The following is a 250,174-nucleotide window of genomic DNA, read 5'->3' as shown; positions in this document are numbered from 1 at the left end:
TGGACAAGAATCAAGATTAGACTAAACTAGAGCCTGCAGAACTTGCTTTTTGGAGTGTGGTGTCAAAAAAGCAGAGCATCTCTTTATTATGGCTTGACCTCTCACCATCTTTGCAACCGTTGAATCTATATGTTTTGACCATGACAGTTTACAATCTAAGTTAACACTAAATAATAATAGTAATTTAGTCTACTCAACTTGTTCAACAGCCACACCATTCATTACCAGATTCAGCTGAGGTCTAGCACTTAAGGAATGATTTGTGAAGATATCCCTCTAGTGGGGTGGGGGCTGTGCTTTGGCAAAGTGGGTGGGGTTATATCATGCCTGTTTGGCCCTTTCCGGCTCCTGTCTCAGCCTACAGTATTTATGCTACAATAGTTTGTGTCGGGGGCTAGGGTCAGTCTGTTATATCTGGAGTATCTGGAGTCTCCTGTCTATCTGGTGTCCTGTGTGAATTTAAGTATGCTCTCTCTAATTCTCTCTCCTTTTCTCTCTCTCTCTCTCTCTCTCTCTCTCTCTCTCTCTCTCTCTCTCTCTCTCTCTCTCTCTCTCTCTCTCTCTCTCTCTCTCTCTCTCTCTCTCTCTCTCTCTCTCTCTCTCTCTCGTCGGAGTGCATGCTGGGAGTGAGTCGTCAAGCAGAGTGTTTGTGAGAGCGAATGGAATTTCTTTTCACTCTATTGGGTTTTGGTATGTACATATATATATATATATATTGATTAGTTTAGTTGTTTTACGGATATATTGTTTAACTATCACTAAGCACGTATAGGGGTGGTGGGATCTTTGAGCACGTATAGGGGTGGTGGGATCTTTGAGGTTGTTTTTTCGCGAGGGCACAACCAGCGGGTGGGGCTGGTTGCAATGGCCACTCGCGGAAATGTAGAGTTTGAAAAACTTAGTCGGAGGCATGGAGTAAAAATTCCTGCTGCGGCTGGGTGTTCAGTGGAAGAATGTAGCTTGGCTGTGGGTGCTATCATTGGGTATGATAGCATCAAATCAGCCTCAAGGATGAATAGCGCTGTAGTGATATTCTTAGATTCAATTGAAAAGGTGAATAAGATAGTTGAGAGGGGTGTTGTGTTGCGGGAGACACAGACGCCGGTATTTCCGCTTATGAATCCTGCGAAGAAAGTTATGCTTTCTAACGTGCCACCATTTGTTAGAGATGAAGTGTTAGAGCGAGAGTTATCTCGCCATGGTCAAATCGTATCTACAATAAAGAAGGTTCTTTTTGGATGCAAATCTCCGTTGTTGAAACATGTCGTGTCTCATAGGAGACAAGTGCATATGATTTTAAAAAAGGAAGGAGATGAACTGAATTTAGCGTTTAGTTTTAAGATTGATGGATTTGATTATGTCTTTTATGCATCTACTGAATCAATGAAATGTTTTGGATGTGGAAGAGAGGGGCATTTGGTGCGTAATTGTCCCGAGAATGAACGCGCTGAGCCTGGTAGTAGCTTTAGTGCGGGTGCAACTAACGTACCACAGCGAAGGGATGAAAATACTACAGGTGTAGGGGAAGAGAGAAGGTGGGCAGATGTGGTTGGAAAAGTAGGAGAGGAAGGCATTGTGGATACGGGGGCAATTGTGGTAGATCAGAACAAAGAGGGAGGGGAAACACTAGGTGAGATTGCGACTGCCGTCGCTGAGGTGGTGTTGGAAAATGAAATTGGAGGTCAAGAGGAGATTGAAATAACGGAAAAAGAAGCGGATGTTTTCAAAATACCGAGGAGTAAAAGGAAGAATTTAAGGGGTGGTGAAGGGTCTAATTCTAAGAGAAAGGTAGAGATGGATAAATCAGGTGAAGATGAACAGGTTGTAGAGATGGGGTTTTCTTCTGGGGAGGATAGCGAGAGTGAGTCATCTGACGCGTCACAACAATATAGTGAGATAGATGGGGTGGAAGGGAGGTATGGGATCGAGAAGATACGTCAATTTCTGAAGTTGACAAAAGGGAAGAAATATATGCAGGATTACAATGTAACTGATTTTTTCCCTGAACGTGAATTGTTTATTGAATCAGCAAAGTTTCTGATGTCAAAAATTACAGGGGGAGGTTTGAAAAGCCCTGAAATTGCTAGACTCAAAAAAGTGGTCACGAGAGTAATAAGTGATGCAAATTCTAAAGAAAATGAAAGAGTTCAGTTGCAGTTTTAACTCTGTAAAGAGATGTGGTGGCTGTATCTTCCTCTGTATTTTTTTCTTATCCATGAGCAGTTTTAAGATCTCTTCTTTAAACGTAAATGGGGCAAGAGATGTTAAAAAAAGAGCCATGGTGTATGAGTTAATGAGGGGAAAGGGAAGTGACATAATTTTTCTACAAGAAACGCATAGTAATTTGGAAAATGAAGTTATGTGGCAACAGGAGTGGGGGGGGACAGTGGTGTGTAGTCATAAAAACTCAAAAAGTGGGGGTGTGGGTATCTTGTTCTCAAAAGGGTTTTTGCCTTTGTCATATGAGGTTGAAGAGGTAGTTGAGGGGAGGTTATTAAAAGTTAGAGCAAGGTATGAAAACATCAATATGTGTCTGATAAATGTATATGCCCCAGTGGTGACAGTTGAGAGGGTATGTTTTTTAGAGACATTATCAAATACCATTGAGAAATGTAACAAAGAAGATTATTTGTTTATTGCTGGGGATTTTAACTGCACAGTTAGTGATTTAGATAGAAATCACCAAGAACCTCATATAGCCTCAAGGACGTTTTTAAAACGCCTTATTGTAACAAATGAACTGTGTGATATTTGGCGGAGTCAACATGGAAGAACAAGGCAGTACACCTGGGCGCATGTGAGAGAGAACATCATCTCTATGGCCAGGTTAGATAGGTTTTATGTTTTTGAGCATCAATCTCAGGTCTGTAAATCAAGTGTGATAACTCCAGTGGGATTTTCTGATCATTGTTTAATAACAGAGGTGGTGTTCATTAACGATGTAAAACCTAAAAGCGCATACTGGCATTTTAATATAACTTTATTGAGTGATGCTCACTTCAGGAATTGTTTCAGTTTTTTTTGGGAGAGGTGGAGGTCTCAAAAGGCCAGTTTTGTATCCCTTCAACAATGGTGGGATATAGGGAAAATCCAGATTCAACAATTTTGTAATCAATACACGGAGAATGTCACCAAGGATATCACCAGATCAATGAAAGCCCTAGAGATTGAAATAGTGGAACTCATGACGTTGGTTGAGACCACAGGAGATCGAGGCCATACTCAGGCCCTCAAGAGGAGAAAAGCTGCATTGGCAGATCTGCTGGGTATCAGAGCACAGGGGGCATTGGTGAGAAGTAAATTTCAGGGCATATCTGAAATGGATGCCTCATCCAAATTTTTCTTTGGTTTAGAGAAAAAGAATGGACAAAGAAAAATTATTCATTGTCTCAAATCAGCTGTTGGACAAGAGCTCACTAGCCCTAGTGAAATTAGAAAGAGGGCAGTAGAGTTCTATGCTGAGCTCTACAAGTGTGAGTACAAAGAGGACAAAACAGTGACACAGCAGTTCTTTGATGGGCTCCCAAAGGTGCCTGCAGAAGCTCAGGTTGAGCTTGAGCAACCATTGTCTTTGCAGGATTTATACACTGCATTAAATGGCATGGAAAATGGAAGGGCACCAGGCATTGATGGGCTTCCCGTTGACTTTTTTAAGTCTTTTTGGGCTATGTTGGGAGAGGATTGGTTAGAAGTAGCTAATGATAGTTTAACCGGAGGGTTACTACCAATAAGCTGCAGAAGGGCTGTCCTCACCCTACTGCCTAAAAAGGGTGACCTGAGGGAGGTGAAGAACTGGAGGCCGGTGGCTTTATTGTGTACTGATTCTAAAATATTGTCAAAGGCTTTGTCCAACAGGCTGAAGGAGGTGATGGGGCAAATCATACATACGGATCAGTCCTACTGTGTTCCTGGCAGGCAGATAGGGGATAACATTTCTCTGATTCGTGATTTTTTGGACGTCTCTAAGGCTATTGGGTTGGATGCTGGTCTAATTTCAATTGATCAGGAAAAGGCATTTGACCGAGTTGAACATCAATATTTATGGCACACGTTTGAGGCGTTTGGGTTCAGCTCTGGTTTTATTGCCATGATAAAGGTGATATATGGTGACATTGAAAGTGTATTGAAAGTTAACGGTGGTTTGAGTGCTCCTTTTAAAGTGTGTAGAGGTATTAGGCAGGGATGTTCTATGTCTGGGATGTTATATGCTATTGCTATAGAGCCACTACTAAATAGCATTAGAAGTCGCATTGCAGGGGTGTGCCTTTCAGAGGATATTCCTCCTATTCGTCTTTCAGCCTATGCTGATGATGTAGTTGTGCTAGTGAAAAATCAAGCGGAGGTGGATAGTTTGAGTCTAATGGTTGATCGTTTTAGGGGAATATCCTCTGCAAAGGTAAATTGGGAAAAGAGTTGTGCTTTACAGATTGGAGAATGGTCTGGAGGGATCATGGTTTTGCCAGGGGGGCTAGAATGGTGTAAGGGAGGTTTTAAGTATCTTGGAGTGTACCTAGGAGATGAGGGGACTATGGAAAAAAATTGGAGTGGGGTGGTTGAAATGGTGGAAGGAAGGATGAGGAGATGGCGTTGGTTACTATCTCGTATGTCATATAGGGGGCGCACTATTATAGTTAATAATGTGATTGCCTCTGCACTGTGGCATCGGTTGTCAGTTTTAGAACCACCATCTGGCCTTCTGGCTAAGATACAGGCAATTATTGTGGATTTCTTTTGGGATAAATATCACTGGGTTCCACAAAGTGTTTTGTATTTGTCAAAAGAGGAGGGGGGACAAGGTCTTGTACATCTTGCTAGTAGGGCTGCTGCTTTCCGGTTTCAGTTTATTCAAAGGTTGCTTTATGGACCGGAAAATGTGGTGTGGAGAGGGGTGACAGGTCTTATATTACAGCGGGTTGGAGGATTAGGTTTAAAGAAGGCTTTATTTCTGGTTGATAGTAGCCAGATTTCTAGGGAGGGAGTACCTCCGTTTTACAGAGGCCTTCTCAGAGTGTGGAGCGTAATGAAGGTGTCCAGAAGAACTTCAGCGGAGTCAGTGCATTGGCTGTTGGAGGAACCTCTGGTGTATGGGGCAAGACTGGATTGTACAACTGCAGCTGTTCCACATTTCTCCAAGATTCTGGTGAAGGGGAAAATCATCACCTTAAGACAGTTAATGGCCATGGCTGGGCCCGCCTTAATGGATGGAAGACGGGTGGCAGAACATTTGGGGATGAGGTCGGAAAGGATTGTCGGACAAATGCTGGGGAGCTGTAGGAAGGCTCTGTCAGCGGAAGAATGGGGTATGCTTAGAAGCCACAAGGAGAAGGTGCAAGATGAAGACGTCTCATTTCCAAAACTAGGGATTACACCAAATATCCCAGAGTCAGAAAGAAAGGCGTTATTGCTGGATTTGAGAGGGTTGGAGGAGGTGGGTTTGGATGAGGTGAATGGGAAGGAATTGTATAGGGGGTGTGTCAAGGTGTTGAATAAAGATAAATTGAAAAATAGAAAAGATACTCCATGGAGGGTAAAATTGGGCATTGATGACAAGGTAAAGCCAGCATGGAGAGCACTGTACAAACCACCGTTACAAAAGGGTACTGGTGATATGCAATGGAGGGTTTTACATGGCATCATTGCAGTTAATGCTTTTGTATCTGTTATTAACTCAGATGTTAGAGATGGATGTCCTTTTTGTAATATAAGAGAAACCATTTTTCACTGTTTTATGGAGTGTGAGAGGATAAAACCTCTATTGGAAATGCTGGAATCTTTGTTTAAAGCTGTAGGGGAGGTTTTCAATAACACTGTTTTTATTTTGGGGTTTCAATATAGTAAACAACAGAAAAGAAAATGTCAAATGTTAAATTTTATTTTGGGACAAGCTAAGATGTCAATTTTTCTGAGTAGGAAACATAAGATAGAAACGGGATATGGGCAGGATGTAAGATGTGTTTTTAAAGGTTTAGTGAAAGCAAGAATAAAAGTAGATTTTGAGTTCTTTTCAGCTGTAAAAGATCTCCTATTATTTGAGGAGAAGTGGGCCTACGAAGGAGCGCTTTGTTTTGTAGAGGAGGGGAAATTATTTTTTGCTGCTGAAATAAGTTGAATGTATGTTATGTATTTATTTTTGTTTAGGAATTACATGTTGTTTCATTTCTGAAAAGGCAGTGTGTCTTTTTATGTTAACACTTGAGTAAAAAATAAAGGTTTTATAAAAACTCAAACTCTCTCTCTCTCTCTCTCTCTCTCTCTCTCTCTCTCTCTAAATAAAATAGTTTTCTATTTGTCACACTGTAAATGTTCCATTGTATTTTTAACAACCCTGATAACGATGTCTGGACTCAGCTATGTTGTTGTTGTCTGTCCCATCATTCCTTTGTTCTGTGAACGTCAGAACAATGCCCAGATCCAAGAACTATTCATGAAGATCGATTATTCTGGCCAGGGGAGGATTGAATGGGTGAGATGATAAGATCAATGTCCTTTACCCAGGTCACAAAATTTCTTTCTTTCTTTCTCTTTCTCTCTTTCTTTCTTTCTTTCTTTCTCGGAGGACCTGAGCCCTAAGACCATGCTGACCATGATGACTCCTTGCTGTCCACCTTGGTTGTGCTGCTGCTCCAGTTTCAACTGCTCTGCCTGTGGCTATGGAACCCTGACCAGTTCACCGGACTTGCTACCTGTCTAAGACCTGCTGTTTTCAACTCTCTAGAGACAGCAGGAATGGGAGAGAAACTGAATGATCGGCTATGAAAAGCCAACTGACATTTACTCCTGAGGTGCTGACCTGTTGCACCCTCTACAACCACTGTGATTATTATTATTTGACCATGCTGGTCATCTATGAACATTTGAACATCTTGGCCATGTTCTGTTATAATCTCCACCTGGCACAGCCAGAAGAGGAATGGCCACCCCTCATAGCCTGGTTCCTCTCTAGGTTTCTCCCTAGGTTCTGGCCTTTCTCTGGAGTTTTTCCTAGCCACCGTGCTTCTACACCTGCATTGCTTGCTGTTTTGGGTTTTAGGCTGGGTTTCTCTACAGCACTTTGTGACATCAGCTGATGTAAGAAGGGCTTTAGAAATACATTTGATTGATTGATTGATTTGTACCAAATACAAAGCTCTTAGTTTTAAAGATGTTCAGGACCATTTTATTACTGGCCACCCATTTCAAAACAGACTGCAACTCTTTGTTAAGTGTTTCAGTGACTTCATTAGCTGTGGTTGCTGATGCATATATGGTTGAATCATCAGCATACATGGACACACATGCTTTGTTTAATGCCAGTGGCAGGTCATTGGTAAAAATAGAAAAGAGTAGAGGGCCTAGAGCGCTACCCTGCGGTACACCACACTTTACATGTTTGACGTTAGAGACGTTTCCATTAAAGAAAACCCTTTGAGTTCTATTAGATAGATTACCATATCGTGGATTCAGAGCTGAGGTTGAAAAGCCATAGCACTTAAGTTTTTTCAACAACAGGTGGTCAATTATATAAAAAATTATATCAAAGGCTGCACTGAATCAAAGGCAGCTCCCACAATCTTCTTACTATCAATTTATTTCAACAAATCATCAGTCATTTGTGTCAGTGCAGGACATGTTGAGTGCCCTTCTCTATAAGCATGCTGAAAGTCTGTTGCTAATTTGTTTATAGAGAAATAGCATTGTATTTGGTCAAACACAATTTTTTCTAACAGTTTGCTAAGAGCTGGCAGCAAGTTTATAGGTCTGCTGTTAGAACCAGTAAAGGCCGCTTTACCACTCTTGGGTACTTTGTCCTCAGGCCTGGAGGGAAGCCAAAGACTTTTCTCTCGGCTCAGATTAAAAATATGACAGATAGGAGTGGCTATAGAGTCAGCTACCATCCTCAGTAGCTTTCCATCTCAGTTGTCAATGCCAGGAGGTTTGTCATTATTGATCGTTAACAATAATATTTCCACCTCTCCCACACTAACTTTACAAAATTCTAACTAGCACTGCTTTTCTTTCATTATTTGTTTTTTTATGCATGAATATAATTGCTCACTGTTTGTCGTGGGAATTTCCTGCCAATGAAATGATCATAAAAATAATTGCCATAATGTCACGAATCCCGCCGAAGATGGTGCCTCTTCCTGTTCGGGCGGCGCTCGGCGGTCGTCGTCGCCGGCCTACTAGCTGCCCCCGATCCCCTTTTCTGTTTCATTTAGTTGTGTCTGATTAGTTGCACCTGTTTTGTGTTTAGTTTGTGATTGTGGGCTATTTAAACCCAGTAAGCCTGCAGGCTTTTGTGTGGGCTTGTTTCTCTGTTCGTTTTGTGGATGTGATATTTTCTGTATTTCTCCGGACTGTTTGTGTCCTGATGTTGGGCCAGTCATTGTATTCGCCTGGTGTTTTGGCGTGACCTACTTTTCTCCGGAATAAATACAGTTGTCCTTTACCCTCTGCTCTCTGCGCCTGACTCCGCACCCACTACTCCTAGAAGTCGTAACACATAATCAAATGGTTTTGTGATGAATAAGCCATCTGATTCGATGAAAGATGGAGTTGAATTTGTCTTTCTGCCCATAATTTAATTTAAAGTACTCCAAAGTTTTTTTTCCATAATTCTTTATGTCATTGATCTTGGCTTCATAGTAAAGTTTCTTCTTCTTTTTGTTGAGTTTAGTCACAATATTTCTCAATTTGCAGTAAGTCAGCCAGACAGATGTCCAGACAGACTTATTAGCCACTCCTTTTGCCCCATCTCTTTCAGCCATACAGTTTTTCAATTCCTCATCAACCCATGGAGCATTAACAGTTCTAACAGTCAGTTTCTTAACAGGTGCATGTTGATCAATAATTGGAAGGAGCAATTTCATAAATTCATCAAGTGCAGCGTCTGGATGCTCCTCATTAATCACATCAGACCAACAAATATTTTTAACATCCACATAAGAGTCACAGTTAAATATTTTGTATGATCTCTTTGGCAATATTTTAGGCCCAGCTGTTGGAACTTTGTATTTTCTGGATATGGCCACTATATTGTGATCACTGCATCCAATGGGTACGGATACAGCTTTAGAACAAAGTTCTACAGCATTAGTAAAGACGTGATCGATACATGTGGATGATCTTGTTCCTGTAGTGTTTGTCAACACCCTGGTAGGTTGATTCATGAACTGAACCAGATTACGTGCGCTGGTTACAGTGAGATGCTTCCTCTTGAGCGGACAGCTTGTTGAAAACCAGTCAATATTCAGGTCCCCAAGAAAGCAGACCTCTCTGTTTACATCACATATACTATCAAGCATTTCACACATATTATTTAGATACTGACTGTTAGCACTTGGTGGCCTATAGCAACAACCCAAAAGAAAAGGCTTTAGATGTGCCAAGTGAACCTGCAACCGCAACACTTCAATAACACTTGACATAAGGTCTTCTCTAAGAATTACAGGGATATGGCTCTGAATATATACAGCATCCCCCCCCCCCCCCCCCCCATAAGCATTTCTGTCTCTTCTATAAATGTTATATCCTTGCATTGGTACTGATGTATCATCAAATGAATTATCTAAGTGAGTCTCAAAAATGGCTAATATTGTATATGACTGTTATCTGATGTTACATATTAATATGGGCAATTTTCAGCCCTTTCCTGTGTAGCTTATCAGAGATAGACATAATATTGAAAAGAGCAGACAAAGCAAGAGAAAGAAACATACATTCAGCAGTCCATTAATCAATTGGTGTGTGTGTGTGCTGCAGGGTTGAGGCTACGAACCGATAGGCTTGGCTCTCTCATCCCTTCCGGGGTTCTGGAAGGGAGGGTGGACAATGAACCTGTCGTAGCGGATGTAAGCAATTTCTCCACACGCTCTGGCAGCTTTCATGGCTGGGATCAGTTCTTTCCTTTTCTGGTGCACAGAGGGAGAGCGTTGTAGGCGTCTCTGTATGTGGAGTAAAGGTAGTCTAGATTTTTTTTCTCTCCTCTGGTTGCACATGTAACATGCTGGTAGATATGAGGTAAAACGGATTTAAGTTTAAAGTCCCCGGCCACTAGGAGCGCTGCCTCTGGATGAGCATTTTCTTGCTTTTACAGCTTGATGAGGGCAGTCTTACTGCCAGCATCAATTTATGGTGGTAAACAGACAGCTATGAAAAATATAGATGAAAACTCTCTTGGTAAATAGCATGGTCTACAGCTTATCATGAGATAATCTACCTCAGGCGAGCAAAACCTTGAGACTTCCTTAATATTAGATTTTGTGCACCAGCTGTTATTTACAAACAGACACAGACTGCCACCCCTTGTCTTACCAGATATATCCTTACCAATATCCTGTTGGTAGGATAGTCTTGATAGTAGCTCATCCATTTTATTAGCCAATGATTGTGTAACGAGTGCGCTGAGAGTCGGGAAGCAAGTTCAGGGAGTGACTGTTTTAATATATAAAAGAAACAATGATAATTCCCTTAGGTGAGGTGTTATTCTGTAATGAGTGAGCTGAGAGTCAGGAAGCAAGTTCGGGGAGTGTGTTTTAAGAAATAAAAGAAACAATGAACACAAACAACGCACCGACATGAAAACAGAGTCAATGACACCTGAGGAAAGAACCAAGGAGAGTGACAGATATAGGGAAGATAATCAAGGAGGTGATGGAGTCCAGGTGAGTGTCATGAGGCACAGGTGTGCAAGACGATGGTGACAGGTGTGCGGGATAATCAGCAGCCTGATGACCTAGAGGCCGGAGAGGGAGTATACGTGACAGATTGCACTTTGGCTAATAGGATTGATGGTAGAGGTGGATTACCCACTCGCCGTCGGATACTTACAAGGCACACTGACCTACGTCCCCGATATCTCTGTCTCTTCTTCATGTGAATGACGGGGATTTGGGCCTTGTCTGGTGTCTGAAGTAAATCCTTTGCATCCGACTCGTTAAAGAAAAGATCTTTGTCCAGTACGAGGTGAGTAATCACTGTGCTGATATCCAGAAGCTATTTTCAGGTGCCAGAAACATTACGTACAAAATAAGTTACAAATAACGCAAAAAACCACACACAATAGCACAAAACAGCAGCCATCAACTCTGGCACCATCTCATATAAAAATGGAATCTCTCCACACCATGGCAAAATGGCTTCTGCTAAGGCGTGGGAACCTGACCAGCCGTCTGAGGCCTGGGAGCCTGACAAACCTGCAGAGGAGTGGGAGCCTGACGAGCCGGCCGAGGCGTGGGAGCCTGACGAGCCTGCCGAAGGCGTAGGAGCCTGCCGAGCCAAACGAGTCTTGTGAACCTGACAAACCAGCTGAGGCATCCTCGGTAGACTCGGCAACGGACGCTTGACGGGGCAACCAGGTCTTGTAAACCTATCGAGCCACCTGATGCGTGTGAGCCATACACGCCGCCTGAGGCGTGGGAGCCTGACGAGACAGCTGAGGTGTGGGAGTCTGCCGAGCCGGCTGAGGCATTGGAGCCTGCCGAGCCAACTGAGGCATCCCTGGTTGCTCCGGTAGCGGCACCCGGATCCGACATCACCTACACTCACAAAAACCTCCCTGATGCTCCCCCTTGGTGAGGCATTATTCTGTAACATGTACGCTGGGAGTCGGGAAGCAAGTTCAGGGAGTGACTTTAAATAATAAATATCACAAGGAACAAAACATGAAACACGAGTAGCGTACAGACGGACAACGAACAACGGAACAGCAACAATAATGCCAAAGGAAAGAACCAAAGGGAGTGGTTGAGGTGATTGAGTCCAGGTGAGTCTGATGAGGGGCTGATGCACGTAACGATGGTGAAAGGTGTGTGTAATTGTAAGCACTCTAATGACCTCGAGAGCCGGAGAGGAAGAATACATGACAGTATTGCAAAATGAGTAGAAATGTATGAAATGTTTCATAAAATTGCAACCTTTTCTCTCCGCCCCATAGCAAAATATGTAGAAATGCAAGAACTGAACTTTAAGAGGGGGGCCACTAAAATGTTTTGCAGCGAGGTGGTGGGCCCCCCAACCAAATCTCGCTTAGGGACCCCAAAAGGCTAGACCCGGCCCTGTTAGTAATGATGAACAATCAGATTTTTATTTTTTAGAAAAAGTCAAGGGGCGTGAATACTTTCTGAAGGCACTGTATGTTTTGGATTCCAATTCTAGCACACATGATTCAACTAATCAGTAAGCCCTTATGTGAAATGGCTGGGGAGCACCGAAATCCGTTTTGAGAAACACTAACTGTATCATCAAATATGCGGTGTAGTACATGTAATTATGTTGTCTTAAAAGAGAGGGTGTCACACCAACTAGAAACAGTATACCTGACATTGGCGTCTGCCTCTTCTGCGTTGAATGTAGTGCTGACTTCCCTTTTGAAGAACTTGCTGATCTGTGTTTTCATGGAGGGGATTTACGTGTGTGGTTCCTCCGAAGATGTCTTCGAGCTGCAACTGGGCCTTCTCCATCACTGCCACCAGAGGAACACACACGCTCAGGATACAGCTCCTCGAACTTTGCCCTGTTCATCAGCCAATAACGCAGAGTCATTCCAAAAAGGGTCAGGACCCTGGGTCATGTTCAGTAGGGCACACTGTAACAAAACATTTTAAAACCGACTATTTATTTGAACTATGTCACTCCATTTCAGTCCCTTTTCTCCCATTTTGTGCCTACTAATAATGACCTCATGGTGAGTTTTAGAGACTGTGTTGCCATGGCCACACCTGTTCATCAAGTCTTGACTGTGGAGACACAGTGTGGACATGTTCATTTGGCACAAAACAGGTGAAAATGTTTTGCTACAGAGTGAAATTTGGTGAAATGACCTTAAATAATACTTTATTAACTTAAATTTAAAAAAGTATCCTTTTCACTTTCTGTTTCAAAACACTATCTAGTTCATCTTCCCACAGACATCCACATCATCCATAAATCACTCCATGTTTCGAAGGAAGTCTGTTGAAATGCTGCTCATCAACAGTGTTGGGAGGTAGTGAGCTACATGTAGTTCAACTGGTTATTGAACTACATTTTGCAGTAGTTTGGTGGTAGTTAAACTTGATTCAAATCTTGGTAGTGTGAACTCTGCACAGAAATGCTCTTCCAGCAACCAGTCAGTCTCTGCCTCCCAGGTAAGGGGCAAAAGCTGTGGATAAAAATACAGTCAGTGTTATAATGCTTAACAGAAATTAACACACATGTTTTCCTTGAAAGGGAAGTTCAGTATTTTACAACTTAATGTTAGATCGGTCCTCACCCTGAAAGTTGTTTATAGACCAGGAGAAACTGTAATCCATGGTTCGGTTTTCTTTAATAGGTCAATACAAACTTCAGCTAACTTTGGCCAGCAGCAAACCACCCTGCGGTCCCTGGATGGGACACCAGATGCACTTGGACGTGGTGTTGGAGGGCCAGTAGGTGGCACTCTTTCTTCTGATCTAAAATAAATATTCCAATGCCCCAGGGCAGTGATTAGGGACATTGCCCTGTGTAATGCTGTCTTTTGGATGGGATGTTAAACAGGTGTCCTGACTCTCTGTGGTCAATTAAAGATTCCATGGCACTTACAGTATCATAAGAGTAGGGGTGTTAACTCTTGTGTTCTGGCTAAATTACCAATCTGGCCCTCATACTGTCATGATCAGCTAATCATCCCAGCCTCCAGTTGGCTCATTCATCCCTGTAACTATTCCCCAGGTTGTTGATGTAAATGAAACTATGTTCTCAGTCAATTTACCTGGTAAAATAAGGGTAAAATAAAAAATTTGCCACCATTATTTAAAAATATATATAAGTGTGGGAGGTATGCGGTACCTGTAAAAAAAAAGGGCAAATCAACACAATTATTTGGTTTTACGTAAAAAAAATTAAACTGGTACCGCATGCCATCATCACTTCCATTGATTTTACATCAGATTTTATGTTATATAGTGTGTACAGATAGGCTAGCACAGTTAGGAGTTTAAGTTAGACATATTAGCATACCTTACCTGGCTAAAGCCATGTTTCACTTGACTTGTCCATACCTTTAACTTGCCCTGCTGAATGCACAGGCAGACAGTTGGAGAGCTGAATGTCCCACGTCAACAAAGACCACTATCTTGGATTTTACATTGGCTGATGAGAGGTCCTCTTTGTACAGTATATGCCATAATTCAAAGCAACTAGAGGGAGACAGAAGACAGAGGAATATTAATGGTTCCTTGTACAGTATAACTAATTGAGCACTTTGCCAGAGGAGAAGGATCAATTTCCCATGATACCTGCTGTGGTGTCATTGATCAGTCGGAGGCAGTTGAGACCGGCATTAAACGTGCAGAAATAAATATATTTCACTGTGTTAATAATTTCAATATGTTTTGTCCCATTACAAACAACACGAAAATAGGTGATTGGTTAAAGCATTCTATAGTACAATCACTTTCAAGGCCTCTAAAGAATATATAGACGAGTTCACAGCATGTAACCTTCATTATCATTGGGACCTGAACAATTCATCTAGATCAGGGCTATTCAATACGGTCCTCGAGGGCCAAAACACATCTGGTTTTCATTCTTGTCTTCTAATCAGTGACTGATTTAGACCTGTGTTTGTGTGTCCAGCAGAGAACCACATTGTAAATGTGTCAATAGCCAAAATTATTACCAGATTTGTGTCTGCTACCCACAAGTATGTTTTTGGATCTAAATGATACAACAGCACTGTAGGGAGGAAAGTAATGCAGATAGTAACTCAAAAACATGTCGACTGCAGCTGAAATCTCCTCCATTTTTTAAAAATACTTTCTGTTAATTTTTGGAGGGGTGAGTACTAGGCCTAAACACAACATCCAATAAACAATGAACTAATTACAAAAGTCCTGATAGTCTCATTCCAACAGTATTAGGAAATCTCATTACAGTTAACATCTCATGCGTAAAAAGCAGGGAGAAAGAAAACAGGGACCATATTTCAGAGTTGGGTTGTGTGAGGCTACGCTTTAAATACAATTTCATGACGACTAAGTTTCTCATAAGTGTTTTTTAAAGACCTCATCATTGGCAGTGTATAAGATAAAGCAAAAATAATCATAGTAATGGTTGCACAAAAAAACTGTGCAAACCAAGCTCCCAAATATTGAAATGAGCCCCTCCTATAGCTGGTCTTGGTGAGTCTGGCCTGTGTTGGCTAGCCTGTGTTGGGGTGGTGTAGTCCTGTGTGGCTCAGACGTAATGACTGTAGCTACCGAAATCTATTGTGTTATAATAAAATAGGCCTAATTTTATTTTACCTTTATTTAACCAGGCAAGTCAGTTAAGAACAAATTCTTATTTTCAATGACGGCCTGGGAACAGTGGGTTAACTGCCTGTTCAGGGGCAGAACGACAGATTTGTACCTTGTCAGCTCGGGGGTTTGAACTCACAACCTTCCGGTTACTAGTCCAACGCTCTAACCACTAGGCTACCCTGCCGCCCCTAATGAAGCAAGTGTGTTTAGCCTACGTTGCAAAGCTATTTGTGCAGGCTGGTTAAATATAGACGAATAAAGATAGGATAACTGCAAAATGCTGTGTGAATTATTTTTTATTTGATAAGTACAATTGTGCCAACCAGGAAAGACACGGGGTGTGTTATTGTAGCCTAGTAAGCACGACTTTTAACAGTGCAGCATTTGGCCACAAGAGCGCGCCTGAGCCACATTAGTGGCGGTGAACACGCCAAAATCTCCTTTCTCTTGTCCTAAAAATTGTGCACAAAAAAAGCATTCCATTCCAAACACTGTCAAAGCCACACCGGAGGCTGTCAGCATCTCTCTCTGTCTCGCACGATGATCCCTGAAAAGCCAGATGTCGTACACACCGTTGCTTTTTATTTACTTTTTCTGTCGTTCGGTAAGTATTGGTTGATTTACCGTTCTATTTGAAGTTATGCGCATTTTACTCGTGCTTTATGTGGCTGCTTTAAGCAGGGAGTAGAGCAAGCTAAGAATATGGGTTGTTGGGAATCCGTGTTGCACATTGGAAGAGTTAACTTTAGCTAGCCTAGAGATGACTGGACATTGCAAAGATTTGCATCTGGTTAGAAACTCCTAATTGGATTGGCTGCACATTCGTTCACGACCGTTTGTTACATTGTGTCTTTAGTTCTTTGTGAATTGCCTAAACGCATGTTTTTACTAGGATATAACCTAGACTCTGTGGAAGCTAGCGACTGTATTTTGAGTATAGTTTAAACTTCTTGACCAGTGGCATATTCATTACGCCGAATATGTTTCAAAACGTTTATTAAACGGGACCAAAGGAAACGGGGACTGACCGAATGATTTGTCCAATAGAAACTTTCGTTTTGGCTCTGTTTCCGCTTGGTTCTTATACGGTAAACGGTTTCCGTAATGAATATGCCCCAGTGTTTTGCAGGCTGCTGCACGCGCAGCTCGTGGGTGTGAGAGTTGTAGCCTTCGTTCTCTGAGAAATACTTTTACAATTGTATCCCGTTGTATTCTTTGATAACTTCACCCAATAATTCAACGCGATGCATGCATGTGCGACGAATTGCTGACAGCAGCCCAGTGGCTAACTTTAAAATAGCGCGCTATTGCATTAATTCAGGTAACAGATTAACAATACCTAAAGACTGCAGCCAGGCATAATGCATTATGATGTGGTTATGCATCGTAAGACTTGTCATACGAATGTATGACCCATAAGGTCTCCCGAGTGGCGCAGCGGTCTAAGGCACTGCATCTCACATGCTGACCAGACCGGACAAGGCATCGCAAAATAAATGGAGAAATCTGTTATTCAATTATTGCACCCACACTGCTGGCGTGTCCTGCCTCTCCCATCTCCTCATTGTTTTATAGAAGCGGGTACCCACGTGCCATCTCCTCATTGGTTATGCCCACGTGGGTGATTGAAAGACAAACTGTTTTGCCGGTAGTCGTGGTAATACTTTGAAAGTTTAGATGCCAATCACCGTATAAGTTCAAAGATGAAAAAGCCTGGAAGGAGGAGAGATGACAAGAAACGATTCGGTTGGCCGTTTTATGTGTGGATTAATTGTCGGAGTAGAGGACCTTGTGCATTTCAGGTAAAGTAACAACTCAATGTTTATATCCCAGGACAAATTAGCTAGCAACAGCAAGCTAGCTAAATAGGACAAATAAAAAAAAAAATGTTTATGCTTTTCGACCTGTCCCTAAATTAATGTAATTGGTTTTGATATTTTAACCTGTGTGTCGTGATCACGTTTGGTGTAGGGGGACAAAATCAATTTATGCACAATAGCGCACGCGAGCAGCCGGTTTGGGTTCCGTGTCAGTGCTCGAGGCATCACTACAGACAATAATGGTTTGAATCCAGGCTGTTTCACAACCGGCCGTGATTGGGAGTCCCATAGGGCGGTTCACAATTGGCCCAGCGTTGTTAGGGTTTGGCCGGGGTAGGATGCAATTGTAAATAAGAATTTGTTCTTAACTGACTTGCCTAGTTAAATAAAGGTTACATTTTTTAAGTATTAATAATTATCAATTTCAATGGTCCTGACTAAATGTTAAATAAGAACTTATAAAGTATGGAAAATAATGTTTTTCTCTCTGTTATTCAGCAAACCGGGGTTCAAATTAGAGGTCGACCGATTATGATTTTTCAACGCCGATACCGATTTATTGGAGGACCAAAAAAAGCCAGTCCAATTAATTGGCCGATTTAAAAAAAATAAAAAAATAAAAAAAAAAAAATTGTAATTTTTTATTTTTTTTATTTTAGTTTTTTTTATAAATATGTATGTGTAATAATGACAATTACAACAATACTGAATGAACACTTTTATTTTAACTTAATATAATGCATGAATAAAATCTATTTAGTCTCAAGTAAATAATGAAACATGTTCAATTTGGTTTAAATAATGCAAAGACACAGTGTTGGAGAAGAAAGTAAAAGTGCAATATGTGCCATGTAAAAAAGCTAATGTTTAAGTTCCTTGCTCAGAACATGAGAACATATGAAAGCTGGTGGTTCCTTTTAACATGAATCTTCAATATTCCCAATTAAGAAGTTTTAGGTTGTAGTTATTATAGGAGTTATAGGACTATTTCTCCCTATACCATTTGTATTTCATATACCGTTGACTATTGGATGTTCTTATAGGCACTATAGTATTGCCAGTCCAATCTCAGGATTTGATAGGTGTGAAGTCATAAACAGCTCAATGCTTGAAGCACAGCGAGGAGCTGCTGGCAAACACAGGAAAGTGCTATTTGAATGAATGCTTACGAGCATGCTGCTGCCTACCACCGCTCAGACTGCTCTATCAAATATCAAGTCATAGACTTAATTATAATATAATAAACACACAGAAATACGAGCCATAGGTCATTAATATGGTCAAATCCGGAAACTATAATTTCGAAAACAAAATGTTTATTATTTCAGTGAAATACGGAACCTTTCCGTATTTTATCTAACGGGTGGCATCCCTAAGTCTAAATATTGCTGTTACATTGCACAACCTTCCAATGTTATGTCATAATTATGTAAAATTCTGGCAAATTAATTGCGGTCTTTGTTAGGAAGAAATGGTCTTCACACAGTTCGCAACAAGCCAGGCCGCCCAATCTGCTGCATATACCCTGACTCTGCTTTCACAGAACGCAAGAGAAGTGACACATTTTCCCTAGTTAAAATAAATTCATGTTAGCAGGCAATATTAACGAAATATGCAGGTTTACAAAAAAAAAAAAAAAAGTCCTTGTGTATTGATTTTAAGAAAGGCATTGATGTTTATGGTCAGGCACACATTGGTGCAACGACAGTGATTTTTTTCGCGAATGCGCTTGTTAAATCATCACCCGTTTGACGAGTAGGCTGTGATTCGATGATAAATTAACATGCACCGCATTGATTATATGGAACGCATATAAGTTAGATAACTACACATGGTTGATGATATTAATAGTTTAACTAGTGATTATGTTAAGATTTATTGTTTTTTATAAGAGAAGTTTAATGCTAGCTAGCAACTTACCTTGACTCCCTGCTGCACTCGTGTAACAATTGGTCAGCCTGCCACTCAGTCTCCTCGTGGAGTGCAATGTAATCGGCCATAATCGGTGTCCAAAAATGCCGATTACTGATTGTTATGAAGATGTGAAATCAGCTCCAATTAATCGGCCATGCCGATTAATCGGTCGACCTCTAGCTCAAAGACTATTTGAGTTCTTTAAAATACACTACATGACCAAAAGTATGAGGACACCTGCTCATCCAACATCTCATTTGAAAATCATGGGCGTTAATATTGAGTTGGCTCCCCCTTTGCTGCTATAACAGCTTCCACTCTTCTGGGAAGGCTTTCCACTAGATGTTGGAACATTGCTGCGTGGTCTTGCTTCCATTTAGCCACAAGAGCATTAGAAAGGTCGGCACTGATGTTGGTGATTAGGCCTGGCTCGCAGTCGGCGTTCCAATTCATCCCAAAGGTGTTCGATGGGGTTGAGGTCAGGGCTCTGTGCAGGCCAGTCAAGTTCTTCCACACCGATCTCGAGAAATGATTTCTGTATGGACCTCGCTTTGTGCACGGGTGCATTGTCATGCTGAAACAGGAAATGGCCTTCCCCAAACTGTTGCCATAAAGTTGGAAGCACAGAATTGTCAATAATGTCATTGTGTGCTGTAGCGTTAAGATTTCCCTTCACTAAAATTAAGGGGATTAGCCCGAACCATGAAAAACAGCCCCAGACCATTATTGCTTCTCCACCAAACTTTACAGTTTGGAACTAGGTAGTTGGTGTTGCAACCGAGGACAGATGATTTTTATGTGTTTCAGTACTTGGCGGTCTCGTTCTGTGAGGTTGTGTGGCCTACCACTTCGCAGCTGCGCTGCTGTTGCTCCTAGACTTTTCCACTTCACAATAACAGCACTTAGACTGGACCAGGGCAGCTCTAGCAGGGCAGAAATTTGACTAACTGACTTGTTGGAAAGGTGGCATGCTATGAAAGTGCAATGTTGAAAGTCACTGAGCTCTTCAGTTAGGCCATTCTACTGCCAATGTTTGTCTATAGAGATTGCATGGCTGTCTACTCGATTTTATACATGTCAGCAACGGGTGTAGCTGAAATAGCCAAATCCACTCATTTGAAGATGTGTCCACATACTTTTGTATATCTAGTGTAATTTGAGGGGAGGTTTCCTGGACACAGATTAAGCATGGTCCTGGACTAAAAAGTCCTTTCAATGGAGATTCTCTATTGATCTTGATTTTTAGTCCAGGAATAGGCATAATCCATGTCCAGGAAACCGCCCTCGAGTGTTTGTCAGGTGGGCAGTGTTTTGCTCTTTTGGGACTTTTCTATTGGTTCCATTGGAACAGGCAGGCTCATTGGAAGATTCAGGCACAGCTAAAGCTTTTGAAATGATTTAAAGGCCCCCACCAGAGTGCAATGTGGCCCCTATTTCAGTGTAACTTCTGTCCTAGAGCGTAAATTGTCGTTTTTAGGTTCTACCTCTGAAGAATGACGCAGGCTGCTAATACATATTCACAAATTGGGCGTGGGAACGCTGTGGTGATTTCTATCTCCAAAAAAACTGAAACTTGACAAATGATCCAAAGGATGATTTATAATTTGCTGGTAAAAAAGTGGCGGTGCTAAAACACACCCCATACTTTAATTTGTTCCATGGCTCAGGCAGCCAAGTGTAGACTACTACACACACGCGACAAGCTGTTTGGCTTAGCCAAAGATGATCTATTATATTGCTCCGCTCAGTTGCGACTTGTGAAGATGGAAGTACTTTGCAGGTGTTTATGATTAATAAATAATGCCATGCTGGTGGGTGGCAACATTCAAATGAAACACAGCCCCGAAAAGAAAGGTAGACTGTAAAGTAGTTGCATGTCATATCATAGGGGAAACGCATGGCATTGGCATGAAAAAGATCAGAAGTTACCCCTTCGGATTTCCCACTTCAACCTCAATATATCATACTTTGACTAAAGCAATGACTTATTGACTTATCCTTGTGTAACATCATGGGTAGGCTAAGATATGGGCATGGAAAAAAAGTGAATTTCTGCTCTTGTGGGCGTTTAATCATATAGGATTTGGTCTGCTTTTCATTATTCACCATAGTGGTTACAGATTGTTGTTACTAACAGCCTCATGAACATTAATGTAATTGTTGAATGGCATAAGTGAGTGGAATAGATGTTACATGAATTCATCTGTAATACCAAAGGTTTATAGACTAGCCTATTGTATGGGCAACCAACTCGCTGGCCTTGTCTTTAGTGTCCATCCTGAGATTGAAAGATTGGGAGTTCGATCCCTGGCCGAGTCATACCAAAGACTGTAAAAAATGGGACCCGATGCGTCTCTGCTTGGTACTCAGCAGATAGATTGGCCGAGGTAAGGTCCTGCGATAGACTAGCATCCTGTCCAGGGGATATACTTGTACATCAAGCTGCCTCACGCTACAGAAACAGTATATGGTTCCTGCTCCTATGAGCTGTTCCGTCTCCTACCTGCTTCTATTGTATGGACAGATCATTGCCTTGCTGTGGTTCAAGCAGATCTGTGGATGCATAGCCTGGCTGACCGGACTCACGTGGTACACTGGTCTGGACAAGAGTCCATTTTTTGGCGCAATATTCACACAGAAATTGGCTTGAGCTTTGATTGGTTCAACAATAAATAAAACCTGGGGGGGGGTGGAGAACTCTCCTTGTTTGGATTTGAAAACCCAACAGTTGTATTGGAAGGGGGCAGCACTCGGTGTGTGTAGTTGTCCATGTGGGTGTTTAATTAAGTGAAAGGGGAACTAATCGACACTTCACTCTATTGTTTTGTTAACTGCTGTGTCTCAAGCCACTATCATCCAGGGTCCAATTTATATGAATAGAAAACCCTGAAAGTTGTAAAACATTCAACCAAACAATGCATGTACCGTGGGACTATATTATGGCTGAAGGTTTTAGCCCTGAAACCTTGAGTGCTAAAGGCCTGTTTGTGGTTGGTGCTCAGAAATCAGCTCTCATCATGTTGGTGACTGTTGAGAGCAATCATGTCATATAGGTTACTGTATAATGCATGTTTATATACAGTACAATATGATGCGTATCAGGGTAAGGGTCAATTACAATATCAATTCAGGCAGTAAATTGAAATGCATTTCATGAATTGAGAATGGACAATTATTTTCTATGAGAATTTGTCAATTCAGGAATTCAATTACTTTAACCGCTGAATTGATTGATTTGAAAATCACGAACTCCAACCCCGATGCACAGAATTAGACTAGAGTAACAATAGAGTAAAATATTTCCCTATGATAGGAGTCAGGGTGAAAGAGGAAGATAGTTTAATCAGAGGAGCAACTGGATATGTTCGACCCTTAATTTCTGGTGATACCGTCAGTGTTTTGCCATAAAAGCTCATGGCTCTTTCCTCCATCCTAGTATAGAACCCAGAGTAGTTCAAGGCTCATCTTCTTGACCAGCAGCATGATTCATTCTATATATTTACCTTGACGTGTGTGTGCGTGCGTGCGTGCTACCAACCACGAACGACATGACGGTCTCACAAAATCAATACATTTTCATGAAATAGGGCCTACCTTGTTGGTTTTTCCCTGACCTTAACACTAACACTGAATGTTCATATTCCTAGTCCTCTCACTGGGGGTTAAAGGTGAAAACAGTTCTAATAAGGTGGCATTCTTAAGGTTTGCTGTTGCACTGAGAAAGGAAAGGGCAACCAGCTGAACAAATGTTGTCGTCACAACCAGTAAGAGGAAATGGCTTTGAGGCACAGGAGGTCACGCATGCATGAAATGTGGTGACACATGAAAAGCTTTCAAACAAAGTTCCCCTCGCTCTCACATACTGACCACATTGCACACACCATCGCACGCAACTTGATTTTGTCCACCCACACCAGACGTGATCAGGACACGCAGGTTGAAATATCAAAACAAACCCGGAACCAATTATATTAATTTGGGGACAGGTCAAAAAGCATTAAACATTTATGGCAATTTAGCTAGCTAGCTTGCTGGTGCTAGCTAATTTGTTCTGGGATATAAACATTGGGTTGTTATTTTACCTGAAAGGCATAAGGTCCTCTACTCTGACAATTTATCCACAGATAAAACCATCAACCAAGTTCCTTTCTAGTAATCTCTCCTCCTTTCTTTAGGCTTCTTCTTCTTTGGACTTGATATGGCGGTTGGCAACCAACTGGAGAGTGGACCTCAGTTCACCTTTCAATCACCCACGTGGGTAAATGCTCCTAAAAACCAATGAGGAGATGGGAGAGGCAGGACTTGCAGTGCTTTGAGCGTCACAAATAGAACCAAGTTCTATTTGAGTTCCTGGCCTACGCAGACCAGCGCTATTCCCTTTGATATTTTAGCAATCTGTCTCATTGCAAGTGAATTGGGAAAGTGAAAACAGCAAGGCTAGCCTAATTATACTGCGGGTTGTGTAGTGAGGTCCTTTCGGCAGTAGCACTTGTGGCATGCAGGCAGCGCACGCCAAGCTGTCTTTTGCCTATCTTTCTCTAGGGACCTCCATGAAAGATAGCAAGTTGCGACAGATGTATCAGAATGGGGAGTGAACTTGGATGTGTTCCTACAGGAAGCTGCGATTCGAGCCAAATGTTGCATTTTTAATCCTAGTTGATAGGATTGAGAGCCTGGAAGACCAGATGAGAATGTTGCAGACAGTCTTTCTGGTGGAACCCAGATCGTTTGTGTTACTTACTCTGATTAATCCATCATTAAGTGGATTTTAGACCGCTTCCCATTTCTCAACTATTAATCAAGATTGGGATTTCGCTCTCCGAACTTTTGTAGTTTGTCTTTGGAATAATTTACATGCAACTGTAACACCCCTTCTCTCTAAGCCAGTGAACAGGCACAAGACAAGGTTTAGGTGAATTTGGCCTCCTCTCTGCTGAGGGAGATCTTATTAAAAACCCATATAAAAACCCTTATTTAAAAAAAAATATATTTTCGAGATCCTCTTAACAATCATATGAAATGGTCCGTACGATACGTTTTGATATCATTTTGCCATTTCATAATTTTGTTATTTGGCCATTCACGTCAGGTTTATGATAATTTCATAGTGGGTAAAGTGATACTTAAGGATTTTGGCAATGAAGCCCTTTACAGTATCTACTTCCACGAGTCAGATGAACTCATGGATACCATTTTTATGTCCCTGTAACCTGTACGGAGGTAGTTATGTGAGCCAATGCTATTTAGCGTTAGCGCAATGACGGAGTCTATGGTATCTGCTAGCAGTTACCATAGACCTCTAGTCTACGCACCAACGCTAGTTAGCAACTTCCTTCAAACTGCACACAGAGACACAAAAATGGTATCCACAAGTTCATTTGACTCTGGGGAAGTAGATAGAGGGCTTCAAAATGCTGAAGTATCCCTTTAAAGTCCTGGTCTGCCCACCCACTATATCTAACTATAAGAGGAGCTAATACAGTCATCACTATGGACATCATTCAGCTCTACTATGTCGGCTGTAATGAATTGCTCCCGCACAGTAGGAATTAAGTGTGTCAGTTGTATTGTAGCTACTGTGTGATTGAGCTGTACTGTGGTAGGTCTATAGAATTGTATGATAGTGAATTATAGGATCTCTATGGGTAGGTCTGTGTGTGTGTCACCCGTACTGGAGGACTGTGTGTTTGTGTTTCAGCCTTACTGTAGGACTGTGTGTGTCAGTGTATTTCAGCCATATGGTAGCACTGTGTGCTACATTGTTCCTTTAATCAGCTGTTCTGAAGGCCCCCCTCCAGTAAAACCATGTTCCTGTTCGGCCTGGTAATAACTAAAGCCAAACAAGTTTCTTGTGTGTGTCCGCACGGCAAGCATTTGTACATTCTCTATGCCAAAACAGTACAGAGTTACTGTAGTAACTCTCCTTTCTAGTCATCTTGAAACAGCTAGTTCTAGTCTTGAAGTCACTTAGGGGAAATTCAACGGTAATAGAATTACGCTTTGACTCAGATATTTCACTGTAAAATCAATGCCAAACAAAAATCATTGATTTCAAAGTTTAATAACCCATACAACTCTATGCACAAGGACTACTTTGAACAATTTACACAGTATATTTTACAATAACACATTTACTGGATGATCTGTGCAGATGCAAAGTTTGGTAACAGAATTATGGTAAAATCTCCCTCAGTTTTTTATGCGACCACGTTTTCAAAAAATCTGTTCCGAATTAATATTCAAAGATGTCTGCAGAAAGAATGAGGTGGTGTCAGCTATAGGGCTGTGACGGTCTTGGAATTGGAGGTTACAGTAATTGGCCAGGCCAATATACACGGTCAATGACATAACTGTTAAAGGTTGGCGTTTATTTCTGCAGCTTCTCTATTACCATTACACATCGTTATTATCAGTAGCATTTCATTATTTTTATTACCTTATTACCTCTAAATATTAGTCTCGTATACAAATTTAAGAAATGTCAGAAAGGAGAGGATTGTCACATTTTCATATTGACACAACTTAACACAGGCTATCGGCCTCAAAACAAACGTGCAATTTCGCTATTGCATTACACACTGGTTTCTTTCCCTTTTCATTTATTTTTCGTATTGTTTCTGATGTGTCCATTTTGTTTAAATGTGTGTTACTGTTGTCTTAGGCTTTTAAGACCCTATGTAAAAAATAACATAAAAAATAAATTCTGTTTGTACACTTGTTTACATGGATGCTTCTTAATAAAACGTATTTTAAACCAGCCATTACACTTTGTTATTATCATGCCATTTCATTATTATTATTCAGGTTATTAATAATAAATATTAATTTACAAATTAAGAAATTTCTGGTTGGACAGAATTTGTCACATTTTCGTATTGACACAGCATGACATAGTCAAAATAAAGATATATGCCCACCTTGTCCTTGTCTGTTAACTTTTCTGTATATAACATTTTTCAATCTGGATCCTATTTTGATGCTAAAACCATTCCCATGAAGTCTGATGTGTTTTTCCCCCACTTTAACCTAAATATTTGCATAACTTCACAAACCCTACTGTTGCTGCCATTTGATGGCAGTGGCATTGGCATATGTTCTTCAAAGAGAGCATGATGTAATGGGCGGCAGGTACCCTAGTGGTTAGAGCGTTGGACTAGCGTTGGATCGAATCCCCAAGCTGACAAGGTAAAAAATCTGTCGTTCTGCCCCTGAACAAGGCAGTTAACCCACTGTTCCTAGGCCGTCATTGAAAATATGAATTTGACTTGCCTAGTTTTAATAAAGGTTAAATTTTTGGGGGGAGAAATAACGTAGCATAAGTTCCTGGAAATATGCCTTTTATCAGATCATGCTAGGAGCGTCCAGACAGGCTACTTTATGAAACTTTCTGAATGGACGTATAGGCCTATATTGTTACAAATGAAGAGTCACCCATGATTCACCAAACAATATTTTGAAAGAGGAAGCAAAGTATTTTAAGCATATGTTTTCATTTCAGTCTCCATCTCCACTAACTGAAGTTAATTGTAAGGATTTGTTTCTATTATTAATGTAAAATTTAACAGCTGTACAGAAAGACTCATGTGAAGGCTAAATTACAGAGCTGGAACTTCTTGATGCATTTAAAGCCTGTAAGTCCGAAATAACTCCAGGGCTGGATGGCATACCAGTTGAGGTCTACAAAACCTTTTTTGATGTACTCAGAGGACTGTTATTAGCATGTTTTAACCACTCTCATAAAAATGGTAGGTTATCAGATACTCAACAAGAAGGTCTGATTTGAATTGCTTAAACAGGACTCAAGTGATTAAATATGAAGATCCAGTCCATTAAAACATTTGGAGGCCACTTACTCTTTAGTGTTGATGCAAAAAATTCTAGCATAGAATTATGCATAGAATTAAAAAGGTATTGCCAGATATTATTCACCCTAATCAGTTTTTTTTTTTACCTGGATGATACATTGGAGATAATATAATACAAGTACTGGAAACAATATAGCACTATTAAATATAGCTGACTTTGAAAAGGCCTTTGATAAAGTACGAATGGAGTTTATATATATATAATGCCTGGAATATTTACATTTTGGAGAATATCTTATACAATAAGTTAAAGTTATATATAGTAAACCTAGGTGTGAAATAGTAAATATTGGCTAGTTCTCAGAAAGTATTCAACTGTCAAGAGGAGGAAAACAAGGTTGTCCACTATCGGCATATATATTTATTATGGCCATTGAAATGTTAGATATTAAAATCAGATCCAACAATAATATTAAGGGGCTAGAAATCCAAGGCTTAAAAATAAAGGTGTCATTGTACGCTGATGCAACCATCCCAGCTCTGCAGATGTTGCTGCAAAGAGACAGAATCATTTGTTTTGGTACTGTCCTTATGTAGCTTTTCTACTGACTCTGAAAAACACCAAAAGAAAGATGCCCAGGGTCCCTGCTCATCTGCGTGAACGTGTCTTAGGCATGCTGCAAGGAGGCATGAGGACTGCAGATGTGGCCAGGGCAATAAATTGCAATGTCCGTACTGTGAGACGCCTGAAATTGCGCTACAGGGAGACAGGACGGACAGCTGATCATCCTCGCAGTGGCAGACCACTTGTAACAACCTCTGCACAGGATCGGTACATCCGAACATCACACCTGCGGGACAGGTACAGGATGACAACAACAACTGCCCGAGTTACACCTGGAATGCACAATCCCTCCATTAGTGCTCAGACTGTCCGCAAAAGGCCGAGAGAGGCTGGACTGAGGGCTTGTAGGCCTGAGGGCAGGCCCTCACCAGACATCACTGGCAACAACGTCGCCTATGGGCACAAACCCACCGTCGCTGGACCAGACAGGACTGGCAAAAAGTGCTCTTCATTGACAAGTCGCGGAATTGTCTCACCAGGGGTGATGGTCGGATTTGCGTTTATCATTGAAAGAATTAGCATTACACCGAGGCCTGTACTCTGGAGCAGGTGTGTCACAGCATCATCGGACTGAGCTTGTTGTCATTGCAGGCAATCTCAATGCTGTGCGTTACAGGGAAGACCTCCCCCCTCATGTGGTACCCTTCCTGCATTTTCATCCTGACATGACCCTCCAGCATGACAATGCCTCCAGTCATACTGCTTGTTCTGTGAGTGATTTCCTGCAAGACCGGAATATCAGTGTTCTGCCATGGCCAGCGAAGAGCTCGGATCTCAATCCCATTGAGCACATCAGGGACCTGTGGGATCGGAGGGTGAGGGCTAGGGCCATTCCTCCCAGAAATGTCTGGGAACTTGCAGGTGCGTTGGTGGAAGAGTGGGGTAAAATCTCACAGCAAGAACTGGTCCAAATCTGGTGCAGTCCATGAGGAGGAGATGCACTGCAGTACTTAATGCAGCTGGTGGCCACACCAGATACTGACTGTTACTTTGGACTTTGACCCCCCCTTTGTTCATGGACACATTATTCAATTTCTGTTAGTTACATGTCTGTGGAACTTGTTCAATTTATGTCTCAGTTGTTGAATCTTGTTACGTTCATACAAATATTTACACATGTTAAAATAAATGCAGTTGACAGTGAGAGGACATTTATTTTTTTGCTGAGTTTAAATGGGGGATTGGAAATTATGCAGACAATTACATTCATGAAAGCCACAATCTATAGGCCTATAGAGAGAATCAGCCAACTCACACAAGTACATCCCCATAAAAGGACCCGTCAATCAAAGCTACCAGCGTATGTCAGACATGAGAGAACATTTTTACTCTTCTACTTAAAACGTATAAAGAAACCAATGCTTACCTTAGACTTTCCAAAAGTAGGCTATACGATGACAAGACAAGTATGAAGTGGAGAGAGGGCTATGCGATAGTATGAAGATGAAATTGATCATTAAAATAGAAACAAATACACGCAACATGTCAATGACAGCTGTGACGTCACTGGCCGTTGAGTAGTCTATAAATAAATAAAATATCCTGTATGAAATTATACCATGCCAGGTTGGAGAGTGTTGTCAAATTGTCCATTTGACACAACAATAGCGCATTATTGGCCTCAGAGCCAGAACAGCCTTGTCTTCTGCTGTTGAAGACACATCCAACCTTTTTTTAAACCAGACTTATTTATTAGCAAGCAATGAAAACGTGGATTGTACAGTGCCTTCAGAAAGTATTCATACCCCTTGACTAATTCCACACTTTGTTGTTACAGCCTGAATTCAAAATGGATTAACTGTATTGTTTTCTCACCCAAATACACACAATACCCTATAATGACAAAGTGAAAACATGTTTTTAGTTTTTTTTTTTGCAAATGTATTGAAAATGAAATACAGAAACATCTAATTTACATAAGTATTCACACCCCTGAGTCAATACTTTATGGAAGCTTTGCCAGCGATTACAGCTTTTAAAAATTCTAACATTTGTAAAACAAAGAAACCACTAATATATATTGAATAGCTAATTATTCAACCCCCTGAGTAAGTACATTTGGCAGTGATTACAGGTGTGACTCTTTCTGGGTCTCTTTCTGAGTCTCTAAGAGCTTTCCAAACCTGGATTGTACAATAATTTCCCCATTATTCTTTTCAAATTCTTCAAGCTCTGTCAAGTTGGTTGTTGATTTTCAAGCAGATTTAAGCCAAAACTAACTCGGCCACTCAGGAACATTCACTGTCTTCTTGGTAAGCAACTCCAGTGTAAATTTGGCCTTGTGTTTTAGGTTATTGTCCTGCTGAAAGGTGAATTAATCTCCCAGTGTCTGGTGGAAAGCAGACTGAAGCAGGTTTTCCTGCTTCTATCATCTATTGATTCAAACATGCTCTTAAACTTTCCTGACTGGCTATAGAGGACACCTAACTGATGGACCCAAGAAAGGGAATCCCGGATCAGTGGGGAGGCTGAGCAGCCTAGAGGGCTAATGCCTGCTGCCTCCTCACAATTGCCTCTTGTGTATTTTCCTGCCATGTTTGAGGCATCATCGTAACTCTGCCCACATAAGCCAGACATGGGAAAATTGAGCCTCAACAACACATCAGTTGCCACTTTCGCAATTCCCTCGCCTGTTGTCTCCGACACCCTGTATAGCCCAATAAACTCCTTGTCCAAGGTCATGGTCAACATAACGCAGACAGACACTCTCCTGTTCAGCACCAGAGACAACTTGAGTACCATCAACAATTACTGAAAATTGTACAATCGGAAGAGACCTAATCTCAGCTGCAATGCCTCAAATGACTGTATTGGCCACAATGTTCAGAATTTCATTCTGTGCTTTGGGGCCTGTGTACATTTTGGTACGCTCTGTTAACCACTTCAGTACAATGGGATTATCCTCTTCTGCCCTAAGTTTCAAAAGCTAGTATAAATTCCCACTGTCATCCGTGTGGCCTCTAAAGGCTTGTACCTGTCTTTCTACGTGCCGCACCAAACTTAGAATTTTCATCAAGCAACGCCTTGCGTCCTCTTGCTGTTTACCCCACGCGCTAGATAACTGGGCACTGATTGGATTTGCTGGTGTGCTGTTACAGTTACAAAGTGGCAGTGGGTTTGACAGTTTTGATGTGCTGTGAATTTCTCAATGGCTTTTCTCCAGTTCCTAAATCCTGCACTAATGAAGGCAGCATCCGCTCTTTGGCCAAAAGATGGCTGGCTTGAAAACCCTTGGCTACAGTGAACACAACACTCCTTTTATTGCTGGATTATAATGTAGCCAGGGGAAATCGCCAAACCATCTCTCTTGAAACATAAATTGTGGGTGTGGTTGATATGGTTTTGTGCCATCACTGAGGTAACTGGACAATGCTGTGCCACTGTCCCCTATACTGGTGCTGCTTGCAACAAGGTTGACACCTGGTCCTGCCGTGGCTGTGACACTGTCCTCTGAAGTCTCTCTCCCTGGCTCTTTCACCACCCTCACTGACTCAGTCTGTCTCCTAGAAAATAAATGAGGTGTTTGCCATACTCCTAACTACCGGTACCCAAAACTACACAATTAATCACAACAGCAATATCATTGCCTTAAACTGGTGACTGAACCAACATTAGTTTAAGTTGAGAGTGGGGGTATCCATGGCATTGTTCAATTATGTCCCTATTTTGCAAGTCTAAAAAAGAGGGAACCTTTCATAATGTTGTCAAACAAAGACTCAACAAACTTACCTGAGACTCCCTGTCCCTGCCAGTCTGTCCCTGCCAGTCTGTCCCCAGCTCTGCTGTCTGTGTGCCATCTGTTGCCTGCTCTGCCTAATGGCATCATTATGAAACATTCCCATTAGCATTTCACTTCTTTCTTATGAACATTTAATCAACTAGTCTTTGAGATATCAGGCTACTAGGGTTCTTACTTTTCATTTTGGTGTACTGAAAAATTATCTCATGTCTCTTTTTTCTGACATTTTTCAACCTTGCTGGCTGGCTGGCTACACACACACACACACACACACAGACACATACAGTGTGCAGGTTATTTACAGTATGAGATGGGCTTCGATCTACCAGGTAGCTAGCTAATCAGCAAGCAAATGTGAAACGGATTGCAGTGACAAGGATTTACAGCTGTATATGAGTTCACCATTTACACGACGTATGCTGAAACCTTTTGCAATTTTAATATAGTTTATGTTTTCGTTTTATATTGGCTCCCACAATATCTGAATTTGCAGAGCTAGCGAGCACCAATTCCGTTACTGTGGTGTTTGCTATAATCTTTGCTATCATCAGTTTACTCCAAGATCGGCACACAGGTTTAGCTTTTGCAACGAGACCATTAAAGATATTTAAGACAATACTCCCGAGTATAGTTCTGTTCAAATTGTATTTATTTTTTTATTTTTTTTATTTTTTGAATTTTACCCCTTTTTCTCCCCAGTTTCGTGGTATCCAATTGTTGTAGTAGCTACTATCTTGTCTCATCGCTACAACTCCCGTACGGGCTCGGGAGAGACGAAGGTTGAAAGTCATGCGTCCTCCGATACACAACCCAACCAAGCCGCACTGCTTCTTAACACAGCGCACATCCAACCCGGAAGCCAGCCGCACCAATGCGCCGGAGGAAACACTGTGCACCTGGCCACCTTGGTTAGCGTACACTGCGCCCAGCCCGCCACAGGAGTCGCTGGTGCGCGATGAGACAAGGACACCCCTACCGACCAAGCCCTCCCTAACCCGGGCGACGCTAGGCCAATTGTGCGTCGCCCCACGGACCTCCCGGTCGCGGCCGGTTACGACAGAGCCTGGGCGCGAACCCAGGGACTCTGATGGCGCAGCTGGCGCTGCAGTACAGCCCTTAACCACTGCACCATCCGGGAGGCCCAGTTCTGTTCAATTTTGAGTTCAGTTTATCGTTAAACTTATCAGCATGCACTACAGCTGCATGCTGATCTTGGAATAAACTGACGATAGCAAAGATTCCATCTTTGACCATGCCACATAAATGGAATAGGTGCTAGCTAGCTTGCTAGCTAATGTTTGCTTTAGTTTGCGCCATCGGTTTGCTCGCTAGCTCTGCAAATTCAGCTATTGTGTGTGTGAACCCTACCAACACAAAACATCGCTATGGAGCGATTGACTGGATTAACCTCACGTTAGCTACATGCATTGAGTCCCTTTCAGACGGTAGACACGAACACTCTGTCACCTTGCCAGCTAAAGAACACAACATTGCATTGCTAGCTTCTCTCATTGACTCGAATTCAAACTGCAAACACTGGTTGATGTTACTGTAGCTAGCTAGCAAACATCAGCTAACTGCTAGCTAACATAAAGATTGACCTATAATTCAATGCAGCGAAAATTAAGACAGGTGATGGTTATAAATGTGTTTTATTGTATTGAGTGGTAGAAGTAGAGAAATGTTTAACATATCCTTTGTTTGAACTACTTACAGGAGGTCAGCCACCAATGACAGACTGTCAGATTCTCACACATGCACAGTACCTGCATCATGTGCCACTGCTGAGGGTGGGAGGCAGTGTATCAAACCATTGTGAGGCAAAGGGAGAGGGGTCGCAATGTTTAGAAACTTAAAAACGCTCTATTAAGTGTCTATAATCAGCACAAGTGCTTTCATTGCGTATTATTAATATATTTGTTTAATTAAATAGTTATGTTTACAGTGATACAGTGGGGCAAAAAAGTATTTAGTCAGCCACCAATTGTGCAAGTTCTCCCACTTAAAAAGATGAGAGAGGCCTGTAATTTTCATCATAGGTACACTTCAACTATGACAGACAAAATAAGAAAAAAAATCCAGAAAATTACATTGTAGGATTTTTAATGAATTTATTTGCCTTGGTCAGGGAGGTGAACAAGAACCTGATGGTCACTCTTACAGAGCTCCAGAGTTCCTCTGTGGAGATGGGAGAAACTTCCAGAAGGACAACCATCTCTGCAGCACTCCACCAATCAGGCATTTATGGTAGAGTGGCCAGACGTAAGCCACTCCTCAGTAAAAGACCGCTTGGGAGTTTTCCAAAAGGCATCTAAAGGACTCGCAGACCATGAGAAACAAGATTCTCTGGTCTGATGAAACCAAGACTGAACTCTTTTGCCTAAATGCCAAGTGTCACATCTGGAGGAAACAAGGGGCACCATCGGTCAAGCATGGTGGTAGCTGCATCATGCTGTGGGGATGTCTGTCATCGGCAGGGACTGGGAGACTAGTCAGAATTGAGGGAAAGATGAACGGAGCAGCTTTGCACACTCTTGGCGTTCTCTCAACCAGCTTCATGAGGTAGGCACGTGGAGTGCATTTTAATTAACAGGTGTGCCTTGTTAAATTGTGGAATTTCTTTCCTTAATGTGTTTGAGCTAATCAGTTGTGTTGTGACAAGGTAGGGGTGCTATACAGAATATAGCCCTATTTGTTAAAAGATAAAGTCCATATTATGGCAAGAACATCTCAAATAAGCAAAGAGAAACGACAGTCCATCATTACTTTAAGACATGAATGTCATTCAAGTCGAAAAATGTCAAGAACTTTGAAAGTTTCTTCAAGTGCAGTTGCAAAACCATCAAGCGCTATGAAGAAGCTGGCTCTCATGAGGACTGACACATGAAAGGAAGACCCAGAGTTACCTCTACTGCAGAGGATAAGTTCATTAACCTTTCTGATCTCCCCATCCCGGATCCGGGATTGTGAATACAGACTCAAGCTCATTACCATAACGCAACGTTAACTATTCATGAAAATCGCAAATGAAATGAAATAAATATGCTAGCTCTCAAGCTTAGCCTTTTGTTAACAACACTGTCATCTCAGATTTTCAAAATATGCTTCTCAACCATTGCAAAACAAGCATTTGTGTAACAGTATTGATGGCTAACGTAGCATTTAGCGTAGCATTTAGCATTAGCATTCAGCTGGCAACATTTACACAAAAAAACAGAAAAGCATTCAAATAAAATCATTTACCTTTGAAGAACTTCAGATGTTTTCAATGAGGAGACTCTCAGATAGCAAATGTTCAGTTTTTCCTGAAAGATTATTTGTTTAGGACAAATCGCTCCGTTTTCTGCGTCACGTTTAGCTATGAAAAAACCCCTGTATCCAGGATTGTGTAAATCTATCAGCAAGCTCATTAGCATAACACAACGTTAACTATTCATGAAAATCGCAAATGAAATGAAATAAATATGCCATCTCTCAAGCTTAGCCTTTTGTAAACAACACTGTCATCTCAGATTTTCAAAATATGCTTCTCAACCATAGGAAAACAATAATTTGTGTAAAAGTAGCTAGCTAGCGTAGCATTTAGCGTTAGCATTTAGCGTTAGCATTAGCGTTAGCATCCAGCACGCAACATTTCAACAAAAACATAAAAGCCTTCAAATAAAATAATTTACCTTTGAAGAACTTCAGATGTTTTCAATGAGGAGACTCTCAGTTAGATAGCAGATGCTCAGTTTTTCCAAAAAGATTCTTTGTGTATTAGAAATAGCTCCGTTTTGTACATCACATTTGGCTACCAAAAAAACCCGAAAATTCAGTCCTCAAAACGCGAACTTTTTTCCAAATTAACTCCATAATATCGACTGAAAACATGGCAAACGTTGTTTAGAATCAATCCTCAAGGTGTTTTTCACATATCTCTTCGATGATATATCGTTCGTGGAAGTGTGCTTTCTCTCCTGAATCCCAGGAGAAAATGCCCGCACCTGAAGATTACGCACAAATTTAGACAAAGGACACCGGGCGGACCCCTGGAAAATGTAGTCTCTTATGGCCAATCTTCCAATGATATGCCTACAAATACGTCACAATGCTGCCGACATCTTGGGGAAACGGCAGAAGGTCTAAGCTTATTCCTGTCGCATTCACAGCCATATAAGGAGACATTAGAAAACAGAGCTTCAGAAATTCTGCTCATTTCCTGTTTAACGTATCATCTTGGTTTCGCCTGTAGAATGAGTTCTGGGGCACTTACAGACAAAATCTTTGCAGATTCTGAAACTTCAGAGTGTTTTCTTTCCAAAACTGTCAAGAATATGCATAGTCGAGCATCTTTTCGTGACAAAATATCGCGCTTAAAACGGGAACGTTTTTTATCCAAAAATGAAATAGCGCCCCTAGAGATGCAACTGGTTAAAGTTAACTGCACCGCAGATTGCAGCCCAAATAAATGCTTCACAGAGTTCAAGTAACAGACATATCTCAACATCAACTGCTCAGAGGAGACTGCATGAATCAGGCCTTCATGGTCAAATTGCTGCAAAGAAACCAGTATTAAAGGACACCAATAAGAGGAAGAGACCAAGAAACACAAGCAATGGACATTAGACTGGTGGAAATCTGTCTTTTGGTCTGATGAGTCCAAATTTGGGATTTTTGGTTCCAACCGCCGTGCCTTTTTGAGGCGCAGAGTAGGTTAACGGATGATCTCCACATGTGTGGTTCCCTGGTGGTTCCCACCAGGAAGCATGGCGGAGGAGGTGTTATGGTATCGGGGTGCTTTTCTGGTGACACTGTGATTTATTTAAAATTCAAGGCACACTTAAACAGCATGACTATCACAGCATTCTGCAGCAATATGCCATCCCATCGGGTTTGCGCTTAGTGGGACTGTCATTTGTTTTTCAACAGAACAATGACCCAACACACCTCCAGGTCGTGTAAGGGCTATTTGACCAAGGAGAGTGATGGAGTGCTGCATCAGATGACCTGGGCTCCACAATCACCGGACCTCAACCCAATTGAGATGGATTGGGATGACTTGGACCGCAGAGAGAAGGAAAAGCAGCCAACAAATGCTCAGCATATGTGGGAACTCATTCATGACTGTTGGAAGCATTCCAGGTGAAGCTGGTTGAGAGAATGCCAAGAGTGTGCAAAGCTGTCATGAAGGCAAAGGTTGGCTACTTTGAAGAATCTAAATTATAAAATACATTTTGAGTTGTTTAACACTTCTTTGCTAACTACATGTTTTCCATATGTGTTATTTCATAGTTTTGATTTCTTCACTATTATTATACAATGTAGAAAATAGTAAACATAATGAAAACCCTTGAATGAGTAGGTGTGTCCAAACTTTTGACTGGTACTGTATAAAAAAGGTGGCTGTTTTGTCTTGTATTTAAGTGTTGACAGCCAGTAGACACCATGTTTATATTGGAGAAGGTGGCGTGTTTAAATAGTGATGCATTAACGTTGATCATGTTGTGAAATTGTCGTTGTTTTCTGATGGTTGTAGGATATATTTGGAAGTAGGATATATTTGTTGTCTTAAGGGGGGAAGGTGATACGAGCTTTGGTTTTTCCATTTATATTTTGAGGTTGGACGTTAGCAAGTTGGGCACACCGATTGGTGTCACCTCGTTAGTCAGTATATGTTACACCTGTGCTGCCTTGTCATCTCATATGTCAGAAGGTGTTTCACTTGTGCCGGCACAGGTGAGATTTAAAATCGTCTGGCTCAGTGCTTCAGTTGGTTTGAGTGATGTGGAGGGTTAACACCTTAAGTTGGCTCTCCTTTATTGGTTCTTCCCTGTTTTCATTTTGCTCCACATTTTTTGGTTTGCTTCCTGTCTTTTAAGTTTGTGAGTTTTAATTTTGTTTGCCTTCTCTTGGGCAAATTCTGCCTTTTCTTGGGCCCTCAATGTGGGTGTATTTTAGGTCCTAGTTGTTGTTGCTAGTGGACACCCCCATGAGTGTCTTTCAGAAGCCCTCCTAGAACTGCACTTGTTTTGTTTGTTGTTGGTGACTCTTTGTTAGTCCCTGCCCTTCTGGGGCCTGTTGCACAAAACTAGGATAAGGGATTAAGCCAGGATATCTTGGTGATCCTGGCTCAATTGATCCGTAATCCGGTTGCACTAAAGATGGATAGGGGGCAGGAGGATATGTTATGGTATAAATTACCATGGAGATTTATTCTGTGGAGCTAGCCTGCTCCAGACCAGGCTAAATTCCAGGATCTATTTAATCTCATCCCTAATGTCAGTCAGCAGTCACCACAAATGGAAACCAATAGTTATTTCACTGCTCACTATACATTGTTATCACATATAACTAGACCCACTGTTATTTAAACGTTTGTGATCATTAATTTCAATGATTTTGGATAAAAAATGATTTTTAGATGATGTTGCTATCATTAGATAATTTACAGTTTCCCATAGACTATAAGGCTATATATAAAATGCTAGAATATTAGGGCCACAGAGGGGAAAAAAACACAAGTCATAATATTGTAACCAGTTGTTTTAAAGGAGGACAGTTGTTAAAATGACAGATGTGGGGCATTTCGTGAAATTGTACTTCAGTATGGTTTCATAAACAAAGACATGCTGATGTGCCAGAATATTAAGTATCACATTGTCATAAGTATCAAAACTGTAAAAACAATATGTAGCTTTTCTGCAGAAAGAACCAGCCTCATAAATTTATGACTTTATCCTTTTTCTTCAGTGTGGCCCTAGTACTCTGTCATATAAACAAATACACATTCCATATGAATATAAAAACACAATGTGTAACATTATGTTCCTTTATTGAATAAGGACAAAACAAAGCAGGTAAACCATCAGCTCCTTTCAAAACTGAAGTCACAGTGACTCTACAAGATGGAAAGCACAGAATCTAAGCATATTATACAAAATGATACATATACAGACCTTTGAATGTGTATAACACACCCTGCATGTCTGCACACTAAAATAAATGCAGGACAAATCCATACACATCAACTGAACAGACAAATGAATGGATGCAGTAGCCTCCCTGCAGCCTTGTATTACACACAGTATACCGCACAAACATCATAAGAGGCCAAATTCGTCAAAAAACGAACCCAAAAAAACCCAAATTCCTCTGCCACCGCAGGACATATTTAACCAAAATTGAAAGCACACATACTAACTAAAATAATTCAACACATATTGGTCCCTCAGCAGCCGACCACTGTCGTCATCAGGGAAGATTGCCGGATTGTCCCAGTCCATGGCTGGTGGCACTCTGGGGGCCCTCTCCTTCCTCAGGCAGGCCACATTGTGGAGGACAGCACAAGCCACAGTAATATCACATGCCCTAACAGGGCTGACCCTTAATTTGTGAAGGCAGTGAAAGCGTGCCTTCAGGAGGCCAAAGGTCATTTCAACTCTGGCCCTGGTCCTGGCATGGGCATGGTTGTAGGCCTGCTGTGCTTCCTGGGGGTCTGTGAAAGGTGTCAGGAGAAAAGGCTGGCAGCCATACCCCCTGTCTCCCAGCAACACACCAGAGAATTCACCTGTCAACACAAAATCTCATCATTACTACCTCATAAACACAGTGATATTCTTGACACAGCCATGATGGTTATAAATAGGGGTTGTGTGGCTTACCTTGTGATAGGCACTGATAGATTTCAGAGGCCCGAAAGATTCTGGAGTCATGGACTGAGCCAGGCCATTTTGCCACAACATTGCTGATCACACAGTCAGCATTGCAGACCATCTGAAATCATAAGATGAGGAATATTACACCAATCAATGCACATCACTGGCAATGCAGAGTGTTCGTCAATGGACAATATCAAAAAGTTATGTTCACCTGAACATTAATGCTGTGAAAGGATTTCCTATTCACAAAATCGGCCTCATGGGCACCTGAGGGGGCTTTTATCCTTATGTGTGTGCAGTCCACTGCACCAATGACATTGGGGAAACCTGTCACACAAAGTAATGAGTATCCTACTATGTGTTAACAGTTGTCCTGTAATTTGTAGATCCTCTTACCTGCAATCCTATAGAACTCCTCTTTGATGTCACAGAGTCTTCTGTGGCCAGGGAAGGAGATGAAGACATCTGCTAATGCTTTGATAGCCAGACACACACTCCTTATTGTGCGGCAAATTGTGGCCTTGTTCAGCTGTTCTGCATCCCCCACTGAGTACAGGAAGGCTCCACTAGCAAAAAAGCGCAAGGCCACACAAACCATTTGCTCCACACTCAGTGCATGGCTCCGTGCAGTGCGGTGCTTAATCCTGGGACCCAGTAGTCTGCATAGATACCTGATGCCATCTGCAGAAAACCTGTATCTTTCATATAGATGGTCATCAGGGAAGGCCAGTGGGTCCAACCGGTCCCTGAAGACCCTTTCTCACCTGAAGGCTCTCCTCAGCACAAGTGCTTCTTCATCCACCACATCTCGCACGAATGGGCATGCCATTGTCAGAGCAGAAAGGAACACACAATTTTGGGCCTTCATATAGGCTAGTGGCCACACCTGGTGCTGGGGGGGGTGGGCAAAAGAGGGCGATGCCTTATAACGATGACTTGGTTGTACTGATTGCTGGGAAAATAAAAAAAACCTTAGAAAGATGCCACCGTCCTGTGTGCTCACAATAAGAGCTCATATGTCATGGCTCACTTGACTTTACGAGAATATACCTAATTTTTATTTTGAGCTGTGTCATCTTCTTGGACCTGGGGGAGGAAAGAAAAATAATGATTAATACATTTGTGTTACAGTTAGCATACAGTGTACATTGAAGGCATATCTCACCTCCCTCTCAAGTTTTTTTATTTCAAGGTCCAGTTTCCTAATTGTCCTCTTTTTTATTTCGAACTCCAGTGCAAGATTTTCCATCTTTTTCTTCTTGTACTGAATGTCTATGTCTGCCAGTTCTATTTGGCACCGGAGGTGGTTGCCATACAACTTTCTGATAGCTTGTGAGCTCTGTGAACACAATACAATTAGCGCAGCTGGAATTTGGCAGGATGTGGTGTCCTTTTATTAATACGCACTATGTTGCCAGGCTGGTTTTCCCACTGTATAGCATCTGGGTCCTGTAAAAGAAATTAGATTTTTTGATTTTGATGAGGACTCCTCACCATTGTAGAGTAAATAGTACTTTCACAGTCTTAACATGATACCTCATGCCTTCTGGAATCCAGAGAGATGGTCTCCTCCTCATCATCGTCTCCATCATGTGCTGTTGCTGCTGCACTGGGGCCTTCACCCTATCACATTTAATCGGATTCATATTGAAGCTAGTAGACAAGACATGCCAGGCCTACAGTATGCCTTTGATGGAGTACTCACTGGATCAGCATCGTCTGGTGCTTGTGCTGGTGGCTCTAACAGGAACACAGTGCTGCCAGACACTGCAAGGCAATAGGTAAACCAAAGTCAGACAGTCCAAATTGATTCAATATGAATGTGGTTGTATCCCATGTAGAGATGGAAGGACATACCTTGAATGAAGCGGGTGGCATCTTGGGAGGAACCTATGCTCGTCTCTTTCCCCCCAGGGATCCCCTCTAAGACGGGCCTGCCTTTATTTAGCTCCAAGGCCATGTCCTCTGCTGGGGTAAGGTCAGCCTTTGGTGACCCACCACCCGTGCCTTGTCTGTGGGTATTCTTTTTCACTGCTAAAACAGTACAGACAATGTGTGAGCAGGCACCTTCTGGGTACAATATATGCTTGTGCTTTGTTAAATATTAGTCAGGGACCATACCATTCTGCAGAATGTTCTTGTATTTGATTTTGACCTGCTGCCATGTCCGTTTTGGCCCGTTCATGTTTAATCTACACACACACACACACACACACTTAATGGAGTCACACTGCAAAAAATTACTTGGTATTTTTGTCTTGTTTTCAGTAAAAATATCAAAAATTTTATCATAGCTTTATACAGTGTGATGGAGTTACTTTACACAATTTCACTCATATCTGCAGTGCATTTCAATAAAAAAAATTAACCGTTTCATAATTACAGTACAACTGCATTTTTGGAGATGTGAATTAAATATTTGAATTGTAATTGTGATGTTTCAGCGGAGCGGTGAGTGTGTAATTGTGCACTACTTACGCATTCAGGCGGTCTGCAATACTTTGCCACGCTTTTTCTCTTTGCTTTATCACTGTGGCGGTGTTGCCTTTCTTCTTAATTATATCTTTTACCTCCTCGTATGCCTCCATGAGGATTTGTGCTTCCGACGGGGAAAAGTACGCGGCTCTAGTTGCCATGGTAAATCAGTTAATCTGTGATCTGTGGCGGGGTCTATTTGAGTGAGCCGTGAGCGCGCACCTATCCAGGATTGGTTTCACCTGGCTTAATGAATCCGTGTCTGCTCATCCTGGCTTGGTCTTTGTGCAACCAATTAAGCCTGGACGCACATGTTTTGGCTTCATTGAGCTCAGCTGAGTCATTTATCCCGGATGTCTTAATTCTACTTTTGTGCAACAGGCCCCTGTTTGAGTGACAATTTTTGGTTTCTTGCTTGGAAATGTAACAAGGATTAAAAAAAATGGCATTCTTATCTGAGCACTTCAGGTGTTTTCGATAAGAAACTTAAATGTTTGTTTTCCATGTCCTATTTTTATTTTCCATGCCCTAATGAACATCTGAGAGTTACTGGAGAATTTACAACTTTTTGTAAGAACATAGTATATGGGATTGATTTTAAGAAATTTAGCTTAATTCATTTGATTATTATTGTTTCTTTACCAAGAAAAACAAAACCCTCAGGACTTCCGTTAGGAAAATATGGCGCTGTACAACGTGACTGGCCCAACCGGAGATTCAGTGAAAATAATAATCTCATTGATTTATCAAGACCAGTCCCCATGCTTGTCTCAGAGCAGTGTGAAACGGTGCTGAAATAGTTAACCACACGCGGGTAGGCTATTGCTTCAAATCATATTATAACAATTGGATGACTTTGGGTGTTCCAGTAAGCAACTCTTTGTTGCCTTCATTAGTCTACTTTATTCCAATATTTCTGTCATTCAGTGATATTTATTCCCATAATAATTCGTTATGGATCCAGATGTGGTTAGAAAACAATGCATTTGGTTAACTCGGTAAGGGTATATTTTCCTGCTGATAGGCCATCAAGGTTGGATAGAATGATATAATTGTTCAACAAGCGTTTTGTACTCATAAATTCATATTTCATGAATCTTGGCTCAAGAATTCTGTATAATTCACCATATTACAATACATTCACTCCATTACAATTAGCTGCCATGTCTTTAACATGAAACAATACCGCGGTGCACCATAATTTGCAAATTTCCTCATTATTCAATTGAGGAATAAATCTTTAGTAGTTGTAGGTAGAAACGATTGACTCATTCTCAGTGTACATAATGTGTGTGCTGGTTGATGAAATTAATCTCCTGTGTGGCTCAGTTGGTAAGAAGATGTCACTAGCAATGCCGAGGTTGTGTTTCTATTGCCACAGATACACATACTCTAAAAATACATATTCCAAAAAAATGTAAGCAATAAGGCACGCGTTGGTGTGGTATGCAGCCAGGGATGTTCTTAGGCACAACGCAACGCCAATCACCATTCCGAGCTCGAACCACCGTTTATAATATGGAATCTACAACACAGATGTGGAAAATGTTTAGAGGTGTTAAGTACATATAAAGTATAAGCCAGGCCTGGGAAATTCCAGTCCTCGGGGGCCTGATTGGTCTTACACTTTCCCCCCATCCCTAGCAAACACACCTGATTTAAACTAATTGCATTTGTAACTGAAGTTCATGATTTGGTGATTATTGGAGCTTGGTTTGTTTACTGGGACTGGGGAAAAAGTGTGACACGAATCAGGCCCCTGAGGACTGGAGTTGCCCAGGCCTGTGCTAGGCAGTAGTATATTCATAAGGCTATATTCTGTGTCCTGGCTGGCTTCTCCTCAGATTAGGGCTCCGGCTTCTTAATCAACACCTCTCTCTTTATCTCTCTCTCGCTCTGTGTGTTTGAGCCTCGGAAGGCTATTTTACACAATACGGGAAATGTGACTCTTCAGCTCTATCTTGTAATTGCATGTAGATATGAAGCTGTTAGAAGCCCCAACACACACACAGCCAGCTAATGTTGAATTGACTAGTATAGAAATATATTCTCCAAACTGCTGTTTTGATCCTCAGTATTGATTTGGAATCCTAATGTGACGGCCCCTTTTGCCTTGAATCGATAGAGTTAAAATTGGATATAGGCTTCCCATGGTCTAATTGCAAACTTTCATAGATGAATGGTGGTGCACACAGACTGCGTACTATCAGAAACAAACACAGACACACACGGGAAAGAGCTTCCTCCCTGAGGGTCTGTTAAATCTCCTGGTAACTAACCTTTCTGCTATGATGGGCCCCAATGATGTTTCATTAGGCAGGTTCCTCTATACTGATTAGAGTCGTGACTATAAACCCCTCTCGGGACAATATATATCTTTGGTGCACATTTCTGTCAACCAGCCTAAATGATTTGACTTGCCTAGTTAAAGGTTAAATAAAATAAATAAACAATTCATTGTCAGGCTTTCAGTGATTTCAATGTCTCATTTCGATTTGTCATTTCCTTTTCTCCCTTTTTCTCCCTCATTCATTGAAGTTCCTGCCAACATTGCCACCAGCAGCTCAAGACAGGTAAGGATACTTTTTTTGGTTAATTGCGTCATGGTGCCACAATTATGCTAATTTCACTCAGATTTAATTTGGGTGCCTGTTACTAATTTGGGCTGATTGGTATGCTTCTCATATTTCTACCCGGTTCCCTCATCAACCCCTATTAAAGGTTTTGATTTCTTAAGCAACCTCAATCAAACCCAAAGATGTTCTCTTCTCTATCACCCGCTTGATCAATGGCCTCCTGGTCAAATCACCGCTATCACTACAAATCCATACCCTTTTTATCTCTTATTTTTGTCGCCCTCAAATAGTGGATCTTTAACTGTTGCTCTTGCTGTTCTTTTCCTTTTTTTGTTTTCAATCAGTCCTGTGTACTCGCCTCTCAATAAATAATGAGGGTGTTCAGTCACTATAATTGTTATCAGTGTGAGGGGAACTCTGACAGAAGCGCTTGTGGCTGAGCTGCTTAGCTTCACACTGTCTCCCCCGAAATTCTCTTTGTTTACCTTTGTCAGCAGTTTCTGCCTCCCCCGTTCTCCGCCTCCCCATTTTGTCCTCCCCCATCTACGTTCACAGTTTTATATAATATTTTTTTATTTGACTTTTATCAGTTTAAAACGGTGCCAGGCAGAGGAAAAAAATCACAAGGTGTAAAAAACTAGAGTGGAATCTAAAGGAGGGTTGTCTCTTGTTTGCATTTGTCAATGCGGCTCGAGCTGCAGTCACAGCCAGCAGACTTTCATCACTGGTTTAAGCTTCAAAGGATCTTTATTTGACTCCAAACTTTGTTTGCTTTGAGAATCCATTTCACTAACCACAAAAAGTATTTTTATGCGAGTAAAGTCCTACCTTATTAAACACAATCACGACAGCTGGGATGGAAACAGGAAGTTTCGGGACAATTTGATAAATGCCAACAGATAATTTGTTTGTTCGACATGGTGGGATCGTTTTATGTCTGTAAAGTTAATTATGGGAGAAATGAAGGTGGAAACACCTTTATGCGCAAAAATGTATATACTGAACAAATAATATAAGTGCTACATGCAACAATTCCAGGAATTGATGAGGTGTTTGCTATGGGGATGACCAGTGAAATATACCTGCTGGATCGCGTGCTATGGGTGGGTGTTGTTAAGGTGACCAGTGAGCTGAGATAAGGCGGAGCTTTAGCTAGCAAAGACTTATAGATGACCTGGAGCCGGTGGGTCTGGCGATGAATATGTAGCGAGGGCCAGCCGACGAGAGCATACAGGTCGCAGTGGTGGGTGGTATATGGGGCTTTGGTGACAAAACAGATGGCACTGTGATAGACTGCATCCAGCTTGCTGAGTAGAGTGTTGGAGGCTATTTTGTAAATGACATCGCCGAAGTCGAGGATCGGTAGGATAGTCAGTTTTACGAGAGTAAGTTTGGCAGCATGAGTGAAGGAGGCTTTTTTTGCTAAATTAATTTTAATTTAGGGTTGGAGATGTTTAATATGAGTCTGTAAGGAGAGTTTACAGTCTAGCCAGACACCTGGGTATTTATAGTTGTCCACATATTCAAGTCAGAACCGTCCAGAGTACTGATGCTAGTCAGGCGGGCGGGTGCGGGCAGCGATCGGTTGAAAAGCATCCATTTAGTTTTATTAGCTTTTAAGAGCAGTTGGAGGCCACGGAAGGAGAGTTATATGGCATTGAAGCTCGTTTGGAGGTTTGCCCCACTGTATATCTCACTAGGGCAGGGTTTTTCAACCTAAATATATCCACTAGTTCTAATGTATCAATGATCTTTGTGATCCCCTTCAGGGCTTGAGGGTGATAGTGTGTAGAGTGATTTCCTTTACGATCTATTGAGGTACTTAAAACCGCATTATCATCTCCCACCATAATAATAGATTCATGTGTTGCTTGTGAGCTCAATAGATTATTATATATATTTTAGAAGTGTGGATCATCATTATTTGGCCCATATAGATTAATTAGCCAGATCCTTTTTTGGGCCAATAGCATATTCCAAAGGATCCTTCTTCCTTGAGGATCTGTTTTCAGTTTGCACAATTAGATCAAAATTGTTGTTAATTAATATAATCACTCCTTTTGAGTTTCTTTGCCCATGACAAAACAATTTCTCCCTCCCAGTCCTTTTCCCACCCAATCTCATCTATATTTGTAAAATGCGACATGATGATTGTGTCCATATAGGTGTACTATAATATTTGCCCTGTTAAGCATACTGTAGCTGCAACTGTGTAAACCTCCAATTGTTCTAATATTCCACCCACTAAAACCTCCCCTTTATAGCTGTACTATAATATTTGCCCTGTTAAGCATACTGTATCTGGAACTGTGTAAACCTCCAATTGTCTTTAATATTCCACCCACTAAAACCTCCCCCATATCTAGGTCTGTTGTCACTAAGACCTAAGAAAACTAACCAAATAGCATGGAGAACAGTCACTAAAATAAAATAATAATAAATAATATTATTCTAATTAATAAGAGCACAATATTATAGTTTCATGCTTATATTAAGTAAGTCCTAGCAAAGGCTATGATCATGTCAGCCCAGTCTTGTCAGTTCATTGGATCCAACAAGTAAAAATAAGTCTTAGTCATCACACTACCCATAAAGGGAAAATCATTTTAACTCACAATCGACCCTGACACAGCCATGGCATGATAGCAAAGAATACATGCAGTACTTCGGCTGTTTTACACACACCGTTGAAGTTGGAAGTTTACATACACCTTAGCCAAATACATTTAAACTCAGTTTTTCACAATTTCTGATATTTAATCCCAGTAAAAATTCCTTGTTTTAGGTCAGTTGGCATCACCACTTTATTTTAAGAATGTGAAATGTCAGAATAATAGTAGAGTGATTTATTTCAGCTTTTATTTATTTCATCACATTCCCAGTGGGTCAGAAGTTTACATACACTCAATTAGTATCTGGTAGCATTGGCTTTAAATTGTTTAACTTACTTGGGTCAAACGTTTAGGGTAGCCTTCCACAAGCTTCCCACAATGAGTTGGATGAATTTTGGCCCATTCCTCCTGACAGAGCTGGTGTAACTGAGTCACTGGGAATGTAGGCCTCTTTGCTCGCACACACTTTTTCAGTTCTGCCCACACATTTTCTATAGGATTGAGGTCAGGGCTTTGTGATGGCCACTCCAATACCTTGACTTTGTTGTCCTTAAGCCATTTAACCCTCATGATGCCATCTATTTTGTGAAGTGCATCAGTCCCTCCTGCAGCAAAGCACCCCCACAACATGATGGTGCTACCCCCATGCTTCACGGTTGGGATGGTGTTCTTCGGCTTGCAAGCCCTCCCCCTTTTTCCTCCAAACATAACAATGGTCATTATGGCCAAACGGTTCTATTTTTGTTTCATCAGACCAGAAGACATTTCTCCAAAAAGTACGGTATTTGTCCCCTTGTGCAGGTGCAAACCGTAGTCTGGCTTTTTAATGTTGGTTTTGGAGCAGTGGCTTCTTCCTTGCTGAGCGGCCTTGTTATGTCGATATAGGACTCGTTTTACTGTGGCTATAGATACTTTTGTACCTGTTTCCTCCAGCATCTTCACAATGTCTTTTACTGTTGTTCTGGGATTGATTCACACTTTTTGTTTTTCCCCATGATGTCAAGCAAAGAGGCACTGAGTTTGAAGGTAAGCCTTGAAATACATCCACAGGTACGCCTCCAATTGACTCAAATAACGTCAATTAGGCTATCAGAAGCTTCTAAAGCCATGGTGTCATTTTCTGGAATTTTCAAAGCTTTTTAAAGGCACAGTCAACCTATTGTATGTAAACGTCTGACCCACTGGAATTGTGATACAGTGAATTATAAGTGAAATAATCTGTGTGTAAACAATTATTGGAAAAATTATGTGTGTTGTGCATAAAGCAGATGTCCTAAAACTATAGTTTGTTAACAATACATTTGTGGGAAAACAAGTTTTAATGACTCCAACCTAAGTGTATGTAAACCTCTGACTTATATATACAGTTGAAGTCGGAAGTTTACATATACTTTGGAGTCATTAAAACTCGTTTTTCAACCACTCCACAAATTTCTTGTTAACAAACTATGGTTTTGGCAAGTCGGTTAGGGCATCTACTTTGTACATGACACAAGTCATTTTTCCAACAGTTGTTTACAGAGGATTTCACTTATAATTCACTGTATCACAATTCCAGTGTGTCAGAAGTTTACATACACTAAATTGACTGTGCCTTTTAACAGCTTGGAAGATTCCAGAAAATGATGTCATGGCAAACATCTCAAGACATCAGTCATGAAGTTAAAGCTTGGTTGCAAATGGGTCTTCCAAATGGACAATGACCCCAAGCATACATGGCTTAACCTTTCTAGCGCATGCAGTCCGCTTGCGACCCACCTCAACAACATCCGGTGAAATTGCAGTGCGCGAAATTCAATTTACAGAAATATGAATATTTAACATTCATGAAAATACAAGAGTTATACATCAAATTAAAGCTTAACTTCTTGTTAATCCAGCCGCTGTCTCAGATTTCAAAAAGGCTTTACGGCGAAAGCACACTATACGATTATCTGAGGATGGCGCCCCGCATACAAAAGCATGAAAAACATATTTCAACCAGGCAGGTGCGCAACGAAAGTCAGAAATAGTGAAATATTAAATGCCTTACCTTTTGAAGATATTTTGTTCGATAATGTCCTTCTTTATATCCCCAAAACTCCGTTTAGCTGGCGCGCTTCAGTCAGTAATCCACCCGTTTCCCTCCTCCAAAATGCATACAAAATGAATCCCAAACGTTACTAATAAACTTCTCCAAACAAGTCAAACAATGTTTATAATCAAACCTCAGCTACCCTAATACGTAAATAAAAGATACAATTTAAGACGGAGAATCGTTATTGTCTTTACTGGAGATAAACAATAAAGAACGCACTCCCATCCATGCGCATGAAAACACTACAGGCAAAATTGGAGCCACATAGAAAAACTACAAATTCTAGCTAATTTTTCCAAAAACAAGCCTGAAACTCTTTCTAAAGACTGTTGACATCTAGTGGAAGCCCTAGGAACTGCAATCTGGGAGGGTTTGGCCTCATAATAAACATGAAAGCAATTGGAAACAGTGGTAGGCTGAATTGTTTGGTTTTTTGGGATGGTTTGTCCTCAGGGTTTTGCCTGCCATATCAGTTCTGTTATACTCACAGACATCATTTTAACAGTTTTAGAAACTTTAGAGTGTTTTCTATCCACATCTAATTATATGCATATCCCAGCTTCTGGGCCTGAGTAACAGGCAGTTTACTTTGAGCACGCTTTTCATCCAGATGTCAAAATACTGCCCCCTAGCCCAAAGAGCAACATCTCAAGACATCAGTCAGGAAGTTAAAGCTTGGTCGTAAATGGGTCTTCCAAATGGACAATCACCTCAAGCATACATCCAAAGTTGTGGCAAAATGGCCTAAGGACAACAAAGTCAAGGTATTGGAGTGGCCATCACAAAGCCCTGACCTCAATACTAATAGAACATTTGTGGGCAGAACTGAAAAAGCGTGTGTAGGCAAGGAGGCCTACAAACCTGACTCAGTTACATCAGCTCTGTCAGGTGGAATTTGCCAACATTCACCCAACTCATTGTGGGAAGCTTGTGGAATGCTACCCGACACATTTGACCCAAGTTAAACAATTTAAAGGCAATGCTACCAAATACTAATTGAGTGTATGTAAACTTCTGAGCCACTGGGAATGTGATGAAAGAAATAAAAGCTGAAATAAATCGTTCTCTCTGCTATTATTCTGAAATTGCACATTCTTAAAATTAAGTGTTGATCCTAATTGACCTAAGACAGGGAGTTTTTACTAGGATTAAATGTCAGGAATTGTGAAAACTGAGTTTAAATGTATTTGGTTAAGGTGTATGTAAACTTCTGACTTCAACTGTATATATGTGTGTGTGTGTGTGTGTGTGTGTGTGTGTGTGTGTATATATATATGAAATGAGTGGTGTATATATAACACTAGGTCTCAGCATCAGCAGGTGTCCTTGATTGGAATGCACTTATTAACCAGGCTCTGGAAGACGTGGCTGTCAGCTGACTCACCATTAACCCCAATTTCAATAATATTGAAATGTACAACCACTTTCTCTCCAGGCCTCTCCTCGACGTAATGCCCCTGATCTTTCTCCACCCCTTTAACCCCAATTTTTATATAGATTGCAATAGATGTATTATAGATGTGTAGTATGTATGCGATGTATAGGCTGCATCCCAGAATGGCACCCTATTCCTATAGGTCACTACTTTGGACCAGAGCCCTATGGGCCCAGAGTAGGAAATAGAGTACCACTCTCTCCAGCCCTGTCAGTGCCATGGGTGAGGGCTATACAGATACATCTTCCCATGTCGACAGACACTGCAGATTAACAGATTACAGTCAATCAGTCCTCCATTTTGCTACTAGCCATGTTTTGAGGCTAACATTCGATGGGTGTCAGAGTTAGTCAGCCTCCATCTCAGTCTCTCTCTGTTTCTCTTTATCTCTGTATCTTCACTGCAGTGGCCGACACTCTCACTACTCCCCTGCTCGATGGATAACCACTCCAGGCGGGAGAGAGAGACGGTCAAGGAAGAAATGTTTTACTGAGAGATGTATCTAAGCCTACGAGATGGGTTGAGTGTTGTGGACTCAGTGTAATGTGTTTCTAACACCACAGGTTCCTGCAAAATGGCTGACAACCTCCTGTCAGATAGAGAGACAGACGGAGTGCTATCTATGCTCCAGCCCTGGCTGGCAGCAGACACGGGCTCCAGACGCTGAGAAAAAAAGCAAAAGGAGCCGATCGACTACAGCTCTGAGCCGAGAATAATCCATCTCTGGGATAATGGTGAAAATGCTGCTGGATTTGACCTCAGCGCTCTCTGCCACTGTCCATCAAATAATTTACTGTGAGGGAGATTTGCACGACAGTGTTATGCACTCCTGGAATGGGCTCTGAATGGACTGGCGTTTCTTTGCTTTAACAATGCCATACAGATAGCAACTGTACATCGCCTTCAATCAGCAATACTCTGTCTGCCGACTTTGTGCTAAACGCCTGCAGGGGGGTGAAATTACCACCACAGACTTTTACTGAAGCCAAGCAGAGGAATATTCAGATCGCTTAATTGCTTTCCTGTAATAACAGATGAGTATAACTATTCAGTTCTCCAAGTGACTGGAGAGTATTCTCAGAGTGATGGGTCAAAGGTTGTCTGTTAACTAAGCCCTTAGATCGCACATTGTTATTTTTAACCTTTATTTAACTAGGCAAGTTAGGTAAGAACAAATTATTATTTACAATGACAGCCTACACCGTCCAAACCCAGACCAGGACGACACTGGGCCAAATATGCGTTGCCCTGGTTGCAATTTTTTTCAGCCCAGTACTCAGTTACCTTCAGACGACTTCCCTGAAGCTTGTGTGCGTCGCAGAGCAGAACAACTGACACCTTTGTGTTTGTGAGAGTCTCCAGTTTCGATATGGTAACGTATTAGTTTGTAGCGCCAACGGTTCAGTCTGGACAGTTGGTTTTGTGAGAATACCTCTTCAAAATGAGGAAATCTGCGACAGAGTTCAGACCAATGCCGTAAAGCTTGTGGATATTGTAAAGCAAAACAACCGACCCTGTAGTCTTAGTGAGTCATCTTTCAATTGTGGTGACTTATGAGTTTGTAGCTCACATGTTTTGAGTATTACAGACAGTTTCAACAGTTTTCAGCTGTGCTAACATAATTGCAAAGGGGTTTTCTAATGAACAATTAGCCTTTTAAAATTCTAAACTTGGATTAGCTAACACAGGAACACAGGAGTGATGGTTGCTGATAATGGACCTCTGTATGCCTATGTAGATATTCCATTAAAATCTGCCGTTTCCAGCTACAATAGACATTTTTACTACATTAACAATGTCTACACTGTATTTCTGATTAATTTGATGTTATTCTAATGGACAAAAAACAAAGACATTTCTTAGTGACCTCAAACTTTTGAACGGTAGTGTACATACATACACATACCTACATACATAGAAATATACACACACACAAACCCTTCCACTCCCGCCTAATTGGAGTAAACAAATAAATAACAACACTTAGGCTTCTACTTCCAGCTTAAACATACTATATACATTTTACAGACACAATCTATTTTACAATAGTTATATTTTGTTTGTTTTTAGTGCCTCCATCTCTCCATTCAGTTTGATTTCTATTTGACAAATATTTTTTACTGTGCTATTTCACCAAAGTTCTGAACCGATTTACATTTTCCGTACACGGTATATTTTACATGTGTTATCTTGTTGTTATTAGTCCCACCCTTCAGCTCAATTCAACCCCTCCCATCTATCTCTTAACACCATCCATATTGGATTTCTATTTGCCATATATTTATGCCGCTAACTTTATCGGCGGAAATAGGGGATTGAGCTGCAGCCACTACAAGAAACGGTAAGTTTGTAGCATCAACACATTCAATATTCTAAATGATGTCTCCGTGTGACTCTAGGGGGTTTAATACCCGAACATCTCTAAAACTAAGAGCATTGTATTTGGTTCAAATCATTCCCTAAGTTCTAGACCTCAGTTGAATCTGGTATTGAAGGGTGTGGCTGTTAAACATGTTGAGGAAACTAAATTACTTGGTGTTACCTTAGATTGTAAACTGTCATGGTCAAAACATATAGATTCAATGGTTGTAAAGATGGGGGAGGTCTGTCCGTAATAGAGATAATCTGCTTTTTTGACACCACACTCCAAAAAGCAAGTTCTGCAGGCTCTAGTTTTGTGTAATCTTGATTCTTGTCCAGTCGTGTGGTCCAGTGCGGCAAGGAAAGACCTAGTTAAGCTGCAGCTGGCCCAGAACAGAGCAGCACGTATTGCTCTTCATTGTAGTCAGAGGGCTGATATAAATACTATGCATGCCAGTCTCTCTTGGCTAAGATTTGAGGAGAGACTGACTGCATCACTTCTTCTTTTTATAAGAAAAATGAATGTGTTGAAAATCCCAAATTGTTTGCATAGTCAACTTACACACAGCTTTGACACACACTTACCCCACCATAACCCCAGGGGTCTTTTCACAGTCCCCAAATTCAAGAAAGCGTACAGTATTACATAAAGCCATTATTGCACGGAACTCCGTTCCATATCATATTGCTCAAATAAACAGCAAACCTGGTTTAAAAAAACAAACAGATAAAGCAACACCTCACGGCACAACGCCTCTCCCCTGTTTGACCTAGATAGTTTGTGTGTATGTATTGATATGGAGGCTGTGTGTGCCTTTTTAGTTCTGTCCTTGAGCTGTTCTTGTCTATTAATGTTCTTTATTATGTCATGTTTTGTGTGGACCCCAGGAAGAGTAGCTGCTGCTTTTGTAGCAGCTAATGGGGATCCTGATAAAATACCAAAAACCTTATCTGTATTACCCACCTGTCCTATTTTTTCTCTCACTGCAGTCTCACAGGATTGGGTCTTGGGGCGAACAACAGAAACGAGAGGCCACACTCACACTCTGTCCATTTAGTGGCAGCACCTGTCTAACCAGTCAATGTATCATCGTCCTCACTTTGATTCACTCTGTGGCAGAGCAATAATCTGCCATCTCTCTTCTGCTTTCAAGGCTGTGCTGCTGCTAAGGGAGACTGAGAGAGACCACTGTCAGCTTGTGTGTGTGTGGGGGGGTTGATGATAGTGGGGGGGGGATCGGTGCTTGCATGCGAGACTGGGTCTCTGGCACAGATGGAATCATGGCTCCTGCTCTGCTCGGGCTCATCTGTGACAACTGTGAACTCCATCTGGGGACACAGTGAAGGACAATGGCCTTTTCACCTCATTGGTATTCCGGGGCGTTTTGAACTCATTACTGGCTTTATAGTGTTTCACCACTGTCTGTCGAAGCACTGCTGCAACACGTTATATTTTACCTGGAAGGCTGCAGCAGAAGCAAACTCCTTTGTCGGCGACTCTTTCGCACGCGACTGGCTGGGGGACAACGCTTGTGCGTTGGTGGCTCCATGCACTCGTGAATGCCCTCGTATCTCTTCCGTGTGGAAAATCGCTTAACCTGTCTGAAGGCTCTCATATATATATATATATTGGTTAACTTATGCCCTTGGATACATTTGTTCATACGGGCAGAATATTGTATAAAATAATCAATGAAAATGTACTGCATTTATCTTTCTTTTAGACAGAATAAATTAAACAGGGTTGGATGAAAACTAGATTTCTTTAAATAACATTAATCTACTAATACATTCATTAATAAAATAAAGATGTGCACATAATTAAATGTTACTTCAACCTTGTAATAATTAGTAGATATAGAATGATATTTTCTTGAATAGGCTTAGCTTACTCAAATATCACAATTGTCTTTAGCAAGAGCTGTGCAGATTCATTCATTTTCAACACATGACAGATTATAGATTCTGATTGCACTGCTGTTTGTGAGAGTATTACATGCTGGCCACACTGCTCGGGTCGCAAAAAAAATAATATTTACCAATACATGTTATTCAATCATTACACCCACACTGCTCGCACGCGCCAAAGAACATCTGCGTAGCCAGGCACTAAAATAGAACTTGATTCTATTGATGATGCTTGGTGCGCTGCAAGTCCCACCTCTCCCATCTCCTCATTGGTTTTTAGGAGCATATTCCCAGGTGGGTGTTTTAAATATGAACTGAAGTCCACACTCCAGTCCAGTTGTTGGTGGTAATGCACCTTAAAGTTAGTTGTCAACCGCCATTTAAAGTCCGAAGAAGAATCCTGAAGGAGAGATTAATAGAAACAAACTTGGTTGATGGTTTTATCTGTGGACTAATTGTCGGAGTAGAGGACCTTGTGCATCTTTAGGTAAATAACAACCCAATGCTTATATCCCAGGACAAATTAGCAAGCAACAGCTAGCTAAATTGTCATACATGTTTAATGCTTTTCGACCTGTCCCCAAATGTTTTGATATTTCAACTTGCGTGTCCTGATCGTGTCTGGTGTGGGTGGACAAAATCAACATGCATGCTGCCTGGTCAGCATGTTAGGATATAGTGATTGGCACCAGTAGCCTATGCAAAGTCTGTATCAATAGGCACTGCACGTAGGAACCTGTCCATACGACTGTGAGCTGATTGTCAGCATATACTGAAGTCAGGTGCAGAGAGTTGTGATCAGGCGCACACTTTATTCGGGAGAAGCAAACAACAGACGGACGCAACAGTGTCCAACAAACCTCCGGCCAAAGGCAAAGGTGCAAAGCGCGACAAAGTCACATACGATCAAAAATGTTTAACAATTAAACATACTCCGGGGGAAAAAACAGCTAGGCGCGTCAATACAAAACACTTAACAAAACAATCTCACACAAAGACATAGGGGGAACAGAGGAATATGTATTTGCAGTTGATTAGGGAATGTAAACCAGGTGTGCGGGGAACAAGACAAAACAATAGAACAATGAAAAATGGAGCGGCGATGGCTAGAAGGCCGGTGACGTCGACCGCCGAACGCCGCCCGAGCAAGGAGGGGAGCCGACTTCGGCGGAAGTCGTGACACCAGTTGTGAATGTTCTGAAAACTTATCTGAATACAAAACCCATCGACCCCTTATGGGCCATCAGCGGGACAAAATTATGAGATGGAGCGCTATTAACTCTAGCACTGCTTCATTCACTGCTTCAAATGTTCAAATTAATATTTTAGGCAACACCATATTTTTTTCCACGGGCACAGAAATCCAAAATGATGTATGCAACTGCAAGATTGAATGTTTCTTATCGAAAGAATCGCCTGACTTGCGTTGTTCTTCAATAGGCTAAGCTTAGGCTAATAGATTTACTTATTGGGTGTGCATTTGGTATCCAGCTGTTTACTTAGGCCTAGTGATATTGTCAAACATCAGCTGATCCATGACATATTTTTCTCAAAGACAGTCAAGTGAAAACAGCTGTAATACGCCTATAGCATGCAATGGAAAAACAGCCAGTGCGGGAAAACGGTGGTTGGTTGAATGTCCAAAATATTTTGATGTCTTGTTCGTTGCACCAGTGAAGACAGTTGTCATCCACTTTGGATCTAATGTCCCTACATTTGTTTCTGGTATTGTCTGCTTGATTTACAGCAAGGTCTCTAGAAGATTGAACAGAGAAAGCATCAAGGTGATGAGTTCATGCTTTCATATGTTTCTGTGTGTTGGATGGGACACTGCGTCTAGGCTACTGTGTGCAATTGTGTAGGAGAGGCAATTGTGCGAACACCCAAGGTACATCCTTCGATTTTTATTTTAGTTTATTAGTATCCCCATTAGCCGACGCCAATGGCGACAGCTAGTCTTACAGGGGTCCGACCCATAACGTAAAACACATTACAAACAAAATACAATTTACATACATATAAAAGCATTAACGTGTGTGCATCTATCAGTTACACATACAGTGCCTTCAGAAAGTATTCATACCCCTTGAGCTATTCCACATATTGTTATGTTACAGCCTTAATTCTAAATTAATTTGGAAAGAAATGTATCACCCATCTACACACTATTCCCCATAATGACAAGGTGAAAACATGTTATTAGACATTTTTTCAAATGAATTGAAAATTAAATACAGAAATACCTCATTTAAGTAAGTATTCACACATTATTGTGAAGTGGGAAAGTCTAGGAGCAGCAACGGTTTAGCTGTGAAGTGGTAGGCCACACAAGCTCACAGAACGGAACCGCCGAGTGCTGAAGCGCATAGTGTGTAAAAATCGTCTGTCCTAGGTTGCAACACTAACTACCGAGTTCCAAATTGCCTCAGGAAGCAATATCAGCACAAGAACTGTTCGTCGGGAGCTTCCTGAAATGGGTTTCCATGGCCGGGCAGCCGCACACAAGCCTAAGATCACCATGCGCAATGCCAAGCGTCGGCTGGAGTGGCGTAAAGCTCGCTGCCATTGGATGCTGTAGCAGTGGAAGTAGCAGAGCCCTCGGAATATAAACCGCAACAGCTCCCCATATGCATTTCTGTATCTTCTGTAGATGTTATATCCTTGTATTTCTACTGTTGTATCATCAAAGGAATTATCTAAGAATTTCTGATAAATTGCTAATATAGAGCATGAATGTTATCTGATGAATAAGGTTCATGAAATCAATAACTTGCGAATGCTACATATATTAATATAGGCTATTTTAGCTAATATGGAAAATAACAAACAAAGCAAGAGGGAAAAATGTATACATTATCCAGCAGTCCAACAATCAGTTGGTGTTTGTAAGTTTGTGTGTGCTGTGAGGTTGAAGCTACGAGCCCACATGCTTGGCTCTCTCATCCCTTCCAGGCTTTGACAATGAGCCTGTCAAATCAGATGTAAGCAATGGCCCCACACGCTCTGGCAGCTTTCATGGCTGGGATAAATTATTTCATCTTCTGGCGCACAGATTCAAGATAGTCCTTCAGGAAGAAGTATGTTCCTCTCTAGTTCTTGTCTCTTTCCAGAACAGCTACCTTGTCCTTGACCACTATCAGCCTGGGCCTGTCACCTGGGCCGGTGGTGGGTTTTCGAGTCCTGAGTGCGTGCTCCATCTCAATCTTCCTGTGGTCCATCTTCAGTTTCTCAGTTATCATTTCCCTAATTTCCAGATTTCATGAGGAGATTCTGAAATTCCGTCTTCAACAATGTTGTTCCTCCTTCATTGTCCCTTGAGATAATCTGATTTCTCTGTCGTTATCATGGATTCACATACAGAACTGTTGTCCTCTCTCAATGACTTACAGATTGCTGTCATGTTGCTGTTCTCCGATTTAAGCTCATTGAGCTCAACCTGGAAGAACTGCAAACTGTTCAGGTGCTGGACCCCTCTGGTCAGACCGTCTATTCTTTTATTAGTTGAATCCACAATTATTTGGACACAACCCTATTTTCTTGATGTTGTAATAGCAGCTTGTAGAACTCTTTTTGTTTGTTTAAAAGATTCTTCACCAGTGATAGTGTCAGGCTTCGAAGAGTGATGTGTGTGGAGTCAGGTGCAGAGAGCAGAGGATTCGGAAACACCATTTATTCCGGAACAATCACAGCGAACCAAAGAGGGTAACGCCGAACACAGGCATCAAACACTCCAAAATGTACAACACCGGTACATACGCTGTACAGGGGAAATAAATGACAGGACACTCCTGTACCAAAAACAGCTAACAAGCCCGCACAAACACAGGCAGGCTAACTGAACTTAAATAACCCCAACCCAAAACCCCAAACAAGGAACAGGTGAAACCAATTAGACCAAACGAAAAGGGGAAAAGGGATCGGTAGCAGCTAGTAGACCGGTGACGACGACCGCTAAGCGCCACCCGAATGGGAAGGGGAGCAACCTTCGGTGATAGTTGTGACAGATAGAGAGACACCACTGTCCTCAACAGTACTCCCACCGGCTTTGGTCTTTGTCACGGTAGCAATGTAGTCTACGCTGTTACTCCTTGCAATTCCAGACAGGGCAGGTCTCAGGGCAGATGCAAACAGCAACAAACAGCAGGGATTCAAACAGTCACACTCCCGGGACAGTTCGTGGTCCTACCCGCAAGTGCTGTGGGCTGTGTGCAAGCTGCTAAGGAAACGTGGCTAGCTAGCTAACGTAAGTTAGAAGCTAGGCTAGCATCTACGCCAACAAGGGAACAATGAGCTACTTCTCTGGAGCCAAATAAACCTGTGATATGGTGAACAGCCTACACCTTAATGTGATGTTATACTTTATGTACAGTACCAGTCACAAGTTTGGACACAGGGTTTTTCTCAATATTTTCTACATTGTAGAACAAGAGTGAACACATCAAAACTATGAAATAACACTCATGGAATCATGTAGTAACTAACGTGTTAAACAAATCAAAACGTATTGGGATTCTGACAAGGAGCCACCCTTTGCCTTGATGACAGCTTTGCACACTCTTGGCATTCTCTCAACCAGCTTCATGTGGTAGTCACGTGAAATGCATTTCAAAAGGTGTGCCTTGTTAAAAAGGTGTGCCTTGTTTCTTTCCTTAATGTGTTTGAGCCAATCAGTTGTGTTGTGACAAGGTAGGGGTGGTATACAGAAGATAGCCCTATTTGGTGAAAGACCAAGTCCATATTATGGCAAGAACAGCTCAAATAAGCAAAGAGAAACGACAGTCCATCATTACTTTTAAGACATGAAGGTCAGTCAATCTGAAACATTTCAAGAACTCTCATGAGGACCGCCACAGGAAAGGAAGACCCAGAGTTACATCTGCTGCAGAGGATAGGTTCATTTGAGTTAGCCTCTGAAATTGCAGCCCAAATATATAACAGACACATCTCAACATCAACTGTTCAGGGGAGACTGCATGATTTTTGGTTCCAATCTCTGCATGTGTGGTTCCCACCATGAAGCATGGAGGAAGAGGTGTGGGGGTGCTTTGCTGCTGACACTGTCAGTGATTTATTTAGAATTCAAGGCACACTTAACCAACATGGCTACCAGAGCATTCTGCATCGATACGCCATCCCTTCTGGTTTGCACTTAGTGGGACTATCATTTTGTTTTTCAACAGGACAATGATCCAACAAACCTACAGGCTGTGTAAGTCCTATTTGACCAAGGATAGTGATGGAGTGCTGCATCAGATGACCTGGTCTCCACAATCACCCGACCTCAACCCAATTGAGATGGTTTAGGAGTTGGACCGCAGAGTGAAGGAAAAGCAGCCAGCAAATGCTCAGCATATGTGGGAACGCCTTCAAGACTGTTGGAAAAGCATTCCAGGTGAAGTTGGTTGCGAGAATGCAAAGAGTTTGCAAAGCTGTCATCAAGGCAAAATATATGTTTTGATTTATTTTACACTTTTTTGGTATCTACATGATTCCATATGTTAATTTCATAGTTCTGACATCTGCACTATTATTCTACAATGTAGAAAATACTAAAAATAAAGAAATACCCTTAAATGAGTAGGTATGTCCAAACATTTGACTGGTACTGTATGTTGACAATTTATTTGAATGTAAGTCATTTAGGTCAATTTTGGCAAAAGAAAGCCACGAGAAAGATATACACGTTTCAAGGCATACCATTGGAACCGGAAACAACCCGTTTGACTCAGATATTGTAGACAACTTTCTGTTATTCAGGACATTTAATGACAACAAATGAGTAGCCTAGTGGACCTATAAACAAAATGAGTTGGTGAATTTGAATGATGTAAATAATGATAAGAGCCCAGTAACAGATGGACTCCGATCCCTTTAATCATGGAGGTTATTGTTACTTTGTGCCAAAATCAATGTTTCCATTTCTATCGTCATGTGACAGATGTTTCCATTTCTATCGTCATGTGACAGAGTATCTCTTAAATTGAAACGACCAAATGGCTGCCTTTTACCAGATCCGAATACTTTCGCATTAAATGTTTATTTTCATAAATTAGGTAGCCTATGCTACAAAATATAATATTCTGCCCATATGAACACACTTGTTTTAGGCCATTGCCTAAAGAACAGCTACATGATTTAATTAAAAGCAGGAAAAAGACACAACATTGTTTCACATTCTTTAATAAAAGACTCAAACACAAACAGCCAATAGGCTACAGCTCGCTTAAGTTTTAACAGCCAAATATGCTTAAGGAAACTCGGTGTCTTGACGACGTTGAGTGTGTGCGCGGGGGCAGGGGTCTGTATGGAGCTTAGTACCTTCCACAAAAGTTTTGCTTGACAAAAAGACACGTGAACGTCTGTGTATATAGAATTGTCATCAATGGTGTATAATACAATTAGGTGGGAGCTTTTGTGTGTGTGTTAATGCGCATGTGTGAATTGGAAATGTGTTTTTTTTCTCTTGGAGAGTGGTGTCATGGCCAGGGTCTGACATTTTCAACAGCGACCCTGGAGTAATTAGGGTTATGTACCTTGCTCAAACGCACATCGACAGATTTGTAACCTTCTCAGCTCGGGGATTCGAACCAGCAACCTTTTGTTTACTGGCCCAACGCTCTAACCACTGTTCTACTTCCTAATTTCTCTACGCCACAGTCCTTCAGTCTAGCAGTGCATTTCAAAACACAAATTCAACCACAAAGACCAGGGATGTTGTCCAATGCTTCGCAAAGGGCACCCATTGGTGGGGGAAAAAACTAACATTAATTATCACTTTGAGCATGGTGAAGTAATTAATTACACTTTTGATGTTGTATCAATACACTCAGTCACTACAAAGACACAGGTGTCCTTAACTTGGTTGCCGAAGAGGAAGGAACCCGCTCAGGGATTTACCATAAATCAAATCAATCAATCACATTTTTTTGTAAAGCCCTTTTTACATCAGATGATGTCACAAAGTGCAATACAGAAACCCATCCTAAAACCCCAAACAGCAAGCAATGCAGATGTTGAAGCACGATGGCAGGGAAAAACTTTCTAGAAAGGCAGGAACCTAGGAAGAACCCTAGAGAGGACCCAGGCTCTGAGGGGTGGCCAGTCTTCTTCTGGCCATGCCGGGTGGAGATTATAACAGTACATGGCAAAGGAGACACTGTGGCCCCGTCCGACTATACCCCCGGACAAGGCCAACCAGGCTGGATATAACCCATGGGAAGGAGCAAGCCCATGTAATCCTTTGTAGGTTATCAGTAAAACCTTGAAATCAGCCCTCCTTAACAGGAAGCCAGTGTAGAGAGGCTAGCACTGGAGTAATATGATCAACTTTTGGGGTTCTAGTCAAGATTATAGCAGCTGTGTTTAGCACTAACTGAAGTTTATTTAGTGCTTTATTTGGGTAGCCGGAAAGTAGAGCATTGCAGTAGTCTAATCTAGAAGTGACATCATTTTTGGACAAAGTTTCTGATTTTTGCAATGTTACGTAGATAAAAAAAAAGCTGTCCTTGAAACAGTCTGTATGTTAGTCAAAAGAGAGATCAGGGTCCAGAGAAACGCAAAGGTCCTTTACAGTTTTATTTGAGACGTACAACCATCAAGATTAATTGTCAGGTCCAACAGAAGATCTCTTTTGTTTCTTGGGACCTCGACCTAGCATCTCTGTTTTGTCCAAGTTTAAAAGTAAAAAAAATTGCCTGAATGTCTGAAACACAGGCTTCCAGGGAAGACAATTTTGGGGCTTCACCATGTTTCATCGAAATGTACAGCTGTGTATCGTCCACATAGCAGTAAAGCTAACATTATTTTCCCGAATGACATCACCAAGAGGTAAAATATATATTGAAAACAGTAGAGGTCCTAAAACGGAACCTTGAGGAACACCGAAAAGTACAGTTGATTTTTCAGAGGACTCTAACCATCCACAGAGACAAACTGATATCTTTCCGACAGATAAGATCTAAACCAGGCCAGAACTTGTCCGTGTAGACCAATTTGGGTTTCCAGTCTCTCCAAAAGAATGTGGTCATCGATGGTATCAAAAGCCGCACTAAGGTCTAGGAGCACGAGGACAGATGCAGAGCCTTGGTCTGACGCCATTAAAGGTAATTTACCACCTTCACGAGTGCAGTCTCAGTGCTATGATGGGGTCTAAACCCAGACTGAAGCATTTCAGGAATGCAGTGAGTTGTTTCGCAACAGCTTTGTCTAAGATTTTTGAGAGGAATGGGAGATTTGATATAGGCCTATAGTTTAAAAAAAATATTTTCCGGGTCAAGGTTTGACTTTTTCAAGAGAGGCTTTATTACTGCCACTTAGTGAGTTTGGTACACATCCGGTGGATAGGGAGCTGTTTATTATGTTCAACATAGGAGGGCTAAGCACAGGAAGCAGCTCTTTTTCAGTAGTTTATTTGGAATAGGGTCCAGTATGCAGCTTGATGGTTTCGAGGCCATGACTGATTTCATCAATGTTTCAAGAGATATAGTATTAGAAAACTTGAGTCTCTCCCTTGATCCTAGGTCCTGACAGTGTTGTGCAGACTCAGGACAACTGAGCTTTAGAGAAATATGCAGATTTAAAGAGACGTCCGTAATTTGCTTTCTAATGGTCATGATCTTTTCCTTAAAGAAGTTCATGAATGTATCACTGCTGAAGTGAAAGCCATCCTCTCTTGGGCAATGCTGCTTTTTAGTTAGCTTTACGACAGTAACAAAAATTAATTTAGGATTGTTCTTATTCTCCTCAATTATGTTGGAAAAATAGGATGATCGAGCAGCAGTGAGAGCTCTTCGATACTGCACGGTACTGTCTTTCCAAGCGAATCGGAAGACGTCCTGTTTGGTGTAGCGCCATTTCCGTTCCAATTATCTGTGAGCTTTCTTCAGAGCTCGGGTATTTTCTGTATACCAGGGAGCTAGCTTCTTATGACAAATGTTTTATAGTTTTTGGGGGTGCGTCTGCATCTAGGGTATTACGCAAGGTTACATTTAGTTCCTCCGTTAGGTGGTTAACCGATTTTTGTCCTCTGACGTCCTTGGGTAGGCAGAGGGAGTCTGGAAGGGCATCAAGGAATCTTTGGGTTGTCTGTGAATTTATAGCACAGCTTTTGATGCTCCTTGGTTGGGGTCTGAGCAGATTATTTGTTGCGATTGCAAATGTAATAAATGGTGGTCTGATAGTCCAGGATTATGAGGAAAACATTAAGATCCACTATTTATTCCACGGGACAAAACTCGGTCCAGAGTAGGACTGTGGCAGTGAGTAGGTCCAGAGACATCAAATCAAATGTATTTATATAGCCCTTCGTACATCAGCTGATATCTCAAAGTGCTGTACAGAAACCCAGCCTAAAACCCCAAACAGCAAGCAATGCAGGTGTAGAAGCACGGTGGCTAGGAAAAACTCCCTAGAAAGGCCAAAACCTAGGGAGAAACCTAGAGAGGAACCAGGCTAGACATGTTGGAAAAAGTTGTGGCTAATCTAACACAACACATCACTGAGTACCACTGTTTATATTTTCAAGCATAGTTGTGGCTGCATTATGTTATGGGTGTGCTTGTAATCGGCAAGTACTAGGGAGTTTTTAAAGATAAAAATAAACTGACGAGCTTAACACAGACAAAATGCAATTAAATCCATATTAATCACACTTTGTAATACAATAAAATGTGGAAAAAGTCAAGGGGTGTCAATACTTTCTGAAGGCATTATATATTTACCACAATCATGGGGGCTGTTCCAGAAAGCTGGCCAGCTGACTGTCCAGAATTATTTAAAATAACTTAACATTGACAAGGTAGAATTGACTTGACCACAACAACCACTATACAAATGTAGCTTTCTTTATCAACCGCAAAAACCATAAGACAGGTGAGTCTCAGTCACTTCCTGTTGAAAGCAGAATGAGGGAGAGAACAAGGGAGAGCTATATTTGTTGTTTTGAAAGTGTATTGTAAAGTTTCTTAGTAGCTAGACAACTTTTTGTTTGTTTGTATCCCACAGCTCCGTTGGCATCAGTTGCTGGGACTGCTACTCTCTGTCCAGTAATCCTGCCGACCAGGAGCTATTTGGCGTAGCAGCTAACCTAGCTGCCTATCAAGCTAGCGAGATTTCTTGGGTGCTTGAACGCAGCCCATAGCATGGTTAGCCATTGTGTCTAGGACCGCGGATGTCCAGGGTTTGTGGCTGTCTAGATCTCTTCTGTTTGTTGTTTTTAATCTTCGCTGTGACTTGCCCTGTCTGGAACTGCAAGGAGTAACAGCGTAACCTACATTACTAGCTACCATGACAAAGACCGAAGCCGGCGGGACTACCGTTGAGTACAGTGGTGTCTCTCTATCACAGGTGAAGGATCTTTTAAACAAACAAAAATAGTTATACAAGCCAGTTGTTACAACATCAAGAAAATTGCTTGAAGTGTTTTGTCCAACTACGGGTGGATTCAACTAATAAAAGAATGGGACGACCTGACCAGAGAGGTCCAGGGCCTGAAGAACAGTTTGCAGTTCTCCTAGGGTCAGCTCGATGAGTTGAAACCGGAGAACAGCAAGATTACAGCAATCTGTAAGACATTGAGAGAGGATGTTGATGGACGATCAAGGCAAAACAACATGGTTGTGGATGGAATTGAAGAATCTCCACATGACAAAGTGAGGGATATGATCTCTGAGAAATTAAAGATGGACCACAGAAGAATTGAGGTGAAGGACTGGAAAACCCATCACCGGCCCAGGTGACAGGCCCAGGCCGATAGTGGTCAAGTTCCTGAGGTTCAAGCACAAGGTACCTGTTAGGGAAAGAGTCAAGATCTTGAGAGAAACCTACTGTATATCTTCCGCAACAAGGTCTATCCTGAAGCTGTGTTCCAGAAGAGGAAATAACTTATCCCAGCCATGAAAGCTGCCAGAGCGCTACGACAGGCTCATTGTCCACCCTCCCTCCCAGAAGCCTGGAATGGAACCCATAGCCAAGCCTGTGGGTTCGTAGCTTTAACCACAAAGCACACAAACACACTCACCAATTGATTAATGACCTGCTGAATGTATATATTTTTTGTTTTGTTTTTTTGTTCGTTTCCAGATCTCTTATTTTATATATATATATATATATTAGTACTTTTTCTCCCCAATTTGCAGTTAGTCTTGTCCAATTGCTGCAACTCCCATACTGACTCATGATAGGCAAAGGTAGAGAGCCATGCGTCCTCCGAAACACAACCCTGCTAAGCCACACTGCTTCTTGACACTCCTCGGAAACACGTATAACTGGAAATGAAAGTCAACTTGCAGACGCCTGGCACGCCATAAGAAGTCGCTAGAGCGCGATGGGACAAGGACGTTACGGCCAAATCCTCCCCTAACCCAGACAATTGTGCGCCGCCTCATTGGTCTCCCAGTCACGGCCGGCTGTGACAAAGCACTAAGGTAACCTGCCTAAATGACTTCCCAACCTGTAGCACTATCGTCTGTAGCCATGAAGTGCTTTGAAAGGCTGGGCATGGCTCACATCAACACTGTTATCCCAGAAACCCTAGACCCAGTCCAATTTGCGTTCCGCCGAAACAGATCCACAGATGATGCAATCTTTATTCCACTCCACACTTCCCTTTCCCACTTGGACAAAAGGAACTCCTACGTGAGAATGCTATTCATTGACTACAGCTCAGTATAGTCAATGCTCATCATTAAGCTAATGATCCTGGGACTAAACACCTCCCTTTGCAACTGGATCCTGGACTTCCTGTTGTGCCAGGATAACAACCTTTCCCTCAATGTGATCAAGACAAAGAAGATGACTGTGGACTACAGGAAAAGGAGGACAGCCCCCATTCTCATCGTAATGGCGCAGGTTAAGAGCTTCAAGTTCCTTGGTGTCCACATCACCAACAAACTATCGTGGTCCAAACACACCAAGACATTTGTGAAGAGGGCACGATGAAGCCTATTCCCCCCCAGGAGACTGAAAAGATTTGGCATTGGTCTCAGATCCTCAAAAAGTTCTACAGCTGCACCATTGAGAGCATCTTGACTGATTGCATCACTGCCTGGTATGGCAACTGCCTAGGGTAGTGTGTACGGCCCAGTACATCACTGGGGCCAAGCTTCCTGCCATCCAGGATCTCTATACTAGGCGGTGTCAGAGGAAGACCCTAAAAATTGTCAGACTCCAGCCACCCTAGCCATTGAACGTTCTATCTGCTACCGCATGGCAAGTGGTACTGGAGCGCCAATTCTAGGTTTGTGAGGCTTCTTAACAGCTTCTACCCCCAAGCCATAAGACTCCTGAACAGCTAATCAAATGGCTACCCAGGCTATTTGCATTGTGCCGCCCCCTCTTTTATGCTGCTGCTACTCTGTTTATTATCTATGCATAGTCACATCACCCCTAACAACATATTACCTCCATTACCTGTGCCCCCACACATTCACTCTGTACCGGTACCTCCTGTATATAGCCTCACCACTGTTATTTTACTGTTGCTCTTTAATTATTTGTTTATTTAAATTGTATTTTTACTTCACTTTATTTATTTTTTTAAACGGTATTGTTGGTTAAGGGCTTGTAAGTAAGCATTTCACCCTAAGGTCTACAACTATTGTATTCAGAGCACGTGAGAAATACAAATTGATTTGATGTAAACAAAACTACTTTCTTGGGGACCTGAATATTGACTGGTTCTCATCAAAAGCTGTCCACTCAAGAGCAAGCTTCTCATGGTAACCAGTGCCTGTAATCTGGTCCAGGTTATAAATCAATTTACCAGGGTGTTGACAAACACTACAGGAACAAGATCATCCACATGTATCGATCACATTTTTACTAATATTGTGGAACAATGCTCTAGCTGGTTCCGTACCCATTGGATCACAGTGATCGGCTGATGGCCTAGTGGTTAGAGCGTTGGGCCAGTAACCAAAAGGTTACAAGGTAAAAATCTGTTGTTCTGACCCTGAACAAGGCAGTTAACCCACTGTTCCCCGGTAGGCCGTCATTGTAAATAAGAATTTGTTCTTAACCTCTTGATCCTACTTGAGACGCAGACGTCTCAAGTAGGCACCTGGAAATGCAAATGCGCTACGCTAAATGTACTCGTTAAAACTCAAACGTTCATTAAAATACACATGCAGGGTATTGAATTAAAGCTACACTCGTTGTGAATCTAGCCAACAAGTCAGATTTTTAAAATGCTTTTCGGCGAAAGCATGAGAAGCTATTATCTGATAGCATGCAACACCCCAATATACCTGAAGGGGACGTAAACAAAATAATTAGCGTAGCCGGCGCTACACAAAACGCAGAAATAAAATATAAAACATTCATTACCTTTGATGATACTCTTTGTTGGCACTCCTATATGTTCCATAAACATCACAATTGGGTCTTTTTCCCGATTAAATCCGTCCATGTATGCCCAAAATATCCATTTGTATAGCCTGTCTGGTTCAGGAAAAAAGCTCTCTTCCAACACGCAACGTCATTTTTTAAAATTATATAAGTTGCCTATATTCTTTGACAAAACACTTCAACCTACTTTTGTAACCCAACTTTAGGTATTTGTAAACGTTAATAAGCGATCAAATTGATCACCGGGCGATCTGTATTCAATAGCAGCTACTCAAGAAAACAATGTCAATTTTTCTCTCTTCCAAAATCGATTGCTGTAGGCTGGATGGAATGAAGGATCTATTTGTCATGACACAAAGGATTTTTGTCAATGAAAATGACGTTTTTGGCTACATCGTGTGGAAGCTGTAGGAATTGCATCCTTGGCCCTATTAATTTTGGTGCCCCTTAAACAATACATGCAAGTGGCGCATGGATATATTTTTCAGTTTTCAGTGACCAGTTTTTCTTGCGCTTTTCGATGAAACACACGCTCTGTTATAGTCACAGCCGTGATTTAACCAGTTTTAGAAACTTCAGAGAGTTTTCTATCCACACATACTAATCATATGCATATACTATATTCCTGGCATGAGTAGCAGGACGCTGAAATGTTGCGCGATTTTTAACAGAATGTTCGAAAAAGGAGAGGGTAGACTTAACAGGTATACAAGGTAAAAATCTGTTGTTCTGACCCTGAACAAGGCAGTTAACCCACTGTTCCCCGGTAGGCCGTCATTGTAAATAAGAATTTGTTCTTAACTGACTTGCCTAGTTAAATAAAGGTTAAATAAAAAATAAATAAAATAATTGTGGCTATATCTGTTACGGTGCGTGAATGAGGACCCAAAAGCGAATTAACTTAAACAGAGCTTCTTTAATTACCAAACATAGGTAGGCTCAGACGGACCGGCAGATTCCGACAGGACAAGACAAGGTTACAGCAAACATGACGACAGTCTGGTTCAGGCATGAAACACAACAAACAAGAATCCGACAAGGACAGGAACAAAAACAGAGAGAGATATAGGGGACTAATCAGAGGGAAAAAGGGAACAGGTGGGAAAAGGGGTGACGAGGTGGTTAGGAGGAGACAAGGCACAGCTGGGGGAAAGAGGGGGAGAAAAGGTAACCTAACAACGACCAGCAGAGGGAGACAGGGTGAAGGGAAAGGACAGAGACAAGACACAACATGACAGTACATGACAGTACCCCCCCACTCACCGAGCGCCTCCTGGCGCACTCGAGGAGGAAACCTGGCGGCAACGGAGGAAATCCTCGATCAGCGCACGGTCCAGCACGTCCCGAGAGGGAACCCAACTCCTCTCCTCAGGACCGTACCCCTCCCAATCTTCGAGGTACTGGTGACCACGGCCCCGAGGACGCATGTCTAAAATTCTACGGACCCTGTAGATGGGTGCGCCCTCGACAAGGATGGGGGGGGGGTGGGGGAAGACGAGCGGGGGCGCGAAGGACGGGCTTGATGCAGGAGACATGGAAGACCGGGTGGACGCGACGAAGGTATCGCGGAAGAAGAAGTCGAACTGCGACAGGATTAATGACCCGAGAAATACGGAACGGACCAATGAACCGCGGGGTCAACTTGCGAGAAGCCGTCTTAAGGGGAAGGTTCTGAGTGGAGAGCCAAACTCTCTGACCGCGACAATATCTAGGACTCTTAGTTCTACGCTTATTAGCAGCCCTCACAGTCTGCGTCCTATAACGGCAAAGTGCAGACCTGACCCTCTTCCAGGTGCGCTCGCAACGTTGGACAAAAGCCTGAGCGGAGGGGACGCTGGACTCGGCGAACTGAGATGAGAACAGCGGAGGCTGGTACCCGAGGCTACTCTGAAAAGGAGATAGCCCGGTCGCAGACGAAGGAAGCGAGTTGTGGGCGTATTCTGCCCAGGGGAGCTGTTCTGACCAAGACGCAGGGTTACGAAAAGAAAGACTGCGTAAGATGCGACCAATAGTCTGATTGGCCCGTTCTGCTTGACCGTTAGACTGGGGGTGAAAGCCGGAAGAGAGACTGACGGAAGCCCCAATCAAACGGCAAAACTCCCTCCAAAATTGAGACGTGAATTGCGGACCTCTGTCCGAAACGACGTCTGACGGAAGGCCATGAATTCTGAAAACATTCTCGATGATGATTTGTGCCGTCTCTTTAGCAGAAGGAAGCTTAGCAAGGGGAATGAAATGAGCCGCCTTAGAGAACCTATCGACAACCGTAAGAATAACAGTCTTCCCCGCTGACGAAGGCAGTCCGGTGACAAAATCTAAGGCGATGTGAGACCACGGTCGAGAGGGAATAGGAAGCGGCCTGAGACGGCCGGCAGGAGGAGAGTTACCGGACTTAGTCTGCGCGCAGACCGAACAAGCAGCCACGAAACGACGCGTGTCATGCTCCCGGGTGGGCCACCAAAAACGCTGGCGAATGGAAGCAAGCGTACCCCGAACGCCAGGGTGGCCGGCTAACTTGGCAGAGTGAGCCCACTGAAGAACGGCCAGACGAGTAGGAACGGGAACGAAAAGAAGGTTCCTAGGACAAGCGCGCGGCGACGGAGTGTGAGTGAGCGCTTGTTTTACCTGCCTCTCAATTCCCCAGACAGTCAACCCGACAACACGCCCCTCAGGGAGAATCCCCTCGGGGTCAGTGGAGGCTACTGAAGAACTGAAGAGACGAGACAAAGCATCAGGCTTGGTGTTCTTAGAGCCCGGACGATAAGAAATCACGAACTCGAAACGAGCGAAAAACAGCGCCCAACGCGCCTGACGCGCATTAAGTCGTTTGGCAGAACGGATGTACTCAAGGTTCCTATGGTCAGTCCAAACGACAAAAGGAACGGTCGCCCCCTCCAACCACTGTCGCCATTCGCCTAGGGCTAACCGGATGGCGAGCAGTTCGCGGTTACCCACATCATAGTTACGTTCCGACGGCGACAGGCGATGAGAAAAATACGCGCATGGGTGGACCTTGTCGTCAGAGAGGGAGCGCTGAGAAAGAATGGCTCCCACCCCCACCTCTGACGCGTCAACCTCGACAACGAACTGTCTAAAGACGTCAGGTGTAACAAGGATAGGAGCGGATGTAAAACGATTCTTGAGGAGATCAAAAGCTCCCTGGGCGGAAACGGACCACTTAAAGCACGTCTTGACAGAAGTAAGGGCTGTGAGAGGAGCTGCCACCTGACCGAAATTACGGATGAAACGACGATAGAAGTTCGCGAAGCCGAGAAAGCGCTGCAGCTCGACGCGTGACTTAGGGACGGGCCAATCAATGACAGCTTGGACCTTAGCGGGATCCATCTTAATGCCTTCAGCGGAAATAACGGAACCGAGAAATGTGACGGAGGAGGCATGAAAAGTGCACTTCTCAGCCTTCACAAAAAGACAATTCTTTAAAAGGCGCTGGAGGACACGTCGAACGTGCTGAACATGAATCTGGAGTGACGGTGAAAAAATCAGGATATCGTCAAGGTAAACGAAAACAAAGATGTTCAGCATGTCTCTCAGGACATCATTGACTAATGCCTGAAAGACAGCTGGAGCGTTAGCGAGGCCGAAAGGAAGAACCCGGTATTCAAAGTGCCCTAACGGAGTGTTAAACGCCGTCTTCCACTCGTCCCCCTCCCTGATGCGCACGAGATGGTAAGCGTTACGAAGGTCCAACTTAGTGAAAAACCTGGCTCCCTGCAGGATCTCGAAGGCTGAAGACATAAGAGGAAGCGGATAACGATTCTTCACTGTTATGTCATTCAGCCCTCGATAATCTATGCAGGGGCGCAGAGACCCGTCCTTCTTCTTGACAAAAAAAAACCCCGCTCCGGCGGGAGAGGAGGAGGGGACTATGGTACCGGCGTCAAGAGCTACAGACAAATAATCTTCGAGAGCCTTACGTTCGGGAGCCGACAGAGAGTATAGTCTACCCCGGGGGGGGGTGGTTCCCGGAAGGAGATCAATACTACAATCATACGACCGGTGTGGAGGAAGAGAGGTGGCCCTGGACCGACTGAACACCGTGCGCAGATCGTGATATTCCTCCGGCACCCCTGTCAAATCACCAGGCTCCTCCTGTGAAGAAGAGACAGAGGAAACAGGAGGGATAGCAGACATTAAACATTTCACATGACAAGAGACGTTCCAGGAGAGGATAGAATTACTAGACCAATTAATGGAAGGATTATGACAAACTAGCCAGGGATGGCCCAAAACAACAGGTGTAAAAGGTGAACGAAAAATTAAAAAAGAAATGGTTTCACTATGATTACCAGAAACAGTGAGGGTTAAAGGTAGCGTCTCACGCTGAATCCTGGGGAGAGGACTACCATCCAGGGCGAACAAGGCCGTGGGCTCCTTTAACTGTCTGAGAGGAATGTCATGTTCCCGAGCCCAGGTCTCGTCCATAAAACAGCCCTCCGCCCCAGAGTCTATTAAGGCACTGCAGGAAGCTGACGAACCGGTCCAGCGTAGATGGACCGACAAGGTAGTGCAGGATCTTGAAGGAGAGACAGGAGTAGTAGCGCTCACCAGTAGCCCTCCGCTTACTGACGAGCTCTGGCCTTTTACTGGACATGAAGTGACAAAATGACCAGCGGAACCGCAATAGAGACAGAGGCGGTTGGTGATTCTCCGTTCCCTCTCCTTAGTCGAGATGCGGATACCTCCCAGCTGCATGGGCTCAGCACCCGAGCCGGCAGAGGAAGATGGTAGTGATGCGGAGAGGGGGGCGACGGAGAGCGCGAGCTCCTTTCCACGAGCTCGGTGACGAAGATCAACCCGTCGCTCAATGCGAATAGCGAGTTCAATCAAGGAATCCACGCTGGAAGGAACCTCCCGGGAGAGAATCTCATCCTTTACCTCTGCTCGGAGACCCTCCAGAAGACGAGCGAGCAAGGCCGGCTCGTTCCAGCCACTGGAGACAGCAAGAGTGCGAAACTCAATAGAGTAGTCTGTTATGGATCGATTGCCTTGACATAGGGAAGACAGGGCCCTGGAAGCCTCCTCCCCAAAAACAGATCGATCAAAAACCCGTATCATCTCCTCCTTAAAGTCCTGATACTGGTTAGTACACTCAGCCCTTGCCTCCCAGATTGCCGTGCCCCACTCACGAGCCCGTCCAATAAGGAGAGATATGACGTAGGTGACACGAGCAGTGCTCCTGGAGTAAGTGTTGGGCTGGAGAGAAAACACAATATCACACTGGGTGAGGAACGAGCGGCATTCAGTGGGCTCCCCAGAGTAACACGGCGGGTTATTGATTCTGGGCTCCGGAGATTCGAAAGCCCTGGAAGTGGCCGGTGGATCGAGGCGGAGATGGTGAACCTGTTCTGTGAGGTTGGAGACTTGGGTGGCCAGGGTCTCAACGGCATGTCGAGCAGCAGACACTTCCTGCTCATGTCTGCCTAGCATCGCTCCCTGGATCCCGACGGCTGAGTGGAGAGGATCCGAAGTCGCTGGGTCCATTCTTGGTCGGATTCTTCTGTTACGGTGCGTGAATGAGGACCCAAAAGCGAATTAACTTAAACAGAGCTTCTTTAATTACCAAACATAGGTAGGCTCAGACGGACCGGCAGATTCCGACAGGACAAGACAAGGTTACAGCAAACATGACGACAGTCTGGTTCAGGCATGAAACACAACAAACAAGAATCCGACAAAGACAGGAACAAAAACAGAGAGAGATATAGGGGACTAATCAGAGGGAAAAAGGGAACAGGTGGGAAAAGGGGTGACGAGGTGGTTAGGAGGAGACAAGGCACAGCTGGGGGAAAGAGGGGGAGAAAAGGTAACCTAACAACGACCAGCAGAGGGAGACAGGGTGAAGGGAAAGGACAGAGACAAGACACAACATGACAGTACATGACAATATCCAGTACTTTAAATGAAATTCATTCAACTCCATCTTTCATCGAATCATATGGCTTATTCATCACAAAACCATTTGATGTTGCCAATTATTTTAATGATTACTTCCATCGTATTCATGCATTTAAAACTAATAATGAAAGAACAACATTGCAAGTTCCAATTTTCTAAGTTAGTGTGGGAGATGTGGAAAAATTGTTTCAGAAGGAACGGTACTGGGAATGGTAGCTGACTTTTATTTTTAATCTGAGCCTAGAGGAAAGTCTTTGTCCGCAGGCCTGGAGGGAAGCCAAAGTAATTCTGCTACCCAAGATTGGTCAAGTGTCCTTTACCGATTCTAACAGCAGACCTATCAGCTTGCGGCCAGCTCTTAGCAAACTGTTGGATTATTTGTTGTTGACCAAATACTATGCTATTTCTCTGTAATCAAATTAACAACAGACTTTCAGAAAGCTTATAGAGAAGGGCACTCACCATGTCCCAAAAAAATAATTATTGTGTTATGGCTTTTCAACCTGTCATATCGTGGATTTAGAGCTATCTATCTAATAGAACCCAAAGGGTTTTCTTTAATGGATGCTTCTTTAATGTCAAACATGTAAAGTGTGTTGCACCACAGGGCAGCTCTCTAGGCCCTCTATTTTCTATTTTTGCCACTGGCATTAAACAAAGCATGTGAGTATGCTGATGATTCAACCATATAAGCATCATTAACCACAGCTAATGAAGTCACTGAAACCCTTAACAAAGTGTTGTAGTCTGTTTTGGAATGGATGGCCAGTAATAAACTGGTCCTGAACATCTTTAAAACTAAGAGCATTGTATTTGGTACAAATCATTCCCTAAGTTCTAGACCTAAGCTGAATCTGGTAATGAATGGTGTGGCTGTTGACCTTGTTGAGGAGACTAAATTGCTTGGCGTTACCTTAGCTTTTAAACTGTCATGGTCAAAACTTATATAATCAATAGATGTAAAGAGTCTGTCCATAATAAAGAGATGCTCACCACACGCCAAAAATCAAGTCCCACAGGCTCTAATTTTGTCTTACCTTGATTAGTGGGCAGCAGGTAGCCTAGTGGTTAGAGCGTTGGCCTTGTAACCAAAAGATCGAAGATCGAATCCCCGAGCTGACAAGGTAAAAATCTGTCGTTCTGCCCCTGAACAAGGCAGTTGTTCCTAGACCGTCATTGAAAATAAGAATTTGTTCTTAACTGACTTGCCTAGTTTAATAAAGGTAAAATAATGAATAAATAATAATTAATTAGTGTGTGGTCAAGTGCTGCAAGGAAAGACCTAGTTAAGCGACAGCTGGCCCAGAACAGGGCGGCACCTCTTGCATTGTAATCAGAGGGCTGATTTTAAATGTTACGCATGCCAGTCTCTCTTGGCTAAGAGTTGAGGAGAGACCTACTGCATCACTTTTTATTAGAAACATTGTGTTGAAAATATTCTAAGAATCAGGGGATGGGATGGGATGATATAATATATAAGTAATATATAGGCTATTCATCTCATATAAGGCAGTCTAAGGATGTTAGCGTCTCTCCTTAGAAACGAGCTTCAGAGGAAAGCAGTATGAAGATTGAGAAACCCATGGGCCTGACAGACTTAAGCTACTGAGCCCAATTAAAGCCAATGTCTTTTTATCCACCAATGGCACTGAATTAAATCAGCTCTGGATGTATCTTGTCTTCCGATGCATAAATCTGTGTCTCACTCTGATCACACCCAAATCTGACAACACAAAGTACATGCAAGTGAACAAGCATCATGGAAGATTTATCATTCTTTTGCTGCCTGCCGCTTGTCTTCAATTTTAGCATCCTATTATTCAAATGCCTCTGCTATATACAGTACTTGTTAGACTCATATTAAGGTTTGATGAATATTATAGGGAATGAAGGGAATAGGGAGAAGCAAGTGACAGGTGAGTCAAAGGGAGGTTCTGTTGTAACAGGGGTCAGGCAGCAGCTCAGCCAGGGTTAGGACATCTCTCTCTCTCTATGAGCTAAATGAACATCTCTGGTCGGTGTTGTTCTAATAGTTCTTAGTGGTCATCTCCCGAGAGAGGGTAATAGATGGCTTTCCTCTGATGGCTCCGTTGACTGTCCTCACCCCTCCCCTGGTTGCCCCGGTGATGCCAAAACGAGGCGCCACACCCGCCTCACTTTGAATTTACGACTTGTTTAAATTGTGCTCCTCTCCAAAGGGACCTGCCGAGCCCAGGAGGGGAGTAATTGTTAGTCTAGAGGTAGTCATAAATCAAAACATTTCTTACTCTCTCTCCTCATTATCTGTTACCGCTCTGCTTTTGCTGCAGAATTCCTGAGACTTACCAGAACTGTAGGCTATACAGTCTTCCTTCCTCCCCAAAGACTGAAACATGTCTTCTTCTGAAAGATGGGAGGTGAAAAGACTCTTCAAAGCTGTGATTGATTTCCTCATTCTTCCATGGTCTGTTGCAGGCAGCTACAGGTTGACAGCCACGGTGCAGGAATTGCTCTCTGACTGTGTCTTAATTGAGCCGAGTGCTGGTTTGTTTTGTTACATTCAATTGAAAAGTCAACCGTGCCAATAGGCCTCTTAATAAGTCTTTCCCTATCTCTCTCTCTCTCTCTCCTCAGAACCTAGATGCAAATGAAGTCCTCTATGACAGCCAACCTGGTGAGTCTCATTGATTATTCCCCATTCAGCTAGAAATGGTTCAATAGAAAGGACCACTTTTAAAGATGCAGTAAGTATGAATTTATTTAGCTGTTTGCTAATCAAATCTTCTGAAATGTCTCACTTGATTCAACCAATATTGTATGCATTATGATTGCACTGAACAATACCTATTTACCTGTTGTTATAAGACAATGTAGTACAAAACGAAAGTGTAACAACGGAACTGCCAACTTCCTGAATCAGAAGCCAATAGGGGGTGAAAATGAAAACCAAACCCAATTGCAATCCCTAGCAGAGTTAGACAAACAACTGGGCAGTGAAATAAGAAAACAAGTTGCTGCTAGCCTAGCAGGGGCGCTCCAATCCCTCCCCAGCCCGTAACATTGAACAAAGTGATTTCTCTCCTGGAAAAGCTTCTCTCAAACCAGGAACATTTCACTGTTCCTGACAATTTATGTTTCACGAGAGCCCAAGCAATTCCCCAGTGTTTCTCCAGATCAAATATGAAGACACTACACATCTCCAGTCAGAACAGGCCTTGCACAAACTTTTTCCCCCTGGCACATTTTCTGGCTAGCGCCCACATTGCCTTCATTGTTGTTTTCCTTACAAATTATAACTTTGCACATGTTTGCGTTCCTATCAAAGTAAGTGCCTTGTTTTCTGTATATCGTGTTGTTGTTTCTACTGTAAAATACTATATGCTACATACACAAAGTATTCAGACCCCTTTTCCACATTTTGTTAATTTAGTCTTATTCTAAAATTTATTAAATCATTTTTCCCCCTCATCAATCGACACACAATACCTCATAATGACAAAGCACAATTTATTTTGCAAATGTATAAAAATCTGAAATCACATTTAAATAAGTATTCAGACCCTTTACTCAGCACTTTGTTGAAGCAGCTTTGGCAGCGATTACAGCCTAAAGTCTTCTTGGGTATGACGATACAAGCTTGGCACACCTGTATTTGGGGAGTTTCTCCCATTCTTCTCTGCAAATCCTCTCAAGCTCTGTCAGCTTGGATTGGGAACGTCACTGCACAGCTATTTCCAGGTATCTCCAGAGATGTTCGACCGGGTTCAAGTCTGGGCTCTAGGTGGGCCACTCAAGGACATTCAGAGACTTGTCCCGAAGCCACTCTTGTGTTGTCTTTGCTTTGTGCTTAGGGTCGTTGTCCTGTTGGAAGGTGAAAATTCGCCCCAGTGTAAGGTCCTGAGCCCTTGGGGGGCAGGTTTCATCAAGGAACTCTCTGTGCTTTGCTCTGTTCATCTTTCCCTTGATCCTGACTAGTCTCCCAGTTCCTGCCGCTGAAAAACATTCCCACAGCATAATGTTCACCTTTTATGCTTGAGAGCTCTAATACAATAGCTCTGATGAGGGTAGGTCGCCAGGAAGCTGAGCTCTGGGGGAGCTCTGGCCGTCTGCCGGCTTGCTCACTCAACTGGGTCGGAAACAAAAGAAGACGAAAGCAACTTTATAATGCCTTAATTTGGCACTTTAGCCGAGTGGAAACGCACACAGACACTTATCTGAACAAATCAAACTATCTGGCACTTCCATTGTTATTTGCTCTGTCACACCAGGGAGGCTAAGCTAGTCTGACAGCGAAGGATATTGTTTGTGGGGTTGGAATTCGAGAAACTGCTAATTGCAGGGGCACAACTTTCACTGGGGATGGGGGGTTCAGACAATTTGGATTTAAGACCGCGTGGACACCACAGAGCGGGCTGACATGCTTTGTGAAGGCAAAGCTTCTGGAAGGCTGGCTGGACCAGCACGGGGGAGTTGAGCATAGTTCAATGTGTATGTTGCGCTCTTTCACCTTAAAAGGAAGCAGAGCAGAAACTGGGTACTCTTTAGTTGACTGATGTACAGTTGAAGTCGGAAGTTTACATACACTTAGGTTGGAGTCATTAAAACTTCTTAGGGATAGGGGGCAGTACTTTCACGTCTGGATGAAAAGCGTGCCCAAAGTAAACTGCCTGCTACTCAGGCCCAGAAGCTAGGATATGCATATTATTAGTACAGTAGATCTAGATGGAAGACACTCTGAAGTTTGTAAAACTGTTTGAATAATATCTGTGAGTATAACAGAACTGATTTGGCAGGCGAAATCCCGAGCACAATCCGCCCTGGGATTTTTTTTTATTTTTTTAGGTCAATCTGTTTTCCATTAGGTTTCTATGGTAAGCCCTTTTTAATAGGAATCTGCTTGCAGTTACTATGGCTTCCACTAGATGTCAACAGTCTTTAGAAATTGGTTGATGTTTTTCTTTTGAGAAATGAAGAAGTAACCTTGTTCTTTCCATGTGTCAATCCAGGTGGACTCTAGTCTTTTGGTGCGCGCGACCTGGAATGCGCTTCACTTTGTTTTCGTCCGGTATTGAACACAGTTAATCCCGTCTTAAATTTGATTGATTATTTACGTTTTAGGATACCTACATTTGGATTAGGAATGTTGTTTGAAATGTTTGGACCAAGTTTACAGTTAACTTATTATATACTTTGTAGTCATGTTGGGCGAGTTGGAACCGGTGTATTTTCTGAATCAAAGGCGCCAAATAAATGGACATTTTGGAGATATAAAGAAGGAATTTATCAAAGAAAAGGACCATTTGTGATGTTTCTGGGACATTTTGGAGTGCCAAAAGAAAAAGATCTTCAAAGGTAAGGCATGAATTAAATCGTATTTCTGACTTTTGTGTCACGCCTGGCTGGTCGAAATATGATTTTCATGTGTATGCGGGGTGCTGTCCTCAGATAGTCGCATGGTCTGCTTTCACCGTAAAGCCATTTTGAAATCTGACACTGGGGCTGGATTAACAAGAAGTTCAACTTTATTTTGATGTATTACACATGTATGTTTTCTGAATTTTTATTATGAGTATTTCTGTTTTTGAATTTCGCGCCCTGCAATTTCACTGGATGTTGTCAAATCAATCCCGTTACCGGGATTCGAGCGGGAAGGGATCACTAAGAAGTTAAAACTTGTTTTTCAACCACTCCACACATTTCTTGTTAACAAACTATAGTTTTTGCAAGTCGGTTAGGGCATCTACTTTATGCATGACGCAAGTAATTTTTCCAACAGTTGTTTACAGACAGATTATTTCACTAATAATTCACTGTATCACAATTCCAGTGGGTCAGAAGTTTGCAACTTAGTTGACTGTGCCTTTAAAATAGCTTTAAAATAGCTTGAAAAATTCCAGAAAATTATGTCATGGCTTCAGACGCTTTTGATAGGCTAATTGACATAATTTGAGACAATTGGAGGTGTATCTGTGGATGTATTTCAAGACCTACCTCTTTGCTTGACATAATGGGAAAATCAAAATAAATCAGCCATGACCTCAGAAAAATAATTGTAGATCTCCACAAGTCTGGATCATCCTTGGAAGTCATTTCCAAATGCCTGAAGGTACCATGTTCATCTGTACAAACAATAGTACGCAAGTATAGTACGCAGTCGTCATACTGCTCAGGAAGGAGACGCGTTCTGTTTCCTAGAGATGAACGTACTTTGGTGCGAAAAGTGCAAATCAATCCCAGAACAACAGGAAAGGACCTTGTGAAGATGCTGGAGGAAACGGGTACAAAAGTATCTATATCCACAGTAAAACGAGTCCTATATCGACAAAACCTGAAAGGCCGCTCAACAAGGAAGAAGCCACTGCTCCAAAACTGCCATTAAAAAACCCAGACAACAGTTTGCAACTGCACATGGGGACAAAGATCATACTTTTTGGAGAAATGTCCTCTGGTCTGATGAAACATAAATATAACTGTTTGGCTATAATGACCATTGTTATGTTTGGAGGAAAAAGGGGGGTGTATGCAAGCTGAAGAACACCATCCCAACCGTGAAGCATGGGGGTTGTGGGGGTGCTTTGGTGCAGGAGGGCTGGTGCATTTCACAAAATAGATGACATCATGAGGAAAGGAAAACTATGTGGATATATTGAAGCAACATCTCAAGACATCAGTCAGGAAGTTAAAGCTTGGTCGCAAATGGGTCTTCCAAATGGACAATGACCCCAAGCATACTTCCTAAGTTGTGGCAAAATGGCTTAAGGACAACAAAGTCAAAGTATTGGAGTGGCCATCACAAAGCCCTGACCTCAATCCTATAGAAAATGTGTGGGCAGAACTGAAAAAACGTGTGCGAGCAAGGAGGCCTACCAACCTAACTCAGTTACACCAGCTCTGTCAGGAGGAATGGGCCAAAATTCACCCAACTTATTGTGGGAAACTTGTGGAAGGCCACCAGAAATGTTTGACCCAAGTTAAACAATTTAAAGGCAATGCTGCTACCAAATACTAATTGAGTGTATGTAAACTTCTGAGCCACTGGAATGTGATTATTACTAACAGCTGTTGTTGGAACAGAAATGTTTTGTAGCCTTTGTTTTTCCATTTTCAGAAGTAAATGAACTTGGCTAGCTTTCGCCAGTTGATGTAACTTGGCTAACGTTAGCTATTCTTTTTGCCTATATTACAGTAGACCTGAATCAAATGATGAAACCATCGGCCAACAATTGAAGATTGATATTCTGACGTTTTTTCAGTGCAATGTGAGTTTAATTAGTCAGAATGGCAATGTAACGTTATTGATCTGTCAGTTTCCCTAGCTAATTACCTACTTTTCACACGGACACAGTAATAAACTGCTGTAATGTTACAGATTTCACTGTCATGATGCACAGTAGAGGTCTGCGCTGGACCAATTTCTTTATCCCGCTCCCGCCCTCACCTGCTGGCCTTCTGTCTGACACCCACACACTACGCAAGAACTGGTCCCAAACCCAACCGCAGTCCCGCAATGTTATTTTAGGCATATGTGACTCAGCACTCTTGCCGGCCATGGTCCCAGCAATGTTACGCCTTATAAGTAATATCAAATGCGCAAAATCAACTTAAGAAATTAAAATACCAGAGATTCTTACATAGCCCTTATATTGTATTACTGGGCAATATCAGCCAATATGCTATATGTAGTTTGAAGAGAGCAATGCTGGAAAGTTGCACTTTCTCTTGAGCTATTTTTACAGCCTACATTTTAGGAGATGTAAGGTTTTTAGACAGAGAAATATGGGTGATCAATATTTAGGCCTATTTCTAGGCAATGTAGTAAGCTATGGTCTAATTATAGGCCTATTTAGGAAGTACATTTCCTTGGAAAGAGAACTGCGCTGTGCTTCTCTGCTCATGCATAGGCTACATCCTACTCTATTTAATTGAGACCACACACACCTGATCTCGCAGGTAGCTACTGAACTGGAAGCAGCAAGAATAACGACAGCGACACTTGCCTTATTTAGCATAGCCCTATAGGATATAGCCTATCTTTTAGGAGGACAATTTGCAGGCAGAGACAAATCAATGGGCAATCAATATTTATTCAAAATGAAAAAGTGTGTTGCTTGCTCACCATAGTAGTCTAACCTATTGTAAAATCAACAAAAAAAGAAACATCCCTTTTTCTGGACCCTGTCTTTCGAAGATAATTTGTAAAAATTAAAATAACTTCACAGATCTTCATTGTAAAGGGTTTAAACACTGTTTCCCATACTTGTTCAATGAACCATTAATAATTAATGAATATGCACCTGTGGAACGGTCATTAAGACACTAACAGCTTACAGACGGGAGGCAATTAAAGTCACAGTTATGAAAACTTAGGACACTAAAGAGGTCTTTCTACTGACTCTGAAAAACATCAAGAAAGATGCCCAGGGTCCCTGCTCATCTGCGTAAACGTGCCTTAGACACGCTGCAAGGAGGCATAATGACTGAGGATATGGCTAGGGCAATAAATTGCAATGTCCGTACCGTGAGACGCCTAAGACAGCTCTACAGGGAGACAGGACGGACAGCTGATCGTCCTCGCAGTGGCAGACCACGTGTAACAACACCTGCACAGGATCGGTACATCCGAACATAACAACAACTGCCCGAGTTACACCAGGAATGCACAATCCCTCCATCAGTGCTCAGACTGTCTGCAATAGGCTGAGAGAGGCAGGACTGAGGACTTGTAGGCTTGTTGTAAGGCAGGTCCTCACCAGACGTCACTGGCAACAATGTCGCCTATGGGCACAAACCCACCATCGCTGGACCAGACAGGACTGGCAAAAAGTGCTCTTCACTGACGAGTCACTGTTTTGTCTCACCAGGGGTGATGGTCTGATATGCGTTTATCGTCGACGTTACACTGAGGCCTGTACTCTGGAGCGGGATCAATTTGGAGGTGGAGGGTCCATCATGGTCTGGGTCGGTGTGTCACAGCATCATCGGACTGAGCTTGTTGTCATTGCAGGCAATCTCAACGCTGTGCATTACAGGGAAGACATCCTCCTCCCTCATGTGGTACCCTTCCTGCAGGCTCATCCTGACATGACCCTCCAGCATGACAATGCCAACAGCCATACTGCTCATTCTGTGCATGATTTCCTGCAAGACAGGAATGTCAGTGTTCTGCCATGGCCAGCGAAGAGCCCGGATCTCAATCCCATTGAAGTACGCCTGGTACCTGTTGGATTGGAGGGTGAGGGTTAGGGCCATTACCCCCAGAAATGTCCAGGAACTTGCAGATGCCTTGGTGGAAGAGTGGGGTAACATCTCACAGCAAGAACTGGCAAATCTGGTTCAGTCCATTAGGAGTTTTTGAATCGTGTTAAGTTTGCTGAAAATAAATGCAGTTTACAGTGAGGAAACTGTTCTTTTTTGCTGAGTTTATGTGCTCATGTTGCCTTTTCCTTTTCAATGATGATTACATTTTTTGATTGCACTTCGACTCACGTTGGTTGAGTGCCCTCCACTTTTTTTCCATTGTCAACATTTATTTACAGACAGTGTAGTAAACTACAGTGTAATCATATTGAAGTTAACTGCCACGTGATTCTCCGCCTATGTAGGCAGCCTACTCTATTTCAATGAGAGAACACATACTAGGAACACTTGAGCTCTCATGCCCAGCAAAAATGCAGACTGCGCTGCAATGATCTCTGTTGGGACCCGCAGCCCTCTAGTGCAGTCAGTACACAACACTATGCTCATCATGTATTAGCAGGATCAGATGATGACAGGGGTCCCAGCAGGATAAGACAGCCAGGGGAAGACCAGTCGACGGAGGTCAGGTGAATTTAGCTGTATATTAAAAATATCAGTGAATGACACAAAGTTCCATCTTGAATTGATGGGTAGCTAGAGGAAAGCAGTTTAAACTTAAAGCTACAGTCTGGGATCTGGGAATAATCGTAAGTTCAATTATTGAACAACTGATTATATTATTGGATAATATGATGTATAAATGTACACCAAGGTAATCATTTGTCATGCTTCATCTTAGGAGGATCATATGACGGTTTCAGCAGGGTCAGGCAGCCAGAGAAGACCAGTCTGACGGAGCTGAGGTGAATTTTTGCAGATACAACACTTTATTCTCTCTGTGAAGAAAACATTAGATAAGCCAGAACCTATTTTAAGGCAAACCCCCAAAGTTGATTTCCAAACTGTATCAAGGCTTTTCCTGATGACACAAAACATGTAAAAACAAATTTGAGGAAGACCTGGTATAAACTGTTTGAATGCCCAGTCATGTTCATGTAATCTCAGACATAAATTACTGCAGTTTAAGGCCATCCATAGAAAGTCCTATATGCCAGTGAAACTGAATTACATGGACTCAGAAATGTCATTCCTCTGCTGAGGTGTAAAACACAAAAGCGGACCAATTTGCATATGTTATGGTCTTGTGAAGGCTGGCGGAATTCTGGCAAACAGTATGTTCTTTTATCTCTGCATGTCTATAGATTCTCCCTGTTTTTGTTTGCTTGGAAATGTTGATACTGGAGACTTATCTGAAGAAACTGTGCAACCAAGCAAATATATCGGCTAAGAAATGCATTTCCATGAATTGGAAGGTTGGTTATCCTCCCACAATGTCAAGTTATGTATCACTAGCTTTGATTTATTACAAGATTAAATATATACTGGGCAACTTTCATAAGGTCTGGATGCCTAATATGGAATACATTATGTTGTTGGGTTGTCTTGCTAATTGCCTATAATTTCCACCTGTTGTCTATTCCATTTGCACAACAGCATGTGAAATGTATTGTCAATCAGTGTTGCTTCCTAAGTGGACAGTTTGATTTCACAGAAGTGTGATTGACTTGGAGTTACATTGTGTTGTTTAAGTGTTCCCTTTATTTTTTTGAGCAGTGTATATACATACACACACACACACACACACACACACACACACTGAGATCATGTGACAGATCATGTGAAACCTAAATAAAGTCCACCTGTGTGCAATCTAACTAATTATGTGACTTCTAAAGGTAATTGGTTGCACAATATCTTATTTAGGGGCTTCATAGCAAAGGGAGTGAATACATATGCATATACCCCTTTTCAGTTTTTTATTTTGTCAATTGTTTTTTTTAAACATGGTTATTTTTCAAATTTCACTTCACCAATTTGGAATATTTTGTGTATGTCCAGTACATGAAGTCCAAATAAAAATCAATGCAACAAAATAGGAAAAACGCCAAGGAGGATGAATATTTTTGCAAGGCACTGTATTCCACCTCAGTTTCACTTCCATTCACTAAACTCTACTAATCAACTCAATCAAGGGATATTATGTAAGCACTTGTGAGACGCAAGGCTCCCCTGCCCAGTGCTTAGCCTCTGAATGACAAGAGAGACTAAAATTAGTTCACAGTTAACACAAAAAGATCAGCCCCAAAATGAATAACAAAGACTTCTGTGTTTGGGAGAAATTGTGCTCTTGTTTCTTTTCTCTCTGGTAGTCAAGATCATTTAAACAGTACTTTATGTTGCCCTCTCCTACTTGCTGCAATTACATTATAGGCAACATTATTTTTTTTTATACATAACCAGGTAAAGGTTTGGACACACCTAATCTTTCCAGGGTTTTTCATTATTTTTACTATGTTCTACATTGTAGAATAATAGTGAAGACATCCAAACTATGCAATAACACATATGGAATCATGTAGTGACCAAAAAAAAGTGTTAAACAAATCAAAATCTCTTTGATATTCTTCAAAGTAGCCACCCTTTGGCTTGATGACAGCTTTGCTCCATCTATCTCTCTGATTTGAACAGACACAGGCCACTGACCTTTAAATCTCAGCAGTTGCTAAAGGCTTTCTGCTGTGCAATGCGAGTCGGTTAGGCTAATGAAGATACTGCAAGTTAGTGTTACTTCCCCGCAGAGTACCATTGTAGAGATTAAAGAGGAACAGCCAGAGCAGGGCTTGAGCCAGCAATCCTGCAGTTATAGGGAACATGCCCCATCTACCACCTGTGCTATAAGGGCTGCTTTCTAGGACACAGATTAAGCCTAGTCCTGGACTAAACTTTGTAATCATTGTTTTTTGTTTTCAAGTGAAATGTCTAACTGTTTTGAGCAGGGTTTCCCAAACTCAGTCCTGGGTCCATTTAACAAACCATACGACTCTATGCACAAGGACTACTTTGAACAATTTACACGGAACATTTGACAAAAACACATTTACTTGAACAATGCAGATGCAAAGTTTGGAAACAGAATGACGGTTTGTGCCATGTGTGTCTTTATTCTGTTACCAAACTTTGCATCGGAGCAGAAAATCGGAGTTTCTGTTACCGTGGAATTTCTCCATACAGTAGTTACAGACTGATTATTATTTAACTTCGATTAAGCTGATAATGCTACAAGGGCCTCAGGGGTCACAATAGAGCTAAATCTGTGAGATCAGGACTGATTACATTGATGTACCCTTACCCTATGAAAATATGCTTCATTCTAGTCCTAATGTCTAACACCCATCAGAAATTTGTAAAATGAAATGCAGTAAAAAAATCTACAAAAATATTTAAAATAGTGGTTTAACAATGTATTAAGCCAAATATATATTCTAGACAATACACGCATGCTTCTGAAATGTGGTTCACGAGCTCCAATACATTGACTGAAAAGTGATATGATTTACCATACATTGGTAGACGCATAAGTAATTGTTGTCCTCTTTTAGACAAATAAAAGGGGAAACTTCCCTTTCAACAACTCATACAGTGGTTCCTAGCCCATTACATTACACAGGAAGGCATCTTCTGTACGGGGGATTAAAGGAAGGCATCTTCTGTACGGGGGACATCAACACACATCGCGTGAGGTAAGGTTTTGGAAGCACAAGGACCTTATTTTTCATATCAGTGAGATATCATTATCGAAAAAGAAAAAGGTTAAATTGATACACACCTTTATACGGTTAGTGTTCCCACATGGCCATATCTCCATTTTACAGCACGTGTTTACGGAAGACAGAGGGACCACCTGTGCTAATTAGCTACAGTATATTGTATGCTCTGAACACCTGTGTGTAATGGAAGGCCGCCAGAAATGTATTATCACTGAAAAATACAGTCTGCTGCAACTGTGACGAAGCAGGTTAAAACAGTTTACAGTGCGCAAATCTCACCATCTTCCTCATCAATCTACACATAATACCCCATAATGACTAAGTGAAAACACGTTTAGAAATGTTTGCTAATGTATTAAAAAGAAAAACAGAAATTTCACATTTACACAAGTATTCAAACCCTTTACTCACAGTACTTTGTTGAAGCACCATTGGCAGCTACTACAATCAAGTATTTTGGGGTATGATGCTACAAGTTTGGCACACCTGTATTTGGGGCGTTTCTCACATTCTTCTCTGCAGATCCTCTCAAGCTCTGTCAGGTTGGATGGGAGCGTCGCAACACGGCTATTTTCAGGTCTCTCCAGAGATGTTCGATCAGGTTCAAGTCCTGGATCTAGCTGGGCCACTCAAAGACATTCAGAGACTTGTCCCGAAGCCACTCCTGCATAGTCTTGGCTGTGTGCTTAGGGTCGTTGTCCTGTTGGAATGGAATGTGAACCTTTGCCCCAGTCTGAGGACCTGAGTGATCTGGAGCAGGTTTTTAATCCGAGGATCTCTGCACGTTGCTCCGTTCATCTTTCCCTCGATCCTGACTAGTCTCCCAGTCCCTGAAGAACATTCCCACAGCATGATGCTGCCACCAACATGCAGTATTTTTATTAACCTATGTAATTGTAAAAACATGGACCTTGTAGCAGTGGTAAGGGCACGAAGTCAGCAGAAGGAAAGGCAGGTTGACGTACTCAAAGTGTTGAGTTATTGACAGGTCTTGGTGATCCAATGGTGAAAGACCCATATCATGCAAAATATACAAGTAGATTTACCAAATATACACAGGCAATAGCCCAAAAGAAATAGCCTCTGTATCAGGCTTAACTGACCAAGGCCCTACTCCCACGATTGCTCAGTTTGGCCGGTGGGGACAGAACTAGGAAGAGTCTTGGTGGTTCCAAACTTCTTCCATTTAAGAATGATGTTGGCAACTGTGTTCTTGGGGACCTTCAATTGTCAGGATGCTGGGGAAACTCCCTTAAATCCAATCAATTTAATTTACCACAGATGGACTCCAATCAAGTTGTCGAAACAGCTCAAGGATGATCAATGGAAAATTTGTCTGAATATTTACGCTAATAATATATTCTTTTAATACAAATTTCTAAAAACCTGTTTTCACTTTGTCATTATGAGGTATTATGTGTAGATTGATGAGGAATATTTTTTATTCATTACATTTTGGAGTAAGGCGGTAACGTAACAAAATGAGAAAAAAGTCGAAGGGGTCTGAATACTTTCCGAATGCACCGTATGATTTGCACTCTTTCAGAGTTCCAAAAGCAAGCACAGCAGAAACTGGTTACTCTTTAGTTGACAAGGTAACTGCTGTTTAACTTTGTTTATTCGCAGTGCTGAGCTAGTATTGTAACTGACATGTAACGTTAGCGAATGTTTAATCCCCTCTCGACCGAGGTGAATTAGCTGCACTAGCTAGTAGCTACCACATTCAGGCAGAGGCTAGAGCTGACCCATCTGTCAGACAGACAGTAATAATAGCTGCCTCATATTGCTAACAGCTTTTGTCGGTATGGAAATGTATGTAGCCTTTGTTTTGAGAGGTTTTATTAGTCATGTATGGCAATGTAACGTTATTGAGCTGTCCGTTTCCCTTGCTAATTCCCTACTTTTCACACTGACACAGTAATACACAGCTCTAACATTACAGGCTTCACTGTCTCGATGCACAGTAGAGGTCTGTGCCAGCATCCGCAGCTTTTCATACCTCACCCCACCGGCTTTCTGTCCGACTCCCACAAGAACTGGTCCCAAACCCAACTGCAGTCCCGCAATGTTATTTTAGGTGTATGTGACGCAGCTCACTTGCCAGCCATGGTCGCAGCAATTTTGAGCCCTATAGGCAATATCAAATGAGCAAAAATCCCTTCAAATAGTTTAAATTACCAGGAGATTCTCACATGGCCCCGATATTAGGCTATCTGTATTACTGGGCTAGATCAGCCAATATGTTAGATTGAAGATAGTGCAAGTCTCTCCAACTCTGCTTTCGCTTGAGCTATTTTATAGGATACCTTCTAGGAGTGGGAAGATTTTCACACAGAAATGTGGGTGATTAGTATTTAGAACTTTCTAGGCAATATACAGTGCCTTGCGAAAGTATTCGGCCCCCTTGAACTTTGCGACCTTTTGCCATATTTCAGGCTTCAAACATAAAGATATAAAACTGTATTTTTTTGTGAAGAATCAACGACAAGTGGGACATAATCATGAAGTGGAACGACATTTATTGGATATTTCAAACTTTTTTAACAAATCAAAAACTGAAAAATTGGGCGTGCAAAATTATTCAGCCCCTTTACTTTCAGTGCAGCAAACTCTCTCCAGAAGTTCAGTGAGGATCTCTGAATGATTCAATGTTGACCTAAATGACTAATGATGATAAATACAATCCACCTGTGTGTAATCAAGTCTCTGTATAAATGCACCTGCACTGTGATAGTCTCAGAGGTCCGTTAAAAGCGCAGAGAGCATCATGAAGAACAAGGAACACACCAGGCAGGTCCGAGATACTGTTGTGAAGAAGTTTAAAGCCGGATTTGGATACAAAAAGATTTCCCAAGCTTTAAACATCCCAAGGAGCACTGTGCAAGCGATAATATTGAAATGGAAGGACTATCAGACCACTGCAAATCTACCAAGACCTGGCCGTCCCTCTAAACTTTCAGCTCATACAAGGAGAAGACTGATCAGAGATGCAGCCAAGAGGCCCATGATCACTCTGGATGAACTGCAGAGATCTACAGCTGAGGTGGGAGACTCTGTCCATAGGACAACAATCAGTTGTATATTGCACAAATCTGGCCTTTATGGAAGAGTGGCAAGAAGAAAGCCATTTCTTAAAGATATACATAAAAAGTGTTGTTTAAAGTTTGCCACAAGCCACCTGGGAGACACACCAAACATGTGGAAGAAGGTGCTCTGGTCAGATGAAACCAAAATTGAACTTTTTGGCAACAATGCAAAACGTTATGTTTGGCGTAAAAGCAACACAGCTGAACACAACATCCCCACTGTCAAACATGGTGGTGGCAGCATCATGGTTTGGGCCTGCTTTTCTTCAGCAGGGACAGGGAAGATGGTTAAAATTGATGGGAAGATGGATGGAGCCAAATACAGGACCATTCTGGAAGAGAACCTGATGGAGTCTGCAAAAGACCTGAGACTGGGACGGAGATTTGTCTTCCAACAAGACAATGATCCAAAACATAAAGCAAAATCTACAATGGAATGGTTCAAAAATAAACATATCCAGGTGTTGGAATGGCCAAGTCAAAGTCCAGACCTGAATCCAATCGAGAATCTGTGGAAAGAACTGAAAACTGCTGTTCACAAATGCTCTCCATCCAACCTCACTGAGCTCGAGCTGTTTTGCAAGGAGGAATGGGAAAAAATGTCAGTCTCTCGATGTGCAAAACTGATAGAGACATACCCCAAGCGACTTACAGCTGTAATCGCAGCAAAAGGTGGCGCTACAAAGTATTAACTTAAGGGGGCTGAATAATTTTGCACGCCCAATTTTTCAGTTTTTGATTTGTTAAAAAAGTTTGAAATATCCAATAAATGTCGTTCCACTTCATGATTGTGTCCCACTTGTTGTTGATTCTTCACAAAAAAAATACAGTTTTATATCTTTATGTTTGAAGCCTGAAATGTGGCAAAAGGTGGCAAAGTTCAAGGGGGCCGAATACTTTCGCAAGGCACTGTAGGAAGTAAATTTCCTTGGAAAGAGAACTGTGCTGTGCTTCTCTGCTCATGCATAGGCTATATCCTACTCTATTTAATTGAGACCACACGCACCTGATCTTGCAGGTCAAGATCTGAACTGGAAGCAGCATGAATAAGACACTTGCTTATCTTTTGTTTAGTCCAATAGAATATCGCCCACCTATTAGGAGGACAATTTGCAGGCAGAGGCAAATAATAGGGTAATCAATACTTAAATGAATAGGTGCAACGGTCGCTCACCATAGTAACCTAACCTATGTGTGCTTTGTGCCTTTTCAATGATGATTCCATGTTTTGATTGCAGGTCGACTCACATTGGTTGAGCGCCCTCCACTTCTTTCCATTATCTTTTTTTTTTTACAGACACTGTCAACTGAAGTATAATCTTATTTGATATTTAACTGCCACGTGATTCTCTGCCTATGTAGGCAGCCTACTCTATTTTAATGAGACCACACATACTAGGAACACTTGAACGCTCACGTCCAACTGTGAGATAGGCTACTGAAGAAGTTGAAGCAGCAAAATCTCAGTGTGTGAATAATGTTAAAAGGATGTGAGGCTAACGCATACCAAGCAGACAGAGGACCGTTTCCAAATAATCTGTGGGACAACAAAAAAAATTGAATCCCAAAGTCGTCTGTCTGACTGTCCGCAGACTGTGCTGCAATGATCTCTGTCAAACCCGCAGGTCCTTCAGGCGTCCCACGGGAATGGAACCCTGCTCATCATGTCTTAGCAGGACGAGATGGTGACAGGGGTCCCAGCAGGGTCAGACAGCCAGGGAAGACCAGTCTGTGAGGTGAAATTTTGCAGATACAATACTTAATTCTCTCAGTGCAGCAAACACTGGACAAGCCAGATGCTATTTTAATGCAGTCTGACAAACCTCCAACGTTGATATACAAACTATCATGAGTTGATATAGACTTTTCCCGATGACACAAAACATTTTATTTAACTAGGCAAGTCAGTTAAGAACAAATTCTTATTTACAATGACGGCCGACCAAAACGCATCCTGCGGGACGGGGCTGGAATTATAAATAAAAACTAAAATATAGAACAACACACACATCACGACAAGGGAGACACCACAACACTACATAAAGAGAGACCTAAGACAACACAGCATGGCAGCAACACAACATGGCAGCAACACAACATGGCGGCAGCACAAAACATGGTACAAACATTATTGGGCACAGACAACAGCACAAAGGGAAAGGTAGATAGAACATTACATCACGCAAAGCAGCCAAAACTGTCAGTAAGGGTCCATGATTGCGTCTTTGAATGAAGAGATGGAGATAAAACTGTCCAGTTTGAGTCTGTTGCAGCTTGTTCCAGTTGCTAGCTGCAGTGAACTGAAACATGTAAAACAAAAGTGTGAAGACTTGGTAGAAGCTATTGATGATGATGAATGGACACATATGTTTGAATGTCCAGTCATGTTCATATCATCTCAGCCATAAATGACAACAGTTTAAGGCCATCCATAGAAAGTACTATATGCCAGGGAAACGGAATTACATGCACTCAACAATGTAATTCCTCTGCTAGAGGTGTATAACACAAAAGGGGACACATTTGCATATGTTATGGTCTTGTAAAGGCTGGCTGAATTCTGGCAAACAGTATGTTATTTTATCTCTGCATGTCTACAGATTCACTCTTCTTATTGGTTTTGTTTGCTTGGAAATGTTGATACTGGAGACCTATCTGAAGAAACTGTTTAACCAAGCATTTATAGCATATAAGAAACATGTCAATTTATTGGAAGGTTGGTTATCCTCCCACAGTGTCAAGTTATGCATCAATAGCTTTGATGTATTACCAGATTAAGGGTATACTGAGCAATTTGCATAAGGTCTGGATGCCTAATATGGAATACATTATGACTGAAGGAGTCTATTGAAAACATTCATACTTCTGGGGAGATAACAATTTAGGCAATCCCTAGCTGATGGGCTGCTCAGTCCTTGCCATGTGGGTCTGCCGTCCTGTGGGTTGTCACTCTGGCTTTGGCGTAACACACCCAAAACTAAAAAAATACATGTTTTCATTAAGATCCTAAACCTGAGTAGGTTGTGTGGTTTGGGGTTACATACACCTTAGTCAAATACATTTAAACTAATTTTTTCACAATTCCTGACATTTAATCCTCATAAAAAGTCACTGTTTTAGGTCAGTTAGGATCACCACTTTATTTTAAGAATGTGAAATGTCAGAATAATAGTAGAGAATAAATTATTTCAGTTTTGATTTATTTCATCACATTCCCAGTAGATCAGAAGTTTACATGCACTCAATCAGTATTTGGTAGCATTGCCTTTAACATTTTTAACTTTCTTCAAACTTTTTGGGTAGCCTTCCACAATCTTCCCACAATAAGTTGGATGAATTATGGCCCATTCCTCCTGGCAGAGCTGGTGTAACTGAGTCAGGTTTGTAGGCCTCCTTCCTCGCATATGCTTTTTCAGTTCTGCCCAAAAATTGAGGGATTGAGGTCAGGGCTTTGTGATGGCCACTCTAATACCTAGACTTTGTTGTCCTTAAGCCATTTTGCCACAACTTTGGAAGTATGCTTGGGGTAATTGTCCATTTAGAAAACCCATTTGCGATCAAGCTTTAACTTCCAGACTGATGTCTTGAGATGTTGCTTCAATATATCCACAATTTTCCTCCCACATGATGCCATCTATGTATTGAAGTGCACCAGTCCCTCCTGCAGCAAAGCACCCCCACAACATAATGCTGCCACCCCCGTGCTTCATGGTTGGAATGGTGTTCTTCGGCTTGCAAGCCTCCCCTTTTCCCCCCCAAACATAACGATGTTCATTATGTCCAAACAGTTCTATTTTTGTTTCATCAGACCAGACGACATTTCTCCAAAAGGTATGATCTCTGTCCCCATGTACAGTTGCAAACTGTAGTCTGTTTTTTTTATGGCGATTTTGGAGCAGTGGCTTCTTCCTTGCTGAGCGGCCTTTCAGGTTATGTCTATATAGGACTCGTTTTACTGTGGATATAGATACTTTTGTACCGGTGTCCTCCAGCATCTTCACAAGGGCTTTTGCTGTTGCTCTGGGATTGATTTGCTGTTGTTGTGGGATTGATTTGCACTTTTCGCACCAAAATACATTAATCTCTAGGAGACAGAATGAGGGGTCTGACAGCTGCGTGGTTTCATGGTGTTTATACTTTGTACAGATGAACGTGGTACCTTCAGGCATTTGGAAAATGCTCCCAAGGATGAACCAGACTTGTGGAGGTCTTCATTTTTTTTCTGAAGTCTTGACTGATTTCTTTTGATTTTCCCATGATGTTAAGCAATGAGGCACTGAATTTGAAGGTAGGCCTTGAAATACATCCACAGGGACACCCCCAATTGACTCAAATGATGTCAATTAGCCTATCAGAAGCTCCTAAAGCCATGACATAATTTTCTGGAATTTTCCAAGCAGATCAAAGTCACAGTCAATTTAGTGCATGTAAAATTCTGTCCCACTGGAAATTGTGATTCAGTGAATTATAAGTGAAATAATCTGTCTGTAAACAATTATTGGAAAAATTACTTGTGTCATGCACAAAGTAGATGTCCTAACCGACCAAAACTACAGTTTGTTTTCAAGAAATTTGTGGAGTGGTTGAAAAACGAGTTTTAATGACTCCAACTTAAGTCTAAGTAAACTTCTGACTTCAACTGTATGTTTTTTTTGTTTCCAAAACGTTCCCTTGGGAACAAAAAAAAAAATTAAGGTGGGAACTGGTAAGGAACTTGTGCTGGGAGAGAGTGGAGTTATTTACTAGACTGGTGGGGGTCGGGCGTGCAGGTGGCTCGGGCTGGCAGGTCAGTCTGACTGAAATTTGATATAGAGGATGTCTTAAAGTCAATCAAAAGTCTGTCGTTTTTCAAGTTGTTCATTTGTTAGTCTATTGGTTAAAGGTGCAACAATATTTATTATTGAATTACCTTTGATCTAGTTCAGTCTGATTAATCACATTTAACATACTTATTAATGATCTCTTACCTCGCTTGATGACAGAGGGCATTTTTGCTTACTTTTTGTTCTAAATAGAGACGGCATATTGGATTGTGTAAAAATGCAAGAAAATAGCTTTAGATGTCCCAAAAAAATCTGGGGGAGGACCATCCGCCAGATTATGTCTCCCCCCACTTCTAAACCCAAAGTGGTGCCCCTGGTGTACAGTAAGTGTATATTTTGTATTTGTGAAATTATTTTGATGTGATAGTAAAGGGCGTTATGTTTCTAGAATCATGTCGCAATAGAGAAATCAATTTATTTTCAGATGGAGTATTTGGCTGTTTTGGCTGCCAGAGCCAGTCTACCGCTGAAAATAACATACAAGGTTCTTGGACCTTAAAATTAAGAATACATCTTGGGCTAAGTGGGCTAACCTTTTTTGGTTACTGTACCACTGTCGGGCAAATTCATTTTGGTCTGCCTGGAGTACCCCTGAAGTGTCCCTCATGTGCATTTTACCAGTAGGCCTAAGGTCTCATGAGACTTCTCAATTATCAACTGTGGCTAGGCCAAGTACCCCTGGTTGAGAACTAGGCTGGGAACAACTGCATTTGTACATATACTCTAGCTAGCCTAAAGAGACCGCTCTACGTTCTACTAGAACCACAAATTCATCCGAGAACGTATCTTCGCGTAGCATACTCACTTACATTTGTATCGCGTACAATCGGCAACAATGTAACATCATAATTACCGTAAATACTTCTGCTGGCCAATTTATCGTGTCGGCTACATGTCAGCAACGGGGGAAATATGTACAAATTGGTTGGCAGCGTTGATAAAGGCTGAGTGAAATTGGCGTTCTGATTCAGTCCTATTTTGACTAGATGGGTTACAGTTTATGTCAGAATTGACTTTCCGTGGCAGGTTAGGATAATTTACGCTGCAGTTAAAGTGAGTTAATGTAGCAGGTTAGGAGAATTAGATTAAGGCTATGAAAATGGTTCTGTTTAGCTAGAATGGAAAGTAATTCAACTTTATTAGAAGTCAATTTGACACAAACAGTCTCCCATCTAGCCATGACCATTATGTCCGTGGTTAAGGCACACTGGCGGCGTCTAATCCACGATTGCCATTGGTTAGCAGTCTCACATGACCAACACACAATAAACACACACAGTGCCTATAGAAAGTCTACACCCTGTGGGGGCATATTTCTGCTTTACCAAATGAGGAGAGTTACAAACTTCACACACCAGTCAGAGTTATACTTAAACTACATATTTTTTAATAAGAGCTTTGCAATAGCCTTTTTTGACTTTCAATGATGCTCTATCTCTAATGAACCATTGAAAAGTACCACCAGAAAAGTACAAAGCTCTTTTATAGCCAAGATACACCCCTCTCAACTTACACTGACGAACCACAGATCTTAGGAACAGTTCACAAATAAATACTTTTTCTTGAGAAAGGAGTATCCCTTAGCCAGTTAACATTCACTATAAATTATCGTTCAGTTTGGTCCCTCAGACGAGGTTCTAATCTTGTTCCTGGTACTTCATAGTACAAAAACACCTACTCATCCAATGGCATATATCAATTGTCAACTCTAGATACTCCCATCTCAAGTAAACCCCCTCTTGACCCCACTCCTGGACAAGCTCACTGAGGGGAATGAGCCTCTAGGTCATACACTATCCCAGGATAAGTGTAAGATCAGAGAGGACATACAATGTTTCCAGACACTGCCATACACCTCCCCCAATGGGAAAAGGAGGGAGTGACTGGCGCAAAGACAAAGTAAAGTAATTGGTTCCCCATTAATCACGCCATCCCTTCCCATGGTTTAAGAATAGGTAAAGACACATTCACATATGAAGACAATGTTCCATTCTGTCCTCTTCCCTTTCTGATTGTCTGCATAGCACCAGGGACATGTGAAAGACAAGCCTGACCTCTCCCCTCTCTGGGCCCCAGGTGACTGAGCCCCAGCTGAGGGAAAAGTGCAATTGCCGACACTATAGTCCAAAAGGATACATTCTAATGACAAGTATCTTACATAAGCATATTATGCAAATAAAACATCTTATTTACCCAACTACTTCTGATTCATCCGCCACAACCCCATGAATTTTTACATTTTGTTGCGTTACAAAGTGGGATTGAAATATGTTGACATGACAGGAAATTACAATTAAAAGTTCAAATAAAATTATACACATTTTTACAAATTAATATCTAATCTGAGAACATGGCAACCATGTTCTGTGTACGTTTGGTGGAACGTTGATGGGATATTCTCCTAACCCACAGAAAACTGGATACATTAATATTCTTGCAACATTCTCATGAAACATGTCTAACATTAATGTCTTAAATTCTGGGAACATGGTAACCACGTTCTGTGTAAATTCTAATTGTAATTAAGGAGATGGTCTCTTGGAAACATTACTTGCACATCACAGGAACATTCCTATGAAAATGATAGTTAATGACCCAATGAGACTCTTAAAGGAATGTTCTCTAAAGTTGTGGGAATGTTTGTTGTTAACTGGGAGCTCGCCGGTCCTGTCAAACAAAACAGTTCAAAGGAGCATGGTTCATGCTCTCTCTCTCTCCATCAAATTGTTGCGATCTACTAGGTGTGGTGGGTGGAATCAGGCGCAGAGAGCAGGGTTCAGTCGTTTTCCTCAGATTTATTCCCCAGCGCAACAAAAACAGTCACGCCAACACACAGGGCGAAAATACGTTGCTAGTCCAAAACAACAACAGGACTAAACAGTCCGGAGAATAAATACAATAATAAATCACACCAACAAAACACAGAGTAACAAAAACAAGCCCGCACAAATACCCAGCGGGCCTAGTGCCCTTAAATACCCTACAAACAAATCCTAATACAAAACAGGTGTACCCAATAAACCAATAACCCAAAACAAACGGAAAGGGAATCGATGGCAGCTAATAGGCCGGCGACGACGACCGCCGAGCACCGCCCGAACAGGAAGAGGCACCAACCTCGGCGAGGTTCGTGACAGTACCCCCCCCCTGACGCGCGGCTCCCGCAGCGCGCCGACCCCGGCCTCGAGGACGACCCGGAGGACGAGGCGCAGGGCGATCCGGGTGGAGGCGATGGAAATCCCTCAAGAGGGAAGGATCTAAAATGTCCCTCCCCGGTACCCAGCACCTCTCCTCCGGACCGTACCCCTCCCAGTCCACGAGGTACTGCAGGCCCCTCACCCGGCGTCTCGAGTCCAGAATAGCTCGTACTGTGTACGCCGGGGACCCCTCGATGTCCAGAGGGGGTGGAGGGACCTCCGGCACCTCACTGTCTTGTAGGGGACCAGCTACCACCGGCCTGAGGAGAGACACATGAAACGAGGGGTTAATACGATAATAAGAGGGAAGTTGCAATCTATAACACACCTCGTTTATCCTCCTCAGGACTTTAAATGGCCCCACACACTGCGGCCCCAGCTTCCGGCAGGGCAGGCGGAGGGACAGGTTTCGGGTCGAGAGCCAGACCCTGTCCCCTGGTGCGAACACCGGGGCCTCACTGCGGTGGCGGTCAGCGTCTCTCTTCTGCCGTTCACTGGCCTGCCTGAGAGAATCCTGGACTGCCCGCCAGGTCTCTCTAGAGCGCTGTACCCACTCCTCCACCGCAGGAGCCTCGGTCTGACTCTGATGCCACGGAGCCAGGACCGGCTGGTAACCCAGTACACATTCAAATGGCGACATATTCGTGGACGAATGCCGAAGAGAATTCTGGGCTAACTCTGCCCATGGGACGTACCTTGCCCATTCTCCTGGCCGGTCCTGGCAATACGACCTCAGAAACCTGCCCACTTCCTGGTTTACTCTCTCCACCTGCCCATTACTTTCGGGGTGATAACCAGAGGTAAGGCTGACCGAGATCCCCAGACGCTCCATAAACGCCTTCCAAACCCGAGATGTGAACTGGGGACCCCGATCGGAGACGATATCCTCTGGGACCCCATAGTGCCGGAAGACGTGGGTAAAAAGAGCCTCTGCAGTCTGTAGGGCCGTAGGGAGACCAGGCAATGGAAGGAGACGGCAGGACTTAGAGAACCGATCCACAACGACCAGAACGGTAGTGTTCCCCTGAGAAGGGGGAAGATCAGTAAGGAAATCTACCGAGAGATGGGACCATGGCCGTTGTGGAATCGGGAGGGGCTGTAACTTCCCTCTAGGAAGGTGCCTAGGAGCCTTACTCTGGGCGCATACCGAACAGGAAGAGACATAGAGCCTCACATCCCTAGCTAAGGTGGGCCACCAGTATTTCCCTCTAAGACCCCGCACTGTCCTATCGATCCCCGGATGACCCGCAGACGGTAGTGTGTGAGCCCACCGAATCAACTTATCACGAACACCAAGCGGTACGTAACTTCTGCCAGTCGGACACTGTGCAGGCGCAGGTTCAACCCTCAACGCCCGCTCGATGTCCGCGTCCACCTCCCATACCACTGGGGCCACCAGCCGAGAAGCAGGAAGGATGGGAGTGGGTTCGATAGACCGGTCCTCAGTGTCATAGAGACGGGACAGCGCGTCGGCCTTAGTGTTGAGGGAACCTGGTCTGTAAGAGATCGTAAATCTAAAACGTGTAAAGAACATGGCCCACCTAGCCTGGCGCGGATTCAGTCTCCTCGCTGCACGAATATACTCCAGATTACGGTGATCAGTCCAGATGAGAAAAGGGTGTTTAGCCCCCTCTAGCCAGTGTCTCCACACCTTCAGGGCCTTTACCATAGCTAGTAACTCCCGGTCCCCCACATCATAGTTCCGCTCTGCCGGACCCAGCTTCTTAGAAAAGAAAGCGCAGGGACGGAGCTTCGGTGGCGTACCCGAGCGCTGAGACAGCACGGCTCCAACCCCAGCCTCGGACGCATCCACCTCCACTATGAATGCTAACGAAGGGTCCGGATGCGCCAACACGGGAGCCCCAGTGAACAGTGCCTTCAACTGGTTGAAGGCTCCATCAGCCTCTGCTGACCACCGCAAACGCACCGGCCCTCCCTTCAGCAGTGAGGTAATGGGCGCCGCTACTTGGCCAAAACCCCGGATAAACCTCCGGTAGTAATTGGCAAACCCTAAAAACCGCTGCACCTCCTTTACCGTGGTCGGAGTCGGCCAATTACGCACGGCATTAACGCGGTCACACTCCATCATCATCCCCGAGCTGGAAATGCGATAACCCAGGAAGGAAACGGCTGGTTTGGAAAACACACATTTCTCAGCCTTGACGTATAGGTCATGCTCCAGCAGTCGCCCAAGAACCTTGCGCACCAAGGAAACATGCGCGGCGCGTGTGGCAGAATAAATCAAGATGTCATCAATATAGACTACCACACCCTGCCCGTGCAAGTCCCTGAGAATCTCATCTACAAAGGATTGAAAGACGGCTGGAGCATTCTTCAACCCATACGGCATGACGAGGTACTCATAGTGGCCTGATGTGGTACTAAACGCTGTTTTCCACTCGTCTCCTCCCCGAATACGCACCAGATTATACGCGCTCCTGAGGTCCAGTTTTGTGAAGAAACGCGCTCCGTGGAATGATTCCACCGCCGTAGCGATGAGAGGTAGCGGATAACTAAAACCCACTGTGATCGAATTGAGACCTCGATAATCAATGCACGGACGCAGACCTCCCTCCTTTTTCCTCACAAAAAAGAAACTCGAAGAGACGGGTGACATGGAGGGCCGAATGTACCCCTGTCTCAGAGCTTCCGTGACATATGTTTCCATAGCCAGCGTCTCCTCCTGTGACAGTGGGTACACATGACTCCGGGGAAGTGCAGCGTTCTCCAGGAGGTTTATCACGCAATCCCACCGTCGATGGGGTGGTAATTTGGTCGCTTTCCTCTTACTAAAAGCGATAGCCAAATCGGCATATTCTGGGGGAATGCGCACGGTGGAAACCTGGTCTGGACTCTCCACCGTCGTGGCACCGATGGAAACTCCTAAACAACTCTCTGAACACTCGTCTGACCACCCCTTAAGAGCCCCCTGTTTCCAGGAAATAAGGGGATTGTGAATAGCCAGCCAGGGAACCCCCAACACCACCGGAAACCCAGGTGAATCAATAAGGTAGAAACTGATCCTCTCCCTATGATTCCCCTGCGTTACCATGTCCAGCGGAATCGTGGCCTCCCTGACCAGCCCTGACCCTAGCGGTCGGCTATCTAAGGAGTGCACGGGGACAGGTGGGTCTATCTGCACTAACGGAATACCCAATTTACGGGCGAGTCCACGATCCATAAAGCTCACAGCTGCGCCTGAATCGACTAGCGCCTTATGCTGAAGAGAGGGGAAAAATGCAGGGAAAAAAATTAACAAAAACATGTGACCAACAGGGAGCTCTGAGTGAGTTTGGTGCTTACTCACCTGGGGTGGCCGAGGAGCGCTCTGCCGACCATCTCGACTCCCAGAGGGACTCCTCCAACACCGGTCCGAAGTGTGTCCTCTCCGTCCACAATAGGAGCAGGAGGAGCCCCCTCTGATCCCCCTAGATGCAGCTCCTCCCAACTCCATCGGAGTGGGAGTGGGAGAGCTGGACGGTGGAATTAACAGGACCCCTTCTGAACGCCCGCGGGCAGCTAGCAGGTTGTCCAATCGAATAGACATGTCTATTAGTTCATCCAGGGAGAGAGTTGTGTCCCTGCAAGCCAGCTCCCGGCGGACGTCCTCCCGGAGACTACACCGGTAATGGTCCATCAGGGCCCTGTCATTCCACCCAGCACCAGCAGCTAGGGTCCTAAACTCCAACGCGAAGTCCTGCGCGCTCCTCGTCTCCTGTCTGAGGTGGAACAGTCGCTCACCCGCCGCTTTACCCTCTGGTGGATGATCGAACACTGCTCGGAAACGGCGGGTGAACTCCAGGTAGTTGTCCCGAGCTGAGTCTGGACTGTTCCAGACTGCGTTAGCCCAGTCCAGGGCCCTGCCCGTTAAACAGGAGACGAGGAGGCTCACACTCTCCTCACCCGAGGGAGCCGGACGCACGGTAGCCAGGTAGAGCTCCAGCTGGAGCAAAAATCCCTGGCACCCAGCAGCCGCTCCATCGTACTCCCTCGGGGGGGAGAGACGTAGTGCGCCGGACCCAGAGGACGATGTAGGTGGAGTAGGTGGTGTCGGGAGTGGGGGAGCTGGGGTAGATGTCGGGAGACCACTCCTCTCCCATCGTTCCATCCTCTCCATCATCTGGTCCATCGCGGTACCAATCCGATGGAGGACAGCTGTATGGTGATGAACGCGCTCCTCCATAGTGGGGAGAGGAGTGGTTGCTGCTCCTGCTGACTCCATTTCAGGTGGTGCGGGCTTCTGTTGCGATCTACTAGGTGTGGTGGGTGGAATCAGGCGCAGAGAGCAGGGTTCAGTCGTTTTCCTCAGATTTATTCCCCAGCGCAACAAAAACAGTCACGCCAACACACAGGGCGAAAATACGTTGCTAGTCCAAAACAACAACAGGACTAAACAGTCCGGAGAATAAATACAATAATAAATCACACCAACAAAACACAGAGTAACAAAAACAAGCCCGCACAAATACCCAGCGGGCCTAGTGCCCTTAAATACCCTACAAACAAATCCTAATACAAAACAGGTGTACCCAATAAACCAATAACCCAAAACAAACGGAAAGGGAATCGATGGCAGCTAATAGGCCGGCGACGACGACCGCCGAGCACCGCCCGAACAGGAAGAGGCACCAACCTCGGCGAGGTTCGTGACACAAATGCACACTGATCTGCATGTACAATCATCCCAATACTACAGGAACAATAAACAAATCACTGCTAATATGCAGGAAGGTGCTTTTCCGTGAACCAGTTGGGCTGGGATTACCATTTACTAGCACGAGATTAGAACATATACCTGGCGGGTTAAGGACACTCCATTAAGACGTGCCATACACATTCTGGGATGTTTGGCCGTTAGTTTTGTATTCACGAAGGCAAGTTATATCTGCAGCAACTGGGGCAGAGATGTTGTGTCCCTTGTAATCTCAGTGACACAAGTCGCGTCCCAAATGGCACCCTATTCCACGTACAGTGCATTCGGAAAGTATTCAGACCCCTTGATGTTTTCCACATTTTGTTACGTTACAGCCTTATTCTAAAATGGATTACATTGTTTTTCCTCATCAATTTACACACAATACCCAGAATGGTGTACATTTATAAAAAACACTGAAATATCACGCTCTGGAGAACCTGCTCCAGAGCGCTCAGGACTTCATCAAGGATTTCTCTGTGCTTTGCTCCGTTCATCTTTCCTTTGATCCTGACTAGTCTCTCAGTCCCTAACGCTGAAAAACATCCCCACAGCATGATGCCACCACCACAATGCTTCACTGTAGGGATGGGGCCAGTTTTACTCCAGACCTGACACTTGGCATTCAGACCAAAGAGTTCAATCTTGGTTTCATCAGAACAGAGACTCTTTCTCATGGTCTGAGAGTCCTTTAGATGCCTCTTGGCAAACTCCAAGCGGGCTGTGATGTGCCTTTTACTGAGGATTGGCTTCCGTCTGGCTACTCTACCATAAGGCCTGATTGGTGGAGTGCTGCAGAGATGGTTGTCCTTCTGGAAGGTTCTCCCATCTCCAAAGAGGAACTCTGGAGCTCTGTCAGAGTGACCATTGGGTTCTTGGTCACCTACCTGACCAAGACCTTTCTCCACTCCGCTCAGTTTGGCCGGGCGGCAAGCTCTAGTAAGAGTCTTGGTGGTTCTAAACTTCTTCCATTTAAGAATGATGGAGGCCACTGTATTCTTGGGGACCTTCAATGCTGCAGACTTTTTTTGGTACCCTTCCCCAGATCTGTGCCTCAACACAATCCTGTCTCGGAGCTCTATGGACAATTCCTTTGACTTCATTGGCTTGGTTTTTGATCTGACATGCACTGTCAACTGTGGGACCTTATATAGACCGGTGTGTGCCTTTCCAAATCATGTCCAATTAGTTGAATTTACCACAGGTTCCTCCAGTGAAGTTGTAGAAACATCTCAAGGATGCAAATTATTCTAAATGGGGTATTGGGGTATTGTGTGTGTGTAGTTTGATGAGGAAAAATATGTATTTAATCCATTTTAGAATACGGCTGTAACTTCACAAAATGTGGAAAAGGTGAATGGGTCTGAATACTTTCCGAATGCACTGTAATTGTTACTGTGTGGATTTCCTTTAGCGATTGTAAATGTGCTTATGGCCCTGAAGATAATTAGGCCAGGCTAAGCCTGGGCAGTGCTATCTATTGTTCTTCGAGCCAGCGGCCTCATATCCATGCTACTGTATGACAGGGAGCCAGCCCATGATGAGAGTTCTCCTCCGTGATGCCCTCCTAGGAGGCCCGCTCACAAGTTGCTGACAGAAACCTTATTGTATGCTACACCACCAAAAGCTCTCCTCTAAAATATGTAGCTGCTTAAAATAGTCTAACATGTTTCAACACACTATACTTCAGGGCCACTGTGGGAGTACTTGTCAAAAGTGCTCGGCTGTGTGTGTGCCTCTCAAGGAAAAATCCTACAAAGAAGATCTTGCCTCTCGCCACTCTTGTCTTCCCACTCGGTTTGTCTCCCGTTTTTTTTTCCTGAACTCATCTGACCTGCGCTTTATTTCTTAGATCAAGGCATCGAGCACACCCACCAAACACAAAATATTAGAAACATTGTCCCACACTAGTCTATTAAGGAAACACTCTCCCACTGTACTTCCTCTATGTTCTCTCTCTCTCTCTCTCTCGACCTATGCAGAAACATGCTGTTTCGGTACTAAGTGGCGATGATGTTGACTAGATCCAGAGTGCTCTTATAAGGCGTTGAGGTTTAAAAGCAGATGATGGGGATGAGGATTTGGAATCTGTTAAAACTAAATAGCCTCTGGGTCCTGAATTATTGATGCAAAGTAGGGGGTTTAAAGATGCCTTCAACACTCATTTGCTGAGTTTTCCACAGAGACCTGGACTGCAGCATTTATAATGAGTGTGATTAAAATAGGCGTACAGGCCCCTCTGAACTACAGGAGTTGATTCTGGCCGGCTCTCATTCTGTGCCCATTACTCTCTGAGAATTGTAATAAGGACATTGTGTTTTTCTCTCTCCCCCAATAATGAGTCAGGGGGAGACTGACTCATTCTCTTTCTCTCTCCCAATCTCTCTCTCTGTCCCCCAGCTCCCTATTTCCCTCCTCTCCAAATCACGGAGAGATATTTATGACACTAACCTTTCCCGCCATAAACTGAAAGTTAAACACACCACGCTTCTATTGATCCCTGCGCCGGGCAATTAAAACTCGGTATGATTGGAAATCGTTTGCACTTTCTGTATGACACATGGGCCAGTGGCCTGCCGAAATGCCCCTATTGGAATATAAATTCTCTCCATCCGACTGAATCGAACCCTCAGCAGGCCTGAAAGTTGGCCATATTGAATTTGTACTTTTGGATAGAATATCCCTTAGCGCCTAGGGATCGGTACTAGATTGTGGCGCTATCTGGCGTAACGGACACGCTTGAGCAGCTCAATGCTCTCCTGTGTGCCCCATCTCTTAGGAGCTCCCAATTGGATCCCTAGCAAGAGAGAGAGAAATGGAGTGTGTTTTTATGGCAAGAGATGGATAATTCCGGAGTGGGATAATTCCAACATGCCAACTGATGCAAGCCATCGGAATGCGGCATCTTCCTACACCGACCCAATCAGAGGCGGCGGCGAGGATGCGGGGCCCTCCGCTTATGGAAATCAGCTATTGACATCCTCCGTGTCTGTCTGCGCTGATGGCTACAATAGAGAGCTTTACATCTGCAATGACACATCTATTGTTCTCCACACAACACACTAATGGCCTCAACGGTGGCAGAGGAGCTCTGTCCTTCTCAACAGAAGCCGAATGTCATTTGACAAAGAAATTGGTCTCATTGAAATTGCACGATTGATCTGCCTCGATCTTTCCCTTTCTATGTATTGTCTATGCTTATGTGTTTAACCTCGCGCGGGGGTGAAGTTGGGCCCTGAGCTGTGTGAAGGGTTAAGCGCCAGTGAGCTGTAGTTAGGACTCCCACACCTGCAGCACTGATGGGGTGACCCCCTCCCTCTCTCTACCCTCATGCTCCTCTGTTTCCCATCACTTCACCCCCTGCCATCCTGTTCCTTCCTGCTCAGTTGACACAAATCCATGTGTCAGTATGGATTTGTGTCAACAAGGTGACAGCACTGCAGGGCCAGGCAACCCCATGCACATATGTGTTAGCATGTATGTGTGCCCACGCATGAACACACACACACAGACTTACTTTACAGTGCAGTCATGATCTGCTCTTGTGCACAGTCTACTGATCATCACCATAAACACACTTGGCTTTGCTTTTCTATCTCACTTTCTCTCACTCACACCCAGAGCGCATCGAGCATCAACTCTAACACACTCCACTGCCTTCACTGACCAGAGAGGGTGATTGTGTTTTTGCCATTTATCAGAGAGGGTGATATTACAGGAAGGCTGGCTCCATGTGATGAGAAAAAGGAAAGGAATGGAGAGGGGCAGAGCTTTCTGTCTCCTTCCAGGCAATATATATATATACAGTGCCTTGCGAAAGTATTCGGCCCCCTTGAACTTTGCGACCTTTTGCCACATTTCAGGCTTCAAACATAAAGATATAAAACTGTATTTTTTTGTGAAGAATCAACAACAAGTGGGACACAATCATGAAGTGGAACAACATTTATTGGATATTTCAAACTTTTTTAACAAATCAAAAACTGAAAAATTGGGCGTGCAAAATTATTCAGCCCCTTTACTTTCAGTGCAGCAAACTCTCTCCAGAAGTTCAGTGAGGATCTCTGAATGATCCAATGTTGACCTAAATGACTAATGATGATAAATACAATCCACCTGTGTGTAATCAAGTCTCCGTATAAATGGACCTGCACTGTGATAGTCTCAGAGGTCCGTCAAAGCGCAGAGAGCATCATGAAGAACAAGGAACACACCAGGCAGGTCCGAGATACTGTTGTGAAGAAGTTTAAAGCCGGATTTGGATACAAAAAGATTTCCCAAGCTTTAAACATCCCAAGGAGCACTGTGCAAGCGATAATATTGAAATGGAAGGAGTATCAGACCACTGCAAATCTACCAAGACCTGGCCGTCCCTCTAAACTTTCAGCTCATACAAGGAGAAGACTGATCAGAGATGCAGCCAAGAGGCCCATGATCACTCTGGATGAACTGCAGAGATCTACAGCTAAGGTGGGAGACTCTGTCCATAGGACAACAATCAGTCGTATATTGCACAAATCTGGCCTTTATGGAAGAGTGGCAAGAAGAAAGCCATTTCTTAAAGATATACATAAAAAGTGTTGTTTAAAGTTTGCCACAAGCCACCTGGGAGACACACCAAACATGTGGAAGAAGGTGCTCTGGTCAGATGAAACCAAAATTGAACTTTTTGGCAACAATGCAAAACGTTATGTTTGGCGTAAAAGCAACACAGCTCATCACCCTGAACATACCATCCCCACTGTCAAACATGGTGGTGGCAGCATCATGGTTTGGGCCTGCTTTTCTTCAGCAGGGACAGGGAAGATGGTTAAAATTGATGGGAAGATGGATGGAGCCAAATACAGGACCATTCTGGAAGAAAACCTGATGGAGTCTGCAAAAGACCTGAGACTGGGACGGAGATTTGTCTTCCAACAAGACAATGATCCAAAACATAAAGCAACATCTACAATGGAATGGTTCAAAAATAAACATATCCAGGTGTTAGAATGGCCAAGTCAAAGTCCAGACCTGAATCCAATCGAGAATCTGTGGAAAGAACTGAAAACTGCTGTTCACAAATGCTCTCCATCCAACCTCACTGAGCTCGAGCTGTTTTGCAAGGAGGAATGGGAAAAAATGTCAGTCTCTCGATGTGCAAAACTGATAGAGACATACCCCAAGCAACTTACAGCTGTAATCGCAGCAAAAGGTGGCGCTACAAAGTATTAACTTAAGGGGGCTGAATAATTTTGCACGCCCAATTTTTCAGTTTTTGATTTGTTAAAAAAGTTTGAAATATCCAATAAATGTCGTTCCACTTGAGTTTGAGTTTGAGTTCATTTTTATTTTTACAGGGACAGTGCACATTAATCAACGTTTCAGTAAAAGTGCCGGTTTTAGCCAGCCGGCTAATTTTCAACCGCAGTCCCTGGGCAGGTTATTAAAAACAATTACAATATAGACAATAGCAACATAGAACAAGCAAGACATAGCAACATAGGACAAGCAAGACATAGCATACAGACAGAGCAACATAAAACAAAAAGCAGCAAGACAAAATTCATAAAAACACTGTTGATTCTTCACAAAAAAATACAGTTTTATATCTTTATGTTTGAAGCCTGAAATGTGGCAAAAGGTCGCAAAGTTCAAGGGGGCCGAATACTTTCGCAAGGCACTGTATATTTTTTCTATATGGACTGCCCCCACCTCTTGTAGAATACAGAGCGAGAGGAAGAGGAGATCAACAAACAGACTCAAATGCTCGCCAGCTCGGTGACCAGACAACGACCTGGCAAAATAAATCATCTGAATATGGTGTGAGGTTGACGACTGTGTGTGCGTGTTTGCTTGCGTGCATTTGTGTGTCTGTGGTGTCTCTGTCCGTGTGAATGAATGTCCGTGCGACCTCACAAGCAGTGCCAAGGGACTCCACTATCTCCCTAGCCACCTTCTTTCCTCTTAACTTAAGGATAGGGGGCAGTATTTCCCCTTTGGATGAATTGCGTGCCTATAGTGAACTTCATCAAAATCTGTCCTAAATTTCTAATATATGCATATTATTATTATTATTATTGGATAGAAAACACTCTGAAGCTTCTAAAACCGTTTGAATTATGTCTGTGAGTATAACAGAACTCACAGGGCAGGCAATCTTCCAAACTAGTTTTGGAATCCTGAAAGTTGGGGCAACTTTGACTTCATCGCCCCCTCCCTTCCCAACAAGTTATGGATCTGGAAACACTTCCTATGTCTTCCACTAGATGTCATCATTCAGTAGAAAGTGTAATCAAGCATTTGCTGTGAACTTTGACCTAATGGGGAGGAATTTGCTACGGTGTCACAAAAGATTCACGTGCTTGAGGGCGCATATGCGTTAGGCTGCTTTGTCTGTTCCAGTCAGCCCCAGATGAACTAGGATTGTCCGGTTGGAATGCCATTCGTTTTGTACGTTTATAACATCCTGAAGATTGATTCTGCACTTAGTTTGACCAGTTTCGTCGACCTGTAATATGTCATTTGGAAGTTTTGATGCAAAATTATTCTGGACCAGAAGTCATTTTTTGGGCATTTGAGCTGAAAGTGGTAGCAGATGCTACTACATGAACACTAGAATTGAACATTATGAAACAAAACGATTTATTGTTGAAGTAGGACTCCTTCCACTACATTCTGATCGAAGACCATCAAAGGTAAGGGAATATTTATGTTGTAATTTTGTATTTCTGTTGACTCCAACATAGCAGAGAAATATTGTTACGTCTGAGCGCCGTCTCAGATTATTGCATGGTAGGCTAATTCCGTAACGTTAAAAAAAAATGTGACACAGCGTTTGCATTAAGACCAAGTGTATCATTTTAATTATATGTAGAACATGTATCTTTAGTAAAAGTTTATGATGAGTATTCCTGTTATCTGGCGTAGCTTTCTATAATTTCTCCGGACATTTTGGAGAATTTTCTGAAAATGGCGTCAATGTAAACCGAGATTTATGGATATAAAATGCATATTATCGAACAAAACATAAATGTACTGTGTAACATGTCATATGACTGTCATCTGATGAAGATTTTCAAGAGGTTAGTGAATGATTTTTCTTTTAATCCTGCTTTTGTGATTGTATCTTTTGTTCTACAAAATGGCTGCCTATTGTCTTTGTTTTGGTGGTGGTCTAACATAAATATGTGCTATGTTTTCGCCGTAAAACATTTAAAAAATCTGACACGCTGGGTAGATGAACAAGGTGTTTATCTTTCATTTGAGGTATTGGACTTGTTAATGTGTGGAGGTAAAATATTTCTAAGAATATTTTTGCATTCCCTGCGCCACCGTTTCAGCTGAACGGGGGGGTGTAGTTCCCGTATGGGAACCCATAGGCACAACAGGTCTTAAGCATCGCTCCACACCCTTCTCAGCCGCTAGCCATCGCAGAGAAAAGCGGGGAAATCCACTTCCGTTTGTCATTGAGAGGTATCTCTTTGTGTTTTGAAGTGTCTTTGGCATGGGAGCCGCCATTTTAAATCAACTCTGCTGTAATTCGATAGATTTATCGAACCCTCACTTCCCCTGGGACTGCCTGCTGTGGCTGTCGGGATATTAAAAGAGGAACGTGGAGAGGCATTCGGGGCTAAAGGGCTAAATTGAGAGGACGGGAGGACAAGGCATGATGGAGAATAGGTTAGAAGGGGGCACTGTACCAGGATTCATCATTTTCCTCTCTTCATGTGTGCACCACAAGGCACCCTATCCCCTAAATAGTGCTCTATGTAGTGCTCCATGTAGGGACACATCCTCCACACATCCGGCGCCGACAGAGATGGCCGCCTCGCTTCGCGTTCTTAGGATGCACTATTTCGTTTTTTTAATCTATTATTTCTTACACTGTTACCCCAGGAAATCTTAAGTCTTATTACATACAGCCAGGAGGAACTATTGGATATAAGAGCAACGTCAACTTACCAACATTACCAGGAATACGACTTTTCCGAAGTGGATCCTCGGTTTGGTCCACCACCCAGGACAATGGATCGGATCCCAGCAGGCGACCCAAAACAACGGTCCCGCAGAAGGGGCTGACGGGGCAGCCTTCTGGTCAGGCTCCGTCGACGTGCACATCGCCCACCGCTCCTGAGTATACTACTTGCCAATGTCCAGTCTCTTGACAACAAGGTAGACGAAATCCAAGCAAGGGTTGCCTTCCAGAGAGATATCAGAGATTGCAACATTCTCTGCTTCACGGAAACATGGCTCACTCGGGATACGTTATCAGAGTTGGTACAGCCACCTGGTATCTTCACGCATCGCGCCGACAGAAACAAACATCTCTCTGGTAAGAAGAAGGGTGGGGGTGTATGTCTTATGATTAACGAGTCGTGGTGTGATCATAACAACATACAGGAACTCAAGTCCTTTTGTTCGCCTGACCTAGAATTCCTTACAATCAAATGCCGACCACATTATCTACGAAGAGAATTCTCTTCGATTATATTCACAGTCGTGTATATCACCCCCCCCCACCCCCCCCCCACCCCACCCCAAGCAGGCACCTCGACGGCCCTGAAAGAACTTCAATGGACTCTATGTAAACTGGAAACCACGTATCCCGAGGCTGCATTTATTGTAGCTGGGGATTTTAACAAGGCTAATCTGAAAAGAAGGCCCCCTAAATTTTATCAGCATATTGAATGTGCGACCCGGGCTGGCAAAATCCTGGATCATTGTTACTCATCATTGTTAATCGACGCATACAAAGCCCTCCCTCGCCCTCCTTTCTGTAAATCTGACCACGATTCCATTTTGTTGCTCCCAGCCTATAGACAGAAACTAAAACAGGAAATGCCCGCGCTAAGATCTGTTCAATGCTGGTCCGACCAATCTGATTCCACGCTTCAAGATTGCTTCGATCACGTGGACTGGGATATGTTCTGATTAGTGTCGAACAACATTGATGTATACGCTGATTCGGTGAGCAAGTTTATTAGCAAGTGCATTGGCGATGTTGTACCCGCTGCGACTATTAAAACCTTCCCCAACCAGAAACCGTGGATTGATGGCAGCATTCACGCAAAACTGAAAGCAAACCACTGCTTTTAACCAGGGCAAGGCGACCCGGAAACATGTCCAAATACAAACAGTGTAGCTATTCCCTCCGCAAGGCAATCAAACAAGCTAAGCGTCAGTATAGAGACAAAGGAGAGTCGCAATTCAACGGCTCAGACACGAGAGGTATGTGGCAGGGTCTACAGTCAACACGGACTACAAAAAGAAAACCAGCCGCGTCGTGGACCCCGATGTCTTGCTCCCAGACAAACTAAACAACTTATTTGCTCGCTTTGAGGACAATACAGTACCACCGACAAAGGCCCGCTACCAAAGCCTGCGGGCTCTCCTTCACTGCAGCCAATGTGAGTAAAACATTTAAACATGTTAACCCTCGCAAGATGGCCAGCCCAGACGGCATCCATAGCCGCGTCCTCAGAGCAGCTGGCTGGTGTGTTTAAGGACATATTCAATCAATCCCTATTCCAGTCTGCTGTTCCCACATGCTTCAAGAGGGCTACCATTGTTCCTGTTCCCAAGAAAGCTAAGGTAACTGAGCTAAATGACTATCGCCCCGTAGCACTCACTTCCGTCATCATGAAGTGCTGTGAGAGACTAGTCAAGGATCATATCACCTCCACCCTACCTGACACCCTAGACCCACTCCAATTTGCTTACCGCCCCAATAGGTCCACAGACGGCGCAATCGCAATCACACTGCACACTGCCCTAACCCATCTGGACAAGAGGAATACCTATGTAAGAATGCTGTTCATCGACTACAGCTCAGCATTTAACACCATAGTACCCTCAAAACCGTCATTAAGCTCGAGACCCTGGATCTCAACCCTGCCCTGTGCAACTGGGTCCTGGACTTTCTGACGGGACTCCCCCAGCTGGTGAGGGTAGGAAACAACATCTCCAACCCGCTGATCCTCAACACTGGGGCCCCACAGGGTGCGTTCTCAGCCCTCTCCTGTACTCCCTATTCACCCATGACTGCGTAGCCATGCACGCCTCCAACTCAATCATTAAGTTTGCAGACGACACTACAGTGGTAGGATTGATTACCAACAATGACGAGACGGCCTACATGGAAGAGGTGAGGGCCCTCGGAGTGTGGTGTCAGGAAAATAACCTCACACTCAACGTCAACAAAACAAAGGAGATGATGGTGGACTTCAGGAAACAGCAGAGGGAGCATCCCCCTATCCACATTGATGGGACAGTAGTGGAGAAGTTGAAAAGTTTTAAGTTCCTCGGCGTACACATCACGGACACACTGAAATGGTCCACCCACACAGACAGCGTGGTGAAGAAGGCGCTGAAGGAGGCTGAAGAAATGTGGCTTGTCTCCAAAAACACTCGCAAACTTTTACAGATGCAGAATCGAGAGCATCCTGTCGGGCTGTATCACCACCTGGTACTGCAACTGCTCCGCCCACAACCTTAAAATCAAATCAAATCAAATGTATTTATATAGCCCTTCGTACATCAGCTGATATCTCAAAGTGCTGTACAGAAACCCAGCCTAAAACCCCAAACAGCAAGCAATGCAGGTGTAGAAGCACGGTGGCTAGGAAAAACTCCCTAGAAAGGCCAAAACCTAGGAAGAAACCTAGAGAGGAACCAGGCTATGTGGGGTGGCTAGTCCTCTTCTTGCTGTGCCGGGATTATAACAGAACATGGCCAAGATGTTCAAATGTTCATAAATGACCAGCATGGTCCAATAATAATAAGGCAGAACAGTTGAAACTGGAGCAGCAGCACGGCCAGGTGGACTGGGGACAGCAAGGAGTCATCATATCAGGTAGTCCTGAGGCATGGTCCTAGGGCTCAGGTCCTCCGAGAGAGAGAAAGAAAGAGAGAAAGAGAGAATTAGAGAGAGCACACTTAAATTCACACAGGACACTGAATAGGACAGGAGAAGTACTCCAGATATAACAAACTGACCCTAGCCCCCCGACACATAAACTACTGCAGCATAAATACTGGAGGCTGAGACAGGAGGGGTCAGGAGACACTGTGGCCCCATCCGAGGACACCCCCGGACAGGGCCAAACAGGAAGGATATAACCCCACCCACTTTGCCAAAGCACAGCCCCCACACCACTAGAGGGATATCTTCAACCACCAACTTACCATTCTGAGACAAGGCCGAGTATAGCCCACAAAGATCTACGCCACGGCACAACCCAAGGGGGGGCACCAACCCAGACAGGAAGATCACATCAGTGACTCAACCCACTCAAGTGACGCACCCCTCCTAGGGACGGTATGAAAGAGCCCTAGTAAGCCAGTGACTCAGCCCCTGTAATAGGGTTAGAGGCAGAGAATCCCAGTGGAAAGAGGGGAACCGGCCAGGCAGAGACAGCAAGGGCGGTTCGTTGCTTCAGAGCCTTTCCGTTCACCTTCCCACTCCTGGGCCAGACTACACTCAATCATATGACCCACTGAAGAGATGAGTCTTCAGTAAAGACTTAAAGGTAAGGTAACTTAAGGCTCTCCAGAGGGTAGTGAGGTCTGCACAACGCATCACCACCCGATGTCACAGGAAGGAAAAAAATATCATCAAGGACATCAACCACTGTGAGCCACTGCCTGTTCACCCCGCTATCATCCAGAAGGCGAGGTCAGTACTGGTGTATCAAGCTGTGACCGAGAGAATGAAAAACAGCTTCTATCTCAAGGCCATCAGACTGTTAAACAGCCATCACTAACATTGAGTGGTGGCTGCCAACATACTGACTCAAATCTCTAGCCACTTCATAATAAAAAAATTGGATGTAATAAATGTATCGCTAGTCACTTTAAACAGTGTCACTTTATAGAATGTTTACATACCCTACATTACTCATCTCATATACTGTACTCTATACCATCTACTGCCTCTTGCCTATGCTGTTTGGCCATCGCTCATCCATATATTTATATGTACATATTCTTATTCATTCCTTCACACTTGTGTGTATAAGGTAGTTGTTGGGGAAATGTTAGATTACTCGTTAGATATTACTGCATGGTCGAAACTAGAAGCACAAGCATTTCGCTACACTCGTATTAACATCTGCTAGCCATGTATATGTGACCAATAAAATTTGATTTGAATAGGATGCCATATGGGACAGAGCCTTCCTCTCAATTGTTTGATGATTCATCGAAACCCATGCGGCACCAGGGCCGGTGAATTCACTCTTAATTAGTTGATTTTTTTTTACCCCCGGTTTCTCCTCTGCTTTGACATTGGGGGGTGTATTTATCTACACAATGAGAGATTGGCACACAGCTTATCTGATGATCACACTAGTCGCAGGCAGCTGGTGTAATATTGCTGTTTTGTGTAGTATCAGGACACTAAGCCGTCGTGGAACTGTACCTAGGGTTTTAGAATACAGTACACGGGCGCAGAGTATAACAGACATCACACTCTAACTAAGCGGACTGAGCAGAAGGGCGCTTAGAGGGGATCTAGAGGTACAAGATACATATTTTGGCTCTAAACCTGATCTTTCAGAGGGTGGTGTGTGTGTATAGGAGAAACGATAAACAAAAGCCTTTTGATCTATTGGGGATCTGTGATGGGGTGTGGGTAACCATGGTGGAGAAAGAGGATGCACACCCAGAGCATCACACACAACATTTAAAAGATATGACACCGATCCAGTGTTTACCCTTTGTTATGTTTGTTCCTTGTATAATGACAAACCGGAGCATAGGTTTAACTACTTTTAATGAGCATATACTTCAGCTAGACAACTCCTTGTTTAGCCATGCAAGGCATTCTTCAACCACCTGCCCCCCCCCCTCCCCCCGCATAGCCTGCTGGGTAATGTAGTCTAAATGTTATTAACACAACAACACATCTTATTTCCTTTAAAAGAAGTTTAAAATAATTACTTTTCTATTTAACTAAACGTCACATCACATGTGTTTACTCAACCTGCATAACACGCAATTTTCAATAACACACATTTCTTTTCCCCAATTGCTTTTTTTTTTTACATTGCTCTCATCGCTTAAGAGGCAATAAACATATTCTGATGTATTATTTTTTCAACTAAATATAGTCTTTTCAACAATATAATACTGTGGCTCTATTTCTTTTCACATAAACAAAACATTCAGTACAGGTGCCCCCCTTTTTTTAAAGCAATTCTCAATAAGCCTTTCAGGGGCTCTGACAGTCCTTTTTGGTCTTTCTGCTGAAGTGCTTCCTGAAACAGTTGGACAGTGTTGTCAGTCAGGGTGTTCTGACTGATTTGTCAATTTCTAAAGGCATTTGACGCTTCAGCAGTATCCTCCTGATGATCCTCAGTCCCTTGAGTGAATGGCTGAAGCCTTAGATCCACTCTGTTTCGTCTCAGTTGTGATCCATGCTCCGATTGGATCTCATAGGATCGCGGTGCAACTTCTCTCTGCACACACCCTCGCTGCATCCAGGTTCCTGTAGTGATGTCTCGGAGTCGTTTATGATCTCCCGGTTTCAGTTCAGGTAAGTGTCTTGCACTTTTGTCTTGTCGCTGTTTTTGTTTGTCTTTTTGTTTTTCCTTCGCGAGTTTGACTTTGTGAGCACCTCTGGGTGTTAGAATGTCCTCATGGATGGGTAGATTGGTTCTGATGCGACGTCCCATCAACATTTGTGCAGGTGAAAGTCCGCTCTGCAGCGGTGCGCTGCGGTAGATCATCTGATTTTTGAGGAAATCATCCTTTCCATCATGTGCCTTTTTCATCAGACCTTTGACAATTTTGACTGAACTCTCTGCTAAGCCGATGGACCTTGGGTAGTTGGGGCTGGAGGTGTTGTGTCGGAATCCCCGGAATTTGGAACTTGAGAATTGCGGGCCATTGTCCGAGTACAGTTCAGACGCAACCCCATATCTTGCAAAGACTGATTTCAGGTAGGTGATTACAGATTTGCTGGAGGTAGTTGGCAGTGTTGCTACTTCAGGGTAGTTTGAGTAGTAGTCGGTAACAACAATGGGACTTTTTCCATTGCAGTCAAAAAGGTAAACTCAAAATTTGTGGGAGGGTCTGTTGGGTACTGGATGAGGCATTAGCGGCTTGGCGTGCTGCTTTGGCCTGTAGGTCAGTTCACAGTTCACATGAAGCAGTGGTCTGGCTGATTTCCTGGTTCATTCTTGGCCAGTACATTACTTCTCATGCTCATCGTTTTGCATTTTTCCTCATCCAAGTGGCCCCCGTATTTTCGGTAGCATTTCTTTGTGTAGTGTCATGGGAATGACAATCTTATTGCCTTTGAACACTGCTATCCACCATGGTGAGCTCTACTCTGCACATCCAGTAATCCTGTATTCTCCTTGGACAGTTGTTTTTGTTGAGCGGGCCATCCTATCAGTGTTGTTTCTTTCAACTCTGTCATTGTTTGGTCACCTGCAGAGTCTCTTTTGATCTGCTCCATTCTCTCAGAAGACACAGGAAGTGATGCTACCATCATGTCGACGTAGGCCTGAATCTCAGTGTTTTTCTGTGTGTCGAAGCTCTCTTTCTTGTCGATTGCTCGAGAAGAGTGTGGTGGCAAACATGAACTTTCCCGGGGTATAGATCATCTTCACATCATACCTTTTCAGTCTGATCAACATTCTCTGGATTCTCATTGGACAATCATTCAGTGGCTTCGATATGATTGACACCAATGATTTGTGGTCGGTTTCTACTTCGAAGTTCCGTCCGTAGACTTATTGGTGAAACCTTTCGCAAGCGTATGTGCTCGCCAGTAGTTCTTTCTCCATTTGTGCATACCTTGTCTCTGCGCCTGTCAAGGCGCCTGTCAAGGCTCTGGACGCATAAGCGACGGGTTGCCATGTGTCGTCATGCTGTTGCAGAAGAACTGCTCCCAGGCCAAACTGTGATGCGTCTGCAGAAATCCTTGTGCTTTTCTCTGGAACATGAAACCTGAGCACGGGCTCTTCTGTGATTGTCTTCTTTAGGTTTTTGAAGCAGTTTCCCTGTACATGGGACCATTCCAATTCATTTTTCTGTTCCAGAAGACATCTGAGTGGAGCGGACTGTGTTTAGAGTTGAGGTAGGAACTTTGCAAGGTAGGTGATCATGCCCATGAAGTGTCTCACGTCGTCCTTGTTCTTCGGGCGCTCCATGTTGTTGATGGCAGACGTTTTCCTTGGGTCTGGTTTGACTCCATCCTCTGAAAGTACATCTCCCACGAAGGTAAGTGTTTTCACACCAAACTCGCATTTGTCCTTGTTTAGTTTTAGGTTGACTTTCCGTGTCAGGTCCAGCACTTGTCTCACTGTCGCATCGTGCTCTTCTTTTGTGAACCCCCAGACGATGATGTCATCCATCATGGTCTCCACTCCTGGAATCTGCTCGAATGTGCTCGAAGATCATGTGGATTGTCTTGTGGTAGACCTCTGGCGCTGAGAGAATCCCATATGGTAGACGAAGAAATCTGTACCTGCCCTCAGGTGTGTTGAATGTGCATAGCCCTGAGCTTGCATCGTCTAGCTTCATTTGCCAGAATCCTGGTGTGGCATCAAGCTTACTGAACCACTTTCCTCCAGTAAACTGCGACATTATCTCTTCTCTGGTTGGCAATTTGAAATACTCTCTCTTGATTGCTTTGTTGAGATCTCGGGTCTAGACATATCCTGAGATCGCCATTCTTTTTTCACCACAATAACCAGTGAGTTTACCCAGTCTGTAGGTTCATCCGTTTTTGTGATGACGTCCATCTTTTCCATGGGTCCGAGTTCCTCTTTGAGCTTTTTCCTCAGTGCAAATGGAACTTTTGTCATCGAACACATCCTCATAATCAGCCAGTAGTGATTCTTGGTAATTTTCACTCTGCGATGTTACTACATACACTCTTTTCAACAAATTGAGCTTTTCACATGCATTGATTCCGAGAATAGGCTGCACACTCTTCCACAATCAGCAGCTCTGCTCTGAACTGTTTCCTTTGTGCTGTAACGTTACTATGCAGCTTCCTTTGACTGGTATCTTCTCCCCTGTATAACCAGTAACATTCATTTTGGGTGTATTTTGCTCTTCACCTCCAGCGACAACAGGTTTAGCTGTGCTCCAGTATCAAGCTTGAATGGTATTCACAGTCAATGGCACAATCCATTCAGCATTTACTGCATTGCATATTTCCACAGAATTAACAAAGAATTCTTCAATCTCCTCCTTGACTGTGTGAATTTTTTTCTTTGTAGCCTCAGCTTTGTAGCATTTTGAGAAATGATTATTTTTCCCACAGTTGTTACAGAATTTGCCATATGCAGGGCAATTTTTTGGCTTTTGGATAAATCCACATTTTCCACATGTAGTGTTTGGATTTCTCTCTTTTGCTTGTTTTTGTTTTGTAAGGCGTTGTGTGTATTGCTCCTCTCTTTTTATTGCGTACACTGACGTCTCATCCCTGCACAGCTCTTTAGCTTGTGCTCTGGTGGTTTCAGCTGCTCGACACATTTACTGCTTTATCCAAAGTTAAATCTTGCTCACGCAGCAATCTCTCCTTGAGTCCATTATCAAGTATGCCACAGACTGTCTTTCACTAGTGAGTCTTTCAGATGTTCATATTCACAGGTTTTGCTCAGTGTGTTCAGCTCATCCAAAAACTTGTATCTCTCAAACGTGACGTTCTGTCTTGGTACAAAGTACTCCTCAAATTTAGTCATTAGCACAGTCAATGTGAAGTTTGCCTCGTCTTGCTGAAAGCTATTGTAAATGTCCAATGCATCCTCTCCAATAACATGCAGAAAAATGGAAGCTTTCAATTTGTCATCATCTCCCCCTGCACCACTGGCTGCTAGGTAGATATTGAATCTCTGCTTGAAACATTTCCAATTGTCAGCTAAATTGCCTGTTAACTGCATAGGAGTAGGAGGACTAAGCCTATCTATGACGGAGAACAGGAACAGTGTCAATTTCTCTTACTTCAGTATGTTGTTCATCAACTTGCTCGTCAACAGATTCCAATGCAGCCTTGCTCTCGCTGCTGTCACTCTCGCTGCTGTCACTCTCGCTGCTGTCACTCTCGCTGCTGCGACTCGTTGTCCTCACTCTTGCAAGCTAGCATCTTCGACTACTCACATCACTTGACTTGTGGGAGAATGTTCAATTTTCGTTGCGGAAATTTGCAGTTACTCCTTTCTTCATAGCGACTACCAATCTGACACCATGTTATGTTTGTTCCTTATATAATGACAAACTGGGGCGTAGGTTTAACTACTTTTAATGAACATATACTTCAGCTAGAAATCTCCTTGTTTAGTCATGCAAGGCATTCTTCAACCACCTGCCCCCCCCCCCGCATATCCTTCTGGGTAATGTAGTCTAAATGTTATTAACACATAACACACCCTTGACCCCAGTGCAGGTTTTTCAGGCCCTGTGTGGGAATGGGTTCAAGTGCCAGCCAGTGTGATTGCATCATCTCTTTCTCCTCCCCCTCTACCCCTCTCTCTCTATTCCCCGTGTTGCTCTACCACCACTACTCGCCAGAGGAAGATTACAGACCTGACACTAGCTGCTGTGACTTGTTTGTTTTTGTTTTTAAATCCCTGTGTTACTGTTTGTTAAAAAAGCTTTGCAACACAAACACAAACCTCCCCGCCGGTAATCATAATTTACGACACGCAATACCTTTGACTACATTGTGTGCAAATACTTCAGCAGTCAATTAAAATGTCCAGGACTTCAAAATGGTTTGTTTGAGCCCTAATGCGAGAGCATGTACGAGGCCAAGGGCTCTAAAGTGTAGACAATTTGGTCGGATATGCAACGAAATATTGTGATGTGTGACCAGGAGTTTTATTTTGGGAGCACTGTGCGACTATGAAAAAAATCTCCCAGTTAATAATTGTTGTAATAATGAAGCTACACTGTACCGTTGTTTCCTGAGTGCCCTAGTGAAACAAGCGAGTCCAGACTCGTACGTGTCATGATAGCACCATTACTACAGCGAAAACGACTTGCATCTAGCCCAACTAGCTCAAATGATCTGACCCATATTTGACCCATTTTTTCTTCCTATGCAGCGGATCACCGGGACCACGTTTTACATCCATAAACCATGTCGTGGGCCGTTCTAAAACTACTCGTGCGTCAACGTTGTTAACCATCTATGTACACTTTGTTTAGACATTACTTCATTGGCTAGCTGGCTAATAACCTGGTTACTTTACCAGTATAACCCAACCATTTGGGGACACAGAAAGAAAGGAAAAGGGATAGCTTCTTCAGGAGATCAATGATCATAGCAATGAATGAATGGCAGTTATCTTGCATGTGGTCATCACAAACCTGACGTTTTTAAAGAGACTGTGTACCATTTTCAATGTAATGCATCTCAGTAGGAAAAGTGTGATTTTACACAATGTAGAAACCTAATATTCCACAAATGACTTTGTAATTTCACTGACAGGTATTCGTATCAACATTTTAGCTTTGATATTAAACGGATGTGTTTACAGTGTTACATCTTAGTTTCTAGGGCACCACATGTGCTTCTGAAGTAGCTAGAATTCATATAGGCTCAATATAGGCTGTATCTCCGTCAATTAAAACAAACTTATTTGAAGTGCTCCTAACTTTTTAAAGTTGGGAGCACCAGTTCTAAGGAGAGATGTTAATTTAGAAACCTGACGGGGCCCCAGAAGGTTACAGCAGAAGTCATTACAAGGAGTGCTGCCTGAGAGGCTTGGCTGCTAGCCTGGTCAATTTGCTCCTCTCTAGTTTCTACACCTGGATGTGGCTTGTTTCCCTACTGGGGCGGCCCCGTAGACATATTCTGTGTTTATAGGCTAGGCCTATACCATGTAGCCTAGGTTCCATAGATTTAGAGACCTGTTCAAGAGGTTAGAAAGGGAGACCAATATCCAGAAGGTTGCTGGTTCAAATCCTGGTAGGGAAAATGAAAAGTGGGAGAGGATCTGACAATCTCAAGGAAGGCTGCTCGTTTAAAATCCTCGGCTCCATCCATCCATTCAGTGAGTCAGTCAGTCAGTCAGTACAGCTGGATGTGGCCTACTGTCCCAATGTGTGAGACAACTATACTGAACAAACATTTAAACGCAATATGCAACCATTTCAAAGATTTGACTGAGTTGCAGTTCATACATTCAATTGAAGTACATTTATTAGGTCCTAATATATGGATTTCACATGACTGGGAATACAGATATGCATCTGTTGGTCATAGATGCCTTTAAAAAAGGTAGGAGCGTGGACCAGAAAATCAGTCAGTGTCTGGTGTGACCACCTTTTGCCTCATGCAGCGCGACACAACTTCTTCGCGTAGATTTGATTAGGCTGTTGATTGTAGCATGTGGAATGTTGTCCCACTCCTCTTCAATGGCTGTGCGAAGTTGCTGGATTTGGTGGGAACTGGAACATGCTGTTGTACACATCGATCCAAAGCATCCCAAACATGCTCAATGGGTGACATGTCTGGTGAGTATGCAGGCCATGGTAGAACTGGGACATGGGGCCGTGCATTATCATGCTGAAACATGAGGTGATGGCAGTGGATGAATGGCACAACAATGGGCCTCAGTATCTTATCCTGGTATCTCTGTGCATTGAAATGGCCATCGTTAAAATGCAATTGTATTTGTTGTCCGTAGCTTATGCCTGTCCACACCATAACCACAAGTGGTTTGACATCAGCAAACTGCTCGCCCACACAACGCTATACACGTGGTCTGCGGTTGTGAGGCTGGGTTTGGACGTACTGCCAAATCTCTAAAATGAGGCGGCTTATGGTAGATAAATTAACATTAAATGCACTGGCAACCGCTCAGGTGGACATTCCTGCAGTCAGAATGCCAATTGCACACTCCCTCAATACTTGTGGCATTGTGTTTGTGTGACAAAATCGCACATTTTAGAGTGGCCTTTTGCAGTCCCCAGCACAAGGTATGTCTGTGTAATAATCATGCTGTTTAGTCAGTTTCTTGATATGTCATACTTGTCACGTGGATGAGTTATCTTGGAAAAGGAGACATGCTCACTAACAGGGATGTAAACAAATTTGGAACATTTCAGGTATCTTTTATTTCAGCTCATGAAACATGCAACCAACACTTTACATGTTGCATTTATATTTTTGTTCAGTGTATATTTTCACAATCCTCAGAGCAAAGGGCTGTAAAATCGTCAAAGACAGTTTTGGGGATTTGATGCGGGTCGTTGGGTATAATTCCATTGAACTGTGTGATGGGACCAAAATTGCACACATTCTTCACTCCATTAATCCTTCAGCCGGGTTGTTATTCCGTTGGCAAGCGAGAGAGACCGAGAGCTTATGTAGCTTACAGTCGTTCCAATGGCCACCGATGTGATTCGTCACCCTGGCAAGGCCCCCATTCCATCATTACTATTCTGTAAATGGATTCCGCATTAAGGCCGACTGCATTAGTGGGACCTGTAATATGAGCCCTATAGAAAGTGACAATAATGATATGTAAACGTTTCACACGCTGAGGCGGCCCACTTCCCTGAAGAGCGATCAAGGCTGATAAGAGACATTGTCGAGCTGCTACAGCAAACTATCAGCAGGCTCACTGTTAAGCTCAGGCTCGTTACACACTGGAGAAACTCAATAATATTTACTAGGCTGCCCATCTTGTTTCTCTGCCCTTGCCACACACAGTGGACAGCAGGGCTTTAGGCTGATTCAGCTATCTGTTGGGTTCTGTCACTACATTAGTTAGTCCCCATCTGACTGATCATCATTTACTGTCGTGTGTGTGTGTGTGTGTGTGTGTGTGTGTGTGTGTGTGTGTGTGTGTGTGTGTGTGTGTGTGTGTGTGTGACAGTGACATTTGTCACTCAGGCCAAATAAAGTTCTTATTAAGGGGATGGTGATTGTCTACAAAGGAGGTCAGAGTAAGGTAGTGTTGGTGTCAGAATTTAAGAGAGCTGTTAATTATCCCTAGAATACATTTAGAAAGGAATGTGTTGTGTGGGAGATTAAGGGAGCTGTTAATTATCCCTAGAATGTCTTTAGAAAGGGAATGTCTTGTGTTGGAATTTAAGAGAGCTGTTAATTATCCCTAGAATATATTTAGAAAGGGAATGTGTTGTGTTGGAATGTAGGAGAGCTGTTAATTATCCCTAGAATATATTTAGAAAGGGAATGTGTTGTGTTGGAATTTAAGAGAGCTGTTATTATCCCTAGAATATATTTAGAAAGGAATGTGTTGTGTGGGAATTTAAGAGAGCTGTTGATTATCCCTGGAATATCGTTAGAAAGGGAATGTATTGTGTTGGAATTTAAGAGAGCTGTTAATTATCCCTGGAATATCTTTAGAAAGGGAATGTGTTGTGTTGGAATTTAAGAGAGCTGTTAATTATCCCTATAATATCTTTAGAAAGGGAATGTGTTGCGTTGGAATTTAAGAGAGCTGTTAATTATTCCTGGAATATCTTTAGATAGGGAATGTGTTGTGTTGGAATGTAAGAGAGCTGTTAATAATCCCTTGAATATCTTTAGAAAGGGATTGATTGTGTTGTGTTGGAATTTAAGATAGCTGTTAATTACCCTAGAATATCTTTCGAAAGGGAATGTGTTGTGTTGGAATTTAAGAGAGCTGTTGATTATCCCTGGAATATCGTTAGAAAGGGAATGTATTGTGTTGGAATTTAAGAGAGCTGTTAATTATCCCAAGAATATCTTTAGAAAGGGAATGTGTTGTGTTGGAATTTAAGAGAGCTGTTAATTATCCCTATAATATCTTTAGAAAGGGAATGTGTTGTGTTGGAATTTAAGAGAGCTGTTAATTATCCCTATAATATCTTTAGAAAGGGATTGTGTTGTGTGGGAATTTAAGAGAGCTGTTAATGATCCCAATAATATCTTTAGAAAGGGAATGTGTTGTGTTGGAATTCAAGAGAGCTGTTAATTATCCCTAGAATATCTTTAAATGTGGGATGTGTTGTGTGGGAGTTTAAGAGAGCTGTTAATTATCCCTAGAATATTTTTAGAATGGGAATGTGATGTGTTGGAATTTAAGAGAGCTGTTAATTATCTCTAGAATATGTTTAGAAAGGGAATGTGTTGTGTGGGAATTTAAGAGAGCTATTAATTATCCCTAGAATATATTTAGAAAGGGAATGTGTTGTGTGGGAATTTAAGAGAGCTGTTAATTTCCCAAGAATATCTTTAGAAAGGGAATGTATTGTGTGGGAATTCAACGGAGCTGTTAATTATCCCTAGAATATCCTTAGAAAGGGAATTTGTTGTGTTGGAATTTAAGAGAGCTGTTAATTATCCCAAGAATATATTTAGAAAGGGAATGTGTTGTGTTGGAATTTAAGAGAGCTGTTAATTATCCCTAGAATATCTTTAGAAAGGGAATGTGTTTGTGGGAAATTAAGAGAGCTGTTAATTTCCCAAGAATATCTTTAGAAAGGGAATGTATTGTGTGGGAATTCAACAGAGCTGTTAATTATCCCTAGAATATCCTTAGAAAGGGAATTTGTTGTGTTGGAATTTAAGAGAGCTGTTAATTATCCCTAGAATATCTTTAAATGTGGGATGTGTTGTGTGGGAGTTTAAGAGAGCTGTTAAAATATCCCTAGAATATCTTTAGAAAGTGAATGTGTTGTGTGGGAATGTAAGAGAGCTGTTAATTATCCCTAGAATATGTTTACAAAGGGAATGTGTTGTGTGGGAATTTAAGAGAGCTGTTAATTATCCCTAGAATATGTTTAGAAAGGGAATGTGTTGTGTGGGAATTTAAGAGAGCTGTTAATTATCCCAAGAATATCTTTAGAAAGGGAATGTGTTGTGTGGGAATTTAAGAGAGCTATTAATTATCCCTAGAATATCTTTAGAAAGGGAATGTGTTGTGTGGGAATTTAAGAGAGCTGTTAATTTCCCAAGAATATCTTTAGAAAGGGAATGTATTGTGTGGGAATTCAACGGAGCTGTTAATTATCCCTAGAATATCCTTAGAAAGGGAATTTGTTGTGTTGGAATTTAAGAGAGCTGTTAATTATCCCAAGAATATATTTAGAAAGGGAATGTGTTGTGTTGGAATTTAAGAGAGCTGTTAATTATCCCTAGAATATCTTTAGAAAGGGAATGTGTTTGTGGGAAATTAAGAGGCTTGTTAATTTCCCAAGAATATCTTTAGAAAGGGAATGTATTGTGTGGGAATTCAACAGAGCTGTTAATTATCCCTAGAATATCCTTAGAAAGGGAATTTGTTGTGTTGGAATTTAAGAGAGCTGTTAATTATCCCTAGAATATCTTTAAATGTGGGATGTGTTGTGTGGGAGTTTAAGAGAGCTGTTAAAATATCCCTAGAATATGTTTAGAAAGGGAATGTGTTGTGTGGGAATTTAAGAGAGCTGTTAATTATCCCTAGAATATGTTTAGAAAGGGAATGTGTTGTGTGGGAATTTAAGAGAGCTGTTAATTATCCCAAGAATATCTTTAGAAAGGGAATGTGTTGTGTGGGAATTTAATAGAGCTGTTAATTACCCCTAGAATATCTTTAGAAAGGGAATGTGTTGTGTGGGAATGTAAGAGAGCTGTTAATTATCCCTAGAATATCTTTAGAATGGGAATGTGTCTTGTTGGAATTGAAGAGAGCAGTTAATTATCCCTAGAATATATTTAGAAAGGGAATGTTATGTGTGGGAATTTAAGAGAGCTGTTAATTATCCCTACAATATCTTTAGAAAGGGAATGTGTTGTGTGGGAATATAAGAGAGCTGTTAATTATCCCTTGAATATCTTTAGAAAGGGAATGTGTTGTGTTGGAATTTAAGAGAGCTGTTGATTATCCCTGGAATATCGTTAGAAAGAGAATGTATTGTGTAGGAATTTAAGAGAGCTGTTAATTATCCCAAGAATATCTTTAGAAAGGGAATGTGTTGTGTTGGAATTTAAGAGAGCTCTTAATTATCCCTAGCATATTTTTAGAAAGGGAATGTGTTGTGTGGGAATTTAAGAGAGCTGTTAATTATCCCTAGAATATGTTTAGAAAGGGAATGTGTTGTGTGGGAATGTAAAAGAGCTGTTGATTATCCCTGGAATATCGTTAGAAAGGAATGTATTGTGTAGGAATTTAAGAGAGCTGTTAATTATCCCAAGAATATCTTTAGAAAGGGAATGTGTTGTGTGGGAATTTAAGAGAGCTGTTAATTACCCTAGAATATCTTTCGAAAGGGAATGTGTTGTGTGGGAATTTAAGAGAGCTGTTAATTATCTCAAGAATATCTTTAGAAAGGGAATGTGTTGCGTGGGAATGTAAGAGAGCTGTTAATTATCCTTAGAATATCTTTAGAAAAGGAAAGTGTTGTGTTGGAATTTAAGAGAGCTCTTAATTATCCCTAGCATATTTTTAGAAAGGGAATGTGTTGTGTGGGAATTTAAGAGAGCTGTTAATTACCCTGGAATATCTTTCGAAAAGGAATGTGTTGTGTGGGAATTTAAGAGAGCTGTTAATTATCCCTAGAATATGTTTAGAAAGGGAATGTGTTGTGTGGGAATTTAAGAGAGCTGTTAATTATCCCAAGAATATCTTTAGAAAGGGAATGTGTTGTGTGGGAATTTAGGAGAGCTGTTAATTATCCCTAGAATATATTTAGAAAGGGATTGTGTTGTGTTGGAATTTAAGAGAGCTGTTAATTACCCTAGAATATCTTTCGAAAGGGAATGTGTTGTGTTGGAATTTAAGAGAGCTGTTGATTATCCCTGGAATTTCGTTAGAAAGGGAATGTATTGTGTGGGAATTTAAGAGAGCTGTTAATTATCCCAAGAATATCTTTAGAAAGGGAATGTGTTGCGTCGGAATTTAAGAGAGCTGTTAATTTTCCCTAGAATATCTTTAGAAAGGGAATGTATTGTGTGGGAATTCAACAGAGCTGTTAATTATCCCTAGAATATCTTTAGAAAGGGAATGTGTTGTGTGGGAGTTTAAGAGAGCTGTTAAAATATCCCTAGAATATCTTTAGAAAGGGAATGTGTTGTGTGGGAATGTAAGAGAGCTGTTAATTATCCCTAGAATATGTTTAGAAAGGGAATGTGTTGTGTGGGAATTTAAGAGAGCTGTTAAAATATCCCTAGAATATCTTTAGAAAGGGAATGTGTTGTGTGGGAATTTAAGAGAGCTGTTAATTACCCTAGAATATCTTTCGAAAGGGAATGTGTTGTGTGGGAATTTAAGAGAGCTGTTAATTATCCCAAGAATATCTTTAGAAAGGGAATGTGTTGCGTGGGAATGTAAGAGAGCTGTTAATTATCCTTAGAATATCTTTAGAAAAGGAAAGTGTTGTGTTGGAATTTAAGAGAGCTCTTAATTATCCCTAGCATATTTTTAGAAAGGGAATGTGTTGTGTGGGAATTTAAGAGAGCTGTTAATTACCCTGGAATATCTTTCGAAAAGGAATGTGTTGTGTGGGAATTTAAGAGAGCTGTTAATTATCCCTAGAATATGTTTAGAAAGGGAATGTGTTGTGTGGGAATTTAAGAGAGCTGTTAATTATCCCAAGAATATCTTTAGAAAGGGAATGTGTTGTGTGGGAATTTAGGAGAGCTGTTAATTATCCCTAGAATATATTTAGAAAGGGATTGTGTTGTGTTGGAATTTAAGAGAGCTGTTAATTACCATAGAATATCTTTCGAAAGGGAATGTGTTGTGTTGGAATTTAAGAGAGCTGTTGATTATCCCTGGAATTTCGTTAGAAAGGGAATGTATTGTGTGGGAATTTAAGAGAGCTGTTAATTATCCCAAGAATATCTTTAGAAAGGGAATGTGTTGCGTCGGAATTTAAGAGAGCTGTTAATTTTCCCTAGAATATCTTTAGAAAGGGAATGTATTGTGTGGGAATTCAACAGAGCTGTTAATTATCCCTAGAATATCTTTAGAAAGGGAATGTGTTGTGTGGGAGTTTAAGAGAGCTGTTAAAATATCCCTAGAATATCTTTAGAAAGGGAATGTGTTGTGTGGGAATGTAAGAGAGCTGTTAATTATCCCTAGAATATGTTTAGAAAGGGAATGTGTTGTGTGGGAATTTAAGAGAGCTGTTAAAATATCCCTAGAATATCTTTAGAAAGGGAATGTGTTGTGTGGGAATGTAAGAGAGCTGTTAATTATCCCTAGAATATGTTTAGAAAGGGAATGTGTTGTGTGGGAATGTAAGAGAGCTGTTAATTATCCCTAGAATATGTTTAGAAAGGGAATGTGTTGTGTGGGAATTTAAGAGAGCTGTTAATTATCCCTAGAATATGTTTAGAAAGGGAATGTGTTGTGTGGGAATTTAAGAGAGCTGTTAATTATCCCAAGAATTTCTTTAGAAAGGGAATGTGTTGTGTGGGAATTTAAGAGAGCTGTTAATTATCCCAAGAATATCTTTAGAAAGGGAATGTGTTGTGTGGGAATTTAAGAGAGCTGTTAATTACCCCTAGAATATCTTTAGAAAGGGAATGTGTTGTGTGGGAATGTAAGAGAGCTGTTAATTATCCCTAGAATATCTTTAGAATGGGAATGTGTCTTGTTGGAATTGAAGAGAGCAGTTAATTATCCCTAGAATATATTTAGAAAGGGAATGTTATGTGTGGGAATTTAAGAGAGCTGTTAATTATCCCTACAATATCTTTAGAAAGGGAATGTGTTGTGTGGGAATATAAGAGAGCTGTTAATTATCCCTTGAATATCTTTAGAAAGGGAATGTGTTGTGTTGGAATTTAAGAGAGCTGTCAATTATCCTAGAATATCTTTCGAAAGGTTATGTGCTGTGTTGGAATTTAAGAGAGCTGTTGATTATCCCTGGAATATCTTTCGAAAAGGAATGTGTTGTGTGGGAATTTAAGAGAGCTGTTAATTATCCCTAGAATATGTTTAGAAAGGGAATGTGTTGTGTGGGAATTTAAGAGAGCTGTTAATTATCCCAAGAATATCTTTAGAAAGGGAATGTGTTGTGTGGGAATTTAGGAGAGCTGTTAATTATCCCTAGAATATATTTAGAAAGGGATTGTGTTGTGTTGGAATTTAAGAGAGCTGTTAATTACCCTAGAATATCTTTCGAAAGGGAATGTGTTGTGTTGGAATTTAAGAGAGCTGTTGATTATCCCTGGAATTTCGTTAGAAAGGGAATGTATTGTGTGGGAATTTAAGAGAGCTGTTAATTATCCCAAGAATATCTTTAGAAAGGGAATGTGTTGCGTCGGAATTTAAGAGAGCTGTTAATTTTCCCTAGAATATCTTTAGAAAGGGAATGTATTGTGTGGGAATTCAACAGAGCTGTTAATTATCCCTAGAATATCTTTAGAAAGGGAATGTGTTGTGTGGGAGTTTAAGAGAGCTGTTAAAATATCCCTAGAATATCTTTAGAAAGGGAATGTGTTGTGTGGGAATGTAAGAGAGCTGTTAATTATCCCTAGAATATGTTTAGAAAGGGAATGTGTTGTGTGGGAATTTAAGAGAGCTGTTAAAATATCCCTAGAATATCTTTAGAAAGGGAATGTGTTGTGTGGGAATTTAAGAGAGCTGTTAATTACCCTAGAATATCTTTCGAAAGGGAATGTGTTGTGTGGGAATTTAAGAGAGCTGTTAATTATCCCAAGAATATCTTTAGAAAGGGAATGTGTTGCGTGGGAATGTAAGAGAGCTGTTAATTATCCTTAGAATATCTTTAGAAAAGGAAAGTGTTGTGTTGGAATTTAAGAGAGCTCTTAATTATCCCTAGCATATTTTTAGAAAGGGAATGTGTTGTGTGGGAATTTAAGAGAGCTGTTAATTACCCTGGAATATCTTTCGAAAAGGAATGTGTTGTGTGGGAATTTAAGAGAGCTGTTAATTATCCCTAGAATATGTTTAGAAAGGGAATGTGTTGTGTGGGAATTTAAGAGAGCTGTTAATTATCCCAAGAATATCTTTAGAAAGGGAATGTGTTGTGTGGGAATTTAGGAGAGCTGTTAATTATCCCTAGAATATATTTAGAAAGGGATTGTGTTGTGTTGGAATTTAAGAGAGCTGTTAATTACCATAGAATATCTTTCGAAAGGGAATGTGTTGTGTTGGAATTTAAGAGAGCTGTTGATTATCCCTGGAATTTCGTTAGAAAGGGAATGTATTGTGTGGGAATTTAAGAGAGCTGTTAATTATCCCAAGAATATCTTTAGAAAGGGAATGTGTTGCGTCGGAATTTAAGAGAGCTGTTAATTTTCCCTAGAATATCTTTAGAAAGGGAATGTATTGTGTGGGAATTCAACAGAGCTGTTAATTATCCCTAGAATATCTTTAGAAAGGGAATGTGTTGTGTGGGAGTTTAAGAGAGCTGTTAAAATATCCCTAGAATATCTTTAGAAAGGGAATGTGTTGTGTGGGAATGTAAGAGAGCTGTTAATTATCCCTAGAATATGTTTAGAAAGGGAATGTGTTGTGTGGGAATTTAAGAGAGCTGTTAAAATATCCCTAGAATATCTTTAGAAAGGGAATGTGTTGTGTGGGAATGTAAGAGAGCTGTTAATTATCCCTAGAATATGTTTAGAAAGGGAATGTGTTGTGTGGGAATGTAAGAGAGCTGTTAATTATCCCTAGAATATGTTTAGAAAGGGAATGTGTTGTGTGGGAATTTAAGAGAGCTGTTAATTATCCCTAGAATATGTTTAGAAAGGGAATGTGTTGTGTGGGAATTTAAGAGAGCTGTTAATTATCCCAAGAATTTCTTTAGAAAGGGAATGTGTTGTGTGGGAATTTAAGAGAGCTGTTAATTATCCCAAGAATATCTTTAGAAAGGGAATGTGTTGTGTGGGAATTTAAGAGAGCTGTTAATTACCCCTAGAATATCTTTAGAAAGGGAATGTGTTGTGTGGGAATGTAAGAGAGCTGTTAATTATCCCTAGAATATCTTTAGAATGGGAATGTGTCTTGTTGGAATTGAAGAGAGCAGTTAATTATCCCTAGAATATATTTAGAAAGGGAATGTTATGTGTGGGAATTTAAGAGAGCTGTTAATTATCCCTACAATATCTTTAGAAAGGGAATGTGTTGTGTGGGAATATAAGAGAGCTGTTAATTATCCCTTGAATATCTTTAGAAAGGGAATGTGTTGTGTTGGAATTTAAGAGAGCTGTCAATTATCCTAGAATATCTTTCGAAAGGTTATGTGCTGTGTTGGAATTTAAGAGAGCTGTTGATTATCCCTGGAATATCGTTAGAAAGAGAATGTATTGTGTAGGAATTTAAGAGAGCTGTTAATTATCCCAAGAATATCTTTAGAAAGGGAATGTGTTGTGTTGGAATTTAAGAGAGCTCTTAATTATCCCTAGCATATTTTTAGAAAGGGAATGTGTTGTGTGGGAATTTAAGAGAGCTGTTAATTATCCCTAGAATATGTTTAGAAAGGGAATGTGTTGTGTGGGAATGTAAAAGAGCTGTTGATTATCCCTGGAATATCGTTAGAAAGGAATGTATTGTGTAGGAATTTAAGAGAGCTGTTAATTATCCCAAGAATATATTTAGAAAGGGAATGTGTTGTGTGGGAATTTAAGAGAGCTGTTAATTACCCTAGAATATCTTTCGAAAGGGAATGTGTTGTGTGGGAATTTAAGAGAGCTGTTAATTATCCCTAGAATATGTTTAGAAAGGGAATGTGTTGTGTGGGAATTTAAGAGAGCTGTTAATTATCCCAAGAATATCTTTAGAAAGGGAATGTGTTGTGTGGGAATTTAAGAGAGCTGTTAATTATCCCTAGAATATCTTTAGAAAGGGAATGTGTTGTGTGGGAATGTAAGAGAGCTGTTAATTACCCTAGAATATCTTTCGAAAGGGAATGTGTTGTGTTGAAATTTAAGAGAGCTGTTAATTATCCTTAGAATATCTTTAGAAAAGGAAAGTGTTGTGTTGGAATTTAAGAGAGCTCTTAATTATCCCTAGCATATTTTTAGAAAGGGAATGTGTTGTGTGGGAATTTAAGAGAGCTGTTAATTACCCTGGAATATCTTTCGAAAGGGAATGTGTTGTGTGGGAATTTAAGAGAGCTGTTAATTATCCCTAGAATATGTTTAGAAAGGGAATGTGTTGTGTGGGAATTTAAGAGAGCTGTTAATTATCCCAAGAATATCTTTAGAAAGGGAATGTGTTGTGTGGGAATTTAGGAGAGCTGTTAATTATCCCTAGAATATATTTAGAAAGGGATTGTGTTGTGTTGGAATTTAAGAGAGCTGTTAATTACCCTAGAATATCTTTCGAAAGGGAATGTGTTGTGTTGGAATTTAAGAGAGCTGTTGATTATCCCTGGAATTTCGTTAGAAATGGAATGTATTGTGTGGGAATTTAATAGAGCTGTTAATTACCCTAGAATATCTTTAGAAAGGGAATGTGTTGTGTGGGAATGTAAGAGAGCTGTTAATTATCCCTAGAATATCTTTAGAAAGGGAATGTGTTGTGTGGGAATTTAAGAGAGCTGTTAATTATCCCTAGAATATCTTTAGAAAGGGAATGTGTTGTGTGGGAATGTAAGAGAGCTGTTAATTACCCTAGAATATCTTTCGAAAGGGAATGTGTTGTGTTGAAATTTAAGAGAGCTGTTAATTATCCTTAGAATATCTTTAGAAAAGGAAAGTGTTGTGTTGGAATTTAAGAGAGCTCTTAATTATCCCTAGCATATTTTTAGAAAGGGAATGTGTTGTGTGGGAATTTAAGAGAGCTGTTAATTACCCTGGAATATCTTTCGAAAGGGAATGTGTTGTGTGGGAATTTAAGAGAGCTGTTAATTATCCCTAGAATATGTTTAGAAAGGGAATGTGTTGTGTGGGAATTTAAGAGAGCTGTTAATTATCCCAAGAATATCTTTAGAAAGGGAATGTGTTGTGTGGGAATTTAGGAGAGCTGTTAATTATCCCTAGAATATATTTAGAAAGGGATTGTGTTGTGTTGGAATTTAAGAGAGCTGTTAATTACCCTAGAATATCTTTCGAAAGGGAATGTGTTGTGTTGGAATTTAAGAGAGCTGTTGATTATCCCTGGAATTTCGTTAGAAATGGAATGTATTGTGTGGGAATTTAATAGAGCTGTTAATTACCCTAGAATATCTTTAGAAAGGGAATGTGTTGTGTGGGAATGTAAGAGAGCTGTTAATTATCCCTAGAATATCTTTAGAATGGGAATGTGTCTTGTTGGAATTTAAGAGAATATCTTTCGAAAGGGAATGTGTTGTGTTGGAATTTAAGAGAGTTGTTGATTATCCCTAGAATATCGTTAGAAAGGGAATGTATTGTGTAGGAATTTAAGAGAACTGTTAATTATCCCAAGAATATCTTTAGAAAGGGAATGTGTTGTGTTGGAATTTAAGAGAGCTGTCAATTATCCTAGAATATCTTTCGAAAGGGAATGTGCTGTGTTGGAATTTAAGAGAGCTGTTGATTATCCCTGGAATATCGTTAGAAAGGGAATGTATTGTGTAGGAATTTAAGAGAGCTGTTAATTATCCCAAGAATATCTTTAGAAAGGGAATGTGTTGTGTGGGAATATAAGAGAGCTGTTAATTATCCCTTGAATATCTTTAGAAAGGGATTATGTTGTGTTGGAATTTAAGATAGCTGTTATTACCCTAGAATATCTTTCGAAAGGGAATGTGTTGTGTTGAAATTTAAGATATCTGTTGATTATCCCTGGAATATCGTTAGAAAGGGAATGTATTATGTAGGAATTTGAGAGAGCTGTTAATTATCCCTAGAATATCTTTAGAAAAGGAATGTGTTGTGTTGGAATTTAAGAGAGCTATTAATTATCCCTAGCATATTTTTAGAAAGGGAATGTGTTGTGTGGGAATTTAAGAGAGCTGTTAATTACCCTAGAATATCTTTCGAAAGGGAATGTGTTGTGTGGGAATTTAAGAGAGCTGTTAATTATCCCTAGAATATGTTTAGAAAGGGAATGTGTTCTGTGGGAATTTAAGAGAGCTGTTAATTATCCCAAGAATATCTTTAGAAAGGGAATGTGTTGTGTGGGAATTTAAGAGAGCTGTTAATTATCCCTAGAATATCTTTAGAAAGGGAATGTGTTGTGTTGCAATTTAAGAGAGCTGTTGATTATCCCTGGAATTTCGTTAGAAAGGGAATGTACTGTGTGGGAATTTAAGAGAGCTGTTAATTACCCTAGAATATCTTTAGAAAGGGAATGTGTTGTTAATTAACCCTAGAATATGTTTAGAAAGGGAATGTGTTGTGTGGGAATTTAAGAGAGCTGTTAATTATTCCTTGAATATCTTTAGAAATGGATTGTGTTGTGTTGTAATTTAAGAGAGCTGTGAATTACCCTAGAATATCTTTCGAAAGGGAATGTGTTGTGTTGAAATTTAAGAGAGCTGTTGATTATCCCTGTAATATCGTTAGAAAGGGAATGTATTGTGTGGGAATTGAAGAGAGCTGTTAATTAACCCTAGAATATCTTTAGAAAGGGAATGTGTTGTGTTGGAATTTAAGAGAGCTGTTAATTATCCCTAGAATATCTTTAGAAAGGAATGTGTTGTGTGGGAATTTAAGGGACCTGTTAATTATCCCTAGAATATCTTTAGAATGGGAATGTGTCCTGTTGGAATTTAAGAGAGCTGTTAAAATACCCCTAGAATATCTTTAGAAAGGGAATGTGTTGTGTGGGAATGTAAGAGAGCTGTTAATTATCCCTAGAATATCTTTAGAATGGGAATGTAACTTGTTGGATTTTAAGAGAGCTGTTAATTATCCCTAGAATATCTTTAGAAAGGGAATGTTATGTGTGGGAATTTAAGAGAGCTGTTAATTATCCCTACAATATATTTAGAAAGGGAATGTGTTGTGTGGGAATATAAGAGAGCTGTTAATTACCCTAGAATATCTTTCGAAAGGGAATGTGTTGTGTTGGAATTTAAGAGAGCTGTTGATTATCCCTGGAATTTCGTTAGAAAGGGAATGTATTGTGTTGGAATTTAAGAGAGCTGTTAATTATCTCAAGAATATCTTTAGAAAGGGAATGTGTTGTGTGGGAATTTAAGAGAGCTGTTAATTATCCCAAGAATATCTTTAGAAAGGGAATGTGTTGTGTTGGAATTTAAGAGAGCTGTCAATTATCCTAGAATATCTTTCGAAAGGGAATGTGCTGTGTTGGAATTTAAGAGAGCTGTTGATTATCCCTGGAATATCGTTAGAAAGGGAATGTATTGTGTAGGAATTTAAGAGAGCTGTTAATTATCCCAAGAATATCTTTAGAAAGGGAATGTGTTGTGTGGGATTTTAAGAGAGCTGTTAATTATCCCTACAATATCTTTAGAAAGGGAATGTGTTGTGTTGGAATATAAGAGAGCTGTTAATTATCCCTTGAATATCTTTAGAAAGGGATTGTGTTGTGTTGGAATTTAAGATAGCTGTTAATTACCCTAGAATATCTTTCGAAAGGGAATGTATTGTGTTGGAATTTAAGAGAGCTGTTAATTATCTCAAGAATATCTTTAGAAAGGGAATGTGTTGTGTGGGAATTTAAGAGAGCTGTCAATTATCCTAGAATATCTTTCGAAAGGGAATGTGCTGTGTTGGAATTTAAGAGAGCTGTTGATTATCCCTGGAATATCGTTAGAAAGGGAATGTATTGTGTAGGAATTTAAGAGAGCTGTTAATTATCCCAAGAATATCTTTAGAAAGGGAATGTGTTGTGTGGGATTTTAAGAGAGCTGTTAATTATCCCTAAAATATCTTTAGAAAGGGAATGTGTTGTGTTGGAATATAAGAGAGCTGTTAATTATCCCTTGAATATCTTTAGAAAGGGATTGTGTTGTGTTGGAATTTAAGATAGCTGTTAATTACCCTAGAATATCTTTCGAAAGGGAATGTGTTGTGTTGAAATTTAAGAGAGCTGTTGATTATCCCTGGAATATCGTTAGAAAGGGAATGTATTGTGTAGGAATTTAAGAGAGCTGTTAATTATCCCAAGAATATCTTTAGAAAGGGAATGTGTTGTGTGGGATTTTAAGAGAGCTGTTAATTATCCCTACAATATCTTTAGAAAGGGAATGTGTTGTGTTGGAATATAAGAGAGCTGTTAATTATCCCTTGAATATCTTTAGAAAGGGATTGTGTTGTGTTGGAATTTAAGATAGCTGTTAATTACCCTAGAATATCTTTCGAAAGGGAATGTGTTGTGTTGAAATTTAAGAGAGCTGTTGATTATCCCTGGAATATCGTTAGAAAGGGAATGTATTGTGTAGGAATTTAAGAGAGCTGTTAATTATCCCAAGAATATCTTTAGAAAGGGAACGTGTTGTGTGGGAATGTAAGAGAGCTGTTAATTATCCTTAGAATATCTTTAGAAAAGGAATGTGTTGTGTTGGAATTTAAGAGAGCTCTTAATTATCCCTAGCATATTTTCAGAAAGGGAATGTGTTTTGTGGGAATTTAAGAGAGCTGTTAATTACCCTAGAATATCTTTCGAAAGGGAATGTGTTGTGTGTGAATTTAAGAGAGTTGTTAATTATCCCTAGAATATGTTTAGAAAGGGAATGTGTTGTGTGGGAATTTAAGAGAGCTGTTAATTATCCCAAGAATATCTTTAGAAAGGGAATGTGTTGTGTGGGAATTTAAGAGAGCTGTTAATTACCCTAGAATATCTTTCGAAAGGGAATGTGTTGTGTGGGAATTTAAGAGAGCTGTTAATTATCCCTAGAATATGTTTAGAAAGGGAATGTGTTCTGTGGGAATTTAAGAGAGCTGTTAATTATCCCAAGAATATCTTTAGAAAGGGAATGTGTTGTGTGGGAATTTAAGAGAGCTGTTAATTATCCCTAGAATATCTTTAGAAAGGGAATGTGTTGTGTTGCAATTTAAGAGAGCTGTTGATTATCCCTGGAATTTCGTTAGAAAGGGAATGTACTGTGTGGGAATTTAAGAGAGCTGTTAATTACCCTAGAATATCTTTAGAAAGGGAATGTGTTGTTAATTAACCCTAGAATATGTTTAGAAAGGGAATGTGTTGTGTGGGAATTTAAGAGAGCTGTTAATTATTCCTTGAATATCTTTAGAAATGGATTGTGTTGTGTTGTAATTTAAGAGAGCTGTTAATTACCCTAGAATATCTTTCGAAAGGGAATGTGTTGTGTTGGAATTTAAGAGAGCTGTTGATTATCCCTGTAATATCGTTAGAAAGGGAATGTATTGTGTGGGAATTGAAGAGAGCTGTTAATTAACCCTAGAATATCTTTAGAAAGGGAATGTGTTGTGTTGGAATTTAAGAGAGCTGTTAATTATCCCTAGAATATCTTTAGAAAGGAATGTGTTGTGTGGGAATTTAAGGGACCTGTTAATTATCCCTAGAATATCTTTAGAATGGGAATGTGTCCTGTTGGAATTTAAGAGAGCTGTTAAAATACCCCTAGAATATCTTTAGAAAGGGAATGTGTTGTGTGGGAATGTAAGAGAGCTGTTAATTATCCCTAGAATATCTTTAGAATGGGAATGTAACTTGTTGGATTTTAAGAGAGCTGTTAATTATCCCTAGAATATCTTTAGAAAGGGAATGTTATGTGTGGGAATTTAAGAGAGCTGTTAATTATCCCTACAATATATTTAGAAAGGGAATGTGTTGTGTGGGAATATAAGAGAGCTGTTAATTACCCTAGAATATCTTTCGAAAGGGAATGTGTTGTGTTGGAATTTAAGAGAGCTGTTGATTATCCCTGGAATTTCGTTAGAAAGGGAATGTATTGTGTTGGAATTTAAGAGAGCTGTTAATTATCTCAAGAATATCTTTAGAAAGGGAATGTGTTGTGTGGGAATTTAAGAGAGCTGTTAATTATCCCAAGAATATCTTTAGAAAGGGAATGTGTTGTGTTGGAATTTAAGAGAGCTGTCAATTATCCTAGAATATCTTTCGAAAGGGAATGTGCTGTGTTGGAATTTAAGAGAGCTGTTGATTATCCCTGGAATATCGTTAGAAAGGGAATGTATTGTGTAGGAATTTAAGAGAGCTGTTAATTATCCCAAGAATATCTTTAGAAAGGGAATGTGTTGTGTGGGATTTTAAGAGAGCTGTTAATTATCCCTACAATATCTTTAGAAAGGGAATGTGTTGTGTTGGAATATAAGAGAGCTGTTAATTATCCCTTGAATATCTTTAGAAAGGGATTGTGTTGTGTTGGAATTTAAGATAGCTGTTAATTACCCTAGAATATCTTTCGAAAGGGAATGTATTGTGTTGGAATTTAAGAGAGCTGTTAATTATCTCAAGAATATCTTTAGAAAGGGAATGTGTTGTGTGGGAATTTAAGAGAGCTGTTAATTATCCCAAGAATATCTTTAGAAAGGGAATGTGTTGTGTTGGAATTTAAGAGAGCTGTCAATTATCCTAGAATATCTTTCGAAAGGGAATGTGCTGTGTTGGAATTTAAGAGAGCTGTTGATTATCCCTGGAATATCGTTAGAAAGGGAATGTATTGTGTAGGAATTTAAGAGAGCTGTTAATTATCCCAAGAATATCTTTAGAAAGGGAATGTGTTGTGTGGGATTTTAAGAGAGCTGTTAATTATCCCTAAAATATCTTTAGAAAGGGAATGTGTTGTGTTGGAATATAAGAGAGCTGTTAATTATCCCTTGAATATCTTTAGAAAGGGATTGTGTTGTGTTGGAATTTAAGATAGCTGTTAATTACCCTAGAATATCTTTCGAAAGGGAATGTGTTGTGTTGAAATTTAAGAGAGCTGTTGATTATCCCTGGAATATCGTTAGAAAGGGAATGTATTGTGTAGGAATTTAAGAGAGCTGTTAATTATCCCAAGAATATCTTTAGAAAGGGAATGTGTTGTGTGGGATTTTAAGAGAGCTGTTAATTATCCCTACAATATCTTTAGAAAGGGAATGTGTTGTGTTGGAATATAAGAGAGCTGTTAATTATCCCTTGAATATCTTTAGAAAGGGATTGTGTTGTGTTGGAATTTAAGATAGCTGTTAATTACCCTAGAATATCTTTCGAAAGGGAATGTGTTGTGTTGAAATTTAAGAGAGCTGTTGATTATCCCTGGAATATCGTTAGAAAGGGAATGTATTGTGTAGGAATTTAAGAGAGCTGTTAATTAGCCCAAGAATATCTTTAGAAAGGGAACGTGTTGTGTGGGAATGTAAGAGAGCTGTTAATTATCCTTAGAATATCTTTAGAAAAGGAATGTGTTGTGTTGGAATTTAAGAGAGCTCTTAATTATCCCTAGCATATTTTCAGAAAGGGAATGTGTTTTGTGGGAATTTAAGAGAGCTGTTAATTACCCTAGAATATCTTTCGAAAGGGAATGTGTTGTGTGTGAATTTAAGAGAGCTGTTAATTATCCCTAGAATATGTTTAGAAAGGGAATGTGTTGTCTGGGAATTTAAGAGAGCTGTTAATTATCCCAAGAATATCTTTAGAAAGGGAATGTGTTGTGTGGGAATTTAAGAGAGCTGTTAATTATCCCTAGAATATCTTTAGAAGGGGAATGTGTTGTGTGGGAATGTAAGAGAGCTGTTGATTATCCCTGGAATATATTTAGAAAGGGAATGTATTGTTTAGGAATTTAAGAGAGCTGTTAATTATCCCAAGAATATATTTAGAAAGGGAATGTGTTGTGTGGGAATGTAAGAGAGCTGTTAATTATTCCTTGAATATCTTTAGAAATGGATTGTGTTGTGTTGTAATTTAAGAGAGCTGTTAATTACCCTAGAATATCTTTCGAAAGGGAATGTGTTGTGTTGGAATTTAAGAGAGCTGTTGATTATCCCTGTAATATCGTTAGAAAGGGAATGTATTGTGTGGGAATTGAAGAGAGCTGTTAATTATCCCAAGAATATCTTTAGAAAGGGAATGTGTTGTGTTGGAATTTAAGAGAGCTGTTAATTATCCCTAGAATATCTTTAGAAAGGAATGTGTTGTGTGGGAATTTAAGGGACCTGTTAATTATCCCTAGAATATCTTTAGAATGGGAATGTGTCCTGTTGGAATTTAAGAGAGCTGTTAAAATACCCCTAGAATATCTTTAGAAAGGGAATGTGTTGTGTGGGAATGTAAGAGAGCTGTTAATTATCCCTAGAATATCTTTAGAATGGGAATGTAACTTGTTGGATTTTAAGAGAGCTGTTAATTATCCCTAGAATATCTTTAGAAAGGGAATGTTATGTGTGGGAATTTAAGAGAGCTGTTAATTATCCCTACAATATCTTTAGAAAGGGAATGTGTTGTGTGGGAATATAAGAGAGCTGTTAATTATCCCTTGAATATCTTTAGAAAGGGATTGTGTTGTGTTGGAATTTAAGATAGCTGTTAATTACCCTAGAATATCTTTCGAAAGGGAATGTGTTGTGTTGAAATTTAAGAGAGCTGTTGATTATCCCTGGAATATCGTTAGAAAGGGAATGTATTGTGTAGGAATTTAAGAGAGCTGTTAATTATCCCAAGAATATCTTTAGAAAGGGAATGTGTTGTGTGGGAATGTAAGAGAGCTGTTAATTATCCTTAGAATATCTTTAGAAAAGGAATGTGTTGTGTTGGAATTTAAGAGAGCTCTTAATTATCCCTAGCATATTTTTAGAAAGGGAATGTGTTTTGTGGGAATTTAAGAGAGCTGTTAATTACCCTAGAATATCTTTCGAAAGGGAATGTGTTGTGTGTGAATTTAAGAGAGCTGTTAATTATCCCTAGAATATGTTTAGAAAGGGAATGTGTTGTGTGGGAATTTAAGAGAGCTGTTAATTATCCCAAGAATATCTTTAGAAAGGGAATGTGTTGTGTGGGAATTTAAGAGAGCTGTTAATTATCCCTAGAATATCTTTAGAAGGGGAATGTGTTGTGTGGGAATGTAAGAGAGCTGTTGATTATCCCTGGAATATATTTAGAAAGGGAATGTATTGTTTAGGAATTTAAGAGAGCTGTTAATTATCCCTAGCATATTTTTAGAAAGTGAATGTGTTGTGTGGGAATTTAATAGAGCTTTTAATTACCCTAGAATATCTTTAGAAAGGGAATGTGTTGTGTGGGAATGTAAGAGAGCTGTTAATTATCCCTAGAATATCTTTAGAATGGGAATGTGTCTTGTTGGAATTTAAGAGAGCTGTTAATTATCCCTAGAATATCTTTAGAAAGGGAATGTGTTGTGTGTGAATTTAAGAGAGCTGTTAAAATATCCCTAGAATATCTTTAGAAAGGGAATGTGTTGTGTGGGAATATAAGAGAGCTGTTAATTATCCCTTGAATATCTTTAGAAAGGGATTGTGTTGTGTTGGAATTTAAGATAGCTGTTAATTACCCTAGAATATCTTTCGAAAGGGAATGTGTTGTGTTGGAATTTAAGAGAGTTGTTGATTATCCCTAGAATATCGTTAGAAAGGGAATGTATTGTGTAGGAATTTAAGAGAGCTGTTAATTATCCCAAGAATATCTTTAGAAAGGGAATGTGTTGTGTTGGAATTTAAGAGAGCTGTCAATTATCCTAGAATATATTTCGAAAGGGAATGTGCTGTGTTGGAATTTAAGAGAGCTGTTGATTATCCCTGGAATATCGTTAGAAAGGGAATGTATTGTGTAGGAATTTAAGAGAGCTGTTAATTATCCCAAGAATATCTTTAGAAAGGGAATGTGTTGTGTGGGAATATAAGAGAGCTGTTAACTATCCCTTGAATATCTTTAGAAAGGGATTGTGTTGTGTTGGAATTTAAGATAGCTGTTATTACCCTAGAATATCTTTCGAAAGGGAATGTGTTGTGTTGAAATTTAAGATATCTGTTGATTATCCCTGGAATATCCTTAGAAAGGGAATGTATTGTGTAGGAATTTAAGAGAGCTGTTAATTATCCCAAGAATATCTTTAGAAAGGGAATGTGTTGTGTGGGAATTTAAGAGAGCTGTTAATTATCCCTAGAATATGTTTAGAAAGGGAATGTGTTGTGTGGGAATTTAAGAGAGCTGTTAATTATCCCTAGAATATGTTTAGAAAGGGAATGTGTTGTGTGGGAATTTAAGAGAGCTGTTAATTATCCCAAGAATATCTTTAGAAAGGGAATGTGTTGTGTGGGAATTTAAGAGAGCTGTTAATTATCCCTAGAATATCTTTAGAAAGGGAATGTGTTGTGTGGGAATGTAAGAGAGCTGTTAATTACCCTAGAATATCTTTCGAAAGGGAATGTGTTGTGTTGAAATTTAAGAGAGCTGTTGATTATCCCTGGAATATCGTTAGAAAGGGAATGTATTGTGTAGGAATTTAAGAGAGCTGTTAATTATCCCAAGAATATCTTTAGAAAGGGAATGTGTTGCGTGGGAATGTAAGAGAGCTGTTAATTATCCTTAGAATATCTTTAGAAAGGGAAAGTGTTGTGTTGGAATTTAAGAGAGCTCTTAATTATCCCTAGCATATTTTTAGAAAGGGAATGTGTTGTGTGGGAATTTAAGAGAGCTGTTAATTACCCTGGAATATCTTTCGAAAGGGAATGTGTTGTGTGGGAATTTAAGAGAGCTGTTAATTATCCCTAGAATATGTTTAGAAAGGGAATGTGTTGTGTGGGAATTTAAGAGAGCTGTTAATTATCCCAAGAATATCTTTAGAAAGGGAATGTGTTGTGTGGGAATTTAGGAGAGCTGTTAATTATCCCTAGAATATATTTAGAAAGGGATTGTGTTGTGTTGGAATTTAAGAGAGCTGTTAATTACCCTAGAATATCTTTCGAAAGGGAATGTGTTGTGTGGGAATTTAAGAGAGCTGTTGATTATCCCTGGAATTTCGTTAGAAAGGGAATGTATTGTGTGGGAATTTAAGAGAGCTGTTAATTATCCCAAGAATATCTTTAGAAAGGGAATGTGTTGCGTCGGAATTTAAGAGAGCTGTTAATTTTCCCTATAATATCTTTAGAAAGGGAATGTATTGTGTGGGAATTCAACAGAGCTGTTAATTATCCCTAGAATATCTTTAGAAAGGGAATTTGTTGTGTTGGAATTTAGGAGAGCTGTTAATTATCCCTAGAATATCTTTAGAAAGGAATGTGTTGTGTGGGAATTTAAGGGAGCTGTTAATTACCCTAGAATATCTTTAGAAAGGAATGTGTTGTGTTGGAATTTAGGAGAGCTGTTAATTATCCCTAGAATATCTTTAGAAAGGGAATGTGTTGTGTGGGAATTTAATAGAGCTGTTAATTACCCTAGAATATCTTTAGAAAGGGAATGTGTTGTGTGGGAATGTAAGAGAGCTGTTAATTATCCCTAGAATATCTTTAGAATGGGAATGTGTCTTGTTGGAATTTAAGAGAGCTGTTAATTACCCTAGAATATCTTTCGAAAGGGAATGTGTTGTGTTGGAATTTAAGAGAGTTGTTGATTATCCCTAGAATATCGTTAGAAAGGGAATGTATTGTGTAGGAATTTAAGAGAGCTGTTAATTATCCCAAGAATATATTTAGAAAGGGAATGTGTTGTGTTGGAATTTAAGAGAGCTGTCAATTATCCTAGAATATCTTTCGAAAGGGAATGTGCTGTGTTGGAATTTAAGAGAGCTGTTGATTATCCCTGGAATATCGTTAGAAAGGGAATGTATTGTGTAGGAATTTAAGAGAGCTGTTAATTATCCCAAGAATATCTTTAGAAAGGGAATGTGTTGTGTGGGAATATAAGAGAGCTGTTAATTATCCCTTGAATATCTTTAGAAAGGGATTGTGTTGTGTTGGAATTTAAGATAGCTGTTATTACCCTAGAATATCTTTCGAAAGGGAATGTGTTGTGTTGAAATTTAAGATATCTGTTGATTATCCCTGGAATATCGTTAGAAAGGGAATGTATTGTGTAGGAATTTAAGAGAGCTGTTAATTATCCTTAGAATATCTTTAGAAAAGGAATGTGTTGTGTTGGAATTTAAGAGAGCTATTAATTATCCCTAGCATATTTTTAGAAAGGGAATGTGTTGTGTGGGAATTTAAGAGAGCTGTTAATTACCCTAGAATATCTTTCGAAAGGGAATGTGTTGTGTGGGAATTTAAGAGAGCTGTTAATTATCCCTAGAATATGTTTAGAAAGGGAATGTGTTGTGTGGGAATTTAAGAGAGCTGTTAATTATCCCAAGAATATCTTTAGAAAGGGAATGTGTTGTGTGGGAATTTAAGAGAGCTGTTAATTATCCCTAGAATATCTTTAGAAAGGGAATGTGTTGTGTTGCAATTTAAGAGAGCTGTTGATTATCCCTGGAATTTCGTTAGAAAGGGAATGTACTGTGTGGGAATTTAAGAGAGCTGTTAATTACCCTAGAATATCTTTCGAAAGGGAATGTGTTGTTAATTAACCCTAGAATATGTTTAGAAAGGGAATGTGTTGTGTGGGAATTTAAGAGAGCTGTTAATTATTCCTTGAATATCTTTAGAAATGGATTGTGTTGTGTTGTAATTTAAGAGAGCTGTTAATTACCCTAGAATATCTTTCGAAAGGGAATGTGTTGTGTTGGAATTTAAGAGAGCTGTTGATTATCCCTGTAATATCGTTAGAAAGGGAATGTATTGTGTGGGAATTGAAGAGAGCTGTTAATTATCCCAAGAATATCTTTAGAAAGGGAATGTGTTGTGTTGGAATTTAAGAGAGCTGTTAATTATCCCTAGAATATCTTTAGAAAGTGAATGTGTTGTGTGGGAATTTAAGGGACCTTTTAATTATCCCTAGAATATCTTTAGAATGGGAATGTGTCCTGTTGGAATTTAAGAGAGCTGTTAAAATACCCCTAGAATATCTTTAGAAAGGGAATGTGTTGTGTGGGAATGTAAGAGAGCTGTTAATTATCCCTAGAATATCTTTAGAATGGGAATGTGTCCTGTTGGAATTTAAGAGAGATGTTAAAATACCCCTAGAATATCTTTAGAAAGGGAATGTGTTGTGTGGGAATGTAAGAGAGCTGTTAATTATCCCTAGAATATGTTTAGAAAGGGAATGTGTTGTGTGGGAATTTAAGAGAGCTGTTAATTATCCCAAGAATATCTTTAGAAAGGGAATGTGTTGTGTGGGAATTTAAGAGAGCTGTTAATTATCCCTAGAATATCTTTAGAAAGGGAATGTGTTGTGTGGGAATGTAAGAGAGCTGTTAATTACCCTAGAATATCTTTCGAAAGGGAATGTGTTGTGTTGAAATTTAAGAGAGCTGTTGATTATCCCTGGAATATCGTTAGAAAGGGAATGTATTGTGTAGGAATTTAAGAGAGCTGTTAATTATCCCAAGAATATCTTTAGAAAGGGAATGTGTTGTGTGGGAATTTAAGAGAGCTGTTAATTATCCCTAGAATATCTTTAGAAAGGGAATGTGTTGTGTGGGAATTTAAGGGAGCTGTTAATTATCCCTAGAATATCTTTAGAAAGTGAATGTGTTGTGTGGGAATTTAAGGGACCTGTTAATTATCCCTAGAATATCTTTAGAAAGTGAATGTGTTGTGTGGGAATTTAAGGGACCTGTTAATTATCCCTAGAATATCTTTAGAATGGGAATGTGTCCTGTTGGAATTTAAGAGAGCTGTTAAAATACCCCTAGAATATCTTTAGAAAGGGAATGTGTTGTGTGGGAATGTAAGAGAGCTGTTAATTATCCCTAGAATATCTTTAGAATGGGAATGTGTCCTGTTGGAATTTAAGAGAGCTGTTAAAATACCCCTAGAATATCTTTAGAAAGGGAATGTGTTGTGTGGGAATGTAAGAGAGCTGTTAATTATCCCTAGAATATGTTTAGAAAAGGAATGTGTTGTGTGGGAATTTAAGAGAGCTGTTAATTATCCCAAGAATATCTTTAGAAAGGGAATGTGTTGTGTGGGAATTTAAGAGAGCTGTTAATTATCCCTAGAATATCTTTAGAAAGGGAATGTGTTGTGTGGGAATGTAAGAGAGCTGTTAATTACCCTAGAATATCTTTCGAAAGGGAATGTGTTGTGTTGAAATTTAAGAGAGCTGTTGATTATCCCTGGAATATCGTTAGAAAGGGAATGTATTGTGTAGGAATTTAAGAGAGCTGTTAATTATCCCAAGAATATCTTTAGAAAGGGAATGTGTTGTGTGGGAATTTAAGAGAGCTGTTAATTATCCCTAGAATATCTTTAGAAAGGGAATGTGTTGTGTGGGAATTTAAGGGAGCTGTTAATTATCCCTAGAATATCTTTAGAAAGGGAATGTGTTGTGTGGGAATGTAGGAGAGCTGTTAATTACCCCTAGAATATCTTTAGAAAGGGAATGTGTTGTGTGGGAATGTAAGAGAGCTGTTAAATATCCTTAGAATATCTTTAGAAAAAGAATGTGTTGTGTTGGAATTTAAGACAGCTCTTAATTACCCCTAGAATATCTTTAGAAAGGGAATGTGTTGTGTGGGAATGTAAAAGAGCTCTTAATTATCCCTAGCATATTTTTAGAAAGGGAATGTGTTGTGTCGGAATTCAAGATAGTGTTAATTATCCCTAGAATATCTTTAGAATGGGAATGTGTTGTGTCGGAATTCAAGATAGTGTTAATTTTCCCTAGAATATCTTTAGAATGGGAATGTGTTGTGTTGGTTTTGCACAAATTCACATCCTGTGCTGTTTTTCTGACCTAATGTTTGCGTATTTCTTCTTTTTAAACCTGGTGTGTGCGTGTCTCTGATCTGTTCCTGTGCTGTTTTTGTGTTGCAGACCTGCGAGAGATAGTGTTTGTGATCCAGAGCCAGAGTAACTCATTCCATGTGAGTCGGGCGGAGAGACAGAGAGCAGACCTGTTACAACAGACTCAGAGCCTCACACAGGTACCACCAGCACCACCAATGCCTCTTAGAGTCGCACACACAGCATACGTTTTACTATCCCGTATTTACATTCAAAATCCTATTTTCCCTGAACCCTAACCTTAACTCCTACCCTAATTGTAACCCTAACCTGGGACATGTCCCCATGAGGGACTATTCCTTGTTTTACTATCATTGTGGGGACATTTGTGGCTTTCCGGTACCCACAATGATATTAATACACACACACACACACACACACACACACACACACACACACACACACACACACACACACACACACACACACACACACACACACACACACACACACACACACACACACACACGTTTTTAGAGAAACAACAGCATCCCTTAACTTCAACCATCTTCTCTAAGCAGTATGGTTCATGGCCACAAATAGCTGTTATTTACCTACTTATTTATCTTTGCTCCCTATGGACCATATAGCCGTTACTCTTTTGGAATAATTTGTGTGGAAAACCATCAGTTTAGTGTAACCGTGTCAAGTTGAAATACCACCATTGGTGTACCACCATTGAATTGCTTTTCGGTGAAGCTTCCAGCCAAAGTGTTTCAAAATGGTGGTCAAGTGTGTTTGTGAGACAGAGGATGCAAGATCAAATACCAGTGCAGGCTTGTGAGCGAGACAGCTAGACTTTTAAATGAATTAAATAAAGCCATTGAGAGTGGTTACATTTCTCCAGCCCCATCCCTTACCAAAACAGTTGCGGGGTGCCTGCTTTGTTGTTTTTTGAACTGCAGATTGTTCCTTTAACACCGTGTTATAAAACCTAATTAAGGAGTGGAGTTGATAAGTTCTGAACAGAATACCTTAGACAACCAATGAAATAAAGGATATGTATTTTCACAACAAACATAATCAATGAAAGAGGCACCAGTGCAGCCCATGCTTTTTGCCACATGGTGTCAGCATTGCTTTTTATGTGAAGGAAATGATCATTGTCTCAGTTTGTATCCCCATCTGAGAGGTAGAGAAAATGAGGTACTGGTAGCATAGTGTATTGTCCAGTAGTGCAATGAAATAAAGTAGCTTTCATCTGGTCAGTCTGCCATGGAAAGAGCAGGTGTTCTTAATGTTTCGAACCAATCACGTGTTCTTAATGATCATTTTGAACCAATCACTCCAATAGATCTGGCAGGGGTCTGTAGGGGTTATACACTTAGTATACAAAACATTAAGAACACCTGCTCTTTCCATGACATAGACTGACCAGGTGAATCCAGGTGAAAGCTAGGATCCCTTATTGATGTCTCTTGTTAAATCCACTTCAATCAGTGTCGATGAAGGGAAGGAGACAGGTTAAAGAATGATTTTTAAGCCTTGATACAAAAAACACATGGATTTGTGCCATTCAGAGGGTGAATTGGCAACAAAAAAATATAGAAATGCCTTTGAATGGAGTATGGTGGTAAGTGCAAGGCACAGCAGTTTGTGTCAATAACTGCAGCGCTGCTGATTTTTCATGCTCAACAGTTTCAAATCAAATGTATTTATATAGCCCTTCGTACATCAGCTGATATCTCAAAGTGCTGTACAGAAACCCAGCCTAAAACCCCAAACAGCAAGCAATGCAGGTGTAGAAGCACGGTGGCTAGGAAAAACTCCCTAGAAAGGCCAAAACCTAGGAAGAAACCTAGAGAGGAACCAGGCTATGTGGGGTGGCCAGTCCTCTTCTGGCTGTGCCGGGTGGAGATTATAACAGAACATGGCCAAGATGTTCAAATGTTCATAAATGACCAGCATGGTCAAATAATAATAATCACAGGCAGAACAGTTGAAACTGGAGCAGCAGCACAGCCAGGTGGACTGGGGACAGCAAGGAGTCATCATGTCAGGTAGTCAGGCATGGTCCTAGGGCTCAGGTCCTCTGAGAGAGAGAAAGAAAGAGAGAAAGAGAGAATTAGAGAGAGCATACTTAAATTCACACAGGACACCGAATAGGACAGGAGAAGTACTCCAGATATAACAAACTGACCCTAGCCCCTCGACACATAAACTACTGCAGCATAAATACTGGAGGCTGAGACAGGAGGGGTCAGGAGACACTGTGGCCCCATCCGAGGACACCCCCGGACAGGGCCAAACAGGAAGGATATAACCCCACCCACTTTGCCAAAGCACAGCCCCCACACCACTAGAGGGATATCTTCAACCACCAACTTACCATCCTGAGACAAGGCCGAGTATAGCCCACAAAGATCTCCGCCACGGCACAACCCAAGGGGGGGCGCCAACCCAGACAGGAAGATCACATCAGTGACTCAACCCACTCAAGTGACGCACCCCTCCTAGGGATGGTATGAAAGAGCCCTAGTAAGCCAGTGACTCAACCCCTGTAATAGGGTTAGAGGTAGAGAATCCCAGTGGAAAGAGGGGAACCGGCCAGGCAGAGACAGCAAGGGCGGTTCGTTGCTCCAGAGCCTTTCCGTTCACCTTCACACTCCTGTGTGTATAAAGAATGGTCCACCACCCAAAGGACATCCAGCCAACCTGACACAACTGTGGGAATCATTGGCGTCAACATGGGCCAGCATCCCTGTGGAATGCTTTCGACACCTTGAAGAGTCCGTAACCCCCCGACCAATTGAGGCTGGCTGTTCTGAGGGGAGGGGGGGTACACAACTCAGTATTAGGAAGGTGTTCTGAATGTTTGGTATACTCAGACTTATTCAGCTGCATATTTCTATAAAAAGTGGCTGTGTGTAAGACAGTCACTTGCAGGAGCTCGCAGAGTTTGTGCGTGCGTCTGTGTGGGTGCGTGGGTGCGTGCGTGGGTGCGTGCGTGCGAGCATGCATGTACGTACGAGTGTGGAGGCTCTGGCTGTTGCAGGGACCAAGCCCCCCCACCCTTTCCACACACACCCCACCCAGTCTACTCCATGAGTAGGGCTTAGCATAATGTGTGTCTGTGATGGCTATGTCTCTCTGAAGTGGTGTGAAGCGATGGGTTTTTGTCCCTGCAGCCTGCCGGGTGTTTGAACTGACTTGTTTCTTACTACCTGAGGTGAAAGTCAAGTTTAGACTGGTGAATATGCCATTATGTTGTTAGTGTGTATATGGGGCTTGACTGAGCTGCTGGCAAACCCCCGGCTGACTAATGTGGTTAACATACTGGACACAGACTAGGATTAGGGATTTACAGTCCAGTACTATGATGGTGTGATGCTAGGTATTTGTGGGGCATTGCTGTTGAGTAGCCTGAGTATTTAAATCAATCTGGAGAGAGGCTGTGTGTCTGTGTGTCTCTGTGTGTCTGTGAGCAGCATGGTCCCCCTTGGTTTCCAGTCTGCTGAGTGGAGTGGATGCAGTCATGAACCCTTGTTTTCCTCTCTGTGCGAGACTACCTCAGGCCACTACTGAATACATCACATGCCCTTCAACTCGGAATCAGAGAAGGTTTGATTGTAACCCAAGTTTCGTGTTTTCACGAAAGTGGCTAGGGCAGTCAAATACTTCAATACTTTGTGGCAATCTTTTGCACACCTGAGTACCTTTAGGCTACACACAGTTTGTTTGTTTTAAAATAACGATTCTATAGGTACTTAGTAGAGCTGGGCGATATGAACAAAAATCCATATTGTGATAAATTGCCTGAAATTGCGATAAAAGGATGACCCTTTAAACTACTACTAGTAGTGTGATGGTTGTAGCTGTCAATTGTCCATTTAACAATCGCCCATATTAGCAAACAGTTCATTTCAAACGTCACATTTCTCTAGTATAGGCTACTTATTGTAATGAACAACATCAGCAAAATGCCTGCGATAAGTGATCGCTGTGGTCAGTGTAAAATGTTCGGTTTATCGTCCCAGCTCTAGTACTTAGGCTTTGTTTCTGTGCCTCTGCTGTCTCCAACTAAACAAACACAATTTTTTCTAATAAAGATTATTTGAGGACTGTCCCTCCATAGGTTCCTTAGGTTGTCTTTCCTCCTGCTGTAAACTAAAGACTCTTTGGTTACTCTGCTCTAAATTGAAGAGTTCCTTTCTTAGTTACTCTGCTCGAGATTACTGCTGTAAAGTAAAGACTACCTCTTAGGTTAATGTTTTAAAGTAAATACTATTTTAGTTAATCTGCTGTAAAGAAAATACTTCCTTGGGTTACTACTGTAAACACTTCCTTAGTTACTCTGCTCTGAAGTCAATACTTCTTTAGGTTACTGCTGTAAAGTAAAGATTTCCAGAGGTCCCACTGTTGGGCTTGACTTAAACACTCTTTCTCTTTTCAGACACCCCCTCCGGTCCTGCTCCTCCACAGTCTGACAGACAATGAGGGAGACTGGAGCATCCTTCCTGTGCTGCCTTAGTAAGTGCTTGGACCTGTCAGCTCTCAAAAGAGCAGCCATTACCCACATTCACAAAGACTTCCATCTTGTAATTCCCATCCATACAGTACAGTATGGATGTAACGATTCACCGATAAAGTTTAGCAAACATTTTTTGGACCTCAAATGACTTCCTACCTTCCGAAAATACCGCTCATATTTTGTGACAACGGCGTCCTCTCCTTCAGTGTTGAACTAAGAATGTAATTATGTTGATGGTTATTGAGTCATTTTGCATGCCGAACAACCCCGGGCAATATCAGTAGTCTATTCAAACTGCGCACTGTGTGCAGCAAAATGGCCTTCACAATATTAGGCTTTATTTGTTGAGTGACAACCAATGTAATTTGATAGGTAATTTTATTCAAATGCATTTTTGAAAATTGTGATTTACTGGAATATAAATAGCTTAAGCTACTGCCTGAATCAACTCAAGCATGCCATGCACATGCAACTTCCAAGACATGTTGGGCGAGCTTCACCATCCCTTCATCAAATCTAACATTGCCCCCCACCATAGACATACACGTCATTCACACATGCATGCAATCATGCACTCACTCACACACACCAGACAGAACCAGCTCATGAGCTCCATCCGCAGCAGGGCCACTCTAAAATGTCAACGTTGAGAACAGAGTGCCCCATGGTGGCGGTGGGGTGACGTCTTTGAAATCGTTTCAAATGAAAACGTGCAGTTCTTGTATCCTATAGGTGCTCGTATCTAGATACGTATCAAATCGCCTTGTAAGGAAAAGGTGCACATCAGCATGTGACTGTCTCCACCTGCTAGGGTCAGGCAAAAACATATCATCTCTGGCAAATAATCATGTAGCAATAATGGAGGTTATATGAAAGTATTATTGATTTAGTACAGCATGACCAATACACACAATACTTAATTAATTAGAATTTTAGAAGGTATTTCTACTATTGTATAACAGGATTAGCTACCATACTATGATAGTTACCTATAGCCGCCCGTCAACTTATGCCCTGTTCTGCCTTTTGCTAGCCTGGGTGTCAGTCTGTTTCTGCTCTCTTGCCAACTACTTATTGAATTCTCATGCCAAACATGATTATGATGGAGAAGGCAAGAGCGTAATACATATCTGGAACCAGGCTAGCCTTTTTCCTACAATGAGGTCAAAACGAGAGGTCATGTCATGAATGTATCCACTGGTTCAATAAGCTGTGCAAAGGTCTGGTGACCCTGACAGTATTTCTGCTTCCTCAGTTTATCCTTGTTGTTTGGGAAGAACTCATCCTGGTTGGTGTTTCTGGAAGAGGAGACTAACGTCAAGGTGACCAAACTGCTCCAGGCCCTCAGGAAGTTTGACAGGAGAAAAGTAAGTGACCCACAGACTTAGGATTGTAATAATAATATTTTTTACACGGAGGGACCGCTCTGTACCAGTCTTTACTTACCGTATTCACAGTACTTCACTTCTCCTTAGCCAACGACAGGGGAATTTCCCCACTGAGCACCAGCCTTCTGTCTCAGCAGCTGTAATAGTCAGTGGGTTGGACCTAGTCTTGGAAACCCACACCCTAGGCAACAGCAGTGACTAGGGTCTGGGATTAATGATGGACTGTCTTGGTAACTTCGAAAAGGAAAAAAACTATTCCGGGTATAGTCCTCTTCAGCAGAATACCGGCTCTGAAATACTAACCCTGGTTATGGTAAAATTAAAGTGAGTATTGGACATCATTTTTCATTCCAACCTTAAGCATTGGGTTGGATCCTGTATCTGGGCCCATACAAACCTAGTTTCTAGGGAGATAGGTTGCTTCCGGCAATATACCAATGCTCCAGCTTAACACATCTGTAGAAGTTCCAGCACCAGTTGGGATAGAGTGGTCGGAAATAGGAATCGTGTTACCGATAACGTCGCTGCCGGATCCACTTGTTGCTCTAGCTCAGGGATGGGCAACTCCAGTCCTCGGGGAACCCAGCTAACACACTTGACTCCAATAATCAACTTCAGTTTAGAATGCAATTAATTGAATAAGCTGTGTTTGCTAAGGATGGAGAAAAAGTGTGACACCACTCTGGCATCCCAGGACCGGAGTTGCCCATCTCTGCTCTAGCTAAATGCAATTCCTGCCTGCATTTTAAGCTCTGCCTACCCAAACTCATTATTTGTTGGGAGAGTTGTCTGTCATGAAGAGGAATTTTACGAAATGTTAGATAAAAGCCGACATCCTCCCCGAACCTTGTGCCGCTGCCTATCTCGACCTGTCTAGGCCTGCAGTCCAACCAGCCTGTAAAGCAGGCTGTCTGTCAAACACAGTATGAGCTGTTTTAGCCTCCCGTCCTCCGGAGGCCTATTTTAATCTCTCACTCCAACAATAATAATAATGTTAACATTTTATCTTGACCGGCAGCACAGATGCATGCAGGGTTTATTAAGGTGTCATCATTTGGGGCGGCAGGTAGCTTAGTGGTTAGAGCATAGGGCCAGTAACCGAAAGGTTGCTAGATCGAATCGCCGTCACTCTGCCCCTGAACAAGGCAGTTAACCCACTGTTCCGAGGCCGTCATTGTAAATAAGAATTTGTTCTTAACTGACTTGCCTGGTTAAATAAATAAGTATTTAAAAAAATATATATCAATTTTTTTTTATTTTTATCTACCATTTTACTTCTAGCTCGTCTCCAGGGCCACTCTCTGAGGTTCAGGATCCAGGTGTTGCAGGTTGATTACCTAGTTGTTTTAAACCACGAGCACAGGATGCCAATAGAAGGTTTTGTCCTCCATAGTGTTATTGAGTTAATATTAATTTTGTTTTAGAAAAGTGGATTCTGAGGATAAAACCAGATAATGACAGTTGAAAGAGGTGTTGCTTAATTTGTTTTTGAAGCAACACCTGTCATCCTATTGACTGTAGAAAAGTGAATGCTTAAACTTTCTGGATTTTGTTACCATCAATAATTTGTATAGGTTTTATCAATGTTTCCAATTTACTTGGCTTTCCTACGGTCAAACATATATTTCTTGTTGTCTTGGGAGTTCAAAAAATTGGTTTTTGTTGCTTATTTTTATGGATTGAAAGATGAGTTTTTTGATAAGCCTGGACAGTTGAAACAGGCTTTAAACCAAAGCACGGGATAGAGAACTCAAAGCCCAATATCATCCAACGGCCATCCTGATTAGTACATCACGATACTGTCCAATGAACAACATCAAACTAATTACACCTCCCGGTGGTACACCAGACCTTCACCAAAAAATGGTTTTGTTCTTATTAACAGAGAACAAAGGTTCAAGCTATTCTTACTCTGAAAAACAATGCATAATAATTAAGTGAACCTTCCATCTGCTAGCTGGGACAGCCTGGAACCTGTAAGGGATTCCAATTCCAAGTGGGAAATAGAATTCATTATTATCTCATCATCCACACACAGCCCTGAGCTCTGTGCACAGCGCTATATCAGGGATGTGGGCTGTCGGAAAGGATGTAGGCTGTCTTATGACTCATTTTAATAAATCACTCTGTATGTGTGACTTCAATTTAGACTCAATTCGATTCAGTATTAACGCAGGGACCATCTTTACTATGGTCAAATAAAGTCCCAGAATAGTTTTGGGTACTTTAAAAACAGCTACTACTTTAATAACTGGTAGACTCCCCTCAGAGATATGTTTCCATTTATCCGAATAAAATAAGTGTATGCATGCAAGCAGTAGTTTGTTAACAAAGACATGAGTAAATTTGCTTGTCATGTCTAATTGGGAATCATGTTTGCTCTTTTTATAAAATGTCTTTCTGCAATGTTTCTAATGTTTATCACCTCAATAAATACAGCCCAGATGTGTGGCGCATTAGCAGCAATGTCACCATGATGCTGATGATGTCACATCCATCCCTCAGGAGTGGTTCCTGGGTAAACCTCTTCATGATGAGGAGTCGACCATCATCCACCACTACGCCTTTGCAGAGAACCCCTCCATCTTTAAATACCCAGACTTCTCTGCTGCCTGGGCCCTTAGCATCCCCCTGCTTGACAGGTCAGGTCCTAATCTATATCTACCTTGTTTAACTCTTGTTGTCTCCATCTACCTTTAAAGGTGCAATCTGTGATTTGTACATCCATTTTTTTTTTTTTTTACTTCTAAATTAATTAAAAAACTACTGTATTTCTTCTTGGAAAATATAATTTATGAATGCCTCGTGAGATTAGTTCAACTGTTTTATCTGATCAGAACCCAAAATATAAGCTGTTTCAAAAATTTAAAGTGGTGGTCCCATATTTCATGAGCTGAAATAAAAAAATCCCATAAATGTTCCATACGCACAAAAAACGTATTTCTCTAAAATGTTGTGCACAAATTTGTTTATATCCTTCTTAGCGAGTATTTCTTCTTTGCCAAGATAATTCATCCAACTGACAGATGTGGCATATCAAGAAGCTGATTAAACAGCATGGTCATTACACAGGTGCACCTTGTGGGGACAATAAAAGGCCACTAAAATGTCACACAACACAGTGCCACAGATGTCAAGTTTTGAGGTGAGGGAGCGAGCAATTGGCATGCTGACTGCAGCAATGTCCACCAGAGCTGTTGCCTGATAATTGGATGTTCATTCCAACGTTGTTTTAGAGAATTTGGCAGTGCGTCCAACAGGCCTCACAACCACAGACCACGTGTAACATCCGGCTTCTTCACCTTTGGGATAAAGTCCACCCAGACCCACCCATGGTTGCACCCCTACCCAGTCATGTGAAATCCATCGATTAGGGCCTAATGATTTTTATTTCAACTGATTTCCTTATATGAACTGTAACTCAGTAAAATCTTTGAAATTGTTGCATGTTACGTTGATATTTTTGGTCAGTATAAGTTGAAAAAAAACACTTTATAGCTTTAAAACCTAGTTAGAACTATCAGTTTGATCTGACGGATGCACCCATAGATCTATTTTCCCTATTGGTCTTTCGAAACCTGAATAGTGACCACATCTCAGCAATAATGTGCTCTACTGGACAATAACTTTTTTTTTATACTGTTTATTTCAGTCTATCAATAATCATTGTACAATTCTTAGTGGTCTAGGGAAATAAGAATATTGATAACTGCAAATTCTAATAGACAGGGATTTGATCTTGCAGGCTCGCAAGCAAAGTGAGAGATGACCCACTCAAGTCTGACTTCACTATCGATCTGAAGCATGAGGTAAGATTTATATCTGACCGCTTTATCACTGTGAGTTCTGATGGTTCTAATGGAAATGCTAGAGTAATGTATAAAGAGTAATTCAATCAAATGTAAAATATTGGAATATCGGCTACATTTGACGGCATGGAGTAAAGCAGATGTTTTTATCGCTTCATAATTTGTGTCACTAACCACGAATCCCTCCACAGTTTTTATGCACATATAAAACCCATATTTAAAAAATGATGGAAACAGGAAGTCTGGGTACAATTTTAGAAATGCAAACAGATAAAAAAAATGTCGACATGGTGGGATCTTTTTGTGTCTGTAAAATTAATTATGCGAGAAATGGAAGTGGAAATGTGTTAATGCGCAAATATTGATATAACCATCATATTGGGGGAAACAAATTGGAGTCCCACTATGTCTCGAGAAAGAATGCAGTTTATTAGGCTACAGATTAAATAAATGATGATGACGTTCAGAGTATGGTGTGAGTGCATAGTGATCTTGATGCTCCTTTCCCAAAAAAATTGAGGATCTCATTCTGGTGACATGATGATTATTGCTTGACTGCCGTTTGACAAATAAAAATATCCTCGCTCTTATCCATAATAATCTCATCATGTAACTAGCCTACCGGCATTGTATCTACAAGCTGTTGGTTAGAGCACACGTGCCAAGACCAGAGTGGGCACATTTGCTATTTAACACAACAGTTTGTGACAAAACTAGAGTTAGAGTTGAAAATGTGATGGAAACTCATATAACTTTAGATTTTTTTTTCCGGACATGAAAACTTAAGCGTTAAAAGTATTGTACATTTTCAGTGCACTACGTCATCACACACTGCTTTTTGCCCGCAACAAGTCCATTTGATGGAAGCACACCACTGGTGGGAAAATTTGCATATTTTATTTTTGCTGATTCTAGAATATTGTCATGAAAATCTGTTGCAAATTGGATTGAAACCTAGTTTATCTTCAATTTGTATTATCCTTCTCTGCTGTCCCCTGCCTTTTTCTGCTGCTGTTGACTGGAGAGCCAAGCAGATGCTAATCAAGTGAAGTATAATTTAATATAACCAGGTGTCAAAAACTCATTACATCTGACAATAGCCCAATAGAAGCAGCTTCCTCCTCATAAAGCCCCGGTGGCTGTCACATTGTTGTCTGAGGACACTCTGTCCCTGTGACTTTGCCTTTCCATTCTGTTTTTTTAGCCCAATATCAGAGCATCTTCAGTCCTTCATTCAGGGGAGAAATAGAATTGCACTCACTGTATCCCTGTCTCTCTGTCTTATCTGGGTTTTTCTCCCAACTGTCTGGACTCATATTGCCTGTCACATTTCTCTGACTCATGGATTTAGCCTCAGATATGAAAGACAGGGAAAGATAACACTTTACAATAAGGATATATTAACATTAGTTAATGCATTAGTTAACCTGAATAAATAATTCATTCATATATCTACTAAGCAATTATTCATGGTATCTATGTTTACTAAGCCATCAACAATCCATGAATTAATTATTTATCAAGCTTATAGTTCATGTTAGTTAATAGGTTAGACGTCAGTGAGGTATTTTACATTATTGATCATGGTCTGCTGATGGAAAAATGTACAGTTGAAGTCAGAAGTTTACATAGGCCTTAGCCAAATACATTTAAACTCAGTTTTTCACAATTACTGACATTTAATCCTAGGAAAAATTCCCCGTCTTAGGTCAGTTAGGATCACCACTTTATTTTAAGAATGTGAAATGTCAGTATAATAGTTGAGTGAACGATTTATTTCAGCTTTTATTTATTTCATCACATTCCCAGTGGGTCAGAAGTTTACATACGCTCAGTTAGTATTTGGTAGCATTGCCTTTAAATTGTTTAACTTGGGTCAAACGTTTTCCCACAAGCTTCCCACAATAAGTTGGGTGAATTTTGGCCCATTCCTCCTGACAGAGCTGGTATAACTGAGTCAGGTTTCTAGGCCTCCTTGCTCGCACACGCTTTCTCAGTTCTGCCCATAAATTCTCTATAGGATTGAGGTCAGGGCTTTGTGATGGCCACTCCAATACCTTGACTTTGTTGTCCTTAAGCCATTTTGCCACAACGTTGGAAGTATGCTTGGGGTCATTGTCCATTTGGAAGACCCATTTGCAACAAGCTTTAACTTCCTGACTGATGTCTTGAGATGTTGCTTCAATAATCATTTTCCTTCCCTCATGATGCTATCTATTTTGTGAAGTGCACCAGTCCCTCCTGCAGCAAAGCACCCCCACAACATGATGCTGCCACCCCCCTGCTTCACAGTTGGGATGGTGTTCTTCAGCTAGCAAGCCTCCCCCTTTTTCTCCAAACATAACGATGGTCATTATGGCCAAACAGTTCTATTTTTGTTTCATCAGACTAGAGGACATTTCTCCAAAAGTACGATCTTTGTCCCCATGTGCAGTTGCAAACCGTGTCTGGCTTTTTTATGGCGGTTTTGGAGCTGTGGCTTCTTCCTTGCTGAGAGGCCTTTCAGGTTATGTCAATATAGGACTCGCTTTACTGTGTTTATAGATACTTTTGTACCCGTTTCCTCCAGCATCGTCACAAGGTCCTTTGCTGTTGTTCCGGGATTGATTTGCACTTTTCGCACCAAAGTACGTTCATCTCTAGGAGACAGAACGCGTCTCCTTCCTGAGCGGTATGACGGCTGCGTGGTCCCATTGTTACGGTTTTCTTCGGGTGAAGGAGAGTCAGACCAAAATGCAGCGTGGTATTCTTGATACATGTTTTAATAACGATGAAAAACGAACAATACAAAAACAACAACCGTAACGTGAAAACCTATACAGCCTATCTGGTGCAAACAAACACAGAGACAGGAACAATCACCCACGAAACACTCAAAGAATATGGCTGCCTAAATATGGTTCCCAATCAGAGACAACGATAAACACCTGCCTCTGATTGAGAACCACTCCAGACAGCCATAGACTATGCTAGAACACCCCACTAAGCCACAGTCCCAATATCTACAAAAACCCCAAGACAAAACACACCACATAAATAAACCCATGTCACACCCTGGCCTGACCAAAATAATAAAGAAAACACAAAATACTAAGACCAGGGCGTGACACCCATGGTGTTTATACTTGCGTACTATTGTTTGTACAGATGAACGTGGTACCTTCAGGCTTTTGAAAATTGCTCCCAAGGATGAACCAGACTTGTGGAGGTCTACAATTTTTTTTTCTGAGTTCTTGACTGATTTCTTTAGATTTTCCCATGATGTCAAGCCAAGAGGCACTGAGTTTGAAGGACTTGAAATACATCCACAGGTACACCTCCAATTGACTGAAATTATGTCAATTAGCCTATCAGAAGCTTCTAAAGTCATGACATCATTTTCTGGAATTTTCCAAGCTGTTTAATTAAATGCACAGTCAACTTGTATGTATGTAAACTTCTGATCCACTGGATTCGTCATACAGTGAATTATAAGTGAAATACTCTGTCTGTAAACAATTGTTGGAATAATGACTTGTGTCATGCAAATTAGATGTCCTAACTGACTTGCCAAAACTTTAGTTTGTTAACAAGAAATTTGTGGAGTGGTTGAAAAATAAGTTTTAATGACTCCAACCTAAGTGTATGTAAACTTCAGACTACAACTGTATGTGTTATGGCAGTACACCCCCTGCTATATTGTGGATAAAGAGTTACCTGTAACAGAACACAGAGGGTGTTCTTTAACAGTGGGGACTGTGAAGTGGCACATACACAGGCACAGACACACATGATAAGACACGCACTCGACACACATGTACATATGGATGTTGTATTGTAAATATGTGGTAGTGGAGTAGTGGCCCGAGGGAACATACTAAATGTATTGGGTAAAGTGTTATGAAATATAATGTAATGTAATATTTTTTGTTATATATACAGTGGGGCAAAAAAGTATTTAGTCAGCCATCAATTGTGCAAGTTATCCCACTTAAAAAGATGAGAGAGGCCTGTAATTTTCATCATAGGTACACTTCAACTATGACAGACAAAATGAGAAAAAAAATCCAGAAAATCACATTGTAGGATTTTCAATGAATTGATTTGCAAATTATGGTGGAAAATAAGTATTTGGTCACCTACAAACAAGCAAGATTTCTGGCTCTCACAGACCTGTAACGTCTTCTTTAAGAGGCTCCTCTGTCCTCCACTCGTTACCTGTATTAATGGCACCTGTTTGAACTTGTTATCAGTATAAAAGACACCTGTCCACAACAATCTGCAATAGGTAAGCAGCTTGGTTTGAAGAAATCAACTGTGGGAGCAATTATTAGGAAATGGAAGACATACAAGACCACTGATAATCTCCCTCGATCTGGGGCTCCACGCAAGACCCGTGGGGTCAAAATGATCACAAGAACGGTGAGCAAAAATCCCAGAACCATACGGGGGGACCTAATGAATGACCTGCAGAGAGCTGGGACCAAAGTAACAAAGCCTACCATCACACACTACGCCGCCAGTGACTCAAATCCTGCAGTGCCAGACGTGTCCCCCTGCTTAAGCCAGTACATGTCCAGGCCCGTCTGAAGTTTGCTAGAGAGCATTTGGATGATCCAGAAGAAGATTGGGAGAATGTCATATGGTCAGATAAAACCAAAATATAACTTTTTGGTAAAAACTCAACTTGTCGTGTTTGTAGGACAAAGAATGGTGTGTGTGTTCCATCCAAAGAACACTATACCTACTGTGAAGCATGGGGGTGGAAACATCATGCTTTGAGGCTGTTTTTCTGCAAAGGGACCAGGACGACTGATCCGTGTAAAGGAAAGAATGAATGGGGCCATGTATCGTGAGATTTTGAGTGAAAACCTCCTTCCATCAGCAAGAGCATTGAAGATGAAACATGGCTGGGTCTTTCAGCATGACAAAGATCCCAAACACACCGCCCGAGCAACGAAGGAGTGGCTTCGTAAGAAGCATTTCAAGGTCCTGGAGTGGCTGACTAAATACTTGTTTGCCCCACTGTAACTGCCCTAATGTTGCTGGACCCCAAGAAGAGTAGCTGATACCTTGGCAGCAATGGGGATCCTTAATAAGTACAAATACAAAAATAAGTCCCTGCGTCTAAACCATTCATTAACAAATGGTCTGTTAGGACAGTTTCATGTGAGTAAAGGGGTAATAATGAATATTGATGGTATGTTAAGGGTTTATTATTAACACATTATTTGTAGTGATGGTAGTTCATGTTATTGAGAAATGATCTTTATTGTTTAAAAATAGCTTGTGTGTGCTATAAGTATTATTTTGTTATTAATGTTAAATAGCTTTGACTTCTTTGACTTATTCTAACTTTGGTACAAATCGCACATTTACCAGTGGCTAACTGATGTGCCATGACAACTTGTTAATCATTAGCGAACTAACTGCATCAAAAAATTTATTAATACATCAGAGTATGTCATTTATCTTTAATTTCAAAAGCAGAATTATCAACATCACAGTTTCATCACAAGCTTTTCTAACATTAGCTAACTTGAAAGATTAGCCTACCAAAACAGTAGCTAGCTAACAGCAGATAATGACTTGGTATAAATGTCTGCATTGAACTTCATTTTGGTAGCCAAATGTTTGCCGTTTGTTGTAAATACTGCTGTCACAGTGTTTTGAAATGTTAGACATGGCATGCTAGCTAATCATTAGCTTGGTGGCTAGCTTCTTTTTTTGTGATTACAGGTTTTATTTGTCATTATGGTGAGCTGCAGTGATTTACAAATCTTGGTTTGATATTGAAGTGTAGTATGTTGTCCCCTGGAGGTGGAGGTGAAGTAGCTGTGTAATTTCGTAGCCTACATTTTTCTGGAACAGAGAGAGGCAAACACGAACTCACTGGGCACGTCGAACCAGCGCTTCTCACTTGCAGCTTTCATCTCCAGACAGTCCTTTCCTACTCCAGTGTTATTGGGCTCGTAAGTGTTGCGGTTAGTGTAATAAAATCTGTACCAATCTGACAACATCCATGTTCCCTCCTTGACTGCATCAAAACCTCCATCCCAGGTCCTAGGTAGCTGGCCAGTGGTATCCTGTATCAGTGCTTGCATGGAATGGTACTTTAAAAAGCTCTGCACGGATGCTCGGTTTCTACTAAGTGCCAAACAGTTTTGCTCCAAATTGGCCCATGAACACTGAATGCTGACAAACTGGAAACAGCGTGATCCATAGGTTTTCATCAAGGATTCTGCCACCACTATGCTTCACCATAGGGATTGTGCCAGGTTTTCTCCAGACGTGACGCTTGACATTCAGGCCAAAGAGTTCAATCTTGGTTTCATCAGCCCTGAGAATATTGTTTCTCATGGTCTGAGAGTGTAGATTGATGAGGAAGAATGTACATTCTCTCCATTTTATAATAAGGCTGTAACGTAACAAAATGTGGAAAAGGTAAAGGGGTCTGAATACTTTCCGAATGCACTGTATATCAGACCGAATAGCACTGGTATGACAAAATATGTATTTTTACTACTCTAATTACCTTGGTAACCAGTTAATAATAGCAATAAGGCACCTTGGGGGTTTGTGGTATGTGACCAATATACAACGGCCCTTGAGCCCTTGAGCAAGGCAGTTAATCCACTGTTCCTAGGCCGTCATTGAAAATAAGAATTTGTTCTTAACTGACTTGCCTAGTTAAATGAAGGTTTTTTAAAAAAACTCCTGCTTTTAAGTAGGGTGTACATAACATACACTATGGACACCCCTTCATATTGGTGCATTTGGCTATTACAGCCACACCCATTGATGACAGGTGTACAAAATTGAGCACATAGCCATGCAATGTCTATAGACAAACATTGTCAGTAGAATGGCTTGTACTGAAGAGCTCAGTGACTTTCAACCTCCACCATCAGAGGATGCCACCTTTCCAACAAGTCAGTTTTTCACATTTCTGCCCTGCTAGAGCTGCCCTGGTCAACTGCAAGTGCTGTTATGTCTATGAACAACAATGTCTCAGCCGCAAAGTGGTAGGCCATCAAGCTCACAGAACGTCAAGTGCTGAAGCATGTAGTGCGTAAAAATTGTCTGTCCTCGGTTGCAACACTCAGTACCGAGTTCCAAACTGCCTCTAGAAGCAATGTCAGCACAATAACTGTTTGTCAGGAGCTTCATGAAATGGGTTTCCATAAGTCTAAGATAATTATGGCAATGCCAAGTGTTGGCTGGAGTGGTGTAAAGCTCGCCACCATTGGACTCTGGAGCATTGGAAATGCATTTTCCGGAGTAATACATCACTATCTGGCAGTCCGACGGATGAATCTGGGTTTGTTGGATGCCAGGAGAACGCTACCTGCCTGAATGCATAGTGCCAACTGTAAACTTTGGTGGAGGAAGAATGATGGTCAGGGGCTGTTTTTCATGGTTTGGGCTAGGCCCCTTAGTTCCAGTGAGGGTAAATCTTAACATTACAACATACAATGATATTCTAGACTGTCCTTCCAACTTTGTGGCAACAGTGTGGGGAAAGCCCTTTCCTGTTTCAGCATGACAATGCCCCCGTGCACAAAGCGAGGTCCATACAGAAATGGTTTGTCGAGATCGGTGTGGAAGAACTTGACTGGCAGAACTTGACTGGCTTGCACAACCCCATCGAGCACCTTTGGGATGAATTGGAACTCGAACTGCGAGGCCTAATCGCCCAACATCAGTGTCCGACATCAACGCTCTTGTGACTGAATGAAAACAAGTCCCCTCAGCAATGTTCCAACATCTAGTGGAAAACCTTCCCAGAATAGTGAAGGCTGTTATAGCAGCAAAGGTTCGACGAGCAGTTGCCCTCATACTTATGGCCATGTAGAGTATCTCTCACGCAACAATTTGTTCCTAATCAAACAAAAGTTTGTCAATAATTATTTAGGTTCATGATTAATCTCCTCCACCCATTTTCTTTTCATATTGCATCGTCAGTTGTTTTTTAAAGCATCTATGTCTACCTTAATTTGGTTTTCGTATGTATGTTCACAGTCAGACTGTTGGAAAAGGTCAGACATTTCGGATGCCCAGGCTTTCCCGTATGGAGAGAACCCATTGAAAACTTTTGCTGGCTATTCTGGCAATTGGCATATCCAACAGTCGATTCCAAAGTCTCACCATGCATGCCTTCCATCTCAGCTCACAGGGTTCCCAGCACAGGTCCCCACTAATTCCCAGTGTAGGTGCAAACTTGTGGACACACAAAAAATTACGTACTGCTTTATTTCTGCTATATTTCTATAAAACCTGTATTTCTATGGAAGGCCGGGCAACGGTGGATGACTGTTACCTAAATAACGTATAACTCATACCTTATTGACCGTTGAAAAAGATTTAGTGGAATTCACAGGGAAGGGAGGGTTGGGGAATTTCTCTCAAACCTCCAAATTAAAATGGTTTTATTACTTGATTATTAATTATGATAATGATGCCGATATGTCTGTTTATGTATATATTTCACTTTATTATTAGAACATTCAAATGTGCAGCAGTAAGGCAACAGTTTATACAATGACATAACGTGATAGTTCAGCAATTTTTGCATACTTAGATATTTGCTTCCTTACCTTGAAAGGACTCGGAGTGACATCTAGTGTCCTGCTAGGTGACCTAAACTGGGACATGCCTCTTAAGGATCCGTCCCTTTTAAAAAAAATTGTCACCTAAAATGACATACCCAAATGTAGCTCAGGACCTGAAGCAAGGATATGCATATTCTTGATACCATTTGAAAGGAAATACTTAGAAGTTGGTGGAAATGTGAAATAAATGTAGGAGAATATAACACATTAGATCTGGTAAAAGATAATACAAAGAAAAATACTTTTTTTTTTTATACAATCATCTTTGAAATGCAAGAGAGACGCCATAATGTATTATTCAAGCCCAGTCGCGATTTTGGCCACAAGATGGCAAGAGTGTATTTTAAAGTTTTAGACTGATCCAAAGAACCATTGCATTTCTGTTCAACATTTTGTATCAAGACTGCCCAAATGTGCCTAATTTGTTTATTAATAACTTTTCAAATTCATAATTGTGCACTCTCCTCAAATAAGAGCATGGTATTATTTTACTGTAATAGCTACTGTAAATTGGACAGTGCAGTTAGATTAACAAGAATTTAAGTTTTCTGCAAATGTTACTTACAACATCATGCTAATCACATTAGCCTAGCTTAGCTTAATCGTCCTGATCCTGTAGTGGTTAAAGGGTGAGATAAAGCTGATCATAACTGTTATAGCCCAATTTCTATCTTGCCCTGTTTATCAAGTGTTGGAAAAACTTGACAATAATCAACGAGCTTTGTTGATGTCTATAGTATTCTCTCTGGGATGCAATCTGGTTTCTGCTCAAGTTATGGATGTGTCACTGCTTTTGACTCTAAGCAATGTTGTGCTGCTATTTTCATAGACTGTACACTGTCCTTCTCTCAGCTCATATCGAAAGCTGCAGTCTAAGGTTAAATCTAGACATGGTTTTCTCTATCGTAATCACTCCTCTTTCACCCCAGCTGCCAAACTGACCCTGATTAAGATGACCATTTTACCCTTGCTAGATTACAAAGATTTATGCTTATTTATAAAAATCCTCTTAGACCTCACTTCCCCTATCTGAGATGCCTACTGCAACCCTCATCCTCCACAGCATCCATTCTGCCAGTCACATTCTGTTGAAGGTCCCCAAAGCACACACATCCCTGGGTCACTCCTCTTTTTATTTTGCTACAGCTAGCGACTGGACCGAGCTGCAAAAACCACTAAAACTAGACAGTTTTATCTCCATCTCTACATTCCAAGACTCAATCATGTAACTTGTTCTTAGTTGACTTGCCTTGTTAAATAAAGGTTAAATTAAATAGAAAATGACTGCAATCCACACCTTTTTGTTTGTTTAGTTTTTTGTTAAATTAGCAACTGCCAACATCTAGCAACATTATCATTTTAGACCAATTCCCCATGCACAGTCATATCCAAAATGATTGCCACCCTTGAAAAAGATAAGCAAAAAGTACAAAAAAAATGTATTTAAAAAATGTAGCTATATTATATGCAATTTTTTTTTTTTTTTTAGGTATTTGGACATCTGTTCGTTGAACATCTCATTCCAAAATCATTGTCATTAATATGGAGTTTGTTCCGCTTTACTGCTATAACAGCCTCCACTCCTTCTGGTAAGGCTTTTCACTAGATGTTGGAACATTGCTGCGGGGACTTTCTTTCACAAGCGCATTAGTGAGGTCGGGCACTAATGTTGGGCGATTAGGCCTGACTCGCAGTCGGCGTTCTAATTCTTCCCGACGGTGTTCGATGGGGTTGAGGTCAGGGCTCTGTGCAGGCCAGTCAAGGTCTTCCACACCGATCATGACAAACCATTTCTGTATGGACCTCGCTTTATGCACGGGGGCATTGTCATGCTGAAACAGGAAAGGGCCTTCCCCAGGCAGTTTGGAACTCAGTAGTGAGTGTTGCAACGGAGGACAGACACATTTTACTTGTTCTGTTAGCTTGTGTGGCCTACCACTTCCCTGCTGAGCTGTTGTTGCTCCTAGACATTTCCACTTCACAATAACAGCACTTACAGTTGACCTGGGCAGCTCTAACAGGGCAGAAATTTGACAAACAGACTTGTTGGAAAGGTGGTGTCCCATGACGGTGCCACGTTGAAACTCATTGAGCTCTTCAGTACAGCCATTCTACTGTCAATGTTTGTCTATGGAGATTGCATGGCCGTGTGCTCAATTTTATGTACCTGTCAGCAACGGGTGTGGCTGAAATAGATGAATTCACTAGTTTGAAGGGGTGTCCATATGCTATTGTATATACTGTAGTTACCAAAACTACAAAATAGCAAAATTAGATACAATAACTATCTAAGATACTCAAGTGAGAGAGTGGTGTGGAGCCATTCACTCTTTCCTTCCTCTAACAACTTGGCAGGACCGTCTTTGTTTCGGCGACGGTCTTAGTTTTGCTGACGAGACCACCACTGACACGACCGCCGCTTACAGCTGCCGCTGAGAAACCAGGGGAGACTAAACAAATTGTTAATTGCTTAGTAGAGGTGAAGAGAACACTTTTCTGTACTAATTGCTGATTGCCTAGGAGAGGAGAAACCACTCCCACTCTAATACAGCCACTGATTACCAAAACAAGTTACAAATTGCCCTGCCCCTTGATCCTGGTTGATGTGTCAACAACTATCTGCAGTCAGCAGTTCACACACCAACTAGGCTACTGGGAAGACAGGCAGGACTTAAAGTAGATGGCCCTAGCTAGCAAAAAGACAGTAATAGACAATATATCAAGACAAATAATATACTTATCACACCTGGCGATATCAGGAGTTCTCTAGATCTAAAAACTACCATGAAGTCTGAAAGACAGACTGAGTGTGTGGGGAGCTAGTAGGCCAAGTAGGTGGGGTGGTCACCTTGACTGACGGTTCTTTGAAAACGCCTATGTCAAGCAACATGAATGTGGTGTTGCAGTGAGATTATCTCCAGAAAATTTGCTGCTACACAATGCAAATCAAACAACATTGAAATTGCATGCAACATCCAATCCTATCATCCATCACATCATGGTTTCATAATGATACTTTTTTTTATCCAACTGTTTGGTTATTGTAACAGCATCAATATAGACAAAAATGTTAGCTGTATAATTAAACTAGCTAGCAAGTTCATCATGGACAATTTCAGTTGAAAATGTACAGCTTGAGGTCTGGGTACTTTTCATTAAATATACTGTGTATGTTGACTGCCAGACAATGTTCATATATTATGACTATCAACGTTGTCAAGAAGTTTGTATGAATCTTATGTTTGATGTGTCTCTTGATGTAATGACATGACAACTGCGTTGGAGTTTTGGGAAGCCCTTTCCTCGCTTTTGTTCTATGTTGGCTGTAGACCTAGCTAACCAGTTACTAGCTAACACCAGACACAGAAAAAAGCTAAAACCTATAAGTATCTTTGCCTTAGGGGAAACCTGTAATTATATTTGCTGACACGCTGCAGAAATGGACACCAGTTTACTAGCTACTTAGCTATTTTGAGGTCGACCGATTAATAGGAATGGCCGATTAGGGCAGATTTCAAGTTTTCATAACAATCGGAAATCGGTATTTTTGGAAACTTTATTAATGTAGAAGAAAATAAAAAAATGTCCTACTTTGGTCATCCTACTTTAATCTGGTTTCATCCAAATATCATCAAATTTCATGAAAAACATGATTTGGGTTGTTTAGGACCTCTTTAATCTCAAATTAAATAACTGTATTGTGGCTATTCATGGCTACCTGTTTCACTGAGGCATTAAAAAAGAGGTAACACGCATGTAAAATCCAAATAACTCACAAATGATAAGATTGAAATGGTTTTTGACTTTCATAAATCAGGCAATGGGTATGTAAAAACAACTGAAAACTAAATATACCACTTACCACTATTAGGGCAACAATTAAGAAGTTTTAAACCACTGGAACCATGCTAAACTTGCTAAACACACAGAGAAGATGTTCGGGAGGCAAAGAAAAGTCCAAGGGCCACAGTTGGAGAATTACAGAACTTGGTCGCATCTTGGGGTCATCAAATCTAATATTAGACGCCACCTCCAAGCCAATAGGGTATTTGGAAGGGTTGCCATAGAAATGTCTTTATTGAGAGCAACCAACAAATGTAAACACCTAGAATTTGCTAAACATCATTGTCACTTGGATTGGAACCGGGTGCTTATGGTCAGATGAGATGAAAATGGAGCTCTTTCTCCACACACACAACAGTGGTGGGTTTGGCTCGACAGAAGGATGCATATGTGGAAAATAACCTAATATCTACTGTAAGATATAGTGGTTGATCTTTGATGTTATTGGAGATGTTTTGCTGCCACTGGTCCTGGGGCCCTTTCTGAAGTCAATGGCATTATGAACTAGTAGGACATTTTAGCCAAAAACCTGGTTGCCTCTGCCGGGAGGTTGAAACTTGGCATCAAGTGGATCTTCCAGCAAGACAATGACCCCAGGCACACATCAAAATCCACACAGAAATGTTTAATTGACCACAAAATAAACATTTTGCAATGGCCATCAGTCTCCGGACATGAACTCCATTGAAAACCTGAAAACAAGGGTGCCAATAATTTTGACATTTTTTAACATTTATTTTACAACTTGTTGAACAATATATTTTTCTCAGAGCAATTTGTATTGCTCTGAGCGAAATGCTTTGGTTTGGCTGGCGCCTAACTGAACGAGTGTGCTCGCATACTCCTTTAAAAGACTTAAGCTAGAAAAACAAGAAAAAGCAGCGAGAGTACTGTTTGTACACGATGAGACGCCATAGCCACTTTCTCAAAAAAGTTTGAATTATTCTAAGATAACTCAAGAAATCTGTCATCATTTTGACGTTTTTGTCGAGTAGATCTTAAGATGTTTGAAAACGATTGGTCTCTCGTTGAATGACAACAAACATTTAATAGAAGAATCCGTACTGTTGACAAATTTCCGACGAAGGGGCATAGACTTCAACTACCGATTTCGGCTTGCCTCAAGAAAAAATGTGTTTACATGAGCAGCTGAAAAAAATAGTAACAGTATCTTCCCATGTTGTTGCAGGTAGCTCTGTATATCTGGGAGAATGGCCAAGGGCCTCGTCTGACGGCAGTCCCAGAGCTGTGTACTGAGCCAGAACACTCTCCCACTGCCCAACACTGTGCTACCACCCTCAGCAGTCCTGCTCCCCTGTGTGTAGGTACCAAGTTGTGCATACTGTACATCACAGGTCCATTATTGACCACAGATCTGGGTTGAATAGTTTTTTTTTCTTACTTGGTGCACTTGATTGGGGTTTAACCGGCATTGCACCAATGGAATAGTCACAAAGGGGCAGATACATGCTTTTGGCCCAAATCTGCAACACCCCCCTGGTCTCACACAGGAACGATGATTATGTCAGTCTTTATGCATGCAAACTATCAGAGAGTTGGAGAGGAATCTCAGGATTACTTCATTGTCCAAATCCTCTTTTTCCCTCAAGCGTTATTTTAGAGAACCCTCACATCTTCTTCCAGTACTTTACATTCCTGGATGAGACACTCTTCAGCAGGAAATTCCATGCTGGATTTCTGTTTTACAGCGTCGGGCAGCTGGCGTCCTCAAGAGCCGTGTTGGTATCACACCTTGTACCGCTTTTCGGGATTCATGTGTAACAAATAAATGAGAATTACAACCCTTGATGACTCCATCTTAACTTCATTGTATCCTATAAGGTTATTCAAGCAATAGTAAAATAGACTACAGACAAGTGTTCCCTCATTCAGGGACAGCGATCTCTCTCTGTCCTTCTCGTGATCCCAATCACACGTAGGACTATTGATAAATTATAAACTTCTTAGTGTTTACATTGCCCATTTAAGTATTTTTACTGAGAGTAATCAAGCCTCACCAGAAAGTCATAACAGAGGTCAGAGGTCATTCAACCCCATTAACTGAGTGTTTTTTTCCCTGTATCTCAGACATTACTTAAAAATATTTCAAACATTTTGTGTATCAGGTTTACATTGGATTTTTCCTTACATTTCTTAACAAGAGAATGTGTGCAACCACATTTCTGACAATAGATACTTTCATTTGTGTGCCCTTTAAGGTGCATCATTTCTAACCTGTGAAAAACCAATTAAAACCAAAATAACAAGACCCCACACAATAAACCAGTATTAACACCACTAACAAATATTCATAGCAGGTAAAAACAAACAAAATGGTTAGGCCTTACTTAATTTGGGAGTTCCCTTAACAACTCAATCTGGGTAGCTTCATACTAACTCCCAAGGCACCTGCCTCGGAAAGCATTTAACATTATAAACATGATTAAAAAAAACTTGGTAGCAGACATTCCATCAGTCCTGGAAGAAAGAAAATAAACATGTACTTAGTTTGCACATCATCAGTCCAAAAAATTCTTAATCTTAATTGAGTTAACTGCATCTTGGGCAGGAAGTCTTAAGCCATGCCTACACAGAATTATACTTCAGACACATCAGATGATATGGTGTCCCATTAAGCGGAATAGGCACCTTCTAAAGATAACCATCCCAGATCCTCTTTTTGTAATCTTATCATTTTTACCTGTTGCATTGGCATATGTTCTGTACGGACAGTCCCTGAGACCTAAACTAGTCATAATATGAAACCTGTTGTTTGACAACTCTACTAGGTCCTTCAAAAAGTTTGTGCTGGCTTATCAGCTCAATATTCAGTACAAAATGTTTTATTTGAATCTACTTCAAATCTGGACACAGTTCCATGTATTGGAAACAAATAGTTTTAGATGACATTACATTTGTTCTACCCAAACTATAGAATTAAGTAATAATAATTGGAACTTGTCAAAAACGTATCTTATTCAATTCTTCATTCCTCTCTCCCACATTTCCCAACTGTGTCCCATAGTCTGTTTGAGTTCAGTTAGCACTTGCTGCTATCTATTGTTCCACAGGAAACGTATCTCTAACCCAAACACCAGATGTCAGCCCCAATGCTCAATCCCTCTGTTTGTAATGTGACCTCATATTGAGTGCTATCACTTTGTTACTTTCACGAGTCTCCATATCTGTTTCCCTCAACTAGGATTCTCTTCTTCCCAATAGGAAGACGTTCTTAATATCTACTGCTAATATACTTGGATCACTCTCAAACAATGTTCTGCTTTCCCCCCTATTGCAAGGTTTAAAATCAAAACAAAACAAACATGATAACTTTCTCCATATTAGAAGGCATTGTTTATAATTTTGTCTACCCTAACTATGTCACTCTATATTTATTTCAAATTTCTGTTGGATATTCACTTTCTGCTTCACACTTATTAAATGTATATTATTTTAAGATGAACATCTAATGCCCTGACTTTATGAAATACATCTGCCAATTCAGAAGGGAAGAGATACACTTTGGAGGGAGCTTCCTTTTTCAGCTCTCGAGACAAGAATCTCTTTCTGGGATCAACTTTCACTATAACTGGGCTGGCACTGTCTATCAGTCCCCTATAGATGGTGTGCTCTGTCCATACTAAGTCTCTACCTAGCAAGTTAAACTTGATTAATCATTATACATTCATACATTGTTACTTTATCAAATCTAGTAACCCATTATGCTACTCATTTCTCTGTGACTGTGCAAGTTGTATGTTATTATTTCTATTATTACTTCATGAAAACTCTAATAACCCATGATACCCTTCATACAGTTGAAGTCGGAAGTTTACACACACCTTAGCCAACTACATTTAAACTCAGTTTTTCACAATTCCTGACCTTTAATTCTAGTAAACATTCCCTGTCTTAGGTCAGTTGGATCACCACTTTTATTTTAAGAATGTGAAATGTCAGAATAGTAGTAGAGAGAATTATTTATTTCAGCTTCTATTTCTTTCATCACATTCCTAGTGGGTCAGAAGTTTACATGCACTCAATTAGTATTTGGTAGCATTGCCTTTAAATTGTTTAACTTGGGTCAAACGTTTCTGGTAGCCTTCAACAAGCTTCCCACAATAAGTTGGGTAAATGTTGTCCCATTCCTCCTGACAGAGCTGATGTTACTGAGTCAGGTTTGTAGGCCTCCTTGCTCGCACATGCTTTTTCATTTCTGCCGACAAATTTTCTATAGGATTGAGGTCAGTGCTTTGTGATGGCCACTCCAATACCTTGACTTTGTTGTCCTTAAGCCATTCTGCCACAACTTTGGAAGTATGCTTGGGGTCATTGTCCATTTGGAAGACCCATTTGCAACAAGCTTTAACTTCCTGACTGATGTCTTGAGATGTTGCTTCGATATATCCACATCATTTAATTTATATTTTTGTTTCATCAGACCAGAGGACATTTCTCCAAAAACCTTCAGGCGTTTGGAAATTGTTCCCAAGGATGTACCAGACTTGTGGTCTACAATTTATTTTCTGAGGTCTAAGCTGATTTCTTTAGATTTTCCCATTATGTCAAGCCAAGAGGCACTGACTTTGATGTTAGACCTTGAAATACATCCATAGGTCGACCTCCAATTAACTCAAATTATGCCAATTAGTCTATTAGAAGCTTCCAATGCCATGACATTATTTTCTGGAATTTTCCAATCTGTTTAAAGGCACAGTCAACTTAGTGTATGTAAACTTCTGACCCACTGAAATTGTGATACAGTGAGTTATAAGTGAAATAATCTGTCTGTAAACAATCGTTGGTACAATTAATTGTGTCATTCACAAAGTAGATGTCCTAACCGACTTGCCAAAGCTATAGTTTGTTAATTTAATTAGGACTAGGCCCTTTTAAAAAAAGTTTCCTGCCTGAATGACGTGCCCAAAGTAAACTGCCTGTCGCTCAGGTCCTGATGCCAGGATATGCATATAATTGGTACCTTTGGAAACAAAACCCTTGGAATTTTGTATAAATGTTCAAATAATGTAGGAGAATATAACACAATAGATATGGTTGGAAAAAATACAAAGAAAAACCATCCAGAATTTGTTTTATTTTTGTAGAGACCATCCTTTTAATAATGCAAGAGAAAGGTCATATTGAAAATTAGCTCCCTTGATGCAATTCCTATGGCTTCCACAGGGTGCCAGCAGTCTATGTTCATGCTTGTAACTTCAAAAACGAATAAGAAATAACAGTTTTTGTAGAAGGACACAGTCTTTGTTTGCGCGCGCCATGAAGACATTACGCACCTGCTAAAATTGATTTCATATTGAACATACTTCTTTCCGAAATAAATATTATAGTTTGATTAACTTTTAGGGTATCTGAGGAGTAAATTGAAATGTAGTTTGACTTGTTGAAATAAAGTTTGAACGAGTGGATTACTCAAATCGATGGCGCAAACTAAACAGACTATTTGGGATATAAAGAAGGATTTTATCTAACAAAACAACACTACATGTTATAGCTGGGACCCTTTGGATGACAAATCAGAGGATGATTTTCAAAATGTAAGTGAATATTTAGTATTTGTATGTGAATGTATGAAACCTGTGCCAGTGGAAAAGTATTTTGATGTGGGGCGCCATCTTCAAACAATCGCATGGCATGTTTTTGCTCTAATAGTTACTGTAAATCAACAGTTAGATTAACAAGAATTTAAGCTTTCAGCCGATATAATACACTTATATGTACTTAAATGTTTAAAATCCATAATATTTATGATTATTTATTTGAATTAGAAAACACTCTAAAGTTTCCAAAACTGTAAAAATATTGTTTGTGAGTATAACAGAACTGAAATTGCAGGCGAAAGCCTGAGGAAAATCCAATCAGGAAGTGCCTCTTATTTTGAAACCTCTGTTCCTCAGCATGCCTATCCTCCATTTAAAGGGATATCAACCAGATTCCTTTTTCTATGGCTTCCCTAAGGTGTCAACAGTCTTTAGACATAGTTTCATGCTTTTATTTTTAAAAATGAGCGTGAAGGATCACATTGCGTAAGTGGATAGGTGGGGGCTCTCAGAGTGAGTTTTGCGCAACTGAGTAAAGCGGGCCATTGTTTCTCCCGCTGTTATTGAAAAAGCTACACACTCTGTTGATATATTATTGAATATATATTTTAAAAACAACTTGAGGACTGATTATAGAAAACGTTTGACATGTTTCTGTGGACATTATGGATATTATTTGGAATACATTTGAAATACATTGTCTGCGTTGTCGTGACCGCTTTTTCCTGTGGATTTCTGAACATAACGCGACAAACAAACGTCGGTATTTGGGGTATAAAAATAATCTTTATGGAACAAAAGGAACGTTTGTTGTGTATCTGGGAGTCTTGTGAGTGAAAACATCCGAAGATCATCAAAGGTAAACAATTTTTTTGATTGCTTTTCTGATTTTCGTGACCTAGCTACTTAATGCTTAGTGTACATAATGTTATGTTATGCTATCGATAAACTTACACAAACGCTTGGTTTGCTTTCGCGGTAAAGCATCATTTCAAAATCTGAGACGACAGGTGGATTAACAAAAGGCTAAGCTGTGTTTTGCAATATCGCACTTGTGATTTCATGAATATTAATAATTTTTAGTAATATTATTTGACTGTGGCGCTATGCTATTCAGCGGTTGCTGATGACAATTATCCCAGTACCGGGATGGGTAGCGTCAAGATTAAGATTTATTTTTAACAAGTAATTTGTGGAGTGGTTGAAAAAACGAGTTTTAATGACTCCAACCTAAGTGTATGTAAACTTCCGACTTCAACTGTATGTTACTTTATCTCTAGTAACCCATTATACTTCCTTAACACTAGTGTTCTCTAGTAACAGCATATTCTGGAATAGTACTTTCTCCTTTCATATCTCCGCATACATAATAATGTTATAACATCAAACTCCACTGATGAGTCATGTTACCCTCTGAGACATGTTATTTTCTTTACTAATGAGACATGTTATACCTGTTACTCTGGACCCTGTTCGCGGATGATGTGTCTCCTCCTGGGCAGCTCACAGTAAGGGTCTGGTCTGGGCGGGTCTCGTCCTCTTTTGGTCAGATGGGAATTTCCCTCGTGCTTCATAAAATAGGCCTCACAGATCCCCACTGGAAAGCTCTGCAGGCAGAATCAATCATCCTGTTCTTTGATGCCACATTTTTGTGGAAATTCTACACAGGGACGTTCAAAGTCAATCTTCAATGAATCATTGTTTATTAACAGTATGGCGTACAGCAGGTCAGCCACCAGGGGGAGACTCGTCGAGGCCTGTTGACAGACGGAGTATACATCACTAGGCGATGGCTCCATTTGCTGGACATGCCAGGTCTTGACGGGCTCTCCGCCGAGGACTAATTGGGGCTGATTGGGGAGTTGGTGAGTAATCCAGGGCTGATTGCTCACCAGCTGTACAAGCCCCATAAAGCTGCCAGAAGGGCAGCACACAGGGGAGGCCTGGGGGGAAGTAAGTTGACTTCCGTGTAGTTGGAGATGGTGCCGGAGCTAAGACGGAGGAGTTTGAGTTTGTATGCCCGACAGGACCCGGGCAAGACCCGGAGCCCAGAAGACGGTATCCCGGGGAGGGTCTCACGGGGGAGACCTATCCATTTATTTTGATTTGTTATTTAATAAACAACCTTGAAACCGAGCTAATCATACTCTGTCCGTGTCTGATCTGTGTAAACGTCTTGACCCAACCCCATGGTCTGCCACAACAGGTAACTTGAGAGATCCCAACAAACTTGATGCAACATAGTGCGCATCTGTCAGGAGCTCTTCCGGGCCAGTCCCGTTAGATTTCTTATATACGGCAGACACATTATACGTTATTCATAATTAATTCATCATTAACGTTTGCTTCAATCATGTGACCAACCAATACTGGTTCATGCATGTGACAGACCAATACCTGACGAGGCCTCTTCTCTTGAAACTGAGATATCTTTCATTCTCAAAACAATGGTCTGGGCGTACTGCCAAATTGCAGACACTGATAGTGAGGATTCTTTCACTCAGTTTCTAGCATGAACACAGAAATTGGTTATTAGAAAAGCACGAACATACAATTTTCATCACATACTCTTTCTCCTCTCTCATTCCCCTTAGGGAGAGAGATCCAGGGCTATTTTGACTCTCTCCATTTAGTCTTTCTGCTACCCTTCCTCCCTCATTTTAATTTAATTTAAATTACACATTTTTATTTAATTACATTTTAATTACATTTTCGACATTTAGCAGATGTTCTTATCCAGAGCGACTTACAAGTGCATACATTTCCATAATTTTTTCATACTCCCTCCTACCCTTACTCCCCCTCTCATTTCTGCCTATCCTGGCTTGTTCCTTTTCTCTCTTCTATCTTTCTTCCCTCCCCATCTCATCTCTGACTATGCTGGCTCTCTCCTTTTAGTCTCCCTCCTACCCTTTCCCCACGTCATCTTCCCGCTAACCTGGTTGTTGCCAGAGCTCTAATATGCCGAGAAGATAGTGATAACACATTGGGTGTGTCCCAAATTCCACCCTGTTCCCTACTGGCCCTGGCCAAAAGTAGTGCACTACATAGGAAATAGTGTGCCATTTGAGATGCAGACATAAAGCAGAAGGCCTTGAGCCTCACAGAGCGAGAGCCACAGACAGACAGGCAGGAGCCCTGAGCACTTAAAGATGGCCAATTCACATTTCACTCTCAACACATGCGGTATTATTAGGTTTTTAGTTATCTTGAGGAGATATTGAAATATTCACGAGGACAATTCAACACGGGGCAGGGAATTTGAAAAATTCACCATCTCAATAGTGCTTCAACGATGATAACAGCTCCCCTCTTAGTATGTATGTTCTTCCTGACCACGTGACCTGACCAGGAAAAACTCCCTAAAATATGTCAATTTTTTCATGTTTTTTTTTACAGGGGGAGCCTGTAAAGAAGGAAGACATCTTTGTCGCTGTGAAAACTTGTAAGAAGTTTCACACTGAGAGGGGTGAGTCAGATCTTTGAAGCTCATCTGAAGCTCTGGGGTGGTTAAACTCAGACATGGTCCATAATGTTCGTAAAATATTCATGTCAACATTTTCTCTATTCTTCTAAAAGAGTGTATTTTTAGCCTTTTGAGATGTGTGCCTGGTAAAGTGCTAACTCTGTCAGGTCTGGTTTAACTCTCAGCACAAACTTGCTTTGACTTGGCTGTTTGAATTTCGGAAGCATCATGAAAATTCTACATCAGCTCCAGCTGACATGTCGGTCACAGCTAATTGTTCTGATTATAATAATGAAATAATAATGTTTATTTCAAAAAGTTCTGTAAAAGACAAGTTATATGTTTTTAACGTTCATAATTAGTAATGCTGCACGTTTTCTGTGTACAGAAGCCTGATTCTTCTTACTATGGTAGTGTGGACGTGTTGAGCTGTATTATTTTACCTGTCGTCTTGTTGTCCTGCTCCAGTCCCAGTGGTGAAGAAGACGTGGGAGAGAGAGGCATTTCTGTTGGAGTATTACAGTGACCACACTGACCCTTCCATACCTACCATCGACCTAGGAGTCCCCAACACAGAGAGAGGTGAGTTAGTCCAGGGCCTGTATCCATAAAATGTCTCAGAGTTGGAATGTTAATCTAGGATCACTTTTGCCTGATTTAGATATGAATAAATATTAAGATTACATGGACGGGGAGGACCTGATCCTAGATCAGCACACTTAATCTGAAACACAATGTGAATACAGGCCCTGCTTCCATCCACATATCCACTCTAGTCAGCACCTGTTGCAATTGAGACAATTTGATGCAATTTCAAAAGCACAGTTGAAAAGTTCAGAGTTGATTTTGTTCAAAGATAAAGATCGCTAAATAATGTGTATGAAGCGAAGATCTAAGATGATTCACCTCTTATTTCGAGATGACATTATGTCGCATGCTAGCAGATGTGTAGATTCAGCTATATGCCCAACTGAATTGAATAGATAAGGACTGAGTTATTTCCTGATTTGATTCAGTCTGACAAACTCTGGCAGATGGCGAGTCTGATGGCGAGTCTGATGCTACAGGCATGTTATACCATTCAACACATTATATTTTGTTGTTTTTGTTATTATTTAATCAAGCATAATTTGGCTTCCTGTCCGATCCTGCTCTCATAACATTTGGGATGCAACAAAGGGCTGTGGGAACATTTTGTGCCTCTGTTTTGCCACTGCTTTTTCATGAGGTTGTTAATTGGGTGTCTTGTCTGTTGAGATGCGCAAAAATTGCGCATTTACTAAAATGTCAGCTCTCATCTCTTCCACGGTTCCCAATGTCATACGACGAAGGCTGGATTGTTTGTTTTTTCATGATTGTGACCTGGGTCATTTTAATTCAGGACTCTTGTGACAGACTGCATCCATAGAAGTGTAAGAGATAGTAACAATGTCAGCATGACTTCAGGTAGACCTGTTAATAATGTCGAATATGCCCACAGTAGCAGGAATTTGAATATGGTGGCTCGATTGGATGTTGTGTGATTTGATAGATTTAGTCTTATCAGGTGGAAATGCCCAACATTTAGGATGGTTTTGGAATGAATATGGAAACCTCTGATTCAACCAGTACCACTGCTCTGCGAGTAAATTACCTTTATTTACTTGAGTTTTATAGAAGAGTTCAAGTAAGCTCTGAATAGGCTTATTAACTATCAACTTTGCTCTCTTCTGATTTTATCTTAATTATGACAACTTCACCTATCAATTCTCCAGTGGGAAAGGGGCAGATGAAGGGAATGGTGTGTAATGGAATGCTTGTGCTGTAATATGCAGTAAATCAGTGTATCTGGAACAGACGAAGCCAACACTCTGTCTTTCACGCACAATCCCACAGAGCCGGGGCTGTGCAATCGCCCTAATTATCATTATTCAATGGCACACTAAATTAAACATTTTAAAAACCTTGGTTGGCCTTGGTGTAGCGCTGCATGGAAAGCTCATTCACCACTCTGTCATCGTTCCAAATGGCACCCTATTCCCTGCATAGTGCACTACTTTTGACCGGACACTTATTTTATTTGTGTCTAAATTCAACTGGTAAAAGTTGATTGTCAAATGATTAAGAGAAAAAAAATCCCTATTAGGGTGTGGTGCCTGACCTTAAAAGGGGCAGCTCCCTATTTTAATGTTGATGTCTATTTAACAGACTGTTAAATTCTGTTAAATAGCCATCACTGACACATTAGAGGCTGCTGCCCTATATACATATGCTTGGAATCGCTGGTCACTTTAATAATGGAACACTAGTCACTTTAATAATGTTTACATATTTTGCATTACTCATCTCATATGTATATACTGTATTCTATCCTATTCTACTGTATCTACAGTTGAAGTCGGAAGTTTACATACACTTAGGTTGGAGACATTAAAACTTGTTTTCCAACCATTCCACAAATTTCTTGTTAACAAACTATAGTTTTGGCAAGTCGGTTAGGACATCTACTTGGTGCATGACACAAGTAATTTTTCCAACAGTTGTTTACAGACAGATTATTTCACTTATAATTTACTGTATCACAATTTCAGTGGGTCAGAAAGTTACATACACTAAGTTGACTGTGCCTTTAAACATCTTGGAAAATTCCAGAAAATTATGGCATGGCTTTAGAAGCTTCTGATAGGCTAATTGACATAATTTGAGTCAATTGGAGGTGTACCTGTGGATGTATTTCAAGGTCTACTTTCAAACTCAGTGTCTCTTTGCTTGACATCATGGGAAAATCAAAGAAATCAGCCAAGACCTCATAAAACAATGTGTAGACCTCCACAAGTCTGGTTCATCCTTGGGAGCAATTTCCAAATGCCTGAAGGTACCACGTTCATCTGTACAAACAATAGTACGCAAGTATAAACACCATGGGACCACGCAGCCCTCATACCGCTCCGGAAGGAGAGGCATTCTGTCTTCTAGAGATGAACGTACTTTGGTGTAAAAAGTGCAAATCGATCCCAGAACAACAGCAAAGGACCTTGTGAAGATGCTGGAGGAAACAGGTACAAAAGTATCTATATCCACAGTAAAACGAGTCCTATATCGACATAACCTGAAAGGCCGATCTGCAAGGAAGCAGCCACTGCTCCAAAACCGCCGTAAAAAAGCCAGACTGCGGTTTGCAACTGCAAATGGGGACAAAGATCGTACTTTTTTGAGAAATGTCCTCTGGTATGATGAAACAAAAATAGAACTGTTTGGCTATAATGAACATTGTTATGTTTGGAGAAAACGGGGGAGGCTTGCAAGCCGAAGAACACCATCCCAAACATGAAGCACTGGGTGTGGGGGTGCTTTGCTGCAACTTTTTGTGGGAAGCTTGTTGAAGGCTACCCAAAACGTTTGACCCAAGTTAAACAATTTAAAGGCAATGCTACCAAATACTAATTGAGTGTATGTAAACTTCTGACCCACTGGGAATGTGATAAAAGAAATAAAAGCTGAAATAAATAATTCTCTCTACTATTATTCTGACATTTGAGATTCTGACAGATTTAATTGTAAAATGACTTTGTATGATCTGAGTCTCATTTATGAGTTTCTCTTATTTTAACTGCAAAAGTCATGTCATCACCCGATCAGCTACAGTGAGTCCTCCTACCATTACCTCTTACCATTACATTTGTTAATATCCTTTGCTATTTAGTGAGCTATTAGCCCAGTTATAGATAATTGTATAGTCAGCAATAGAGGAGTGATTGCTTCCTACAAGAGCACAAAACGTGTACATTTCTAAACATCTTTGAACGCTAGTCAGGGAAATATATGTTTTTGGTCTGAAGAGGCAGTGCTGTATTTTGAGACTGCCTCGAATAAGCTAAGTAGAGGGTAGCATAATTTCTCTGATTTTCTGTAAAAATGGAATGGGAATAATAATGGGTTTTATTTTGTAAAGTTTTTTTTTTTTTAAAAGGTCAAAGGTAGGCCTACATTGAACGCCACACATTGGCTGCTACTGTAGGCAGAATGATAAAACAGCTATTTCCATGTTAAAATGTTACGGGATGCATTTTCTCCATTGTTTTTGATGGTAGGCCACTCTATAGCCACAGTAGTCTACTTGGCCACTGTTAAAACTGTAACTTTAAGTGGGTACAGCCTCAGTGTTCACAGTCATTTCTTGCTAACGAGGGCTTTGTGTTGGACCCTATTTCTTCCTAGTTAAGAAATAAGAGGTAGCCCTACTGAACCTGTTTGACAGACAGAATTATAGTCTACTATCCATAGATTTCCTCAGCCATTTCCTTCAGTCACCATGCCCTCCTTAAAAAGCAAGTTGTTTTTTCTCTGTGCATACCTAGTAGTGGGGTAGGCTAAATAAATACAACAGAATAGGGATAAAGGAAGCGAAATATGCTGTGTAGATCATGCCCAGAGCTCATGGTTGAGACGTAGTAAAATTAGAGCTGGGCCAACACTCCCAACTTTTTTTTCAATTCTCTCAGCACTCCAGCCAAATTACACATGCGTGGCTCCTCACTTAAACTCAAGTCACATGCTCTGGTGTTGTATTCAAAAATATTATTCTCGTCTCCACTCATGTAAAATGATGTAAAATTACATGAAATGTGTTTATCAAAGGCTATTTTGTCTCGGATCCCCAAATACGATGATAGATTCAAGCAATGCTTTTATTACACTGAACAAAAATGTTAAAGATTTTACTGCATTACAGTTCAATAAAGGAAATCAGTCAATTGAAATCAATTTATTAAGGCCTAATCTATGGATTTCACATGATTGGGAATACAGATACAGGTATCAGATACCGAGAAAAAAAAAGGTAAGGGTGTGGATCAGAAAATCAGTCAGTATCTGCTGGGACCACCATTTGCCTCATGCAGCACGACATATCTCCTTCACAGTTTATCAGGGTGTTGATTGGGTGTTGATTGTGGCCTGTGGAATGTTGTCCCACTCCTCTTCACTGTGCGAAGATGCTGGATATTGGCGGGAACTGGAACATGCTGTTGTACATGTCAATCCAGAGCATCTGGAACATGCTCAATGGGTTACATGTCTGGTGAGTATGGTATCAGCAAACAGCTCGCCCACACGACACCATACACGCTGTCACACGAATCAGGCCTTCATGGTCGAATTGCTGCAAAAAAAACACTACTAAAGGACACCAATAGGAAGAAGAGACTTGCTTGGGCCAAGAAACACGAGCAATGGACATTAGACCGGTGGAAATCTGTCCTTTGGTCTGATGAGTCCAAATTTGAGATTTTTGTTTCCAACCGCAGTGTCTTTGTGAAACGCATAGTAGGTGAACGGATAATCTCTACATGTGTGGTTCCCACCGTGACATGGAGGAGGAGGTGTGATGGTGTGGGGGTGCTTTGCTGGTGACACTATCTGTGATTTATTTAGAATTCAAGGCACACTTAACCAGCATGGCAACCACAGCATTCTGAAGCGATACGCCATCCTATCTAGTTTGCACTTAGTGACCCAAAACAAACCTTCAGGCTGTGTAAGTGCTATTTAACCAAGAAAGAGAGTGATGGTGCTGCATCAGATGACTTGGCCTCCACAATCACCCTACCTCAACCCAACTGAGATGGTTTGGGATGAGTTGTATTGCAGAGTGAAGGAAAAGCAGCCAACAAGCACTCAGCATATGTAGGAACTCATGCAAGACTGTTGGAAAAGCAATCCTCCCGAAGATAATGTAATGAGTGTGCAAAGCTGTCATCAAGGCAAAGGGTTTGAAGAATCTAAAATATAAAATGTGTTTTGATTTGTTCAACACTGTTTTGGTTACTCATCATTCCATATGTGTTATTTCATAGTGTTGATGTCTTCACTATTATTCTACAATGTAGAAAATAGTAAAAATAAAGAAAAACCCTTGAATGAGTAGGTGTGTCCAAACTTTTGACTTGTACTGTATCTACAGTAATGAAATTGCATTCTATTGGTGCATCCTACTTATTAGTCAACCAAAGACAGATCGGCTCTTGTTGTCAAATTGACTGGGCCTGAGCCGCACGCTAACCGAATCAGTTAGCTTACGGAGAAGTTCAAATTGACTGGGCCTGAGCAGCACGATAACCGAATGTTAGCTTACGGAGACGCTCAAGTTGACTGGACCTAAGACTAACGCTAACCGATTGTGGCACAATCCATTAGCATGCAGTACTCAGGAAGTGTAAAGTGGATGTTGTTCCCACTGTGACAATTAAAACCTATCTGAACCAAAAGACGTGGATAGATGGCAGCATTTTGCGCAAAACTGAAAATGTGAATCACCACATGTTGGTAAAGCATTCTTCCTGAAGCTTCTTGAGAAAATGCCAAGAGTGTGCAAAGCTGTCATTAAGACTAAGGGTGGCTACTTTGAAGAATCTGAAATATAAAAGGTATTTAGATTTGTTTAACACCTTTTTGGTTACTACGTGATTCCATATGTGTTATGTTATAGTTTTGAGGTCTTCACTATTATTCTACAATGTAGAAAATATTAAAAATAAAGAAAAACCCTTGAATGAGTACGTGTGTTAAAACTTTTGGCTGGTACTATATATTTATACTCTTTTTTTGTGTATATTATTGTGTACTGTTATATATTTCTGCACTGTTTGAGTTAGGAACACAAGCATTTTGCTACACCCGCAATAGCATCTGCTAAATATGTGTATCCGACCAATAACATTTGATTTGATTTATACAAATTTGACTGGAGATTTGCTGGCCACAAAAATATTACATTTATGTTCTTTAAAGTTAACTTTAAAACTTAAACATTTCACTATGCCGTCAAGAGGTGTGGGGGCACTAAAATGTTTTGCCAGAGAGGTGGTTTGAAAGCCCTGATACATCCGACGAACATCAGAGCCGTTGTAGTACGATTCAATCTTAGTCCTGTGATGATGCTTTGCCTGTCTGAGGGTTCTTCGGAGGACAAAGCGTGATTTCTTATCAGCGTCTGGATTATTATCCCGCTCCTTGAAAGCGGCAGCTCTAGCCTTTAGCTCGGTGCGGATGTTGCCTGTAATCCATGGCTGCTGGTTGGGATATGTACGTACGGTCATTGTGGGGACGACGTCATCAATGCACTTGAAGCCGGTGACTGAGGTGGTATACTCCTCAATTCTTATTTTATTTTACCTTTATTTAATTAGGCAAGTCAGTTAAGAACAAATTCTTATTTTCAATCTGCCTAGGAACAGTGGGTTAACTGCCTTGTTCAGGGGCAGAACGACAGATTTTTTATCTTGTCAGCTCAGGGATTCGATCTTGAAACCTTTCGATACACCTTTTCAATAATAAGTCTCTCACCGTTGCCGCTTGTTATAGACCCCCTTCAGCCCCCAGCTGTGGCCTGGACACCATATCTGAATTGATATCTTCAGAGTTCTGTAACGATTTTCTTCTTCCTCTGACGAGGAGTATGAAATATCGGACCAATGCGCAGCGTGGTAAGTGTCCATAATATATTTATTAAACTGAACACAGAATACAAAAGAACAAGAGAAATAAATGAAAACCGAAACAGTTCTCTACGGTAAAACACAGACACAGAAAACAACTACCCACAACCCATAGTGGGAAAACAGGCTGCCTAAGTATGGTTCTCAATCAGAGACAACGAATGACAGCTGCCTCTGATTGGGAACCATACCAGGCCAAAACCAGAAATACAAAACATAGAATACAAAACATAGAATGCCCACCCCTACTCACGCCCTGACCAAACTAAAACAGATACATAAAAAAGGAACTAAGGTCAGGACGTGACAAGTTCGTACTGTTAGGTGACCTAAACTGGGCTATGCTTAACACCCCAGCCATCCTATAATCTAAGCTAGATGACCTCAATTATCAAGGAACCTACCAGGTAGAACCCTAACTCTGTAACCATGGGCACCCTCTTAGATATCATCCTGACCAACTTGCCCTCTAAACACACCTCTACTGTCTTCAACCAGGATCTCAGCGATCACTGCCTCATTGCCTGCGTGCATAATGGATCCACAGTCAAACGACCACCCCTCACCACTGTCAAACGCTCCCTAAAACACTTCAGCGAGCAGGCCTTTCTAATCGACCTGGCCCGGGTATCCTGGAAGGATATGGACCTCATCCCGTCAGTAGAGGATGCCTGGTTGTCTTTAAAAGTGCTTTCCTCACCACCTTAAATAAGCATGCCAAAAAATGTAGAACTAAGAACAGATATTGCCCACTCCAGACTTGACTGCCCTTGACCAGCACAAAAACATCCTGTGGCGTTCTGCATTAGCATCGAATAGCCCCCGCAATATACAACTTTTCAGGGAAGTCAGGAACTAATATACTCAGTCAGTTAGGAAAGCTAAGGCTAGCTTTTTCAAACAGAAATTTGCATCCTGTAGCACTAATTCCAAAAAGTTCTGGGACACTGTAAAGTCCATGGAGAATAAGAGCACCTCCTCCTAGCTGCCCACTGCACTGAGGCTAGGAAACACTGTCACCACCTATAACGAACGATAATCGATCATTTCAATAAGCATTTTTCTATGGCTGGCATGCTTTCCACCTGGCTGCCCTGCCCTGCCCTGGCCAACATCTCAGCACCCCCCGCAGCAACTCGCCCAAGCCTCCCCCTGCTTCTCCTTCACCCAAATCCAGACTGCTGATGTTTTGAAAGAGCTGCAAAATCTGGATCCCTACAAATCAGCTGGGCTGGACCATCTGGACCCTCTCTTTCTAAAATGATCAGCCAAAATTGTTGCAACCCCCATTACTAGCCTATTCAACCTCTCTTTCTTATCATCTGAGATACCAAAAGATTGGAAAGCTGCCGCAGTCATCCCCCTCTTCAAAGGGGGAGACACTCTAGACCCAAACTGTTATAGACCTATATCCATACTGCCCTGCCTTTCTAAAATGTTCGAAAGCCAAGTTAACAAACAGATCACCAACCATTTCGAATCCCACCATACCTTCTCCACTATGCAATCTGGTTTCCGAGCTGGTCATGGGTGCATCTCAGGCACGCTCAAGGTCCTAAACGATATCATAACCGCCATCGATAAAAGACAGGACTGTGCAGCCGTCTTCAACGTCCTGCCCAAGGCTTTCGACTCTGTCTATCACCGCATTCTAATCGGCAGACTCAATAGCCTTGGCTCAAATGACTGCCTCGCCTGGTTCACTAACTACTTCTCAGATAGAGTTCAGTGTGTCGAATCGGAGGCCTTTTGTCCGGACACCTGGCAGTCTCTATGGGGGTGCCACAGGGTTCAATTCCCGGGCCGACTCTTTTCTCTGTATATATCAATGATGTCACTCTTGCTGCTGGTGATTCTCTGATCCACCTCTACGCTGACGACATCGTTCTGTATACATCTGGCCTTTCTTTGGACACTGTGCTAACAAACCTCCAAACGAGCTTCAACGCCATACAACACTCCTTCTGTGGCTTCCAACTGCTTTTAAATGCTAGTAAAACTAAGTGCATGCTCTTCAACCAATTGCTCTAAAACCGATTGCTGCCCGTACCCTCCTGCCCAACTAACATCACTACTCTGGACGGTTCTGACTTAGAATATGTGGACAACTACAAATACCTACGTGTCTGGTTAGACTGTAAACTCTCCTTCCAGACTCACATTAAGCATTTCAAATCCAAAATTAAATCTAGAATCGGCTTCCTATTTCGCAACAAAGCCTCCGTCACTCATGCTGCCAAACATACCCCCGTAAAACTGACTATCCTACCGATCCTTGACTTTGGCGATGTCATTTACAAAATAGCCCCCAACACTCTACTCAGCAAACTGGATGTAGTCTATCACAGTGCCATCCGTTTTGTCACCAAAGCCCCATATACTACCCACCACTGCGACCTGTATGCTCTTGTTGGCTGGCCCTCACTACATATTCGTTGCCAAACCCACTGGCTCCAGGTCATCTATAAGTCTTTGCTAGGTAAAGCCCTACCTTATCTCAGCTCACTGGTCACCATAGCAACACCCACCCGTAGCACGCTCTCCAGCAGGTATATTGCACTGGTCATCCCCAAATCCAACACACCCTTTGGCCACCTTTCCTTCCAGTTCTCTGCTGCCAATGACTGGAATGAATTGCACAAATCACTGAAGCTGAAGAGTTATATCTCCCTCTCTAAATTTAAGCATCAGCTGTCAGAAAAGCTTACCGATGGCTGTGTACAAGTACAGTGAATCTGTAAATAGCACACCCAACTACCCCATCCCCATATTGTTACTTATCCTCTTGCTCTTTTGCACCCCAGTATCTCTACTTGCACATCATCATCTGCACAACTATCACTTCAGTATTAATGCTAAATTGTAATTATTTCGCCTCTATGGCCTTTACCTCCCTACTCTTCTACATTTGCACACATAGATGTTTCTATTGTGTTATTGACTGTACATTTGTTTATGTGTAACTCTGTTGTTGTTTTTGTCGCACTGCTTTGCTTTATCTTGGCCAGGTTGCAGTTGTAAATGAGAACTTCTTCTCAACTGGCCTACCTGGTTAAATAAAGGTGAAATAAAAAAATAAAAAAGCTATATCCCACAGTCAACCCTAATCCTAACTCGGGATCCAAGTGCACAATTATTTTTAGTTCTAGTTCTAGAGTGAGGATTCTAGAGCTCAAATTAAGATCTGGACCTTTAATGTCCTGTCAAATGATGGGCAACCTTACATCCTAGAGTTACAGAAATGGTACTCTGTGTGTTTTGTTCTGCAGGTCATTGTGGGAAGACGTTTGCCATCTTAGAGAGGTATGTCAGCGATGCAGTGCCAAAGACGAGATGGCTTCTGGTGGTGGATGATGACACACTCATCAGGTAAAGCTCTCAGTACACATGCACACAGCCAGACTCACACAGACAGACAGACACAAACAAACAAACAAACAAACAAACAAACAAACAAACAAACAAACAAACAAAAAGCCACAATGGCTGACGGTGTGTCTGAGTGATAGTACCTCCTCAGTCCAACATGTGTGTGTGTACACTTATGCCAAACCCCCTGATGCAGTGAAAAAGCTGTCAAATAAGAAAGTAAAAAAGTTCAAAACTCGTGTCGGGACTGCCTCCTGAGGGCAAAGTCAGCAAACGTATTATATTTTATTTAGTGTGGAAGTTACTGGATGCAGAGAGCAGCGGTGTCAGAATTGGGAGGTTTTGATGAGGAATATCCTACCAAGTTGTTTGTGTGTGCACACCTGTGTGAAGAGAGAATATGTGTGTGTGTGTGTGTCTGCGTGCACACGTGTGTTTGTTTGCATTCGGTGTGTGTTTGTTTGTACATGTATGTCTACCCTCCCCAGCCTGCCCAGACTGCAGATGCTGCTGAGCTGTTATGACCCCTCTGAACCGGTGTGTCTAGGGGAGAGGTACGGCTACGGGCTCGGCCAGGGAGGCTACAGCTACATCACCGGAGGAGGGGGGTGAGTCACAACATCTGCATCCAAAATGGCACCCTATTCCCTTCAGCGTACACTACTTTTGATGGCCCTGGTCAAAAGTAGTGTATTATGTAAGGGATAAGGGTGCCTTTTGGGACTAAGCTAACATCTGACACAGACATTTTGGATTCAGAAATTGATGTTAATTGAGACAGAGGCCATACTTTTAGAGCAGTGGTTCCTAACTCCGGTCCTCGAGTACCTCCAACGAGAGGTCTTCAGATCCGAAATTCCGAGACCCGAGCGGGTCTGGGTCCTAAATTGTCACTTTTGTCTCGGATCACGTGCACCTGCTGCTGAGGAGAGAGAGAGAGGGCGAGTGAGAGGGGCCTCGGCCTATAGGCTACTCTTGATAGCGCAGATGGAGGCCTTTTTCATTGACGTAAAACTAAAGTTAGAGGAGAAAGAGTACAGGGAAAACTAGTCGACAAGGGGATTGTCCTCTGTGGGTACAAGTACAAAATATTGTAGTGAACAAAGGTGACAAGAACATTGGTGCGGCCAAATGGACTATGTGCAACTCGCTATTCAGGTTTGATACAATTTTGTATTTATCATTATTATTATTGTGTATCATTATTATTATTGTAGGCATATTTACAAATCTAAACCATTTCTTTAAATATGTTGTGTTTAGATTCCTTTTGTTGAGGCATTTTCATTGGATAAGTTGTTCGAACTATCTTTTTTATTTTGTGCTCCGTGTTTGTGCTTTAGTTTAAGATAGGTTACAAGTAGGCCTGTTGTAAAATAAATATTATTTGTCTATAGAGCTCGCCAGCTTGTAGTCCGAAAAACCGGAAATTAGTTACCTCTGGTTTGTTCAACCATTCCTAAGGGGGAAATTAATGGGAAAGGAATTGGAAAAATTATAACATATAAGATCTCTTAAGCCTGTGTTTACCACAGACCTTATTTTCTGCATTTCCAAAACTTTCAATCATTTTCCCATAAGCTGTGTCCAACGAACCATGGCGGAGTTCGAGCCTACAAGAAGACGCCATTACTATTGCTCTCTATCGCTGCCATTTGTCGGGTAGGACGACAGTAGGCACCTGCCTTTGTTGGTTATTGCTGCAATATAAGCCTCATAAAAACTTTTGTGAAGGTTTAAATCTTCAAAACTTTTTTTCCTTCTATTGAGCCATTTTATTTGGCCAAGTTAAGTTCCAACTAAAATGTTGTGTTTGCCACAATATAATATAATTACTGGTAGGGCTACTACTGTATATCTACTCGCACTCAAACCATGAAAAGGAAAAAACTAAGAGGGCGTCAGCCGTATTATTAGGTTTTTACACCCAGCTGCCTCGTCAGGCTGCCAACTGGATCATCGGGCTCCCACGCCTCAGCTGGATCGACAGGCTCCCATGCCTCTGCCGGTTCGTCGGGATTTTACTCCCAGCCGGCTTGTCCAGCACCCGTGCCTCGGCCGGGCCTTCAGGCTCGCCCAGGTGGGACGCAGGGTGGCACCCCTAAAGGGGAGGTACTGTCACGCCTTCTCCCGCTCCCCCTCCCTGGCGCTCAAAGGCGCCAGGCTCCCCAGCATTACGTACTACTGCAACAATCATTACACACACCTGCCTTTCCCCCGTCATGCACATCAACGATTATTGGACTCTGTGTCATTACCTGGACATTGTGTCATTACCTCCGCTATCTATTCCCAAGCTCTGTTCCCAGCTTCAGGGTAAATGTTTGTTTATCTTTACATACCCGGTTCTGACGCTGTCTCTGTCCTGTTTGATGTCTGTTCCTTATTAAATGTTCAACTCCCCGTACCTGCTTCTCATCTCCAGCGTCGGTTCTTACAATAACTAAAGAAATCTGCAACTCATTTTGACATTTTTGGTGTCCTTTAGTGGTGGTTTCTTTGCAGCAATTCGACCACGAAGGCCTGATTCACGCTTTCTCCTCTGAACAGCTGATGTTGAGATGTGTCTGTTACTTGAACTCTGAGGTGCAATCTGAGGTGCAGTTAATTGCCGATTTCTGAGGCTGGCAACGCTAATGAACTGATCCTCTGCAGCAGAGGTAATTCTGGGTCATTCCTGTGGTGGTCCTCACGAAAGCCCGTAACTTCATCAGCGCTTGATGGTTGTTGCGACTGCACTTGAAGAAACTTTCAAAGTTCTTGACTGACCTTCATGTAATCCTGTCTAACGCGTTTAAAAATATATATACAGTGGGGCAAAAAAGTATTTAGTCAGCCACCAATTGTGCAAGTTCTCCCACTTAAAAAGATGAGAGAGGCCTGTAATTTTCATCATAGGTACACTTCAACTATGAGAGACAAAATGAGAAAAAAAATCCAGAAAATCACATTGTAGGATTTTTAAATGAATTTATTTGCAAATTATGGTGGAAAATAAGTATTTGGTCACCTACAAACAAGCAAGATTTCTGGCTCTCACAGACCTGTAACTTCTTCTTTAAGAGGCTCCTCTGTCCTCCACTCATGGCACCTGTATTAATGGCACCTGTTTGAACTTGTTATCAGTATAAAAGACACCTGTCCACAACCTCAAACAGTCACACTCCAAACTCCACTATGGCCAAGACCAAAGAGCTGTCAAAGGACACCAGAAACAAAATGGTAGACCTGCACCAGGCTGGGAAGACTGAATCTGCAATAGGTAAGCAGCTTGTTTTGAAGAAATCAACTGTGGGAGCAAATATTCGGAAATGGAAGACATACAAGACCACTGATAATCTCCCTCGATCTGGGGCTCCACGCAAGATCTCACCCTGTGGGGTCAAAATGATCACAAGAACGGTGAGCAAAAATCCCTGAACCACACGGGACGACCTAGTGAATGACATGCAGAGAGCTGGGACCAAAGTAACAAAGCCTACCATCAGTAACACACTACGCCGCCAGGGACTCAAATCCTGCAGTGCCAGACGTGTCCCCCTGCTTAAGCCAGTACATGTCCAGGCCCGTCTGAAGTTTGCTAGAGAGCATTTCGATGATCCAGAAGAAGATTGGGAGAATGTCATATGGTCAGATGAAACTTTTTGGTTAAAACTCAACTCATCGTGGTTGGAGGACAAAGAATGCTGAGTTGCATCCAAAGAACACCATACCTACTGTGAAGCATGGGGGTGGAAACATCATGCTTTGGGGCTGTTTTTCTGCAAAGGGACCAGGACGACTGATCCGTGTAAAGGAAAGAATGAATGGGGCCTTGTATCGTGAGATTTTGAGTGAAAATCTTCTTACATCAGCAAGGGCATCGAAGATGAAACGTGGCTGGGTCTTTCAGTATGACTATGATCCCAAATACACCGCCCGGGCAATGAAGGAGTGGCTTCGTAAGAAGCATTTCAAGGTCCTGGAGTGGCCTAGCCAGTCTCCAGATCTCAACCCCATGTAAAATCTTTGGAGGGAGTTGAAAGTCTGTGTTGCCCAGCAACAGCCCCAAAACATCACTGCTCTAGAGGAGATCTGCATGGAAGAATGGGCCAAAATACCAGCAACAGTGTGTGAAAACCTTGTGAAGACTTACAGAAAACATTTGACCTCTGTCATTGCCAACAAAGGGTATATAACAAAGTATTGAGATAAACTTTTGTTATTGACCAAATACTTATTTTTCACCATAATTTGCAAATGAAGTCATTTAAAAATCCTACAATGAGATTTTCTGGATTTTTTTTCTAATTTTGTCTGTCATAGTTGAAGTGTACCTATGATGAAAATTACAGGCCTCTCATCTTTTTAAGTGGGAGAACTTGCACAATTGGTGGCTGACTAAAGACTTTTTTGCCCCACTGTACACTTAGGTTGGAGTCATTAAAATTAGTTTTTCACCCACGACACTCATTTCTTGTTAACAAACTATAATTTGGGCAAGTTGGTTAGGACATCTACATTGTGCATGACACAGGTATTTTTTCCAACAATTGTTTACAGACAGATCATTTCACTTATAATTCACTGTATCACAATTCCAGTGGGTCAGAAGTTTACATGCACTAAGTTGGCTGTGCCTTTAAACAGCTTGGAAAATTCCAGAAAATGAGGTCATGGCTTTACAAGCTTCTGATAGGCTAATTGACATAATTTGAGTCAATTGGAGGTATACCTGTGGAGGTATTTCCAAACCTGCCTTCAAACTCAGTGCCTCTTTGCTTGACATCATAGGAAAATCCAAAGAAATCCGCCAAGACCTCAGAAAAGAAATTGTAGACCTCCACAAGTCTGGTTCATCATTGGGAGCAATTTCCAAACGCCTGAAGGTACCACATACATCTGTACAAACAATAGTATGCAAGTATAAACACCATGGAACCACGCAGCCATCATACCGCTCAGGAAGGAGACACATTCTGTCTCCTAGAGATGAACGTACTTTTTTGATCAATCCCAGAACAACAGCAAAGGCCCTTGTGAAGATGCTGGAGGAAACAGGTACAAAAGTATCTATATCCACAGTAAAACAAGTCCTATATTGACATAACCTGAAAGGCCACTCAGCAAGGAAAAGGCCACTACTCCAAAACCGCCATTAAAAAGCCAGACTGCGGTTTGCAACTGCACATGGGGACAAATATCATACTTTTTGGAGAAATGTCATCTGGTCTGAGGACAAAATAGAACTGTTTGGCCATAACGACTATTGTTCTGTTTGGAGGAAAAGGGGTAGGCTTGCAAGCTGAAGAACACCATCCCAACCGTGAAGCACGGGGATGGCAGCATCATGTTGTGGGGGTGGTTTGCTACAGGAGGGCTGGTGCACGTCACAAAATAGATGGCATCATGAGGAAAGGAAAATTCTGTGGATATATTGAAGCAACATCAAGACATATGTCTTGGTCGCAAAAGCTTGGTCGCAAATGGGTCTTCCAAATGGACAATGTCCTCAAGCATTCTTCCAAAGTTGTGTCAAAATGGCTTAAGGACAACAAAGTCAAGGTATTGGGGTGGCCATCACAAAGCCCTGACCTCAATCCTATAGAACATTTGTCGGCAGAACTGAAAAAGCGTGTGCGAGCAAGGAGGCCTACAAAACTGACTCAGATACACCAGGTCTGTCATGAGGAATGGGCCAAAATTCACCCAACCTATTGTGGGAAGCTTGTGGAAGGCTACCCAAAATGTTTAACCCAAGTTAAACAATTTAAAGGCATTGCTACCAAATACTAATTGAGTGTATGTAAACTTCTGACCCACTGGGAATGTGATGAAAGAAATAAAAACTGAAATAAATCATTCTCTCTACTATTATTCTGACATTTCACGTTCTTAAAATAAAGTGATGATCCTAACGGACGTAAGACAGGGAATATTTACTAGGATTAAATGTCAGGAATTGTGAAAACTGAGTTTAAATGTATTTGGCTAAGGTGTATGTAAACTTCAGACTTCAACTGTGTAAGTTTTGCTCTCCACTTTCTGGAGGACCGAGTTTTTAAATCGGTGTAATTAGAGTATGATAGTTAAGGAGATGGACAAAACACCTGTATCCGGATTACATCTTCAAACTAAGGGTAACCATGGCATCCGTGACAGGGAGAAGCATCCAACCATGATGTATATGGGTAAGGTACTCTATCTTACTACATTGTCAGATATTATAAATTTCTTATTTTGACAAAGTCGTTTTCATTTCAAGTTAAAGTGTGCTGTTAGCTAATGTTAGCTGGCTGGCTTGCTTGCTATCGTTATTTGTATGATCTTATTATTCGTATCTCAGAGCCATTTTCTTGCCTAGTTATAGCCGAATGTTATCTAGCTAACACTGAACATGGTTGGTTAGCTAACTGCTGATTCATGCAGGGTAGTAATGTCATGAGTTGAGATTATGGTTCATTGTTTACCTACTGTAGCTAGCTACATGTCTTAATAACCTGTTGCGACTCTAGGGGCAGTATTTTCATTTTTGGAAAAAAAACGTTCCCGTTTTAAACGGGATATTTTGTCAGGACAAGATGCTAGAATATGCATATAATTGACAGCTTTGGATAGAAAACACTCTAACGTTTCCAAAACTGTAAAGATATTGTCTGTGAGTATAACAGAACTGATGTTGCAGGCGATAGCCTGAGAAAAATCCAATCCGGAAGTGCCTCATATTTTGAAAGCGCTGCGTTCCAATGAGTCCCTATTGAGCTGTGGATGTCCTATCAACGAGCTTACACTTTCTACGTATTCCCCAAGGTGTCTACAGCATTGTGACGTAGTTTTACGCATTTATGTTGAAGAATAGCCGTAGGCGGCTACATTGCGTAAGTGGTCACATGATGGCAGCCAGGGTGACTCTCGCGTAAAATACAGAGGTAGCCATTACTCCAATCGGTCCTACTGAAAAACAAATTGTCCTGACGGATATATTATCGAATAGATATTAGAAAAACACCTTGAGGATTGATTATAAACAACGTTTGCCATGTTTCTGTCAATATTTTTCGTGACTGCAATTTCCGGGCGATTTCTCAGCCAAACGTGAAGAACAAACGGAGCTATTTCGCCTACAAAAATAATATTTTGGGAAAAAATTTACTTTGGCTATCTACCTGGGAGTCTCGCGAGTGAAAACATCCGAAGCTCATCAAAGGTAAACGATTTAATTTGATTGCTTTTCTGATTTCCGTGACCAAGTTACCTGCTGCTAGCTGGACAAAATGCTATGCTAGGCTATCGATAAACTTACACAAATGCTTGTCTAGCTTTGGCTGTAAAGCATATTTTGAAAATCTGAGATGACAGGGTGATTAACAAAAGGCTAAGCTGTGTCTCAATATATTTCATTTGTGATTTTCATGAATAGGAATATTTTCTAGGGATATTTATGTCAGTTGAGTTATGCTAATTCGTTTCAGGCGATGATTACGCTCCCGCATGGGAGTCACAAGATTAACAAAAGACTTCAATATGCAAAAAACCATATCGGGTGTGTTCGTAAATAGAGTCTGGCCATCTACTCCAATTTCAGAGCACTCTCGTCTGTGTGCCAGAGCGAAGAGTAACTGATGAATTTGTGAACGCTCAACACCCGTTGAATATTGCTGGTGTCTGTAAAAGTCCCAAAAAAGTGTAATTAACTTGTTGCCAGCAGCAGTTACAGTTACCAACACTCTGCATAACATGAAAACAACCTAACCAGCTCTGCTAGGGTGAGTAATGTTCAGTGAGCTGTTCTCTCATTTGTGTCTGGAAGTAGCTAGCAAGTTAGCCAGTTAACTTGGGTGCTTGACTGCTGTTGTTAGTACAGAACGCTTGGACCAACCCTTTGAAGAGATGGGTCGGGCTAAAGCTTAAGATGGTGTGAATGATGCTTAATGGGTGTAGACAAAGAAGAGCTCTCCAGTTGGTACCAAAACATTCAAAGGCCATTTTCTCAAAAGTGAGATTACAAGTTTATCAACTTTCAAAGCAGAACTACTTTCCCATTGTTCCTCAAATGCAGTGTATGATATACCATTTTATAGCTCTCCGTCTCTGCTTTTATCCAATGTAAAATACACCATTTCAACATTTTCTACATAAGACTGGATCAAGGCGGTCGGTCACATATGGACTTGGTCTTTTACTAAATAGGGCTATCTTCTGTATATCAACCCTACCTTGTCAAAACACAACTGATTGGCTCAAATGCATTAAGAAGGAAAGAAACTCCACAAATGAACTTTTAACGAGGAACATCTGTTAATTGAAATGCATTCCAGGTGACTACCTCATGAAGCTGGTTGAGAGAATACCAAGAGTGTGCAAAACTGTCATCAAGGCAAAGGGTGGCTACTTTGAAAAATCTAAAATATATTGTAGCGACCCTGGGTTTATAAGCGCGGAAATCGACTCTGCCGCTTGAGCATGCTTTTGCGGCACAGTGGATAAATCAAATCAAATCAAATTTATTTGTCACATACACATGGTTAGCAGATGTTAATGCGAGTGTAGCGAAATGCTTGTGCTTCTAGTTCTGACAATGCAGTAATAACCAACGAGTAATCTAACCTAACAATTCCAAAACTACTACCTTATACACACAAGTGTAAAGGGATAAAGAATATGTACATAAAGATATATGAATGAGTGATGGTACAGAACGGCATAGGCAAGATGCAGTAGATGGTATTGAGTACAGTATATACATATGAGATATACATGTATTACATAAAGATGCAGTAGATGATATAGAGTACATATGAGATGTGTAATGTAGGATATGTAAACATTATATTAAGTAACATTGTTTAAAGTGGCTAGTGATATATTTTACATACATTTCCATAAATTCTCATTATTAAAGTGGCTGGAGTTGAGTCAGTGTGTTGGCAGCAGCCACTCAATGTTAGTGGTGGCTGTTTAACAGTCTGATGGCCTTGAGATAGAAGCTGTTTTTCAGCTTCGGACCTCGGGCTAGAAGGTCGAGGGTTCGAGACCTGCTCCCTACCTGTTTCATTACAATATTTTGATTTGTTTAACACTTTTTTTTGGTTACTACATGATTCCATATGTGTTATTTCATGGTTTTGATGTCTTCACTATTATTATTAATGTAGAAAATAGTACAAATAAAGGAAAAACTCTGCAATGAGTAGGTGTGTCCAAACTTTTAACTGGTACTGTATGTACGAAATGTTTCAAATGGGAAGCATGCGGACGCCTTAAGACCGACGTCGCTTTTATCTTTTTTCAGACGATTTTGTCGTACATTAATGATTTCACTTGTCTGAATCGAATATTCCCATTTCTTATCAAGAGGGGAAAAGGAAATATTCCGGAACTTTAGGCTACACATTTGATATTTGAAACAAAATCGTGATTGTGTTGTATTTCGAACAAACAATATTGTATTCTAATATTGTGAGGATAGTGGAGAATATATACGTATTTAAGTTATTAGTCGAACAACGTGATAAGACTCAATAGTGAACCTTTATAATTTAGTACAGGGCTACTATACAAAATAGTCATTTGGCCAGTAGGCCTACCGTGGCATATTGTAGCCTACTTTATTGAAGAAACAATGTCTGAATATGAAAGAAATGTAGTAAGGAGAGTAATTTCGTGTTATTTGGAAGTCGTTATCCAAAGAAACAGATGCAAAGTGTTTTGTTTTATAATTATATTTACAGTTTCTATCACAGTCATTGCTGCAATCAATATCACTTTAATTGACAATGTGGTAGGCTTTATTATTTAAAAGTTATTATTTAAAAGTTGTTTTTGAATAGCTTTCTTTTTCAGTTATTGACATGGGTTACATTTCCAGTTTAATCATGTTATTTCAGTTGTAATATGTCACATTCTTCCATTTATCTTTTTCATATTTCGATTTCATTGTTCTTTGTAGGATGTTTTTTCATTGGGGCGGAAGTAGTGAAGGTAGACAATGACCATTTCTGCTGTCTAGTATTCAGCAGGTTTGACACAATAACAGCGTCAGATCAGCCGGTCTAGCAGATTTATTGTGCAGTTTTTTTTGTTTGTTATTTTAGCTCGGAGCTACGTGTAATCTCCCGTTTAGTAGCGTGTCAATAAATCCAGCGGCAACCTGCAGGTAATCTGCAGGTTCCGCGTCTTCGTTGCAATCAGGCCATTCGTTCATAAATATTTGTGGGATCTGTATGTGTACTGTACATGTGAAATTACCAGACTACCATGCGAAGGGTCGCTCTTCACTGGAAATATTCAACATAAACCTTTAAAGTCCTACTCCAGTCTCCTTTTCAACTCCTTTATCACCTAGTTCTTAACAAAAGGCACATCCACGTGTCCTCTGACAAGGCACAAATGATGGGGGTGTTTTTTTCCCCTCTTTTGTTCTCTAATGCTCCTATTTTGTTCCTCAAGCAAGGGGGAGGCCTATGACACTAGACCTTTAATGGCCTACTCCATGAATTTGACACTAAAAAAACACAATTTTGCTCAAAACATATTTGTTTACCTGTGTGTACATTACTATATTTATACATGTGGTATTGTTTTTCAACCAAAAACAAATAGCTGGAATGCGTCTGAGTTGTCAATCCACCTTGTTTTCCCTTAATTGTGTTGGTCAGAGTAGTGATGTTGATGTGTGTGTTAATAATGATAATAATAAAAATGTATTGGATTCTCCACCCAGGTGCTCAATCATTTTCTGTGCCAGAATGATCAACACACACAAACTAATGTGTGTTGGGGTGTGTGTGTGTTGTGTCCTGTCAGGATGGTGTTCAGTAGGGCCGCGGTGGTGAGGCTCCTGGCCAGTGACTGCAAGTGTTACAGTGATGACGCCCCTGATGACATGGTGCTGGGGATGTGTCTCAACGCTCTGGGGCTTCCTGTCACACATAGCTCCCTCTTCCACCAGGTAAAACACTGAACTTACCCATTATTACCCTTATGCCAGGAACCCACAGTTTGGAATTTTATTGGCACGATTCATGTCACATACTATTTTCATGATTGTTCATTCATCATCGTATATGAAAGATGGGAGCTCTAGAGTCGCTCAGTGTGGCAAGGTCAACAATAGCCGATTTACTGCACTTGTGATTTCCTGACAACACCAAGTCTTCCCGAACAAAAGTCTAGCATGTCAGAATTGTCTGTGCTGTGTGAACCCTGCTACAAAGGAGATTCCACGCCAATAGGAACGCTGTATGCTGGCATGCACTGTAGAAAAGATGAAGCAATTGGGATATCTTTCTACACAGTATGTTATCTAACATTTTCAACACCCTACATGACAATTTCTAAGTATCCGATTTGATTAACCATATTGTAGGCCTACTAGAACACAGATGATTGCACATTTGACAAATAAGCACTTTCTGCTATGTTCTATTTTGAAAAGACATTCAAATCAAAAGAAATTTAACTTAATTTATACAAGTCGTAAGTGAGAACACCCTTCAGATAGCAAATCCTAAAGATGTATCAGCTGTTATGTCGTACAGTGGAGCACATCCACTGCACGACATAGCAAAGAAGTTTGGATGATCAAAACTGCACTGTGGGAGAGAGCCGTTACCTTATAAATGTTTATCCATTGTCCTTACCTAATACCAACTACAGTTGCGCACAAGTACTAAATAGAGCCATGACTACATGGAACTCTATTCCACATCAGGTAACTGATGCAAGCAGTAACTTTTTAAAAACAGATAGAAATATACCTTATGGAACAGTGGGGACTGTGAAGCAACACAAACATAGGCACATGTGGAAGTGATGGAGTAGGGGCCTGAGGGCACACAGCGTGTTGTGAATGTATTGTAATGTTTTAAATGTTTGCTGGACCCCAGGGAGAGTAGCTGCTGCCTTGCCCGTTTTCTTAGACCTAATATTCTTTACCCAAAATGTAAAAACAAATCACAGTACGTCAATTTCACAGTTCAACAAAGGTTGTTGTAGCAAGGCTCAGGTAACAAAGACACTAGTCTTTGGTATCCAATAGCCAATATCCCTCCTTAGTTTCCTCCTCACTTTCTCCTCGTCCCCTGGGGGACTGGTTGTCTCTGTACCAGTGTATTTAATAACCCTGTTTAAGAGAAGCAATTACAGCAGTCTCCAGTGCAGTCTCCTGTGGCTGACAGAAATGGAAGGTGTTGAAAGGAATTGTTCACTCAAATTACAAAATGGCATATTGGTTTTCTTGCCCTGTAAGCGGTCTGTGGACAAGGTAAGGGAGGCCGGTATAATGATTGTTATGTCCCTCCAGGCTCGACCTGAAGACTACTCCAGAGACTTCCTAGCCCACCAGGTGCCCATCTCCTTCCACAAACACTGGAACATCGACCCCGTCGCCGTCTTCAACAGGTGGCTAAAGGACGAGTCGAGGTCAACAAGCCCACGTGGACTAAACAAGAGCACCAAGGAAGAGTTATAGTCACTCAGACACGATCAGTCTTGTGTGTGTGTGTGTGGAGTCATGGACAAACAAATTGTCTGCATGTTTCCTCCGTCGGTGTAAACGTTTTCTATATTGTGAATCTTGCGTAGATATAATTTGGAGGGTTCATGCAAGTCTCTGTCCATGACTGTGTGTTTGGGAACTTATTCATGACGGAGGCCAGGCACGGTAGAACAGCCCACTACTATGGACTTTCAAAGGTAATTTACGCTTGGGCCAACATGCTCAACATTTACCATGAATGCGATCTCCGCGAACTTCGGGGAAAACGCCTTTAGAAGACACATTGTCGGCTGTCTAGCGCGCAGTATTGTATTGAATCCCGGCCACAGTTTCAATAGATTTGCATGTTGAGGTTGTCAGTGTGTTGTCAGGCTCTTGTCTGTGTATATTTATAATATATAATCAATTTCTTGCCAAATTGAACAATGAAACTCATTTTTTTTCTTAAGGACATATATCAACATTATTGCTACATGCTGTACAATGTGTACTATTTTTATAAAAACGTATTTGCGGTGTCTTAATGGAGTTTTATTTCTGCCATTTGGTTTCAGGGTTAATTCACTACTACTAATTCTGACTGTAAATATCACACACAAAACAAATACTGTTTATTGGATTTTAAATAGAATCTTAGAGAAATGTCTCCAGATGTTTTGTTGATAACTTTGAAAGCAAAGGGCCTTGCGGGGGGGGGGGGAGGCATATATCCATCATGGCACACTAGCTTTCCTCATTACTTCGTGAATGATCAGTTTTAACTTTTGTAACTTTATTTATTGAAAGCTTATCAGTACAGGCCCAGCATGGGGACAGGGATGTGGTTAAATTAATATGTGTCTGCAGGTTTGTTTTTTCCTTATAAATTAAGCCCTAGACAACCAGGTGTGGGGACCTTACTAATTAGTGAACTTAATTTATCAAGTACAAGGGAGGAGGGGAAACCAGCAGACAATCAGCCCACCATGGAATGAGTTTGACACCTGCTTTATATGGTGTAAAGTCAAGTTTGTGTCATTCACCAAGAATGGAGTGTCCTCTTATTATGGGTCCCCATTAGCTGCCTAGGCAGCAGCTACTCTTCCTGTAGGTCTGGCAAAATTAAGGTAGTTATACATTTTTAAAAACATTACAATACATTCATAACAGATTTCACAACACACTAAGTGTGTGCCCTCAGGCCTATACTCCACGACCACATATCTACAACACAAAAGCCGTGTGTGTCATGTGGCAGACCACGGGGTTGGGTCAAAACATTTACACAGGTCAGACACAGAGTAGGATTAGCTCCGTTTCAAAGGTGTTTATTAAAATAATAGTCCAAAAGAAAAGGATAGGTCTCCCCCAAGAGACCCTCTCTGGGATACCGTCTACTGGGCTCCGGGTCTTGCTGTATCCTGTGGGAATCAAAACTGAACTCACTCCTGTTACCTCTGCAACCGTCCCCAGCTATACGGGAGTCCTTTCCTCCCCCAGTCTCTCTCTTGTGTGCTGCCCTTCTGGCAGCTTTATGGCACTTGTACAGCTGGTGAGCAATCAGCCCTTGATTACTCACCAACTCCCAATCAACCCCAATTAGTCCTGACCGTCCAGCAGATGGAGCCATCGCCTCGTGATGTCTACTCCGTCTGTCACCAGGCCTCGACGAGTCTCCCCCTGGTGGCTGACCTGCTGTATGCCACAGTTATATGTGTGTATGCATGTGTCTGTGTTTGTGTTGCTTCACAGTCCCTGCTCTTCCATAAGGTGTATTTTTCTCTCTTTTTTCTCTCTCAGATTTTACTGCTTGCATCAGTTACCTGATGTGGAATAGCTCTATGTAGTGCTGTGCGCCTCCCATAGTCTGTTCTGGACTTGGGGATTGTGAAGAGACCTCTGGTGGCATGTCTTGTGGGGTATGCATGGGTGTCTGAGCTGTGTGCTAGTTGTTTAAACAGACAGCTCTGTGCTTTCAACATGTCAATAGCTCTCACAAATACATTGCTAAATTTCCACATTATTTATTACAATATATAGTTGAGGTTTGTGGTTCAGTGAATGATTTGTCCCAAATGCAATGCTTTTAGTTTTTTTTTAAATATTTAGGACTAACTTATTCCTTGCCACCCATTCTGAAACTAAACTAAGTGTTGCAGTCATTTCAGTCACTGTAGTAGCTGACGTGTATAGGGTGAGTCATCCGCATACATAGACAGCCAGTGGCAAGTCGTTAGTGAAGATTATAAAAGTAAGGAATTCCTTATTCTACCTTGAATCTAAGGAAGTCTCAGATTTTGCTCACCTGAAGTAGAGTATATTGTGATAAATTGCAGGCCACACTATTTGCCTAGAGAGTTCTCAGCTATACTTTTCGTGGCTGTTTATTTACCACAACAAACAGATGCTGGCACTAAGACTGCACTCAGTCAGCTGTATAAGGAAATAAGCAAACAGGAAACCACTCACCCAGAGGCGGCGCTCCTAGTGGCCGGAGACTTTAATGCAGTGAAACTTAAATCAGTTCTACCAAATCTCTATCAACATGTTAAATGTGCAACCAGAGGAGAAAAATTCTACATCACCCTTACTCCACACACAGAGACACGTACAAAGTTCTCCCTCGCCCTCCATTTGGTAAATCCGACCACAACTCTATCCACCTGATTCCTATTTGGAAGCAAACATTAAAGCAGGAAGCACCAGTGACTCGGTCTATAAAAAAGTGGTCAGATGAAGCAGATGCTAAACTACAGAACTGTTTTGCATATTCCGGGTTTCTTCCGATGACATAGAGGAATACACCACATCAGTCACTGGCTTTATCAATAAGTGCATCGAGGACGTCGTCCCCACAGTGACTGTATGTACATTCCCCAACCAGAAGCCATGAATCCCAGGCAGCATTCGGCACTGAGCTAAAGGGTAGAGCTGCCACTTTCAAGGTGCGGGACTCTAACCCGAAAGCTTACAAGAAATCCCGCTATGCCCTGCAACGAACCATCAAACAGGCAAAGCGTCAGTACCGGGCTAAGATTGAATCCTACTACACCGTCTTCGACGCTCGTCGGATATGGCAGGGCTTGCAAACTATTACAGACTACAAGGGGAAGCACAGCTGCGAGCTGCCCAGTGACACAAGCCTACCAGACGAGCTAAATCACTTCTATGCTCGCTTCGAGGCAAGCAACACTGAGGCATGCATGAGAGCATCAGCTGATCCGGACGACAGTGTGATCACGCTCTCCTTAGCCGACGTGAGTAAGACCTTTAAACAGGTCAACATACACAAGGCTGCGGGGCCAGACGGATTACCAGGACGTGTGCTCCAGGCATCTGCTGACCAACTGGCCAACTGGCAGGTGTCTTTACTGACATTTTCTGTAATACCGACATGTTTCAAGTAGACCACCATAGTCCCTGTGCCCAAGAACACAAAGGCAACCTGCCAAAATGACTACAGACCCATAGCACTCACGTCCGTAGCCATGAAGTGCTTTAAAAGGCTGGTCATGCCTCACATCAACAACATTATCCCAGAAACCCTAGACCCACTCCAATTTGCATACCGCCCAAACAGATCCACAGATGATGCAATCTCTATTGCACTCCACATTGCCCTTTCCCACCTGGACAAAAGGAACACCTATGTGAGAATGCTATTCATTGACTACAGCTCAGCGTTCAACACCATAGTTCCCTCAAAGCTCATCACTAAGCTAAGGATCCTGGGACTAAACACCTCCCTCTGCAATTGTATCCTGGACTTCCTGACGGGCCGCCCCCAGGTGGTGAGGGTAGGTAGCAACACATCTGCCACACTGATTCTCAACACTGGATCTCCCCAGGGGTGCGTGCTCAGTCCCCTCCTGTACTCCCTGTTCACCCACGACTGCATGGCCAGGCATGACTCCAACACCATCATTAAGTTTGCAGACGACACAACAGTGGTAGGCCTGATCACCGAGACAACCTATAGGGAGGACAGAGACCTGGCCGAGTGGTGGCAGAATAACAACCTATCCCTCAATGTAACCAAGACAAAGGAGATGATTGTGGACTACAGGAAAAGGAGCGCTGAGCACGCCCCCATTCTCATCAACGGGGCTGAAGTGGAGCATGTTGAGAGCTTCAAGTTCCTTGGTGTCCACATCAACAACAAACTAGAATAGTCCAGACACACCAAGACAGCCGTGAAGAGGGCACGACAAGCCTATTCCCCCTCAGGAGACTGTAAAGATTTGGCATAGGTCTTGAGATCCTCAAAAGGTTCTACAGCTGCAACATCAAGAGCATCCTGACTGGTTGCATCACTGCCTGGTACGGCAATTGCTCGGCCTCTGACCGCAAGGCACTACAGAGGGTAGTGCGTACGGCCCAGTACATCACTGGGGCAAAGCTGCCTGCCATCCAGGACCTCTACACCAGGCAGTGTCAAAAAAGGCCCTAAAAATTGTCAAAGACCCCAGCCACCCCAGTTATAGACTGTTCTCTCTACTACCGCATGGAAAGCGGTACCAGAGTGCCAAGTCTAGGACAAAAAGGCTTCTCAACAGTTTTTACACCCACGCCATAAGACTCCTGAACCGGTAATCAAATCATATGGCTACCCAAACTATTTGCATTGTGTGCCCCCCCAACCCCTCTTTTACACTGCTGCTACTCTCTGTTTATCATATATGCATAGTCACTTTAACTATACATTAATGTACATACTTCCTCAATTGGCCCGACCAACCAGTGCTCCCGCACATTGGCTAACCGGGCTATCTGCATTGTGTCCCACCACCCGCTAACCCCTCTTTTTATGCTACTGCTACTCTCTGTTCATCATATATGCATAGTCACTTTAACCATACCTACATGTACATTCTACCTCAATAAGCCTGACTAACCGGTGTCTGTATATAGCCTTGCTACTGTTATTTTCAAATGTCTTTTTACTGTTGTTTTATTTCTTTACTTACCTACACACACACACATACCTTTTTTCATACTATTGGTAAGCATTTCACTGTAAGGTTTACACCTGTTGTATTCGGCCAACTTGACAAAAACACTTTGATTTGATTTGATTATGTTGGAGGCTTCCATTAAAGAACACCCTTTGCGTTCTGTTAGACAGGTAACTCATCTCCACAATATAGCAGGGTGTATAAAGCCATAAACTCCAAAGACTTTTACTGTTATTCTTTATTTCATATATATTGGTTTCATAGTGTAGTTTCTTCTTTTTATTTAGTTTAGTCACATGATTTCTCAGTTTACAGTACGCTTACCAATCGGTTGTGCAGCCAGGCTTATTTGCCATTCCTTTTGCCTCATCCTTATCAACCATAACATTTTTAAATTCCTTATCAGTCCACGAGGATTTATGAGTTTTTACAGGCATTTTCTTAATGGGTGCATGCTTATCAGTAACTGCGTAAGCAATTTCATAAATGTGTCCAAGTGCAGCGTCTGGTTGATCCTCATTACACACCATGGACCAACATATATTCTTTACATCAACAGGAATCGGAATCGCTGCAAAATGTATTGTTTGAACTCTTATACACTATATTAGGCCAGCCTTTGGAACTTTGGTTTTCCTAGATACGGCTACTATATTGTGATCACTACATCCGATGGATCTGGATACTGCTTTCAAGCCGATTTCTGCCGCATTAGTAAATATGTGATCGATACATGTCGATGATTTAAATCCTGTGCTGTTTGTAACTACCCTGGTACTGATAACCTAAACCAGGTTGCAGGCACTGGTTACAGTTTGAAGCTTTTTCTTGAGTGGGCAGCTTGATGAATGCGACTCAATATTTAAATTAATTGAATTCAATTAGCTTTATTGGCATGAAGTAACAATGTACGTATTGCCAATGCTTACTTTGGAGATTTACAATATTAACACAATACAAATAATAATAGTCAATATTGTCAATGGGACAACAGAAACAACAATAATCAAGGCTCAAAATAACCATATGTTGATCAATAACTATAAGCATAGAGGATATGTGCAGGTTGGTTGGTCTGTCAGACACTGTCCCTCATCTTATGGAAGCCAACAATGTAGTGCGTTGGCCAACCCACAGTTCTCTGCGTCCTCCCCCAACAGGACGGGTATCCTATTCTCATCAGAGTGGTCTTTCAAACCTTGAATAAGGGTTTTACATTTGGGGAAATTAAACTCTAATTGTTTAATATTTTTAACATTTTGTCAGGAAATGCAGATCTGTCTCGGGTTCTGCTGTGGTGCAGTGGGTGCACAGCCTTTCCTTTACAGGGAGTCAGGTTTTCCTGTGTTTTTCTAAGGTTTTGATCAGTAACCATGGTCAAATAGTTAGCCACGGTGTAGAGTCGATTTAGGGCCAGATAGCACTCCATTTTACTTTGTGCTTGTGTTTGTCATGAGTCCGACCGAGGGTGGCTCCCCTTCCCGGTCGGGTGGCACTCGGCGGTCGTCGTCGCCGGCCTAATAGCTGCCACTGATTGTCTTTCCTCCCCTCCTTGTATGTTTATTGTTAGCACCTGTTAGTTAGTAATTAGTTGGGCTTTATTAGACAGCCGGCACGCCTCTTTCTTTGTGCCGGGATTAATCATTGTGACCTTCGTGTAGGTAGTAGAGGTGGGCCGGTGGGCCAACGTGTTTGCTCCTGGTCGTGAATTTTCTGCTATACTGTTTTCGTCCCCCGTGTTTGGGGCATTTGATTTTGAGCACCCAGTGTTGCGTGAGTGCATTAAAAGAGCACAGTATTGCACTCTCTGTTTCCTGCGTCTGACTCCACAACCACGACACCCGGGAGCGTTACAGTGTTTCCCAATAAGCAATGTAGTTTCGTTTATTCTGATTGATTGGATGTTCTGGTGCTGGGGCTTCAGTGTGTTAGTAGAACAGGTTTGTGAACTCCCAGGAACAGCTTTTTACTCAGCTCTTGGCATTGCAGGGCTTGGTAAGGATACAGTATAAGAGGGGGTCACTGTATTTTAGATGTTTCCAAAACTTAGTTGCTTTTTTTTTGTTTTTATTATTAGTGGATATTGGCCTAATTCTGCTCTGCATGCATTGTTTGTAGTTTTCCTCTGGACATGTTGGAGAATCTTACAGAACTCCGCATGCAGGGTTTCAATGGGGTGTTTGTCCCATTGGGTGAAATCTTGTTTTACAAGTGGACCCCACACCTCACTACCATGAACTGCAATTGGTTCAATGACACATTCAATTAGTTTTAGCCAAATTTTAATAGGTATTTCAATTTGAATTCGTTTTTTAATGGCGTAGAATGCTCTGCGTGCTTTCTCTCAGTTCATTATTCAGGTGTCCAGTTGAGCTTATTTTGAAACCTAAGTAGTTGTAGTACGTGCAGTACTCTATATATTTTGTACCAATTGAGAACTTTTTGTCTAATTCCCAGAGATCTGGATCTTCTCTAGAAAAGTAATTATTTTTGTATTTTTGGGGTTTACTGCCAGGGCCCAGATCTGGCAGTACTGCTCTAGCAGGTGGGTGCTGTGGGTGACAGCAGGCACAGGTCATCTGCGAAGAGCAGGCATTTAACCTCTGAATTGTGAAGCCTAACACCAAGGGCTGAGGATTTTTCTAGAATAGTGGCCAACTTGTTGATGTAAATATTGAAGAGTGCAGGGCTCATATTGCAACCATGGCGAAGGCCCCGCCCCGGTTTTAAAATCTGTTATTTTCTTGACAATTTTGATGCTGCACGTGTTGCCAATTTACATTGCTTTAATTATGTCATATGTTTTACCCCCTACACCACTTTCAATAACTTAGTTATTAACTTAGTGTAGTAGTTAGTTAACTTAGTGTAGGACAGTATTTTCACGTCCGGATGAAATGCATGCCCAAATTCAACTGCCTGCTACTCATCCCCAAAAGATGAGATATGTATGTTATTAGTAGATTTGGATGGGAAACACTCTGAAGTTTCTAAAATAGTTTGAGTCATGTCTGTGAGTATAACAGAACTTATTTAGCAGTTGAAACCCCGAGGACAAACAATTCAGATATTTATGGGTTTTCATTGGGAATTTCTAAGGGACCTTCTTGCAGTTCCTATCGCTTCCACTGGATGTCAATAGTCTTTAGAAATTGGTTGAGGTTTTTCCTTTGTGTAATGAAGAAGTACGGCCATCTTGAAATAGGGTAACTTGAAATGTACTGTTAGATAGAGGCACGTGACCAGAAAGCATGCTACAGTTTGTTTTCCTCCTGTATTGAACACAGATCATCCCGTCTTCAATTGTTTCGATTATTTACGTAAAAAAATACCTAAAGTTGTATTACAAAAGTAGTTTGAAATGTTTTGGCAAAGTTTACAGGTAACTTTTTAGATATTTTGTAGTCACGTTGCGCAAGCTTGCCTTAGCTTTTCTAACTGCCTGTGTATATTTGTTCCTAACTTCTCTGAAAAGTTGCATATCACGGGGGCTATTCGATGCTAATGCAGAACGCCACAGGACGTTTTTGTGCTGGTCAAGGGCAGACAGGTCTGGCGTGAACCAAGGACTATATCTATTCCTTGTTCTACATTTTTTGAGAGGGGCATGCTTATTTAAGATGGTGAGGAAGGCACTTTTAAAGAATAGCCAGGCATCATCTACTGACGCGATGATGTCAATGTCATTCCAGGATACCCCGGCCAGGTCGATTAGAAAGGCCTGCTCGCAGAAGTGTTTCAGGGAGCGTTTGACAGTGATGAGGGATGGTCGTTTGGTCGCAGACCCATTATGGATGCAGGCAATGAGGCAGTGATCGCTGAGATCTTGATTGAAAACAGCAGAGGTGTATTTTGGGGGCGAATTAGTTAGGATGACATCTATGAGGGTGCCCGAGTTTACTGATTTGGTGTTGTACCTGGTAGGTTCATTGATAATTTGTGTGAGATTGAGGGCATCAAGCTTAGTTTGTAGGATGGCCAAGGTGTTAAGCATGTCCCAGTTTAGGTCACCTAGTACTACGAGCTCAGAAGATAGATGGGGGGCAATCAATTCACATATGGTATCGAGGGCACAGCTGGGGGCAGAGGGAGGTCTATAGCATGCGGCAACAGTGAGAGACTTGTTTCTGGAAAGGTGAATTTTTAGAAGTAGAAGCACAAATTGTTTGGGTACAGACGTAGAAAGTAATACAGAGCTCTTCAGGCTATCTCTGCAGTAGATTGCAACACCGCCCCCTTTGGCAGTTCGATCTTGGCGGAAAACGTTATAGTTAGCAATGGAGAATTCAGGGTTTTTGGTGGTTTTCCTAAGCCAGGATTCAGACACGGCTAAGACATCCGGGTTGGCAGAGTGTGCTAAAGCAATGAGTAAAACAAACTTGGGGAGTAGGCTTCTAATGTCAACATGCATGAAACCAAGGCTTTTATGTTTACAGAAGTCAACAAATGAGAGCACCTGGGGGGTGGGAGTGGAGCTAGGCACTGCAGGACCTGGATTAACCTCCACATCACCAGAGGAACAGAGGAGAAGTAGGATAAGGGTACATCTAAAAACTATACGAACTGGTCGTCTAGCACGTTCAGAACAGAGAGAAAAAGGAGCAGGTTTCTGGGCACGATAGCATAGATTCAAGGCATAGTGTACAGACAAAGGTAAGGTAGGATGTGAGTACATTGGAGGGAAACCTAGGCATTGAGTAATGAAGAGAGAGATATAGTCTCTAGAGATGTTTAAACCAGGTGATGTCATCGCATATGTCAGAGGTGGAACAACATGGTGGGTTAAGGCATATTGAGCAGGGCTAGAGGCTCTACAGTGAAATAAGACAGTAATCACTTACCAGGACAGTAATGGACAAGGCATATTGATATTAGAGAGAGGCATGCATAGCCAAGTGAACATATGGGTCCATTGGGTGGTTGGGCTGGCTGGGGGACACAGCGATTCAGACAGTTAGCAGGCTAACAAGCTAACAGTTGGTAGGCCGGGGCTAAACAAGATAGAAGCTAGTAGACCGGGGCAAGCTATCAGTTAGCAGGTCGGGTTAGCAAGCAAGCAGTTAGTATGGGCTAGCAGTTATAGACCGGGCAGGTAAGCTAGCAGTATGCAGGCCGGGGCCAGCAGCTAGCAGTTAGTAGATCGGGGCAAGCTAGCAGTTAGCAGACCGGGTTAGCAAGCAAGCAGATAGCAGGGGATAGAAAGTTAGCCTTTGGGGGACGTCGTGATGGGGGTAAGTCTGTTTTTGCCTCTTCGTGCGGCGACGTCGATAGACCAGTCGTGGAATTAGTAGGGTTCCAAGTAGCTCTAGGTAGCTAGCAGGCCTAGCTGGTTAGCATAATGGGCTTTCAGCGGGCGTCGCGCCTGAGGGGCCTGTTGGAGTCCTCGGGCAGATTATGTTGGTATTCCGGTCGAAGGGGATCTGCGGGGTTCCATGCCCCGTACCAGCTGTAAGAAGGGGTCCGGATATTGTAGCCCAGGAGTATACTTCGGTGGTAGCACAGGAGCCCTGGCCGGGCTAGCTTCAAGCTAATTGGTGCTTGCTCTGGGATGGAAACGCTAGCCAGGAGTAGTCATCCGGGATTGCGGTTAGCTAGTTGTGAAGATCCAGATGAAAATGTTCAGTTTGCAGTAGGAATCCGGGGATAAAAATAACAGGTCCGTTATGCTCTCGTTAGAGTGACGTTGTTCGAACTGACAAGAGCTTTCCGAGCTGAAGGTTAGCTGATGACCGCTGGCAATGGTTTGCTGACTGATAGCTGGTAGTTAGCTGGCTAGCTTCAGTTGAGGGATTACGGATCCGAAGTAAACATAAGTAAATATTTTAAAGGATATGCGCTGAAAAAGATGTAAAACGATATATACAAGGGACACGACAGGACAAAGACGTCTGACTGCTACGCAGTCATCTGTCTTTGTTCTTGTCTCCATCCACCTCCCCAGTGTATTTATACCTGTGTTCTCTGTTTGTCTGTTGCCTGTTCGTCTTGTCTTGTCAGGTCTTACCAGCGTGTTTTCACGTTTCCCTGCTTTCTCGTTTTCTGTTTCCTAGTTTCCACGGTTCTGACCATTCTGCCTGCCCTGACCCCGAGCCTGCCTGCCGTTCTGTACCTGCCGTTCTGTACCTGCCTAACTCTGAGCCGTTTACAAACCTCTGCCTGTCTTGACCCCGAGCCTGCCTGCTGTTCTGTACCTTATTGACTCTGCCCTGGATTACGGACCTCTGCCTGCCTTTGACCTGTCTTTTGCCTGCCCCCTGTTTGGGTCAATAAACATATTTAACTCTAGCTGTCTGCATCTGTGTCTTATCCTGAGTTCTGATAGTACCAGTGACTCGCTGAATACGGAAGTGGTCAGATGATGTGGAGGCTATGCTACAGGACTGTTTTGCTAGCACAGACTGGAATACGTTCCGGGATTCATCCAATGGAATACCACCTCAGTCACTGGCTTCATCAATAAGTGCGTTGATGACATCGTCCCCACATATCCCAACCAGAAGCCATGGATTACAGGCAACATCCGCACCAGGCTAAAGGCTAGAGCTGACGCTTTCAAGGAATGCGACATTAGTCTGGACGTTTTACGAAATCCTGCTATGCCCTCAGATGAACCATCAGGCAAAGCGTCAGTACAGGACTAACATTGAATCGTACTACACCGGCTCTGATGCTCGTCAAATGTGGGGGGGTGTGCAAACTATTACGGACTACTAAGGGAAACCCAGCCGTGAGCTGCCCAGTGACGCAAGCCTACCAGATGTGCTAAATGCCTTATATGCTTGCTTCAAGGAAAGCAACACTGGAGCGTGCATGAGAGCACCAGCTATTCTGGATGACTGTGTGATCACGCTCCGTAGCCGTTGTGAGCAAGACCTTTAAACAGTTCAACATTCACAAGGCTGTGGGGTCAGACGGATTACCAGGACGTGCACTCGGAGCATGCGCTGACCAACTGGCAAGAGTCTTCCCTGTGCCCAAGAAATTGAAGGTAACTTGTCTAAATGGCTACCGTCCCGTAGCAATCATGGCAGTAGCCATGAAATGCTTATAAAGGCTAGTCATGACTCACATCAACACCATCATCCCGGAAACCCTAGAACCTCTCCAATTCGCATACCACCCCAACAGATCCACAGATGACGCAATCTCAATCTCACTCAGTACTGCCCTTTCCCACCCAGACAAAAGGAACACCTATGTGAGAATGCTGTTTATTAACTACAGATCAGCTTTCAACACCATAGTGCCCACAAAGCTCATCACTAAGCTATGGACCCTGGGACTAAACACCTCTCGCTGCAACTGGATCCTGGACTTCCTGATGGGCCTCCCCAGGTGGTAAGAGTAGGCAACAACACACCTGCCATGCTGATCCTCAACATCAGGGGTGCATGCTTAGTCCCCTCCTGTACTCCATGTTCACCCACAACTGTGTGGCCAAGCATGACTCCAACACTCATCAACAGTTTCGATGAGACAGCCTATGGGGAGGAGGTCAGAGACCTGGTAGTGTGGTTCCAGGACAATAACCTCTCCCTCAATGTGAGCAAGTCAAAGGAGCTGACCGTGGACAACAGGAAAGGGCTTAAGGCCAAACAGGCCCCCATTAACATCTACGGGGCTGTAGTGGAGCGGGTAAAGAGTTTCGTTCCTTAGTTGTCCAAACACACCAAGACAGTCGTGAAAAGGGCACAGCAACATACTGTATTTTCCCCCTCAGGAGACTGAAAATATTTGGCAGGGGTCCCCAGATCTTCAAAAACTTCTACCGCTGCACCATTGAGATCACCGCCTGGTATGGCAACTGCTCGGGATCCGACCGTAAGGCGCTACAGAGGGTAGTGTGTACAGCCCAGTACATCACTGGAGCCAAGCTTCCTGCCATCCAGGACCTATTTTATTTGTTTCTTTTTATTTAACCTTTATTTAACCAGGAAAAGCCCATTGAGACCCATAGTCTCTTTTTCAAGGGAGACCTGGCTAAGAAGGCAGCAACAATCAATACATTACAGAATTAAAAGATACAGCAATACAATACAACAACATGATCCAGTCTAAAAAAAAAACATCTACACTCAACTGTAAACAGAGTCTCCCATCAACATTTTTAATTCATTCAGTGGCACTAACATATCTAGATGAAACATGGATTGTAGATTATTCCATGCGTCTGGTGCACACGAAGAGAAGGCATTCTTGCCTAATAGTGTGAATGTCCTGGGGACTTTAAGTAGCAACCACCTGGCAGACCGGGTACGGTAACTGCTGGTGGTGAAGGAGACCAGACTACAGAGGTAAAGAGGGAGTTTCCCAAAAGGGCTTTGTAGATAAACACATACAAATGGAGCAGGTTTCCATCAAGGATCTCTCAAGAATTTGCTCCGTTCATCTTTCCTTCGATCCTGACTAGTCTCCCAGTCCCTTCCGCTGAAAAACATCCCCACAGAATGATATGGCCACCACCATAGGGATGGTGCCAAGTTTCCTCCAGACGAGACACTTGGCATTCAGTCCAAAGAGTTCAATCTTGATTTCTTTAGACTAGAGAATATTGTTTATCATTTTAGTTTTGTTACAGCTTTTTTGCTACATATATGTACATTTTCCATACACATTTTACATACAGTTGAAGTCGGAAGTTTACATTTAAACTCAGTTTTTCACAATTCCTGACATTTAATCCTAGTAAAAACCAGTCCCTTGTTCAAATCCAGGCTGTATCACATCCGGCAGAGATTGGGAGTCCCATGGGGCGGTGCACAATTGCCCCAGTGTCATCTGGGTTTTGCCGGGGTAGGCCATCATTGCCAATAAGAATTTGTTCTGTACTGACTTTCCTAGTTAAATAAAGGTTTAACAAATAAATATATATTTTAAGAATGTGAAATGTCAGAATAATAGTAGAGAGTGATTTATTTCAGTTTTTATTTATTTCATCACATTCCTAGTGGATCATAAGTTTACAGTGCCTTGCGAAAGTATTCGGCCCCCTTGAACTTTGCGACCTTTTGCCACATCTCAGGCTTCAAACATAAAGATATAAAACTGTATTTTTTTGTGAAGAATCAACAACAAGTGGGACACAATCATGAAGTGGAACGACATTTATTGTATATTTGAAACTTTTTTAACAAATCAAAAACTGAAAAATTGGGCGTGCAAAATTATTCAGCCCCTTTACTTTCAGTGCAGCAAACTCTCTCCAGAAGTTCAGTGAGGATCTCTGAATGATCCAATGTTGACCTAAATTAATAATGATGATAAATACAATCCACCTGTGTGTAATCAAGTCTCCGTATAAATGCACCTGCACTGTGACAGTCTCAGAGGTTCGTTAAAAGCACAGAGAGCATCATGAAGAACAAGGAACACACAAGGCAGGTCCGAGATACTGTTGTGAAGAAGTTTAAAGCCGGATTTGGATACAAAAAGATTTCCCAAGCTTTAAACATCCCAAGGAGCACTGTGCAAGCGATAATATTGAAATGGAAGGAGTATCAGACCACTGCAAATCTACCAAGACCTGGCCGTCCCTCTAAACTTTCAGCTCATACAAGGAGAAGACTGATCAGAGATGCAGCCAAGAGGCCCATGATCACTCTGGATGAACTGCAGAGATCTACAGCTGAGGTGGGAGACTCTGTCCATAGGACAACAATCAGTCGTATATTGCACAAACCTGGCCTTTATGGAAGAGTGGCAAGAAGAAAGCCATTTCTTAAATATATCCATAAAAAGTGTTGTTTAAAGTTTGCCACAAGCCACCTGGGAGACACACCAAACATGTGGAAGAAGGTGCTCTGGTCAGATGAAACCAAAATTGAACTTTTTGGCAACAATGCAAAACGTTATGTTTGGCGTAAAAGCAACACAGCTGAACACACCATCCCCACTGTCAAACATGGTGGTGGCAGCATCATGGTTTGGGCCTGCTTTTCTTCAGCAGGGACAGGGAAGATGGTTAAAATTGATGGGAAGATGGATGGAGCCAAATACAGGACCATTCTGGAAGAAAACCTGATGGAGTCTGCAAAAGACCTGAGACTGGGACGGAGATTTGTCTTCCAACAAGACAGTGATCCAAAACATAAAGCAAAATCTACAATGGAATGGTTCAAAAATAAACATATCCAGGTGTTAGAATGGCCAAGTCAAAGTCCAGACCTGAATCCAATCGAGAATCTGTGGAAAGAACTGAAAACTGCTGTTCACAAATGCTCTCCATCCAACCTCACTGAGCTCGAGCTGTTTTGCAAGGAGGAATGGGAAAAAATGTCAGTCTCTCGATGTGCAAAACTGATAGAGACATACCCCAAGCGACTTACAGCTGTAATCGCAGCAAAAGGTGGCGCTACAAAGTATTAAGTTAAGGGGGCTGAATAATTTTGCACGCCATATTTTTCAGTTTTTGATTTGTTAAAAAAGTTTGAAATATCCAATAAATGTCGTTCCACTTCATGATTGTGTCCCACTTGTTGTTGATTCTTCACAAAAAAATACAGTTATATATCTTTATGTTTGAAGCCTGAAATGTGGCAAAAGGTCGCAAAGTTCAAGGGGGCCGAATACTTTCGTAAGGCACTGTACATACACTCAATTAGTATTTGGTAGCATTGCCTTTAAATTGTTTAACTTTGGTCAAACGCTTGTGGAAGGGTAGCCTTCCACAAGCTTCTCACAATAAGTTGGGTGAATTTTGTCCCATTCCTCCTGACAGAGCTTGTGTAACTGAGTCAGGTTTGTAGGCCTTGCTTGCACACGCTTTTTCAGTTCTGCCCACACATTTTCTATAGGATTGAGTACAGGGCTTTGTGATGGCCACTCGAATATCTTGACGTTGTTGTCATTAAGCCATTTTGCCACAACTTCGGAAGTATGCTTGGGGTCATTGTCCATTTGGAAGACCCATTTGCGACCAAGCTTTAACTTCCAGACTGATGTCTTGAGATGTTGCTTCAATATATCCACATCATTTTCCTTTCCTCATGATGCCATCTATTTTGTGAAGTGCACCAGTCCCTCATGCAGCAAAGCACCCCCACAACATGATGCTGCCACCCCCGTGCTTCACGGTTGGGATGGTGTTCTTTGGCTTGCAAGCCTCCCGCTTTTTCCTCCAAACAGTTCTGTTTCCAAACAGACAGAACGCGTCTCCTTCCTGAGCGGTATGACGGTTGTCCCATGGTGTTTATACTTGGATACTATTGTTTGTATAGATGAATGTGGTACCTTCAGGTGTTTGGAAATTGCTCCCAAGGATGAACCAGATGTGTGAAGGTCTACAAATATTTTTTCTGAGGTCTTGGCTGATTTCTTTTGATTTTCCCATGATGTCAAGCAGAGGCACTGAGTTAGAAGGTATGCCTTGAAATACATCCATACATCCATAGGTACACCTCCAATTGACTCAAATTATGTCAATTAGACTTTCAGAAGATTCTAAAGCCATTACATAATTTTCTTGAATTTTTCAAGCTGTTTAAGGGCACAGTCAACTTAGTGTATGATAAACTACTGAAAAAATCTGTCTGTTAACAATTGTTGTAAAAAATACTTGTGTCATGCACAAAACTATAGTTTGTTAACAAGAAGTTAGTGGGGTGGTTGAAAAACAAGTTTTAATGACTCCCACCTAAGTGTATGTAAACCTTTTTTTTTAACCCTTCCTGAACCCTTGACCAGAAACAAGCTACATCGGGGCGATACCAGAATAAATTATCTATTGATAATGTCTCTTCGTAGGAAAATCTACAGAGCTGAGATTGTTGTATGCCCTATATATAAAAAAATAAAGGGAACACTTAAACAACACAATGTAACTCCAAGTCAATCACACTTCTGTGAAATCAAACTGTCCACTTAGGAAGCAACACTGATTGACAATACATTTCACATGCTGTTGTGCAAATGGAATAGACAACAGGTGTAAATTATAGGCAATTAGCAAGGCACCCCCAATAAAGGAGTGGTTCTGCAGGTGGTGACCACAGACCACTTCTCAGTTCCTATGCTTTCTGGTTGATGTTTTGGTCACTTTTGAATGCTGGTGGTGCTTTCACTCTAGTGGTAGCATGAGACGGAGTCTACAACCCACACAAGTGGTTCAGGTAGTGCAGCTCATCCAGGATGGGACATCAATGCGAGCTGTGGCAAGAAGGTTTGCTGTGTCTGTCAGCGTAGTGTCCAGAGCATGGAGGCGCTACTAGGAGACAGGCCAGTACATCAGGAGACGTGGAGGAGGCCGTAGGAGGGCAACAACCCAGCAGCAGGACCGCTACCTCCGCCTTTGTGCAAGGAGGAGCAGGAGGAGCACTGCCAGAGCCCTGCAAAATGACCTCCAGCAGGCCACAAATGTGCATGTGTCTGCTCAAACGGTCAGAAACAGACTCCATGAGGGTGGTATGAGGGCCCGACGTCCACAGGTGGGGGTTGTGCTTACAGCCCAACACCGTGCAGGACGTTTGGCATTTGCCAGAGAACACCAAGATTGGCAAATTCGCCACTGGCGCCCTGTGCTCTTCACAGATGAAAGCAGGTTCACACTGAGCACATGTGACAGACGTGACAGAGTCTGGAGACGCCGTGGAGAACGTTCTGCTGCCTGCAACATCCTCCAGCATGACCAGTTTGGCGGTAGGTCAGTCATGGTGTGGGGTGGCATTTCTTTGGGGGGCCGCACAGCCCTCCATGTGCTCGCCAGAGGTAGCCTGACTGCCATTATGTACCGAGATGTGATCCTCAGACCCCTTGTGAGACCAAATGCTGGTGCGGTTGGCCCTGGGTTCCTCCTAATGCAAGACAATGCTAGACCTCATGTGGCTGGAGTGTGTCAGCAGTTCCTGCAAGAGGAAGGCATTGATGCTATGGACTGGCCCGCCCGTTCCCCAGACCTGAATCCAATTGAGCACATCTGGGACATCATGTCTCGCTCCATCCACAGACTGTCCAGGAGTTGGCGGATGCTTTAGTCCAGGTCTGGGAGGAGATCCCTCAGGAGACCATCCGCCACCTCATCAGGAGCATGCCCAGGCGTTGTAGTGAGGTCATTCAGGCACATGGAGGCCACACACACTACTGAGCCTCCAAATCCAGACCTCTATGGGTTGACAAATTTGATTTCCATTGATAATTTTTGTGTGATTTTGTTGTCAGCACATTCAACTATGTAAAGAAAAAAATATTTAATAAGAATATTTAATTCATTCAGATCTAGGTTGTGTTATTTTAGTGTTCCCTTTCTTTTTTTGAGCAGTGTATATTTCCTTTTATACTTTGCAAATACAGTGCCTTGCGAAAGTATTCGGCCCCCTTGAACTTTGCGACCTTTTGCCACATTTCAGGCTTCAAACGTAAAGATATAAAACTGTATTTTTTTGTGAAGAATCAACAACAAGTGGGACACAATCATGAAGTGGAACGACATTTATTGGATATTTAAAACTTTTTTAACAAATCAAAAGCTGAAAAATTGGGCGTGCAAAATTATTCAGCCCCTTTACTTTCAGTGCAGCAAACTCTCTCCAGAAGTTCAGTGAGGATCTCTGAATGATCCAATGTTGACCTAAATGACTAATGATGATAAATACAATCCACCTGTGTGTAATCAAGTCTCCGTATAAATGCACCTGCACTGTGATAGTCTCAGAGGTCCGTTAAAAGCGCAGAGAGCATCATGAAGAACAAGGAACACACCAGGCAGGTCCGAGATACTGTTGTGAAGAAGTTTAAAGCCGGATTTGGATACAAAAAGATTTCCCAAACTTTAAACATCCCAAGGAGCACTGTGCAAGCGATAATATTGAAATGGAAGGAGTATCAGACCACTGCAAATCTACCAAGACCTGGCCGTCCCTCTAAACTTTCAGCTCATACAAGGAGAAGACTGATCAGAGATGCAGCCAAGAGGCCCATGATCACTCTGGATGAACTGCAGAGATCTACAGCTGAGGTGGGAGACTCTGTCCATAGGACAACAATCAGTCGTATATTGCACAAATCTGGCCTTTATGGAAGAGTGGCAAGAAGAAAGCCATTTCTTAAAGATATCCATAAAAAGTGTTGTTTAAAGTTTGCCACAAGCCACCTGGGAGACACACCAAACATGTGGAAGAAGGTGCTCTGGTCAGATGAAACCAAAATTGAACTTTTTGGCAACAATGCAAAACGTTATGTTTGGCGTAAAAGCAACACAGCTCATCACCCTGAACACACCATCCCCACTGTCAAACATGGTGGTGGCAGCATCATGGTTTGGGCCTGCTTTTCTTCTGCAGGGACAGGGAAGATGGTTAAAATTGATGGGAAGATGGATGGAGCCAAATACAGGACCATTCTGGAAGAAAAGACCTGAGACTGGGACAGAGATTTGTCTTCCAACAAGACAATGATCCAAAACATAAAGCAAAATCTACAATGGAATGGTTCAAAAATAAACATATCCAGGTGTTAGAATGGCCAAGTCAAAGTCCAGACCTGAATCCAATCGACAATCTGTGGAAAGAACTGAAAACTGCAGTTCACAAATGCTCTCCATCCAACCTCACTGAGCTCGAGCTGTTTTGCAAGGAGGAATGGGAAAAAATTTCAGTCTCTCGATGTGCAAAACTGATAGAGACATACCCCAAGCGACTTACAGCTGTAATCGCAGCAAAAGGTGGCGCTACAAAGTATTAACTTAAGGGGGCTGAATAATTTTGCACGCCCAATTTTTCCGTTTTTGATTTGTTAAAAAAGTTTGAAATATCCAATAAATGTCGTTCCACTTCATGATTGTGTCCCACTTGTTGTTGATTCTTCACAAAAAAATACAGTTTTATATCTTTATGTTTGAAGCCTGAAATGTGGCAAAAGGTCGCAAAGTTCAAGGGGGCCGAATACTTTCGCAAGGCACTGTATGTGTCTTACTTTTTAACTCTACATTGTTGGGAATGGGCTTGTGAGTAGTTGCTAGTCTGGAGTAGGAGGTAGGTACAGTCATAAGATAAAATATTTATAGAGCATGGCCAATTCCTCCATGAAGAGGAGCAATGTTTTTTCCATAATCTTTTCCATGTTTCAGTTCATAAATGTAACTATTTGAGTGAAAGCTCATCATCAGTCATACAGTGCATGTGGAATTTATTCACACCCTTTGTCTATTTCCTCATTTTGTTATGTGATAGCCTTATTCTAAAAATGTATCACTTTTTTTTACTCATTATTATTCTACACACAATACCCCATAATGACAAAGCGGAAACAGGTTTTTAGACATTTTTGCAAATTTATAAAAAACAAAAAATAGAAATACCTTATTTACATAAGTATTCAGACCCTTTGCTATGAGACTCTAAATTGAGCTCAGGTGAATCTTGTTTCCATTGATCATCCTTGAGATGTTTCTACAACTTGATTGCAGGCCACCTGTGGTAAATTAAATTGATTAGAATTGATTTGGAAAGGCAAACACCTGTCTATATAATGTCCCAAAGTTGACAGTATATGTCAGAGCAAAAACCAAGCCATGAGGTTGAAGGAACTGTCCTTAGAGCTCCGAGACAGGATTGTGTCGAGGCACAGATCTGGGACAGGGTACCAAAACATTTCTGCAGCATTGAAGGTCCCCAAGAACACAGTGGCCTCCATCATTCTTAAATGGAAGAAGTTTGGAACCACCAAGACTCTTCCTAGAGCTGTCCGCCCAGCCAAACTAAGCAATCGGGGGAGAATGGCCTTGGTCAGGGAAGTGAATGCCAAGCGTCACGTCTGGAGGAAACCTGTTACAATCTCTACGGCGGTGGCAGCATCATGCCGTGGGGATGTTTTTCAGTGGCAGGGACTGGGAGACTAGTCAGGATCGAATGACAGATGAACGAAGCAAAGTAGAAAGAGATCCTTAGTGAAAACCTGCTCCAGAGCGCTCAGGATCTCAGACTGGGCGAAGGTTCACCTTCCAACAGGACAACGACCCTAAGCACACAGCTAAAACAATCTATGAGTGGCTTCGGGACAAGTCTCTGAATGTTCTTGAGTGGCCCAGCCAGAGCCCCGATCTAATTTCTCCAGAGAGACCTGAAAATAGCTGTGCAGCGACTCTCCCCATCCAACCTGACAGAGCTTGAGAGGATATTCAGAGAAGAATGGGAGAAACTCCCCAAATACAGGTGTGCTAAGCTTGTAGCGTCATACCCAAGAATACTCGAGGCTGTAATTGCTGCCAAAAGTGCTTCAACAAAGTACTGAGTAAAGTGTCTGAATATTTATGTAAATTTGATATTTCAGTTTAATATTTTTTCAAAATTAGCAAACATGTCTAAAACCCTGTTTTTGCTCTGTCATTATGGGATATTGTGTATAGATTGATGAGGGGGAAAAACAAGTTAATCATTTTTATAGTAAGGCTGGAAAGTACAACATTTTTTACAAGAAGTCAAGGGGTCTGAATACTTTCCGAATGCACTGTATGTGACACGCTCTAACATAATCAGTCGGAAGTTGCTATGGCTAATTTGCATAGAAACTGTGTTTTTATCAACATTTTAATTGATCTGTTTTAGGGGTTTCATTCTGATTTTTTAAAGCAATATCTTAGCTTTCATAATTTGCATATTTTATTGCCAAAATAAGGACTAGATGAGTGTATGACTGTAAGTCTCTTTGGATAAAAGCAGCTGCTAAATGGCATATATTAACAGCATTATTCACAGATAAATTAGCGTCTTAAAGGTACAATCTGCAGTATTTACAGCTGTTCATGGACATTTCAATATACAGTATCCTTGATATATGAATAATACATAATTATAAATTATTCTTGAAGAGGTCTTGGTGCAGGCAGGCCATCCCCCATTGCAAAACAGAAAACACTGGTTCTGTTAGCCTACAGGAGTTAATGGTCTGGAGTAGAAGGTAGGTACAGTCATAAAATAACATTGCAAAGCATGGCCAATTTCTCCTGAATTTTTCCATACTTTTTCAAGTTTCAGTTTACAAGTCTAACTCTTTAAGTTAAAGCACATCAGCAGTCATATTGTCACAAAGTATTTTCTGGAAAAAGTAAGTGATCATGCTTTTAAATAGTTGACCTGCTGTTTCTCTGATTTCAGGTACTCTCTCCTGCCATTGTACCCTTGAGCAAGGCACTTGACCCCTTAAAAACGGCACTCCATACAGGAGACCGACGGCAACTGCTCTATTCTATTCTATAATATTCTATTCTCCAGAATCAAAATTCTGCTGTTCATTATGCATCATCACTTCTCTGGATGAGTCTGTGGTTGCTAGGGGTGGAACCTGTCTCTGTGCTTTAATAGTGCAGGGAGCAGTGTTGATAGAGAAGGCATCTGAGAGGGAGAGGGAGAGAGAGAGTGAGAGAGAGCGAGAGAGCGAGCGAGCAAGTGCAGTTTTAGGGACCACTGACTGAGACAAGAACTTCGACAACATGTTTGGCAAGGAGATGGACTAAGAACAGAACCAATGAGCACCTGAAACAGTTACAGGTATTTAACATTCTTTCATAAGCGCATTTCTTTATGTATGACATTATCCTTTAGACCATTGTTTTTTTAAGGATATGTTGGTGGTAAAAAATACTAAAATCACTAGGAATTTTGCAAAAAAGTGTTTAATTTAGGAAATCTGTATTTAAGTATTCCCACAAATAAAAAATAGACAATCCACGGGCACAGACGTCAGTTAAATGCCTATTCCACATAGGTTTAATGTAATTTCATTGAAATGATGCGGAAACAATGTTGAATCGAGCAGTGTGTGCCCAGTGGGATGTGGCTGCGTCTCAATGTAATCAAGGTATGAAATGGTTCTTATTTTTAAATTCAATCTCTTTTTGGGCTTACTTGTCCCCGACCATTCTCTCCAACAAAAATCTAGTTACCTACCCCTGCTTAATACAGTCAGTCATATGATACCGCATGGAAATAGTCACAACCTAAATTATTCAAGCTCCTGCAGAACACAAGATTTCATGATAAGTACTTAGTTTATTGTACTTTATCGATATGATAACCAACAGAAAAAACCTTTTGAGTAGAAGTTTGTCTAATGGGGATGAGATGATATTGGTTATGTTGAAATGCTTGCATTATTCATTTGTCATTGCGCATAAAACATTATTTTAACCCATTTGAAGCAAATGCTTGAAGTGGGCGATGTTGGCAATGACTTTCAAACAGCAAGCGCGTGGGTGTATGGTTTTCTTTCAACGTGCTCCAACAATGTTGTTTTCGGTGGAGTGTTGGGTGATTTTAGTTAGGATATTCTTTGCCATGAATGTAGGGCTGGTTGACATAGTCTGCAGTACAGTATATGTCATCAATAAGGATGCTATTACTTGCTATTCCTCTTCAAAAGACGTCAACCTATTTTGATTATTTATTTAAGAATCTATTTGCATGTGGCAACAAAATTTGTTTTTTGCTTTTACAAGTTACAAAGCACTTGGTTGTAGGCCTAGTCTGCAATAAGGCTGGGGGTGTGGTATGGCCAATATGCCACAGTTGAAGCACTCTTCACACTCTATGCAAACAGAGATGGCCCGTGAAGGCCGCTACACACTTTACGCAAACTACTCAAACGCAGCATAATTTTTTATGTAGTTCTACATACTTTTGTTCAGCATAATTTTTGGAACAGACCTTAGAAGACGCTCTGTTTGGATAGGGTGTGTAGGGCCCGTTTTTCCAATTTTCACCTAAAATGACATACCCAAGTCTAAATGCCTGTAGCTCAGGACTTGAAGCAAGGATATGCATATTCTTGATACCATTTGAAAGGAAACACTTTGAAGTTTGTAGAAATGTGAAATGAATGTAGGATAATATAACACATTACATCTGGTAAAATATAATACAAAAGAACATGCTTTTTTTGTATTGTACCATCTTTGAAATGCAATAGAAAGGCCTTAATGTATTATTCCAGCCCAGGCGCAATTTATATTTAGGCCACTAGATGGCAGCAGTGTATGTGCAAAGTTTTTAGACTGATCTGTTCAAAATGTTGTATCAAGACTGCCCAAATGTGCCTAATTGGTTTATGAATACATTTTCAAGTTCATAATTGTGTGCACTCCTCAAAAAATAGCATGGTATTCTTTCACTGTAATTGCTACTGTAAATTTGACAGTGCAGTTTGTTTAACAAGAATTTAAGCTTTCTGCCCATATCAGATATTTCATGTTACTTACAACCTCATGCTAATCACATTAGCCTATGTTAGTTTAACCGTCCTGTGGAGGGATGGCGTATCGCTGCAGAATTCTATGGTAGCCAAGCTACTGTCCCACCTCCTCCTCCATGCTGATCCTGTAGAGGTTTTAACCTAAGAGCTGTTATGCACGATGCAATGCGGAATGCCTGGATACAGCCCTTAGATGTGGTATATTTGCCATATACCACAAACCCCTGAGGTGCCTTATTACTATTATAAACAGGTTATCAACGTACTTAGAACAGTAAACAAGTAGTTTTGCTTCATACCCTTGGTATATTTTCTGGTATACCACAGCTTTCAGCCAATCAGCATCCAGGAGCTAAACAACCCGGTTTATAATAGGCTATATTTTGTACAATGTAGGCTATATCTTTCACATACACACACACACACACACACACACAAAAACAACCACACACACGCACGCACGCACACACACACACACACACACACACACACACACACACACACACACACACACACACACACACACACACACACACACACACACACACACACACACTAACAATGGTTTCATGAACTAACAGCCCATTCATTATTATTATTTTGAAAAGACAAAGGCTGGAAAAAACTGGTTGAATCAACATTGTTTCTAGATCATTTTAACAAAAAAAGATCTATGTGATGATTTTAAATCAATGTGGAAAACTGATTGGATTTGCAAGAAGTCATCAACGTATTTTTTTTCACCCAACCTGGAACCTAAATTCAATGACAGCTTATTTATTATTATTTAATGTTCAATTCACATTAGTTGACTCAACCAAATGTAAATCAAAACTAGACGTTGAACTAACGTCTGTGCCCAGTAGGTAATGCTTTCCATCCAACAGAAAGACTTTCAAATTCTCACATTTTACTTTCTTTATTTAAGAACAGTCATGGTGTAACCTATTTTGATGTCGTGAAATATGAACACGCACATTTTTAAATGTAGTTTTATGGTAAGATGTTTGCATAATTCATATCCTGATCCATTTAGGAAACTTCAGTAGATGGTTGAAATGGTCTTTTAGACCATGAGAATATACAACACCGTAGCCCATGCCCATGCCTTGTGTAGATCTTAAAATATTGCTTATGTTTAAGAAATAAAGTAGGAGACACTCCTTTCCATTTGGCAGGCTGTATGGAATATTAGCCACATTGCTTACACATACTGTATCCAGTTCTCCTAAATCTACAGAAGTGTCTAGGGGATAGGGGCTAGGGAGTGTTTATGGACAGGGCCATTGACTACCTTGCCAAAATACCCTCAAGCCCTTCCCTGTAAAAAAAAGGGTGAAATAAATAGTGTGCTATATTGTTCAGAGACTCTGATTAAAACCTATTCAATCCATAATGACCTTTGGTGTCACTTGATATGGCTGTCGCCCACTGATGTCCGTGGGTCAACTGTCCAATTTAAGCCAACAGGTGATTTCCCTTTCCTTTTCAAAATGGAAGACAGTAGCTGTGTTCGAATACCCGTACTAACATACTGTATACTACATTCTTAATAAGTATTACTACTTCCAGACACAAATGAGAAAATGAGAGAACACCTCACTCTGAACATTTGACTTACCCTAGCAAAGCTGCTTAGGCAGTTTTCATGTTATCCAGAGTGTTGGTGACTGCTGCTGGTAACAATTTATTTATGCTTTTTTGCCAACGTTTACTTCACTGGCCACATTCAACGGGTGTTGAGCGTTAGTAAATTCATCAGTTTATTCTGTGCACTTGCTCAGTCAGACGAGAGTGCTCTGAAATTGGAGTAGATAGTCAGAGTGAATTTATGAACACACCCTAACCACTATACTACTTAGCCTCTTGTGAGTAGGGGGCAGTATTTTCATTTTTGGAAAAATAACGTTCCCAAAGTAAACGGGATATTTTGTCAGGACAAGATGCTAGAATATGCATATAACTGATTGCTCGGTCAGACGAGAGTGCTCTGAAATTGGAGTAGATAGTCAGAGTGAATTTATGAACACACCCTAACCACTATACTACTTAACTAAGCTATGAATGACGTGAATAATCATGTCAATAAACGTTGGGTAGTTAGTTAGATAGCATAAAGTAAATATACTGGCAAATTTGATGTATTAGTAACCAACTAACGTAGGTAGCTAACATAGCCGGTACAAACTCCTGTAAGATATGCTATGCGGTTCGTAAGAATAGCGTAGCTAACAAATTGTCAGCCAACATAATGGGGCGGCAGGGTAGCCTAGTAGTTAGAGCGTTGGACTAGTAACCAAAAGGTTGCAAGTTCAAATCCCCGAGCTGACAAGGTACAAATCTGTCGTTCTGCCCCTGAACAGGCACTGCCCCTGAACAGGCACTGCCCCTGAACAGGCACTGTTCCTAGGCCGTCATTGAAAATAAGAATTTGTTCTTTAACTGACTTGTCTAGTTAAATTAAAATAAAATTAAAATAAATCATCTGTAACGTAACTTATTGGAAAAGTAATTACTTTTCTCAACATTTTATTAACATTTGTCCTAATTAGTTAAAGCAACAAATTTGTATCCGCTCTCGTCGGACTTCAGCTGCATATTTTCCGCCATTTTCTTCAAATCTGAAAATGCCTCACCCATTTTCTGAAGAATTGCATTATGGTCCCTAAAAATACAGAAATATTGTCCATTGCTTGTAAACTTCGTATTTTTTTGAATGTAGTACGACATCCGGGAACTTTTGGCATACTAACCATATCTACACTATGGCTAATAAGCATACTTTATACTCAATTTACATCAGAAATAGTACGGTTAGTGCGGTTAGTATGAGTATTCGAACACAGCTAGTGAGTGCTTGGTAACCTGTAACTGGATAGGCTGCTCGGTGGCGAGGGCTGAGATTATGTTTTGTCATCTCAATTGCCTAAAGTGGCTTCCTCTCCTCAATAATTTCAATTAGATTCCTCTGTACGTATCCTTTGATGGGCTCATCTCAATAGTCTAAAGTTGCTTCCTCCTCTCCTTGTCTCCTTTCCCACACTGATGTAAATGTTCTGGACAGGTCAGAGCAATGTCATCTTGGTAGGCTTCAAACATATTTACAGTACCAGTCAAAAAGTTGGACAAACCTACTCATTCAAGTTTTTTTATTTTATTTTTACTGACAGCTTTGCACACTCTTGGCATTCTCTCAACCAGCTTCATGAGGTAGTCACCTGGAATGCATTTCAATTAACAGGTGTAATTTGTGGAATTTCTTTCTTTCTTAATGCGTTTGAGCCAATCAGTTGTGTTATGACAAGGTAAGGGTGGTGGTATACAGAAGATAGCCCTATTTGGTAAAAGACCAAGTCCATATTATGGCAAGAACAGCTCAAATAAGCACAGAGAAACAACAGCTCATCATTACTTTAAGACATGAATGTCAGTCAAGAACTTTGAAAGTTTCTAGAAGTGCAGTCACAAAAACCATCAAGCGCTATGATGAAACTGGCTCTCATGAGGACCGCCACAGGATTGGAAGACCCAGAGTTACCTCTGCTGCAGAGGATACGTTTATTAGAGTTACCAGCCTCAGAGACTGCAGCCCAAATAAATGCTTCACAGAGTTCAAGTAACAGACACATCTCAACAAAAGAAGACTGCGTGAATCAGGCCTTCATGGTTGAATTGCTGAAAAGAAACCAGTACTAAAGGACAACAATAATAAGAAGAGACTTGCTTGGGCAGAGAAACACGAGCAATGGACATTAGACCATTGGAAACCATTGGGCCCTTTGAGTCCAAATTTGAGATTTTTCTTTCCAACCGCCCTGTCTTTGTGAGAAGCAGAGTAGGTGAATGGATGATCTCCGCATGTGTGGTTCCCACCGTGAAGCATGGAGGAGGAGGTGGGACAGTAGCTTGGCTACCATAGAATTCTGCAGCGATACGCCATCACATCTGGTTTCGGCTTAGTGGGACTATCATTTGTTTTTCAACAGGACAATGACCCAAAACACACCTCCAGGCTGTGTAAGGGCTATTTGACCAATGAGGGTGATGGAGTGCTGAATCACATGACCTGGCCTCCACAATCACGCGACCTCAACCCAATTGAGATGGTTTTGTATGAGTCGGATCGCAGAGTGAAGGAAAAGCAGCCAACAAGTGCTCAGCATATGTGGGAACTCCTTCAAGACTGTTGAAAAAGGATTCTTCATGAAGCTGGTTGAGAAAATTCCAAGAGTGTGCAAAGCAGTCATCAAGGCAAAGGGCGGCTACTTTGAAAAATCTTAAATATATTTTGATTTGTTTAACACTTTTTTTGTTACGACAGTTGAAGTCGGAAGTTTACATACTGTACACTTAGGTTGGAGTCATTAAAACTCGTTTTTCAACCACTCCACAAATTTCATTTCAACAAACTATAGTTTTGGCAAGTCGGTAAGGACATCTATTTGGTGCATGACACAAGTAATTTTTCCAAAAATAGTTTAGAGACAGATTATTCCACTTATAATTCACTGTATCACAATTCCAGTGGGTCAGAAGTTTGCATACACTTGGTTGGCTGTACCTTTAAACAGCTTTGAAAATTCAACAAAATGATGTCATGGCTTTAGAAGCTTCTGCTGGGCTAATTGACATAATTTGAGTCAATTGGAAGTGTACCTGTGGATGTATTTCAAGGCCTACCTTCAAACTCAGTGCCTCTTTGTTTGACATCATGGGAAAATCAAAAGAAATCAGCCAAGATCTCAGAAGAAATTGTAGACCTCCACAAGTCTGGTTCATACTTGGGAGCAATTTCCAAACGCCTGAAGGTACCACGTTTGTCTGTACGAACAATAGTATGCAAGTATAAACACCATGGGACCACGCAGCCGTCATACTGCTTAGGAAGGAGAGGCATTCTGTCTCCTAGAGATGAACGTACTTTGGTGCGAAAAGTGCAAATCAATCCCAGAACAACAGCAAAGGACATTGTGAAGATTCTGGAGGAAACAGGTACAAAAGTATCTATATCCACAGTAAAACAAGTCCTCAACCACACTTCACACTGCCCTAACCCATCTGGACAAAAGGAATACCTATGTGAGAATGCTGTTCATTGACTACAGCTCGGCATTCAACACCATAGTACCCTCCAAGCTCGTCATCAAGCTCGAGACCCTGGGTCTCGACCCCGCCCTGTGCAACTGGGTACTGGACTTCCTGACGGGCCGCCCCCAGGTGGTGAGGGTAGGCAACAACATCTCCTCCCCGCTGATCCTCAACACTGGGGCCCCACAGGGGTGCGTTCTGAGCCCTCTCCTGTACTCCCTGTTCACCCACGACTGCGTGGCCACACACGCCTCCAACTCTATCATCAAGTTTGCGGACGACACAACAGTGGTAGGCTTGATTACCAACAATGACGAGACGGACTACATGGAGGATGATCTGAGGGCCCTCGGAGTGTGGTGTCAGGAAAATAACCTCACACTCAACGTCAACAAAACTAAGGAGATGATTGTGGACTTCAGGAAACAGCAGAGGGAACACCCCCCTATCCACATCGATGGAACAGTAGTGGAGAGGGTAGCAAGTTTTAAGTTCCTTGGCATACACATCACAGACAAACTGAATTGGTCCACTAACACAGACAGCATTGTGAAGAAGGCGCAGCAGCGCCGGGGGCAAACTACCTGCCCTCCAGGACACCTACACCACCCGATGTCACAGGAAGGCCATAAAGATCATCAAGGACATCAACCACCCGAGCCACTGCCTGTTCACCCCGCTATCATCTAGAAGGCGAGGTCAGTACAGGTGCATCAAAGCTGGGACCGAGAGACTGAAAAACAGCTTCTATCTCAAGGCCATCAGACTGTTAAACAGCCACCACTAACATTGAGTGGCTGCTGCCAACACACTGACACTGACTCAACTCCAGCCACTTTAATAATGGGAATTGATGGGAAATGATGTAAATATATCACTAGCCACTTTAAACAATGCTACCTTATATAATGTTACTTACCCTACATTATTCATCTCATATGCATACGTATATACTGTACTCTATACCATCGACTGTATCCTTATGTAATACATGTATCACTAGCCACTTTAACTATGCCACTTTGTTTACATACTCATCTCATATGTATATACTGTACTCGATACCATCTACTGTATCTTGCCTATGCTGCTCTGTACCATCACTCATTCATATATCCTTATGTACATATTCTTTATCCCCTTACACTGTGTACAAGACAGTAGTTTTGGAATTGTTAGTTAGATTACTTGTTGGTTATTACTGCATTGTCGGAACTAGAAGCACAAGCATTTCGCTACACTCGCATTAACATCTGCTAACCATGTGTATGTGACAAATAACATTTGATTTGATTTGATTTATATCGACATAACCTTAAAGGCCGCTCAGCAAGGAAGAAGCCACAGCTCTAAAACTGCCATAAAAAAAGCCAGACTACGGTTTGCAACTGCACATGGGGACAAATATCGTACTTTTTGGAGAAATGTCCTCTGGTCTGATGAAACCAAAATAGAACTGTTTGGCCATAATGACTATCGTTATGTTTGGAGGAAAAAGGGGGAGGCTTGCATGTCGAAGAACACCATCCCATCCGTGAAGCACGGGGGTGGCAGCATCATGTTGTGGGGGTGCTTTGCTGCAGGAGGGACTGGTGCAGTTCACAAAATAGATGGCATCATGAGGAAAGGAAAATTATGGAAAAGGAAAAATATGTATTGAAGCAACATCTCAAGACATCAGTCAGGTTAGTTAAAGCTTGGTTGCAAATGGGTGTTCCAAATAAACAATGACCCCAAGCATTCTTCCTAAGTTGTGGCAAAATGGCTTAAGAACAACAAAGCCACAGTATTGGAGTGGCCATCACAAAGCTCTGACCTCAATTATATAGAAAATATGTGGGCAGAACTGAAGAAGTGTGTGCGAGCAAGGAGGCCTACAAACCTGACTCAGTTACACCAGCTTTGTCAGAAGGAATGGGCCAAAATACAGTGGTGATCCTAACTGACCTAAAGACAGGGAATTTTTACTTGGATTAAATGTCAGGAATTGTGACAAACTGAGTTTAAATGTATTTTGCTAATGTGAATGTGAGCTTCCGACTTCAACTGTACATGATTCCATTTGATGTCTTCACTATTTTTCTACAATAGTACACAGCATTGTGCCAGATCTTCAGTTTCTTGTCAATTTCTCGCATGGAATACCCTTAATTTCTCAGAACAAGTATAGAGTCACGATTTTCAGAAGATAGTAGATAGATAGTTTGTTTCTGGCCATTTTGAAACTGTAATAGAACCCGCAAATGCTGATGCTCCAGATACTCAACTTGCCTAAAGAAGGTCAGTTTTATTGCTTCTTTAATTAGCACAACAGTTTTCATCTGTGCTAAAAGGGTTTACTAATGATCAATTAGCCTTTTAAAATGATAAACTAGGATTAGCTAACACAACGTGCCATTGGAACACAGTAGTGATGTTTGCTGATAATGAGCCTCTGTACGACTATCTAGATATTCCATTAAAATCCACAATTTCCAGCTACAATAGTCATTTACAACATTAACAATGTCTACACTGTATTTCTGATTGATTTGATGTTATTTTAATGGACAAAAAATGTGCATTTCTTCAAAACAAGGACATTTCCATGTGATCCCAAACTTTTGATCGGAAGTGTACATACATACATACACATATAAATACATACATACACACATAAATACATACATATACACATACATACATACATGCATATAAATGCATACGTATATATACACATCTTTTTTTATTTTTTTATGTATTTTCCTTAATTACTTTCTAACTCTACCACCCATCCCTTAAACTAGTGACTGGTACTGTAGATAAAGATCTTGTGTTTTCACAAGGAAAGGAGATTAGGAGAGGAAGCCACCCTCACTATTGAGATGCAGCCATAGTGTCTAGCGTGCGAAGCCCCTGGCTGATAATAGATAGGTAGCATCGGGACAGGTGGACAGGTGTGCTGTGAGGGCCTCTATGCACCAAGTGAATGGTACTATTGTCTGATAACCCTGCTGAGAGAGAACATTGCCAGGGAGTAGGGAACTATCTGTTTAATAATGAGTTGCTTCATCTTAGGTACGGCCTGTTTCAGTGATCAGCTGTGCCCAGTATTTGTTTAATAAGTTATTGGTTTTCCTTGTAGCCTAGTAGCAAGGCTATCATGTTAGGAATGTAAATGCTACTGTGAAGTATTTTAAAAAATATATTTTTTTACCTTTGTTTAACTATGTATGACAAGTATACTGTATATAAGCAGGTATAACAGTCCAATCAGTAATATCAGTCATACTGTCAGTCAGTCAGTAAGTTAATCAGTGAGTTTGTCTGTCCGTTCATTTGTTCGTTAGTTCATTCATTCAGTCGTTCGTTCATGATACTAGTGCTGTTGGTGTGTGATTTGGAGAGCAGGTGGGCTGGTGGGAGGAGGGAATGGATGTTTCTAGAGCCCCAGGTGAAGTGTCCCCCATCCTAACCTTAAGCATTGGTGCTGGAAATGCTAAACTGACTCAAGATCAGCGTCTAGGGGCAACTTCGACCTACTCCCTTTCTAGATGGGTTCATATGGTCATGATTTACCATTGAGGGCAGGTAAAATGAGAGTCTTGATGAGCCGTTGCCTATTAGCTTGTCATCATGGAATGTCTGTCTTTCAAGCATGCATCACATTCCCCAAGTCCTCCTTTGAAGAACCACTGTGAGAGACTCAGGAGCAAATGATTAACCAAGACATTCTACATCCAGTAGGAGTCCAGTCATGGTCCTGTGTGGCTCAGTTGGTAAGACTGTGTAGGACTAGTTGTGGGGATTTCCCACAGGGATCACAAATACATACTCAAAATATACGCACTCAAAATCTACGCACTCACTATGTCATTTTGCAATACATTAACGTGTCTTCTAAATGGTGTATATTAGACATGTTAGTCTCAATAACTTTACCCAATTGTATCTAATGACAAACTCGATATTTCAAATAGGATTACAGTAGGACAGTTAGTGTATCATTTTGTCGACAGCTTTGAGCTGACTGGATGTTTTGTGTTTGTCGCACCATTCTCTGTAAAGTTAGTTGACCTTATATGAGCTTGTACTAACATTAGCTCGATATCAATTATTCACCAGGCTAGCTGCTTGTGCTACTGCTGCTCCCCATGGAAACAGCTTGAACAGGGCTTTATGTGTCTGAAGGAGTTGGTTTCGCTGACCATACTGAAGTGTGCTCTGTTTTGCCATTCTGTCAGAGCCACTTTGTCAGAGAGAAATTGTTGTGTTGTCTGTCAGGCATTATATATTACACTTAATTTGTACACTAGAAAGCACTACAATTTGGGTCATGGGTCACTGGTGACACAGTATATACAGTGCATTCGGAAAGTATTCAGACCCCTTGACTTTTTCCACATTTTGTTATGTTACAGCCTTATTCTAAAATTGATTAAATCTTTTTTTCCCACTCCATTTTCACACAATACCCCATAATGACACAGCAAAAACAGGTTTTTAAAACAGTTTGCAAATATATTAAAAATAAAAAACTGAAGTATCTAATTTAAATAAGTATTCAGGCCCTTTACTCAGTACTTTGCTGAAGAACCTTTGGCATCAATTACAGCCTTGAGTCTTCTTGGGTATGACGCTACAAGCTTGGCACACCTGTATTTGGGGCGTTTCTCACATTCTTCTCTGCAGAACCTCTCAAGCTCTGTCAGGTTGGATGGGGAGTGTCGCTGCACAGCTATTTCCAGGTCTCTCCAGAGATGTTCGATTTTGTTCAGTCCAGGCTCTGACTGGGCCATTCAAGGACATTCAGAGACTTGTCCCGAAGCCACTCCTGTGTTGTTTTGGGGACCAGATAATCTTGTTTCTCATGGTCGGAGAGTCCTTTAGGTGCCTTTTGGCCAACTCCAAGCAGGCTTTCATGTGCCTTTTACTGAGGAGTGGCTTCCGTCTGGCCACTCTACGATAAAGGCCTGATTGGTAGAGTGCCACAGAGATGGTTGTCCTTCTCTGTACCACACGTGGACTCCAATCAAGTTGTAGAAACATCTCTAGGATGATCAATGGAAACAGGATGCACCTGAGCTCAATTTCAAGTCTCATAGTAAAGGGTCTGAATACTTATGTAAATAAGGTATTTCAGTTTTAAATGTTTTATATATTTGCAATATTTTCTAAAAAACTTTTTTTTCTTTGTCATTATGGGGTATTTTTTGTAGATTAATGAGGAAAAGTTTTTTTGAATACAATTTTAGAATAAGGATGTAACGTAACAATATGTGGAAAAGGGAAAGGTTCTGAATACTTTCTGAATGCACTGCACACTCCGTGATCAGTTCCAGTATCTCAGAAACGGCTGGCCTCCTGGGCTTTTCACGCACGACAGCTTGGGTTTTCCCGAAAATGATGGGAAAAAAACCAACAACATCCAGTCAACGTTATACTTGTGGGCGAAAACAGCTCATTGATTAGAGGGCTTGAAGTAGCATGGCAAGAATCGTGCAAGCTAACAGGCGCAACACAAACAGGCACATAACGGTGCAGTACAACAGTGGTGTGCAGAATGCCATCTCTGAAAGCACAACTCCTCTATCCTTGTCACGGATGGGCTATTGCAGCAGATGACCACACCGGGTTCCACACCTATCAGCTAAGAACAAGAAGTGGCTCCAGTGGGCACGCAATCAGCACTGGACCAGTGAGGAGTGGAAAAACATTGCCTGGTCCAAGGAATCCCGGTTTCTGTTGCGTCATGCTGTTGCGTCATGCTGAGTTAAGGATTTATGTAAGCTGCATGAGTCCTCCAGGAAGTGGGATGCACAGGGTTGGATAGAGAGCATACTGTTCTTGCCTAGCCCAGCTTCTAGACATGGATTGTACAGTATACCTTGTGAGTTATTTGCTGACCTGTGCCTGTTCGGCGATGATGTTCCCATGACAGAGGTAATATCCATGGACGGTTCTGATGAGGTTGTTTTCTGCATTGCCGAGCAGTGCCCAGGAAAGAATTTCATCCAAGACAAGATCGTATTACCATTTATATAATGAATATGAATTTGGGGGGCTAAAATTATTAAATATTAAACATACAAAAAAATGTTGAGTCAGAATCAAAAATAGTCCTTTTTACAGTATCTCTATTGATGCTGTGCAAACAGGAATGTGGCCATGATGACAATACAGGGTTCATTGGAGCTTTTGTCCTATCCACTTGTTTGACAGTTGAGGGCGCTCTACCACCATAGCATAATGCATACTCTACATTTACATATGACTTGATTGTAGAGGTTGTGCTGGTTTTAGGCGTAAGTCAGCAGAACCAGTCAACAGAACTCACTGCATTTATGTCATCAGAACTTACTTCAGTAATCACTCTGTTCAAAACCAATTAAGGTACCAACACTAATGTATTCCAGGTGACTACCTCATGAAGCTGGAAGAGAGAATGACAAGAGTGTGCAAAGCTGTCATCAAGGCAAAGGGTGGCTATTTGAAGAATCTCAAATGTAAAATATATATTGATTTGTTTTACACTTTTTTGGTTACTACATGATTCCATATGTTTTATTTCCTAGTTCTGATGTCTTCACTATTATTCTACAATGTAGAAAATAGTAAAAATTAAGAAAAACCCTTGAATAAGTACTGTAGGTGTACTAAAATATTTCACTGGTAGTGTAACTCACAGCAATGTGTTGTGAGTGATATATCAAAACCTACCTTCAGGATGCAGTTCAGGTGGACATCATGCTACATTACATATTTCTGTTATTTTCTTAATAATATCTAAATCATAGTCTAAACCATTTGGATGGTTGTTTTCCAGAATGCCTGAAGCAAACTGGAAATGTAGGTGCCTTCAAAAACATTTTTGTTACACCTACAGTTAGCAACAGAGGGGGAGACAGGCAAGTGGGAGTACAGTAGGAAGGGTAAACATGGGGATTGAACCACAGTCTACGGTGGGGAGTACAGTCATGGCCAAAAGTTTTGAGAATGACACAAGTATTAATTTCCACAAAGTTTGCTGCTTCAGATACTCTTGGAGGATGTGTTGGTACCATTCTTTATTCATGGCTGTGTTCTTAGGCAAAATTGTGAGTGAGCCCACTCTCTTGGCTGAGAAGCAACCACACACATGAATGGTCTCAGGATGCTTTACTGTTGGCATGACACAGGACTGATGGTAGCGCTCACCTTGTCTTCTCCATACAAGCTTTTTTCTGGATGCCCCAAACAATCGGAAAGGGGATTCATCAGAGAAAATGACTTTACCCCAGTCCTCAGCAGTCCAATCCCGGTACCTTTTGCAGAATATCAGTCTGTCCCTGATGTTTTTCCTGGAGAGAAGTGGCTTCTTTGCTGCCCTTCTTGACACTAGGCCATCCTCCAAAAGTCTTCACCTCACTGTGCGTGCAGATGCCTGCTGCCATTCCTGAGAAAGCTCTGTACTGGTGGTGCCCCGATCCCGCAGCTGAATCAACTTTAGGAGACGATCCTTGTGCTTGCTGGACTTTCTTGGGCGCCCTGAAGCCTTCTTCACAACAATTGAACCGTTCTCCTTGAAGTTCTTGATGATCTGATAAATGGTTGACTTAAGTGCAATCTTACTGGCAGCAATATCCTTACCTGTGAAGCCCTTTTTGTGCAAAGCAATGATGACGACACGTGTGTCCTTGCAGGTAACCATGATTGACAGAAGAAGAACAATGATTCCAAGCACCACCCTCCTTTTGAAGCTTACAGTCTGTTAATCGAACTCAATCAGCATGACAGCGTGATCTCCAGCCTTGTCCTCGTCAACACACACCTGTGTTAACGAGAGAATCACTGACATGATGTCAGCTGGTCCTTTTGTGGCAGGGCTGAAATGCAGTGTAAATGTTTTTTGGGATTCAGTTAATTTGCGTGCAATTCATATGATCACTCTTCATAACATTCTGGAGTATATGTAAATTGCCATCATACAAACTGAGGCAGCAGACTTTGTGAAAATTAATAGTTGTGTCATTCTCAAAACTTTTTGCCACGACTGTAGTATATGACTATGTGTGAGCATTACCGCTGCAGCATTTCTGCTGACCACAGGCTCTACTCAAATCATTTTCAATTTTGGCTTACCTGGGTCCCGAGTTGGTTCCTTGAAGGAGCATATATCAAATCAACCCACATTTTACTGGTCTCATACACGTGTTTAGCAGATGTTAATGCGGGTGTAGCGAAATGCTTGTGCTTCTAGTTTCAACAGTGCAGCAATATCTAACAAGCAATATCTAACAAGTTCACAACATATACCCAATACACACACAAATCTAAGTAAAGAATGGAATTAAGAATATATAAATATATGGACGAGCAATGTCAGTGCGGCAGAGACTAAGATACAGTAGAATAGTATAGAATACAGTATATACATATGAGATGAATAATGCAAGATATGTAAACATTATTAAAGTGGCATTATTAAAGTGACTAGTGTTCTATTCAGTAATGAAGAAATCCAACCAGCGGAACTCCTGTCGCGGTGCTGTGCTCCTCATATCAATATGTAAATATCAGCAACGCGCAGGATACAGCAAGAGCAACTATGACTCTCTTAAGTTAAGGTGGAAAATAATTTCAAGTCTGTGAATATAGGCAGCAGCCTCTCTGTGCTGGTGATGGCTATTTAACAGTCTGATGGCCTTGAGATAGAAGCTTTTTCAGGCTTTGTGTGCCAGCTTTGATGCACCTGTACTGACCTTGCCTTCTGGATGATAGCGGGGTGAACAGGCAGAGGCTCGGGTGGTTGTTGTCCTTGATCTTTTTGGCCTTCCTGTAAAATTGGGTGCTGTAAGTGTCCTGGAGGGCCAGGTAGTTTTCCCCCGGTGATGCGTTGTGCGGACCTGCGTTGTGGGGATCCCTGCGGTTGTGGGCGGTGCAGCTGCCATACCAGGCGGTGATACAGCCTGACAGGATGCTCTCAATTGTGGATCTGTAAAAGTTTGTGATGGTGGGTACAACATCTCCTATACACTTCCTGATCAACTCAGTTACCGTTTCAGTGAATTCTTCAATATTATTCTCGCAAGCTACCCGAAACATTTGTTTACCTTTTTATACAGGCCAATTGACAAGTGTTTCACTAGTTGAGGCCTCTCTCGATCGCTGTTCTCGTAATTTTATCTCAACATGTTCACCCAATACATTTTAAGAAAGTTTAAGTTCATTCTATACAATTTAAAAACTCACAAATGCTATTTCGAGAGCTGCAAAAACAGTCAAAAATGACAGCAGCCATTATCACATTGGTTGCTGTAGCTTCATTCACCTAGGTATTTGTAGTATTTGTAGTATTTGTAGTATTCTAGATCCAGAGTAGTGATGCTAGTCGGGCAGGAGGGTGCGGGCAGCAATCAGTTGAAGAACATGTACTTAGTTTTACTTGCATTTAAAAGCAGTTGGAGGCCACAGAAAGAGTGTTGTATGGCGTTGAAGCTCTTTTGGAGGTTTGTTAGCACAGTGTCCAAAGAAGGGCCAGGTGTATACAGAATGGTGTCATCTGCGCAGAGGTTGATCAGAGAATCGCCAGCAGAAAGAGCTACGTCATTGATATATACAGAGAAAAGAGTCGGCCTGAGAATTGAACCCTGTGGCACCCCCATAGAGACTGCCAGAGGTCTGGACAACAGGCCCTCCGATTTGACACACTGAACTCTATCTGAGAAGTAGTTGGTTAACCAGGCGAGGCAGTCATTTGAGAAGCCAAGGCTATTGAGTGTGCCAATAAGAATGCGGTCATTGACAGAGTTGAAAGCCTTGGCCAGGTCGATGAAGACGGCTGCACAGTACTGTCTTTTATCAATGGCGGTTGTCATCTCGTTTAGAACCTTGAGCGTGCCTGAGGTGCACCCAGGACCAGCTCGGAAACCAGATTGCATAGCGGAGAAGGTACAGTGGGATTTGAAAATGTTGGGGATCTGCTTATTAACTTGGCTTTCAAAGATTTGAGAAAAGAAGGGCAGGATGGACAGGGTAGGGGGCAATTCGGTTTTCAAATCAGTTGATTCAGGAAGTGAATGGAAATTAAATGTATGATTTTAATGGTTTTCTATGAGGATTTTTCTGAATCTAATTTCCAATTCACTTCCTGAGTTGAAAACTGAACTGACCCCAACAGCAGTGAATCTCTCTCAGATAACAGTAGTTTGGGGCGACGGCCCAAATGGCACCTTATTCATAGGGAATAGGGTACCGTTTGGGATGAAGTTTGGATTTCAGAAGGAGTGTCCTAACAGGTCTTTACTGTAAACATGTCAGTGTTGTGGTTATCACACTGCCTGGCCCCAGGAGGTAACTAACTGTGTGCCATTCCTAAAGCTTCCTGCTTATTTGAAAACACAAACATTGACATGGGGTAGAATAAACAAGATAGGGGACAATATTTATTTGAGATACAGTGCTTGTATCAGTCTTGAAATGTTTAAAATACCAGAGATAGATACCGAAATGTAATAACCTCAACAGGAGTATTTGTGGAAAGTTAGTGGACAGTAGAAAAACAGAGGCACTTGCACACAGATAGAGATCAGTGGGAGTTCTGCTGGTGTGTGTGTGTGTGTGTGTGTGTGTGTGTGTGTGTGTGTGTGTGTGTGTGTGTGTGTGTGTGTGTGTGTGTGTGTGTGTGTGTGTGTGTGTGCGCGTGTGTGCGTGCGTGCGCATGTGTGTGTGTGTGGGTGGGTTTCTTAGTGATTGGTTTGACTCATAACCCGTGTTCTCCAGGGTGCGGTTATATCCTCGTTGTGAGCGGGTTGAATAAGAGAAAACAATGCCTAAAAAAATCCATAAATGTATAATTCTAAGTCATATCTATAGGCCACATTGAGTTTTTTTATCTGGCATTAGTGCGTAAGCCTAAGCTTTCGGGCTTAACTATATGTGCGCCGACTGAAACCTGGCACATTGGACGCTATTCTGTTTCTCAACAATGCTGCAAAAGAAAGGAAGACGAAGTAGGCCATTATAGCCTCAAAATGTAATTGTTCAATAAATTAAATGGCAAAGTAGCCTAATTACACAGTGCATTTTCACAAAAGCATGCGCAATGTGGGATTTATTATTTGATTTATTTTTCACAAAAGCATGCGCAAGGTGTACATTTTGGCTATTGTTTGACATTTTTTTGTTTCAGTGAAACATTAGTCCACTGTTCAATAGGCCTACATTTTACAGTAGGGTAGCACTCCAGGAACAAAGTTGGGCAGCCATGCATTCAGCTGTCCTCTAAATATAGAACTATGCAAAAAGGCATTACAGGTATTGGATATGGGAAAGTATACTTCAAATGTTTGAACTCAACACACCTCTAACAGAAAAGTGTGAACAGGTGTCTTAAGCTGCATCCCAAATGGCTCCCTATACCCTTTATAGTGCACTAGTTTTGATCAGTGTCCATAGGGCTTTGGTCAAAAGTGTCCGCATTAGTTTCAAAAGTGGCTCTCTCACATAACTATTAAATTGGCAAATGTGAACAAACTTATTATGAGCTATGCTCCGCATCCCAAATGGCATGCTCTTCCCTATACATTATAATGCATTACTTTTGACCTGGGCCCATAAGGCGTACTGAGCTTTATTAGTTGTTGTTTTTCTTTGCTCTATTCTGTCATTGACTCTAATCAGAGAGCCTGGATCTTAGAGGACTTTTTAAAAAGTAGGTCAGAGGCCTAACGAGGTAAACTGTCAGCTACAGGAGTGGCATTAGGCAACGGTGGTGGTGAATGTACAGTAGGCCCTATGTCTGATGACTTATTTTACAGGTTTGTTCTAAACACACATTTTTCTTAAGGTTACCTGTTTGTCTGACAGCTTGATGGAAGTCAAGCTGGAGAAGGGGAAGTGTGATGAGGAGGTGGTGTTTCGTTCTGCTCGGATCTATGTTTTATTTCGGTTCACTATGATTATACTGTCTGGTAGAAAACCATTGAGCTAATTGTTTTTCAGCCTGTGTATATCGGCTACTTCCTGGGTTAGAGCTGTTGGAATTATATTGACATAGTTTATATTTGTATAATTACTGTATATCTAACGTGTTATTTTGAAGAAAAGAGCATAATGAGCCTGTTCAGATATACTCAGTTCAGGTGCTTTTATGAATTGTCTCTCTGTATCCTGTTTGATTTAGTTAATTTCTGTTTGTTTAGTTTCGAGAGTACCATCCACATGTATTTAGGAAACTAATCAGGAGCTACTCCCCTTTTCATTCAATAAACTAATTGTAAATCAGTTTAGCTGCCCAGGAACAGGGGAGAATGGTCCAGTTGTTCGCTGGCTAAATGTGGTAACTCTTTCAAACAGAAAACGCCTTCAAGTGCATACACAGTATGTTTGTATTACTAATGTAGCCTCAACCAGCTTAGGAAAAACTTGTACATGTACAGTAGGTGTGTCCAGTTTACGTGTCTATTGAAAAAGATTGATTGAATACAGCCTGCCCAGAGAGAACAATTTTTTAATTCATGTCAATTCTGCAATATATTTGTTTTACTGGTTGTGTTTAATATTTAATGTTTTAACCATAAAAATGTTTACAGTTTTGAAAGTAAAAGTGCAGTAACTGCATTGTATGGTGTTATTTTTTATGCAGTACTAGCTGCAGAACTGCAGTTATACTGCACTGTAAAGCAGTTATTCTGCAATTGCAATCTTTTTTTTGTGAGGGAAATTGACTTAAAACTCCAGAGACATTGTTGTAAATGTTGGGCTGACGTGTGACCCTGACCCAAAACTAAACTGGATGTGGATGTGGCATCTGATGATTGTTTGAACCTGGGTCTTGTGCACTCCACAAGACTGTGTTAGCCCACTGAGCTAAAGCCTAGGTGTTTGCATAAACGTCACACAACCTCCGTTGCACAGGATCAGGGTGACGGAGGAAGCAGCGAGAGGGGGAGGTGACTTTCAGGTTGTAATGGATTGCATTGTCCTGACAACCATGGCGTTATTCATCAGAGTCAGGATGCAGATCTAGGATCAGTTTTTTCTCATAAATCATAATGAATAACATCACATGGACAGGGAAAACCTGATCCTATATCAGCACTCCTACAATGAGATGCTTTATGAATACGGGTCCAGAAATCAACATGAGGAATAGTCAGCGCGAACGCATTAAACACCACTTCTGTCATTCTCTCTGGTTCTGAACGCTGCTCACAGCTAGTTAAAACATTTTTGAAATGGGGAGGTACCTGAAATAATTCAATAAGAAATGTTAACTTTCAGTTTGGCTGATCAATTTGAGGACCAGTGTTTGTGTGTGTTGTCTCGGGAGAAAGTGCAGACTGCCTCATGCCTGGACTGTGTTAAACGTATGGAGAATGTTTGTTTGGTAACACCTCCTGCACATAAAAGGTTCTGTTGAAGTTGGCAGAGCTCCGCTTGCTTGGCCCTGTTACCTCTCCTTTCACTCCCAAGCTTTGGCTCTGCCTCTCTCTCTCTCTCTCTCTCTGTCTCTCTCTCTCTCTCTGTCTCTCTCTGTTATCTTGGCTGAAAAGAGGAGGGGCCAACCATGAAGTAATCAGACACCTGCCCAATTCATGCATGTTACTGTAACTCGCTAAACTGCTCTGACAAGTGCAGGGGTTAACACACACTAGCAGGACTGGAGGCTGGCTGGATGCTCCACTACATCTCTTTACAGCAACACACAGTCATTCTCCCCAGACGGAGCGCTAGATAACAAATGGTGGGCTGGGAAGGAGGAAAAGGAAGGAATAGAAATTAAACAAAAAGCAGAAATACACTGCCCTCGCAGGCTCTCAATGTTGCTAGGACAGAGGTCTTGAACTCTGCGCAGTGGGCTCCTTGCCATTCAACCAGCATGTCTCTAAAGGAGTGGGACGATTGGGAGAGTGCTGAAACGGACTGCTCGAAGGGACAGGATGAGATGGTCATGATTCGCATGGCCAGTCTACATGTGGACCTGTTTCCTGCCAAGGACTTCCAAGGGAAGTTTAAAAAGATGCATCCCAAGAAAAGGCCCACTATTCTGAACTTGGAAAGTAGGTGCTGTTTTTGGATGTTTAACATGCTGGGAAACATCTTGGTGCTGAAGGCTAGGGTTTTATCTGCCAATGTAGTTGTCGGAGGATAAGTCTTGGAACCTGGTTTTAGTGTGGGACCTGTGTAGACTTGATGCCAGAAAACTAATAACAGACTAATTGCAGCTACTCATATCACCACTCTATGAAATACCTCACTCTCCACTTATATCTGTCATGGTTACCTCGAATCTTAGGACTGTTTACTAAAAGATTCATAGAGAAACGTGTGTGCCATGTAGGCTACGTCATATTAGTAATTTCAAGTTTTAATGTCACATGCACAAATACAGTGAAATGCCTTTCTTGCAAGCTGTAAACCCAACAATGCAGTAATCATTATTAATGTAGTACTAAAAATAACAACAGGTAAAACACAAACAAGAAATACAAATTTAAATAAGAAATAAGAAGAACACGAGAGAGTAAGTAAGTGTTATTCAGAGTCAGTTCCAATACCATATTTACAATGTGCAGGGATAGTGGAGTGATGGAGGTAGATATGTATAGGGGTAAGGTGACTTGGCATCAGGATATAAGATAATCAGAGCAGCGTATATGAAGATAATATGTGAGTATTTGTGGGTGAGCAAATGTGGAGGTCAACTCCCTCTTGTAGGCATCAATTGGGTTTACCTTGGTCTACAATCATGAGTTTCTAAATTGTTAATTACATTGTTTCTTATTCAGGAGTGGTGTTTAAAAATAGATATATGTAGAAAACCCCTAAATTAACACATGATGAAAATCATGAAATCACAAACAATAACACTTTCGCATGTTATCTGTGTGTGTGAGCAAATTAAGTGTGTGTGCATGTGTGTGCGTGTGTGTGTGTGTGCGTGTGTGCGTGTGTGTGTGTGTGTGTGTGTGTGCGTGCGTGCGTGCGTGTGTGCGTGTGTGTTGGAGTGTCAGTGAGTGTGCATAGAGACGGAGCAAAAATTAAATTCAAGTGTCAAATCAGATAGTCTGTGTAGCCATTTTGTTAGCAGTCTTATGGCTTGGGGATAGAAGGTGTTCAGGAGCCTGTTGGTGTCAGACTTGATTTTTTATTTAAAATATACATATATATTTTCATATACTTTTGTATATTTAGTGTAGAAATGCTTGGACTTTTTTAATTTCGGTGAATCTCTCATACAATGGGTTATGTACAGCAACCCCTGGTGTAAAATAGTAAATAATGGTTACTTCTTTGAATGTATTGAGCAGCCTTGAGGTGTAAAACAAGGCTGTCTGTTGTCTCCGTATCTATTTGTTGTGGCCATCGATTTGCTAGCTATTAAAATCAGATCCAACAAGAACATCAAAGGGTTCCAGGGGTTAAAAACAAAAGTGTCAATGTATGCTGATGACTCAAGTTTCTTCTTAAGTCCCCAATCTGGACCACTGCATGGTCTCAATGAAAATATATCACTTTTCTAGCCTCTGGACTAAAACCCAATTATGGTAAATTTCCCATATTATGTATTGGATCGTTAAAAGACCCCATACCTTGTAGTTTACCAACAAAATGGGGTGGTAAATGGTGAAGTAGACATACCTGGGATTCATATCTTTGAAGATATACATGAATTTACCACAACACATTTCAATAGAAAGTTAGCAAAAACAAACGAGATTCTGCAATGGAGAGGTAAACACTTGTCTGTTTATGGAAAAATCTAATTGATTAACTCTTTGGTCCTATCACAGTTTACTTACATACATATGGCATTGCCTACTCCAGATGACTCGCTTTTTAAATAATATGAGCAAAAAATATTTAACTTTATTTGGAACACTAAGCCAGATAAAATTAAATGTGCCTATTTACACAATGAATATGAGTTTGGGGGGCTGAAATTATTAAAGCATTAAACCTTTCACTAAGTTGTACTTAAACTGGTTCTCCAGTAGATCACTAAGAAAGGCTTATCCTTTGTTCCAAAATTGCCATTTTGCCTTTAAACAGATTACAACTTTTCATTCCCGGTTAATTACAGATTAAACGTTGTTCAAAGTGTCGCCCTTTCCCAAACAATCCATACAAAGCTGGTTACAATTGACATTTTATCCTCCAGAAAAACTGAACAAATATTACAATAAATATTATGGCTAAACTCAAATATACTGATTGATAAAACATGTCAAATGTATGATATTATGAATAGGAATGGTGTAGTTATGTCACATACTGTACTGTATGCAGCTATCAAAAATATATGGGAATGTTTGTTCAATTTAAAGTTACAACCAACAGCATTACCACAAAAATGGAAGAGGCAAGTAGAAGAGGGAGAAGTTAGGGAACTTGTTTGTCTGCCATATATTAAAGGAAAAAAAATAAGCTACACATATTTGGCAAAAATTGAAAAATGTGTTTCATTTGAGGATAAACACTTTGACAGCTGCGCCATACAGGCTGCAAAGTAGCTAGGAAGAGATTTTCTATGTACTGATTCCATGGCACAAAAAAAAGTTTTTTTAAATAAATCGATTATACAAAATTCATGCCACCAATAGAATGTTATAAAGTATATGGAACATACAACAATCTCAGCTCGGCAGATTTTGCTGTGAAGAGACAGAATCATTAGGTAATTTACTCTGGTAATAGTGTGTGCAAATGTAGAATAGTAGGGAGGAAAGGCAATAAATAGGCCATAGAGGGAAAATAATTACAATTTAGCAATAACACTGGGGTGATAGATGTGCAGATGATGATGTGTAAGTAGAGATACTGGGGTGCAAAAGAGCAACAACAAAAAATAACAACATGGGGATGAAGTGGTTGGGTGTGCTATTTACAGTGAGGGAAAAAAGTATTTGATCCCCTGCTGATTTTGTACGTTTGCCCACTGATAAAGAAATGATCAGTCTATAATTTTAATGGTAGGTTTATTTGAACAGTGAGAGACAGAATAACAACAACAAAAAACAGAAAAACGCATGTCAAAAATTGTATAAATTGATTTGCATTTTAAAGAGGGAAATAAGTATTTGACCCCTCTGCAAAACATGACTTAGTACTTGGTGGCAAAACCCTTGTTGACAATCACAGAGGTCAGATGTTTCTTGTAGTTGACCACCAGTTTTGCACACATCTCAGGAGGGATTTTGTCCCACTCCTCTTTACAGATCTTCTCCAAGTCATTAAGGTTTCGAGGCTGACGTTTGGCAACTCGAACCTCTCACTGTTTAAATAAACCTACCATTAAAATTATAGACTGATAATTTCTTTGTCAATGGGCAAACATACAAAATCAGCAGGGGTTACCAGGTGCCTATTTCAAATCACCAGTTTTTTGGTGTGCCAGGACCATTCACAGTTGAGCTTACTCAGTTTAGCTCAGTGCGGAGGGGCTATTATTTATACTTTTTTTATCAAGGGAGGCCAAATTCTCACTGGTTTCCCTTGCATTCAATGCTACGGGCGGCAAAAATGTCATACTCTTTCTGACCAGACAGCATCAGATAGATGTGCTACACATACAGAGACAGAAGTGCGGTGTTTTGTTCGCTTTGATGATTTCTCCGTTGAGATGCATTCAGCCTCTTGTGAATTGAAGGAAAATTATGAAACAGAGAGAGACGAAAGATACATTATTTTATATATTTTAGTATTTTCTTCTTTGTCATTTTTTGGGGGAGGCCTGGCTTCTCTTGCCATCCATAAATACACGCCACTGACCTCCTCACTAGAGGGTGTCTCATCATCGTAAGTGATCAGGCCAACCACCCGTAGTGTTGTGACATCGTGTTTGTGTGTGTGGAAGGTGTTGTACAGTACACAGCTGCAGGCGAGACAGATGCAGTTTCCTAGTAAAACTTGTGATAAGCCTTGACAGCTGGGACATCTCTGAACTCACATTTCTCTGCTTTTCTAGCAGCGGGGCTGTAACTTTGTAGCAGTGTGTCTGTAGCTTTCTTGCAGTGTAGCTGTCACTGTAGCTGTGGCGCTGTAGCTTTCTGTCATTGGTCTGTAGCTTTCTTGTAGTGTGGCTTAGGGTTGAATAGCGAGAACCAGTTTATCGAGATTTATAGAGAGTTCCCACCCAAACCCACTCCCTTTCGCAGGATAAGTTACTGCGAGAAACCAGTAAATTATAATACATAATTTATATAAACAGACGTGAAATGGAACTGTTAAATTATGTGCAGTGTCTAAATCTGACTTCTCTAGGGCCTTCTTTCTGCTATCTGCATGATCAATCATCAACGCTCAGGGTGGGGACAGACTAAGACAGCGCATCTTAGTATGGAGCGCACTTCACAATGCATGTATCACCTAATCATGGTCACTTTTTTTCTTGTGACAGGTAGGCCTAAATTTGCTGCAGCATAGCCTATGCTACAGTAATATAAGGACAGAATGCGCGTCTAATTCCAAAATTTCCATCTGGCTTTTGGTGGTCATCTTATTTTTTATTTGCAAAGATGATTTTTGTGTTAATTGCAGTTGCAGAGATTCAAAACAGCCTACCACTCGAACATTGTTTCTTTATATCAATGTGCAGATTATTTTGTGCCCAATTGAAATGAATGGTAAATAATGTATTGTGTTATTTTGGAGTCAATTTTATTGTAAATATGAATTGAATATTTTTCCAAACACTTCAACATTAATGTGGATGCTACCATGATTATGGAAAGTCCTGAATGAATCGTGAATAATGATGAGTGAGAAAGTTACAGATGCACAAATATCAAGACATGCTAATACAGTTGAAGACGGAAGTTTACATACACCTTAGCCAACTACATTTAAACTCAGTTTTCACAATTCCTGACATTTAATCCTAGTAAAAAATCCCAGTCTTACCTTAGGTCAGTTAGGATCACCACTTTATTTTAAAAATGTGAAATGTCAGAATAATAGTAGAGAGAATTTTTTATTTCAGGTTTTATTTCTTTCATCACATTCCCAGTGGGTCAGAAGTTTACATACACTCCATTAGTATTTTGTAGCATTGCCTTTAAATTGTTTAACCTTGGGTCAAACGTTTCGGGTAGCCTTCCACAAGCTTCCCACAATAAGTTGGGTGAATTTTGGCCCATTCCTCCTGACAGAGCTGACGTTACTGAGTCAGGTTTGTAGGCCTCCATGCTCGCACACGCTTTTTCTGTTCTGCCCACACATTTTCTATGGGATTGAGGTCAGGGCTTTGTGATGGCCACTCCAATACCTTGACTTTGTTGTCCATAAGTCCTTTTGCCACAACTTTGAAAGTATGCTTGGGGTCATTGTCCACTTGGAAGACCCATTTGCGACCAAGCTTTAACTTTAACTTTAACTGATGTCTTGCTTCAATATATCTACATAATTTTCCTTTCCTCATGAAGCCATCTATTTTGTGAAGTGCACCAGTCCCTCCTGCAGCAAAGCACCCCCAAAACATGATGCTGCCACCCCCGTGCTTCACGGTTGGGATGGTGTTCTTCGGCTTGCAAGCCTCCCCCTTTTTCCTCCAAACATAACGATGGTCATTATGGCCAAGCAGTTCAGACCAGAGGACATTTCTACAAAAAGTATGATCTTTGTCCCCATGTGCAGTTGCAAACAGTAGTCTGGCTTTTTTATGGCGTTTTTGGAGCTGTGGCTTCTTCCTTGCTGAGCAGCCTTTCAGGTTATGTCGATATAGGACTTGTTTTAATGTGGATATAGATACTTTTGTACCTATTTCCTCAAGCATCTTCACAAGGTTCTTTGCTGTTGTTCTGGGATTG

The 250,174-nt window shown here is 41.5% G+C and overlaps 2 protein-coding genes across 2 annotated transcripts in view; both read left to right on the top strand.

Moving 5' to 3' along the window:
- The first annotated feature begins 15,577 nt into the window (after positions 1–15,577).
- LOC110507325 (beta-1,3-glucosyltransferase) lies at positions 15,578–201,727 on the top strand. Its single transcript, XM_021587245.3, has 15 exons — positions 15,578–15,846; positions 43,799–43,833; positions 76,103–76,142; positions 146,790–146,899; positions 151,153–151,229; positions 152,486–152,597; positions 155,124–155,260; positions 156,364–156,427; positions 170,051–170,182; positions 177,819–177,888; positions 178,354–178,467; positions 188,630–188,729; positions 189,218–189,337; positions 199,515–199,659; positions 201,013–201,727. The coding sequence occupies exons 1-15, from the start codon at positions 15,783–15,785 to the stop codon at positions 201,178–201,180; spliced, it is 1,488 nt and encodes a 495-aa protein (XP_021442920.1). The 5' UTR covers positions 15,578–15,782; the 3' UTR covers positions 201,181–201,727.
- A 42,240-nt stretch (positions 201,728–243,967) lies between these two features.
- Positions 243,968–250,174, top strand: part of LOC110507323 (protein furry homolog) — a 210,236-nt gene continuing 204,029 nt past the window's right edge. The window contains exon 1 of the mRNA XM_090224185.1: positions 243,968–244,426. Within this exon, the coding sequence (XP_090080311.1) occupies positions 244,246–244,426 (181 nt within the window). The 5' untranslated portion in view covers positions 243,968–244,245. The remainder of the gene's footprint in view (positions 244,427–250,174) is intronic.

This window comes from Oncorhynchus mykiss, chromosome 27 (assembly GCF_057628025.1).
Source record: "Oncorhynchus mykiss isolate SJ-2025 chromosome 27, ASM5762802v1, whole genome shotgun sequence".
Classification (NCBI taxonomy): Eukaryota; Metazoa; Chordata; class Actinopteri; order Salmoniformes; family Salmonidae; genus Oncorhynchus; species Oncorhynchus mykiss.
This window is presented reverse-complemented; position numbering and strand designations above follow the sequence as displayed.

Excerpts from the sequence above, each read along its gene's own strand:
- LOC110507325 (XM_021587245.3), top strand. The coding sequence starts at position 15,783 with ATGATCCCTGAAAAGCCAGATGTCGTACACACCGTTGCTTTTTATTTA. Across the intron at positions 146,900-151,152 it reads AGACTCAGAGCCTCACACAG|ACACCCCCTCCGGTCCTGCT; the intron begins GTACCACCAGCA and ends TTCTCTTTTCAG. Across the intron at positions 151,230-152,485 it reads ATCCTTCCTGTGCTGCCTTA|TTTATCCTTGTTGTTTGGGA; the intron begins GTAAGTGCTTGG and ends CTGCTTCCTCAG.